General features: G+C 40.6%; 9 protein-coding genes and 3 long non-coding RNA genes across 15 annotated transcripts in view; 5 read left to right on the forward strand and 7 right to left on the reverse strand.

The window, feature by feature from the left end:
- The first annotated feature begins 5,920 nt into the window (after positions 1-5,920).
- Positions 5,921-113,530, forward strand: LOC121855492 (golgin subfamily A member 4-like). The gene is made up of 29 exons (XM_042350468.1): positions 5,921-6,080; positions 7,807-7,860; positions 14,713-14,790; positions 15,257-15,335; positions 16,566-16,813; positions 17,055-17,182; positions 28,103-28,199; positions 28,951-29,067; positions 38,193-38,309; positions 40,657-40,957; positions 42,721-42,866; positions 43,523-43,759; positions 45,246-47,399; positions 49,783-49,866; positions 71,236-71,270; positions 72,298-72,564; positions 72,776-72,876; positions 73,031-78,795; positions 86,443-86,703; positions 95,141-95,379; positions 96,390-97,196; positions 98,066-98,247; positions 99,474-99,604; positions 101,184-101,381; positions 104,067-104,191; positions 105,260-105,428; positions 105,630-105,719; positions 107,037-107,183; positions 110,491-113,530. The coding sequence occupies exons 1-28, from the start codon at positions 5,982-5,984 to the stop codon at positions 107,112-107,114; spliced, it is 12,387 nt and encodes a 4,128-aa protein (XP_042206402.1). The 5' UTR covers positions 5,921-5,981; the 3' UTR covers positions 107,115-107,183; positions 110,491-113,530.
- Positions 113,531-124,371: 10,841 nt separating this feature from the next.
- Positions 124,372-144,872, forward strand: LOC121855520. Of its 3 annotated transcripts, none has more exons than XR_006086803.1 (4): positions 124,372-124,411; positions 141,172-141,778; positions 142,805-144,309; positions 144,548-144,872. It is a non-coding gene; the product is annotated as an uncharacterized LOC121855520 (long non-coding RNA). The 3 variants fall into 3 exon arrangements; XR_006086802.1 differs by lacking the exon at positions 124,372-124,411 and adding an exon at positions 124,709-124,750; XR_006086801.1 differs by lacking the exon at positions 124,372-124,411 and adding an exon at positions 132,527-132,701.
- On the forward strand, positions 134,503-139,284 carry LOC121855521. The gene is made up of 3 exons (XR_006086804.1): positions 134,503-134,573; positions 135,924-135,948; positions 139,179-139,284. It is a non-coding gene; the product is annotated as an uncharacterized LOC121855521 (long non-coding RNA).
- Positions 144,873-145,543: 671 nt separating the features above from the next.
- Positions 145,544-148,810, forward strand: LOC121855519 (caspase Dronc-like). The gene is made up of 3 exons (XM_042350498.1): positions 145,544-145,727; positions 147,001-147,084; positions 147,379-148,810. The coding sequence occupies exons 1-3, from the start codon at positions 145,578-145,580 to the stop codon at positions 148,126-148,128; spliced, it is 984 nt and encodes a 327-aa protein (XP_042206432.1). The 5' UTR covers positions 145,544-145,577; the 3' UTR covers positions 148,129-148,810.
- A 2,288-nt stretch (positions 148,811-151,098) lies between these two features.
- LOC121855528 lies at positions 151,099-159,293 on the reverse strand. The gene is made up of 6 exons (XM_042350506.1): positions 159,182-159,293; positions 157,721-157,779; positions 153,616-153,927; positions 153,224-153,415; positions 152,472-152,567; positions 151,099-152,258 (listed from the first exon to the last, which is right to left on the reverse strand). The coding sequence occupies exons 2-6, from the start codon at positions 157,754-157,756 to the stop codon at positions 151,506-151,508; spliced, it is 1,389 nt and encodes a 462-aa protein (XP_042206440.1). The 5' UTR covers positions 157,757-157,779; positions 159,182-159,293; the 3' UTR covers positions 151,099-151,505.
- Positions 159,294-170,571: 11,278 nt separating this feature from the next.
- LOC121855515 lies at positions 170,572-180,722 on the reverse strand. The gene is made up of 9 exons (XM_042350491.1): positions 180,644-180,722; positions 175,849-175,919; positions 175,176-175,283; positions 174,792-174,967; positions 174,221-174,291; positions 173,879-174,021; positions 173,383-173,455; positions 171,844-172,024; positions 170,572-171,695 (listed from the first exon to the last, which is right to left on the reverse strand). The coding sequence occupies exons 2-9, from the start codon at positions 175,859-175,861 to the stop codon at positions 171,522-171,524; spliced, it is 939 nt and encodes a 312-aa protein (XP_042206425.1). The 5' UTR covers positions 175,862-175,919; positions 180,644-180,722; the 3' UTR covers positions 170,572-171,521.
- A 1,380-nt stretch (positions 180,723-182,102) lies between these two features.
- On the reverse strand, positions 182,103-185,569 carry LOC121855573. The gene is made up of 4 exons (XR_006086816.1): positions 185,417-185,569; positions 184,829-184,956; positions 182,941-183,062; positions 182,103-182,170 (listed from the first exon to the last, which is right to left on the reverse strand). It is a non-coding gene; the product is annotated as an uncharacterized LOC121855573 (long non-coding RNA).
- Positions 185,570-187,131: 1,562 nt separating this feature from the next.
- On the reverse strand, positions 187,132-227,351 carry LOC121855493. Its single transcript, XM_042350469.1, has 18 exons — positions 227,234-227,351; positions 225,220-225,365; positions 218,301-218,438; positions 217,910-218,113; positions 213,801-213,926; positions 213,354-213,543; positions 212,763-212,923; positions 210,582-210,747; positions 210,106-210,221; positions 202,152-202,289; positions 201,262-201,545; positions 198,023-198,186; positions 194,271-194,476; positions 193,152-193,383; positions 192,248-192,345; positions 190,347-190,470; positions 189,898-190,096; positions 187,132-187,288 (listed from the first exon to the last, which is right to left on the reverse strand). The coding sequence occupies exons 1-18, from the start codon at positions 227,328-227,330 to the stop codon at positions 187,132-187,134; spliced, it is 2,946 nt and encodes a 981-aa protein (XP_042206403.1). The 5' UTR covers positions 227,331-227,351.
- Positions 227,352-236,472: 9,121 nt separating this feature from the next.
- On the reverse strand, positions 236,473-243,291 carry LOC121855553 (39S ribosomal protein L27, mitochondrial-like). Its single transcript, XM_042350550.1, has 3 exons — positions 243,142-243,291; positions 238,091-238,275; positions 236,473-236,751 (listed from the first exon to the last, which is right to left on the reverse strand). The coding sequence occupies exons 1-3, from the start codon at positions 243,224-243,226 to the stop codon at positions 236,539-236,541; spliced, it is 483 nt and encodes a 160-aa protein (XP_042206484.1). The 5' UTR covers positions 243,227-243,291; the 3' UTR covers positions 236,473-236,538.
- A 4,514-nt stretch (positions 243,292-247,805) lies between these two features.
- Positions 247,806-270,746, forward strand: LOC121855464 (T-complex protein 1 subunit zeta-like). Its single transcript, XM_042350407.1, has 11 exons — positions 247,806-247,998; positions 250,394-250,457; positions 251,737-251,916; positions 256,072-256,281; positions 256,703-256,920; positions 261,970-262,225; positions 263,655-263,834; positions 264,321-264,429; positions 264,765-264,936; positions 266,152-266,263; positions 270,591-270,746. The coding sequence occupies exons 1-10, from the start codon at positions 247,862-247,864 to the stop codon at positions 266,219-266,221; spliced, it is 1,596 nt and encodes a 531-aa protein (XP_042206341.1). The 5' UTR covers positions 247,806-247,861; the 3' UTR covers positions 266,222-266,263; positions 270,591-270,746.
- On the reverse strand, positions 270,744-275,362 carry LOC121855494. The gene is made up of 3 exons (XM_042350470.1): positions 275,334-275,362; positions 273,943-274,246; positions 270,744-272,144 (listed from the first exon to the last, which is right to left on the reverse strand). Exons 1-3 carry the CDS (start codon positions 275,360-275,362, stop codon positions 271,737-271,739), a joined length of 741 nt encoding a protein of 246 aa, XP_042206404.1. The 3' UTR covers positions 270,744-271,736.
- Positions 275,363-277,425: 2,063 nt separating this feature from the next.
- LOC121855539 overlaps positions 277,426-288,358 on the reverse strand; it is a 17,900-nt gene continuing 6,967 nt past the window's right edge. For both annotated transcript variants that reach the window (XM_042350523.1, XM_042350522.1), the window contains exons 2-9: positions 287,201-287,312; positions 286,114-286,203; positions 284,827-284,924; positions 283,717-283,882; positions 283,440-283,572; positions 280,754-280,845; positions 278,433-278,514; positions 277,426-277,606 (exon numbers count right to left, since the gene is read on the reverse strand). In XM_042350523.1, the coding sequence (XP_042206457.1) occupies positions 277,436-277,606; positions 278,433-278,514; positions 280,754-280,845; positions 283,440-283,572; positions 283,717-283,882; positions 284,827-284,924; positions 286,114-286,203; positions 287,201-287,286 (918 nt within the window). In that variant the 5' untranslated portion in view covers positions 287,287-287,312 and the 3' untranslated portion in view covers positions 277,426-277,435. The remainder of the gene's footprint in view (positions 277,607-278,432; positions 278,515-280,753; positions 280,846-283,439; positions 283,573-283,716; positions 283,883-284,826; positions 284,925-286,113; positions 286,204-287,200; positions 287,313-288,358) is intronic.

Genomic DNA, 288,358 nt, shown 5'->3' on the forward strand with positions numbered 1-288,358 from the left:
ATTATTATTTTTATATTATATTATATTTTAATTTAATATATAATTTTTTATTTTTTATTGATTTTAATTAATTATTATTATTATTTATTATTATTATTATTATTATTATTATTATTATTATTATTATTATTATTATTATATTTTCGCTCCCAGGCCCTAGTGTGGGTCATTGACCTGTGCCCTGGGCTAACCCCGTAAAAGGAAAAAAGAAAAAAAATCACAACTGTCCTGGGTGGGGATATAGTGTTACAATGGGAGAGTGAGAAGTTTGGAGAAAGTGAAAGAAGGATTGAGGGGTGGAAACATTGGGAGACCTGTGAACTGTAAGGTGAGAGGAAGAGAGATCGAGTCTACAAGAAGTGGATGATAAATATTATGATGAATTATACATGGGGGAAGAGTGGCAGGCGGAGTAATAAACGGAGGAAGAGGGACGAGAAGATAAATGGTTGGATAAAGATGGACAATAATAATAATTATAATAATAATAGGAGTAAGAGGAAAAGTAAGCTGATAGATTTCGATTTTTTAGATTGCCGCCGAGGGGGCTAGTTTATTGGGCACCCCCTTACAACCTGTGCAAGGTGAAGCGCAGAAGTGTATACAGAGCCCATCTGGGAAGCATGCGGAGTTCGTGCTTGCCTTTATTACTCATGCATTAAGGGCGCAAAAGCCTGAAGGGTCATGGGTTTTGTCAGCAAGTTACACTGAGAGAGAGGTGAAGGGGTGTGTACCTACCTACCCCTGGTGATAGCCGCGTGCCAGGCTCTCACCTCCCCCCCACTCCATGCCCCACTCGACGGGGCGGGGGCGGAGGAGCTTGGGGTCCGTGGAGGCAGATGCATACCAGCTGCTTGAGGAGTGAGGGAAGAAGGGGCGAGGGTGGGAGTGTAAAGGGAGTAGAGATGGTGAGAGGAGAAGAGTGAGAAGTGGACGGAAGGAGAAGCAAGGGAATGGATAATAAGATGGGAGGAGAGAGTGAGGAGGGTGAGAGAGGTATGAAGGGTAATGGAAAAGAGGAGGAGAGTGGGAGGTAGGGTGAGAGGGGAGATGGTACTTGGAGAGAGAAGTAAGTGGGGTGAGAGGAGAGTTAAGGTGAAAGAGGGCGGTAGAATGGGAGAGGTTGGAGGACGAGAAACGGGAAAAGGGTGGGTGTTGAGGGAGGGAAGGTGAGACAGGAGGGAGGGTGTGGGAGTGGGGGGAAGGAGGAAGGTGAGACAGGAGGGAGGGTGTGGGAGTGGAGGGAAGGAGGAAGGTGAGGGAGGTGAGAGAGGGGCTGAGGGGGGGAGGGGAGAGGTTAGGGAGGGAGGTGACAGTGATGGAAGGAGGAGAGTTATTTTAGGGAGAGATGTGATGTTGTCCAAGTCGTCGGTGTGTCGCGCCTCCCTTGTCTTACCTGGTGTAGGACGGAGAGAGTATGGTGTATAGTGTATGGTGTATAGTGTATGGTGTATTATATATCGTGTATCATGTATAGTGTATCATGTATAATGTATCTGTTATGGTGTCATGTATATCATGTATAGTGTATAATAATAATAATGATCATAATAATAATTACGGTTTATTGAAAGAGCATGGCAGACGGAAGGCTGAAAATATACAGTTACATAATTGGGGAATGGGTCTGTTGATTTACAAATAATATACAAGTAACATAAGTGATACAAATATGATATATAATAACTAGGTGGGGAGACTGTCATACTACAGGGCATTTCAACATAGTGACAGTGCAAAAAGTAAGATTGACTGGGAGTGAATACACTGGTTGATTACAAGTTATTGATAATTTTTTCAATGGTTGGGACTGGGCTGTTCTTAAAGCGATCAGTTCGTGCTCATATGGGCTAGTTGCGGTTGTGGTGTCGAACAGCAATTCTCGTACGAGGGATCTCGGGTGGTAGTAGGAGTCGGTGTCGAGGATGGTGCAGAAGCTTCTCACCAAATTTACAGATGAGGTCGTGGTGATGGTCAGAGAGAGCCGAGAGGGTCAGTGTGTTGAGCGCTTCTTGATATGTGGAGTAGGAAGGGGAGAGAATAATATTGCATGCCCTCTTTTGCACTTTTTCTTGGTGTTTACGTTGTGTGGCATTTAGGGAGGAAGACCAGGTAGGGGATGCACAGGCGAGCTTGGGAAGTATGAATGTTGAGTAAACACTGAGGAGCTCGTGTGCAGGAACTCCGAGGGACTTGAGTCGGCGGAGGAGGTGGAGACGGAAACTGGAGGATTTGACAACTTCACTGACGTATGGTTTTCAATTTAGTTTGTTGTCTATGGTGACGCCGAGGAGCTTAGTGGAGTCTACAACCTGGAGTGTGTTGGGACCTAAAGTAATGGAAGGAGGTGGGACAACGTCGGAGGAGAGTTTGATGTGCATAACCATGGTCTTGGTATGGTTGATGGTGACATGGTTGTTGGTGGCCCAGTTTTCGAGACTGTTCAATAAATTATGAAGGGCTGTATAGTATGGTGTATAGTGTATCGTGTATAGTGTATCATGTATGGTGTATCATGTATGGTGTATCATGTATAGTGTATCATGTATGGTGTATCATGTGTCATGTATGGTGTATCATGTATACTGTAATGTGTCATTTATGTTGTATCATGTATGGTGTATCATGTATAGTGTATCATGTATATGGTGTATAGTGTATCATGTATGGTATATCATGTATGGTGTATCATGTATAGTGTATCATGTATGGTGTATCATGGTGTATAGTGTATCATGTATGGTGTATAGTGTATCATGTATGGTGTATAGTGTATCATGTATGGTATATCATGTCTGGTGTATCATATTTGGTGTATAGTGTATCATGTATGGTGTACCATGTATAGTGTATCATGTATGGTATATCATGTCTGGTGTATCATATTTGGTGTATAGTGTATCATGTATGGTGTACCATGTATAGTGTATCATGTATGGTGTATCATGTGTCGTGTATAGTGTATGGTGTATCACGTATGGTGTATCATGTGTCGTGCATAGTGTATGGTGTATAGTGTATCATGTATGGTGTATCATGTATAGTGTATGGTGTATCATATATGGTGTATCATGTATGGTGTATCATGTATCATGTATGGTGTATCATGTGTCGTGTATAGTGTATGGTGTATAGTGTATCATGTATGGTGTATCCTCATCAACGACGCTCTATCGGACACTCCTCACAGGTGGAAGTACGTGGATGACTGCACTGTGGGGGTTTCAGTGTTTGACGCCGCACCAGACTACTCATCGCTACAAGGCACCCTGGACAGGCTACAGGCATGGACTACGGAGAACAAGGTCACCATCAACCACACCAATACCGCCACCACTCCAGTGCAAGCCCCAGCAGTCACAGTGGGTGCCCATCCTCTCCAGCTGGTGCAATCTGCCAAACTCCTGGGTGTAACTATAGGCAACAAACTGGACTGGAAGGCCCATGTAAATAACACGGTCAAGGCAGCCTCGTACCGTCTCTACCTGCTACGACGACTTAGGTCACTTGGGACACCCACGCCAGAGCTGAAGACTATCTACAACGCCTTTATTCTCCCCAAACTAACGTATGCGTCACCAGCCTGGTCGTCTTCTCTCAACTCCACCCAACAACGTCGGCAAGAGAAGGTACGGAAAAGGGCCTGCAGAATCATGCTCTGCGCAGAATACTCCGGTTACATCAACGCTCTCTCCACCCTGGAAATGCCATCCCTCAGTGACCTCCATCACCAAGCACTGAAAAGGTTTGGCAGCCAACTAATGCACCACCCTCGTCATCGCCACCTCCTGCCACCTGCAGCCCCCCACCCACCTCGCGCAGTCCGCCACTACAACAAAATTCAGCCCATAAGAGCCCGCACCAACAGATATAAGAACAGCACCATCCCATCTATTGTTAAAATAATAAACAACTCCTGATTTATGTACTGTACAGCCCTGTAAATGTATTCAATGCATATTATATCATTATGTCTAAATCAAATGTAAGTCTGTATATTTTCAGCCACCGGCTGCAACTCTATTAATAAACCGTTTATTATTATTATTATTATTATTATTATTATTTATGTGTCGTGTATAGTGTATGGTGTATCATGTGTCGTGTATAGTGTATGGTGTATCGTGTATGGTGTTTAGTGTATCATGTATGTTGTATCATGTATGGTGTAGCATGTATGGTGTATCATGTGTAGTGGTATCATGTATAGTGTATCATGTATAGTGCATCATGTATGGTGTATCATGTAAAGCGTATCACGCATAGTGTAGTGTAAACACTGGAGCAGGTTCAGGTACATTCAGGAGCCGGTGCATGCCCTGTACTTGCCAACAGTGCGTAATAGAGACGTTACCGATCACCCAAGCGGCTAACGAGCCGATCACTGGTGAAGAGGATAAAAGAAAAAGAAAAGATCCTGGAGCGTGGTGGCAATATCGACAATATACACCTGGACTTTGCCATGACTTCGACAGCGTACCCCATGAAAGGCAGAAAATTAAACAGGACGGATATGGAATTAGAAGGAGCGTTGTAGAGTGGATCAGAGACTTTCTTCATGACCACATCCAGTGTGTGATTATTAATGGGACAAAATCGCCATGTGTACCTGTGACTAGCGGGGTACCACAGAGCAGTGTACTGGGTCCGTTGTTGTTTGTTTCATAACTGACATGCCAGAAGCTATACAGTCCTCCATACAAATGTTAGCGGATGATGCCAAGATATACAGGGAAATTAAAAACCAAAAGGACTGTGAAGAGCAATAGAAAGATCTATGTCAGCTTCAAGAATGTTCAAAGGAATGGCTGTTAAGATTCAATGTCACGAAGTGTAAGAGAATGCACATACGTCGTATCAATAGCAAGGAGGTGTATCACATGTCTCAACTGGAAGAAGAAACAGCATTAACGGAGACCAAATGCGAAAAGGACCTGGGTGTGCATGTTGACAACAAACTGAAGTTCACGAACCATTTTGAGAAGAAGGTAAATCTAGCAACTAAGCTAGTGAGTCTTATAAGAAGGGCGCTCCGATAACTAGATGGTGCCTAGTATATTATCCTTGGATGGTGCGTCCTTCATAACGCTCTTCAAAAGTGAGGACGCCCACCCCACAAGGGGTCGCAGCTCAAGGTTGAAGAAGCCGCAAGTCCTGAAAACAGTGAGGACAGTAAAGTTGGTACCTGTTGTAAATCAAAAGATGCGAATTCGTATTCAGGGAAAGTTGTTGGAGCTTCCAATAACTTGATGACATAAAACCATTGACTCTTCAGGCTTCTACGCCCTTAACTCATGAGACATAAAGGCAAGCATGAACTTAGCATGCTTCCCTGTTGGGCGCTGTAAACGCTTCTGCGCTTCACCTTACACAAGGATGTAGGGGGAGGGCCCAATAAAAAAAAAGTGAAGACAAACTTTTTCCTGATGAAAGTTGTGAACTCGTGGAACAACCTGCCAGAGAGTGGTGTGACGGCACCGAGTGTGAGCTCTTTTAAGACCAGACTTGACCAACACTGGAACAAGTTCAGATACATTCAGGAGCCAGATGCCCAATACTTGCCAACATTGCGTAATGGAGACATGACCGATGACTCAAGTGGCTAACAAGCCGATCAGTGGTGAAGAGGACAAAAGTATAAAAAATAAAAGATTTCTGAGGGACTCCCCAGGTTTAAATTTGACCCTGAAATATATGGATATAAGTTGATAGATAGATAGATAGGAAAAATACGTAATTATCTTTGGTCCGTATGTATAAATCTCATCACTGAGTATAATCAACTATCTTATTAAATTATTTATTTCTTTACAATATGCTGAGTATCACATATTTCGAATGATTTTACTGAAAAACACAAAAAATAATAAAATTTTCATGCAGGCAAGAATTTTGTATCAGACATTCAGAGTCTAAGCGACCAATGGAAGACTAAGTGGATTGAGGTTGGAATATGGTGAATTTCGTCTTATTTTGCGAATATGTTAAAGAAAATACGGGACAAAATTACAGAGGAGGTGCAACAGACATCGTTAAGACTCCCAGTATCTGTTCAGCAGTCTGTACAGCAGTTAACACAGGTAGACAAGTGTTGCAATGCTCAAATATGTCTAGCCCTTGTAGCCTGTGTTATTGTTTATATTTTGACAGCTGGTAAAATTCACACCTACTTATGGTAAATTCTCTTTCAAGATGGTTAATACAAGACCGAATAGTTAAGAGTGGAATAGAGATATTAAAGGATAAAATATGGAATTATATCTGTGTTAGGAGGTAGTTTGTGTTATAAGTTACGTGGGAAAGTGACCCAGTCTTGAGGTGATGATGACCTGGTTCCCATTCATGTATAGGGAGTTATATGGTGACATAATTTTTTCAGGTGGTGTGTTTATAAAGTGTCACAGTTGATAGGGCAAATAAAGCAATATATAGATTTAGTTTCTTACCATAACATGAAATAATATTGTCCTACTAAATTACCCTTTATGAACCCTAACGTTCATATTTTTTCATAAAATATTGTGTAAAATTCAAGGGTAAAGTTGAAGAAGACAGTTAGCACCAGAAGAACTATGTGGAATTGCACCAAATTTTCAAGAGTTGTTTGGTTGATACTAAACACGAAAATCGAAACGACAATACACATAACCTACAGTATTAGAATCTGACCTAATCTGACCTAATCTGACCTAACCTTATCACTTAACCAAGCTAACTTTACCTAATCTCCTCCTCCTCTTCCAAGTGTTCAAGCTGGTCTTTAGTAACAAGAGTTGACTTCTTGAGGGTGTCAAACTAGAAATGAAAGATTAATCCTAAAATCTTATATTCTTGCTTAACCTATAGCCAGGTAGTTCAGACATCCTCCTAATCCCTTGTATTCATGGTAAGTCATGTAAGTCATCTAGAAACTAAAACAAATAGGTAGATTTGCCATGAAATCAAAATGTTTGCTTGTATTGGTAGCACAAGTAGTACTGACAAGGCAACTTGACTTTAATTAGACCTCCTGACTCCAGAGGGAAGCCAGCCTTTGTTCCTAAACTCTCTCGTCTGAGGGTAATGCTTGTAATAGGCAATTGTAAAATCAGCCCCAACTGTCAAATGAGAGCAAACCTTAATGACCAAGCCAATAAAAGGGGTTAACACAGTAACAAGAGCTGTCTAGCAATGGACTAGTGGACTTTTAAAAATAGGATCTCTTTATCAGTTCTCCATATACAGTACAGTACTGTATTATTGAGAATGGAGTGAAAGACTTGACTCTCCTCCCTCTTCCTGGAGTTAAGAAAAGAAAGCAGCCAGAGAAGTGAAGGGACCATGGCCCATTTGAGGGAAGAAAGGAGTGTGTATAAGTGCATTCATCTATGAATCATCAACTATTCTTCCTTGAACAACAGTAATTGCTGTTTTGTAGGACCCAATGTAAGACTTGATTATGGCTGCAACAGTGGCTGTTTTGACAACCTTTTGCTATTTTATCCACCATGACAGGATGGGCTCTGTTACAAAATATTAACAAGCATTCTGAACTGTAAGATGTTCTCTTGATTCTTGATCGTAAAATGGGTTTTCAGGATTCTGTCTCCCAGAGATTTTTCTTTTAATATGAGGCCATGTTTCCAAATATTACATTGAGCCATCTAACCCTGAAGTATTGTATGAGAAGTACTCACTGATGTTATAAGAAGTATTTAAAGATCAATTTTTTATTGTGTTTTGTATTGTGTTACTGAAATAGAAACATGCAAGCAGGCAGGACTTACCCAAGCGTCACCCACTAAAGCTTACTCACTTACTTTACAGAAGTCAGCTACGGATCAGTGGCTTGAGGCCGTTAATGAGGGAAGCCAATTGAATGTAAGATTGTCATGTTGATGAGGTTACAGGTTGCAAGGCTTTGGGTGATATACGTAACAGTAGTTGTTGCTGTGGATGGGAGCAATTTGAGCATAAATGAATAATGGTCTGCTGTTTGGACCACTTTATTCTTAAATAAAAGAACCACAAAATTCATTGTAATACTGTGCTTAATTTCAAAATGCTGTAATTCCTATATTATTCATTTTAATCATAATGTAGTATGTTTTGATAATAATATTGTGCTATATTATATGCAACAGAAATTAAAGATTGGATCATTGTGGACAGTGTGACCAGTGTTGTGCTCAGAAACCATCCACACAAGTTAGTAAAGATATTAACTCACCTTCTGCAGCAACCATCTCACTTTGCCTCTGCTTTATTGTCTCCCTTCATCTGCTCACATGTCTATGGCCCATTCTGTGTTGCATACATTCTGCCTGAAACATAATTGGTAAATTTTTCCTGTTATATAATAGAAAATCATCTGGTCTGTTAATTCCTTGTATAGAATGGGTGTTTATATTGGTAAAAGCTATAAACTTTCGCTTTCTCAGGTATATTGATGATCTGAAAATTACTTCCTTATTGGGTTGATTTCTAACATTACTTCTACACGGTGATTGGGATGAACTTAAACTCTTCACAGATTGTTACCAAAATCTTTAATTTCCTTAGTTTTGGTTAATGTAAATACTGGTCAACCAGGGCCATCCAGTTGATTTTGATTTTCAGGACCAGGACTGTTATCATCCAGGCTACAGCTGACCTAAACCTTGAATATTGTGGAGCAGATCAAGTAGAGTGTGGAGGATCCAGAAGATGGTTAACTTCTCTAATATTTCAGATCGATGTCATTATGATCACTAATATCGATGTCATTATGATCACTAATACAGTTTCTGGGATATGCTAATCAAGCTTAATATTGTATATATGTATTCCTTGGTTATCACTATTGATACTGTATGTCCCTAAAGAATATCTTGCTATGTAGAGTGTGAGATACAAGTGTTGACCGCAATACAATGGATCTACAGTACAGTATATACGATGGATCAGTTTACAATGATGAGCACCATTTACTGCTATGTGATGGTTAAGATAAGTTTTACGATGGTCGCGGCCTCTGAGGTTTGTTTACAAAACCTAATAAATACTAACAAAGTTATTTTATAAGATATTCTTATTAATTTCCTTATCTTAACTATTGCATACTGTGTTATGAATTTATGTGTGACAAGGACATGTATATAAAGACAGCTATTGACTCTGCTTCCTGAGAGACATTCAGTGAAATTGTTAATATTCTGTACTTCTCAAAGTACAGTATAGTACAAAGAGATATACAGTACATACATAAAATATAATTTGCAACTTGTATGAGATTGCATATTTTCATAAGATGGAATGCACACACACACACACACCATTCCCCAAATATGTAACTGTATATTTTCAGCCTTCTGGCTGCCAAGCTCTTTCAATACACCGTTAATTATTATTATTACACACACACACACACACACACACATACATATATACATATATATATATATATATATATATATATATATATATATATATATATATATATATATATATATATATATATATATATATATATATATATATATATATATATATATATTATTAATTTTTTATATAGCAGGACTGTGCAGATTATATGGATCATTTATTCGTCTTGGGCAAGTGACTTCTGAAATATACTTGCCTGAATATTTTTTTTTTACTTGCCCAGACAAATTTTTTGGAGGAAATTTATTTGCCCAGATTGTTCTATGGGAAAAGTTACATAATCATCTTAAAACAGTCAAATTTATGATGTGTATCAACTTAAGGATAACTTGTGTCAGTCTAAATGATGTCGGAGGTGTTAACACTTGTCATGTGATGTCAAAATTCTTTGTCACCTCACCTCACACCTTCAGGGTGTGTGGGGTGGTGGAGGCAGCACCTGTCATTACTCACCTAAACTACCACTCCTCCCCTATAAACTGGTGTCAGTGGCATTAATATTTATCGTGTGATGTCATAACTCTTGTCACCCCACGTATACAGCCTGTCAGCTCGGTGGTTCCTTTGAAATGCTGACAAGTTGACCGACTGATTAGAGGCTGCTTGGTGGCTTAATGTAGAGATAAATTACTTGCACCTGACATAGGTCACTAATCCTGGTACACCGATGACCTCCCTGGTAAAACATGGATGGTGAGGTGGGATTAATCAGAGTCTAACAAACTCCCGTCTAGGTACAGTATTGTATTTACTTCCCAAAATATTGGCTTTTCACCAGGCTGCCGACCAGGCTGCTGAGCACTGCTATCTGCACAGCCTGTTTCATATACTGTACAGTGTCAAGTTTTTCCAGCATATAGTGTACAGTCATCCCCTGACATTTGAGAGGTTTCCCGGTATGAAGGTAAATTTTCTCAACCTCGGAAAAATCGCACATCTCCGGAAATTTTCTGGGTTACTGTACTGTACTGGGGAAAGTTTTCTGAGAGTAAACTATGCATCTTATGCAGAGTTGTATTGTACAGTATTATTTATACAAACACCACTGTACATGTACAATATACTGTATTGTAAATAAACAATATATACTGTACTACTGTACGTATAGACTATACTGTACACATCAGCAGATGCTGTTGTCTTGAGCGTGTCGTGCAGGCAGGCCAAATGGTGATATGATGTTACAGGAATGCCTGCCTCTATTCTGTACCATCTCCTGTAGCAGGTGTTACTAACTGTCACTCTCCTCTCCCTCCATGAAGGAGGAAGTGTACATGCACTGTATACTGTACATACATCCTCTACACACTAGCCAACAGTAGGCTTGCACTGTCCACTCTGCTATGCACAGTACTGTACATATGGTACTTTAACACTTATTGAATGTACAGTACAGTACAGTATATGTAACTGTAATCACCTTTTGTCGTAAAAATGCTTTAACGATATTGTTGGCTGATTATATGCTGGTACAGTAATTTACAGTACAACACAGATTGTATGCAAAAACAGCAGTGAACGAGTGGACAAGCCTGTACTGTACAATGGCAACAGACAATGAACTGAGAGTGTCATGCAAGAGTTTGAGGATATAGGCTGCAAGATATATCAGCTAGTCATAGACATCCCATGCAGTCACATGACAGTAGTAAGCCAATCGTAGTTCAAGAGCATTCTGAGCTTACCTACCCATGTGCTCTGCAAGCATTCCCACATCGGAAACATGATGTAATATCTCGGAAATTCGTTCGTATATCCAGAATGGAGAGATTTTTTTCGGAATTTCTTGGAATGCTAAGAATATTCCGGGTATTGGAGAGTATACAGTGGGGTATGCTATGACGAATCTAATTGGTTCTAGAACCTTGTTCGTTATAGCATTCGTTTGTTATAGGATTAATCCGTTCCAGGCCCCCAAATACAACCACTTAACACTGAAAAATATAATATAAAATTGTAAAAATTGTAAAAAAGTGCATAAATATGCATCTAAACCCCTGAAATAAAGAATATCATTAATACTTGTAATAATAAAACAATAAATTAGAAAAAATAAATAAAAAAATTTAAATTATGTTCGTTGTAGGAGTTTCGTTCGTTATAGCATTCTCAATTTTATAGGTAAAACCGTTCGTTATAGGAATATTCGTAGTAGGATCCGTTCGTTATAGCATACCCCACTGTACCATGGATTGAAGATTCCAGCTAACGGGAAGATTGCTACCAATAATGCAAACAATTTTCTCACATAAATCAGTGTGATAAGGGAGGATTAGGTTCTAAGCTGGTCAAATTAGGTTCATTTGTTGCTTAATATGAAATGAAAAACACTTAAAAATGTACTTATTATGTAAATACTGTTCAGCAACAAATAAAAAATCTTATTATTACAGTATATTAAATATACAGTATACTGTACAGTACATTAATAAATAAAACTTACTGGTATATGATAACAGTACAGTACTCAATGTTCATTCATTTTGCAGTGGAGAAAAACATGCTAAAAATAAGTTTTTAAAGGTTTAATAAATAAATATACAGTGGTCCCTTGGTTAACGAATGCCTCGGTTAACGAAATTTCGGTTAACAAATTACATTCCATAAAAATCTTCATTTCGATTAATGAAAAAAAATTCGGTTAACGAATTCCTTACAAATTCCTCTCAACATGTTTTCGCTTGCTCACCAGCTGGAATATTAGTCCGCCAACACAGTAATCGGTTCTAGGGCTTGAATTCGTTCCCATTTGAGTAAATATCAAGAAGGTTGTACTATCCAATAATTTTACAAGTTTTATATTAAAATTTTAACAATTATTGAACATAATTGAAGTACAGGAAACTAGTTTTTAGCGCGCCAAACAGCCACTTGACTCACCCAGCAGGCGTCAGTTTGTGTCTCTGCTCAGTGGAGGTAACATCTTGCTTGAGACTCTCTTAAACATAAACTATTTTTACATTTTTACAGAACAATTATTGGTCATTCTGAAATTTATTTTACATATTGACAATATATAGTGCAGTGCAGTGTTGATTTAAAGAAAATAATCTTGAATTACACCAAGTGAACTTAAAATTTTATGGGTGAAATGACAGCATGAAGCATGGGGTGATTTCTCTTCCACCCCCACTTCCTTCTCTTTTCCCTTCTCCTCCACCCCCACTTCTAATTCCCATCATCATCATCAACCAGGAGCCTTCTACAAACACACCTCAAAGTAAGTGTACTTTACTGCATTTATTTTTAGTTTGTATGTAATTTTCGGTGAGCTGGAACCAATTACAGTACCCAAAATCCCATTGAAACAATGGTTTCGGTTAACGAACGACCTTCTGGAACGAATTGTGTTCGTTAACTGAGGGACCACTAAAAGAAAGACAGTCATTCAGCTGATAAAAATATAGTTTCCCTTCATGTCGTCTACTAGCAGATTTTTCAAATTATTGTACAGTACATATTAATGCTACAGTATATTGAACATTTTATTACCTCCCATAAATTGTTGAAGGCGTGAATACGAAATATTTTATGGGTACTCGAATAATCCGGGATTATTGTATATGTGTAACTGAATACAGTATGGCATGTGAATAAAAAATAAGCGAATATACGAGTACAAGTACAGTAGTGCAGTACTGTACTGTAGTGGGTGTACGAATAAAGTGGACACCCTGTACTGTACAGTTCTTTGTGGTGATACAAAGGAAATTTCTCCTGGATACATTTGGTGAAGTGTTACCTCACTGGTGAATAGTGTAAAAACAGAATTGTGTTGCATGAATGCATGTTAAACAAGGAATACCTGTACAGTAGGGTATTATAATCCAAGTTCTTGTGATATTTTCATATTCCATGGTTAATTTAAGAGTAACATGGTTGTTGAAGATCTAGTTAACCCAGAACCTATATTAGTGTACAGTACTGTACTGTATAGACTAGGGAATTAATTTTCATGGCTTACCGGCTTACTGGCCTACACTAAATGGCTCAAGTAATGTGTTTATTAAGCCTGCCAAATTTTAGACCCAGGAGATCCAAAGTATTAATGGCTGCATAATACAGTAGCCATTGATAAGATATACTGTACTCTACCTTGTGAACTACAGTATCTTATGATTAATTCTTCCTTCCCATCTTAGCCATTTCTCCTTCAAGTTGAGACCAAGACTGAGATTTATTTATACTGTTTGCTGTACATAAGCCAAATTATTTGGATAATTTCTTTAACTAAAAAATTAGGGTCTAGGTCTGGAAAGTCAGTGTAATCTGTAAACTCTCACATATTCAGTGTTATATATATCTATGTTCACTGCACTAGTTTGCACCACACAATGCACAAAATGTAATGTTGAAATGGTAATGAAGTTCTGGTCCTCACAGTGATAATAGAGCGCACTGAATCACAAACTCACAATCGCAGTAATCAGTGTACAGTACTGTAATGTAATGTGCATGGAGTCGGATACCTCGGTTGATCTTAATTTTTTAACTTTGTTACATGTACATATGATCTTTTATTCAGAATGTGCAAAAATAAAATTAATGGTAAAAAACATAAAGGGAATAAACATTTCTTATGTGGGTGGAACTTATCACAGAGCGAAGTAGATACACGTCTTTTTTTTTTTACTGTTACATTCACACACAATCTTTCATACAGAATGTGAAAACAAATATATATATATATATATATATATATATATATATATATATATATATATATATATATATATATATATATATATATATATATATATATATATATATATATATATATATATATATATATATATATATATACTGTATATATATATATATATATATATATATATATATATGTATATATATATATATATATCAAATGGTCAAAAACATAAAGGAATTAAACCTTTATTATATATGTGGGAGCTAGTACAAGAGAGTGGGGGAGATGGAGTGGTGTTCTCTCATGGTTCTGCTGGCTTGTGTTCTTAGGTAGCTTGAGTCTGAAATCCCCCACCCTCTGGAATTTTCAACCTTGCAATATAGACATTACAGACTCCTGCCCATCCCAGAACTTTGCTTTGGCCAAACAGGACAAGCCCCCCCCCCCCATTAGTCCAGATTTGGCAAAGTTTACTGTATGTGCGTGTGTGTTCTCTTCAAGGTGTACAATACAGTATACTGTATATTGCTACTGATTAATGCTGTCTACAAAATATTATGCTACTGTACTTTATGTTGACCATGAGCTTTTTGGAATATTCTTGATAATTTTTGGGTTGGTGCAGATAAAAAAAAGCTGATTGTCTAATTAATCTCTTGCAGCTATCACCATTCAGTGGGGCAGCAACCTCACCAGGCGAACAGAAGAAAGAATTAGAGACAGGATCACTCCAAGATGAGGTTTGTATAATACAGTACAATAATTCTCCATACCAGATAAAAGATAACTTGATTTTTTCTCCATTACATTATGTGTACTGTACTAATGATATGCTCTGTTGGACCTGAGTAAAGCTTTAACATTTTAGTAAGTGAAGTAATGAAGGTACTGTACTATAACCTCCTTATATTCAGTCAGCTATTGGCCTCCTTCTACCATCAGAGTGGTGAATAAAGAATGTAGATGTGCTTCATATGAAAATTTAAATTTATATGTTATTGGAAAATTGTCTGGATATTGGAAATGATTTTTTTCTGCTTATCAGAGGAGTCCAGTACGTGCATGAAGATGGGGTATGCAAAAAACCTATTCACTGGTCACTATATACAGTATGCACATTTATCTTTTGTTTTACTATGCAAGTTTAAATGGCAATTACTGAAGTACAAGGGGATAATCTTATTTGATATTTGTCTCCTGGCACAGCTGCTGGTGGACATCTCAGATATTAGGCCAGCAGGACACAATAAGGATCTTTTCAGCATTGATGAGGACAGTCGTGAAGGTGAGTCATGGATCATGCTTGTAGTGCGTCCTCGTGTTGTATTACGGATGGAAATCATTTTATGGTAACTAACATCAAGCAGGAATGAAAAGTTTACACTTTTTTATTGAGCCCTGTAGGTCATTCTTGAGATATGTCTTTTATTGTTAAGAAATATTGAGTGGGGGAGGGGAATACAGTAGATGCCCATGACTGATCCATTCTTAGGCAGTTGTTTGTGTGGGATACCTGGCCTTCATTCAGATTATCAGCCACATGAAAAAACTCTACCCCGGGGTGTAGTATTATTGGAGTTGTACTGTATCTTTCATATCATGTTGATCAGTTCCATTACTGTTGCCTGTGTTCAGATCCAGATTTTAGCCTTTCCCTTTGGTAATGGTAAATATTATAGTTAAGAAGAATCATAACTTTGACAAGGAGAAGTCGTGGAAAAAGTTTCCAGTTTTGTGTTTAAACCTTGTTGATTTGGTGTTTGGGAGTAAGGACAACAGTACAACATGTCAGATTTTTGCTAATTGTGATGCTTGTAAACTTATATTAAATGACTTGTCTTTCATTTGAAACTTGTAAGGACAATGATTAATAAAAGTGAAGCTTATGTCAGGGTTCCCAGAAGACTGGATAAAATCTTATCATGGAAATTGTCCTAAAATGAGAAGTCATAGAATCTTGTCTGAGGCAACTATTTACCCGCTGATGAAGATCAGGATTATGGCAGTCTCCCAGTTTGTTGAGTTCTCCAAATCTTGGTTTCACTGTACAGTACATTTTTAGACCTAATTGATTTTCAGAATTCTATTATATTCAGTACAGTAATCATATTCTATGGCATTATGGGAAAGGCTGAAATCCCATTTTGTAGTTGGACCGACTTGGGCAACCCAGGTACCTCTCCCCTCTCTATTAGGGTCCTGAGGTGATTGACTGTGAAATGGTTCTCCGAAGCTGATCACTACAGTTGATAAGTGCATTTGTGTTAGTGTGACAGCAAGATGTGAGGCTTTCAGCCTTTTATATAGGTATTGAATCCATTAAGTCTCTTTTTAAAAACCTGAATATTGTGGAAAAGTAAAAACCTATTTTGAGATTGGTTTTTGTCACATGTCTAGTTCTTGGGAACCAGGAGTTTTAACAATATGGAAAGTATTTCATATTTATTTGACATAATTCCATTTTACTTGTAGACACATAATTACAAGTACAGTACTGCAATTATTATTTTTTCAGGCTCTCCTAGTAAGTCTGGATTCCAGTTAGTGGACTTAAGTGATGCAGAGACCTTCACCCCTGCTGACTCTGGGGGGGGTCCAGGTCACGGGCAAGGAGTGGCTGGGGTGACATTTGACCCTACCATAACAATGAGCAGCAGCCCTACCCATAGAGCCAGACGGGACTCGTCTGGCTCTAGTGTCAGTGATGTTAGTGGCCTCTTCCCCATCTATGAGGTTCCTGGAGTGTCTTTCAATATGCCACAGGTACTGTGTTCATGTGTGTAATGTTCCAGAAGTAAAACAGTTATCTTAGTAGTTATTTAACACCACACCACAAGCATCCCAATAAATACCTGACCATTTTTTTATGTAGCCCATGCTGTACCTCTTATTAACAACAATATTGTATAATGTACTGTATGTGGCAAGTTGTAAGAAAATTTTGAGTGTGTTGTATTAGGATTCTGCTAATGGAACCTTCTTGAACCTTTCTGCTGCTTGACAGAGTGACTTGGAATCATCAAGTGAATGGGAGGACAGCAGCAATACGGCCGTTGTGGACCGACTGAGCAAGGACACCGTTTACCAAGCTTACCTCAAAATGCGACAGCGCTACCACAAGTACAAGGGCCGGTATGATGTGTGGTTGTTCATCTGTTGGTGTGTGTCTAATCTTTTTTTGTTGAGTTTTAATTTAGCGCTTTTCTGGTCATGGCTGTTTAGTTTTTAGAGGTGAACATTGACACTGACTTCTTTACATCACTACAATCTGTTGCTCTCTTGTTTAGAATCTTGCATGAATTGCAGGAGTCTTTTATGTAGTGATGAAACTAATGAGCTGTAATGAAGTCTCCATCCTTTGCTATACATTATTAGCATGAGTCTGCATCCCTGCCTCTTATGTTATACTGGTATGTATCTTAACTTGATCCAGTGGTCAATCAAGCAATACTTGAAATTATCCAAATTTTGGCAAGGCTTCAGTTTAATGATTCAGACTTCTATAACCCCAGATAATATAAGATTCTTTACAAGCCATGTACAAATGGAGATTAAATTTGATAGACCCAGTTATGGAATATACATTCATAAGTTTTAACATGTACATTAAAAAAAAATTTAGCTCCTCATTATCCCGTTATTGTAATGAACAGTCCCTGAGTGGTGGTGGGCAGGTAGGAGGTTCAGGATATTTTGAGTACTGTGCTGTATGTGAGAAGAGATTAAAGGGTCCCACCCAGAGATTAACTTGAAGGTACAGGTATCCCTTGTTTAACACTAAGGATGTTCCTGAAAATCTAACGTTAAGAAAAATTATCGTTAAATGAGGGATGATAAAGTAAAAACAAATGAAGAAAATTACGTATATTTTCCCGAAATTAGGAGTTGAGAAATAACCGCTCAGGGTGCTAAGTCTGGCATCCATCTCTCTCTCTCTCTCACACTGGTTCAGTGAACATCTCCCAACTTCCCAAGCATTCTCTTGTAAAGTTGGTGCTATAAGTGTTTACAATGCAGAATTGTACTGTATATATTATGCTGTAGTGCAGTAGCACCCCATCACCTCTGACACCTACCACCTGGCACCACAAGCTTGAATTATCCTCATCCTTCTCCTGCAGTGCTGGTAAGTGTTCAATTTTGTGTAGGTTTTCTGATTATGGAAGGTCATTGGGACCAAAAGGTTGGGAATTGGGGTGGGATGAAAGACCGGGAGGAAAGTACCTTGATAACTCTGAAAATTTTATAACTCGGAATGGTTAGAGCCCCATGTATTCTGAGTTATCAAGGGTTTACTGTATCCCATCCATCCAACTATCAGCTGGTGAAATCACAGACTCACACTGTCCCAGGCAGGTTGTGGTTGACTGGTGGTGGCACTGGTAGAGGGAGGCCACTCTGGGAGTTTGGGGACAGTAGGAGTTATCTAACTGCACTCATTAAGGCAACTGTACCCATTATTGAAAGGAGTAGAAGGGGGCAACCTATAATGATGAAGGAGGTGGTGGTAATGAGTGAGATTGTGATGAAGAGTTGAGGGAGAGGATGTGCTGGTTACTCATGGTAACTGCTACATGGCCGGGTGTTTGTCATCAGCTGATGTCTACCACCACAATTTATCCTTACAGTATTAATTGTATCAAAACAAATGAATACACAATCTGGTGGCTGGCAAGTGAATTTCCATACAGTATTTGTAAAGTACAGTGTTGTAAAGTACAGTAATCCCGTGTTTTTCGTGGGAATTACGTTCCTGAAACCCCTGCGAAAAGCCACGAATACTCTTTTAGGAATCACTGTACCTGTGGCCACCAAATAGCTCAGGTAGGTCACCATGCCATGCTCTCCACTCACGGTCCAGTGGTCACACTGATCACTGATGCACTGTACCGGCATTTACTAACATCATTATTTGAAACTAATCATATTGTAGTATAATAATGGAAAAACGTAAACACAGTTACCGGTATATACAAAAAATTTTTATTTACAAGTAAATAAAAAATGTTATATTTCGCTGAGGTCGGCAACACCTGCATTGCCAGCCTCTCCCTGCTGTCCCGGCGTCTGCCCGCCCTCACGCAGTCACACCAGCCAGCCAGTCCTCTTCCACCCTCTTTCCTCTACTTGAAGACTTGTATTCTGACAAAAGACACAAATGAATTGTCAGTCTTCACCACAGCTCGAGCCATAGCTCATACCACCTCTGAGCTTGTCCAATAAAACTCTTTCTTCCGTTAAGGTCATCACTATTCTTGATCTCTTGGTAACTTTAGAGTCTTTGCTAGTAATATTTGCCTTTGATGAGGCTGGCGTATGTCCCGGAGCCATGTGGAATGCACGTGGAAGGACAAACAGAAGAGGTAATCACAGTAGCGTTCACAGTACGGTAGGCACTTGTGGACTGTGGCTTCTCGGAGCAGCAGGTGTCTGAGGCGGAAAAGGGTGGCGTCTGTTTGCCGCACCACACAAGGGAATATCGAAAATGGCGCGAAATTTAAAAAAAATTTTTAAAGGATATTTTATATACAGTACAGGTAGTCCCCGACTTAGGACAGACTCGACTTACATCCACCCGCACTTACAACCGCCTCAGTTGTACCAAAATGTGGTAAAATTATGTATTTTTGAGTCCCTAAGTCAGTACACAGACAAAATTTTCATCTGTAATTCACTTTAAAATGGCTGGCAAGCTTAAATGTGACTGTTTTGTGGTGCTGAGAAGAAAAAGAGACCTAAATTTTCGATTTTCTATGTGTTATTTAAGCATTTCTGACTTACGACCATTTCGACTTACGACCTGGATGTCAGTCCCTAACCCCGTCGTAAGTCGGGGAGTACCTGTATATATAATTTTTTCGTAAAAATATTGCGAATGGTGAAAACCGCGATAAAAAAAAGGCAAAATACACGGGATTACTGTACAGGTAGGCTTACTCTTCCGAATGGGAATTTTCATGAGTAAAATGGGTAACTGTAGTTTCCATGCAAAAGGTGTTCTGATACCTTGTTGTTGACTGAAAAAAATAAGTGACCATCAATCATTGTAAACACACAAGTAAGGATATGTACATACATAAACCAGTTGCTCAGAAATGATGCAGCACGAGATATCACCACTTGCATTTTACTTCTAGTACACCATCATGCCAAAGGCTCCTCTTTAGGAATGTGATTTGAATGTTAAGGATAATCTAATTTTAGAAGTTATATTAGATTTTTTGTTCCCAGTTACAGATTTGGGGCCTTGGAGCCTGGAGATCAACCCATGAGACTTACTGGCTTAGCTGAGTTGTTTGATCCCAACTCAATCCTTAAATGGAATGCCAGAAACAATCCATTATATTTAGTATATGAAGTTTGTAGGTTATGTATCTAAGCTACTGTGCCGAGTAGCATTTATATATGTAATCACGTGGCAACACTGCACGTGTTATGTGGCAACATTGCCCCGAGGCTGCCAAATGGCAAGGCAGTCTCAGTCTGACTCTGTGGGCCGTGCATGGCACACGCTAGTCGCCACTTGTATTTCTCCTATCCGTTAATAAATGGACTTCAGTGTTACCCAGTGTTTCCCTACCCATCACTGCCGTCTTCAGGGAACACTTGGAACCTTCATGGCGCAGTGAGTAGGATCTGTGGACTTACAAGTGTGTGAACAATGGACAGTTAGCCGGCGATGTGCTCGTCGACTCTTAGTGTGTTGTGTTGCGTTGCGTTGTGTTTCGCCGCGACGTGCAGTGTTGCGTCGTCACAGTGTGTTTTAGTGACGGTGGCAGTGTTAGTGTCAGTGTATTATTGTGTCTAGAGCTGAGAGTTGAGCATTGGCCTGTCTTTTGTGGTACCCACGGAGCACGCAGGCGTACACCCTTCTCGTGTGACATCCGGGGAGACACTGACGTTCTTGCCTCCACAGCGGCCACCACGAGCTGCTCTCTGACACACACACACACACACACACACACACTCACGGACAGGACAGTGGACTCTATGCGTTATTTCTGCGCTGTTTATGTCATATATATGTGGTTCGAGCTGATGAGGCGCCACTTTACATACTAAACCGCCCAGTTCAAGCATACTAAGATGGGCGGTAAGAAGGGACAACGTCAAGATGGGAGACACGACTCCCCAACACCATCCCCTCCACCGGGCGCAGACTCTCATTCTCCACCTCCAGCGACGGACATTGCCACAATTCTGAGGTGGATGGACGACAAGGACGAGAGACGCAGAGAGATGGAACTTCAAAGGGAGGAGACACGAAGAGAGGAGGAAAAGGCGCGTTTTGATGCACTATTGGCAACCCTGGCGCTAACCCACCCTCCCTCACTCGCAGGTATCGCGCACCAAGGCGCCAGTACCCTCCCTCCTCCACCACACCAGCGTCCTCCAGGCACTCTTGCTACTCCAACAGCTCCCAAGGCATCTGTTCAACCCCCACTCGCCCTCTTACCAGACGTCACGTTTCAGCATTTTCGTGAGTGGAGGCGGCGGTGGACAGATTACTCCACGATGGTGGACCTTGACAGCATGCCTCCAAACAAACAGCTCATCCAACTGCGGATGTGTTTGTCGCTGGAGACCCAGAGAGTTTTGGAGCACACGTTGCAAGTGCCACCTGATTCTACCTCTTCAGTGACGGATGTGCTCGACCTTTTGCAGGAGCACGTTAAGGGTTGGAATAACGAGGCTTTGCGTCGCCGCGCCTTCACCAGCTGCAAGCAGGCGGAGAATGAATCCTTTGACGACTTTTTTGTATGTTTGAAGAGTTTGTCGGAGGAGATCGACGTCTGCAAGGCGCACAGCCGGGAATGTGAGGAAGCCTGGATCAAGCACGGGATCTTGACAGGTGTCAGGCAAGAAGAATTGGTGCAGCGACTCATCCCCCTGGACGCTTCCTCCACACTCCAGGTGGTAGTGACTGAATGTCGGTCATACGAGGCCACCAAGTCCGCCACCTCTGCCTTATGGGCCCCACCTGCTGTGAGACCTATCTCACAGTACAAGAAGGGTAAGAAGGCGGCCAACAACGTGAAGGCTGCCGCACGTTCTTCCTGTGGCAGCTGTGGAAAGCAGCATGACCCCAAGACATGCCCGGCCGCCGACGCACTGTGTCGTGGATGTGACCGGAAGGACCACTGGTCTAACACAGACAGGTGCCCTGCACGAGGCCACAAGTGTCAGGCCTGCGGTCGCTATGGACACTACGACAAGTGCTGCCGCCAACCCAAGCCCAAAAGCCCGAGACGAGGAGGAAAGCAGCGCACTTCCCTCGGGGTGGTTCGCACGCAGCCCCAAGCAGCAGCTGAGTCACATCAGGAGGGTGGAATCAACCACACGCTCCAGGGCTACCCCTTCCCCTACCATCCGCGTCGCCGTCACACACAGTGATGTGTCGGGGTCACATCGAGGTGATACCGGACACCGGCGCTGATACTACGGTGATAGGCCTGAAACACCTCCTGAAACTGGGCCTCACCAAACGCGGCCTGGGACCACCGCCGCAGCTGCAGTACTACAATGCGGACGGTTCCCAGATGCCGGACGCTGTGGGCTCCTTTCATGCTGAGATCACTTACGGCGACAGGTCGTGTCACGGATGGATCGACGTGCAGCCTACTCTCGCTACACCCTTGTTGTCGTGGGAGCACTGCAAGGAGTTAGGCGTGGTGCCAGGAGACTTTCCCGAGCAGATCCCAGCCGCTCGGTACACCGCCAGCAGGGTGCGTGAGTCAACGGGCGACGCGCCTGGCACTGCCACACAGAGCTGCCCAGAACCCGCGTCCAATCCCACCCACACAGGACGCTCCCCTGCCCAGATCCTGTATGGTCACCCTCTCCGCTCTTGCGTTCCTGCACACGCCAAGGCCTTTGGGAAGGACTGGCAGACCAGAGCCGAGAGCTGCGACCGCCGCGCCGCTTCACGTGCCCAGGACGCCAAGGCTCGGTATGAAGACCGTGCCCGCCCTCTTCAGCCACTGGAGATTGGTGCCCTTGTCCGCGTCCAGGACCTGACGACGACACGTTGGGACAAGGTGGGCATAGTGATGGGCGTCGGCCGGTCGCGGGACTACAAGGTCAGGATGCCGAGCGGCCGTGTCTGGTGGAGGAACCGCAGCTTCCTCCGGCCAGTCCCACCCCCTGCTGCTGGCCCCCTGACCGAGGATGAGTCCTCTACACCTCACGAGGATCCGCCCCACAGTGCACCTCGACGCTCGGAGCGACTTAGGACTAAGAAGTCCGCTCAAGACAGACTATGAGCATGGGGGGGGGGAGATGTAGGTTATGTATCTAAGCTACTGTGCCGAGTAGCATTTACATATCTAATCACGTGGCAACACTGCACGTGTTATGTGGCAACATTGCCCCGAGGCTGCCATATGGCAAGGCAGTCTCAGTCTGACTCTGTGGGCCATGCATGGCACACGCTAGTCACCACTTGTATTTCTCCTATCCGTTAATAAATGGACTTCAGTGTTGCCCGGTGTTTCCCTACCCATCACTGCCTTCTTCAGGGAACACTTGTAACCTTCAAAGTTATTGATGTTGAGATTAAGGATTTATTTGATAAGTTTTAGCAAGTTGAGGTTATGAGAAAGTGGTTGTGAAATGTTCACACTGGCTCTCTTATTCCATGCCTGCCACATCCTCAACTTAGTGCTTTGCTTTCTTTTACCATTTCTTCTCCTGAGGCTTCTCTTCCCTTTTATCCACCCCATACACAAGGTGGCAGCAGAAGAAAGATGATATATAGAGAGAAACCATTCTGAAAATTTATCTAACACTGTAAGTTATCCTAACAGTGATATATTATTTTGGTATTCATATTTATTCAATTCAGCAACCTTGAGGCATTTTTACTATATGACACAGCTTTGAATACCACAAGATATATTGTACTGAATAGAATATTCAGGCTCACCGAGAGGGTGGAGATACAGTGATAAAATCCCTTGGGAGGTCACAATTAGGGAGATGATATTTAGGATTACTGTTTTAACAAAATAATTGATCAATAAACAGAAAATGTAAGCAAATAAATTTTTTTTTGTAGACATACCGTAACATTTCTAGTATGGTATGTATTTGATATTATGGATATTATGTAATTTTCATAAAATTTGTCAATTGGTAGGATTATGTTTTTTGCTGTCACTTGGATCTCCCATCCCCTCACTCTGAGGGCCCTGGGGGCGAGTTATTCTAGTATTGAATCAGGAATTTCAGCTGTTGACAATGAGTCAATGAGTATGCTAAGGCCCAGGTACATTCAGGCACAGTTCCACCTGGCACAATGGTAATTATAAATAATAATAATTAACGGTTTATTGAAAAAGTTCTGCAGCCCGAAGGCTGAAAATATACATTAGACATAAATGACTTATTACTGTACATACATTGGTGGTTTAACAAAAGCCTTCATTGGAGAAAGGTAAAGGAACATACAGTGAACATACAGATTAATGTTTACAGTGGAGGTCACGTAGATCATTTGCGTTGAGGTGTTGAACAGCAGACACGTACAGGTAATGTAGTAACCCTCACAGATGGTGTTATGACGGGCATCACGTGGTGTAGTAGTTCCCTCACAGGTGGTGTTATGAGGGGCTTGATGTGGTTTAGTAATTCCCTCACATGGTGTTATGAAGGACCTGATGTGGTGTAGTAATTCCCTCACAGATGGTGTTGTGAGGAACCTCAGATGATGCTGTAGCAGCTCATTCACTACGTGGTGTCGTAGCATCATGGGGACACAACGTGGTCTGGTGTCACAGGACCTCACTCATTCAAGTGAGTGAGGTGTGGTCCCAGGCCTCCCTATCGTGGACGGATTAACACATAGCTGGTGTTGTTGAGTCTCAGGGGCAGTTATCACTGGGTACCTGGGACCTCACTGTGTGAAGGTTAGCTTGGGTACGACTCGGCTGTTACTGTTGAGTTGTTTTTCACTGACTTAGGCACTGTTCATCACTGTTCACCTCTGTTCAACACTGGTTCCACTCCTTTCCTAAATGAAATAGTAACTTCTGGCTAGAACTTGTTGATATTCCGGTGGGGAAGAGGGTTCAGGGGAGGGAGTTGGTATGGGCCAACATAACAGTTGACCTGGCTGCTGCCAGAACAGCGCCAGGTACGTCTTGACCCTTCGGTGGTCAAGGGTGACGTGACGTAAGGCGGTAGAAGGAAAGTGAGCCTGGGGGGCGGGGGGGGGGGAACAGGTGTACCAGTGTAATGTCTTTAGCAGGTAATCCTCAATCTGTGTAAGTTAACATTGAGATAAATCAGTAAAATATTATTCCTTCCTGTCTGCTTTATTCTGTTTACAAAATATTACTCTTAATGTTAATTTTTGGAATAACACCTGGGGCAAGAAATGTTTGGATTCAGAAATAGTGGAGGATTGCTTATTTTTTATCATTACTCTGACTACTATCAGGTCATTCTGGGAGTTTTATTATCATGTTAACACAGAGCTGCCACATTTCAGAAAATGCACCAACCATTGTACCAGGTGGAACTATGACCGACTGTACAGTTGCTCACAGGTATAGTGTTCCACACCTCGTTGACCTTTACAAACATGCGGCAATGTTTGAGTCATAGTTGAACTTTCTTTACAGATATTACATCTATCATATCACTTTGTATAAATATCAAGTACAAATGTCACCCCAAAAATATATTGTTGGTCACATGTTTGGAAAAGCCACTGAGGGGTGGATCAGTACACCTGTGGGCAACTGTAGCTATCCTTTCTTGGGGCTCCTGGTTACTCACAACAGCCCTGAGTCAAATTTGGTGTTGGGCCGTGACTTTCACATTATAAAAAAAGACATAAGCAACCTAGCTATCTAAAATGTATAAGTCAGTATTTCAATTAGTAGTCTTTAAATTAGAAATACAGTACAGTACAGTACAGTACAGTACAGTATAGTGTAGTATGTGTATTATCATGAGGTACTGTATTGTGTATTATTGCTTTGGGTTTTTCTTGTTATCTTTTAGCTGGTTTACAAGTAAGTACAGTACTGCATGTGTATATGTAAGCAATCTTTGAGTACTTTATGGTTAGGTCATCAGTAGTATCTCAGGTACAGTAACTTGTTTCTAGTTTGAGATCTTATTTTTGGTAGTTTGTCTTTTGTTTAACATTGACTTTATAAAGATGAGGTAATTCTGACCCTTGACTTATCTTTATTCCTTCCTCAAAATGCTTTATATCCTACTAAGTCTTGCATGTGTAGTTTTAATCTGTATTATTGGCTTGTGTTATGAGTCCCAGTATTTTTCATTTTTACCCTATTTGTAATGTTTGACTGTGTAAGGTCATAGCATGAAATTACAGTACAGTAATTTCAGGATAATAACACCTTTTATGCTTGCCAGTATCTGACATACAAAGTGCTTTACTTCTAAGCTTGTTTACTACAGTATTTTCTTTTGATTAAATATTTTTTTAAGTTATATAATCCTGATCTTTCATGGTCTGATGTTCATATTAGGCAGTTTATGTACAGTATAACCAAACCTAGGGTTCCCAGGAATCCCAAAATTGTTCACTGAAAATCATTATAAAACTTGTTGACCTGCCTTTCAGAACCCTATTCACTTAATATAAAGATACCACTCAATACAGAAATCTACACGTTTACTCCATCATACTGTACTAACACAAACACTTCTGAACCCTCACATGTCTCAGCTAAAAAAGTATTATTTCAAGGGTTGGTTCTTCCTTTCCAGTCAACTAGTCAGGATGAGTCAACACTCTTGCTTTGTTTCATCCCTGTAATATTTTATTTAGTTCCAGTAACAGTGTTGGGAGTCCTTGAAGTCATTGGTTTTCAGCCCATAGACTTGTTTGACTGTACAGTGAACCCTCACTTTACGCGGTTAATTCAACCCACAGCGGCCCGCGTGAAGTAAGAAACGCGTAAAGTGAACAACATAACATATGGGATTAATTGAAATAGAGACCGGGCCAACCCCCAAACTCCACTTTTTCCCGACACAATACGTACGTTTTACTAAACATAACCTCTTAACTTTATGATGGTATTCACCCGCACATAATATAGAAGGGAACAGTCAATAAGAGAAGAATAAACTGAAGGTTAGGTTAGAAAAAAACAAGGCTGGGGTTAACACTTACGTTAGTAGAAGAGCGCTGTTGAGCGCTTCTTGTGATGTTCATGTGCTCCTTTATCTTGGCTGCATCCTTCTTAATTGTCCCGATCGTAGACTCGTTAACACCATGCTGGCGTGCGAGATCAACCTGTCTTGTTCCTTTCTCCAACTCTTGTATGATCTTATACTTAATTTCGTAGCTTAAGGAACGTCGTGTCTTCTTTGGCTTAGGGCGGCTGGGTCCAGGTAAGGAAAGGTTTCTCTCTGGGGGCGGTGGTCCGGCGGAAGCCATTTTACAGAACAATGGATTCACGTATACACGGTGTGGCCTGGAGGGATGAAACTGCCGCGGCTAGGTCAAGTGTTGTCTTTCCTCCCTCCCTCCCACGGGTGGACACGTCATATTACTTTAAATCAATCACAGCTAGCAGCGGAGGGAGGTAAGGATGCATGGCCCAATCACAGTCCGATACGTTATATGACGTCACTGATAACGCAACAAAGACACACACTGCGCAACCTACTCGCGCTGCTTACACAACATGGCGGATGGCGGGAGAGATGGCGGGAGGTTTGAATCCAAAAATGGCCGGCTCGCCAGCCGCTCTCCGCGTAAAGGGGTACACGCACTGCGGAAAGTGAGCATTCCGGTTTCGGCAGGGTACCGCGTAAACGTGGAAACGCGTAAAGTGGGACCGCGTAAAGCGAGGGTTGACTGTACAGTACTTGAAATACCTGATCTGTGTATGGTTATAAGATGAGAGTTCGGATTGAATTCCCCATTTGTACATTTATCTTATTTTTTTTTATCACTAAATCGATGTAAAAGTTATACTCATAAACTTTTCAGACTTTTATTTCATGTTTGAAGTACAGTACAGTACAGAATAGATCAGTATTCTAACCATGTGATTTCTGCAGGTACGCTGATTTAGCTCGGGCATACAAAGACAAAGAAAGAGAATCAGACAAATTGCGAGATGTTCTCACTAAAACACAAGATAAAGCTCTGCGAAAAGTAAGTGAATGGTACTATTTCATGGACACTTTATTTATTCTCTACTTTTGACCATTTGTGTGATGTTACTGTTATTATCACATTAATAATACTGTAGTCTACATAAATCCCCTTATTTTATATTGATATTGTACATCTAATTCAGTCTGAAGAGTTTGATTAAATAATGTACTGTATGTTTTCAGATAATCGGCATATAAAAAAAATGCATTGGCAGATATTATGTATTTTATGTACCCAGAGTTTTTGTGTAGGTACAGTAATAATCTGGTGAAATTTATGGCTTATGAGTCATTTATCAAGTGACTTGGTTAGAACTTCTGTAGAGCAGACCATGACAACTGTCTTAAGTAAACAGGGTGAGGTAAGAACTATACTACAAAGCTGTTTAAAACATACAGCCAGGCATAGAACTCAACTGTACAATACTGTACAGATATAGTAGTAGACCCCTGAAGCCACTAGATCAGTTTATGAAAGTTATAGAAAGAGTGATCAAGAAATTACAATTAGGGTTTAAACCAGGTAGAGGGATTACAGGTGCAATATTTATGGGGATCATCCTCTCCCCCATAATTATAACAAAATTTGTACTCGGTCACAAACTCATGATTCTGTTGTGAATTTTTCATAATTAGAGATATATGGTTAAATAAGGATATAATGTGCAAATATATCAACTTGAATGTTTTGATGAAATATTTTATAAAAAACTTTTTAAATGTGTGTAATTTTGGTTTGTAATGAATAGGTGAGTGAGCTGAAGGAGCAATGCACATTAGAGCAGCAGGCAAAAGCTCACCTGGAGCAGGAGCTTCGCAGTGACCTGGAGGAAAAGGACCACAAGATCACAGCTCTCCAGACTAAGGTAAACTAACTGTAGGTAAGGATGTAAGGTGACAGGCCGAGGTGTTTTGTGGTGTTACTGTTTTTTTTTTTTTTCAATTGTTTCATCATTAGATGCTTAACTTAACCAAGTGAATATTTAAATATTGATAAATGTTTTACTGTACAATACTGTATATGGGTTGTGACTTAATTTGAATTAAATAATAGAAAATCAGGCAACAAAAAATTTAAACAGGAAATGGTCACAAGCATTTCATTAATATTTCCTTTGGGGTAAAAAAAGAGTAATCTTATCAAATATATACAGTAGAGTAATCATATCAAAATATATGACTATAAATTGTGAGCAAATGATGAGGTATTGTACTCTTTCTTAACTGTCAGATGACCTTTGATTCCAAATGGGCAGCGAAGAACCTCTCAAAAGCTACCATTATCAACCCTGTGGAGGCTTGAAAAATTTAGAAAATATATTTTTTTCCACATCATATGTGATGATGGGGGAGTAATGATGACTAATAAGGTGATCATCTGGTGACCTCTGACTACAAGTGTTCTGTAATTGGTTAGTTAAAAACTTTAAGGCACCAGTCGTCATGGCCTTATACTGTATTACCTTACTATTAGTTTTTTTTTTTGAGGGGGGGACGGGGGGAATTCTAAATCTTTTTATCTAAATGCTTTCATATAAAAATGGCTACAGGGCACTGAAATTGTGCGTGGTTATCGCTTACGCGATTGGTTGAAATGTGGCTATAGTTATAGCTTACGTGAAAAGCCATGGGTAGTTCGGGTAGCGGTATAGCATTAATTTACTGATCTTCTGCTTATTTATCCCCAGATTCAACAATTAGTTATTGGACATTATTTTAATAATGTACAGTATCAGTACTGTAGTGAATAAATAAAAACAAACTGGCAAATGTGGCAACAGCCAATTTCCCCCCTTCCCCCACCTTCAGCACGTTCACAGTGTTATCTCTCATAACTATTAGCTCTTGTTAGGCCTATATCAGATCTGATTAGACCACTGTACAGTATCCCCATTAAAGACAATACAGTACTGTATATATTTTAATAATAAATAAGGTAATATATTTAAAAAAAATAAATTGTTTTTTAATGAACTGTACCACAGTGCTGTATATTACTTTTGTCTTTATTCAAGACATCTTCAGGTCATGAGACCCACTGATTCCTCACCCCAACAATGGGTGACCTGATAATGCATCAGGTCAGTAATAGAAGACCACTAATCCCTCACCCCACCTTCACCACAAATGAGAGAAGAGTTTATATACAATGGGTGATCCGATATTACATCAGGTTAGGTCAGTAACACGAGACAATGAGGAGAAATTTACTTTTTCCCACAGACATATCGTGGGTGGGCTCAGTGCGGTTAGTACGCATTAGCCTGTCGTCATGGAGAGTCGTCCCTTAACCTTTCACGATAAAAGTCGTGTAGTTGTAGTGTAGTATTACTGGAAACTATGCTATGATTATGTTATAAATGCATTTATTTGTGGGATTATTATTCTGATAATTATTTCTATGCATTACTTGCTCTACCAAACATAAAGACAGCCAGACAGCATGGCGACAGACTGTGTGTGTGTCGCCGAGCACTTTTTATGAAAAATAGTGCAATTAATATAAATTCTAAATTAATTTTTTATAGGAAATAAGTATTATGATCAGTAAATATATGCATTACTGGCAATCCCGGACACAAAGGTAAGCAGAAAATGGCCGCTAAGTGCGTAGTGACCACGAGCGCTCCCCGTCAAAACAAGCTGTCCCCTTATCTCTCTCGCCACTGTGGCCCCAGGGAAGTTTCTAGAGGGTCAATATATATTTTTTTCTTACTTATTTTTTATTGTTTTATCATTTAAAAGGGATAAAAATTATTTTTGGAAAAGTGAATTTTTCTCGATCTACCCCGTGTGGGGTGTACAGCCAGCAGCACCCTAGCCCGGGGCGTAGGGGTTAAACTAACATTCTTTTCTTCCTGCACTTTTCTTAGAGGCCATTATAACATCTTAAAAAGGGTTTGGGGTACTAGAAATTCATATTTTGGCAACAATGTGACTAGTGATTTTAGCAGCACAACTGTTGCTTGGAAACTGAGAGACTGAGGAGTGTGGGGCCAAACTGATGGAGGAAAACTGTGGGAAGTCTGGACGGTCACCAGGTCGAGCAGATTTTGGCTGGAATAACCAAAATACGGATAATAGAGGCCAAAATTATTGAGGGTTTCTTGTATACTTAATTTTCAAGTTCAGTGTCATAGACATTAGTTATTTTTCCTTTGAAGGAAATACTGCACTGAGTTATTTAAAATTCCAAAGTAAATTCATAAATAAATACCATCCAAGCTTCCCTTATGGTTTATACTTCTCTGTTTAAAACTGAGTAAATTTTCTTGTGATTGTATCAAAAGTGAGGGACATTATGGATCACATAAAGTACGTACACCCAATTCAAGTCCAAATACTTTTCTGTGAGGAGATACTGTACAAGAATAATATTTCTAACAGTGCTGGTGTTGAGCAACTCTGTTTAGTGAACAGTTCTGGGGGTTGAAAAACAAGTTCCTAAGGAAGCAAATTTGTGGTCAAGTATCTAAAGATTGAATTGATTTGAAAGTTAGAAAATCCAATACCGTACCAAAACACTGGATTCCAGTAAGGGAGATAATTAGCATGAAAGTACCCTGAAAGGACTAGATTTTTAGGGGGTCAGATGTGTAGAAGCGGGACCGTGTACTTTGGATACATGTACTCAAAGACCCTACTGTACAATATATTTTTTATTCTTAAGGCACACGAGCACATTAAAATGATTTTTCCTCAAATTCTGTGATTACTTAACACATAACAAAGGCATTAGCGCTCGGTCGTGTGAGAGGTAGGGGTTCCCGGGTCAATTTCTGTGGTTCAGCACCGGTTAGGTTCCAAAGGTACCAGACTAAAGAGTTTCTACCTGTACATCAAACTGAGTAATCTGCCAGGTTGTTGCTGATGTCGGCATCTTCCTTGGATGTGAATGGGTGAGCAGGGAAGATGGAGCATCCTGATTGACTGATATTTTGTATGACAGGATAGAGGAAGGGTGGAGGAATATGGTGGTATAAATAACTGGCACATGGCAGGTTGTGGTACGGAGCACCTCATATCTTCTCCTATTGGAAGTTAAGTGCTCTCCCAATATTTATATGCACTTTTATCATTGACTAGTGGAAGTTTGTTATATAAATTACAAGATTGTTTACATTTGTCTACCACCCATTTTGGAAGTTGGTGGATGTACTGTTCTATGTTTGCAGGACCATCCTAGTCTGGCAATGTGTCTTCCACTCATGATGTGTTGTTCAGTCTGTTAATAGATATTCTGTAGTAGTTTTATCCTGATATGTTGTCTGCATTAAGGCCCAGAAAAGATACTCTTGTGTGTCTAGATATAGTGTTTGTTACTTTAGGATCTTGTCTTATCTACATGCAGTAATCTTCATAGGGGACTTATAGGGTCTTCCTTCATGTCTGTGGACTCTTCATATACTGGTTGTCCCATTGTTTCTGTTCACTTCTGCCTCACCATATATGGTTCCTCCTTTATGAATAGTTTGTGTTCAGTAGTGGGACAAATACATGAGTGTTGTGACAATTTTCCTCCATGTAGGCAATATTTCTATACAGTGGAGCAGTGATTTATAGTCTTTTAGAATCAATAGGTCGGGTTATGGCAAGTAGGGAAGTAGGTATGTCAAGTTAAACATCATGCTCCCCACACTCTGGTTAGCACACCTTATGATTGGCATCTTTCTGAGGAGAAGTCCTGACAAGAAATTTAGGGAGTTCTGTTATAGAATAAGCAAAATGTCCATAAAAAGTAGTTGAATGGTCATATGGGAATACAAGAGATAAGTTGATTTTATAGACACTACAGTACTGTGTGTGTGCAAACTGATATCATTGTTGTCACACATTGTGCAGCTATTAACCTTGCCCCCATGATGCACTGTGCTCTCACACTGCTGGGTTTGGCATGCATTTTGAGTTATGTGTGGGCCAAAACATGGACTTTGGTCATTCAGTCTATGCAGTGGTGAATGATCTCTTGTAGTTAAAAATTTTTGATGTTCAAAAATAAAAGATTCATTTGCAGAAATGCAAAGAGACTGTAATGCAAATGGAGGGAAGAATGTGTGTTTCTCATAGATACAGTGACTAAACAATAAAACAAAGGTAAAAAATATCATAGATTGTCAATATTCCAATGACATACTCTTGCCTGGGAACTAGTTGGGATGCCCTTCTTCAGTTTCCTTATTATTTACCCCCACATTGATGCAGTCTTATTATGGCATAATAATTTTTGTTGAATGTTTTTTTATTTTGTTTTTTATATTAACTTCAGATTCTTTTGAAAAAATATCTTCAAAATTTAGAAAAAAATTACTGACATGAAAACATAGGTCAAGTTCATTAATGGTCAATACCAGATAAAGTTCAAAGTCAGAGGTCATTATTGAAGGTCAGTCCAGGGTAGGAGGCTTCTGCAATTATTGGTCAATTGGTAAGAATTTTCACAGGTGAAAGAGATGTCCACTCTCCAGTAATTATTTTATTCCCAGCCATCTTGCTCCATTGATTTAAAAAAGTCAAGGTTAAAGGTCATTGGAATTTACCATGTACCCTGCAGTAGCATCATCAGTTATTAATATGATTTTTACCCAATTTTGCACTTGGTCACCCAAGGCTTAATTTAGGCACATTACTTTTTGGTCAACATTGAATAAATGTCACTGTCAAAGGTATTAAAAAAGTTTACTTTTCAAACCTTGTTATTACAATTGGCTGTTGGTACATCAAACCTCACAAACCATCACATGTTGTTTCTTCATTCTTAGCACTTAAGTGCTAACTTTTTGAGAAAATGACTCAGAGGACCTTCTAGATGTGTTTTTTTTATTTTAAGGGAAAACATCTTGGCAATAAAACAACAACAAATACAAGGTTTGGTGATGATATATAAGAATCTAGCATCCAAATGCATGCAGGTACAGTACAGTACACAGATGTTAACACTGCCACTAGGATCCAGTACTAGCCACAGCTTTTGGAAACAACATAATGCACGCCATTTTAATTTTCAGTAAAATTTCAATCTCCACAGCTCACATGAAATAGATATTAATCTTTCTGCTGGAAGTGCCAGATACTTTTGAAGGCTGGATAGTCGAGCCACAAATATTTTATTGTATTAGCTACCTCTGTAAATTTTTACCTACACCATTTATTGATATTAAGACAAATCAGGTGACTGGAAATTGGTGTATTTTTTTAGATGGAATATTAGCCAATGTAAATATTGTTATGGTGTTTGGATATTTTCTAGGTAATCGTATCTATGAATGTAGATAATATTTATTGTGCTAATTGTTTGGTGCAGAAGTTCTTGTGTTGGTATCTTCTAATTAACTTTGCATGATTTGTAGTTAAGTATTTTGAATATTGCTGTGCATGAACTGTCTTGCATATACAGTATTGTAGAATAGATGGCAATCCACAGTCCTGAGATGACCATGCAGCACTTCAGTCACAGGCAAGGTCCTTCCCTTTGAAGACGAAAAACTCTGGAATGTGATTTTGGGGAAATTGTTGTAATGAACCCTGGTGTGGGGATAAGGTCTTTTTTTTTGTCCTTTCCTCAATCCTGGATCTGTATTGATTTGATGTACCCTCTTTACATTACAGTGATTAGATTCTCTTGATCATTGTCATTCTCTCAATACATATGTGCTAAATATTTCCATCCTTTAGGGAAAGATACTTTCATGAGGAAATTTATAATGTAGGTACAGTATTAAGTGTAACATACTACTGTACAGACCTATACTAGCAGTTTTTATAGCCCAGTGTGATAAGAATATTTGCTGGATCAGGACTATCATTTTGTTTGTTTCATTGTTTACAGTATATGTTCCTCAAATAACACTGTGTTATCCTCTACCACACCTGGGTCTACTGCCTTCTCTAACTTTAAATAAATTTGGTTATTTTCACTCTTCATATAAACTACATGGCTTCGTTCTATTGTCCTGTCAATATTGTATTCAGCACTCAACACTCTGGTCAGGGAGCTGGGGCACCAGCCATACCCCTCATGGTCTGGATGTGGCCACCCCACTCACTCACTGAGTCACTGTTACTCAAAAGTGTCTATACATTTTTTGATAAATTACATTTTAAATACGATAGAAACACTTTTTTTTTTACCTCTCTGAGTGCTTGGGGGGGGGGACAGGTCTTACTGTCTCTTTGGTACTGGGGGGAGGGATGTCTTCCCCTTTGTGTAGTAAGCCAGCCTTCTACACAAGCTTTGAGTTTTAGCTATTAATGTTTAAATGTTTTTTACAAAAGTTCTATACCATTTATTATTAAGGTTTATTTTACCATGCATTACATACTATATTTGTTATTTTAGCCTTCTAAGCTTTTAGTTTAATTCAGTGGATTATGACCTAAGCTGTTGCATCACCAGGTATGTACAGTCTCTCCTCGATTTACGACGACCCGGACATACGACGGCCATGGTCGTATAAAATATTTTTCACATTACGTATTTTCGAGTCCCGACATTAGTGATCGCGCTGTGTACTGACAAAATTTTCGTTTGTAATTCCCTTTAAAATGGCTGGCAAGCGTAAAAGTGAGAGTTCTCGTGGTGCTGAGAAGAAAAAGAGACACCCATTTTAGAATTTCTATGTATTATTTTCGCATTTTCGACTTACGACCAATTCGATTTACGACCTGGTCGTCGGGACGGAACTCCGTCGTAAGTCGAGGAGAGACTGTAATTGCCGCAATCAATCAATCAATCAATCAATCAAGCAAGCAAGCAAGCATCTTTTGTTTCATTTCAAGAGTGTATTTCCTCTTTTTGACCTCCTTATGGTAGTCACGCTAGGCATGGGGCTTTCCTTGTTGACCATGATGAGCGTCATCTTCCAGTACAGTATTAGATGAGGTAGTATCAAATAACTTGGCGGGAATGGTGACAGCGGCGCGCAAAGTGAGGGTCATCACCCAAGACACAGGGAAAGTATGTGTGTTTTCTTTTATGTGCCACACGCATGTGTAGTGATTGGAATCGTTTTTAATGGTTCTAACAAAACTCACATGTATCTAGGTCACGTTGCTCTTTGAAATTTGTTCTATTGTTATTAATGTTTACTTTGGGGTCATTCATGTTGGGACACTCGGTAAAATACCAACCAGCCCCTGGAGCCAACTCTTCCTGTTGAGCTAGAAGGCTAAGATATTTTGGGAGAGCTACTGGGCACTATTGGAATGGGAAAAGGTGGAGAACTAATTCAGAATGCAATTTTTTTTTTTGGAGCACCCTAATGTGCAGTTTTGAGTCCTTTGGGGTTTCTTGATTTATAGAGCTAAAATATATGGAAATTTTGAAGCAGAGAAAATTGAGGGGCAGCATAAGTGTTGTTGTAGTTCCTGTTTTTGTTGGAAAGGAAGCCAATGGACCTTAGGTATTTGTCATTAACAGGTGGTTGCTCCTAGAGATCTTTTGTGTTAGTTATGTTGAAGAATTGACTGTGTTTGGTAAATGTTAAATGTGTACTGAGTAGGGTAGATGAATCATAGTGTGATGAGTGCTGTTGACATACTGTACTATATTTTATGTTGATGCTGGTTAACAGAAGGTTTGTCTCTCCACAACATAGCCTGGTGAGTTGTTCTCTCATTTCCTTGAGGAGAGTGATTAGGGATTGAGGATATCTGGTGAAGGTTATTCTGTATATTGTCTGGAGGAGGGTGTTTGTTATGGGGTGTAGGTGGTTGATAGAAGAGGTTTTAGCTTCCTATTGTAGTCACAGAGGTTTATTAAGGGTTGTTAGTGTATGTAGATGTTAGAGGTAGATGTTGCCGCCGGTGTAGGTGCCAAAGATTGGTGCCACATCATGTGAGAGGAATATTAGGAATGATGAGGTGCTTCTTGGTTTAGGTGGGACAAGATAATGCTGCTTCATTTGTGAGGTGCATCATGGTTGGTGAAATTGCATCAGGATTTTGCTACATATGTGAAAAATGTAATTAGAGGATTTGAGGTGCACCATAGTACGCATATGTATTGTGTGTGTATCGGTTTTCTATATATGTAGAGTTCATCCTTTTCCAACATTTAGTGTTATCAGGAGATCTTTATTTTGCAGGGTGATTGTACCCATGAATATGTGATGTATTTGTCTCAAGATATATAGAAAATAAAATTAGATAGTTATACCAGAGGTAATTTATTTTAGTGAGTCTGCTGTATCAAGAGAAATGTAATTGAATATAAAAACAAGGTAAGTCACTTGATATGCTGTGGGTTCAGTGAAATTTGCTAGGAGTAATAATATTTTTGTAGGAACCACAGAGATGTGGTGTGATTAGGTCACATCTTGCTCTACAGGGACCAAAGTCAAACCTCAAAAAATTTTAAGACCCAGGATATGCTATTTAGAATGAAGTTTGTAACATTCTTTGATCCTGTACAGTACTAACGCCCGGAGTTTTAATCACCCTCTTCTGTTGAAGAGGGTCGTCATGTTTCAACCCGCGTTTAAAAAAAATGAGTCCTGAAGGACACCGCAGTACAGTACTTGATGGGGTGGTGTGGAGGTAAAATTAACTAATTCCAATAAAATTGATTTATGATATTGGAATTAGTTAATTTTACCTCTACGCCACCCCTTCAAGTACTGTACTGCGGTGTCCTTCAGGACTCTCAAACACAACGACCCTCTTTAACGGAAGAGGGTGTTTAAACTCTGGGAGTAAGAATTATACACTGGAAATACAGTTTATAGTTTATATATTTTAGTGGTAAAGTTTTTAATGGATTGTACTGTATATTCTTGGGATGACACTGGTGAGGGTGTTTCAGTCTAGTGAATAAGCATAAGAGGTCATGACTGGTGGATTACTTGCTGAAAGAATCATGCACCTGAGGCTCACTATCTTCTCATAAATTATATTAAAGATAAGACATGTACTCGAGAGATTAAACACTTAATTGATGACACTTTCGAAGGGTTTGAAACTTAGTGGGTTAAGGGTTGACTGTGGCTGTTTGTAGGTGAGTGGACTACAAGAACAGTGCGTCCTTCAGCAGCAGGCCAAAGCCCATCTAGAGGAAGAGCTTAATGCTGACCTGGAGGAAAGGGAGCACAAGATATCAACGCTCCTGACGAAGGTGACAGTGAACAGTTAAATGATTTTACTTTATTTGTCGGATCTTTACCTCTAGATGTACTTTGTTGTTTTGCAATTTTTTTTTTTTATATATTGTATGCATGCACTTGTTTGTTTTTATTATGGGAGATACCAAATATACTCATGTAATTTGTTTCATATATTGATTATAGAACTAGACTTGAATATCTAAGGAGAGGTGGTTAATAGCACTTTATGATTTGTTTAAATTTAGGCAAAATAATTAATTTAACTGATTATAAGACTCAAATACACATAACTAAATATAGAGTGAAAAGCAGAAAAACTTAAATATGAAAACTATTGTTAAAGTTACTATGAACTTTGATGTTTATGTTATTTAGGTCCAGATTAGATTTCACTGATTATATGACTACAAACTTAACTCTGAAATTGTGGAGGTATGATTTTCTTTTTTAATGTCCTTAGAATGCAACACTGTATAATGCTTGGGAAAGATTGCATCAAAAGGTTTCATAATCAAGCAAGTTCTGTAGTATGCCATCAAGTCTATGGTGTTAAAAACTTAGGTAAACCCCTAGACAATTGCAGCTGAGATTTTATGTGAATTAATTATGGTCTCCTGGTGTAACCAACTTCTTAAAAAGGAGCTTAGCTGCAGCAATAACCACTTGAGGCTGAAGTTGACAAGGCATGATGTCCCATCAGCTGCACCCGCCCTGCTTGGCCAAAACCTACAATTTCAGGAACAATCATTTCCCTGTCAGGGACCTTCCTGGACTGTGCTGATACAGTATGCAGAGCTAATGCATTAGTCTCTGGTTATAATTTTAATAGTAGTACTGTATGTTCAGATTAAAATACAGGGTGATTTCCACTTGTTTATTTCATATCACAGAAATTGTTGTGTGTTAGATAATGATGCACAGTACAGTACTAATTAGAGACCACCAGTGATCTCAGTGTCACAGGTTAATGTGACCCAACTGTGCCTGAGGGGAATGTGGTTAACAATAAATAACTCAGCTTATCTCATGAAATAACTTTTTGTTCCCCAGATAATGGGTACAGTACATTACAGTACAGTACATTACAGTACAGTACAGTACAGTACAGTACAGTACAGTACAGTACAGTATCTGTCTTCACATAATTAAGTTAGAGTTATGATGAGTGGCATATGGTTGTCCTTGACTTACTATCAGTTCTCTCTGAAGTTTGCATTAATATGTTCCAACAGATAGACTAGAACATAACACCTAAGACTAGCCCCAAGGCTCTTAGTTCATTGTTTCTTATTTTTCCTGCCACCTAGAAGGGGTATACTGTATGTACGTATATGCTTTTAAATGTTGATCCTGTTTTGAAGATAATGTAATGCTATAGGTGGATCACATAAAATTTTATTGTTTTACTATTAATTCCTTCTGGTGAGTTTTCATAACTTATGCAAACAGGTACTGTATGTGTTAGGTTGCTCTATACTCTGATAAACTTTGTAATTACTGTACTATGCTACAAGAGATCAGAGGTAGTAAATCATTGGTGACCTTTCCAAGTACACTATGTGCAGTAGTACTGAATGGCTGTTGGACGCAGTGAGGTGAGTGCATTGTATCCGTTTATGCTAAGAGTAGTTTTCTCCCCTAAGGTGGTGCATGTTTCATCAGGATATAGAGCTTTAATTTACTCCCATTTACTGAATGACTTTAGACCAAATAACTCTTAACCCTCCCTCTCACCCCATAGATATGTAGTGATGTCAGCTGGACTCAAAGGATGGCTCTTGGAACTGTCAGTTGTGTTTGAGCACATGTTACAAGCAGGGTGCATGCAGCTGATTTTATGTTAAATTTCATCAGCTGACAACCTAAGTAGTGTCTGCTGGTTTTAAATTCTTATACCTGTAGCTTCATTTATTGCAGGAAGGTGTAATTTATGATTGAATTAGTCTGAGCTACCATTGTCTGTGGGTTTACCTGGGTATACTGTTAACCCCATCAACATGGTGGGATCATACATGTATCGCTTGGTACAAACTCGGTCAGAAAATAGGATTTCCGGATCAATCCTCTTTTAGTACCCAAGTTGTAAGAAATTTTTATATTATTTTATTTCATTGCAGTTTATTGATACTGTATATGTTAAGCCTAAAAAGGCTATACTGTATCACACTTGATAAAAAACAATGATTGAAAGCACTGTGAAGTGCCTCAGGGATGTGTGATGATCTTCTCTGGCTTAAGTTTCTGTGTATCATTGTTGGCACATGTCCTTTTTGGCTGTTTTAAAATTGTTTAAAAATTAATCTTTTGACAACTTTTGTGTACTCATTGTCAACAACTGACTTGGCATTTTCCCCACAGGTGAAGATTCTACAGGAAGGTGTCACAGGGGATCTAAATATCACAGTTGCACCTCCTCAGAACAATGAGCAATCGGCAGTAATTCAGCAGGATGTGTGTTTCATCAAGAATCAGGATGAAGGTGACAGTGTCTCGGCAGGCGACAATTCATCTGGAACAGATAATGTATCAACAACTGAGAGTGTGTCTTTGGCAGATAACATTTCCATTGCTGACAATTTGTCTGTTGCATCCCATGGGTCAGCTTCAACTGCAATTACAATTAACACTGAAGCTGAAGAAGTGATAGAGAAACTTAAAGGTATGAAAGGTTGGGATGTTGCTTCTTTTGTCTTCTTCGTTTTTTACCCTAAAAACCCTTTTCTGCTATTTCCAGGTGGGACTATAATATAGCACATACTTTCCATTCAATTGTTGTTATTCATTCACTCAAGGTAGCAATATATGTACAGTATATTATCCCTGTTCCAACAGTTAAATTCTGGCTTTTAGTCACCACCTGGTGGCTCTTTGTAATACATTCTGTCATTATTTATGACAACTTATAATTATTCAGCCCAATCTCAGTGGCTTAAAGAATCATCCTCAACCTTCCTGGTGTATTAGCAGCTCAAATTGTGGTACACAAGAATTAATGGTAGTTGTGCCTGGTTTATCAGCACACATTATACCAAAAGCTGTAGCTCTGTGTCTGGCTGATCACCTCCTTCAGTTTTTGGAAAGTATCCTGAAGATTGCAGCTGTTTCTCATCTCTGGAAAATCCTCAGAGATTTGGAAGGAAGGTGAGTTTTAGAGGGGTATTGCTGCATTCGTCATTTTTTTTTTATTGATTAAGTATTATATTTTGTGATCAGCCTCTTATGGTGTATGGAATCATCATGATTAATATAACATCTTCAATAATAGAGAAAAAATACAATAAATAATTTGTAATTTAACTTGAAAATAAAAGGATAAGTTGTATCGGAAGGTATTCACTCAGGATGTGTTCGTGTGAGAGCTTTCAGCAAATCAGCTTACAACAGGGGTCACTATAACACACTGTATAGTATTTGATATGAAGATACCTCCCTAACAACGTTATTTACTTCCTTTCAGTGATACATGATAGCTCCATTTGGCGACTTGTACACCTAGACAACTGATTAATGAATAAACCAGGGTATTTTCAGATGCACTATTCAGTACTGTACACTACAATATTACCCATTAAGTGCTGATAAATACACTATAATATTATTTATTAAGTGATGATGAATAAATACACTACAGTACTGTACTAATTTACAAAGTGCTGAAGACAGATGTTGTGGTAAGCCTGGGTTGGTGAAGGATCTAAGCTGATCAGCTGTTTCTCACAAAATATTGCTTAAAAATATAGAAATGTATATTTTCACATTTGGGGAATTTTTTTTTATAGGAATGTACCTCCCTTTATATAATAGGGGTCAGTGGGTAAAATGGTTTCAATTATGAAAAATCAATTTTCGAAAGGTTTTTCAGGAACGTATCTCTTTCGTATATATATATATATATTTTTTATCATATTCGCCACTTATCAATTTACTAGCCATTTGGGCGCCCTATTCAGTGTTAGCACAGGAGGATACCGGGGATCAGGAGACCTGTTGTGTTTGGTAGGGTCACACTGGATAACACCCTTCTCACGTGTGTCCGGGCCGAAGCTCGAACCCTTGACATATTGGTAAGAGTTATGCGTGTTACCACTCCTGTATTACTTCCCCAGCAAGGATTTGAATCCAATCTCAATGGCTTGCCAGCCCTGTTCTTCCCAGACACCAGTGTCAACACCTCCAGGAGTTTGTTTACAGGGTTTAAAATAATTATTTGAAATTACTGTACTGTACTGTATTAAAATATGAAATGAAGAATGTCATATTTAAGGAGATTAGAGTACAGTAATGTATGTATAGTGTATGATATTCATGTTGAAGCAAATCATGGTATGGCCATTATATGCCTTTCATTACAAAGATGAAGAATTGTTTGAAATGTAATAATTTTTTGTATTTATCCCTAATATTGCATATTTTATGTTGCAGGTGATGTAGCCAAACACAAATCCTTATTGGCACGGTGTATGGACAATATTCGGGGCAACAAGGAACGCATTGCTTTACTGACACAGGAACGGGACATTGCCACCACCCAGCTTCAAGATAAACTCAAACAGATTGACATTCTAAAGGTTCTTATTGCATTAGAAAATTACAGTAGAATTTCAATACAGGAATGACTTTTTATTAATCTGCTTACAGTACAGGAAATAGGAAGTTTGTGTCCAAAATTTAAACTCCATGCAATAATTACAAAAAGCCTTTGCAGTTTCAGAGTTCATTGTTTTGTTTAAACATTCAGAGGTTGTTGGACTTGTACACTTATCCCTTGTTATTCACAAATTTAGTGTTGACGGTTCAAGCTACAGTACTTAAGAGTGGCATCATAAGCTGTATGAGTTGGTAGTTTACACCTGTACTGTTAAACTGTACATGACTACATGTCAAAACTTCTCCAAACTTGTTGAAGTTCCTCAAGGCAACTTGTGCATCTCAAGCCATCAGCATTTTTAGTTGTGTGCTCGTAAACAAAACACCTACAGTCTGTTTTCCTCAAGCAATTTCTTATTATTCTCACGGCCATGCCTTCCAAAAGAAAATCATATGATGATTAGTAATAGTGATCAAGGTGCTAAAGTGTCAAAGGAGGAAAAAGTGATGATTTGTAAGTAAAACAGAGAATCGCTAGGTAACCTTACCATCGGTGAGAGCACTTTGGCTCTGGATTGGGCATTTGGCATGTACAGAACTTTAGTTTACTCTTATGTTGATCATGTATTTTCCTCAGGAGGAACATGTGAAGGAGTTGGATTCACTAAGGTCCAGCATGGAATCATCAGCCTTGAGTATGGCAGAGACAAAGAAACAACTATTTGAGGAGCTGCAGGTGAAGGAGGCAGAGACTGAGAGATGTAAACAAGCATCTGCAGCAATAGAGAAGCAACTGGAAGACGAACGGGACAGATGGCAGGAAGAACTTCAGATCAAACAGCAGGAATTAGAAGAAAAAGAAACGTCTCTTCTGGTAAAGTGCTTTATATTTGTTTCTTTTTTATTGGTATTGTACTGCAGTACTGTATTTCATAAATTACAATTTTCAATACAAACCCACCAGATATTAAAATACTGTACTTAATATGAATCTAGGCATTACTGCATGTTTGACCTTGCTAGACTAGTGCAGTTGAGCATCCCAAGTGATATGTAGTGAATACATTTATATTTAAATATATTAATATCTGGTGAGGAAGAGAAGATAATCACAGCTAACCAACACAAGTGTGGAAATTGGCTGTAAAACGTTGTTGGTGATGATGGAAAATGTACTTAGAAGAAATGTTAGTGTAGTGTGTTTAACTTGTAAGCTCTGTGTATAGTTAAGCACCAGCATCAGTGTGTTGTTTGACTTAATACTGTAAACATTTTCACCGAGATATCTGTGCATTTATCCACAATATCTCTTACATTGCCATCTTCCTGCTAGGTACGGTTGATGGTGACATTATGTACATTACCCATGATTTACTGTACTGTACTGTACTGTACTGTACTGTACTGTACTGTACTGTACTGTACTGTACTGTACTGTACCTGTACTATACTATACTATACCTGTACTATACTATACTGTACTGTACTGTATATACTATACTACAGTATACTGTACTATACTGTACTGTGCTGTACTATACTATACTGTACTGTACTATACTGTACTGTACTATACTGTACTGTACTATACTATACTATACTATACTATACTATACTATACTATACTATACTATACTATACTATACTATACTATACTATACTATACTATACTATACTATACTATACTATACTATACTATACTATACTGTACTATACTATATTATACTATACTATACTATACTATACTATACTATACTATACTATACTATACTATACTATACTATACTATACTATACTATACTATACTATACTATACTATACTATACTATACTATACTATACTATACTATACTATACTGTACTGTACTGTACTGTACTGTACTGTACTGTACTGTACTGTACAAGTACTATACTATACTACTATACTATACTATACTATACTATACTATACTATACTGTACTGTACTATACTATACTATACTATACTATACTATACTATACTATACTATACTATACTATCCTATACCTTTACTATACTATACTGTACTGTACTATACAAGTACTATGCTATACTGTGCTGTGCTGTACAGTACTGTACTGTACTGTACTGTACTGTACTGTACTGTACTGTACTGTACTGTACTGTACTGTACTGTACTGTACTGTACTTGGTACTGGAAGTGAATGACAGACATCATCGCCATAACACTTGATGGGTTAATGTCCCTTATTAGCTGGTAAGATAATAGAATACTGGGTAGATGGTATGAATGAAGAATCACCTTCCATCTTTCTTGTGTTACTGGATTTAGAATAAGATAAAGTCTCTGGTATTTAGACTAATTTAACTTTTTTCGGCAGGAACTTGGGACCAACATTGCAGCACAAGAAGATGACGATGCAGACCGAGAAGAGTCTGTAGCAGCCATCAAAAAAGAGGTAGAGGCCAGGATCCACCAGCTAGAGGCTCGCACTCTTGAGTTTAAGGAATCACGAACTGAACTCGAAATTCAACTGACAGAAATTAACCAAGCTAAAGCACAGCTTGAGGAGAAAGTACAACAACTAATGAAAGATAATGAAGAGTTTAGAAAAAACAATGATTTGATGGAAGGTGGCAAAATGGAGGTAGAACAAAAGTTAATAACATTGGAGAGTGTCAAGGTAGAACTTGAGGGTGAGATAAATGATCTCACCAATGTTAAAAATGGACTTGAAGAGCAAGTAAAGGAATTATCAGAATGTAAGATGCAGCAGAAGGAAAAACTAGATGAGTTGAAGAAAAGTCAGTTGGACCTTCAAAAGCAGATGGAAGAATTACAAGAAGCTCACACTAGTTCTGCTGACATTAATGAGGCTGCTTCCCACGAGATAATGGCCCTGAAAGAAGCCAATGGACAATTGACTGACAGCTTAGAGCTGAGTGAGAAAGAAAAGGGGGAACTTAAAGCAACTTTGGAACAAGCAGAAATAGATAAAGAGAACATTTTGAAAGATATAAGTGAAAAAAGAATTAATATAATGGACTTAGAAGCACAAAGTGCTGGTCTAGAAGTAAAGTTAAAGACCAGCATTGAGGAAAATTCTGACTTGAAAGATCAAATTAACTGTTGTATTAGGGAGAAGGAATTTATAAGTAAAGAACTAAATGAAACAAGAGACAAAATGGAAAAAGAGCTAAGCTCACTAGCTGAAGAAACTGTGTGTGTAAAGCATGAATATGAAAACACTATAAAAGAATTAGGACAATTAAAATCTGAAAAAGAGAATGTTGACCAGACACTTTTATCTCTTCAAAAGGACATGGAAAGTTTGAAATTTGAAAAGGAGAACTTAAGCATGACACTTACCGAGGCAAAGGATAATGTGACCAAAGTGAATCAGGAAGCCTTTACAGAACTCAATTTGGTGACAGAAAAGATGAATAAACTCAACAGTGACTGGGCAAAACAAATGCAAGAAAAAGATCTAATCAATAATGAACTCAGCAGGAAAGTTTCTGAGCTAGACCAGTGTTTAAAGTTAAAAACTGATGAGAGTCAGCAAAAAATTGAAAGCCTTAATTCCATGTTACGACAAACTGAATTAAATGACAGAGAATTACAGTTGAAAATAGAAAGCCTTCAAAATGAGAATAAAATATTTTATAAAGATATCGGTGATATGAAGACCAATTTACAGGCTAAAGAGACAGAAATTCTGAATTTTGAAAAGAAAATGCATGCGGGAAATAGTGAACTAAGTGCCCGAGTTGTTCAGTTGGAGACTGATATTAGCAGCCGTGAGGTGGAACTCACAGCTGTAGTCGAAGAGAAGAATAAACTTAATGCACTGATTGACAAACTGAAACTGGAAAAGAACAAACTGCAGGATGAGTTAAAAACGGCACATGGGGAAGTAATGGATCTCAAGAAAGTGGTTCCTGCATTACAAATAGAGCTCAAAGATAAAGAAGAGCAGAACAAGAGTTTGATGGAGGAAATGACAATGCAGAGTGAGAAGAACAAGTTGACGAGGGAAGAAATGCAGAGAGTTTCAGAATCTTTTGAAACTGAGATGATTAAAGCAAAGGATAGTTATGCAAAGCTGAAAAATAGTTATGACAAGTTTATTAAAGAAAAGGATGCAATACTTAATGAACAGAACAAAGTAATTGCAGAGCTGGAAAAGAAGGTTCAAGAAAGTAAACGGTGTTTATGTGAGCTGCAATCCATAGTGACACAGAAGGAAGACAAAATTAAAAGTTTACTTAATGAAAAGAAGTCTATGCTTCTTGAACTGGAAAAGACTGTTGAGGAGCAACAAAATGAGTTGAAGAATAAAGAGTGTCTTATAAAGAAAAGAACAGAAGATTATGAGTTGAAGGTGGAGGAATTAGAAGCCACGATGCAACATAATGAAGAATCACTGAAAACTCGTTTAGAGAGTAGCCTTGAAGAGAAACATGACCTGGAGAAGAGGGTAGCAGAGTTGTCTCACACTGTTCTGGAGAAAGATGAGATGATTGTCAGACAGGTGAGAGAAAATGAGGGTAAAAAATTATGACCATATAGTTAGTTAGTTGAGATTTATGATTGTGAAGTTAATAAGTAGCTGCTTTTATATAATGTATTCTTATTTTATAACCATACTTTAGGATTGAGCAACTCAGTACAAATAGTAAGTTGAATACTATACAGTACCTTGAAAATTGGACTGAAGGATATCATTGGGTTTGAAGGTACAGTAGAGTATTTAAAATGGAAGAAGCCTGAAGGGTTTTGCTTAACTGGACATAAACACATTACCTCAGGTCTGCTTTTGTTTATGACATGAGCTATAAAACATTAATGTAAGGAACAAGGCTTCTGATCTCGTCACACCTTCATAAAGTTTGGAGATGCTCATCATTTGCTCTGACTTTATGGATGGTTAAGTGTAACTTGTGACTTTAAGCTCTACTACTACTGTACTGGGTTGTTCAGTGATGGTGTAATATAACTCTGGACCACAGTGACTTGCTCCAGAACCTATCTTATTAGTATATTGACTCAACATCATGATATGTTTGCTAACAACACTTGCAATGTGATTTTATGAGATTTGCCTTTTCTGATTAAGTGTAGTATAAAATTATTTATGTTTATATATATATATATCATTTCTGTAACCAATGTTGCGTTTTCTTGTGATTGCTGTGATGTTTGCCGTTATTAGAAAACACTGTCATTCACATTTTGCTCTACTTTGAGGACTGAAGTGATTAATAACTTTGAAAATGGCTAACAAGTGTCCTGGTGAGTCTCCCACTTCTAGGAAAGCCAATGCATCAAGGAAGACAAGGTTGGAAATTGTTAAGTGGCAGGTTTGTTGTTATTAATATGGTGAGTGTTGTTCAATTTTTTTATTTTTTATTTAATTAGTGTAGGATAGCTTTTTCTGTGATACATATCTGTGTCCGACAGGTCAGAAACGTATCCCATTGAAACCCATTTTATAAGGCTCCTGATTTACGTCAGTGTTTCCAGGATCACAATCCTATCATAAATTGGGGGATACCGTTATTTCAATAGGAAATATAGAGTATGGGACTGCAGTTCCCAGAAAATACAGTACAGTACAGTACACAAAATTACTTTTTAGACAGCAGGGTTAGATGGTGTCAGGGAAACACAGGGTTGAGCTAACTTTCTTTATTACTCTAATGTTTTGGGCTACACAGAACCCATCTTCAGAGAGAATACAACAAGTAGAGGAAGTCAGACTTATGTACCCCTGGTACACCTCACCTCTCGGAACACCTTGTCATGTTGGAGCCTTATTGGCTGTCATTTACCTGACCTGACCACCGTACTGCATGACGTCAATGCTAGTAGGTCCGTGGCATTCTTCGACCAGCACATAAAACCCTCCCTATGGTTTGATACTTCATTTCTACAAATATATGTTGCTTCTATGGCCTCTCATATTGCCTTATCTAACACCTTACATGTATATAATCATGGCATCCTGCCACTTTGGTTAAGTGTTGACATTGTTTCAAATGCACAACTAGAGAATTTGAGGTGTTATGCCTATGTTTTTGATCATATGATAATCATTTCTTTTATTTTTTTTCGGGGGTGGGGGGCAAATTCCATATGAATAATTATTTGTGCATGTAACAGAGTAATCAGAATTGAATAAAATTATGTGTATCCAACCAAAATTATAAGTTGAAAATAACAATAACACAGCTTGGCCTCATAGGGTGAGAGCTAGAGGGACAATCTAACATGATGACATGCCATGCCCACACATACATTCACTTTACACATACACACCCATGCTCTTCATATTTCTTCTTTTATGGCAACATGCTATCCCCATGGATATTAATATTTAAAAAAAATTGCTTTGTGAATAAGCGGGGTTGGGAATCGCGAGGTATTCCTGAGTTAAAAATATGCGTTGCAATCAGGCATACCAACACTTTTGATGCAACATACCATACTAAAAAGGGCTTCACAGTAAATAAGACTTGTAAAACTGCTGTATTGTATTGTATTGTATTGTATGCACCAAATGCAAAAAGTTTGTCTTGAGTGGTAGACACACTTCCACTGACCATAAAATGCAGAATACTCCAACAGCCTCTGGGGTACAGGATAGTATGTCCTACATTAATTTATTAATTTTATATTGTATTATTTTTTGTATAATCCACAAGAGGTCAAAATCAGATGTAAGGGTCTGAAAATAACCAAATTATGGAAAATTATGAAATAGTACTGTATAGAGTTACGAATTATGGAAGTTTTAGTGTAAGTTTGTCTCTAAAACTTTACCAAGACCACTACATGAAGGTCTAAATATAAATAGTATGTTATGATTGGCTTGTAATTACTGCATGTATAATATTTGATGTTTTTAATTGCAGGCAGAAGAAGCTGAACAGAGAGGCTCAGGAAGACTCGATCAAAAAGACGAAGGAGGTAGAGCTTACTTGGGAAGAGAGACTGAGGTAAGTAAGAGTTTTATTGTGTGTACTGTAGTAAACTCAGTACTGTACAGTGGAGCAAGGTTACCTTCTAAATTCCCTCGAGATAATCATACATTCTCATGATTCTTAACAGTTGAATGGGAAAAATTAGTTTGCTTATTTTGCAGTCAATGATCTGTGGTAAAACATCCATTACTGTTAAGCAATATGTTAATGAAAAATACATAACAAAGCATGTTTTCCAATTAATGTATTTGTATTATCTAAATATACATTCCTGACCTAAAATTCTCAGCTCAGTGATATTAACATAAAATACAAATTGACTACAAATGATATATGCTGTATTGCAAATAATGTACATTACCTGTATGAATTGTGCAGTAGAAGTGGTAAAGTGTACAGTTAAGTCAAGTAAACAGTTAGAATATATTTATCAATAGAGGATACAAATTACCTACAATATTTCCTGCCATATGAGGTGCTCCCCTAACTTAGCAGGAAATATTAACAGAAAAAAAATTAGTTTCTTAAACAGGCAGCGGCTTCCTCAATAGTGCTCAGTTTGGTTTGCATCTTAAATTACCGTAGCTAAATGCTTCCCCTGTTGTTTCTTCCTCCCAGAGGAAGAAGTACATTTTGTCTGGGGGTTAATAGAAGTTATAGTTTTAAAAACTCACATATCATCAGTGAAATACAACAGACAGTGACTACATGGAATCTTTGTTGTGTTTTATTGGCATTTGTTTTCTACTCCTCCAAACACTCACTATGGCTGTGGCTACAGCATCAAAACTTCAAACTTTACCTCCAGGTCAACATTTTTACAATCCTTATTTTTTTCTCCCAACAGAACAGGCACCACTAAGCTTGATATATTTACAGGCATAAACCCGATCAGTAAAAAGTTTCTGTTCCTGAAAATCTTTAGTAAATTGATGTTTCATATTTTGGAGCACATTTTTCTCAGCTGAAAGCCAACCTCATCACAGTTTCTTTATTACTGGATATCATGAACAGGAAATTGAGTTGAAATAAAAGTATAAAATTATGTTTACCACAACCAATAGTGTGTTTGGACAATTCCACTCTCCCTTCGCTAGCTTAGCTTAGCAGGTCTATGGATAATTTATTGGCCTTTCTGAGTAGTATTAGGATTAGTAATATGGTCCCTGGACTAGGACGACATACAAAATAAATGTATTCTATTACTATAAAAGACCCTAATGATTACTCCTCAATCGGTGTGTAGAACAGGGGGGATGATATACAATTGTTTAACAAAAAATGTGACCCAAGGATGCATGTGTTTATTTTAGGAGTTTCTCTACTGCAGGATATGGGATAGTATCCCTGAGGTGCTAAGATACTGTAGTTAAGAAAGGTATTAATGGAAAATAATGATGCATTGGGTCCCACATCTAATGGATTTTGAGGTTTTATTTGATTTAGTTTCCATAATGGGAGGTTAAATGGCTATTATTTGGCTCAATTTATGAAACGTAACATTTTCTTTTACAGAAATCTTGGGTTTGCTGATTCTCTAAGTGCAAACTGCCGATACATTGCTTTACTCAACATGATAAAAATATCGTATGTACGATTTGAATGTGGTGTGACTAAACTGACACAGGCGGTGCATGTACAGTTAGGAGTATGAAATTGAAGAGTGAGTTGTAGACCCCATACTTACTGGATGACTAATCTTATATGCATTGACAGCATGAGGTGTGTGAAATATGGCACTGTAAATGATCACGTAAGTGATTCTTTGGTTTGATTATAACTTCTAATATTTTCCTTATCCAATCTGCTAATCTTAGTGCTTTAACTTTTGTAGACCCACAATATAACTACAGTACAGTACTCTCATAGTTCTCTCATTCCATATCATCTTTACTCCTTAAGAGTATAACTTGTATTCCAAATTTTCCTCTGAACTACTGTCAGCAGAACAGGGATAGAATTATTTATCTGGTTTATATTCTCAGGTAATGTTGAGACAGTGAGATATATTTGAAGTTTGGCAAGTTCGTTGTTGGGTTTTACTGTGGTCCTTTATCTGGCTTCTTTGAGACCGGGTTTAAGGTTTAGATAGAATTTCCAACTAATAATTCAATGGTTTGTGAGTGTCTTTGTGTGTACAGCCCAAAGAAGGCTTATGAGTGTGTTTTAGATTCTTCCTTTATAACAACCTCTCAGAATTTATTATTATTTTTTTATGAGGTCAGTGGCTAATACAGGTTGTACCTCTCTAGTCTGGCATTCTGTGGTCCGGAAACTCCCATGGTTCGGAACGATTTTAGTTTTTCCAATAGGTAGGTAGGCAACTTTTTTCTTTTTTTTTTATACTTATCTGAATAATTATTATTGTTATTATTATTATTATTACAGGAGTATTAAATTTTTGTCCCTCAGGCCCCAATGTGGGTCAGTGACCTATGCCCGGGTGGGCTAACCCCTCTAAAAATACAAAACAACAAAGCCGCGGGAAATTAAGGTTTGTTTACATCCCACAGTTGCTTCTCTCTGCTTTTGTCTATACAGAGCATTTTAAAACCCTTCAATATATATGAGCAGTAAGTAAGGCTTTCATATTCTTATGTAGAGTAATGTATAGAGCCATACATGTGCGCACTTACATACGCCAAGAATTCATTTTTTCTTCTTTACCATTAATGGTTAGCTACCTATATTGTTCCATTTATTAACATTAAATAACATTACTTCAAACAATCATATTAATTTTTTTACATTAATTTTACTACAGCTACAATCAGGGTCTTATTGTCTTCAGTTTTATAGAACCAATCAGTCACTGATTTTGTAAGCATTAACGAAAACAATGCCGCAGCCGCCTGCCTCCCCGTGTTAATATTCCACGATATTAATGAATTGTATTGTTCATTTTGCACACACAAACATTAATTCAATAAAAAATCAGAAACATTAATTAAAATATATATGAATGGTAAATAAGTGTTGCTTTCATTTTATGTAGAGTAATGACGATAAGTTTCACATAGACCACACATACTGATCTCCTTTTCTTTCATTATCGTAGCTACTTTATTGTTCCATTTATTAACATTAAATAACATTACTTCTAACAACCATATTAATTTTACTACAGCTACAACCAGGGTCTTTTTTCTAGTTTTATATGTAGAACCAGTCAGTCATTGTAATCAACTAAAACAATGCTGTCTCATTTCCTCGTATAATATTCTACGATTATTAATGAATTGTATTGCTCATTTGCACACATAAACATTAATTCAATCAAAAAGACATTCAGTAATAATCAAAATGAATCTTTTGTACATAAGAGAAATGACGCTTACACGTGTTGGCATCGGCTTGGAACGTTGGTGGGCCGCTCAAACCCATCGAATTCGAAGTTTCGCCTTCAAAATTTTAAACTGTTTGTTTTTTGTTGAAATAAAAAGCTTCAATTAAAAACTCAAATTTGAGAAGCTACTGTACGACATTTAACCCTTCAATATGTCTTCAAAGAGACCATGAAGTAGAGAAAGTGGTGCTAGTGCTTCCAAGCGTAAGCACAAGTCACTATCTATCCAGGAAAAGGGTGAATTTCATGGTCCAGTCATGGTCCGGCACCGGTCAGGTCCCGAGGTTGCCAGACTAGAGAGGTACAACCTGTACTAGGTTTCTGTTCTGAGGAGCTCTACAGACTAAGGCATACTTGGTGAGAGTGATCTGTTTGTCTCTGGACTGGTAATCGACCAAAGGAAATTCAGGATTCCTAAACCTAAAGGAGCATCAGACCCCCCCCCCTTTTTTTTTTACTCTTAGCCAGGTTAGGTTTTGGCTGATGGTTCTGCCCTCTTATGTTAGGTAAAGGTAGCTCCTGCCACTATCTTTCCATAGTAAGGGTGAGTAGTCTATGTGATGGACCAAAAGCTTGTTTCATTTAACTGGGCTTTATTTTCAATTTCAGTATCAGGGTTCTTATTTGACATACAGTATATGGACTACACATATGACCACAAATTTAATGATGCTACAAAACACTGATAGTGTAACAGGTACACTGTAGATGAAAAGTTTAAAACCCCTTAGATAACTGAACAAAACTGTGTGATCAAAAACTAAAGACAAAGCCAATGGTAATGTTTGGGCACAGTCCCCTTCACTTGCAGGTCTACAGGGGCTGGCCAGGTCTATAAAATGTGGCAGAACTGTGTTCGTTTGTGTTGTATAATGAAACTAATTGTTCCCTTGTTATATATCATCATTATCTCACAGAATTCTGAAATTAACCAAAGGTATGAAAATAAGAAGGGTTCTACCAGTGTGTGTGTGTGTGTGTGTGTGTGTGTGTGTGTGTGTGTGTGTGTGTGTGTGTGATTTTTGTCTCTGCAAAAATATTTGACGTTTATATTCAAATTATGCTGTCTTGCAAGGATTCCAGCAATGCAAATTATATTTTGCTAACTTCAGTCTGTGATATTATATAAGATAAAAACTTTAAGCCTAAAACCACCCAACCCTGACTGGGAAGATGGGGGTGATGTAATATGTTTGACAGTTGATGCCAAGGTCTAGTGCTTATTTATTTATCTGTCCTTAAGAGTGACTTTAAGTTTTCTCTTATAAAATGTCACTCAACAGACCTGGGAGAATATAATTTACATTGCTGGGATTCTTATAAGATAGTGATTAGTTTGAATATAAACATGCTATAGTTTGCAATAGACATAAAAATTATAGTATTAATTAGTACACTTTATTACAAAGGGCTAAAATTTTATCTCTTGTGCAAAATATATGATGTCTGGATTCAAATTATTCGCTGTCTTACAAGGATTCCAGCAATGTAATTTATATTCTGCTAACTTTAGACTGCTATTTTATGTCAAGTTTAGTCACTTTTATTGGCCACAAGAACCTTACCCTATTTTTCCCATTCATTACATGTAATTATATATTGTGATTTAGTACATAGCGAACATCCTTGGACCCTATCTCCCGATATATCCCGACCCTACTGTACATTGTTTAGGCAGGCCGACAAGTTCAAGGGTTCGTGGCAACACCCACGATCCAAACACTGGCATCTCATTGACTACATCATTGTCAGAGAAAGTGATCACTGAGATGTCCTCATCACCCGTGCCATGCGTGGCTCAGATCACTTGACACTGATCATCGGCTCGTCAGAGCCAAGCTCTCACTTCATGTTGCTCCAAAACAGCGAAGGCAGCAAGTCTCCTGAAGAAGTTTTAACACTAGCCTGGAGGATCCAGCAGTAGCACATGCTTTCAGAGAGCAGCTTTAACATGGGCTGATAAACAACCCAACAACAAACAACCCAAATCCCAGTGCTGAATGGGATATTCTCGACACTGTCATGACAAAAACCTGCAGAGACCTCAGATCGAAAGAATACACCAGGACTGGTTTGATGAAAATGGCCCAGCAATCAATGTACTGCCAATGATAAACGTGTTGCTTTAACTGACTGGCAGAATAACCCTCAGTCTGGGACCAAAGCTGATACTCAAGAAGAAAGCGGCGGCCCAATGGAAACTTCGCAATCTGAAGAACGACTGGTTTGTAATTAAAGCATGTGAAACACAAAAATTTGCATATCAGCACAGGATGTGCAAATTTTTCAATTCCACTAAAACATTTTATGGGCCAATCACTCCCCCTCCGCTCATTCAACGGTAACTCCATAATTAAAGATGATGAAGGCCTCCTTCAGCGCTGGAAAGAGCACTACCATTCACTGTTCATCCAAAACACCGATTTGGATGTCCTGACTACCCAGCAGGTCCCTCAGCATCCAGAGCTGACCCACCTCAGCTGTCCTCCATCCCTGGATGAGGTATATTGCCATCAAACAGATGAAAAATAACAAAGCCTCAGGGCCTGACTGACTCCCAGCAAGGTGTATAAAGCAGGGGGACCTCTGCTTACCAAATGTCTCCACTCTCTCCTGAAGAATATATGGAAAAGGCAGACCGCCGGATCTCGCTGCTGTCCATACCTGGCATTAATATCACCCTAGTCCTCTTTAACAGACTTCTTCCTGAGGCGGAAAACTTCCTCCTAGAATCTCAATGTTGCTTTAGACCGTCACGTGGCACCACTGACATGTTCTTTGCTGCCCGTCAGATACAGGGAAAGTGCAGAGAACAGCGTCATGACCTGTACTTGGCTTTCATCGACCTAACCAAGCTTCCTCAACTCGGTCAACAGGGTAGCCCTCTGGTGGAACCTCAGCCATTTTGGCTGCCCATCAAGATTCATCGCCATTGTGAGGCAACTCCACGATGGCATGAACGACAGTGTCCTGCACAATGGCATCCAGTCTGAGTTCTTCCCTATCCAAACAGGGGTTAAACAAAAGTGTGTACTGGCATTAACCCTCTTTTCCATTTCCTTGCTCGTGCCAGTGCCAATTTAGCCAGCGGTGACATTGAGTACCGGATGAAGGGTCTTTTCAACATTAGATGACTCTAGGCAGGAACAAAGGTGTCGGCCTCTTCCATTATTGAGCCGCATGCAGTTGACCTCACCCTTGTCGCTCACACTGAACGCTACCTACAGGAGATCCTGAACATTCGCGCGAGGTGCCCTCGCCTTTCGCCCTAGGTGAACGTATGTAAGACTCTGATTCTCTTTCTACCTGTCCCCGGTTCAGTCACACCTCCACCAACCATCCAGCTTAACGGTGCATACCTCTCTAATGTTACCCACTTTCGGTATCTCGGCTCCGACCTGTCCATCACTGCGGACATCGATGAAGAGATTCAGCATTGATCAGATGTGCATCTCAAGACTTTGGCAGACTCTGAAACTGCCTCAGCTGTAGGAGCTGAAATTATCTACAAAGTTACATCGATATCGATCAGTGATCCTCCCACCTGCTATATGGCAGCGAGACATGGGTCACATACAGGAGGCACCTCAAGGCACTTGAAAACCTTCACCAACGTTGTTTACGTCCCATCCCCTGAGTTCGCTGGGAAGACAAGAGAACAAATGCCAGTATTCTTACTGACACCAACTGTAGGAGCATAGAGGCTACTATTATCCATGAACTACTAGCTGGACTGGCCATGTTATAGTGTTATACACATGGATGAGAGTAGACTGCAGCAGCTTTTTACAGTCACCTAAAGAATAGTAAATGTAATGCTGGTGGACAACTGAAGAGGTATAAGGAGAGTCTTAAGACAAACTTATGTACCAAATTGATCACCTGGGAGGACATTACTCACACCGAATTTTGGAGGATCACCATACAAGAAGGTGTCAATACTTTCGAAGTAGCCCGACTGCATAGTGAGGCAGACAAACCCCACCGAAAGAAGCTGCCGCCGCCCATCCCGCACTAGATGTAGCCCCTGTGATCAACCCTGCCGGTCCTGTATCGGCCTCCTTAGTCACCTCAGAACTCACCAACGGGGTACATCCGTAATAAATCATATTGTATCACAGCTGGATGATCGTTATACTCGATTCCGAGTGACAGCAAAGTAGTAAGTACACCAGTAGTGTGTGTGCATGCGTGCGGGTGGGCGGGCTGCTGATAATTAACGTTTTTTTGAAAAAGTTCTGCAGCCCGAAGGCTGAAGATATACATTGGACATAAATGACTTATTTCTTGATTAGAGAAAGGTAAAGGAACATACAGTGAACATACAGATTAATGTAGGTGTTGAACAGCAAACATGTAGTGGAGTAATTCCCTCCCAGATGGTGTTAGGATGGACCTCACGTGGTGTAGTAGCATCAGATGGTGTTATGAGGGGCATCACATGGTGTAGTAATTCCCTCACAGATGGTGTTATGAGAAACCTCACGTGGTGTAGTACCTCACAGATGGTGTGATGAGGGACCTGAAGTAGTGTAGTAACTCCTCACAGATGTTGTGAGGACCTGACGTGGTGTAGTAATTCTCACAGATGGTGTTAGAGTGAGGACCTGATGTGCTGTAGCACCTCACAGATGGTGTTATGAGGACCTGACGGTGTAGTAATCTCTACAGATGGTGTTATGAGGGACCTGACGTGTGTAGTACCCCTCAGATGGTGTTATGAGGACCTGATGTGGTGTAGTACCTTCACAGATGGTGTTATGAGGGACCTGACATGATGTAGTAATTCCCCACAGATGGTATGAGGGACCACGGTGTAGTAACTCCTCACAGATGGTGTTATGAGGACCTGATGTGGTGTAGTAATTCCCTCACAGATGGTGTTATGAGGGACCTGACGTGGTGTAGTAATTCCCTCACAGATGGTGTTATGAGGGACCTGATGTGGTAGTAACTCCCTCACAGATGGTGTTATGAGGACCTGATTATGGTGTAGTAATTAGTCACAGATGGAGTTATGAGGACCTCACGTGGTGTAGTACCCTCACAGATGGTGTTATGAGGGACCTGACATGGTAGTAACTCCCCACAGATGGTGTTATGAGGACCTGACGGGTGTAGTAATCCTCACAGATGGTGTTATGAGGGGCACACGTGGTGTATTAATTCCCAGATGGTGTTAGGGGACCTGACGGTATATAACCCTACAGATGGTGTTATGAGGACCTGACGTGGTAGTAATTCCTCACAGATGGTGCTTGAGGGACCTCGGTGTAATTCTCCCAGATGGTGTTATGAGGACTTCAGGTAGTAGTTCCCCACAGATGGTGTTATGAGGGACCTGACGTGGTAGTAATTCTCACAGATGGTGTTATGAGGGACTCGTGGTGTAGTAACCCTCACAGATGGTGTGAGGGACCTCGTGGTTTAGTAGTTCCCTCACAGATGGTGTTATGAGGGACCTTGACGTGTGGTAGTAATTCCCCACAGATGGTGTTATGAGGGACCTGACGTGGTGTAGTAATTCCTCACTGATGGTGTTATGAGGGATGACCTGGTGTAGTAATTCTCACAGATTGTGTTTTGAGGGACCTCACGTGGTGTAGTAATTCCTTCACAGATGGTGTTATATGAGTGAGGTGTGGCCCGGCCTTCCTATCAGTGATGGATTAACACATCCCTGGTTGTTGTTGGATCTCACGGGCAGTTATCACTGGGTACCTGGGACCTCACTGTGTGAAGCTGTTACTGTTGAGTTGTTCTCACTGACTTAAGAACTGTTCACCACTGTTCACCTCTGTTCAACACTGGTTTCATTCCTTTCCAAATGAAATTGTAACTTCTGGCGAGAACTTGTTGATATTCCGGTGGGAGGAGGGTTCAGTGGAGGGAGTTCAGATGGGCCAACTTAACAGTTGACCTGGCTGCTCTAGAGGCGCTTAGGTACGTAATTTGACCTTCGGTGGTCAAGGATTGTGTGTGCGTGTGTTCATTTGTCTGCTTGAGAGAGAGAGAGAGAGAGAGATAAATAAGGGTGATGGTTAACATACAAGTCATGGAAATAAAAACAATATTTCTCACAGTAACATGACAGCCTGCTACGACAGCCCCTCTTAGGAATGTGTGCAGACATGCCAACATCCAGAAGGGAGATTTGCTGCCAAGTTTTATATGACCTTTTGTTCTCACTGGTTACAACTTCTGTATAAAATTATTCTTGGATTCACCCTACAGAATATAAGACAAGTATAAGAGTCATCAGAGTGAATTTCAAAATGTTTAAACAGCAGGGTCCTCGGTTAATGAGCACAATTCTTTCTAGAAGGTTGCTCGTTAACCGAAAAACTCGTTAACCGAAACCATTGTTTCAATGGGTTTTTGGGTAATTGGTTCCAGCTCACCGAAAAGCCTAAATTCAACAAAAAGGTAGAAAAGTACACATACTTTGAGGTGTGTATGTGAAGGCTCCTGGATGATGATGGGAATTAGAATGGGGGAGGAGAAGGGAGAAAGAAGGCATTGGAGTGAAGAGAAGGCATTGGGGTGGAAGAGAAGTCACCCCATGGTGCTTTCACCCATAAAATTTTAGTTCACTTGGTGTAATTCAAGATTATTTTCTTAGGTCAACACAAACATATTTCAAAATGACCAATAATTTGACTGGAAACAGAAAAAAGCGTTTATGTTGAAGAGTCCCAAACAGGATGTTCTTCCTCTGAACCGATAAACAAACTGACGACAAGCTTGGTGTGTTTGAGTGGCTGTTTGGCGTGCAAAAAACTAGTGTCCTGTACTTCAATTATGTCAATAATTGTTAAAATGATAAAAAATTTAATATAAAACTTTAAAATTATTGAATAGCACAACCTTCTTGATATTTACTAAATAAAAATTTAAGCCCAAAAACCGATTACTGTATTGGCGGACTAATACTACAGCTGGTGAGCAGCCAAATGCAGGCTAAAACATGTTAAAAATTGTATAATTCGTTAACCGAAATTTTTTAGAATCAAGTGAAGAATCTTATGGAAGGTAATTGCTAAATTTCGAACCGAGGCGTTAACCGAGGGATCACTGCACAGTATTTGCTTAACTAGGATTTAACTTAATCTTGTGATTAAGTTAAAAAAAGCCACATGTTAAGGGTTATATAGATCTTAATGATAAAGTTGTGTATTGAATTCACATATTTTAGATTATAAACATTATAGAGAAGAGTTTGCGTGATATAATAACATGTTTTGGACGATGTATACTGTACAGTATTGTAGACATGAAGTAGCAAAGGAATTCGATCTCCATAGACAATGATGATTTCTAGTATAGTAAACAACTACATTTTCTCATGAACGGCCTTATGTACGTTCCTGAAATAATAATGATCAAAGTCATTGACACAAACAGACAGGTGAATATATATAAACATCATAAGGAAATGAATTTATGACATTATGACAATAGTTTTTTTAAGCGGAGTACTGTCAGTCGTTGCTTTTAATATAAAATGCCCTTTTCTCTGGAAAATTAAATAGCATGTTTAAAGCGCAAAGATAGTCTATATTACTGAGAAAATGTATATAAGACGATTCATAACTTACGGGCCCAATGTATTTGAAGTTGTAAATATTCTGTATATTTACACCGCTGAACAAATAAAATATCACGTAATAATATAACATAACATTACATGATGGGAGGTGGGAGGTTTGTGGGAATAAAGTGACATCCAACGCGACAACAAGAAACATATACTATGCCACCGCCTGTAAACTATTTTTCATCTAAAATTTCTTGTTTCTTATGTCAGTTATGTTATCTGTGGCATTCTAACCTAATATTTAGGGTCACAAGAAGTTAAAATCTCACCCAGGTGGTCATAAATATATCTCAGTATGGTACTGTATGTCTTAATTTATGAATCCAACCCAACGAATTTACTTCTGGCTTCTACATTTCCTAGTGTGTTATACAGTAAATTTATTGTACCCTGTTAAAGGAGCAGATTGTCATTTTTAATAATTGCCTTTGCAGGTACAGTCATGTCAAATCAAATCAGTGAACTTTTTTCTAATGTTTTGCTGGATTTTATTGCTTCCTTAGGCTGACAGTAGAGGTAGGGGTGAGATAAATGTTTAAAAAATAGCCTCTTATATACTGCTCATGAAGGTATATTTATGCAAACTACAGGAATAACTGTGCTGCCACCCCACGTCCTTCAACCCTCAGTACTCTACTTATTACCATAATATGGTTTCTCCTACCCAGTGAATTTTCTGGATCTTCATAGGCTAGTTAGTTCAGAACACCAGAGAATTAAAAATAACTGTGATGAACAAGTGTTGGTTGTAGGGTAGCCAAGTCACGGAGGCATCCAAAATAATCTTGTTTGTGTCCTTTAGAACTCTGCTAACCAGGAACTGACTATTGTACAACAAATGTTTACTCTGACTCCTCCGCCACTGTACTAGATGTGTTCTGTGGAAAAGATTGTTGAGGTGGAAGATCATACAAAGGTGTCATCCTTGCTCTGTGGTTGTCATAGTTTTTCTGTCTTGATGATATCTGGGCTATTATTAATGTGTGTGTGTGGCGTGTGCGCGTGTTAAGCGCATGCAAGGCGCATCCCAATGCAATTTCAGGGGGCTTTATAAGCATTTCATCAAAAGCATCTTCTTGATCTGGCATTTATGCATGATGTATATATAAACTACTGTATCTCTTCTTTCTGAGTCCTTACAGAAAAGGGATATTACTTTAGTTTATACAGAAGCAGAGAATGCCATTAAGGAAATGAAGTTCACATCAGTAACACTGGCAGATAACATTAAGATTGTTTCAATCAATCATGACCAGTTTTTAACCAGTATCATAAACATTATCAAATAATGGATATTTACACCAACTTTTCCATGAACCAACTGGGTCATGACCTGGTACTTCTAACTCCAGCTGAGATAAATCCAGGCTTTGGACAAAATAAAATAGAGTCCCTTTGCAAACATTTCAGATTGTCATTTTTAAAAAAATAATCACAGCAAACAGAGACATTATAGACAACTGTGGGCAACCATTTCTGAAGCCTTAAAGTTATCCCTCGCAGTTCTTATGAATGTGAACGAGGCTTTAGCAGCATGAACCTTATTATACGAAAACGAAGTCTGGGATGTTAATCAACCATGTGACAAATCTTCTATTCATTAAACTTCATGGTCCTCCAATTCAAACTGGAAACCAGGCAACTATGTACACAAATGGCTCAGGTGTCCTTGTTCTGCAACTGATACTCAAACAAGAGTAGCCAAGTCCAAGGAACTCACTATGGTGGAAGTTTGGAAGTTCTGTTAATAAGTTCTCCAGAAGTTCAAAAGTTCAAGGTGAGCCAAATAAATAATTTTAAATTTTATCGTTTTGAAACTGTTGTATCATGATAAGCTACATATCACCACTATTATGGGTACAATTATGCATGTACAGCATTGTATATGATTTGTAGCCCACAAAAATATCAGGTAGTAAATGAGTTAAAAAGGGCTGGGAACAAACCTCTGTTTAAACATTGACCATCCAAATTACAATACAATCCTACTACTACAGTTTTATGTTACTCACTCCATCCATGTGGTGCAAGTTCCTACATCATGGTGAAACAGTTACCATGGCATACCTGTTGTTAACTGTTTATTTAATAATTTCTGAAGTTAGCTATTTATATTGATCGTACTGGATGTTCTGTATGCTTTATTTTTTTTACTGGAAATACTGTATTGCATCTTCATACTTGGAATATATCCTAATCTCCAGTGTATATGGCCTCAAAATGTTCCTGTATGGGCTGGCTATGTTTGCCATTGAAACCCCCTCACATCTGAGTAACACTTTCAAAATGTGTTCCCTCTACTTCTTTATTTAGCACTACACCACTGCTAAGAAAGCTATTGAGGAAACTGAAGCATCTGACTTAATATAGTTCACAAGGAATACAGTATATTGGATGTATTGTAGAGTGTAGAGTGATAATGGTTGTAAGAGTGATGAGTGTGGTAACAGCAAACTAAATTGAGAATGATGAGATCTAAGGTGCAGCTGGATATTGAGAATATTGGTGAGGTTTTGCACTGAGGTATACGCTGACGGTTTGGATATTTGGTGAGACTGGAAGAGACCAACTGGCTAAGGAAATGCACGAGGTTTAATGTTGAGGGGAGGAGAGCTAAGGCTAGGCCAAGAATGACATGGGGAGAGGTTGTAAGAAATGACCTAAGAGATAAGATCCTGACAAAAGAGGCTGCAAGAGGCCATTCAGCATGGAGAGTTGCCATCAGGTAGTATGGCAAACCCACACAAGCCTGGAAAAGAACCCTTAAGTTATGATGATGAGTGGTAGCAAATGTTGTAATACTGTAGTGATGTAACAGTAGTGATAGGTGTAGTAGTAGTTATGATGATGATGATGATGATAGTTGATGGGAATGTAGGTGGGGGCAGAGCAGTGTGTGTGCTGGCAGGTGCCTCACTAGCATGTCTATTTTTGGCCTGGCTCATCCCCAACACTTCCTCTGGCTCCATCCACTCCCACCGGCCTATAAACACAGAGAGGGAGAGTACTGTATAACCCCTTTACTGGAGGTACAGTACTGTACAGCTTTAACTTAATTTATGATAGGGTTGCAATCAACTACCATAGAGTAAAAATAGGTGAACTCCAATAATTGATGATATATTACTAACTGGGACCTTGGATAAACTAACGCACAAACGAACAAATGCGAAACCACTGAACGTAGAGATGGCGCTAGTTGTCTATTTATTTATGTCATGGCAGCAGTGACCAACAAAATGCATTCATGCATTATTTGTGAGAAAAGAAGGAGACAGATTCTCATCTAGTGTCATAGGTTCCGCAGGTCCTAAAGCCAATTTTAACCGAGATGTTTAGTTTACTGTTACATAAACCTACATGGCCATGTCAAGCTGTCAACGTCGACTTTGTTTGTTGATCCGGCTTATGAATTTAGCCAGAACTTGTTATGCTGGTTATGTTTATAACATGACTAATGTATACTTTATATATATTTATAAATATTGAAATTAAAGATTATACAGCCACTCCTGGACTTGCGATGGGGTTAGGGACCCAAATCCAGGCCATAAGTTGAAAATGCGAAGATAATTCATAGAAAATCTAAATTGGGTGTCTCTTTCTTCTCAGCACCACAAAACTCTCACTTTTAAGCTTGCCAGCCATTTTAAAGGGAATGACAAACAAAATTTTGTCAGTACACAGCACAATCATTAACGTCGGGACTCGAAAATAAGTAATTTGAAAAAATTTTGGTACGACGAGGCGCCGTATGTCCGAGTGGTCAAATGGTGCGGAGTAGCTGTATTCTGAAACATGAAAAAAGACAATGTTGCAAAGAATATACTGTATAGCTATTCATAAATGATATATTTGGTGGGGACTAATAAATAATATTACATTAAAAGTAATCATTATTCCTTTGTTAAACTTAATTTTCTGCTCACAATAATAGATGGCATAATTATGGAAGTATCTGGCATGTTTTTGGTGCACAACAGTTTCAGTTTGTTTCAGCTGAGTTTTCCTGTCATTACTCTATGGTCTTTGGTTGCAATCCTTTAAACCATTCAAATTTAATCACATTTTTCTGTTCTTACATTATAAATTGGAAGATACACACACACACAAAAAAAAACTTTTCGAACATGTAATCAAATGACACTGTACAACACAGCTTATACACAGAACTGGCATACATAAAAGAAGTAAAATTCAGTCTACATTGGCAACATTTTAATGAAAAATTAATGGGGAATTTGTTTATTAGTTACCACAGTCATCTGATAAAATTCTTAAAACTTCACAGATAGTCTTTGTCTTTTCCTCTGTCTCAGTGTACCTTATCATCTCCAGCCAAACAACTAAAGTGATGGCTTTACAGGAACTCTTACAACTAGGAACATTGCTTCTTCTCATTTCATTCTGGTCAGTTTCTCGTCATCTAATAATAGAGCAAATTACTTGGAAAAATTTAGAAATTGCCTCAGAGATTTGTTGGAGCATGGAGCTGGATTTGAAAGATTCCACTGGCTTTGTAAACAATTTTGTTACGACCTGTTGTAGCCAGTCAGACTGCTTGGAACATATGTAACATTATGTTCTATTGATATAATGGGTAAATACATGTTGTCCACCCAAATAATAATTATTTTTATGGACCCCACTGCTGCTGTCTTAGGGTTAATGGACAAAATTGAGGGGAGGAGGGTCAGGGGAAGGCAGAGACTGGAATGGATGAATGAAATTAAGAATGGGTCCCCAGAGAGATAAAAAACCTTAGAGGATTGGTAAAGACAGCCTGAGAACGTTTAGAGTGGAGGACCGTGGACGCCAATCTTCAGATATGAGGATGGTATTCCGATTGAATAAGATAAGAGCAATGTCTGTGAATTTGATGGCAATATTTTTTCTAGAGATGCTGCAGCACCTCTGTTTGATGAATTCATATATTTAAGGATAGACACAAATGTGAAAATGTTTAAAAATTTTCACGGATATGTTTACAAAGATTGAAGGATATCGAAATACACTGTCTCAATATAATAAGCAAAGACCATGTGAAGAAATTTGCTTGTCATCTTATGGTTGTCCATGGTTCCGTTTGTGTCTGTGTGTGGATGAATATCTGTTATGTATGTTAAGTCATGATGTTTAATTTTAAAATTTGTGGGAATGATTTTCAAAATAGGAACTCAATAAAATTGTGTTTGAACTTTCATTTACTTTTTATGACCGTTGTAAAGTGACCAGAATATTGACAATTTCATATTTCACATTTAAGACACAAAGTCATTTAAATTTTATTTGTTAAACACTTGGTGATGTATGAGAACCCTGGATTAACTTATTTAAGCTTGGTCTATGTCCTTGTCTTTCATAATTTTATTCTTTGACCTTTATTTTGGCTGTTTGTGTTGTGGGACACATACAGAGGCTATATTGGTACCATATTGTTGCTTGCTACTGTAAACTATTCTTGCTGTTTTCATTATGCAGTTGTTTTGCTTATATAATAGAGTTTGATTATCCTTGTTATGACACATTAGCTTAATTTCTTGCTGTGGTTCAGATTTATTAATTGAATACCCTACCCTATGGTACCAGTAGAGTAAATCATTGATCTTGGTTAAGTTAGTTTGGAACCTCTTTAGTCTCCTGCTGCTAGCCAAGTGAGGGAAATTATCTTCGAAATCATTGTCTGGGTGACTTGAGAGTTCTATCATTCCACAGCTGTAATAAGCATATAATCTTGGTCCAAGAACTTTCACCCTTTCCAGGCTTTTTAATGAGAGGTTTCCAATCAATATTTTCTGTTCCATTAATTTTAAACTTGTGTAGAAGACCCATCACCTGGTTCTTCAGATTGTTCTGGATTGTCTTTGTAAGCAGGTTTCTGACCACTATCTTCTGAACCACATACTGTATTTGCTCTCTTGACTTAGAATTTTTTATGGAGGTTGTTCACAAGGTTTCTCAGAGCTATGAAGCATATGAAGACAGTTTGATGATTTTCTACCTTGTGGCTTTTGATTGAGAGTCTTTTAACCATCATCTTTTCAACAATTTGCTTACTTAGTTTCAAATTTAAATTGGAGACTTTCATCAGGATGCCAATGTCCCTTTTTTTCAATAATTTCAAATTACATCTGCTGTACTGTACTTATATCAGGCATAATGAAGAACATCAACACTCTCATAACCTGTTTTGTAAAGGATGATGCAGATTTTTTTTATGGTAAATGAAAAGTGAAGACTTTGTAGAAACATTTTCTTGTTGTTTATATTTTTTGTTTATCATTTTATTACTTATCAGCTTACTGTCCATTAGGGCAATTGAGGCGCTCCGCATTAGAAGGAGGTGAAGCGGCAAATTCAAAAAGCTGAGAAAACTGCGTTTAAAGTTTTTCAAAGTTCAAACAACCAAAATTTTTTTTGTTTTTTAAGCTAAAGGGTTATTTGTTTATCGCAGCAGCTCAATCCCTCCTAGCTTAACTGAGAAAACTGGAAGTTAGTACAGTGAATAGTTGTTATTTTATCGCGAGTTGAATGAGAAACTACCCGTGATGTACAGTTGTTTGATCTTCAAGCCAACAATAATTGCGTTTGCTGCAAAATTTTTCTTATTATTGTGGGTTAATACTGTGAAACAAGTTAATGATCACCAAAACAGCACTTGCCTACACCCCCATAACCCCTATCAGTATTTATCTTTCCGTCCCTATATAGCCAAAGATTTATATTGTTAAGTGTAACAATGTGTATTAATAAGGAAACACCACCACACTCATCCCCTCCACCATTAACCTCCACCCTCCCCCCCAACGTAATTAACATACAAGTACAAAGGCGGAAAAAGTTTGCATAATCTTTGGTAAAAACAGTACTGTATTATGATAATAGTATTACAATCTTACTTTGTTAGTTCCTTCGTTTTATTATCCATGAAGATCGTAGTATCTTGAAGTTACGTAATTCCTGAGGTGTGTGTACAGTATAACTTTAATGGCCTCGTTATAATCAATCACGTACTGATCAAAGTCTTTCTCTGCACTCTCTAAAAATCGCCACACAGATTCTTCTTTAACTAAATCATTGATTATTGATGCCGACAACAGTTCAGTTTCATTATAAGACTGAGTTATGGGCTCACTTTCACTAGCATTTGTTGGGTCAGGCTCACTTTAATCACTATCAAGGTCAGTGCATGTCTCGTCACTGTCCACTTCTACCTCTTCACAGACTGTATGTTCTTGTTGTGATACATAAGTGTTACAGCTTGTGTTACCATTAGACTCACTTTCATCATTTTCATCTTCACTTTCATTGTAATTATTGCCGTCAGTGCATGTCACGTAACTCTGTACCAGAACACAGTATTTTTGTATTATGAGTATACCAAAATCACTATCACTATCACCAAGCATTCCTGGGGTGTCCACGTGAGCACTGTCGTCACTAAACACACGCTCAGGAATAATAGGCTCCTGAACCCACACCAGAAGGCCTGGCCTCACTCGAGTCTTGCTCAATATCGGGCAGATATTGCACAGCACTTCTCACACCCATGGAACACGAATAACATCAATGTTACGCCGAAAAAGTTAAAAAAATAGCATTAGAAAGTACACTGAAACTGTACAACGCGCTAAAGCTAACAAGGAGACAGCATCTGGGTGAGGGAACCATTGTGATTGGCTGCCTCAGGGGTATGACTCAGGCTCTCTCGCTTCCTGAACTGGATGTTGCCCTTCTGACTGAGCGCACAGCCAGATACGTAGCTCCAGGCCTGAGGCGAAATCACACCTTATTTTTGAAGGACTTTCTACCATATTTCTATTCTAGCTCGAGGGTTACATCCAATGCCAACATGTAGAGGAAGGGTGAAAATAGTGATATCCATCAAAAAATGCATTTTGGCAGGGAAGTCGCTTCACCCCCTTCTAATGCTGAGTGCCTCAATTGATCTGTCCTTTTGTTAATGTGTTATGACCTTTATCTTCAGAGTTAGTACAGGATGAAACCGAAGTACACACCCAGAGAGAACCTGTGATGTTTGGTTGGGTCTCCTGAATAATGAGATATATTATTCTCCAGCTGGTTTACTTTACTATATTTTACCAATTTTTTTTTACCATTGGTTGGCTCTCTAGCCAGTTGGGCGATCAATCATTTCTGTATTATGCACAGTTGTCAGGTACTGTACAATATTAAATGAAAGATAATCCTGAAATCCCCTCTCCTTTATTGTACAAATTCTTGAATTAGCTGCTCATGCATTATAGCAATAAACCATGGACACCTTAGGGCTTAGGTAAACCCTTAGACATAAGTGGATCGTACCAACTGATTCATTAATTATGGCTTCACATCATAATCATCTTCCTGAAAAGACTCTTTGAAGGCAATTATCACTCTTTAATTGTATAAGGCAATGAGTTATTACATCACATCAATATGTGGTCAGGTGGATCAGCCACATAGAAGATTCCAGTCGTCAGTCCGTTCAGTTCCAGATGACTTCCACATTACCCACTGGAATGATTGACTGTAGCTGAGGACTCTACCTGAGCCTTAGCTTTGTCATGGAATGGAATTTCATGATTAATCATCCATTCATAATCTGCCACTCATCCTAAGTGCTTTGTACATTTGACATCAGCTAGATAATGGGAGGAGGTAGCACTAGGTCTTCTTAAAGGTAATATGACATGCACCCTTCTTTTAGCATAGGGCACAAGGAGAGCTAGACTGACAACCTCTACAGTTACAACTGAACAGTTCAGCAACACTGTAATGGAGCATCTGGCTTTTTATTATCATGCAGGATGGAGTCAAAAAGTCTCTTAGAAAGAACAACAGGCAGGTGATATTCCAAAAGTGAATCCCATACCTCTACTGTTATATGCAAGTCAGTTGTATCACTCAGCATCAACATCCAGCTCTTGTAATGATTGCAAGTATCATGTTATAACATCCTAGATAATTTGTAAGTTAATTACACCTGGTAGGGGAAGAGCTAAGGGGATGTAGCCACAGAGTCAGTCTAACTTGGTGACATGCTAAGCCCACATGTATAAATTCACTTCACACATTCACACCTGTGCTCTTCTTATTTTTTTATTTTATAGCAACATAGTTTTCGATATACAATACAGATACATTCCATATAATGCAATAAAATACCTACAAAAGAACACTGTGTGAGTGAGTGAATAATAATAATAATAATAATAATTAACGGTTTATTGAAAGAGCTTGGCAGCCAGAAGGCTGAAAATATACAGTTACATATTTGGGGAATGGGTTTCAAATTACAAATAATATACAAGTAACATAAGTGATACAAATAAGATATATAATAACTAGATGGTGAAAAGCTCAAACTACAGTTCATTTCAACATAGTGACAGTGCAAGGAGTAGTGTTTACTGGGAGTGAATATTTATTACAAGTTATTGATAATTTTACAATGGTTGGGACTGGGCTGTTCTTATAGCGATCAGTTCGTGCACGTATGGGCTGGATGCGGTTGTGGTGTCGAACAGCAATTCTCGGCTAGGGATCTCAGGTGGTAGTAGGAGCCGGTGTCGAGGATGGTGTAGAAGCTTTACCAAATTTGCAGATGAGGTCGTGGTGATGGTCAGTGAGAGCCTAAAGGGTCAGTGTGTTGAGCGCTTGATATGTGGAGTAGGAAGGAGAGAATAATCTTGCATGCCCTTCTTTTGCACTTTTTCTAGGTGTTTACGTTGTGTGGCATTTAGGGAGGAAGACCAGGTGGGGGAGGCATAGGTGCGTGCATGAGTGTGTGTGTGTGTGTGTGTAATAAACATTTAAACTAGCATTTACCATTGCCATCTGCAGAATTCTAGAACACTCGGCATGTTTTTTCATGCTGCAGTTTGAAAGTATAGGTGCATGCGTGGGGTGAGCATCTCCCACATGTGAATTATCATGTGTATGTTCCGTGTGAACAGTCCCATTGAGCTTCATTAATTTCTAAACCGTGCAGAAAACTACACTTGTGTTAAGTGGGCCTTACAGTGGAATATGAGAGCTGTGGCTAGCCCGCACGATTTGAAATATTACTGTAGGGTATCATAATTTTTCTTTGCATATAAATGGGGTATGGTTTGCCAATATCAAATAGGGGTGTTATAGTGCAGGTGTTGACCATTATATGATCGGGTTAAGTGACCTCGAAGAGCCATCTTTAAGTGATCGATCGTATATCGATATTAATAACTTATGAGAAAAAATAGATTGTGTTCCTGAGCCTGAAGAGCCCTAACAAATTTTATATCCTGCAACAATGATTAAATAATGTTTAAATAACTCAAATATTTTCTACTGTACAAAGTAAAGACAGCAACAGTCAATTTATACAATAAAAAGATTTATCTCATTAACTTTAAATGATATGTTCTCCACGTGTACAGTAGTAAGTTGTGATCCCCAGCTGTCACTACAAGTGGCAGCTGAGGGATCACCAAGGTTAGTGCAGATCACTTTTTCAGTGACAATGCAGGAAAAGCACCGTGAGTGTTTATGTGTATGAGTCCCATCTTATGAGAACATGCGAGCATATACAAGTTGCAAATTATATTGTATGTACAGTATGTATATCTTATGTCCTTTGAGAAGTACAGAATATTAACAATTTCACTGAATGTCTCTCAGGAAGCAGAGTCAATAGCTGTCTTTATATACATGTCCTTGTCACACATAAATTCATAACACAGTATGCAATAGTTAAGATAAGGAAATTAATAAGAATATCTTATAAAATAACTTTGTTCAGATTTATTAGGTTTTGTAAAACTAACCCAATTTAACCAAACTCAATCTAAATTAGATATATATTAGATTGATTATGTTATCATAGTAAAGGATATCTTAAATGAAACAGCAATTTTATCAGACATAAACTAATTTATATTTGGTTATAGAAAAAATAAAAGAGATCATTTGCATTGTAAGGGTTTATCAGGTTATTACCCCAGCCCATAGGATGGTAGTCCACTGAAGGGTTGCTCTACCACTGGTAAGCACTGATAGTGTCTGGGTATTCATTTTATTGCTGAATATGCAAGAGGTAGTGTGCAAGGAGGTAACCCTCATGATGTATGAATTAGCCACATTTTATATCTTTGACCATTAAAGGGATGAATTATTCATCAAAGTAATTGTGAGTGAGCTTTGAGTAGAGTTATTTGATGATACAGTTCTTGGGTTAGTGTGACAGTTTTGTGGATATTTAACATTAAATATCTAGCAACCAAAGGCAGGTAGAACAGTTGAGAAGATCTCTGGCTGTTGGCACTGTGTCCTTGCAACTATTTGTGGAGTTGGGAGAAATACCTTGGTGCCAGGTCTCTTCCCATTTTCTTTGATTACATCTTGGTTGAGATAAATTCTGTATTGCTGTTGGCAGATTTGATGGTTAGGACTGTTGTCAGAGTGTTGCATATTTTATTTTATTTTTGTGCATTGTTTTGCTATACAAATTGTCTGTTGGCAGGTGTGAACGTGACCGATTCCAAAAACAGCATGAAGAAAATTTGGCGAGTGCCTCCCTGGAGCTGAACAAGTCACAGCAGTCTCAGTTGGAGGCAGCCAGGAGTAGCCACCAGCGTGCCATCGCCACCAGGGATGCCACCATTGCTGCACTGAAAGACGACCTCGACAAGCAGCAACTCTCCCTCCAGGAGGAACTGGACACTTGGCGCAACAAGTGGAGAATTTGCAGAGGGAGCTGGCTGAAGCTAGGTGCCAATCAGAGTGTCAGGTGAGACCATGCTAATGTCAAGCAGTTTTTCTTCTTGTACATGATACCCTCCTCTTAACCCAGTGGCTCATGGTTTATAGTGACAATATTGTTTTTCACAAAGATGATCATTGTAAATTTTCAAATACAGTATGTGGAAGCATATCTAATGGCAGTGAGCCAAAGTTTGTGCTGTGAAGAGAACGTTAAGCATGGTTGATGCTAAATTTAGGTTCTGGGGTAAGGTGAGTGTGGCTGGTGTTGGAGGAGTGCCAGGTTCTAAGGCGGCTTGGCCCCGGCAACCTCAAGCTCCAACAGTCGAGGGAGACTCCTGTAGAGAGGGTGGTGGGCACACCAAGTGCGAGGTGGCGCTCCATGTTGTAATTCTACTGGCGTTTAAGGGGCACTGCTGCAGTCACGAAGCAGCAGAGAGGAGGAAGCAACAGTGTTAAAAGCATCAGAGTTTAGGGTCCTGCTTTCACACCAGCTATGGCAGACTCCGACTCCAAGAAGCAGATAGAGCTGGAGTGTCAGCAGGTGCAGGAGCATTTGCTGATGCTAACTGCTGACCGCGACAAACTCCACCAAGAGTTTGAGCAGCTTACCAGGAGCAGTCACCGCCTCCTGCAGCAAATTCAGGAAGATAGTACATCAGCTAGCGAGAGGAAGTTCCACAGCTATGAGGCAGAGAAGAAGAGGATTGAAGAAAAGCTGGAAGCTCTTGAGAATAACATCTTAGAGAAAGACAAGAATATTGCACTTTTAGATGCCAAGGCTGGTGATTACTTACTGCAAGTGAGCACAACCAGTAATAACCTTTTTGATGATGAGGAGAAGGTTGAGAAGCCCAATATCAGTAGTGATGGTGGTTATGATGATGTTGATGCAGTAGGTGTTGGGGAGGGAAAAGTGTCAATTGAGGGTGCTAGAGTTGGTAGTCATGAGCATAAAGTAGATTATTGTGGAAAAAATGCTAAGGAGAAATCTTTGGTCATGATAGAAGGCAACTGCAATGAGAAAGAGGAGATTTTTGACAGAAAGGTAAATGATGCTGATCTTTTGGATGGTGTTGGAGGAACAAATGAAGATCGACCTACTGAGGTTGGTGAGCAGCAGCAGCCTGAACATGTACTTCGTGATGGAGTAATGGCAGAAGAACCACCATTGGATTCTGTTACTGAAGCTTCAGCAGATGTGGCCATATCTAAGCCCAAAGATGGTGAAGTTGTAGTGAAGGTAGAAGCAGAAAAGGCAAGTGAAGATAATGTTAAAGAAGAGAAGTGTAAAGAGAAGGAACTAGTCCAGAGAGAAATTAGTGATACAGTGCTTGTGAAAAAAGGTGATTTAGAAAAGATAAAGTCAGTTGTGGAAAGTGATAACAAAGACTCGGTGGACACTGTAGTAGTTATAGAAGAAATAAAGGCAGAAGAGAAAAATGAGTTGTCTAAAAATGTTAATGTGGCAAATACAGATAAAAGCTTAGAGGAAGGAAAAAGAAATGAGAATGATTTGATATCTAGTGCAGTGACGCCAACTGATAATGTAAGTGGACTGTTACATACTGAAGCTACAAGTTCTTTGCCTTCTGCAACTTCAGCCCCATCTGTAGCCCCTATAGTGACTGCAGACACAACTCTCCCACCCACTGGGATCCCTGCTTCTGAAAGCAGCACCAAGGGTATACCTGGGAGGGACAATGCAGGTAAGCAGACTAGTGGTAATGGATCGCCAGTTCGTGATCAGGTAGTCTCTCTATCAATGCTTGTGGCCGAACTTCGTCGAGTTAAAGATGATATGGGGTGTATGTCTGTCAAAGAACATTCCTTCATTGAATTGGAAGATCAACTACAGGCTGCCAATAAAGAAGTTTCTTCTTTAAAGGTTTCAATGTCGAGAATGTCAAAAGATCTTGAAGAAAAAAACCAATGTTATCAAGCACTTGAGGAGGAGAATGAAAAGAAAATGGACATTGAATTTAAGATGAGTGAAATTCAGGATGTCACTAATAAATGCACTATGTTGGCCGAAGAAAAATCTGATTTGTTACGAAAGTTGGAGGTGTTAGAGATCATGATGACGGAGTACCGCACTGAGATAGAGATGTTAATTGCTGAAAAGGCAAAAATGGAAGAGCAGACTAAAGAGTTATTGGCTGCTAAAACTACAGCATCAACAGCTGAAGCTGAGATAGATTCAAGGACCAATGTTGAGGAAAAAGAAAAGGAAATTGAGGAGCTAGTTGAGAAGGTACAGAGTATGGAGAAAGAAATGAAAGAGTTGAATGACAAGTTAAAGGTTACCAACAGACACTTGAAAGTCATGGCTCGGGAACGTGAGCACAAACAGAAAGAATGTGAAGTTCTCAGACGCAAAGTTGAAACGGTGGAGCTGAAGATGTGTGAACTGCAAGGAACATTTGACATGCTGGTGAAGGCTGTCATGGTTGAAAGAGATGATCTGATTAAGGAAATGGAGGAAAAGAGAAGTCAGATAGATGACCTGCAGCAGACTCTAGTTCGGCTGAAGGATACTCATGAACAAGAACTTGAAAATGTGTTGTATGATAAAAAATTAATTAATGACGAACTCGATAAATATAAGTCCGGTGAATTAAGGTCATCTGCTGTACCTATGGTGGAAAAGAATGAGCTTGATGATGTCAAATTACAGAAGGAAGCATTGGCATTAGAAGTGAAGCAGAAGACTGAAGAGACACTACTTCTTGAGAAAAAAGTGAAAACTATCCAAGATGACATGACAGATTTTGTTAATTCCCTCAAGGATGAAATGGCACGTTTAAAGGAAGATAGTGAGAAGATGAAGTCAGAAAAGGACAACTTGACAGAAATATTTAGTTCACTACAAGCTGAACATTTGGATCTCACAGGTAAGCACCAAAATATGGAAAAATCCTACCAAGAACTTGAGAAGTCAGACAAAGAAAAGACTTCTAATCTGGAGGCTCTGAGACTGCAGCTAGAAGACTTACAACAGCAGCTGGAAGACCTTAATGCTAAGAACTTCAACATGACAACTGAGATATACAACAAAGAAGAAGAGTTCCGAGAGGAGCTGTCAGCACGCGAGGGAACCATCCAAGAGTTAACTGTAACTCTCACTAATAATCAGAAACAGTCCATGGAAAACTACAATGCTCTTCAGGAGGACAAGAGTTCTCTGGAGACAAAATATAAGAATTTGCAAACAGAAAATGAGAAACAGCAGAGAACAATGGAGGAAAAATTAAAGTTGTCTGAAGAGGAGAGAAGTCGAGAGATAAAAGAGCTGCAAGAAAAAATAGAATCATTAGTGGAAGAAATTAATAAACAAAAGAAATCACCAGTAATAGATTCTGAGGCATCTGGTGTGGCTCAGTCAGATTCTTCAGTAACATCTTCCTCAACTTCCCATTCTCTAGTTGCAGATAAAGAATGTGTGAAGGTTGTGGGTAAAGAGAAAGAGATTGAGATCCTGACAAAGAAAGGAAATGATCTCCAAGAAGCTCTAGAGTTAACTCAAAAAAAGTTAAATGACAAAGAGAGTGAAATGAAAACACTTGTGGATTCTGATATTCCAAAGTTGCAGCAGACCATTAAAGAACTTACAGCAGAACTTGAGGCTGTCAAAGGTAAATCCTCAACAAGAGAAAGTTTTGAGAGTCACGAGAAGTTTGAAGCAATCATTACTGCTAAGGAGGAAAAAATCCAAGAACTTGAATCAAAAGTCAGTGAGTTGGATAAGTGCATGGATTACATCACACAACTTGAGGGAAAACTTGAAGGAGTGTCGCAAGTTCCAAACAATGTGGAATCTCATTTAGAACAGATAAACAAACTGAGTACAGATATTTCAAAACTTAAGGAGGAGCTGATGCAAAGCTGTGGAGAATGTGAAGCCCTAAAAAATACCATCACTCAGTTAGAAAATGAAAAGAAAAATGTGGAAATTGAGAAAGCCAACTTAGTAAAAGAGTATGAAAGTAAATTGCAGAAAGCCGATACTAATCTTCAGGAAGCTAATGCAGAACTAGAAAAAAAAAAAAACTCGGTTGAAAGATTAGAATTAGAACTTAGTCGCAGTAGTAGTAGTCACGTAGAAGAGGTTGCAAAGCTAGAAAGCAGCCATATAGGTAGAGTAGCTGAGTTAGTGAAGCTTCATAAACACAAAGTAGATGAACTTAAAGTAAGTAATGCAGCCATTGTCAGTGAGCTGAATAAACACATTGATAAAATTTATGAAGAGAAAGTAGCGCTGAATGAGGAACTCGATAAAATCAAACTTGAATTAAACAAAAATTTGTCCAAAAGAGAAGTGATCATATTGGAGGAAAAGAATGATCTTCAAAGCAAGATTCAAGTTCTTCAACAAAATATTGTATCATTAGAGAAAGAAAAGCAACAAATTGAGGAAGAAAAGAGAATATTAAAAAATGGTTATGAAGAAGAACAAATAATGGCAATGGAAATGCAAACTCAGATGGTTTCTGACCTGGAAAAATTGATACTTAATTTGGAATCTGACAAAGGCAGTTTAGAGAAGCAGGTGGCACAACTACAGGCTTCATGTGATGTTCACTCAGGCAATATCCTTGAGAGTGAGAAAAAAGTAGCTATTTGTGAAGATTTAGTCATAAATATAGCAAAAGAAAAGGAAATCCTCAAGGATGAGATAAAGAAGCTAAAAGAAATAATTGGGGAAGAGACTGTTTCACGTATCAAGGAGGACCATCTAAAGTCTAAGACCATTGAGGAACTCACAGCAAAAAATGAAAAGTTAGAAAATTACCTTGAGAAAGCTCAGATATCTTTAGAAGAACAAGAGGAGATTTATGCTATGAAACTAAATGAAGAGAGAGATGACCACTTGATGCAACTGAAAGCCTTACGCAAAGAGTTGTCAGAGGAAGTCAGTGTTATTGAAGAACGAAAAGAACAATTGGAATTAGAATATGAAGAAAAAATTGCCTTGGTAATTGCTGAATACCAGGAGCAGATTAGTACAGTAAATAACACTTATGAGACCAGAATGCTAGAAGAAAAGGCTCAATTTGGTCGTGTTCTGGTTACAAAGATAGATGAGTATGAGGGTAAGCTAGCAGCACATGCTGATGAGATCAGTTCCTATGAAACTCAACTTGATGCTCTTCAAAGTGAAATTGATGAAAAAGTTAAAGTCATTGAAGAACTTGAATGTAGCCTTGACGAAATGACTCTTATGAGAGCTGCACTTAGAGCTCAAGTTGATGACTTAAAATTAACTATGAGCAAAATGAATGAGAGTGGAGAAGAGTCATATTTAGATATTCTCCAGAGTGAGTATGAGACTAGACTCAATGATATTCAAGAGCATTATGAATCTCAGTTAAGTTATCTTCGTTCATTACTGTCAGGGACAGAGTATGAGGTGCAGGCAGCAGGATGTAGCTCCCCCTCACAGGGCTCAGAATACTCTATTGAACTTTCTTGTCTTCGACCATACTTGCAAGGGCAGTCATCCCCCATAGCTGATCTAGCATCAGAATTGAGGTCACAATCTGCCCAAGAATCTCAGTCTGGTTTTGGGGGCAATAGTGAAATCCATGCATTGAGCCAGAGTTTTCATCTCCTAACTCGGTCTTCCTCGGGTACTAAAAGCAAGGAAGATATCCAATCTTATTCATCAGCAGATGGCAAAATAGGTATTACTTTAACATCTTTAAGTGCTCATTTAAGGACAAAATCAATTTCAAAAGCCAAAAGTAAGTGTAAATCCAATGGGTCAATACCTCGTGTGTTGCTCAACTCAGCATCAAGATCAGAACTTAAACTATTACAAGCAAGTTTAGGGAAGAAGAGTGAGCCTTTGGCTAACAATTCCAAGTCCAAAATACAGCAGACCATACATAAAGGACCACAGCAGACAGGTGAAACCAATAATGGGATCATCTATCAAGCACAACCAATTGATCATGATTATCAGTGTCCAGAAGTATCCAAAGATGGGGCCAAGTGTGAACCCCAGTTACCCAGTCCTGACCTAGACTCACCCACTTCGTCTACAATGGGGGCGAAACCTCGACCCCCTCGCAGAATTGCCTCGAAGTGCAAGTCCTCCCCATCAACAAAACCCTCGACCTCTGTTGACACGGATCCTTTGCTGGCCACCAACATTGCCATCTCCAGCACCACTCAGCCCTCTGACCCTGACCCCAACAACACAGCGCTTGACAAGTATCGTATTAAAGTAGAAATGTCCACGTGTTGCATAGTACTGTAATAGAGGGCTTGGGATGGGGTAACGACTTAAAGACTTCGGCAAAACCCTCCCTTCTTTTTTGATGACTTTAGGCGGCTGACGGTATTGATTTGCTGATAATAGATTAAGGTATTTAATAATGTGTTTAATTTTTGTGTAGTTATACCATTTTTTCTAACAGTTTGAATGTGTTTATGAGATCATACTAACATATTTTTTATTATTACAGTAATGCTTTGGCTCCCAGTTGTTTGTCCTTTTTTACTGATTTCTCTAGACTGTTTTTGGTGTTTTAAAACTACTGTACTGTAGCTGAAGAATTAAAAAACTATACTGTACTGTATTACTCACAAGTGATGTAAGGAAGAAGAAAGTCTATTACAGATACCCTTTTTTATTATTCATGTCTTCAAACTTCAGAAATCTCTTAACTACAGCCATTTATACTAGAGTACAGGTTCAGTGTGTAAAATACATTTGTGAAAAAACCAGGTATAAGAGAAAACTATATGATTTGGTGCTATGCGGTGTCAAGTAGTCATGTGATGAACTCCGACCAAACCTGCATAGTTTCTCCCTAGCCAGACCCAACTGGACCCATGTGACCCTCACCCAAGTTCTGGTGTTTATTGTGAGGTGGTGGACAAAGTCTAGGAAAAAGTTACTTGAGTAAAAGTACTGGTACTTCGAGAAAAACTTATTCAGGCAAAAGTGGAATTACTGTTTCTTCATGTTACTTCAAATAAAAGTAAAAATTAAAAAGAATGTAAAGTACTCATGTACTTAGAGTAAAAATATTTCATTTAAAATTTGTTGAAGAATTAAGACACAGTAATGTAGTGCCAATACTGTACTCAACAAACTACCAAGTTAATTTTGATTCACCAGGCTGGTCCCTGTAGGCTGTAGGTAAAAATATCCCAAATAACATACAAATGAGTGCAGCAGTAATCATTGGACAAATAGTTTTATGGTAGCAAAGGAAACACAGGGTCAGAGAGACAACTTTACATTGATGTTTGTCACGAAGAACTTTCACAAAGGAATAAACATAAAGAGTACATCACGTGCTTTTTTACCTTATTTGCCTAATGGTCACCCACTAGAGGTGGACATAATGAGGGAAGGAAGCCAGTGACCTGTGTGGGATCCCTCCATTGTTTTTTATAATTTTGTCAAGTGCTATTTGAAGCCCAGTACTGTTCTTGATTGGGCTGGTAGACTGTTCCATAGGTCTAACAGCCTCTGCAGTGAAGAAGTATTTCTTTATATTCATTTTGCATGATAACTTGGTGAGCTTGTTCTTTTGTGTTGATGGTGCGTGACATCACGAAGAAATGGCCTGGTTTCACATTTTCCATCACTTTCAGGATTTTGAATGTTTCAGTAAGATCTGCCCTATTGTGCCTTGTGGGTTGTTAGTCCTAAGGCTCTTAGTCAACTTGGAAAATTGAGATGACATACTGTAGTTCAGAATCATTATAGTTGCTCTGTGTTGCACCTTTTCTTGGGATGCTAGACCTTTCTGGAGGTAGGGTGTCCATGCCTGTATACAACAGCCCAGACTGGGACATACTTGATTGTTATACAGTATAAGGAGCATTTTCCTAGCTGTGTATTCAAAGGTACACTTTATAATTCCCAAATCTTGATTTGCTTTCCTCACTGCTGCCCTCACTTGGTGCACCGCCTTCAGTGAATGATCTATCACAATGCCAATATCTTTATCCATATCACCAGTATCCAGGAAAATGTTATTAATAGCATAGTTGTGCTTAGGGTTGTTGTATCCTACATGTAAGGTCTTGCATTTTGTAATATTAAAGAGGATTTGCCAGTCTTTAGACCATTTGAACAACTCATTTAGGTCTTTTTGCAATGTTGTGATATCGTCTTGATTTGCTACCTTCCCAAATATCTTCGTGTCTTCTGCAAACTTGAAAATGTGGCTCGATATATTTTTTTTACATAAATATGTGCTATTGTATTTTATGATATGCTATGTATCAATTTTATTGTTTATCATAGTATTTTTTTTCATTTTGACATGTACAATTTGAAATACTTTATCTTTAAATTGGCTTCACTTTTGCTCAATAAATCGTTTAACTCTAAACCACTATCATTTGTACAGAAGTTTGGTGTTAATTAGTCAGTTGTTTAATTTCAAAACTGTTTTAAAAAACTTGTTTATTATTATTATTATCATTATTATCATTAAGGGCTACAGTACTGTACTCAGTGTTTACTGCCTTGCCGTTTGAACCTGTTGTTCACTCTCCGTGCTTTGCTGGTATCCTTTGTTTAGTGATAATTTTTCTTAATGTTAGGTTTTCAGGAACACAACCCCATCGTTTGGGTCTGTTAACATCGCTGGTGGGATTGTTGCTACATTCCGGGGTGAATCCAGGATCTTATGAGGGGGTTTGGATTTTGGGTGAATGGAAATGAAGTCAAAAGAAAAAGAGTAACCAAAAAGTCGAAATTTTGGCTTAAAAAATTCACATGTCTTCAAATACCATTGACAATTAAATGTAATAAAACCAAACACAGTTTATGGCAGTTGTTATTTGACAATACGTACTGTACATGACTTCCACAGATTGACAACACATATACAATATCATGTCAGTATAAATAAAATAAAAAATCACATCATATTAAGTACATGTATCTTAAACATCGTAAATTAGTGAAACAAAGTTTGTCGTCACTCTGCCCCAACAGCGATCACTGGGTCTTTTCTCACATTTCCACCACAACTTCGCTTTGTGAGTGGCATGTTTGGTATTAGTACTATATACACGAACTCATTGCAGCAAATTTTTTAACCACATTTATTACTGTCAGTAATTTTCATGTTGAGGGAGGGGCTCAGAGGGGAGGTGATCCTTGGGTCACTGAATGATGGTCAAGGTCAACCTTGGGTGACTTATGAGGTCAGAATCTGACCATTGTGGGAACATTAAGAATCAAAGCTCTATTAAAATGCCATGTTTCAATTACTGATTAGGCATTAATAATGAGAAGAAAGAAACAAGGGCAGACAGGATGTTTATTCCAAACAGTTTTGGCGACAACTGTCATTCTCTTCAGTGGAGATACAGACAAGAATTGGTATCTTCATCATTCCTTATATACAATGGACTTGACCTCACCCTCATCCCTGCCTGACCCATTGCCACGGTGATCACTTCTGATCAGGTCAGGTAGCACATCAGACAGAGAGACCTGACCACCAAGGCTTTCATCACATGAACCACGTTGAACATGCTCTCACTTGAATTAAAATTGTTATATTATTGTATACAAACTGATTCTACTGTGGTACTTTTCTTAATATCATTACATTTGTAAAACAATTGCATGGTTATTTTTAGCGGCATAGATAAATATCGCATTGTTAGTATGCCCAGTCTTAAAGGTATACTGTAGTAATTATGTTCTTTAATGTGAGTTTCTAAATTCCTACCTGTCTCACTTAATGTAAACTATGTCACAATCCTTATTTGGAACTGTGATCACGCCTGTTGTGAAATCACTGATAGTTTTATTCCTTACCAACAATGGTTTAAAATTACTGTACAAGTATATCTAAAGGCAATATTTACATCAAGTTCCTGGTTTAAACTGAATTGATAACACTTAATATTTGATACATAAGGCAAAAACATGTGTGGCTTTCTTATATCAGAGGGCAATTTAGGTACAAAAATGATTTCCTAGATTTATAATATGCCATCTTTATTAACCATCCTGGATACTTTAGGTCATGAAAGACTTTCCAATATTTCTAAAAATTGCCTCTAGTTGTTGAGGATTACAAATTTTAAATGACCTATGAAACTTTAATAAAATGTCAGACATCTTTGTAGAGATGGGGATGAGGGTGAGGTGAGGTGATGTTATGTGCATTGTATAATAAGGAGCTTAAGTAGTGGTAAATGTGCCAGTCCTTATCCGTGAGTCCACCGAGGAAGATGACAGTTGTCGCTGATGCTGCTTGGAATAATCGTTTCGTCTGCCATTGTGGGTTTCTTTTCATACATAGTTGTTCACGTCATGGTGTCCCTCCAGCCATGCATTTATTGGATACTGTACCACACTTTACACTTTGAAAGTGGGTCCTATAGACATGACTGCCTGTTAGGGACAGTGACTTTGTTTTGAGATTAATACTGTACATTATTAAGACGATTCCTTAACTACAGTACAGTATTCAGCATTTTAAACTTTTTTTCTGCTAAAGGATGTCGCCCACCTTTCTTCAAGATCACCAGAAAATCACTGAATTCTTAATAGAAATCTCAGTAAAATTCCTGATAGAGATAAATGTGCATAAATTCCCTGTAATTTTCAAAATTTGAAGCATAAAATGTCACAAGAGGGAATGGTATGTTAGGTCTCCAGTTGCTGTACCTACCAGGTCACCACACACTTTGCTAAGTTTGATATTACACCTTGTCTACTGTAGATATACTGTACTGTACATCATATCTATGGGACTCACTTTCTCTTTCACACTAGCTGATTTCTTCTTATTGTGTGTCCAATGCTTCATCTTCCTTTTAACTACCCGTATAGCGATTTAGCTTTTCCTGCTATGAAATTGAAATTTGAAGTACCCTATAGTAATAATTAGTAATAAAGTAAAATATTATTTGACTTGAAGTGTGTGGTGAGGGGTGATGGTGACAGTTTAGTGTAGATGTCTCCTTAAAAGTACAGTACGGTATTACTGTATACAGTACAGTATCTGTGGTGTAAGTCTACCATAGATATTATACTCTACTGTGTACAATATTTAATTTTGAATGTACTGTACCTTTATTTCACATGCTAGGGATGAAAAACAGTAATTCTGAGATGGTCTGGCCAAACAGCAACAACTGTAGAAAAGAATTTCTGGTTTGACACACTGATGTGGAGGAACATGTTTAATGAAATTTAATGTACTACAGGATGTTCATAAATTATCTGACCTGTTGTAGAAATTAATAACATTAAAAACATAGATATACAGTACTGTACTGGACGAACAACTCTTTAAGTGTTTTCTTGTCTTATTAGACTTCCACACGTACACCATGTTCTATCTGTGATATTGCTGAGGTTATTAAGTTTTAAAATGGGTTGGACAATTTATGGACACCCTGTATGTATTTGTTGGTTGGTTTGATGTAAATAATTTAATAACATAAGTAAATCCTCGCTTAATGTCGTGATTCCATTCCTGAAAACCGCTACGTTAACGGAATCAATTTTCCCCATAAGAAATAGATAAAATATGGGAGTTACGTACCCCAGCCTCCCGTTGCCCCATAAAATACATTACATATACAGTACAGTACATATATTCAATGGGATTTTTATAGAAAATAGTATATGTTATACATCCAATAAGATAAATAAACTAAATCATTTTGTATTGTACTCACTGATGGGCGGAGGTGGAGCGAGTGTGTGGTGGGTAGTGGAGAGGAGGAGGGTGGTGAGTCACTGAGACCCGGCGGGTGGCTCCTCCTCCTGCTCTGATTGGATGAGAGAGGGTGATGCGCCGTACAAAGTAGTCTATGACAATTTTATACCGAATCGGCGGGACGTTGACCGAATCATGCATATCTAAAGAGTAACGACGTTATAACGAAACAACTTTGTCGGGAGCAACGTTAAACAAAGATTTACTGTACTGTACAATAGCGAGAGTTTACAATGTAAGTATAACTTGTTATATTATTTGAAAGCAGAAATAGGCATTTGGTCTTCAGAGAGCGACATGTTTCTGAAGAAATACCTGGATTTTTTTTGTCACATAATAAATGGCTAAGATCAAACAAATATGGCTGTGTGTTGGAAGACATGTGATTCTCAAATATCTGACTGTCATCCTTAAGCCAAAGAGCTGTTGTAAATAGGGCACTTTATTGGGGAGATCATGAATCCTCAAATAGGGTCGTGAGCACCAGCCAGGATTAATCTGTTTATCTATAAACATTTAATGTATTAAATACCCTTCCCTTATCTCATCACTATCAGCCTCAAATTAGGGGGACTGGTGCAGAGGTGTCCCCTAGAGAGCTAGAAGTCTTGTTAGAGCCATAACTACCTAGTCCCTTCTCACAGTGCAAAGGCAACTGCTCTGCCATTGTTGAATTCAAATGAATTTACCAATTTGGGTAGAGCAGTTCATTTTCACTTCAGTTCTTGACTGACATTTATAGTGAACAGTCCTGATCCACTTTTATTCAACAGAATCTAAGTATTGGTCCCATTTTTTGGTACTTGAGGGTTTAATTAGCAATTTTAACCACAGGTTTGGGTGTCACTGTAACAGTAAGATTGTTTACTCTTGTTACCAAGTTGGAGTTGGTGTATGAGAAGTAGACTAGTTTTAGCATGAGTTAGTAGACTTTTTCTACCTAACATTACAGTATATCTCAGTGTTGTGTTCTTATCTACAAGGCTAGACCTCACCTCAGTCAGGTTATTTTGGAACTGGTTATCTTATGTATGTAAGATAACCATAAGGCAAGCAATTCTTTTGAAATTGTCCATTCTAGGGTTTAACACACACTGCACCCATGTCTAAGAAAATTTAACATGCTTACATTTGATTTTCATGAAACTTTTTGGTAAACCATTTAGGGAGTCTATCTTGGAGCTATTGTTGTAGTTCCTCCACATCCCTCATTGTTTTAACTGGGTTAAGTTGACAAGAGCCACCTGGCTTAAGGTCAGTAGCCAGAAATGTAGGATTGGTCTTGAAATCGCCTTTTTTCTGGGAGATCCTTAAACTTTGCAGCTTGGAGACCCTCTCTCCTCCCTTTGGTTTGTGACTATTCACCTGCATCTAAAATGAACTCAATTGGCTCAGCCTAAATTTGCTTGGATTTGTGGATAGTGGAGGAGTCTCCTTGGTGTAGTGAGTGCTGACTGGGCAGTCATGGTTCTGATAAAACGTTTGCCCCTGTATGGGGCACCCCAGTACCCCTCGTTTGAGACTGGTTGTACAGGGGGAAGGGAAGGGTGTTGGATGTATTAACAGGTTAACCCTGGCTGACATTTTGGGGCCCTGGCTGAGGTTCCAAGGACCTCCCGGTAAGTTGCTTTATATTATGAGGACCACCTGACTTTGGAATATGCAAGAAAATGGGATTTGATGGTTAATCCTCCTCCTCTTTCATACCGTATATCCTGCCTAATTAAAGGGAAAATATTTTTATTTTAACATTGGCATTTTGCATGCAATCACTTATGGTTCAAGGAAGGTGAACTACTGTAGATGCATTGTTTGACTGATCAGATAAAGCAAATGACTGAACTGATGAGACAATAGTTTGATGAAAGTTGAGGCCTGGAGTTCTTTGAGTTACCTTAATTTCTTGATTGCCTGAGTTATGAGTTACCTAAATTCCTCATTACCCAAGTTTCCCAATGTGTATATGTTTATTATTACATTTTGCCAGTCAGTAGCCTTTATACTAATGATTTTTAAAACATTGGTCAGATATACTCTGGTTAATTGTAACCATTTGCAAGGAGCACTTTGGATTAGATCTGATACAGTACCCAGTACTTTTAAAAGTAAAGGAACAAATTCATTCAACCATGGAGATATTTCCATATACCAATGCAATATTAAGATGTTTATATTGGGATTTTCAGAGTGAAAGGCTTCGGGTTATTGAAACGACTATGGAAGAAACTAGTGCTCAACTTGCGACGTCGACGGCCGGGTGTGCTGGGCTGGAAGAGAGGCTCCAGCAGGCCAAGGCCACCTGTGAGACCCTCACGGCGCAAGTAGAAGCACTTTCCAACAACAACCACCAACTCACTGAGAAAATAGAAAGTTATGAGAAAGAAAAGGAAGAGACAACGAAAACTATTGCTATGTTAGAATTTAACAATGAACATAATAGAAATAAGGTGAGCTCTTTCAATTGGTTAACTGGATACATGTTATAATAGATTGATTACACATTCTTAATTAAAATGGAGGGTAGAGTACAGAGGAATAGGAAATAGGTAATTGTATACTGAAAAAGTGAAGGTCACAGCTTGTCCCTACTAAATGAGACTAATGGGGGGAAGAGTACATACTGTATCTGGATTTTATAAATGTTAAATTTTTCTGGGAAAGGTTTTAAAGGGCATAGAATAATACCATTTTCAGCCATATTAAGTGTTCAATTGTGGCCATTTTACAGACACAGTACAGTACCCTGTTTTCTGAACAATAAACAAAATCATATTCAGAGTTGTTACATAATATAACATATACATATAAAACCTAAGAATTATCTGAGCTAATCTGAGACACTCCGTTGTAATTAGTTTACCAGTAATGGTTATGTGCTGGTGCACCTGTTTTGGCCTTGCTTCACCACTACTCCCACCTGCACTCACCTTGGTACTTATTAAAATGATGATGGTAAAGAGAAATGGAAAACTTATTATTTATGAAAATCTAAAGGGCAAATGGAGGGAATGAATTGATGTAATGTTCGAAAATGAGGATTTTGAAAATGGTATCTATTTTTCTCTCAGTTGATGGGAAATGCTGCCTCATAAGCCATGAAATCCAATACCGACAAATCTCTAATTATTCTTAGTTCGGTTTACTGAAGAAGGCAGAACATCGCTGAATATGATTATAAAATGTGTTTAAATATTCTCATTACACGTTAGTTATGCCAAAGCTATTATTAATGCTTGTGGAAACCATGTGTGTCAAATTCTGCCAAGTGTAGAGTTAAATACATATACTGTACAGTAATATCCTCGTTAGTAGGAATCCCTCAAACCCGGAAATCTCTGATAGCCAGAATTGAAATTTGCCCAGAAAATCATTCCCAAAGCCGGAATTTTCCAACAATTTCCGGCTTTAGGAACAAATTTTCCGAGGTTGAAAATCGAGAGATTTTTCTGAAAATGACTTGAATAAATATGAAAGCTAAAGTATTTTGGGGGGGGACCTGACCTGACCTGACTGAATGTCAGGTGGAGGTAGGGTGGGGGATTAGTGGTCTCATATTATTGACCTTTTGATGGAATGTCAGGTCACCCTTTCCTGGGTGGGGGATTAGTGGGTCTCGTGACCTGAAGATATCTTGAATAAACACGAAAACTAAAGTATTTTTAGGGAGATTGTGATAAGTATAAGTACAGTAAGATCTCATATTTCGCATTTTTGAATTTCGCGAGCACCACCTAATATAACCAAGTCTTATATTTGGCATAAAATTTCATGAGTTTCGCGAGATCCAGCAAGCTGAATGCTGGCCACTGTCTTGAATGACGTCACAGCCCTCATACCAGTTACAGTCATTTCTGTTACAATGTGTGTTTTGTCAACGCAAATTGGTTGTAACTCGATTGATTAGTAGGGGAACACATTTTGTAAAACTCGAACTTTTGCATACGAATGTTGGCTATAACATGATTCCATCCTCAACGTTTTAATCGTGGTGCGGGGTTATGCAGTGTTCACACTTCACGTTCGACATCACATTTTCAATTGATTCGTATCTTTTGTTTGTGAAATGTTTTTTGAGAGGTACTCTGTAAATTTTTTATTTTTTTATTTTTTTGCAAATTTAGCTGTTACCCATAAATACCGACTGAAAAGAATAAGTAAAAAGAATGTTTCGCATTGAGGACTAATAACAGTTTACACCAGCGCTTTCTGTTTACATCACGTAATCAGTTGAATCGTGAGGTTTTTGTCGATTGCTCCGTGATTTTTGCTGTTTTCTCCAATTTTGTTGTGTTAGCGATTAATATGGAAAGACAAGGTAAGAAGAATGTTTCCAAGAAGTGTTCTGGTGATAGAATTGCTGGTGGTGAACTTAAAAGAGGTTTACAAGAACACAACTATCGCGTTGTAGCCTGCTATTGTGTGCTTTTTTGGGTGGTGCTTCCACCTGTCAAGTCAAGATAATGGCCTCTACCTCTACTGGGGGTCCTACTGATGCTGGTGGGGGTGAGACAGATCCACCTAAGCGGCCAAATAAGGAAAAGGAGAAGTGGGACTATCATAAGGGAGTTAAGTTTGCCAAGTACTCGATGCAGTATAAGCAGCATGTGATTAAATTACTTGAGGAAGGCCTAAAAACTAGCTTCCGGAAAGCACAATCAGGTCAATAAAGGAGGAATTTGTATCATTTGGAGGTTATAAATAGGAAAATCAGAGGTTGATGTAGAGTGGCCAGTCTATATTGTTATTTTTCCCATTAGTTTATGAATTTGAATTTGGCGCAATTTTTCCAGTGTATATTACTCGCGAAATACAAGATTTTACTGTAAAAATGAGCAAAGTTGTATCCCTTCAACATTACATTACATAACCTTTTAAAATATGGAGTGAGAAAGCAGAAAGGAGTGGTAACATGCACCAGTGTTGCCAAGCAATAAGCACCTCAACAGCTGATCTTTTAATTTGCTTCCATGCAGTCACACAACAAGACCCTCAATGGATGCTTGTTGTTTTAATTCCCTTGTGTGTGTGTGCGTGTGTGTGCGTGCATGCATATGTGCGTGTGTGTGCATGTGCGTGTGTTTTTTTTTATGGTTTAGTGAAAAAGTCGGCAGCCTGAAGGCTGAAAATATACATTGGACAAAAATGACTTATTACATACAAAGACATGGGGTGGTTGGGTCGTTTAACAAAAGCTTTCATTACTGAAAGAAGAAGGAACATGAATTGAACATACAAATTATTATAGTTTTCAGTTGATGGGCCTGGACTGGTCATGGAGACACCAGGTGGTGTGGTGTTCACGTGGTGTAGTAACTCGTCCTTGGGTGTTGATATGAAGGACCTCACGTGGTCATGGGGACACCGGGTGGTGTGGTGTTCACGTGGTGCAGTAAATATATTTATTTAACCAAACTTTTCGATAAAGTATTCAAGATTATTTTGATAAAAAAATGATGTGTCTAACGAAATTAAAACTGATTTTACTGACTCCGATATCAACATTTCTTACGTTTTTTTATATAAAAGAATGGAATTCCCATCACTATATCATATAGAAATATTTTGTTTAAGCATATCTTATTGGAAACTTTTCGTAGAGAATTTATGAAGGATCATTATCGTATCAAATTCATCTCCCTATCACAATTAACCACACTTGAGTGAGGAAAGGGGGGGGGGGGGAGACTGACCACACAACCCTATCCCCCAAAACGGTTCGCTTCCGTCAACACACACCAACACCACCCACACATCACAAATACACCCCTACATCACACACAAACACACCCTCCAACAACCACCCACACACACCCTCCAACACCACCCACACATTTCTACATCACCCACACACACCCCCAACACCACCCTCAACCCACACCACCCACACCATCACTCACACATCACACACCCCAACATTATACACACCCCCAACATTACCCACGCACACTCCAACAACCACCCACACACACCCTCCAACAACCCAACCACACACACACTCCAACATCACCCCTCCCCCCCACTCACACACACCCCCAGCAAGGGAATTAAGACAGCAATCATAAGGACTGAAGGTCTTATTGTGTGACACATCTGTGAGGTGTGTGACTGCATGGTAGCGAGTTAAATATCAGCTTTTGAGGAGCACTTGGCAACACTCCTTTCCACTCCATCTCTCTATTTACCCACACCCTTCTGCTTTCTCACTCCATATTGTAAAATGTTATGTAAGGTAATGTTGAAGGGATACAACTTTGCTCATTTATACTTATATCTGTACTTCCCACAATCTCTCTAAAAATACTTTAAGTTTTATTCAAGACATCTAATCCTCCACCCAAGAAAGGGTGACCTGACATTCCATCAGGTCAGTAATAGGAGACCACTAATCCCCCACCCTACCTCCACCTGACATTGCATCAGGTCAGGTCAGGTCAGGTCAGTTATACGAGACCCACTAATCCCCCACAGCTCTATGGGAGTGTTAAATAACAGTTTTTGCTGTAACACACAGCTTCGTTCATGCCCATCATCCAATAGATTTTAATTTTTAAATACTGTATGTTTATTTAACCAAACTTTTAGTTAAATTATTCTGGATTATTATAGTAAAGAAATGAAGTTTCTAACTTAATTAGAACTGTATTTACGGATTCCAGTTGTTTAGACTCAAGGAAAACATCTCCAGCACCCAGAAATGTTCTGGGGAAGTGGGCTAGTGTGCGTCTGTGCAAGATGTCTAGTTTAAACTCTAGGAAACTTTTCCCAGTAACCGGATAAGATTCCGGGGATAAGGGCTTTTTCCGGATTTGAGAAAGTCGTCTTTTTGCCCAGAAATCTCTCATCCCCGGAAGTGCTCTGCACCAATTGTTCTGGCTAATGGGGATATCACTGTACTGTATTCTTATAAAAAGGTTCATTAATCATTGAAAAGTCACAACCATATTGGATAAATGCTATGGGTTATTAAAACAGGAGTGTGTGTGATTCCACATTTATTGAATTCCTTATAGTTTTTACAGATATACATGTTCAATTTAGCCTTTCAGCATAATAAACACTCTCTCTACACGTTAGTAACACGTACAGTACTGGTTGGTTGTAAGTGGTGGAGGGGGAGGGGAGGGGGGGTCATAATAATGGATTTTCATAATAATTTTTTTTTTTTTTAAAAAGTAACTTTAGTCACAAATATTTTCTATGATATGTGGAAATTCGTCATATAAAGAGCGAGTGCGTCAAGTAAGTTAAATGTTACATGGAAAATTTTTTTTACAAGGAGGAGAGTGCTGATTGGCTGCGAGCATACCTATGTATATATCACTCTCATTAGTGGAGAGACCATAAATAAGCATGGCCACTGTTGGCGAGTCCTGAATGTTATGTCTTGTAGCTTCTGCCATGTATTGTATTGTGATTCTTATTTATTTTATTATTATTATTTTTTTTTTTTTTCTTCTTGTATAAACTAACTCCAGGAGAGGACCAAAGAGCTCTATAACTAATCATTGTTATGCAGGGTCGGGCTAAATGGGGTATTACTGTAATTATTTGTGATAATTTGGACGTGAATGGTCCGTTATTATTTACTTAACAGACCTGAATCTGTAATATATGAACCTAGTCTGGATGGATCAGGGTGTCCGTTAATGCGAGGTCCTTTATAGAGAATGTTCCTTTTTACTGTATATACCGGGTATATATATATATGTATATATTGTACAGGCCTTTCCCTCTTATCAGCCTTAGGCCCCTCACAATCTTAATCCATCCCTGGTTACCTGACATTGTCAAAGGTTACCACTGCGTGATGTCTCAAGGGGGAATCCTGGCTGGAGTTCAGGTGATGTGAGTGTAACCTTACCTATGACCTTGTCCCGCCCCCAGGCCCCACTCCAATTATCCCATTCCTGGGGACGGTTTTTCAAACCTGCCGCTCAAGTACAGAAAATGACAGCCATAGTCAGAAACTGTTAGGCCATGCAGGTCAGAAGCGACAATGAGCTCGTGCTACCGATTGGTCAAATATATGTCATGAATATGCTATCTTTGCATTGGTCAGAATTTTTTGATCTATGCAAATACATTGGTTGCATTGGCCTGGATCCTACCTTGAGCTTTACAGTAATAATATTGTAATATCTATTTCTTATCTTAAATTATTGTATGCTATAGCATGCTGGACTCGAGGAGCAAAGTATAGTTGAGAAGCAGAGTAATTGCTTGGTGGTAGACTGGTACCTCATGAGATTTTGAAAGGGATTATTTTAATTTTAGCATAAAAAGTAAAAACATACCTTTTCTTATTAACATCACCAGGTGTAGCAGCATCTAATTTACTTTCCTTTTTTTTTATAGACTTGAAGGGTATAACAAAACATTTTGGTCACAATACAGTCCACAATACAAAATACCTTGTACTGTACTGTACACTGTAAACACTTGTCATCAAGTGATTAACATGCTGGTCCTTTTACTATAATTTAATTTTCCTGGGCTTACACTACACAGTATCAAAGTTTGACCTCAAAATAAAAAAAATGAAAGTATTGTGGGGTGCCACACTATATTGAAAGCCTACCAAAATATTGAATTGTGCGGTATCTAGGGTCTACTGTATAGGGAATATAAATGGCCCAATAAATAACTTTCAGACTTGTTTACCAAGACTGAGAAGGTTTAGAGAGGGAAAGCATGAAGGTTTTATCCTAACAGCCATATACGTACTGTAAATGTGCTAACATTTTGAAACAGGTCACCCAAGGTTTCTTCAGTATTGGTTTGTACCTTTCATTATGTATATCAACAATACCATTGTTTAGTTACTTTACTTTGGTAACTCACAAGTGGAAAGTGAGAGTGGTCTTGTGGATCACATTTTAATTAGTTCCTAACTATAAACTGGAATTTCATTAACTTGTTCTACTCATTTTCTGTTTTTTATACTTTGTTAAGCTACTGCAGTGGGCAAGTTGCCTTACAATAATATATTGTGTTGTCAAGCGTGTCAGACTTAGTTTACTAACCACTTACATATAATATATGAATAACCCATACCGTCAGCCACCTGGCCCCGGAGTTACTTTCCACTGACCGGGTTTAATAATTTTACTGTTCCCTTTACACAGGATTCTTGTGAACTATTTAAGTTGTTACAGTGAGCTGATTGGTGTATGATCATATCACTATACCTACTGTGAGGTTTCTTCAACCCAGAGCTAACAGACCGTTAGTTCAGTCTTATATCCTTATGGTCATTGTTTTTATTAGCCAGGACTCAGGATACCTCAACATCTGTAACTGAAACTGATAGCCAGGTCACAAAAAGGGTTCTTTAGAAACAATACTAATCTCCATAAAGAGATATAAAATGAAGGTCACTCAACAAGATTCTTAGCTATGCTTTGCTAAGTCTAAGCAGAGTTCTATAAGGTGAACCAGTGTAAACTATCATAACCCAATTGCTCTCAGTAAAACAACTCAAGCTAGTTACTGTACAGCTAGTTAACAGTCCCCTAAAGAGTTTCTCTATACTGTATTATATCACAGATCCCAGAAAATCACAAAAAACTCTCAAAAGAACATTTTATGTGCTGACTCCAGTGGGTTATCATGGTACACCTCCCAACCCTCTTAACAAATAGTGTTCTTTAATTCTATTTGGGAACATGCCAGTGAATTCCTTTTAGAAACCTCAGGCCAGATCACCTGCAGTCCCAGAAAATAACAATTGTTCAACAAAATGGATTGCATTAATCACTGTGAAAGTAGATTGCCTACTTGAAGTTTTGAATTAGCACGTTAGTTGTACACCCACTAAAAAATTATTCGGCACCCGTGTCATATTGTATCACGCCGTAAGGGTGCCGAATAATTTTGTATTGGGTGTACAGTAATGTTTGGTGTACAACATTACTGTACATAATACTTCAACATTATTGTACACCCAATAAAAAATTATTCAGCACCCTTACGGCATGATACAATATGACACGGGTGCCGAATAATTTTTTAGTGGGTGTACCTTAGTTAGGTCATTGGCAAATGTAAGCCCTTATGTAAAATGTGACACCAGTTTGATGACAAACATTACTCAAAATGAGAGATTAGAGGCCACACTGTTGTATAACATGGAAGAATGACTAGAAGTGAAGTGACACAGCTTGTTCTTTCTACTGCACAGTTTGCTCCTCATTCATTTGACAGTTTTACTAACCAAGATCATAGTACTGTAACAACCAATTCATTCATGTCACCATTCTTCTAGAGGAAAGATGTGTGTGTGCAGCTATACATCTGGTTTAGTGAGAGTAGGGCTTGTCCCAGGCACTGAGCTTAGACTGGGCTATGTAATTACTAGCGTTGTATAAGGTAAGAGTGGGTGTTTTTCCTTATATTATTTTAAAGGTGTTTATATATGTAATGACCTGAGAATGGTATGCTGGTGTGGCACTGTTGAGGGAGGGAACTGTGTTACCTAGTGCTGTGTTTACTTAACCTGACTGGGCTGTACAGTAGTCCAGTCTGTTATTTTCACTAAGTGTTCCCTGAAAGACTTGGGGCCAGCTTCAGGATTATAAGGTGATTTGTCATTGTAGGTTAAGTGTTATCCTGATGTCTCTGATTGTTTGAGGGATGTTACACCTACTACTCATGTATCCACTATAAAAGCTTAATTCTACAATGTTCAGTAATCTTCCTCTTTTTTTTTTAAGTACAGAGTGTATTCTACTTCCATTCATAACCTAATTCTTTATTTCCCTCTAACATTCCCCCCCTCCCCCACCCTCACTGTTCTTATCTTAAGTAGCTGTAAGCAACACAGATACACTTCAAAGAAGTTCAGCTTTTATGTGCTTGAAACTCATTAGTGTTTATTTTGGACAGGTATTGAATATGGAGCTGTCCAACAAGGACCTTCAAGGAAAGATAGAGGCATTGTGGAATGAAAAGGGAGAACTGATGAGGCAGCTTAGAGAAGGATCTTCCGGCATCTATGAGCAGTTAACAAAAGAAAAAGAGGAACTTGAACAAAAGTCAGCCAAAGAGAAAGAGGAATTACAAAAGAAACACATAACAGACGAAAGAGGCCTTCAGGATCAACTGGAGGGCCTCATGGAGATTAGGTGAGGATTATCATTACGACTGTTATATGAAACTAGAGATCTCATTTAAATACTGTACTGGGTCTGGACTAAAGATTCAGTTACCCCTCTCTCCTCCCAATTGGTTATATGACAAGAGTTGACTGGAATTGAATGAGTGATCCAGAAGTTGTAGAATGTGGCCAACAGCAGTGATAGGCAACTTGTGCACAGCTGACTAGGCATTATGGCTTGTTTCCAAAACTTCTCTTAATACTCTCACACTGACTCACCAACGCATCATTCAAGAGAGAAAAAATTAATGAAAGATCTAGTAATTCCGATTGATGCTTGAGATTTTGGCGCATTATTCTCGTGGTAATTCATCACTAATTGGTTACTTGACAACAGTCCATAGCACGCCGACCATGAGGCATCAGTGTTGTCCTGGCAGTGAAGCTAGAAGGCTGAGTGAGTGAGCCCTTTAAATTTTATCTTGACATCCATCCCACAATCTTGTGCCATCCATTGTGCAGTAATATTAGCCAGTAAAGTGATTACAAAGTATTCATTTATTTATTATGTTAGTTTACTTACAGTACTGTATTCAAATTTGGAACTGTCATGTGTGTAAAATGTACCATAATGCCCTACTGTAGATATAACGAACATCTGAGCTGTGTGTGAAAGTGATGAAAGGTGTTGTGAAATGTTTTTATGTGTCCATATGAGTGATATTTCACTTGTTCATATGTGTAAGACTCAAGTGTGTGTGAACTGCTTAATAAATTCCCTTCTTTGAATACAATAAATGTCTCACTTATCTGTTAAAGTTATGAAAAGTGTTGTGAAGGGTTTCATAAGTGTTTATAAAGTGGTTACTGTTATGTTATTAGTATAATATTACAGAGATGTATGATGTATGCTTTTATTTACTTTTACAACAAGTGGAATTTCTAGGATTAATTCTCTATTTACAAAAATATGGTAACAGAATGATATCAATCCCCACAGACTCACTAAAATAGAATATGGTTTGTTTTCTTGAACAGATTAGGATATGAGAAGCAGATCAGCCAGATAGAAGTAAGCAATGCTGAGATGCATGGTAAGATTGGAGGCATTCAGCTAGAGCGTGATGCTGCAAAATCTGAGGCTGCCCAGCTCATGACACAAAAACTTGATATGGACAAGAAACTTGAAGGTCTCACTAAGGTCAAAGAGAACTTGGATGAGCAAGTTTTGGTACTCAAAGGAACCATTTCCAACCTGGAGGAAAAATCAGAGACTGAAGAGAACCGGAGTCAGACTCTTAGTGAGACTATTAATACACTACAAAACAATATCCTCAACCTTCAGAAGCAGGTAGAAGGACTCAATGAAACCAGCGGAAAGCTTGCCCGGGACCTGCAAAGTGAAAGCAAGCTGCGAATTGAAACCCAGGCTCAACTATCTCAGGTGAAACAGATGCACAAGCAGCTTGAGGAATCCTATACTGCTGATAGGATAACAATAGACAAGCTGGAGAGTGAAAAGAAGGACCTGGAAATGACAATTACTACCTTAAAGGAGACAGAAGTGAAAGTTTCTGAACTCCAGGCTCGTATTGCAGAGCTTGAGTCTGACAGGAAGACCCTCTCAGCGAAATTAAGCATTGTACCTGATACAGTTGACACCCCCAATGACAACAAAGTAAATATAGTGGTAGAACAATTGACTGAAAAAACACAAACGAATATAAATGAACGACGAAACCCAGACGAAGAAGAAATCATACGATTGAAAGCTTTGTTGAAGGAAAAAGATGAAGAGGTTAACAGGATACAACAAAGCCTTAAGGATGTACAGGAACGATTAAGGTAATCTTCCTCGTTGTTTAAAAGTTGTGATAATATTCTTATCATCCCTGCAAAGCCTCATTCCTCCACAGACTTCCTCTCTTTGGGGGTGGTCATGACAGAAGACCATCCAGGTTGCCCTATCACTCCATATCTCATGTGCCTTCTGTATGTCTTATTCATTTCTTTATTCTCACCTAAATGTTTTGTTCAATATTTCTCACTCATGATACAGGCAATTTCCATCTACTTGCATTGTTCCTTTGCACCCTCTTTATCAGCCATTTTTCTTATACTGTACTGGTACAGTACTATACTTTCCCATATCCTTAGAACCACCTAAAATTCAGGTACGTACATAAAATATTTTTCATGGTCTAACTTATAGAACCACCCTTAAGTATAAAATAAGTGGTCCTTAATACTAAAGATAGAACTTTACTATGGCATCCTCTTCAGAAAACAAAACTATGTTCACATGAATACACAAGTAATATATTGCCATGCATAAAGATTCCTTAAATTGTATACTGAAATACTGTACAGTATACTGTACTTCCCTCTGCTTGAATTTTATAAATAAATTTCTTACAAAATACCAAATTGATCTAGAATTTATTGAGGCAAATATAAAATTATACATCAGAGATACAAAATACCTAATAAAAATTATGATATTAATTAATTAATAGTAAAATAAATACCAACACCAATGCTAGTCTTGCTGCCCCGAGTTTAGAGTCGGCTAGGAACATTTTTCTAACTTGAAGAAAACAGCCTTACAGCACTGAGTGTAGAAAGTTATTTTTAGTATTATTTTTTGCTTGTCTTTTAACATTACAGGTCCTATTCAATTAGCTGTGTAATATGAAAATTAAAATTATATACAGATTAGCAGAAGTAATAAGCGGAGAAGTTGAAGAGCAGAGGGAGAAAATGCGCAACTTAGAAGCCAAGATGGTCTTAGCAGAAGAACAACACCGTCAGCAAGTCAAAACTGTGTCTCTGGAAGCTGAAAAATGGGTTACTGCAAAAGAACAAGAATGCCAACAGACTATCTCCTCAGCTTATGGTATGTTACCCTCTGGCAGTTAAATTATTGGCTTTAATATTATTATCTACTTTTGTGGGAGATGAGTTGGCTTTACCTGTTTATCTACGATTGACTTTTTCAGAAATGAGATAAGAAGCTAAAATTGGCCACTTTTACCATGTTATAACAAAAATCTGTTTGATGGTTCATTTAGATGTTTACCTTTATTGGTCTATAATCTTATCATATAAAATAAACTTTCATTTGGTCATACAGGTTCCCCTCATTCATTCCAACTTTATGAAAATTGGATTTATATGTTTGTGATTTACTGTGATTTACACCAATAACTTAAGTTCATCCCAGCAAACCTGCATGCCTGAAGCAGGTGATCTGGTAACACTGTATTTGGAGAGTTGACAGATATGCTTTAAACAGGTAGTTAATTATTTAAGATTTATGATTGGGGATTGGCTAAAAATACCTTTCTTGTCTCCATTATAACTTAATTAGCATTGATGTGTAAATTGTGGGAAATTAATGTTATTGAGAATTATATGACATTGTATATGATTGTTCGTACTGCTGATGCCAACGAGTGTCTTTCATGCTTATTGAAATATTATAAAGCATTTACAACATTAAACCTGAAACGGCAAGAAGAAAGCACTGCATAATATGTCACTTGTACACAAAACAAAAATATATACTTACAGTGCGTGTTTTTTTATTATCATGTTTGTCTCTTAACCCCAATTCTTTCCCTCTTGCCCTCCCTCTCCACCTCTTTCCACTAACTGTCTTTATTCACATTTTCTTCACCTAAAAGATGAAAAAAAAATTATGGCCGTAGCTAACTTCACTAACTGCACTGTGCATTTATTAAGAAGTCTTTCCACATTTGTGATGTTCAACTCATCTACAAAGTCAATCACATTCTTCAGCATCTGTTTCACTGATTGTTAGTCTGTTTCTCCCTCCTTCCTCATCAAGTTCTTTATAATGAGGTTGTCCCTGCATCTGCTTATCTCTGCTTGTTTACACATTTCATTCTCGAAGATTTTGTGTTACTTTAGCCCTGACTGTTATATTATCAGTCATCTACTGTGGGTGATCATTTGGCCTTGATTTCATGTAAGTTGTTTAATCCTTCCTGCATTGATTTCTGGAGTTGTATTCTTTGTTGCTTAAGTTTATCTTGTTCTTTATCAAGCTTGTTTATCTTTGTTTCATACTGCTTTACAAGATTATTCCTCTCACTTTAGATCAGCAAGACAGTGAAACGAGTACACTAGTACGGCAACATCGTGATATACTGCGGGAAGCTCAGGAAGAGGCTCGGGAGAAGGCTGCTGCACTTGATTCTGTTGCTCAAGATTATCAAAACCAGCTCAAGGTAAAGGTGTTGCTTGATGATCAGATTTCTTTAATGATAGAAATACTTTTTTAATATCTTTATTCACAATTTTGCTCAACAAAGTAACAATAAATACTTTATATGTGAATATTTTTTGAAGTTAATACATTACTAATTCTAATCTTGTTTGACTTGTCTGGTGTGGCATTTGTAACCAAGCATCCCTATTTTGTTCTCTTGAGTGTTGTATCTATTTTCTACTGTTTTTTCTTAAGCAGCAGCACTAAATACTTCACCAGCATGTTTTCCACCATGAGGAGAAAATCAATGCACCAATAATCCAACAAAAATATGGTTAAGCAAGAGCATTAACACTCCACAGCTATCTCAGCCAAGTGTAAACACAGACTGTCACTAGGAGTAAGCATAAAGGCAACAAGCTGGCCCTGCTATCAAATGGCATGTGCAGGAAATACAAATAAGTGCTTGTTAACCTATGGAGCTTTTTTGTGAAATTGAAGAAAATTAGAAAAAGTAATATACAACCTTACGAATTACAAACTTGAGAATCGCTTACTAGCAGGAAATGCCTTTAATGCAGTAACACTATAGCATAACCATAATTCTTCCCGAAGTGTGAAAGTAATAGGGATAATATAAGTAGCTCTGGGTATGGAAATGTAGTTGTCAATACCACGTGTGGCCTTGACCAATAACAAGCACTGGAAGGTGGTAGCTGTCACATCTGAGACCTCTTCTTATGGGCTATATTTACGACGGGAAGGTTTTACAAATTTTTTATTAGTACAGAACCAATCTGTTTCCAATCTGTAGAGTAAATGGGCAGAAGCAGAGTCTCCTTGCAGTAGTATTAAGTTACAAAGGTTGTTTGTTAATTTCAATTACTGTATTTACTATACCAAAGCCAATGAAACTTCAGAACATATTCTCAGAATAACTCCGATATGTTGTAACACTACAGTATTTCTTGTAACTGAAATATCTTAACCTTACCCTTGTGTTGTTAAAAGGTAGCTAAACTTTCCATCTTCTAGATTGTATTTAAATTTGCATCAAAGTTTTAACCTAACTAACTCTTTGCCCCTTTTCTCCCTACATGTTTGATCCCGGAATGACATCTTCACATGGATCGTCATCGTGTGTCTTGTCGTCACAATCAAAATCCAAACGAATTATAATTGCTCTTCCATATGCTGTTTAAACTTTGCGTACGTGAAACTTTAAATAATGATGATGTGATCTAAAATGTGTTCATTGGTACTGCCATTGTATCAATGATTGACTTTCCATCATGGATCATATTGTACACTATCAAATGTTGACATGGTCCTACTGTGTCTCGTGGAATATATGATTGTGGTCACCAAACTGGTGTATTTGAGTTCACTATCTTCTTGTTAATGAATTCACTTAATCATAAAACTTAACAATAATGCATGACACTTCAAATGGTGTGATGCACCATGACTTGAACTGCCTGCTGCTACCTTTACAACTCCACTGACATACCATCTTTTTCACCTATAACTACGTTCCTTTAACAATGACGCACCCAAATGTGCACGCTCCCAATATCCCTTCAAATGGCCAACTTCAGGAAAAAGATGAAGAACTGTGCAAGTTTGTCCAACAGTATGAAGAACAACTAGCATCCCTCAACATGAACCATGAACTTCACATCAAGGAGGTGGAGGCCACGTGGAAATCCCGTGCAGAGAGGATGGTGCGGCAACGGGAGCGGCAGCTCCAAGAGGAGAAAGATGCACTCTCACAGGAGTGGAACAAGGAGCGCAGGGTATGAACACACTGTGTGTAACCACTGGAATTTTGATTTTGTTATGTTTTAGTGTTATGAGTGAGTGATGCTTGAGTGCTGTGTTTTAAGTAACCAGCAGTTTATCAGTTATTTTTCTTATATACTGTACATAGATACTATGCTTACCTGACTAAGGATATTCCTTATTTATTATCACTAACATTTGACTAGATCTGCATGGTACACCTTTCATAGAAGCTGAGAACAGTACATTGGAAATGTAAAAATTTTTATTACGTTGTATAATAATTACCAGTGTCATGTCCCAACATCCTCATGTAATTCTGTTCTTATTTTCTTCAGAATTTTTTAGTGTCACGTGTTTGTTAATTATAATTCACCATCAAAATTTTATGGCCATTTTCCACACTTGCATGAGTTAGTTGCAATTACCGTACCTGATGTTATGTGTTAAGCAAAACCAGAATAGGAAGCCCCCCCCCAACCCTCTCACCACTGCAATCCTAGGGTGCCAACCCAGGAGAAGAAAAAACAGAAATCAGGGGATAGGCACAGATTTAGTGACCTGGTTTCCTTCAGGCAAATTGAAGCAAAGTTTTACAGCTGGATGCCCTTTCTAACACCACTCCACAGGGTGAGAACAGCTGGCAAGGCACAGTTGCAACTTCCTGAGGTAATAAAAGATTACTCACTTACCTCATAAATTAAATCTCTCTCATTTGTTGTTATATAAACATAGGTCCTGTAATGACTTACTCATCTTTTTCTTGAGATTGTACACCAGTCAGGACCTGAAGAGTTTAGGGAGGAAAGCAGTTTATTGTTTTTATTGGTATTTTGATATATCTGCCAGTGGGTCCTCATGTGTAATGCCTTGTTCTCTTTGGGAACTCTCCATGAAGAGGTTGGCCAAGACAGAAAAGTTTAAAAGACTGCATACCTAAAAATGTCTTCAAATCATCATTCAATCCCCTGATATGGTCTCATTATCAGATCCTTTATTGGTAAATCCTTAACCTAATAATTGATGTTAATTAAATAAACCCGTATGCATGACTCCTGCATAAAAATGTTGTTATATTTTAAAAGCAGATACATATACTGTACAGTAAGAACTTGTTATGGAATGCACCTGTAGCTCGCCTTGAGTTTCCCCGTGTGAACCTGTTATACATCTGATGTTTTATGCTTAATCACCGGTTCAATATTATACACTCTTATCTCTGTCTAAAGAAATAAACTTACTCTCATATTGGTTATTGTGTTATACTGTACACTCATTGCTATATGTTATATGCCCCCACCACACAATATTTTGTGTAATTTAAATAACAGCCACCACAGTCATGACAGGGGAAGGAGGCTGATGGTATGTGTAGGATCCCACATTGTTCTTTATAGTCTTTCCAGAGCTATTTTGAAGTTCATTATGTGGGGACATATTGTGTCTAAATTTAATTGTTTCAACATCAGCTAGAACATTTTCATCATCATCACCATCATTTTAGTTACCTTCACCATCACTCACTCATCACTACCACCACAACTACAAAAAAAGTATCTACTGTAGTATTATGCATAATTATTTGTGTGTTAAGAGACACATGATGTAAAACACTTTAGGTATAACAGGTTCCCACTGCATGAGTCCTTTATACTGTACTGACCAGGATCATTGGAATATTTTTGGGTTTTTTCCTTATCCAAGTTTTTGGTTTTAATCTTCTAGAGTCCTGTGGCCGAGACAGCTGAGAACCCCCAGGTACGTTTTCTGTCATTATTGGTGCACTATTATATTTAAAGTTGCCATCCATCTATATGTGTGTGTGTGTGTGTGAGTGTGTGTGTGTGCGTGCGTTGCTTCCAGAACCATGACTCGCATCAAATCTTATTAGTGAGTCTGTTGTGTAGGTCTGACTCCTGCATCCAGTGGCTAGGTACAGTAGTGTAACTTAGACTCACCATAGTAACTTTGCCTGTCTTGTTAACATAAAGTGATTAACCAGTAAGGGTTCCCTGGCCTGTTTATAAATGTCTGAATAAGGATCTAGGATTTAATGATTCAGTGTGGCTGATATTCAGAGTTTGGAACCAGGTCCTTGCCTAATGTCTCCTTTCTAGGAGGTGCTACTTGCTCCATCTCCTTTTATATCAGAAAATTGGAGAACCCTTCAGGGGGCCTGTGAAAAATGAAATTGTTTTAGAATACAAAAGTTTGGGTACACTTGCTTCTCACCACTGCATCCCAGGGTTAATCCAAAGTTGGATGTGAGAAGGATGTCATCATTGTGACCTTACCAAATATCTTGAGTACAACAGTTTCCTCATGTACTAACGTAGGACCCATGACTGATGAAAGACAAGCTCATCAGAAACAAAGGAGGGTATAAAACAAGTCACTGTCGTCCTCCCCTTCCCCCCAAATCAAAGCAGTAAATTGCATCATCCCATGTTGCCATGTTTGCTAGTAGCTAAATGTACCGTTATCTTCCAATAAACATCCTTCCACCATGGTGCTTGTAGGGTAACTGAGCTGCTGTGAATTTTCTGAAGGTGAATTATTACTGTTGTTGACATATCACATTCATCATATAGCTCATTGTCACTCCAGGATATAATAGTTTTGTTATTTTGGTATTCTTTATTTTGATATAATTTTTTCTTTATTTATTGATTTTTTACACTATTTCTTATGGTTGGCAGGAACTAGAACGACTAACTCAAGTAGCTGCAGCAGCTTTCCGAAGTGGGACCGAGTCAGTGGAGCTCCTCAAGAAACAGGTGGCAGCTCAGCGCAGGGAACTGGAGGAGGTTAAGATGAACCATGGGTGAGTAATAGAGAAAGAGGAGGAACTGGTGATACCATAATTTTTAAAAGTACAATGCTTTGTGTAGGGTTGCTTAACTCTAATTTCTTGTGGAAGTGACAAGCTGAAGAAAAAATGCTAGCCAGTAAAAAAGTTTTTCCTTTTACAATACTGTAAACTATTTGTCTCCTTGTGCTGACTGAAGATTAATTTTACTCTGGTTATATTTGCTCTCCAGTTTCATTGATAATATCAAACATAGTTGAAAATTGCATCCATCTGAATACCATAGCACAAGTGTTCTAGAGATGGCTTCCAAGCATGAGACAAATGTAAGATTTACAGCCTTGTGTCATTTAATCACTCAAACAAAGTGGGTTCCAATAGGGATTCCTCTCCAATATCAGACAATTTCTGTTTCTAGACTGGCCTTCTGCCTGTTTTTTCTGGAATTGTGAAGATTCACTGTAAATGTTGCTTTATTTTATGCTGAGGGTTTGCCACACCATATACTGTATAATTAAAAATCCTAGCTGATGTATGGGTTCTCTTGGCCCAACAGATATCGACTGTATTATGCTATATCTCAGTGCCTGTCAAAACATAATAGAAAGCACATATTTGTTGAGCTTGAAATCCCATGACATTCAGTGCACAGTTCACAACTCATACTATGACATTCCCAGTCAATACCAAGATAATTGTGTCTCAACTTCCATAGTCCTTATTTTTGAATGCTTAGCTGTTATTTCATAAGTAATATTTACATTTTTGTTATGTGGCATGGGTGTACTATTCTGTATTTTGTGAGAAATTGGTTACACAATTTTTTTTCTCTTCTGTACACGTGTTCCTTTTTTTTTTCTTATCTGTTATGGGGAAATAAGATTCACTTGGTCAGGTGTCTACCATCTTAAGCTACTTGTAACTGTATGTGGCACAGATTTAAGAAATGTCATTCTATAATAGGTGAAACTACTTTATGTATTTTTAATTTGATAATGACATAGGTCCAAATTATTCTTTGTATGACCAAAAAAAATTCTTGAGTGCTTTCCTTCTGTTTTTATAAATTGGGCATTATTTCAGGAAGGAAATTGGGGAGCTCAAAGCCTTGCTGGAATTGAAGAGAAGAACGAGAGGTGGTGTTGGTGGAGGTGTTACTGGCACAAGATTAGGAATGGCGTTAGAGGAAGCGGCAGAGTTTGAGTATTTAAAGAACATCCTTTACCAATATATGCTTGGCAAGGAAACACAGGTGAGTCATATTGCAGTACAATTAACTTCTGTATTGGTAAAGATGGTGGTAATGATGTTATAGATGTTGGTGGTGTTGTTGATGTAGATGGTTGGTGGTGTTGGAGTTATAGATTGTTTATATTAATATTGTTTTCAACATTTTTTATAGCTTCTCTTGTGAGGAGGAATCTTTAAACTATTATTGTCTTTCTGCTTACAGACATTGAGTAAAGTCCTGTGTGCAGTAGTGAAGTTTGATAGCCAACAACAACAGGAGATCTTGGATCATGAAGAACATCGTCAGAGTCTGGTGAGTGGACAGAGAACTATCAGAACTAGAGTAAACAGAGGGAATTGGGTGGGTATGAGGGTTGAAACAGAAGAGGTTGAGTACAAGACTGAGGGCAAAGTTGCTCCTCAAAGTTTCCCAGCCTTTCCCTTATGTGGCTCCCCTCAGTCAAGTTCTCAGCAGTAGTCTGATGACCATGATATTCCAGTAAGACTTTAAACATTTCAGATTTAATTTTCTCAAAACAAGAACTGCTTGTCTTAACAGTTCTAAATGGTGTTTTAATGGCTGTTCCTTTTATAAGACTTATCCCCATTTTTATTCAGTTTAACTGCTTGGCAACATCATATTGTTAAAAGAAGTGGCAGAGGCAAAGTGATGTAATATTGAATACATCAGTGATCAGTATGCAACAAATTAAGCTCTGTAGTTTGTAGTAAATGATGTTAGAAGAATGATCTATGCTTTCTGCCTATTGGGGAGGGACCTACCTAGGTAAGGAAATGTTGCCATGAGCCACAATAATTCACTTAAAGATTATGGTGCGGAAAGATCCTGATTATATGAGTGATCACTGTCACTGCGGGACAAGAAACGCTCATCGTATATTAACGATCACCCTCATAAAGGTTAAATATCAGGGGTATCAGAATTTAAACTGATATTAGAGTATAGCGTAGACTAACAGTTCTAGGGAGGAGTATGGAAGAACTCATTCTGGAGTAAACTTAAAAGAGCAATCGATTTATTGGATGGTTGGGTAAATCTTATTGTGATGGGTTAATGAGTGAATAAAGATGAAGAAAAGTATAGATTAAGATTTGGGGGAAATGATAAAGTGTAAGAGATTCATGGATTCAGTGCAGAAAATATATTTTCATAGAGATATTTATGACTAATCAAGTTACAGTACCTGTATAAGTTTTTAACTAGATGGAGTAATAAGAAGGATGATTACCGTAATTGGTTTATGATAAAGAAGAATGTAATTATTGGTCTACAAGATATTTGTTACTGAGAGGTTTCATTATAAATATTTGATTATAAAGTGTCATAGTAATATATAAACTAATAACATTTGGAAGGTGATCTAAGATTACATCTATGAATGAAAAAAACATGATTAACTCTTCAACATAGCCATTTGTCAGATTGTGTGGTAAAAGAAACTAGGCGATAATTTCAAACTACAGTGTGACAAACTACTGTACTGCAAATCAGGATATCAAAGAGTTAAAGATTTTTATGTGTGAGCTAACAAAGGAGTAACGTAGTCCAAACTGTACTTAGTTACCTATGAAAAAAATCTGACCTGACACATGGGTTGCTCCTCACCAGCAGCTGCAAACAGAACCCAGCACAGTCCATTCGACACTATTAGGAGAAGAAAGTTGTGATCTGTCCAAGACCCTGTGATGATGCAGGCAAGCAGGCATTCACAGCCCACAACCACAACTTAGTTTGTGGATTTAACCTTTAGCATCGGCATGTGTTAATTTAATGTACAGTAATTGTGTTACCATTTATTAATATTTGGGTGGTTGTATTAAAAGGAATGTATTTGAAGTAGTGTTCATTATTTGGATGCATTACTTACTGTACTAATACTGTATTAAAAATTTTTCAGTATGCAGAAGGTTTGAAGAGAATAGATTAATCTTTTATCTTTTTAGGTGTTCCATAGTATTATCAGTGTTGTGAGGAAGTCTTGTAACATAACATGAGTGAGAGTTATTTTCTGTGTTCCATTTATTTTGTTTGGTTTGGCTTTCGTATCATTTCTAATAAGGTGAATAGTTGTGAACAAAAAGACTAGCAGGGAGGGGGTGTAAGCTGTTCCTGTTTCATAATTAAACTAAAAATAAATAAATTTGTGGTGAGGAAAGAAAATTGCAGACTTTTAACTGCCACCTCTATGTCTTGGTGCCAAGTCTCCACCTCCCATACACCACCTCCCTGCCTGCCAAATTCTTTATGTTCATAACTGTACAAGTAATAATAATCAAAGTTTTTCTCTTACTAATACAGTAATCCCTTGAAATACACAAATGTTAATTTTTTATAAAGTCTCTTGTATGTTAAATTTGCACAAATTGAACTTATTTCTTATGGGAAATATTGTGATGGGTTCCATTTTTGAGTCTCACAAAAATTTAACACTCTTAGAATCAAATTTTTTTGAAAATAAATACCTAAATTTTTAAAGGTGTTAACTTATACATTATTATTTTTCAACCCCTCACACCAATGACGTGTTTGTACTAAATACAGTTACAGTGGTCTCTCGGTTAACGAACGCAATTCGTTCCACAGAGTCGTTCGTTAACTGAAAATTTCGTTAACCGAATCCATTATTTCAATTGGTTCCAGCTCACAGAAAAGTACATACAAAGTATAAACAAAGTGCAGTAAAGTACACTTACTTTGAGGTGTATATGTAGAATGTTGCTGGTTGATGATGATGATGATGGGAATTAGAAGTGGGGGGGTGGAGGAGGGGAAGGGAGAAGAGAAGCATTTTAATGCTTCTTGGAAGACGGAGTCACCTTCCATAATAATGTCAGGAACCTCTGGACTGACAGATTCTCTAACATGAAAATCCTCTCTCCTTTTTGAAGAGCAACACTGAGGGGAAGCATCTGTCCTCCACGACACACAATATCGGTTCTGTTGTTTCCACATCAGGGTGCCTTGAAGCCAGTTTCCTAAACATCTCCCAGTAGTGAACAACATCTTTTAAGTCTGAAGAAGACATATGGTCATCACTTTCCTTTTCCTCCTCATCACTGTCTGTTTCTAACATCTCATCCAGTTGTTTCAAATCTTCAGGAGAAAGTTCGTGCTCATGCGATATCACAAGCTCTTCAACATCATCCTCCTCCACTTCGAGTCCCATTGAATGACCAATGGACACAATCTCCCTGTCCAACTCTGTTTCTTCCTCAATTCCCTCAAAATCATGGACTGCTGATGGCCACAGTGCTTTCCATGCAGAATTCAGGCATCGAGTAGAAACTTCTTGCCATGCTGACACGATAAATTTTACAGCCTCCAGGATGTTGTATTGCGTCTTCCAGAACTGTGCCAGTGATAGATCAGAATCAGTGGTAGTTGCCTGATGACACCTTCTGAACATCTTCATATACAGCTTCTTGAAGTTGCTGATTACATTTTGGTCCATTGGCTGCATAATTGATGTTGTGTTGGGAGGCAAAAACAAAACTTTGACAAAGTCAAATCGAGCCTCCAAAGTGCTGGTAAGTTCGGGGTCATGACCAGAAACATTATCCAGAAGGAGAAGAGCCTTTAAAGGGAGTTTATTGGTGGTGAGGTAACTCTTCACAGTAGGGCAAAACACCTCAACTGCCCATTCATTAAAGAGCTGTCTCGTTAACCATGCCTTACGGTTTGACTTCCAATAAACCCCAAGTTGTCCTCTTACCACCTTTTGTTGCTTGAACACCCTGGGGTTCTCAGAGTGGTATATGAGCATAGGCTTCAGTCTGAAATCCCCTGAAACATTGGCACCAAGAAATAGAGTGAGACGGTCCTTCATGGGTTTATGCCTTGGTAAAGCAGCTTCATCTCTGGTGATGAATGTCATTTTGGACATTTTCTTCCAGAACAGCCCAGTTTCATCCACATTAAAAACCTGCTGTGGAAGATAATCCTCTTCATCCATCAGTTTCTTGAACTCTACTACAAATTTTTCAACTCCTTCTTTATCCCCCCCCCAAAAAAAAGTAACAAACCTCTACTAGCAGTAGGTGCTGCAGTTGACAGCATAATGTTGTACAGGTTGATTCTTCAGATGTGTGGTCTAAAAGTATGTGATGCATTATATAGAAATTATAATACACCAAAATTGAGGGTTTACTGTCCTCTAAAACACGTAAATATTCTTCAGTTATCCATTAATCTTTAATGATATTAATCCACTGGTACAAAATTGAAATTGTAAGCATGGTACTGCATATTAACCAACTGACCTTCATCTGGGGGAACTAGGAAGACGGCTCTGCTCAGGTGCGGAATGAAACTGTTTGACATTGTGTGTGCTGCTTGTGGTGGCTGGTCTTCCTGGACTTCTTGTGTTATTTGTGAAGATAGGTGATGGTGCCTAAGATAAAAGATATGTCGCCTTTTTCATTTTTAATTTGTTTCCTTTTATTTTTGTTTTCTTTCCAGTGTGTGTGTGTGTGTGTGTGTGTGTGTGTGTGCGCGCGCGCGTGCGTGCGTGCGCGTGTGTGCGTATATTTTAATTTGTATGTAAATATATGTTTGTCCGTGTTTTTGTTTTTGTTTGCATATGTTATTTATTTGTGTATTTGTTTATTTTTGGATATTGGGAGAGCTTTGTATGTGATGGGTTTCTTGTCTGTCTTCAGTCATTAGATTTATTAAGGATACTCAGGTTTTAGATGTATTAGATATATTTTTACTTTTATTTTTCCTAGATATTTAATATGTGAGAGTAATGAAAAATGGGTGGTACTTTTCAGTCCTCTTAGTTGTACTACTCTTGATGCTCTGGTTCAATACTTGGCAACCATACCATGAAATATAGCTGGGTTGTATTCTTTTTAGACTTGTGAATGAGTTATGGATGGATTCTTAAATACTTAATGATTCTTATGTGATCTGTCATTACAAAATGATGTTTCTTGAGTAATGGTGATGAGTTATTTTTATAATCACATGAGTAGTTTATGTATACTGTATACAGCAGCCTATAATTTATACCCTTTGTGTTCCATAACAGAAGTTTAATAAGAGAATTTATATCCCACAGCTACAAAGCTGGTCACAGGGTCTGGGTCTCTACTGAACACCATAGTGAAAATGCAGTGTTGTCCAACAGAAGAGAAGACGTTTACATGATGTTCACGACAGTACCTGAATTATGGTAAAAGCAGACCTTTGACTGTTATTCCATTAAAATAGTTACTGTTGTCATTAGCAGCCTATACTATATATGGTGTTTGATGTTGTGCAATATAATATTGTACTTATAGACTGGCAGTTGGAGAGCTCTCTTATTAAAAACTCAGAAGCACAGTGTTAACATACATGTTCATTATAAATTATATTTTCTTATTGAGTAAAGTTTCTTATAAGAAGGACTACCATGTGTGCCGACACTTCATATAACAACTGAACCGTGAATACCCAGAAAAACTCATGTCTGTCTTTTATTATAAGCCAGTTTTGTAAACCATTCAGTTACCTTTACCAATAGTTTTCATTATAAGAGACTTCCAATTTTATGCTCTTGTTACCAGTAATGATTCATATTCGATGATTTTCATGGGACCAGTCCATGAAATATACAGCACTAGTTAACTGAAAATTTTTTCCATTAATAAACATGATTATGGTGTAAGGCTTAAGACAATAGTGAAGTACATGTAAGTACTATAACAACCTCTGGTACTGAGCTTACTCTGACATCATGTTTAATAAATGTCAGTAATGTACTCACAGAATATAGTCATCACCACCATCTGTTGTAAAAATAGATGTTGTGTGTAACCTCTATAAATGTTAAGTAACTGGAGCATGGATCAGCTAATTGGTTGTGTTCAATTTTATAAAAGTAAAATCTAGTCACCTTTATAAAGTCAAAGGACATTGATATTGATAATCACTTCCTGGTGGTTGTATAATGTAACTCTTTTCTATTTTGAGAAGAGAGTATGTATAAATACTGCCAAATTATTTTACTGTTTTTCTTCATTTGTCAATCAATTTTCCAGAGTACCATATTTTTTAATGTGTCAAAACCAGTTTGGATATAGATGTGTGAATATTGGCCATCATCCTGGGCTGCTCTGAAGTCCATGAATATACTGTACTAATAACACAGCTTCATCAACCAAGGCATCATAAACACAGACCGATTACTTTTATATTTATTTTATAGTTATATACATATATCCTAATTGGAGTAAGTTCATCAGCTTATAGTGAATGCACTGGTTGTCCAATTGTGTTGAAAGCACTTAACTGGACTGGGTTTCCCAAGAGGTTGTAATCTCCTTGAGATTGGAAGGGTGAAAAAAGAAAATCATACCAATGAAATATATATTTGCTTTGTTAATACTGTATTTCCAGTGGATCACTCTTCCAGAGATGTATTCCATATTCCTTTATTTTGCAACTGCCTTGACAATAAACAACAGATACTTCTTAGGTATCTATTCAACCTGGTATCTCAGGTATCAGGAAATAACTCAGTTGCCAGGACTTGATGTTTCATGTATCCAGGACTTGGCAGCGTGGAACATCAGGATTTGTAAAGCATGTGTCTAGAATCAAGACGCTCCAGTATCAGGACGTTTTATGTTAAATATCAAAACCTGATGGAAGTTCATGTGAGCCACCAACCAGTACCCACACAGTAACAAAATCATGATAATTCAGATTAGTATATTTTCAAAGTTGTACTAATGGTGATTATGAATGTTGTGTTATAGAAAATGAATAATGTGAGTTTCTGAACTGTAAAAGAAAGTAAAGCCTGTATAAGCATTAGGTGAGGGACACTGTTTTACCTTTTGGAAGAGGAAGTTAAAGAAAGGTGATCAAGTGTGGATTTGTGGCCTACGAAGTTGCGGATGCCAATGATATTTAAAGTATTGGTATATCTGTCACATAGAGCCATTGTAAGTAGAAAATATGGTCTTTTCCTTTCCATTCCTCTCATCCAGCACCAACATGCAATAATGAAAAAGGTTTTCCAACCACCCATTCATACATGATAGTGACTTTCTCTTCGATAAATTCATTACTTACAATTTATTCCTCTGCATATTTTTATTGTTGTTGAAATAAAATACTATAATTAATATTATTGTTGTAAATCATATTTTAATTTTATTTATTTGATTAAATTTGGCTTTTGTAGAAGTGCTGCAGCTTTTGTTAATATTTCACACATTTCTGTATCTATCTTATGGTTGTCCAAGGTTTGGTTTGACCAGAGTGGATGTACAGTGGATTTCTTGTTGAGCTACAATCACTCTGGATTTACCTTGACCTTTTGGACTTTTCCATGATATGTTATTCATCAGATAATTTAGAGATGAGCCAAATTTCATCTTTATTATAAATGATGTCTTGATTATCAAGGGGTTAATTCATCTTGTGAGTGAATTCTGAGTAACGTTGCATCCTTAAGCTTGTTCCTTGAGTTAGGCATCAGTGGTATCACCTGCAGGCAATTTTTTCCTAATTTGTAAAAGGAAATAACTCTTAAAATCCCTTCATTGGCCAAACATTATTTTATGAAGCACATCACCATTCAATTCTGGCTGTTCTCGGCCAAATGGATATGTGAGAACAGACCTTGAAAGTGTATTTGTTGTTATCTTTGCACTGAGGATCACAGCCACAATGCCTGAATGAGAGATTTTTTTCATATATATATATATATATATATATATATATATATATATATATATATATATATATATATATATATATATATATATATATATATATATATATATATATATATATATATATATATATATATATCCCTTGATTGATGTATGATTACTTTCTACAATATTTTGTGTAGATCATGTTGATGCATAATTAACTTCTTATGTGAAAAAGGGGGCTTTTATTCTGAGCTTCAAGACTTATGACTACCGTACTCTTCAAAAATCTTAATACAGTATCTGCAAAGAAAAAGACATTTTTTAAAGTCATTAATAAAAGTTAATGTTGGTCAGTCTCACATACCGATACTACACCAATGTATTGTACATACTAAACACAACTTTGTAGATAATAAACACAGTACTGTACTGTATTTGTATATTGTACTCACTTATGTCTGCCCTCCCTCAATTCTTGTGAGGAACCTGGTGCACTTTCAAGTCTCACAGAATTTGCACTTATTTGTCGATGATGTACCGGTATGCTGGTAGCTTTCTCTTGGTCCCAAAAAGAGGAAGGTTTCATTCCCTGGTTTGAATCCATTGCCTCGGTATTTGTAGTTGAAAAAATACGGTCCATTACAGTGCACACACGTCGCAAACAAATGGTGGGACTGATTGGGAGATACAGTACTTGTACAGTAATAGGTATTGCCTGGCCATTTGAAAATTAATCTATGGTTTTCATTAAGTTATATTTCCATTGTCTTATAGGACCCCCAATTTTTTTGTACAGGTGATATTTTAATGATTTATACTTTAGTTTTATAACTTACATTAACAAGAAATTATGAGTTGAAAAATAATTTTTACCTTATGGTAATTATTATTTTTGTTTTCACTTTCTGTATGTAAGATTGAGTGTGTATGTAACTGAGTAAAGGAAACGAAGAACACTACATATATCTACCCAATATTATGAGTTGAAAAAACTATAGCATAACATATAGCTCACAGCTGGGGAACGGTTGGAAATACTGTACAGTAAGATCTTGTATTTCGTGAGTAATATAGACTGGAAAAATTGCGCAAAATTCAAATTCGCCAAATGCAAATACTACATAAACTAATGGGAAAAATAACAATATAGACTGGCCACTCTACATCAACCTCTGATTTTCCCATTTATAACCTCCAAATGATACAAATTCTGCCTTTATTGACCTGATTGTGCTTTCCGGAAACTAGTTTTTAGGCCTTCCTCAAGTAATTTAATCACACGCTGCTTATCCTGCATCAAATACTTGGCAAACTTAACTCCCTTATGATAGTCCTGCTTCTTCTTTTCCTTATTTGGCTATGTAGGTGGGTCTGTCCCACCCCCACCAGCATCAGTAGGACCCCCAGTAGAGGTAGAGGCCATTATCTTGGCTCGACAGGTGAGAGCACAACCCAAAAAAGCACACAATAGCAGCCCAGGCATTCGTAGGATGGCTTGGCTACAACGCGATAGTTGCGTTCATGTAAACCTCTTTTACATTCACCACCGGCAATTAGATCACCAGAACGCTTTTTGGAAACATTCTTCTTACCTTGTCTTTCCGTATTCATCGCTAACACAAAATTGGAGAAAATAGCGAAAATCGGGGAGTGATTGACAGAAACCTCGTGATTCAACTGATCATGTGATGTAAACAGAGAGCGCTCGTGTAAACCGTTATTAGTCCTCACTGCGAAACATTCTTTTTACTTATTCTTTTCATACAGTATTATGGGTAATAGCTAAATTTGCCCCCCCCCAAAATAAACAAACACTTCACAAACAAAAGACACGAATCAATTGATCGTGTGATGTCGAATGTGAACTGTAAACATTGCATAACCCCGTGCCACACTTAAAACGTTGAGGATGGAATCAAAACATTAAGGATGGAATTGTGTTATAGCCACCATTCGTAGGCAAAAGTTCGCGTTTTACAAACAGCGTTCCCCTATTCATCAATCGCGTTGCAACTAATTCGTGTTGGCAAAACACGCATTGTAGCAGAAATGACTGTAACTGGTATGAGGGCTGTGACGTCATTCAAGACGGTGGCCAGCATTCAGCTTGCTGGATCTCGCATTCAGCTGGCTGGATCTCGCATTCAGCTGGCTGGATCTCGCATTCAGCTGGCTGGATCTCACAAAATTCACGATATTTTATGCCAAATATAAGACTTAGTCACAATAGGTAGTGCTCGCGAAATTAAAAAACGCGAAATGAAATCGCGCAACTAACTTAAAAGAATTATGGCAAGTTTTTAAAGGAACTGCTGTCACTTCTAAACTTCTGTTTACTCCAGCCTGATACAGTACATACACTCACAGAGTGGTCCTGAGGGATCACAATTCGTATCTTGGTCATTTGAAACATCCTAAAATAAAATACCAGTGAAGTTATGTATATCAGCCTTGTCTTTCAAGGTGTCATCACATTTTGGCCAAAAACATACAGTAGATGCCTTGGCAAACCTGAATAAGAAGTGCCAGATAACTGTCACTATTGTAACAACAACAAAGAAAGAGTACTGTACTGTACTGTACTGTACTGTATATTTATGCACCTCCTGGTCAAGCCAAGTCTTACCAGATTCCTTTATCCATATATTCCAGTTAATGCAAATTATGGGTATGCTATGCAAACTCCATACAGGATATTCAAAGGTTTGCTTCTGAAGTAAAAGTTGTAAATGGTGTTTGAAAAGTAATTTTTGAGGATTTTAACAACAAAAATTGTGCTCGCCCCTTATTTCCCATAAAGAAGTTAACAAATCCATTTTAAATTAAAATATTTCAACCCCTTTTCAGTATCCATCTTCAATTATTCAGGGGACCAATATATATATATATATATATATATATATATATATATATATATATATATATATAAAGAAAAAATTTGCTGTGTAATTCACATCTCAGGGTGAATTACACCTAAAGCGCTTTAGAACTTCGTGTTTTCTTTTGTGTTATCAGCATATACCTGACTCACGCACCCACAGTGATTTACTTGCATATATATATATATATATATATATATATATATATATATATATATATATATATATATATATATATATATATATATATATATATATATATATATATATATATATATATATATATATATAATTAAGTTTTTTGGCGAAATCTGTGTTTTTGCAAATTATCCTGTCGATTTGCAAAGAAACCAAAAGAATAATATTTTTACAAAATGTCTTTTAATGTTTGATCATTTTGCAAAAAAACAAAAAAATTGGTAAATTTGCAAAATCTCCAAACAGGTGAGAGCTACTGTCACTCAGACCGTTAAACTACCTTGTTCATCAGTTTAAACACTGTTCATGACTTGGTGTTGCGTCACACCACTTTAGATTAGCCAATCCCGAGGCAGTAGCGAGGTGGTGAGGTGACCTCTGCGACACCAGGGTAAGCATTTGTGCCTCAGCTGTGCTCTCATCATGACCAACAGTGGATCAGCAGTGTGACCAACTATGAATGGAAGGAAGGAGAAATTTGTGTACCATGAGTGCAACTTCTGAAATAAACATTAGTTCATCTATTAAAATCCTTCAGTTTTCTTTCATCCAGTTAAAGTTTTAAGGCAGACTGCTAGTAGTAATGATCAATAAAATACAGGGAATATTGGGGGTGCTACTGTATTAGAACAAGAGATTTTGCAAATACACCCACAAGATTATCGGTGATTTTGGAAATTGGACGATTTTGTGTCTTTTTGCAAAATTATCAAACATTTAAGGTTATTTTGTAAAATTACTATTCTTTTAGTTTCTTTGCAAATTGACTGAATAATTTGCAAAAACACCGATTTTGCCCCGAAAGTAACATACAGTATATACTGTGTACGAGTGTGTGTGTGTGTGTGTAGTACACAACTTAACTTCAACCAAGAAATGTTATCACAGTTGTACAAAGATTCAAGTTAATGTTTTTGTATCCTACAGTAAGAGAAAATGCACACCAGCCTCTTCGTTTAATCACCAATGAATATTGTTTGGAAAAACTCCTAGAGAGTTATATCTGTCTTGTTTGCTAGATGATTCCCATTTCCAAGAAGATCCCCAGTGCTGGTACATAATGGTGTATTTTAAGGGTTATTTGAAGTTACATGAGGTAATCCATTTGTTATTGAGGATTCCCTGAGTGTCTGTGTATGCTGTATTTTAAAACAAAATATATAGAAAGATTGTTACATTGTTTCACTAACCTTTTACTTTTTCTTTTTTTTCTTCAAAATATAGGTTACTGTATACAGGCATGGAATCCCTACCTCCAGAAAGATCTAACGTCCCTTGAAAAGGTGGAACACAGAGTGATTAAGATGATTCTGGAGTTACTGTATGTCATCTTGACAATAAAGCAGGTCTCATTGAATGACTGTGTTAAGTTGAGTGACTTAGTCTCGTGTAAAAGTGATTTAGTCTCGTGTAAGAGTGATTTACGCCCGTATTATTAAACAACATCTTCCCTTGAAGAGGGTCATCGTGTTTCAACCCGAGTTTTAAACTAAATGAGTCCTGAGGGACACCGCAGTACAGCACTTAACGGGGTGGTGTGGCGGTAAGATTAACTAATTCCAATATTAAAAATTAGTTTTATTGGACTTCGTTAATCTTACCGCCACACCACCCCGTTAAGTGCTGTACTGCGGTGTCCCTCAGGACTCATTTAGTTTAAAACTCGGGTTGAAACACGACGAGCCTCTTCAAGGGAAGATGTTGTTTAATAATACGGGCGTGAGTCTCGTGTAAGTGTGATTTAGTTTCATGTAAGAGTAATTTAATCTCATGGAAGAGTGATTTAGTCTCAAGTAAGAGTGATTTAGTTTCGTGTAAGAGTGACTTAGTCTCATGTAAGAGTGATTTAGTCTCATGTAAGTGATTTAGTCTCATGTAAGAGTGATTTAGTCTCATGTAAAAGTAATTTAGTCATGTGTAAGATTGATTTAGTCTCATGTAAGTGACTTAGTCTCATGTAAGAGTGATTTAGTCTCATGTAAAAGTAATTTAGTCATGTGTAAGAGTGATTTAGTCTCGTGTAGGAATGATTATAAGTGGAATTTTGTGGTGACATGAGTATTGTGGTGATTGTTATAAATATTGTGATGACTCATAAGAGTATTTTTGTTGTATCTGTTAATAATACAGCTGTGGTGATATGGTAAGAATAGTGTTAGGATAGTGTTGTGGTGTTGGGGTGATCATTGATCAATATGTTTGCTTGAGGGAGGAAAGTCTCGTGGTCGTGTTGGCAACTAGTAAACACAGCTGGTAGTGAAGCTCCACCCTGGACTGTGGTGTGTATGTGTGCGTGTGAACGTATGAGTGTGTATGTTTCTTAATTATTGTGTGTGTATATGCTTGTTAGGGTGTACAGTCGTCTTCATGTATCCATATACACTTAAAATATTACTACACCCTAATTTGTCTGGTAACACTGCTCAACCACCCGTCCAAGCATACAGTAAACCTCAACTCTACCCCCCCCTATGATTAATAGGAGCCTTATTATGCTTCATGATCATAAATGTAATAATAACATGGAACTTTATTAAGAATTATTAACTGTACACACACACACACACACGTGGCTTGGCTTGGCTTGGTCAAATCACAGTGTGTTCGGCTGCAACACACTGCCTGGGTTAAGCCTGCTCACAGTAACCGGTGATGACAACCGCCACTACAGACAGTATCAACCCCTGAATCGGTTCCAATAGATTATGTACATGAAACTATGCCTGGGGTACAGGTACCTATGTTAGCACATTGGCAACCCTGAGCCTGGCCGTACTATTTGTAAACTTTGTGACCAACCAGACCCTCACACCCTCTCCCACTTGCCCTATGACCTCCTCCTACAGGTCCCCAGTCGTCACCAAAACCTCGTCCCTCCCTGACCAGATATCCCTCCTCCTAGAGATAGACCTGGCACTTGACATTAGTAGGGACCTGCCACACTTTGCCATAAACAGATGTATTGTATCGATAATTCTCCCTCCACACACTCATCGTCCTATCACTATCTAACTTGCAGACAAAACCCATGGCGCCTTCATCAAGTACATGCGTCCTTACAGCTGGAGTCAAGGAGTCAAACATGAACTCCGAATGCTTTTCTATTGGGCGCTGTAAACGCTTTTGTTCTTCACCTTGCACAGGATGCAAAGGAGTGCCCAATAAACTAGCCCCTTCATGGGAGCAAATCTGAAATTGAAATCTAAAGATGAATGTTCTAAAAGCTTTCATGCACTTGTCATAAGGGTCTCTTGTCTGAAAAGAATATATATAACATATAAATGCATAGTACAATTATACAGTACATTGCCAACAATATTTTGTGAGTGTATATGTTTTTTAAGATGTACAGTCCATGCCACCTATAAGACACACTGGCAACTTCGCTGGGTCAACCCTCATCCAGGTACACAAACCAGGCAATTAATCGGTGGTCAGCCAACCCAACGTCAGATCTGTCAAATTATCGGTGCCGCAGTATCTGGTTGCAAGTTATCGTGGTGACTGTCCAAACCTTTTGAGTATGATAACAGTAATGATAATTGTACTGATGATAATAATGTTCATAGTAATAACATGGATGATGCTGATGGTAATGGTAATAATAACATTGATGGTGAAAATTGTTGTTGATAATTGTCATAATAATGAAAATCGATAAGAATGATAATAGTAGTGATACTATAATAATAATAGTAATATTTATAATAATAATAACTTATACAAATAGAATCACTTAGGCCTATATTAATAATAATAGTATTATTGTATTGAGAGTAACGTAAATATTAATAATGACTAATGATTATGATATTTGCTACTACTGACACTCACAAGGTAAACTACTGATACAAACTACCATACAGTAGTTAATAGTTTGGTTAATTACACAGGTAAACTAACATCTTGTCTTTGAACACCTTACATGAATTAAGTTCAAGGTGATTGACTTTCTTTGATTTGTTTGTAGTCTGGTTAAAATGTTAAACCACACAAAATACCAAACATGTGTGGAGTCTTGTTGGTCTAGTCGTGGTCTGGGCTGCTCGTTCTGACTCTTGAAACAACACAAACGTCTTCGAAAACGTTGATTTTCGTTATATGAAAATAACTTAAAATGTGTTCTATCGTTAACGGTTATGTTTAATACAGTTTTATATTATTTCCGTTTGTTTCATATTTGTTTGTTTATTATAAATAAGCAAATAAATCTGGATAAACAATACAAACAATTCTGGAATCTCTTGGTCACCGGTTGACAGACATCACATTGAGACATCGATGACGTCAATGTTTCCAGGGTTCAGGAACAGATGATCTGTTTTCGATACATCAGACTCAAGCATCCAAAAACAATATTAACATAAAATCTTGTGTAATGCATTGCCTTATACTTTGTAATTAGAACAGATAAAGACAAAGCTACACGTGTGGAGAAACGAATGAGTAAAACACGACCAAACTCTCAGTCCGTTATGAGGATTCGCCGGTTCGCTCAAGTCTTGAAGCCTCGTTTCGGATTTATGAGAATGTCAACACGGACCTGGCAGGCAGTGTCTTCTAGGCCTTAGTGCCGGTAAGGAACTACACCAAGGCCTATAGACAAACAGATAGCCAAAAAGAAACTGAAATTGACTAGGTCTGCAAAGTATCGTAAAGTGTTCGTCAGTGTAGTAAAGTGTTTGTGTCATGAAGTGTTTGCAAGTATCACAAAGTGTATGTGTCGTTAAGTAATTCTAAAGTGTTTGAAAGTGGTCATAAGTTAAAAAAAGCGCTTTTAATTGCCATAAGGTTTTCATAAGTATTGTGAAGTGATCACGTGTATCATAACGTGTCCAGAAGTACCGTAAAGTGTTGGTGCTAAGGTGTCAGTGTCCGAGTGTCAATGTTTTAAAGTGCCTTAAAAAGCCATATACTGTAGTTTAATATTGTCATAAAGTAGAATAAAGTGTCAAAGTCTCGAATATTTATAGTGTCCATGCAATAGTGTCATACGGTGTCGAAAAGTGTCGTAAGGTGTTGTGAAGTCTCTCAAAGTGTCAATGATGTCGTAGTGTCAAAAGTGTCTCAATGCTTAAAGTCTCTCAAAGTGTCACTTACTGTATATCAAAGCGCTGCAGTGTCTTGAATATCGCAAGGTGTAAAGTGTGTCATGGAATACAGCAAAGTGTTGTTAAGTGCCATGAGGTGTCATAAAAGTGTCAAGACTGCGCCAGGGCTTCCGCGACCACCAGCACAAGGTAACTACTAATAATATTACTGTTGTGTTCTTGACATACTGAACAAATTTTCTTTGTCATCCATTTGGCATAAACTAATGCTTAACCCCTTCACAGCGGGAGGTTACCCAAAGCTGAATAAAATCGTCTGGCGGTAGCCAGAATAAAATGGGAAGTGCGTGACACGCAGTGAAAGGGTTAAGATAATTGGTTCTGCCTTAGTTGTTCCAATAAGTTAAATGTAAATAATCATATAAATGTGTGTGTGTGTGTGGGGGTAGATGGCAGGTAATCTCAACTGGATTTTTCCTTTTCTTTTTCCAGGTAAGTGCGAGTTAAAACAGATCTTCGAGGGACATTAACACACCATATCTCAGGTATGTCCAAGTTATCATATTCATTGATTATCGTTTTATTCATCTGCTAAGTCTGGAATCCTTTGCATTCCACAGTATTTTAAAGGAACGTTACACTTTCCCCTCCATCATTGAGAACGTCGGTGTCCCTCCTGTTACTATTTCCGGTTACCTGTAGAATCACTAATTAGAAGTGAACTGGAAGCAACATTCGAAAATGTTAATGGGTTAAGTTTTGAAACCAAAATGGTCTTTTCTCCATTTATTAAGAAAATAGACTATTGCACAAATAATTAGAATATCACTGTAATTAGCAATATGAGCTGTGAGCTTGAATAATGGATGAAGCTTTGGGTATAGCTAGCTTCGTAGAGCACATTACTGCACATGTCTGGGTGGTGCAGAGATGGGAGTGTGTCTTGCGAGAGACGGCTTATTTAACATAAGAACATAAGAATGGAGGAAACTGCAGCGGGCCTATTGACCCATACTGGGCAGTCCCGTTTATACCCAACCCCTATTGCTCATATAAGCATCCAACCTATGTTTGAAGCTATCCAGCGTATTCGAGTTAATGATGATATTTGGTAACTTGTTCCATTCATCCACTATTCTGTTTCCAAACCAGTGTTTACCTATTTCACGCCGAAATCTAAATTTGTCTAATTTAAAACCATTGTTACGAGTTCGCTCCTGGTTGGATAGTTTGAGTACCTTTGTAATGTCCCCTTTGTTTAACCCTGACTTCCATTTATACACCTCTATCATGTCGCCCCTCACTCTACGTCTCTCGAGGGAGTGCAAATTAAGATGCTTTAACCTGTCTCTGTATTCAAGGTTCCTAATGCCCGGGATTAGTCTTGTCATTCTCCTCTGGATTCTTTCCAATGATTCTATATCCATTCTGTAATACTGTGACCAGAACTGAACTGCGTAATCCAGGTGAGGTCTCACAAGCACTAGATATAATTTTAAGATGACCTCGCTAGTCTTGTAACTAACACTCCTTTGTATGAACCCAAGTACTTTATTAGCCTTGTTACGAGCAAAAACACATTGTTTACTTGGCTTAAGATTCCTACTTATCATTACTCCTAAATCTCTCTCGCAGTCGGATTTCTTAATAACATCGTTGTTCATCTGGTATCTGGTTTCCCTGTTTACATCTCCTATACTGAGTACTTTACATTTGTCCACATTGAATTTCATCTGCCATTTTTCCGACCATTCGAAAAATTTGTTTAGATCTTCCTGTAGTTTTGCAGAGTCCTCGTCAGATTTAATTACACGTCCTATTTTAGTGTCATCAGCATATTTACTTTTGTTGCTGTCTATGTCGTTTATGTATATAATAAATAATACTGGTCCAAGTATTGAGCCTTGGGGAACTCCACAAGTGACGTTGCTCCAATGGGACTTAGTGCCGTTTATGCTCACTCGCTGTTTCCTGTCCCGTAACCACGCCCTAATCCATTTAAGGATATTACCTTTGATGCCATGCGCTTCTCCCTTTCTAATTAGTCTTTCATGGGGGACTCTGTCGAAGGCTTTGCTAAAATCGAGATATACCACATCATAATTGTGCCCCTCGTCCACCGATTCGAAAACTGATGAAAAGAATGTTAATAGATTAGTTAGAAATGAACGCCCGCTTGTGAAGCCATGCTGGGAATCATAGATCAACTTGTGCTTCTCCAGGTGGTTTCGAATAGAGTTTAAAATAATTGATTCTAGTAATTTACCTACTATTGATGTTAGACTGATTGGACGGTAGTTAGAGGATAGTAATCTATCCCCCTTCTTGAAAATCGGTATTACATTCGCTATCCTCCAGGATTCTGGTATGACACCTGTTTTTAATGACATGTTAAACAACTTTGCTAAGGGCATACTAAGCTCTTCCTTACATTCCTTTAATACTCTGGCAAATATCTCATCGGGACCAGGTGACTTATTAGGCTTCAGTTTGTCTATTTGCTTATTAACATCGTTATTAGTCACTACTATCTCTATTAACATCGTTATTAGTCACTACTATCTCTATTAACATCGTTATTAGTCACTACTATCTCTATTAACATCGTTATTAGTCACTACTATCTCACTTAATTTGTTTTCTTCACTATCTCTGAATAGAGTCGGTGCCTCGGGTATCATGTTTAAATTTTCGGTGGTGAAAACTGTTGAAAAATATTTATTCAGATTATTGCTCATTTCTCCATCGTTATCAGTTAGCTCGCCGGTATCTGAACGTATTGGTCCAATCTTATCTCGTGTTTTAGTTTGATACATTTGGTAGAATCCTTTGGGGTTTGTTTTCGCCTCCTCTGCTACCTTCAGTTCATAGTTCCTCTTGGCTTTTCTTATCTCGGTCTTAACCCTACCGGCCAATACCTTATAATACTCCCGGAGGTAAAATTCGCCACGATTTATCCTTCTACCTATAGCCTTCCTTTGGCCAATAATGTTCTTTAAATAATTATTTATCCATTTAGGGTCATTGTTGTCTGATCTGAGTTTTTTGTATGGTATGTTCTGCCTTTGTGCATTAAGTAACTCGTTATTTAAATTGTTGTGGAACTTGGCAATCTCAGATCTCGTTATCAGGTCGGTGTCATCTTGGTTCACATCCAAGCGAGACACCCCCTCTCTCAGCTGCCTCTTTAAACTATCAAAGTATGCCCTTCTGAAATCTGGGACTTTAATGGAATTCCCTTTACGTCTGACCTGAAAATCTAACTGGAATCTAATTTCTTTGTGATCGCTGTTTGCAAGTTCGTTCCCTACCTCGACATTGCTAATGAGGTTTTCTCTGTTCGACAGAACTAAATCGAGTATATTATTACTCCGGGTGGGTTCGGTCTCTGTTGACTTAGGAAACAGTCCTGGATCGTTTCGAGGAAATCCTCTGATACTGAGTTACCGGTAAGGTCAGTCCAGTCTATTTGGCCAAGGTTAAAATCGCCTACTATACAGACTTTGTTGTGTATGGAAGCCCTGCACATTTCATCCCAGGTAAGTCGCTCATTAACTCTTATCAAGATTGGGGGGGTCTATATATTACTCCTATGATTAATTTTTCCCCTACCGTCGATTAATTCCATCCAAATTGTTTCTGTATTCTGCTCAGTTTTTATTTCCATATTTATTTCGCACTTCAGATTATCCCTGACATAGATGGCTACTCCGCCTCCTTTCCTGGACGGCCTATCAGTATGGAACAATTTGTAATCCGCAATTTGGTATTCGACCGGTAACTCACGTGAGTCTAGGTTGATCCATGTATCAGTGAATGCTATTATATCGATTTTTTCGGTACATACCAAGGCCCCAATATCATCCATTTTGTTTCTCATACTTCTACTGTTCGCATAGTAGACATTTAAGTTAGTCGTGTTCTGAGTCCTGCCTTTACCGCGTTTTGGTTTAAACTCCCTGTCTAATTTAGTTTTGTCATCATTCCTAGCACCATTTCCCTGTAATCTTTCACTTTGTTTACCCGCTTCCAGTGCAGTCTCCTCCACCCCCGTGCCCATATGCTCCCCTAGCAGTTTAAAGACTTCTATTTCTTTTGAACTGCCCCCTCTAGAGACCCAGCCAGGGTTGCCACCCCCTCCCGAGACAGGTGCACCCCATCCCTAGCATAAAGGTCCCTTCTGCCGTAGAAGTTGTTCCAGTTGTCAGTGAATGGGACTGATATTGACTTGCAATATCCGTCAAGACGGCCGTTGACACCAACTACCCTTGACAACCATTCATTGCTAACTCTCCTTCTAGGCAGGACACCGCATATGATAGGGATCCCTCCCTTAGTCCTAATACGATCTATAGCTGTCTTGAACTTATCAAGAAGCTCTTCACTCCTACACCGGCCAATATCATTGCCTCCTGCACTGAGGCAGATAATGGGTTTATTCCCATTACCAGACAAGATATTGTCCATCCTGTCAACTGTATCCCCCACCCCAGCCCCTGGCAAACACACTCTCATTCTATTTTTATTTTTACCACAAAAGGCTCTGTCCAGGTACCTTACCTGTGAGTCACCAACAATTAAAGTTTTTATACCTTCCTTGTCAGCCCTGTCCCTGATTGTACTAACGTCCAATTCATCTATCAAGGGACTAAACGAGTTGGTACACTTAGCTGTTGTTGACGTATCCTTGGTGTGTTTCTTCACCACCAGTTTGGTCATCCCTCTCCTCACAAACCTTCCATTCCCCAGAGTTATCGTCCTTCACCGGCTTTCCTTGTCTCGTATCTTTCATCCTTGCTATCTCTTCTTTTAATTTCAAGTTTTCTAACTCTAATTTCAGGCGTTTTTCCTTGGTATTCTGTAACTCGGCCCACAGAAGGGCGTAACCCCGTTCACCAGTAGCACTAGCCATATCTGATAATTATCCCCGGGAGCAGAGCTAAGCAGCCCTGACCTTTCCTCTAGTGAGGTCAGAACACAACTTAATTACTGACTGTGTCGTCTAGAGACGACAATGCAGTGGAAATGTCCTATCACATGATCAATGCATGTCTGCTCACTGATCATAGGAAAATTACAGTGGGTTGTAGTATCTTACATGATTTAATGGGAAAATGAGAAGCCACATGCTGACTCTTACTCAGGTCGTTTATTGTTGTTTACCACGTGCCGAACACATTCGTGATTACACAGGCCTAAACACATTCTAACTTTGGTAAGAAGTAACATAATATATAATGTATATAATCAATAAAGGCAGCTATAAACATACACATATATAACATGGGTGATGTAATTATATAAACCTAATGTATATAACCCACATTTATATAAGTATTACTGTCTGTTAGATGGGGGCTAATACACTCCCTTATCAATAAGTCAACGTGATGCCCCCACTCGTTCACGTGGACGTCGGACCCACTCCTTAAACTTTCACTGTGTTTATGGTCACCTGGGGTCCCGTCGCTGTCTATATGAAAGTCTCCCTCTCCCCTTATGAGATCATCGGAGTCCTCCCCTTTCCACCTTCTTCCCGGCAGTGCCTCGCCTCTTCCATTCAAGTGGGTACAGTGATCACACTGACCTGTTTTAGAGGCATCTGTATCTCTCCTGGAAAGTTCTTGCTACACTGAGATAAAATGACCCTCACCATGCTGTCATGTTTTGTTTTTGTTTTATCCTCTTCGCCACTGATCGGCTTGTTAGCCGCTTGGGCGATCGGTCACGTCTCTTTTCCTTTATATTCTTCACCAAAAGGTCGGCTCGCTAGCCGCCCGGGCGATCGGTCACGTCTCTGTCACGCACTGTTGGCAAATACTGGGCATGCACCGGCTCCTGAATGTACCTGAACCCGCTCCAGTGTTGGTCAAGTCTTCTCTTGAAAGAGCTCACACTCGGTGCCGTCACAACACTCTCTGGTAGATTGTTCCAAGAGTTTACAACCCTCACTCCGAAAAAGTTTGCCCTCACGGTTATAGGCTATTAGCTAATCTGCTTCGTGTTTTGGAGGTGTCATGTTCACTCTATCAGCTGTTGATTCGTAAAACAGGTACCAGCCCTAATTGGTAACAAACCTAACCATTGAAACTGGACCTTAGTAATAACGGGTCTCAATCCCAGTAAGTACGTACTAATTTCAGTACTGATTAGTCCTGAAATAGAATATGACTTGTACTATATGTGAACCACTGTCCTGCGTGGCAGTGAGCAGTGATATCACCCACATGAATATGACCTATATTATTAATGAATATGATCGATATCTTTGTGTATGAACCTCTGTCCTGCATGGCAGTGAGAAGTGATAGCACCCTCAGTGTCAAGACCTGACTGAATTACTCACAATAGACAAACTGTACTCCAAGCTTTGCCAATAAATTTGTTCGCCGTAAATAACTGGATCCCAATTTTAATGGGCTCCAAATGTAATGCTCAGTCCTAAGCCTTGGTGAAGTCAATAATGGTGACAACCACAGGTGTCTTACGTTTTTCTTGTTGCCGAATTGCTGAGAATTGATGAGGTGCGCTGTAGCAGATGTTGCCGTTGATATAAGAGGCTTTGTTTCGCTGCTGCATAAGTCTTTTGATCCGAGGTGTGATCCAATTCAGGTCGGCTGGGTATGATCTGATGGAATTATTAGGGAAGTGGTGGTGAGCTTCCGTGTTAGTGTAGTTATAATTTGTCCATTTGATGTCTATGCCATCTATACCTACTACTACAGTCCAGGGATACTGAACTATCCACTGCCCGAAAAGACGCGTTGTAAAGCCAGTAACCGACCTGTAAGTATTGATGTAAGGGCTCTTCACGTGGTTGGCCATGGGAGCAGGAGACCAAAACACTGATAGGTGTGATGTGTACTACACCCGATAGGAGGCATTAGTTGCGGTGGTAGTGTAGTGGATTTCTCCCCTACAAACGCTGTTTGTCGCTGAGTAGCCGACCCCGCGAATTCCACAGTGTATGCCTCGTGGTCTGGGTCAACCAGCGCCGCCCACGGAGCGGGGGTCAACTGCTAAGCCACGCCTACCCCCGCTATTTAAGACCTGACCTCGTGGTGACCTGCCTCCTTTCTACCTACACCAACCAGCCAGCAACATCTCCTCCTCCGCCGCTGCCTGGCGGCCCTCGCTCCCGCCGGCGAGCATGGCGACCCACAAGCTGTCCTCCTCTGACCATCCTCACCAACCAGCTCTCTCTACATCACGCTTGTAACCACGCTGCCTTCCCAGCACCAAGCTGCATTGTACATCCAATATAACATGTATACAGAGAGCACATTGTGAGTTTCCTTTCTCCATCCCATCCTGAGTGTGAACCCAAACATAACGTACCCCACAGTAGGTACTGGTCTGCTACTTCTGTTAGGTAAAATCAAGAATGTTTTGCTAGTCTGTAGGAAAGTTCACATCTTGTGATAGTAGCAGCTGTTCCTTGAGATCAGTGATGTTTGTTTCGTTAAAATTACCATATAGCTCTAGCTTGTCTTAGGTGAGTGAGTTTGGGGGGGGTACCTGCCAGTGTATGATGGAGGCAGTGTGGCGGGGATGACAACGTAGTATACACGTCCGTTGGTTCGAAGGTGGTGAAGGAGTTGACATCCCTTAATGTTGCAGGTTAGTTATTACACTATTACGTCAACAATTAAAAATAATGAGATAAAAAAAACTCCCCGTGTACAAAATAGAGGCAGAATGACACCGAGGCTTCCGGGTAAAAACCTGTCGATGGAAGCCAGCAGGTCTGAGGCACTGGGACACAAGTTTCAACTTGTGTCCCAGTGACCTCTGAGCTGTCAAAAAAAAAAATATATATATATTTATATATATATATATATAATCAACGACCTCACCAGCAAGGAATCGAACCCTCGACCTACTGGGTGGGACTAGGGTCTAGGGGTCGAGGGTTCGATTCCTTGCTGGTGAGGTCGTTGATTATATGTTCAAAGTCCGCGTGTTATATGGACTAAAAATGAAGTATATATATATATATATATATATATATATATATATATATATATATATATATATATATATATATATATATATATATATATATATATATATATATATATATATATATATACGTTATTTTGCGAAATAACATACAAACAGGCTAACGAATGTAAAAAAAAGAACAGGACCTCTTAACTGTGTATCAATCTACACGAACCATCCTAACATAACCTAACCATAATGTTAGGTTAGTCTAGGTTGTCTGTTTGTAAGTTATTTCACAAAATTACCTGCATGCATTCCTGGAATTTTGCAAACTAACCGATTTCGCAAAAAAAAATATATATATATATCTATCTATCTATCTATCTATCTATCTATCTATCTATCTATCTATCTATCTATCTATCTATCTATCTATCTATCTATCTATCTATCTATCTATCTATCTATCTATCTATCTATCTATCGTCCGGCTTTGCTTGGGATAGGCATAAATACTGTCAGTGTTGCCTTCCTGACATGTGTAAGCACCTCAACCTAACCTAACCTAACCTGACCCTCTGTTACAATGGGTAAATGAGATAAGGTTAAGTCCACCAATTAACCCCCCCCCCCCACTATAGTGAGTCGTGGTAACGTGACTAAGCGCCGCCCTCAGCTGTCAACTCCACACTACCACCCTCAGACTACTACTATCACCATCACTACCTTCACACCATCACACTCACTGTCCCCTAACACGAAACACGAAGACTCTCACCGCACTCAGGGTATACTGTATATTGGAGGAGGGTGTGTTGGGGAGGAGGGTGTGTTGGGGAGGGGGGTGTGTTGAAGGAGGTGTGTTAGGAGGAGGTGTGTTGGGAGGAGGGTGTGTTAGAGGTGTGTTGAGAAGAGGGTGTGTTGAGGAGGAGGGTGTGTTGGGGAGGAGGGTGTGTTGTGGAGGAGAGAGGGGGTGTGTTTAGGGAGGAGGGTGTGGTGGGAGGTAAGATCAATAGGTAAAATATGAGGTGGAGGAGGCCAGGTGTTGTGCTCTGTGCACAGAGGTATCAGCTGGTAGTGAGGTCGTCCCCCCCCACTCACTCTCTGGGGTATGTAATGTGTGTGTGTGTGTGTGTGTGTGTGTGTGTCAGAATAAGAGTCTGTTGTGGGTGAGGGTGAATGGAATGTGCTAGCAGAGGGGGGGCAATGTTTGTGGGATCGTTAAGTGGAACTGTGTATCCCTAGTGTGGAATGATGTGGTGTGAGTGTTGTGTTGCAGTAGTGTGAGTGTTGTGTTGCAGTAGTGTGAGTGTTGTGTTCAATAGTGTGGTGTTGTGTTGCCAGTGTGTGATGTTGTGTTGCAGGGAGTGTGAGTGTTGTGTGTGGGAGTGTGAGTGTTGTGGTGATGTACTGTAGTGTTGTGTTGCAGTAGTGTGAGTGTTGTGTTTCAGTAGTGTGAGTGTTGTGTTGCAGGAGTGTGAGTGTTGTGTTGCAGGAGTGTGAGTGTTGTGTTGCAGTAGTGTGAGTGTTGTGTTGCAGGAGTGTGAGTGTTGTGTTGATGTACTGTGAGTGTTGTGTTGCAGTAGTGTGAGTGTTGTGTTGCAGGAGTGTGAGTGTTGTGTTGATGTAGTGTGAGTGTTGTGTTTCAGTAGTGTGAGTGTTGTGTTGCAGGAGTGTGAGTGTTGTGGTGATGTACTGTGAGTGTTGTGTTGCAGTAGTGTGAGTGTTGTGTTTCAGTAGTGTGAGTGTTGTGGTGTACTGTGAGTGTTGTGTTGCAGTAGTGTGAGTGTTGTGGTGATGTGTACTGTAGTGTTGTGTTGCAGTAGTGTGAGTGTTGTGTTGCAGGAGTGTGAGTGTTGTGTTGCAGGAGTGTGAGTGTTGTGTTTCAGTAGTGTGAGTGTTGTGTTGCAGTAGTGTGAGTGTTGTGTTGATGTACTGTGAGTGTTGTGTTGCAGGAGTGTGAGTGTTGTGTTTCAGGAGTGTGAGTGTTGTGGTGATGTACTGTGAGTGTAATCACCTTTAGGGCGGTTAAGGGATAATAAGACCCGTCATTCTTAGTATTTAAAATAATAAATCATACGTAGGTAAATGTTTAATTGTCATATTTTCATGTTTTTACAACGATAAACAATAGAATGGAAACGGTCTACCTGAGTAAACTTAAGTACAGGTGTTGAAGGCCTCACACTGAATAGGTGGTAAGAGTGTTGGCGCTGCTGGTATCAAGCACTGCCTGAGCTGACACATTTCTCTGCTCAGGTGTTTTATATACAGACAAGTCCTCTCTACTACCACACAACGCCATCCCACTCCTTGTCTCTGTATCTTCATTAACTCGATACTCTATATACGGGCAGGTACGCCTAATAAACATGACATGACTTACAGCCTAACATAATATTTATTTAACGGTTATCCTACTCATTACTGCTTACGGTAACAGTGAGTGTTGTGTTGCAGTAGTGTGAGTGTTGTCCATAGTTACCTGCGTCCTCCTTAACAGATTCCTTCCTGAGAGAAAAGTTTCCTCATAATGCGTCATCACTGATATCTGCTGCCCGCCTGTATTGAGCACACTGGCTGAGGAGTCCGTCGGTATTGCTTACACTCGTTCACTAGGTTCCCCCCTTTCGTTCCCTGCCATAAGTCACAACATTGCTAACTCTGGCACCGAAGGCAGTACAACCTTATCTTCTATCAAGGTCAGCATAAAAGATGCCCTTGATATCATCCTCCGCATACAGTGTAGTGGCGTATGTAATGATGATAGAGACGCGATGTGAGTGATTCAGTGGAGCTCGGGGAGTGTAGGACAAAGGCCCCCTTAGGACCCCAGCACTAATAATAATGAGACTTTTTATATAATTTTATTCCATATTAACAGTTTACATTTTATGAACCTAACCTAACCTAACCTATTCTATTTTGCACTTTAACCGTCATCAGTCGCTCGTTGACAACAGTAGACATTTCGGTAACAAGATGGTCCGGACCCCATGATTAGTGATAGCACCCTAATGCTATATAAAAATGAATCACACACACACACACACACACACACACACACACACACACACACATATATATATATATATATATATATATATATATATATATATATATATATATATATATATATATATATATATATATACAAGTAAATCACTGTAGGTGCGGTGATCTAGGTATATATATATATATATATATATATATATATATATATATATATATATATATATATATATATATATATATATATATATATATATATATATATATATATATATATATATATATATATATGTGTGTGTGTGTGTATAACTTGCCGTGGTATGTTCACCGTTGGAATGCAAGGGTATTAGGGTAAGGCTCGCTCCTTCAGTTAGTGGACAGCGCTGGGAGGGAGCGGTACTACTGTACATTCTTCTTGTCTTGTTGATCAATAATTGTGTTGCCGTGCTGGCATCGGCTACATGTTCAAGAATCTGGAATTTAGATTTTAAATACTCGGTGTTACAGGTGTGTGACAACACTGTGTTGCAGGTATGTGACAACCTTCTGTGTTGCAGGTATGTGTAGCCCATGGGTGTAAGCGTTGTCTTCCTCGCAGGTGTTACATACTGTCATGTGTGGTCATCCTCCCTGGGCCTTGTAAGTGTGTGGTCATCCTCCCCAAGGTCTTGTAAGTGTGTGCTCACTCTTGGGTCTTGTGTGGAGGCGTGTCACCTGGCCCCAGTGTGTGGCTCCCTGGGTCTGTAAGTGTGTGGCTCATCCTCCCTGGGTCTTATAAGGTAGGTCACCTCCCCCAATATCTTGTAAGACCTCCCAATCTTGTAAGTGTGTGGTCACCCTCCTTGGGTCTTTGTAAGTGTGTGGCCCATCCTCCTGGGCTTGTAAGTGTGGTCATCCTCCTGGGTCTTGTAAGTGTGTGGCTCATCCCTCCCTGGGTCTGTAAACGTGTGGTCATCCTCCCCAGTCTTATATGTGGTCACCTCCTGGTTCAGGTAAGGTGTGGTCACCCCTGGCTCCTTGCAGGGTGTGTGGTCACCTCCTGGGTCTTGTGTGTGTGGTCATCCTCCTGGGTCTTGTAAGTGTGGTCATCCTCCCTGGGTCTTAGGTGGTCACCCTCCCTGGGTCTTGTAAGTGTGTGGTCATCCTCCTGGTCTTATAAGTGTGTGGTCACCCTCCTGGGTCTTTGTAAGTGTGGTGGTCACCCTCCCTGGGTCTTGTAAGTGTGTGGTCACCCTCCTTGGTCTTGTAAGTGTGTGGTCATCCTCCCCTGGGTCTTGTAAGTGTGTGGTCATCCTCCTGGTCTTGTGGTGGTCATCCTCCTGGGTCGCAAACGTGTGGTCATCCTCCTGGGTCTTATAAGTGTGTGGTCACCTCCCTGGGTCTTGTAGAGTGTGTGGTCACCCTCCTGGGTCTTGTAAGTGTGTGGTCACCCTCCTTGGGTCTTGTAAGTGTGGTGGTCATCCTCCTGGGTTCAGGTGTGTGGTCATCCTCCCTGGGTCTTGTGTGTGTGGTCATCCTCCCCAGGGGTCTTGTAAACGTGTGGTCATCCTCCTGGGTCTTGTGTGGTCACCCTCCCTGGGTCTTAGGGTGTGTGGTCATCCTCCCTGGGTCTTGTAAGTGTGTGTCATCCTCCCCAGTCTTGTAAACGTGTGGTCATCCCTCCCTGGGTCTTGTAAACGTGTGGTCATCCTCCTGGGTCTTGTAAGTGTGTGGTCACCTCCCCAAGGTCTTGTAAGTGTGTGGTCATCTTCCTGGCTCCAGGCGTGTGGTCATCCTCCCTGGGTCTTGTAAGTGTGTGGTCATCTTCTCCTGTCTTGTGGGTGTGTGGTCATCCTCCCTGTCATGTAAGTGTGTGGTCATCCTCCCTGTCTTGTAAGTGTGTGGTCATCCTCCTGGGTCTTGTGGCGTGTGGTCATCCTCCCTGGGTCTTGTAATGTGTGGTCATCCTCCTGGCTCCTGTAAGTGTGTGATCATCCTCCCTGGGTCTTGTAAGTGTGGTCATCCCCTGGTCTTGTAAGTGTGTGGTCATCCTCCTGGTTCTAAGTGTGTGGTCATCTCCTGGGTCTTGTAAGTGTGTGGTCATCCTCCTGGGTTCAGGGCAGGTGGTCATCCTCCTGGGTCTTGTAAGTGGTCATCCCTGGCTCCTGTATGTGTATCATCCTCTGTCTTGTAAGTGTGTGGTCATCCTCACAGTCTTGTAAGTGTGGTCATCCTCCCTAGGTCTTAGGCAGTGTGGTCATCCTCGCTAGGTCTTGTAAGTGTGTGGTCATCTCCCGGGTCTTGTAAGTGTGTGGTCATCCTCCTGAGTCTTATAAGGTGTACCTCCCTGGGTCTTGTAAGGTGTGGTCACCTCCTGGGTCTTGTAAGTGTGTGGTCACCCTCCTTGGGTCTTGTAAGTGTGTGGTATCCTCCCTGGTCTTGTAAGTGTGTGGTCATCCCTGGTCTTGTAAAACGTGGTCATCCTCCCTGTCTTGGTAAACGTGTGGTCATCCTCCCTGGGTCTTGTAAGTGTGTGGTCACCCTCCCTGGTCTTAAGTGTGGTCATCCTCTGGGCCCAGGTGTGGTCATCCTCCCTGGTCTTGTAAACGTGTGGTCATCCTCCCCTGGGTCTTGTAAACGTGTGGTCATCCTCCTCAATCTTGTAAGTGTGTGGTCACCTCCTGTCTTGTAAGTGTGTGGTCATCTTCCTGGGTCTTGTGGGTGTGTGGTCATCCTCCCTGGGTCTTGTAAGTGTGTGCTCATTCTCCTGGGCTTATGTGGTCATCCTCCCTGGGTCGGCAAGTGTGTGGTCATCCTCCCTGGGTCTTTGTAAGTGTGTGGTCATCCTCCCAAGTCTTGTAAGTGTGTGGTCATCCTCCTGGTCTGCAAATGTGTGGTCATCCTCCCGGGTCTTGTAAGTGTGTGTGATCATCCTCCTGGTCTTAGGTGTGTGGTCATCCCCCTGCCTTGTAAGTGTGGTCATCCTCCCTGGCCTTTAAGTGTGTGGCCTCCTGGCCCTAGGCAGTGGTCATCCTCCTGTCTGTAAGTGTGTGGTCATCCTCCTGGGTCTTGTAAGTGTGTGGTCATCCTCCCAGTCTTGTAAGTGTGTGGTCATCCTCTGGGTCTTGTAAGGTGTGTGGTCATCCTCGCCAGGTCTTGTAAGTGGTGGTCACCTCCCAGGTAATTGTAAGTGTGGTCATCCGCTAGGTCTTGTAAGTGTGTGGTCATCCTCCCGGGTCTTGTAAGTGTGTATCACCCTGAGTCTTGTAAGTGTGTGTGGGTCATCCTCCCAGGTCTTGTAAGTGTGTGGTCATCCTCCTGGGTCTTGTAAGGGTGGTCATCCTCCTGGGTCTTGGTAAATGTGTGGTCATCCTCCTGAGTCTTGTAAGTGGTGTGTGTCCTCCTGGTCTTGTGCGTGTGGTCATCCTCCCTGGGTCTGTAAGTGTGTGGTCATCCTCCTGGGTCTTGTAAGTGTGGTCATCCTCCCTGTCTTGTAAGTGTGTATCATCTCCCAATCTTGTAAGTGTGGTCATCCTCTGGTCTTGTAAGTGTGTGATCATCCTCCCGTCTTGTAAGTGTATCATCCTCCTGGCCCGCAAGTGTGTGGCCGTCCTCCCTGGGTCTTGTAAGTGTGTGGTCATCTCCCAGGTCTTTGTAAATGTGTGGTCATCCCTCCTGAGGTCTTGTAAGTGTGTGGTCACCCTCCCTGGGTCTTGTAAGGTGTGGTCCCCTGGCCCTTGTGGGTGTGTGGTCATCCTGGGTCTTGTAAGGTAGGTCATCCTCCCTGGGTCTTGTAAGTGTGTGTGGTCATCCTCCTGGGTCTTGGGGTGTGTGGTCATCCTCCCGGGGTCTTGTAAGTGTGTGGTCATCCTCCCTGGGTCTTGTATGTGTGGTCATCCTCCCTGTCTTGTAAGGTGGTCATCCCCTGGTCTTTGTAAGTGTGTGGTCATCCTCGCTAGGTCTTTGTGGGCAGGTGGTCATCCTCGCTAGGTCTTAGGCGTGTGGTCACCCCTCCTGGGTCTTGTAAGTGTGTGTCCTCCTGGGTCTTGTGTGGGGTGTGTGGTCATCCTGCCAGGTCTTGCAAGTGTGTGGTCATCCTCCCCAGGTCTTGTAAGTGTGTGGTCATCCTCAGGTCTTGTAAGTGTGTGGTCATCCCTGTCTTGTAAGTGTGTGGTCATCCTCCTGGGTCTTGTAAGTGTGTGGTCATCCTACCTGGCCCAGGTGTGTGGTCACCTCCTGGGCCCTCGGTAAGTGTGTGGTCACCCTTCCAAGCCTGTAAGCGTGTGGTCATCCTCCCTGGTCTTGTAAGTGTGTGGTCATCCTCCTGTCTTGTAAGTGTGTTTTCATCCTCCCCAAGGCTGGGTGGGTGTGTGGTCATCTCCCTGGGTCTTGTAGGTGTGTGGCTCACCCTCCTGGGTCTTGTAAGGTGTGGTCATCCTCCCTGTCTTGTATGTGTGGTCACCCTCCTGGGTCTTTGTAAGCGTGTGGGTCACCCTCCTAGGTCTTGTGGGTGTGTGGTCATCCTCCCTGGGTCTTGTAAGTGTGTGGTCATCCTCCCTGGCCCTTGAAAGTGTGTGGCTCATCCTCCTGGGTCAGTGTAAGTGTGTGGTCATCCTCCCTGGGTCTTGTGGCAGGTGGTCATCCTCCCTGGGTCTTTGGGTGTGGTCACCTCCTGAAAGCCCTAAGTGTGTGTGGTCATCTTCCTGAGTCTTGTAAGTGTGGTGGTCATCCTCCTGGTCTTGTAAGTGTGTGGTCATCCCTGGGTTTTGTAAGTGTGTGGTCATCCTCCTGGGTTTTGTAAGTGTGTGGCTCATCCTCCTGGTCTTTGTAAGCGTGTGGTCACCTCCTGGGTCTTGTAAGTGTGTACCCCTGGTCTTGTAAGTGTGGTCATCCTCTGGTCTTGTAAGAGGGTGGTTCCCTCCCTGGTCATGGGAGTGTGTGGTCACCTCCCTGTCTTGTAAGGGTGGTCATCCTCCTGGGTCTTGTAGGCGTGTATCATCCTCCTGGGTCTTGTGGGTGTGGTCATCCTCTCTGCCTGGTAAGGTGGTCATCCCTGGGTCTTGCAAGTGTGTAATATCCTCTGGGTCTTTGTAAGTGTGTGGTCATCCTCCCTGGGTCTTGTAAGTGTGTGCTCATCCTCCTGAGTCTTGCAAGTGTGTGGTCATCCTCCCTGGTCTTGTGGTGTGGTCATCCTCCCGGGTCTTGTATGTGTGGTCATCCTCTCTGTCTTGTAAGGTATCATCCTTCCTGGTCTTAAGTGTGGTTATCCTCCCTGGGTCTTGTAAGTGTGTGGTCACCCTCTGGGTTCCTTGTAAGTGTGTGGTCACCCTCTGGGTCTTGTAAGTGTGGCCATCCTCCTGGGTCTTAGGCAGGGTGGTCATCCTCCTGGGTCTTGTAAGAGTGTGGTCATCCTCCCTGGGTTCTTGTAAGAGTGTGGTCACCCTCTCTGTTCAGGGGTGTGTGTGGTCATCTCCTGTCTTGTAAGCGTGTGGTCATCCTCCTGGTCTTGTAAGTGTGTGGTCATCCTCCTGGCCTTGGTAAGTGTGTGGTCATCCTCCTGGTCTTATAAGTGTGTATCACCTCCCTGGCCCTAGGCGTGGTCATCCTCCCAAGCTATAAGTGGTCATCCTCCTGGGTCTTATAAGGTAAAATCCTCCCTGGCCCACAGTAAGTGTGTGGTCATCCTCCTGGGTCTTATAAGTGTGTGGCCCTCCTGTCTTGTAAGTGTGTGGTCACCCTCTGGGTCTTGTAAGTGTGTGGTCATCCTCCCTGAGTCTTGTAAGCGTGTGGTCATCCTCCTGGGTCTTAGAGTAAGGGTCACCCTCCCCTGGGTCTTGCAGGGGTGTGGTCACCCTCTGGGTCTTGTAAGTGTGTGGTCATCCTCCTGAGTCTTGTAAGCGTGTGGTCATCCTCCTGGGTCTTGTAAGTGTGGCCTATCCTCCCTGAGTTCTTGTAAGTGTGGTCACCCTCCCTGGGTTCAGGCGTGTGTGTCATCCTCCTGTCTTGTAAGTGTGTGGTCATCCTCCTGTCTTGTAAGTGTGTGGTCATCCTCCTGGGTCTTGTAAGTGTGTGGTCATCCTCCCTGTCTTGTAAGTGTGTGGTCACCTCCCACTTGTAAGTGTGTGGTCATCCTCCTGGTCTTATAAGTGTGTGGTCACCCTCCTGGGTCTTGTAAGTGTGTGGTCACCTCCCCTGGGTCTTGTAAGTGTGTGGTCATCCTCCCCGAGTCTTGTAAGTGTGTGGTCATCCCTCCTGGGTCTTGTAAGTGTGTGGTCACCCCTCCCTGGGTCTTGTAAGTGTGTGGTCACCCTCCTGGGTCTTGTAAGTGTGTGGTCATCCTCCTGAGTCTGTAAGTGTGTGGTCATCCCTGGGTCTTGTAAGGTGTGTGGTCATCCTCCCTGAGTCTTGTGGGTGTGTGGTCATCCTCCCTGGCCCGTAAGGTGTGGTCATCCTCCTGGGTCTTATAAGTGTGGTCACCTCCTGGGTCTTGTAAGTGTGTGGTCACCCTCCTGGGTCTTTATAAGTGTGTGGTCACCCTCCCTGTCTTTGTAAGTGTGTGGTCACCTCCTGGGTCTGTAAGTGTGTGGTCACCCTCCCTGGGTCTTGGGGCGTGTGGCCACCTCCCCTGGGTCTTGTAAGTGTGTGGTCATCCTCCCTGGGTCTTGTGGTGTGTCATCCTCCTGGGTCTTATAAGTGTGGTCATCCTCCCTGGGTCTTATAAGTGTGTATCACCCTCCTGAGTCCTGGGGTAAGTGTGTGGTCATCCTCCTGGGCCCCAGGTGTGTGGTCATCCTCCCTGGGTCTTGCAAGTGTGTGGTCATCCTCCTGGGTCTTATATGTGTGGTCACCTCCTGGGTTCAGGCGTGTGGTCATCCTCCTGGGTCTTGTAAGGTGGTCATCCTCCTGGGTCTTATAAGTGTGTGGTCACCTCCTGGTCTTGTAAGGTGTGGTCATCCTCCTGGAGTCTTAGCATGTGGTCATCCTCCTGGGTCTTGTGGGTGTGTGGTCACCCTCCCTGAGTCTTGTAAGGTGTGGTCATCCTCCCTGGGTCTTGTAAGTGTGTGGTCATCCTCCTGAGTCTTGTAAGTGTGTGGTCATCCTCCCTGGTCTTGTAAGTGTGTGTGGTCATCCTCCCCTGGGTCTTATAAGTATCATCCCTGGGTCGTCTTGTAGGTGTGTGTCATCCTCCCTGGCTCCGGTATGCGTGTGGTCATCCTCCCTGGGTCTTGTAGGTGTGTGGTCATCCTCCCTGGGTCTTGTAAGTGGTGTGGTCATCCTCCTGGGTCTGTGGGTGTGGTCACCCCTGGGTCTTGTAAGTGTGTGGTCACCCTCCCTGGGTCTTGTAAGTGTGTGGTCACCCTCCTGGGTCTTGTAAGTGTGTGGTCATCCTCCCTGGGTCTTATAGGGTGTGTGGTCACCCCCTGGTCTGTAGGCGTGGTGGTCATCTCCCAAGTCTTGTAAGTGTGTGGTCATCTCCTGGGTCTTGTAAGTGTGTGGTCATCCCCCCTGGTTCTTGTAAGGTGGTCATCCTCCTGTGGGGTCTTGTAAGTGTGGTCACCCTCCCTGGGTCTTGTAAGTGTGTCACCCTCCTGGCCTTGTAAGTGTGGTGGTCATCCTCCCTGGTCTTGTGGGTGTGTGGTCATCCCCCTGGTTCTTGTAAGTGTGGTCATCCCCCCTGGTTCTTGTGTGGGTGTGCTCATCCCCTGTCTTGTAGTGTGTGCTCATCTCCTGGGTCTTGTAAGTGTGTGGGCTAACTCTTTGGGTCTTTAAGGTTTGTGATCTAACTCTTGAGTGTTACAAATGTTTGGTCTAACTCCTTTAATGTTGCAGGCATGTGGTTTCTGCGTGTTGCAGCCGCGTGGTTTCTGTGTGTTGCAACTGCGTGTTTTCTGCGTGTTGCAGCCGTTTCGTTTCTGTCCGTTGCAGGCGAGTGATTTCTGTGTGTTGCAGGCGTGTGGTTTCTGTGTGTTGCAGCCCCTAGGTTTCTGCGTGTTGGCAGAGTAGCTGCGTGTTGCTGGCGCGTGGTTTTTGCAGGAGAGGGGGGGGTGAAGAGGATGAAAGTAAAATAAAAAACCCAGTATTTAGCTGGCATCTGCTGGTTTTAACCTCCCACATTCGTCCAGTGTTGCCCTCCAAGACAGTTTGAGTCATCTTCTGATTTCCCATGTTTTTCCAGTTCTCCTCGACGAGTTGTTGGTATCTATGTGCTATCCCTATGTACACTGTATCTTGCTATGAACGGCGGATCATATGCCCACTCAGTCCATTAGAAACACTTTTAATTGTCGGATTAATAATAATAATAATAATATTGATCCTTATTATTAATGTGATAATTGCTTTTAATCGGTGTCCTGGTTGCAGGGCCTTAGCGTCAAGGTCCCTTTAAAAGCCCCGTTCCACTGCCTGGGTATAGGCTGTTATGGCCAGTGTCATCCACCGGGCTAGCACAATTTATTACATCTGAGCAAGAGATGTACCTCTCAGTGGGATGACTTCCTAAATAATCACATCTACTAATTGAAGTCCAAGTAAAGTGAGATATGGAGGTGATCGTGTCCTTACGGCAATTCAATGTTATTTAAAAAGGAAGAAGAGAAAAATAAACAAATAAAATCTAACTGCCTCCTGTTGGTGTTTCAACCTCCTCGGCATTCTGTGCGTCCAGTGTTGCCTTTAGAGTTGTCTTGTTTTCTTTCTTTTTCTCAGTTCACCCCTGCGATTTGCACGCGTGGTTTAATTTCCTACATGTTGCGGGTGTATGATCTTCCTTCCAATTGATATTTAATATATTTTAATTAGGACGGAGTGAGGTATATGAGGAAACTCCTAATTACGGAAATTGGTGAACATCTTAGATCAAGACCAGAAAACCTATGTCGAGTTGAGTGTTCCTTCGGCCACGGCGTGGCGGCCAGTTACAATAGTGATTCACTATGATAGAACACTTTCTAAAGAAATGAGAAATATATATTTATTCTTTTCATGCCTAGATCAGTTCAGTGTGTCTTCTTCTCTTCAGGGAACGACCTTCACAATGGATAAAGGGAAAATGTCCTGTTTGAGCTGTACATTTGTCGAGGATCCATGTACTGAAGGAGGTGACTCGAGTCTTGCCCAGGAGTCATCAGTGACGCGACACATCACAAAGTCCAGCGCAAGCCAGCTTGTTACCGATGAAGAATGTATTGCAGAAAGTAACAGTATAAATTTCGCTGGGCAATCTCTTACTCAGCAAACACATACTAATAGAACCCAATATATCCTCAGTAAACCATTCACTAAATGTGAACCCAGACACAGCGAGAGACAACAGCAAGATCTGCGCCCAGGAACCTCACACTGTATCATGCCGCCATCAGTCTCCGAGGCTGGCTAATAGTCTCACTGAAAACACCTCTCGATCAGACGTCTAGCCAAAACCCTATTGTCGATGAAAGCTTGTCCTCTCAACCAGTCACATTTCCAGGAATCAAACAAAGACACAGATACTGAATACAGCTTAGACCAGTCACTAACGAGAGCTGACTATGTTGCGAAAGAACAACAGATATTTATCGGATTTACCGCCAGCCGATGAGGAGTGTTCAGCTAGACAGAACAAGACATCCTCGACAGCAAATAAACAGGTGAGGCAGCTTGATTATTCTTCTATTTTGGTACAACACTATATTTTGATTATATTCCATCATTCAGTAATTGTTAACTGAGCTATGATTGTAACTGTCGATAGTTAGTATTAAACGAGGGAGCAGGAAACCAGGAGTTGTACTGAAGTTATACTTGTAATGGGTTTTTAAAGTACACAAAACTGAATTTGTTAAATATTATTCTTTTGGTATGTAGTTTGCCTTTATCTAACTGTACGAGAGGCTGATAAAGGAGAATAAGAGAAAGCATAGGGCAGTAGAAACCAATGTGCAAGAATGACATGTTGACATCTTAATGGTTTAGTAATATATAAGTATCACTTCTTCCTTTTCTGGCAAACATTGTTAAATTTAACACCAAATTCCTTCTCTAACACACTCGGTTAATATATCTAATAGTTACTTCATATCTGCCCACCTCGTTAAGTTGTATCACCAGCTTGCTTTTACCCCTGTAAACCTCGTTATGCATGTTATCACTACCGGGTTCCACTCTTAAAATGCCATTTGTTTATTTACTTTCTGATACACATCATAAAATGTAAGAACAATACTCTTGCTCTTGGTAGCCTTCACATGTATCACTTGGTTGTGTCTGTATACCATAATATGTTCATAATGTGTCTAGAGATCGAAATATTTTCCGAATGGAAATTTCATATCAAGAAACTCTACAACTCAATGTGGAACTTGTCAAATGATAGATTCATTTAAACTTTAATATATAGTAAACAGATTGCTTTATTTTTACCCGGATTATAACCACCCCTTTAAAAGTCTCACTTATTTGCATCACTTATCTCTTCCAGTTTATAATCCTCAGATGTTTTTACACAATGTAGGGTCAAGGACTTGATTAGTTTTATTTTAAGTTTATTCTTATGTTTCATATTTGAAAATCTCAATAATAATATTTCGCTTGGGAGACTGATCTAAGAAACACTGGTGCTTGAAAAGGATATTTATTGGATAAAAATAAATTTGGATTATTTAATTTTTCTGCAGGTTCTTGAAAGAGATAAAACACTGAAAATGATGAGGAGTACATCACAGGCGACCAGATGCAACGTCTCATCACCAGTGTCATCAGTGACCCGTATACCTACAAAAGTAACTCGAAGTTCATCATCAGCAACGGTGGATCTACAAAGCTTGTCAGAGGATGAGTCCAGTAATTCATCTCCGTAACTATGGACATGGAAACTTTAGGTGAAGGAAGAGACAGGAAGCCATTATCAGTTCCTACGGATGTTCAAATATTACAAGAAGGTTGGACCAGCAGCAGACATTCAGTCACTGAGGGATCCAGGAGTTCATCTCCATTACCTGTGAACACTCGGCATTCAGAAGAAGGATCTGGCAGTTTATCACTAGTGACCATGTCTACTCAAACACGGTTCAATGGAATGTCTGAGAGTTCCACCCCAGAGATTATTTCCATTGAAACTCCACCAAGCGGAAGGTCTAGAAGCTCAACTCCGGTTCTTACATATACAACATCCCGAAGTCCTTCCCCAGTGTGTGTCTCGACTCAAACATCGATAAACAGAAGGACCACGAGTAGTATACGAATGAGTGTGTCTACCCAGACATCGAGATGTGTGAGGTCCACTAGCACACTGCCTGTGACTATACCGGCCGCAACACAGAGGGACGTTCTGGAGGTCCGGGTATATGGGCGCTCTTCACAAAAAATTTGTAGAAGATAAATGCAGGAAAGTTAAGAAGAAGCGCCTTAAGCCTGTAATTACCAAAAAAGGAAGAGCAAACACTGCACAAAACTTTAAAGTCTTCTCTTCAAACCCGAAGAGCAATGAAGTCTGACAACCCGTCTGTAATACCCAAGTTAACCATAAAACTACGAACCAGGAAGTACACTCAACACACATTGGCTTCTGTGTCTGGTCAAACACAACCGAAAAGAAGATCCAGAAGACTTAAAGAAGCCCTTGCTCCTGCCCAACTAAATAAGGTAACCAAAAAGTCAGAAAATCAACTTCTTTTGTGTCCACCTGGCCAAACGCAGAAGACCACACCGAAGGATATAACCTCAGATGATGCGTTTGTCGGAACATCAGTCACTGAGATCGGCGAGAAGTCACCCATGGGGTCTGCATTATCCCCCCCCAAAAATAATGAAAAAACGGTGAATCTGTCACAGGATGAAAAATCAACCACATTATCTGGTGACGCTGATGTGAAGAGCAGGAATATAAAAGGAAACCCGAATTTATCTAAAGATTTACACAAGCGGAGACAAGGAAAAGAAACAAATGAATCTCCAGATACAGCAAAAGTAGTTACTGATATTACCCAGAGTGCAGGAACCACGAATTCACTGCCACTCGAGCAAACATTTCCCCCACAGGTTCAAAAAAGAAAATGTGGCGCCACACCCACATCACTTAAAAAGAAGTGTCACGGGCCTAATACTGTGAGTGCTACTCCTGTATCAACAAAAAAAGAATAAGACAAACATTCCTCCAGCTAACTACGCCTCTCCTGAAACAGTATGAATAGTTTTCTCGAGTTCGTTCACTTATTATAATGTAATTGAAGTTTGATTGATATGTTTGTGAATCAACTTAACAAAATTAATATAGAATAACTACCTCTTAACCAGAAATTATTTTTTCATGGAAATAAGAAATTTTCTTCTCAATAAATGATATTTTTCTCCATAATATGAATTAACAACTCAACACATCGCTCGCCATCAGTAAAACAATTAACTTTCATACTAATTAGACAGAGGCGTTCAAGGCAGTGGAGGAGGGGAACCTAGAGCGGGTGGAGGACTTGGTGCAGCTCACTAGTCCAACAGTGAGGAATATCCAGACTGGCTGTACTCTTCTGCACGCTGCAGCAGCTAACAACCAGTCACACGTTGTGCTGTTCCTCCTCAAGCTGATCAGCCCCAATGTAGTTAACAAGGACGGCCAGACACCAGCTCACCTGGCCGAGGGGCCACACTAAAGTGCTGAAGATTTTATTGTCTGATGAGGAAATGAACCACGACAAACGGGACATCTGCCACAGGACTTACAAAGACATGGTAGGTACAGTTTTATTGTTTTCTATGAACTATACAACACACACACACACACACACACATACATACATACATACATACATACATACATACATACATACATACATACATACATTAGGGACAGTACAATAATTTACAAGCCGGGCAAACAATAAAAAGGCATAGCCAAACTCATTTCTTCGTAAAATTGTTAGTTATAATTCAATTGTAAATTAATATTAGTTTATTTATAAACTAATTCACCAGGATTAAAGTGATTTACAAGATATAGTTAAATCGTCCCAACCTGTTGAACAAATCCGATGTCCACTTACGTTCATTAGTAATAGTAAAAATCTAGCGCCATTATTTATACAAGTGAATCATGAATTACATACATTTATATAGAAATTAATGAATTATCCCTGACAACAAACACAATCAACAAAGAAATATTACAGAAGTCCACTATGGGTGTATACTATAGAGCTCCCGTTTAGTTGGTAAGCTGCCAGTGGTAATATTTGTCAGTGCTATGTATCACCTTACTAGCCATTTGGGATGTTGGTCTGTAATCTGTGAGGATCTTTCTAGTCCTGTGTTAGTTCAGGAGGAAACTGTAGTACCCGTTGAAAAGCTTGTCACATCTGTACCGGGGCATACTATAATAGTGAGAAGCACAAATAATACCGCTGCACAACAAACATTCCCTTGTTACTGTCAGTACTGAGTGGCAGTTTGAGTACTATGGAGACCCTGCTGAAGCTGGGTGCTGATCCTGACTACCATGCAGGCCAGTTGGTGCGCGGAGCATTGTCCCGGGAGCTCAACGTAACAACACCCCGACAGCTTGCTCGCATGTTAAACCGGGAATATATGCTCCACTGGTTTATTAATGTAAGCATTTATTGGGACATTTTTCTTGGGCTTTGTAACATCTTTCAGCACTGATTCAGAATAATATCAAAATTGAATACTTAACCTCAATCAATCAATCGGACAATCATGAAACAGGAGGTACTACCGCCTGGGAAGATATTGGAAGTATAATGTATTGTCTAATGGTAGACCCTGCTGCCATATGGCATCGCAAAAATTGTGACCAAGTCCCAGGTTGCTGATCTGACTTTCTGCCATATTTACACACAATTGCAGGGTCTCAATTGTTTCTCTTACTTTGACAACACAACATACATATATTGTTTCTCACTCTTGATCTTTTTTTTTAATTTTGTATTTCTGTATGGTTCTTTATTATTATTATTATTATTATTATTATTATTATTATTATTATTATTATTATTATTATTATTATTATTATTATTATTATTAATATTATTATTATTATTATTATATTTTCGCCCCAGTCCTCCATGGTTTTGTATCTCTCTGGGGACCCACATTTTAATTTCATTCATCCATCCCAGTCTCTGCCTGCACCTGGCTCTCTTACCCTCAGCTTTGCCCATTAATATTTATGTTATTATTCCCTCATCTCTAATTATATGACCAAAGTATAGTACTGTATCTCATTTTTCTTTTTCTGTATATTTCATGTATTTCTCTTTAAGTTTTTGCTAATCTTGGTACTGATTCATTTGTTTTCCTGTCAGTGTAGACTATTCTTAGCATTCGCCTATAACACCACATTTCAAAGGCCTACACAACCTCTTTCTGGTGTCTGCTGAAAGTGTCCACGCTTCTGACCCATACACCAGTCCTTTCAACACCATTTTTCTCAAATCGAAGTTGGTGTTTCTTTTCATTGATTCTTTTAGATTAATTATTAAATGCTGTTTTTGCTCGCCCTATTATTTCTTTGATTTCTTCCGTACGTTTACCATCACAGTTATACTTCTCAAATACCCCAAATTTCCACTTGTTTAAGCTCCCTGTTGCCTACCATAAATTTTATTTGAGGATTTATTTCCAATTTAGAAACAACAGTTACTTTAGTCTTCACAGCATTCTCTAAAACCATATTTTTCACCCTTTTCCACCAATCTGTTGAAGAGTTTTTGCAATGCCTCTTCATTATATGTGATAAGAACAATAGCCTTTGCATATATATACTGTAGCTATATGATATTCGTTCGGTAATTCATTATAAGTGGGACAATATAGTATTATAGGAGCAGATTGAGTTGTTTACTATATTATGTATCTCCAGGAGACCACAACTGTGACACAGGAGAATGAAGCAGCCATGAGTGAGCCGCCCATGTTCATTAACAACCTCTCGGCCACTCTTCGTGTATGTGATGATCGTGATATTCATGAGAGCCAAAGTTGTTGTCATTGGTTGTGGCAATTACTTCCCTGGCAATCAATAGTGAAAAATTTGGCTGTCATGCCTAAGAGTGCATCTTTTGCCAGTAATACAATTGACTCCCAGTATTCAGTATGTTTGTAATAAACTTTCATCTGACTAAATTAATCAAAAATATACTTTAGCGAATTTTTACTGCACGTTTCATTATTCGTATGTTTTGTGTGTCAATATTTGTCAATTATATCTAATGAGACTTTTTTGCGACCACGACAACAGCTAAGGGTGAAGCCTTCATCAGTTCAAGCAACAGGACCAGACGTGTACAAGATGAACACAGACCCGAGAGGATACGTGTGTATTCTGAGCTACTGCTCCTTCAAGGACCGACCTGACTTAGACCTCGAGGGCTCACGCTCTGATGTCAACAACCTGGCAAGCGTCTTCGGGAAAATGGGATACACTGGCCACGCCCACTTCTCCTTGACGGCAGCTCAGACCAAACAAGTGTTGACCAAAGTAAGGGACATGGAGGTACTGGATCACGTTGGGTGTGCTGTTTTCATTATTTCTAGTCACGGCATTGGAAACGAAAAGTTCCTTACTAATGACATGAAGCGTTTAGCCACCGAGTGGGTTTGTGATCTGTTTAAGGATTCAGAATGTCCCCGATTAAAAAACAAACCCAAGCTGTTTATCTTCGACTTCTGTCGTAGTCATTACAAGGAACAACTGTACAGACAAGCCAGCGCAGTCAAGTGTACAAGAGTGAAAGAGCCGCTGCAGGATATAATGTGCATCTACTCCAACAGTGGAGGCTTCATGTCTCATACATTCAACAAGAATGGGACACCGTTCACTCGGGCCTTGTGTCGCACCCTGGTGCAGCACGCCCATAATAAGGAGCTTGGTGAATTATACAGGGAATTCCTTGTAGAGTACACCAAAATGGTTCCTGCTACTGAACCACAGCTCCGTAACCTTGGCTTTACTAAGAAGTTCTACTTTAATCCTGTCACAACGTTTTAGTTGAAATTGCAATATATTTGAAGCTCTGAAGAATTTGATTGTTTAACCATGTTTGTTGTAGATTGATCAGAAATATGTTGGATACTGATTAAGATTATTTTTAAGTCGTGGACAAATTCTTCTTTCAGTGAAATACTTTATCATCTTTTCGCCACTATTGGCATCTGTTTACCTGGTGTTACCTATGGAGGCAGCTCAAACCCGTTGCCATGGTGGGCTGTTACGAATAAGTCTGTTTACTGAATAGTAAATCAACTTTAATCTTAGTAGATAATATTATGTTGTATGCTTAACAAGTTTTAATATATTAAGTCATGCATTTGTGAAGAATAATGCTCGATATAGATTTATTATGTTACACACAGACCCTTATTTCGGTTACGTCACTTGGGAGTAAAATAACCGCACATGTAGTCTGTACAGGTGGCAACACACTGCCAACCTGTTTATAGTGTAATTGGTGTTTTCATTCGTTTTATTATTTATAATGTTTACAAGTTGTAAAGCCATAGACTTCACGAAGTAATACAGGAAGGGGAGTGGACTGGGGTGAAGTAATGGATATGGACAAATCAAGTATTGTAGTTGTCGAGGATTGATAAAATGTGCTGGAAACATTTGTTGTTTGGTAACTGAGTGTTTGAACATTTACTTCACTGTTAATATTAAAGATCTCTCTGTATGTGTTTGTTTTGATATTCTTTCCTCTTGGCCTGTGTTAATGTTTCGTCTACTGTCACCTACACAATCAGTTAGTCTGCTTATTTTTATGAAGAAAACTAAATATATTGGCTTTCATACCATAACCATCCCTTCCCTTACCAAATTCTCGTGGAAGTTTAAGACTCTCCTTCAAATAATCAAAGATCTACCCATGACAACAGTCCTCACCGCACTTGATATAATCCTTTATTTTGTCATTATCTGTATCAACATGTATACAGCCACGTTTTCCTGTGCCATTCTACCGGTTCCAATCGATATAGACCGAAGCAACAAGGTTCTCATTATCGGTCTACCTGGGACCAGCTTGAAGGTTCGTGTGTCTAGGACCTGCGCTGCTGTTGTTGTTGATGCTTCTCCCAACCAATAGGAAGAGAGTAAAGAATGAAAGCGGTATAAATTCATTCTCTTCTGGACTGTAGAGCTGAACCAGTGTAGAAATTTTCTGAACCGATGTAAAATAGAGCGAAAAAAGAAAACAAGAAAAAAGTTCTTTATATAAACATTGTTAAAACTTGATTGGAGACTTCACCCCAACAAAATTTCTTGTATCCGTTTACATAAATTCATATTTTATATGGTCACCAATATGATTAATCACATAAATTGATAACACCTTGCAGCCTCCTACTGTACCTCTGTCATGGTTTTGGGTAAAATAGACCAGCCCGGATTGCTTTTGTCACAACCAGGCATTCCACGGGGATAACAAACCTAGGTTAACACACTTAGTCTCGTGTCGATCACGGTCACTGTAGACGGGTGTCGTGCAGGAGAACTCTAAGCGTGAATTAATTAACCATTTACTGTAGGTTTGATAGGCCAGCCTGGATTGCTCTTGTTGCAACCAGGCATCCACACGTGATATTTCCACGGGGATAACAACCTAGGTTAACACGCTTAGTCTCGTGTCGACAGCGGTCCACAGGACGGAGTGGCGGTGGAGGACTCTGTGTGGTGTGGTGTCCCGCTCCCTTTCAGGAGGGAGAGAGTCAAGACGACTTCTTAACTAAGCCATGGTCGTCGGGATACTACTTAAAATGAATTTTTTGGGTGTGAAGCGATGAACAGTACAACACTGTTCCACTGCCCACCCCCCTAAAGGCTGGCTAACATACACTAATGGAAAATACATGTCCCAGTTATGCCTCGCCGGGTGTCTTATCTCTAGTAAAACAAACTTTGGAGTTGGTTGCGTGGGTAAGCCTAACGCAACCCATGACAACCTCCTCCAGTAGCACCTCCAGTAGCAACACATTATAATGTAGCTTTATTAGAAGTTTTGATACTGTGTCAGATAAGTAGCGGTGGGGAGAGGCGATGGTTAATAGTTCTGTAAAGTTTTGGGTTAAATGTAAAATTGGTTGTATTGTGGAGTTTGAAAGCATTCATTTTATGACCCTGGGATCAAGTCTTTGTGTTATAAATATATATTGGTCTTATTACCTGCCACATACTACTACATCCTTGCTAAACACCAACAGAGTTTACCAATACCACTACATACTGTCAATAACTTAGCGAAGTTTACGTTGAGACAACAGACGACAAAACTCAATGATATTTAACCTAACTGAAAGTGAAAGTAGATGCCAAAGGGAAAAAAAATCAACAACAACCAAAATCATTAGGTAAGATCATATTTGGTTGCTTTGTCATCTACAGTTGGAAATTACTGAGGCCAGTTTTTTACCCAATCGTGGAGTTAACCTGACGACCTGTAAGGGGTAGAGTGGATGCAGCGCGCTAATACCAAGCCCTCGGTACTGTGGTCAGCGCTGCATATGACACCTTTTACTTCCCCAATTGCAAAGTCAAATGTAAATCCACATCTGCGTTGACTAAGGGTGAACCAGCGACCCTGAGGATAGGATGAAGGCACAGGATCCACTCTTCTGACGCCCAACAAAGACCAAACACTCAACACTCCTTCCATTCTTTGTGACAAAACAAACATGCTTGGATTCACTCATGGCGTAAGTTTATCAGGCGTGCACACACACCATACATACATACCAATTTCAGTGAATGAAGATATGGCTTATATTGAAATAGGAATGTGTTAGAAGATCCCCTTTAGTGACCTCTACTGCCTTAAGAGCCACATTCAGCCTTATGGACATTAAACTTAACAGAGTTGAGACTACTGATGGCCGGGCTCCCCATGAAGTAGTGGCTGGGCTGAGTTTGGAAAATCTCCACATTTGGAACTCGTTTTATGCGAGGAATTTATAAAAAATTCGGCAATATGTTCTTATATTTCTGGTTTATTAACATAACCGTTGAAAATATATTGTGTTAGTACAATATACTGCACAGTATTTCGCAATACAAAACCACGTATCCAGTAATCGTTTATTATTCACCTTTCAAATACTGTACAATTATATGAAATAATTTTGTCATGATTTTCACTAATACATTTTTCTCATAATATAATGTTCATCTATATTACCTTCTAATAATATGCCAGATTGTTCACATCATTTGCCAAAACTTCTACAGTGCGTTAATTACTGTGCCTCCCGGAGACCAGTACTGTACATCCAAATATTTCCATATTTTACTTTATAAGAGATTATCACAAAATAAGAGGAACTGACTCAAGTCCTTGACTGTAAACGTTATGTTAACAATCATTAAACTTGATTCTCTTAACATTTAGGGTTGAAATAAAACTTCTTTGTAAAGCCAAAGTTACAGAGCTGTGGTGCACTAGTTGGGGACAGTTTGTTGTACTCCTTGAGGAATTCTCTGTACCAGTCACACAGCTCCTTGTCGTGGGCCTGCTGCACCAGGGTGCGACACAGGGCTGTGATAAAGGGAGTCCCCTCTTTGGTATAGGTGTATGATGTGAAGTCTCCACTGCTTGAGTACAGACACATCATATCTTGGAGAGGCTCTCGCACCCTTGTACTCCTGGCTGTGCTCACTTGTCGAGGACTTTCATTCTGGTAGTAACCACAACAGAAGTCGAAGATAAACAGCTTGGGTTTGTTTTTTAATCGGGGACATTCCGAATCCTTAAACAGATCACAAACCCACTCGGTGGCTAAACGCTTCATGTCATTAGTAAGGAACTTTTCGTTTCCAATGCCGTGACTAGAAATAATGAAAACAGCACATCCAACGTGGTCCAGTACCTCCATGTCCCTTACTTTGGTCAACACTTGTTTGGTCTGAGCTGCCGTCAAGGAGAAGTGGGCGTGGCCAGTGTATCCCATTTTCCCGAAGACGCTTGCCAGGTTGTTGACATCAGAGCGTGAGCCCTCGAGGTCTAAGTCAGGTCGGTCCTTGAAGGAGCAGTAGCTCAGAATACACACGTATCCTCTCGGGTCTGTGTTCATCTTGTACACGTCTGGTCCTGTTGCTTGAACTGATGAAGGCTTCACCCTCGATTTCAATGACTGAAAATTAAATTTGCTTGTAAATTCTTATATTACTGTAGTGTGATATGATATATTGCTGATTAACACACACACACACAAAGTGTATCCAGTATCCAGTACTTACAAAGACCCTACAATATTCTATACTTGCTCCATTACACGCCCTAAAAATGAAATTGTGATATTACATTAGATTTAGAAGAACTATTGCTTGGGGGTAGTGTTGCTTACCTCGTGGTCACTTGTGATGTGGTACACGTCATCTGAACTGTGCAACACGCTAAGATCTGTAGTAGTAGTAGTAGTTCTTTTCTCTACACGTCTCTCCTGCAACACCAAGGGAAAGGTATCATGTGTTAGAACAGTATTATGTGTTTTCCACAACTCCGGAAAACACCTTGGCATCTGTCAGTTCATGTTTGACTGATGAAAGCAATAACGTCTCCTGGTAATGTGGCTCTCTTCACATAGAGATAATACTACATCTGCTTCTGCTTTAATACATATCATTAAAAAGTTTACTAAATAACAAAGGTCAACGGAAAAGGATGTTATGGATAAAAACAAACCCGGAAGTACCGAGAGCTTTACTGAATCGTAACTGAACCCATTAGGATTAGTTATTTTCAAATAGTATGTGACCGTATGTGTTGTGGACGAGGATAATTTTTGTGATGATTTGTTCTGTCATTTGGTCCTCCCGGCATAACACTCAACAACAATATCTGTTTTCTGAGCGTTTAAGTTTTTTCTTTTTGCAAGATATATGCAGACAGGAGTTCCTAAAATCGCCAGTCTCTCATGATTTCCTTCAATATACTGTACTGTACCTTTATTTACTCACCATACCTGGGGCAAGAGTTAAGGCTTTTGACGGTAACTTAACTCAACCAAGATAATACTGACATAACTAACAATACATCGAAGTGTGTGGACAGTGTTTAAATAAGCCTGTCAGAAATCCACACCTCATTGTGTCTTACCTTGGGGAATAAACTGAGGATGGCCTCCCGGTGCAGGACGAGGGCCAGCTGGCGGGGTGTGGTGACCTTATGCTCCAACACTGTGTCCACGAGTGACTCCACGCTGTAGTCTGGGTCAGCACCAAGCTTCAGCAGTTCTTGTACTTTGGTTTGAATGTCACGAAGCACTAACTCATACAGTGGTACAGAGAGCTGAAATAGTGTACAATTCTTTCAGTGATGAGACAATATGTAATTATTTTATTTAAAATTCTAAGCTTCATTATTTTTCCTGCTGTTATTAGCTTATTACTCGTAGTTCATTATCACCGAAAGCTTAACATTACATACATAAAATAATCATCCAGAGTTTGTATGTACAGAGTATAAACAGTCTTGTATCTCATACTAACCAAATCCTTGTAAGTCCTGTGGCAGTTGTCCCGTTTGTCGTGGTTCATTTCCTCGTCTGACAATAAAATCCTCAACAACTGAGTGTGGCCTCTCACGGCAGCCAGATGAGCTGGTGTTTGGCCGTCCTTGTTGACTATATTGGGGCTGATCAGCTTGAGGAGGAACAACACTATATCCAGTTGACAATAAGAGGCGGCAGTGTGGAGGAGCGTACAGTTGGTGTTCTGTCTTCTAATGGCCGGCCCTGTGTCCTGGAGAAGTTCCTGCACGCGCTCCAAGTCCCCGGATTCTACTGCCGTGAACACTTCTTCCTGAGGACATGAACACACAAGAAAATAAATTATTTCATAATGGAAGGATATACAGTCATTTACATGCCATGATTCAAGGAAGCAGAAATCACAGTCGTATTATTTTTATAATTTAATATTTTTCTTATGCAAATACTTCAGTAATACGTAAATAATTTGTTGATAATATTCGTACCCTTGCATCATAAACGTGGAGAAGAGCGTGGTTTGGTGATCTTAGGGAGAGTCTTTGTGTTGCAGCTCGAGTGATCACTGTCTTGCGATTAACATTGTTGTATGTAATTGTTGGTATTCGTCCAAACATGACTTCATGAATTTGTTTAAGTAAATTATTTATATCAAGTGGTGAGGTGTGAGCTTTGCATTTCTTTCTGTCTTGGCACACGAGAGAGGCGTCTTCTGGAGACATGGTTCTCTTAATACACAATTTGGACAATGTAAAGACATCTTCATTACCTGCCTGTGTGGTAAACGACTCGCTATCTGATGAAGTAAGGCACAATTTCTTTGCTGAAAATGATCTTGATTCATCAGGCACACACAGGTGTCTTTTTCTTGTGACTTGAGAAGTGACATTACTAACTGTGTAACCTACAAATCTTTCACTGTTATACTCCAAAGAAACTACTTCAACAGAGGAGGAGTTCACGCGTATTATGTCAGACGGTGCGGGAGGTGTTGCTCCTGTCTGTGGCGGACTTCTGGGTGCTTCCTTTGTCACTGAAACCGCAGTATCTGGTGATGGGCTCCTAGACCTTCTCAGTGCTGGTGATGGGCTCCTAGACCTTCTCAGTGCTGGTGATGGGCTCCTAGACCTTCTCAGTGCTGGTGATGGGCTCCTAGACCTTCTCAGTGCTGGTGATGAGCTCCTAGACCTTCTCAGTGCTGGTGATGGGCTCCTAGACCTTCTCAGTGCTGGTGATGGGCTCCTAGACCTTCTCAGTGCTGGTGATGGGCTCCTAGACAGCCTTCTCAGTGCTGGTGATGGGCTCCTAGATTGCTCTCAGTGCTGGTGATGAGCTCCTGGAGCCTTCTCAGTGCTGGTGATGGGCCTCCTAGACCTTCTCAGTGCTGGTGATGGGCTCCTAGACCTTCTCAGTGTTGAGTGAACATCAACTGGTGATGGGCTCCTAGACCTTCTTAGTGTTGGTGAAGACACATCAACTGGTGATGGGCTCCTAGACCTTCTTAGTGATGGGTGAAGACATCAACTGGTGATGGGCTCCTAGACCTTCTTAGTGTTGGTGAAGAAGCATCAACTGGTGATGGGCTCCTAGACCTTCTTAGTGATGGTGAAGACATATCAACTGGTGATGGGCTCCTAGACCTTCTTAGTGCTGGTGAAGACACATCAACTGGTGATGGGCTCCTAGACCTTCTTAGTGCTGGTGAAGACACATCAACTGGTGATGGGCTCCTAGACCTTCTTAGTGTTGGTGAAGACACATCAACTGGTGATGGGCTCCTAGACCTTCTTAGTGATGGTGAAGACACATCAACTGGTGATGGGCTCCTAGACCTTCTTAGTGATGGTGAAGACACATCAACTGGTGATGGGCTCCTAGACCTCTTGAGCGTGTTGGTGAGGCACATCAGCTGGTGATGAAATCTGGAGCCTTCTTAGTGATGGGTGAACATCAAAATGGTGATGGGCTCCTAGACCTTCTTAGTGTTGGTGAAGACACATCAACTGGTGATGGGCTCCTAGACCTTCTTAGTGTTGGTGAAGACACATCAACTGGTGATGGGCTCCTAGACCTTCTTAGTGTTGGTGAAGACACATCAACTAGTGATGGGCTCCTAGACCTTCTCAGTGTTGGTGAAGAAACATCAACTGGTGATGGGCTCCTAGACCTTCTCAGTGTTGAAGACACATCAACTGGTGATGGGCTCCTAGACCTTCTTAGTGCTGGTGAAGACACATCAACTGGTGATGGGCTCCTAGACCTCAGTGATGGTGAAGACATCTCACCTGAGGTTTGGTTAGAGACGTTAGCTAGAGGGAGGTTCCTGCCAGTACTGTCTGTTAACTGGAGGAACTCATCTGAAGGCTTATCATCTGGTCTTTCACTTTGTTGTGTTTGCATAAAGTTGTTCAAGGAAGAGAGACTCACTGGAACCTTTTCATTTGGTACTCGGAGATCGTCTAATGAAAGAGCAGGACCAGTATTTGATGTCTCAATTAAGTTTTGCCCAGAGAAAAAATTCTTTGCATTTCTTTTTGTTTGTAAGTAACAAGACCGATTAAACGATGACGAGCGCCTCGATCTGCTACGTTTTTGTCTCCGGAAAGGGTTAATTTTGTCTGGCTTTCTGGGACCAATTCCTTTATAAGCGGCGACAGTTAACTTTGACGGGCTCCAAGACCACCTCTCTTTTTTTTGATGAGTGTATCTGAACCTGATACACGGACTCCAGGACCATTCAATTGGCTGTGTGTGACCTGGTATAGCTGCTGGAGGGAAACCCCAGGACCAGCCATAGGTTTGACTTCCTTGACTGGGACCCCAAGACCAACTCTCTGACTTCGTAGTGTTTTCATTTGACTGAATATTGAAGGCTCCGTCAGCTTGGGGATCGTCCACAGTCATCTGAGAGAGAGGGCATTGTAAATTACGCCACGACGGCGGGGAACAGACAGAACAATCAACACAAGGGCTTAACAATAATTGGGTATATCATTAACTGGATGAGCTGATGTTTTCCTCATAGGGTATCTGAGGCTCGAATAACATTGTGTACCGAACTCATTCTTTCATTCCACATTTACGTTACACAAACTCCTAAAAAGTGGTGGGTTAAGGACTTAAAGGTGTTGATGGGTTAGGTGTTTTAATGCTAGGTGGAAAGTCCTGGGTGGTGCAGTGCCAGGAGTAAAATTCAAGGTGGTAAGTGGGGATGCCCTAGGTGATAGAGGGCAAGGTGACATAATGGTGGGTAGATGGATACTAGTTGGAGGATTTCAGGTGCAAGAATAGTAGGTAGGGGAATGCTAAGTGCTAGGTAGAGGAAGAGTTGGGTAGGGGAGTGCTGAGAGAGGGAGAATCGTGTGCTGAGAGAGAGAATCGTGTAGGGGAGTGCTGAGAGAGTGAGAATTAAGTATAGGAGTGCAAGGAGAGGGAGTGCTGTGTAGAGGTGTGATAGATAAAGAGGTGTTGTGGTGTAGAGGTGCAACAAGGGAGGGAGGCTATTTCCCTGACGTTACTATGTACAGTACACTTGGTAACCTCTGACGACTAAGACGCCATACATTTTATAAAAAATAATTAAAATAAAAATAAATCCCAGTCATCTTTTTAGTTGTTAATTAAAATAAATTCATAAATGATTTTTCCCGTTCCTGAGTATATGCATGGGAGGTAGCAGTAGCCCCAGTTGACTAATGACCGCTCACCCTTCACCTGAATTACCTCAGATCTGCCCCTCGCCCTCTTACGACAGTGAAGTAGGCCACATGGCAAAGACAGTGAGGCAATTTTCTGGGTTATCTAAAGACATATCTGACAACAGCCTTCAGGAAGTCATGTCACGCACGTAAACGGAAATACAATGTGAGGAAATTAGCAGCAGCAGCCACCGTTAAGGCTTAAAAACTTCCTGGAATCTTCAAATTATAATGAATCTACAGAATTGATGTTCCGAGTAAGAGAATCATCCTCATATGGGAGTAAGAAGGTAGTGGTAGTGTTGGTAGTAAGGAGGTAGTGGTGGTAGTAGTAGGGAGGTAGCGGTAGTGTTGGTAGTAAGAAAGTAGGAGTGTTGGATACAGTCAGTAGGTCGGCACGTAACTCACCTCCCCTGCTGTGTGGTGACTGGCCGACGCCGCCATCTTTCCTCGTCAGGTTTTCGCCTCTGAAACAAATGATAACATTTATAATTTTCGTTAAATGTGACTTGTATTTCACCTTACAGAATCTAATCTTATTTTGGAATCACATACGTATTCTCATTTTGTTTTCATGGATTTTCAAACTTTTGTCGTTTATTTATCAAAGATGAAAGTGTATAGCTTCCGTAGTGGCCTTCCTGGTAGGCTCCGTGTTCCCCGTCCTTCCTACGCTTCCTCCAGATTACCTTGACACAACCACTCCTTTCTTCCTGATACAATACCTACAACTGCAGTGAGGTTAGTGATGATAATGAACGGTGTGTTTGTGATAGTTGTTAAATTGTTATATGATTTAATAGACTGCTGAAAAGTGTATTTTTTTCACAGATGGTCAGTAGATCTAACATTACATTATATGATTTTTCTGGCTGGCTCTCCGGCTGTTCATTACGTAATTATTGCGCCTAAGGCTCTTTAGTTGGTCAAACTTTGTGTTAGAAGGACATCGAGGCAGGTATGGCTGCACATATCGAGGTTTGGCATGATGTGGTACACTAATTTAATTAGTTTGTGAATAGGCCAGAGGACCCTCAACAGGACACACATAATTACTGCTGTACGTAACTAGAGTAGAAACCTCATAAGTTATAACTCTCTGACATAAGGCTGAGCTGCCATGAACATATCTAGATAGTGAACATCCTGCATCAGATTCCTGACAGCAGGAGGCTGGATGTGAACAACTTAGGCGGTGACCACACACACACACCACACCTTAATACATGTATGGTAATAACTGTGCATTAGTCATGGTTTTGAATTAGTTTTTTATTTTGAGCGTTAACCATGACACAGCCGTGCACTAACCATTATAGTGACGTGCATTAATGTTTGTCAACAGAGAGCAAAACCATACACGGTTAGGTTTGGGCGCGCGTGATGTCATTGTGTGGGAGGGAACCCGCGCCCTGGCTGGCTGACCTGGTTGGTGTATTTAGTCTAACTTCGCACACACAGAACCGTGCACACAACACTTTACACCTACAACACCGCGCCTCACGCAACATCACGCGCACACACAACACCACGCGCGCACATAACACAACGCACAAGTAACAGGCAAATGCAACATAATAAACCCCGTACGGTACAGTATGTGAGTCAAGGTGAACAAACTGGCAAGAGCTAAACCGTCGCTTTCACACACCACCCACACACATACGAGACTAAAACCTCAAAAACAGTCTGATGTTGAGATGTGTTGTGTAACATCCATGTGCTATCACACACTGTCCTAAACATTCATAAAAACATAAATTTCACTAAGAATTTTCGTTATTGATACGAATCAAACCAGTTTTACTTAGCAATGCACGATAGTAGAAAACCTTGGTTGTTAACGGGAGCAGCGGTATATTTGTTTACCTTAGAGTTACGCTTCACAACGGTGGAGTCACTTCTGCTGCAGTAGTATGAGCACAGTATTAAGATAGATCCTCAGAGTGTGGAGCGCGAGCTGCGGTGTTGCTCACGTCGTCGCTGGCGAGTGAGTGAAGCTGCAGCCCAGCGCCGCAGTATTAAGTGTGTAAGCCAGCTGGGGCTCCCTCCCTCCCACACCTCGCACAGGCTGCAACAAGTGAAGTGACGTAGTTGTTCACGCGTTGGGACCTGTGAGGAACTGTTGGGAGCTTCATACAGACACACCCACCCACTACAGTATCTCACCAACATAAACACACCACAGTCATTATAATGCAGCTATGTCAACCTTACACTCACTCTTCATCATACCTAACTCAACCATACACTCAAGTACTCATATACCCAATCAAACCACCGGTGGAGGTTGTGATTGTATTGTTGATTGTAGCTATGGGATTGTAGTAGTCATGTGGTTGGCATGTGCTATGCTGTTGATTCTTGATAGTTGTAGCGATAGTAACTGGTTGTAGCGATAGTAACTGGTTGTATTGTTGATGATTGCAGCATAATGCGGCTGTGCTGCTGGTGGTTGTATCAGTGGTGTAACAATGGAATTTTTTTGTAATGGATTTTTCAACATTTGTGATAGAAGCTGTTTAAACCACACCCACCTGTACCACGTCACCGCCTTATATTGGCACTGGTCGCCCTCTACAACACCCTGTTCCCGCCAAATTACCGACACTGATCTGAATGTTACGTTACGCGACTTGAGGACAGAAAGTTAGTTTGGTTGCGTTCATGGTTTGTAGAAGATGTAAAGGCCTGGGACTTTGGGGATAGAAATCCCTTACCAGGCTAATCAGGTTCTTAATAAAGGAAAGTCAAGGACCATGGTTTTCTGAGGAATAGCAAACAACCGTTTGAGATTGACATCTCTTTACTATAAAAAATATAACACAAAACTCTGACACCACTCAACAAACCTCAAATAATTACGGGAGTCAAACAATTAATGGAGTCAATACTTAATGGAGTTAATCAATTAATGGAAGCAAACAATTAAAGGGAGCAAACAATTAATGGGAGTCAGCAGTTAACAGAATCAAACAATTAATGGGAGTCAACAACTGAAAGAATCAAACAATGAACAGATATTTCCTACGGCAGTGGCCCTGGGGTAAGGTTCTGGAACACGGTGATCCACACTCAGGGTAGGGAAGCATCCATTCAACTCCACACTCCAGCGACGTCTTGAAATGGCAGAACACCGGGGCACAGACGGAATGAGCAGAACTGACGGTCGTGGTATCGTAGTGGTAGATGACCAGAGAATTGACAGTCGTTAGGTGAAGGTCTGGGGACACAGCCCACGAGTCCAGGACCCATGATGAGATCACACCAGAATTTGACGAACAGCGGGGTAGCTAGATAGTGACTGTATGGCGGCTGGGTTGAATCTGCCGGTGTCCCAGATAGTCGCTGCCGTTCTCACATCTGTCCAACCGCCCCAAGTGTCGTCCGCACCAGCACCAGCAAACGAGCGAATTAGCAGCCGTAACCAGCAGGAAGATCGTTTCCGCCCTTACAGAAGATGTGGGGGCTCTTGGTGTGTTCGTGGATTCTGTTGGTTCTAAATATTCTTAAGTGTTTTTGGGTATTTCTGAACCTGTACGTTTTATCGTGAGTACTTATTAAACCAATAAATTCAAGGTGATTGTTAGTGTAACCGCCAATCAGGCGGTTAAAGGAATATTCAGACTCGTGACGTTGAACTCGAACATTATAATTCGATCAAACCTGTTGAATACAATTCATTTTAGTATTTCAAATAATTCATACATAGGCAATCATACATAAACGTTTAATCCAATATATATTTATATAACAATCATAGCTATGTAATTAGTCTAACCTTAACTCATATGAGTACTTAATTTGTCATATTTTTATGTCGTCACAATGATAAACGATGCATTGGACACAGTCTACCTGTGTACACAACAAGTACACGTTAAACTTACGTGTTGAAAGTCTTCAGGAGAAACAGGTTAGGTGTTGGCACTATGATGGGGATAGCTACAGTGAGGAAGCGGTGCCCTGCCGGGCACTCGCATGTCAGGCAGGCTATTCAAAATCTCTGTGTCAGGTATGTTATACGCAAACAAGATCCCATTACACCACCCAACACCTCTACCTACTGTGTCCTCATCTGCCTCCATCTCAACACTATATATATATATATATATATATATATATATATATATATATATATATATATATATATATATATATATATATATATATATATATATATATATATATATGCTGATAACCACAAGGAAAGAAGAAAACACGAAGTTCCCAAGCTCTTTCGTGTAATTCACATCTTCAGGGGTGAGTACAGACTAAAGAGAAGTACAAAACAAGGTGTATATATACTGAGGAGGGTGAGGCCAGGTCCACAATGGTCAGGTATTAGGTAATGACCCTACTAATCTTTAAATAGCACCGCAACGGTCGGTAGTCAGGTTAGAGGGTAAGGTGACCCAACCTTCTCACCTGGTTATAAATCTTCTTAATTACAAAATTGTCCAGTTTGTACATGCCCTTACTCAAATTCATGTTGAGTGCTTAGGTATGTTTAATGAGACTAGATTCTATGATGTTTCTACTATCAATTGAATTACAAGGTAATATTGAGGAGGCATTATCCCAGTCAATGCAATGCTTATTATCCCTCAAATGAACAAACAGAGAGCATAAGAACATAAGAATGGAGGAAACTGCAGCGGGCCTATTGGCCCATACTGGGCAGTCCCGTTTACACCCAACCCCTATTGCTCATATAAGCATCCAACCTATGTTTGAAGCTATTCAGCGTATTCCAGTTAATGATGATATTTGGTAACTTGTTCCATTCATCCACTACTCTGTTTCCAAACCAGTTACGAGTTCGCTCCTGGTTGGATAGTTTGAGTACCTTTGTAATGCCCCCTTTGTTTAGCCCTGACTTCCGCTCTATCAGGTCGTCCCTCGCTCTATGTCTCTCGAGGGAGTGCAAATTAAGATACTTTAACCTGTCTCTATACTCAAGGTTCCTAATGCCCGGGATTAGTCTTGTCATTCTCCTCTGAATTCTTTCCAATGATTCTATATCCATCCTGTAATACGGTGACCAGAACTGAACTGCGTAATCCAGGTGTGGTCTCACAAGCGCAAGATACAGTTTTAGGATGACCTCGCTAGTCTTGTAACTAACACTCCTTTGTATGAACCCAAGTACTTTATTAGCCTTGTTACGAGCAAAAACACATTGTTTACTTGGCTTAAGGTTCCTACTTATCATTACTCCTAAATCTCTCTCGCAGTCGGATTTCTCTATGGCATCGTTGTTCATCTGGTGTCTGGTTTCCCTGTTTACATCTCCTATACTGAGTACTTTACATTTGTCCACGTTGAATTTCATCTGCCATTTTTCAGACCATTCCAAAAATTTTTTTAGATCTTCCTGTAGAGCATTGGATTCCTGGCCTGTCCTAACACTATATTTATGTTGTTTAAGTCTAGTTACAAGATCTTTACCTGTCTGGCCTAAGTAAAACATATTACATTCCTTGCAAGAAACTTGATAAATGAAACCAATTGTGTTGTTGGGGGAGTTCTTGATTAACATTTGTTTAACAGTGCCACGTTTAATGGTTTAATGATTAATGATGGTTTAAGGGTTATTGTTCGTAGTGATGGCGACTGTAATGGTTGTGGTGGTTATTGTTTGTAGTGGTGGTGATTGTAATGGTTGTGGTGGTTATTGTTTGTAGTGGTGGTGATTGTAATGGTTGTGATGGTTATTGTTTGTAGTGGTGGTGATTGTAATGGTTGTGGTGGTTATTGTTTGCAGTGGTGGTGATTGTAATGGTTGTGGTGGTTATTGTTTGTAGTGGTGGTAATTGTAATGGTTGTGGTGGTTAGTGTTTGTAGTGGTGGTGATTGTAATAGTTTTGGTGGATATTGTTTGTAGTGGTGATGATTGTAATGGCTGTGGTGGTTATTGTTTGTAGTGGTGGTGATTGTAATGGTTGTGGTGGTTATTGTTAGTAGTGGTGGTGATTGTAATGGTTGTGGTGGTTGTTTATAGTGGTGGTGATTGTAATGGTTGTGGTGGTTATTGTTTATATTGGTGATTGTAATGGTTGTGGTGGTTATTGTTTGTAGGGTGATTGTGGGGTCAAGGTGGGTGGTTGTTTGTAGTGTAGTGGTGATCAACGGTGGTGGTTATTGGTTTGCAGGTGGTTATTGTTATAGTGGTGGTGATTGTAGTTTTATTGTGGTGGTTATTGTTTATATTGGTATCGGTAATGGTTGTGTGGTTGCTGTTCAGGTGGTGGTGGATTGTAATGGTTGTGGTGGTTATTGTTTGTAGGTGATTGTAATGGCTGTGTGGTTGTTTGTAGTGGTGGTGATTGTAATGGTGTGGTTATTGTTTGTAGGGTGGTGGTTATTGTTAGTAGTGGTGGTGATTGTAATGGTTGTGGTATTATTGTTTATATTGGTGATTGTATTGCTGTGGTGGTTGTTGTTTGTGGTGGTGGGTGATTGTAACGTTTGTGGTGATATTGTTCAGAAAAAGTGATGATTGTAATGGCTGGTGGTGGTTATTGTTTGTAGTGGTGGTGGTTGTTGTTTGTATGGTGGTGATTGTACTTTGCTGTGGTGGTTATTGGTTTGTAGGATGATTGCAATGGCTGTGGTATATTGTTTGGTAGTGGTGCAGGTTGTTGTTTGGTGGTGGTGATTGTAATGGTTGTGGGTGGTTGTTGTTTGTGGTGGTGGTGATTGTAATGGTTGTGGGTGGTTATTGTTTATATTGATGATCGTAATTGGTTGTGGTGGCTATTTTTTGCAGTGGTGGGTGATTGTAATGGCTGTGGTCGTTATCATTATAGTGGTTATTGGTAATGGTTGTGGTGGTTATTGTTTGTAGGTGGTGGGTGATTGGTAATGGTTGGTGGTGGTTATTGTTTATTTTGGTGATTGTAATTTATTGTGGTGGTTATTGTTTGTAGTGGTGGTGATTGGTAATGGTTGTGGTGGTTATTGTTATAGGGTGATTGTAAATGGTTGTGGTGGTTGGTTGTTTGTATTGGTGGTGACCGTAATGGTTGTGGTGGCTATTGTTTATGGTAAGTGATTACAATGGTTGTGGTGGATATCATTGTTTGGTGGTGGTAAGTGACTGTAATGGCCAGATGGTTAGTGTTTGCAGGTGACTTGTGTGTGGTTATTACTTTTAGTGGTGATTGTAATATTGGTGGTGGTTAGTGTTTGTGGTGGTGGTGATCGGTACTTGTTGTGGTGGTTATTGTTTTAGTAAGATTGTAATGCATGGTGGTTATTGGTTTGTGGTGGTGGGTGATTGTGTCTTGGTTGTGGTGGTTAGGTTTGTAGTGATGGTGATTGTACTTGGTTGTGGTGGTTATTGCTTGTAGTGATGTTGATTTACAAATGGTTGTGGTGGTTATTGTTTATAGTGGTGATGATTGTACGTATTGTAGTAGTTACTATTTGTAGTGGGTGATGATTGTAATGGCTGTGGTGGTGATGATTGGTAATTGGTTGTGTGGTGGTTATTGTTTGTACTTGGTGACCGTAATAGCTGTGATGGTTATTGTTTGTAGGCGACTGTAATGGTCGTGGTGGATATTGGTTTACAGGTTGTGGGTGAAATGAAGACAAAGGAAATGGCTGTCACTACTTTTATTCACTCACACTTTGTTTTCCTAGATTCCTTATTGACTATTAATTTATATACTATGAACTCCAACTCCAAATGGAGCAGAGGTGACACTGTGGGGTTAAGAGGGATATTGGTTCACACTCAGGATGGGTTGGTGAAAGGAAACTCACATTTGTTCTCTGTATACATATTAGCTGATGTACACTGGAAACCATAATCTCTAGCCACCTGGGCTTGGTACTCATGAGGCTAGAACAGTGTCCTTTCTGTATCAGCCCACTCTCAAACTATTTCTACAAATACATGCACTAACACACACAGCTCATAGTACGCTGTATAGATGACATTATGTATATATATATATATATATATATATATATATATATATATATATATATATATATATATATATGTTGAGTTTTGTTAGCCTCAGTGAGTACAGACTAGTCTGCACTCACCCCTGAAGATGTGAATTACACGAGCGCTTGGGAACCTGTGCTTCCTTGTGGTTATCAGCGATACCTAGACTACGCCACACTCCACAGTGATTTACTTATATATATATATATATATATATATATATATATATATATATATATATATATATATATATATATATATATTTAACTCTTTCAACAAATGCATGATGCTGCCCTGAGAGTTGTCGGAGGCTCCATGTGCCCAGGTGATGATCAAAGTATTACACTATAAGGGTACAAATGAGGAGTGACTATCCACGTGTAATTTAAGGTTTTTGGAAATATGCAGTTAAATTAAATACGATTTTCTTCTTGCAGCAGTTACGAATACGGGAAATAAAAGATATAGATGGGGTGTGGTGAACTCATCGTGGTCTAGGGCTACAAGCGCCTGTAAACGACATGTGGATTCACTCGGGTGGTCGGTAGCGTTTATTTCATTCATACTTTCGTAACTACAACCTATGGTAATTTTGTCTTCTGTGTTCATACATAATGAAGATATGTTTCAGAGTATAAAAATGCCATATACAATATTTTATACATAATATCATCTATAGAGCTGCACTAGATGACTTAAAGTGTTCAGCATATGTGTTGCCTTTGTGATAGTTAGACTGGGCCCCGGCCCAGAAAGGACACTGTGCTAACTCTCCAGCACCACCCAGGTGGGCTAGGAGAATATGGTTTCTGAGTGTACAATGCTTGGTGCTGGGGGTGGCAGCTTGAGTCCAAGCGTGGGGTAGGAGAGAGCTGGTTGGTGAGGGTGTTCAGAGTGATACAGGCAGCTTGAAGGGTGGCAGTTGCTGGCGGGGAGCGGGAGGGGCCACCAGGCAGGAGCGGAGGAGGAGGAGGAGGTGTTGCTTGCTGTTGGCTGTAGGTAGAAAGAGAGTGGCCGGGCAGGGGGTAGCCTTATATAGCGCGGGTAGGCGGGGTTGAGCAGCGACCTCCGCTTATGTTAGGCGGCGCTGGGTTGCCGACCTAGCTAACAGGCGAGGCACACGCTGGGGGAATTCCGGGAAGAGGGTCGGCTGGTTGGGGACTTCAGCGGTTGTAGGAGGAATCCACTACAACACCGCCACCTCCAGCCTGCTTTTGCACTTACACCCCGGGACTTTCGTACAAAGTTTTTTTTTTTTTTTTTTTTTTAATAATTATTATTATTTTTAAATTTAACCATTAAAACCTTACATAATTTATTATGATATCATTACGGGAGTAATCTGTGTCGAGCAATAAAATTGGTGGGTTATAACGTAAGTCTGTTCTATGCTATGTGGACACAGAGTAATTTTTTTTTTTCAGTGCAAAAGGAAGCAGCATGATCCGACCACCTTCACCTCCCCTGCCTGGGTGGGGTTAGCTACTCATCCACAGCTGCGGGTCGATTGCAGGGGAGGGGGAGGTTGGAATATCTCAGAGCGCGAACTCCACTGTATAACCTAGGGGTGTCTCTTTCAAATTCAGACCTTGACCTTGATCGTGACTCATCATAATAAGGCAAGGGCCTCATACACACACACACAGTATAGCTACACCTTTGCAGTGTGAACTTTATCGTTATTTCTTTTGTATTTGCTTCAGGACTACACCGTGGCTCCAAATTTGGCAGTGCTGAGTCACAGTTTGGGTAACTGCCCATCTGTTTGAATGGCCTGAGTCGCAAGTGTCAGGGTGAGTATTAAATATGATGCATGCTAAGTCTAATCATATAAGTTTGGTGAAATCAAATGACCTTGTCTTGGAGTTATTTTGGGGACACATACAGGCATACAGGACCAAATAACACCCCTCCCGGAAGTTGTGGGCAGAGTAATGGACAATGTTTAGTTTAGTATTGCTGGAAGTTGGTGAGAAGTTGATCTATTATACTGTACCGGTGCAGGAGAGACAAATCACCGACTCAAGGTTACGCTTCATATTAAGGCGTCCATCATCACGAAAAGACGACACAAAAGCTCTCTTCACCAGTTTTAAGGCGGCAATTGCAACGGAAAAGCCTTGTGCATATGCTGAAAGTCTACACATCATGCGTCCTTCCCTCCTATGATGCAGATAAGCGCTGTTCATAAACTAACGGATGTTTTACTACTGGCATACGGATTATTATTATTTTTTTTATTCTCATGGTTGTATAAATTTCGTATAATTTGCTACCACTTGTTACCTTTACCAGCCGCCTGATAGGTTTGGAAATTATACTAGGATGACACCTCTTACATCCGACCTGGGATTGAACTCATGACTCACAGTGAGAGGGAAGCAACAACTGTTCGGCCAAGAGTGAAAATATAGGTTTCCGGCACTTTTATTTTCATCGATTTTTCTCCTCTGTAATAATATATAAGTAACCATATTGTTGAGTACTTCAAACATTCCTGAACATATTTACGGTGCATTCTCATGTCCTTAAAAGATTCATGGTGCGCAATTGAATAAGAATGAATTAAAGTTGGTGTACAAGTGCACACAGTATTTATGAATACTTATTGTGGTGGTGATCTCAGCACAACCCCTGCACTACCCACGCTAGTAAGTTGGGGAGAGGTACATTCCTCACCTACTACACACTTTGATGTTACTAAATAATACACCGAATTAGTTAAATGAATAAACTATGATTGCAATTGTAATGAACAGAGTTATTCATTATAAATAATAAATAACAAATAACTATTCATCATCATAATGAGATACACTAGCACACACACACACACACACACACACACACACACACACACACACATCTGTCAATAATCGCAATGATCATCTACTTAATTGATGTAAAATAGCTTCCACACTATGTGGGAGGAAGTAATTGGCACATTAGCGGTCCTGTGGTGCAACCTGCCGGCAGACTCTTTCCGACGTCATCTGTTTAATGTCGAACAGCGGCCCACACTTGCTTTGCTATCTGCCCTGCACACTACGCCTCGTTACTCGCCCCACACTACGCCTGTTATCTGCCCCATTAATTACACCTGTTATCTGCCCCACCACCCATACTTCCCTTCACACTACACCTGGGTTATCTGCCCCACACACTACGCCTGTTACCTGCCCCACACCACACCTGTTACTCCGCCCCACACTACACTCCACATCTGCCCCACACTACACCTGTTATCTGTCCCACACTACGCCTGTTACCTGCTCCACACCACACCTGTTATCTGCCCCACACTACGCCTGTTACCTGCCCCACACTACGCCTGTACCTGTCTGCCCCACACCACACCTGTTACCTGCCCCACACTACACCTCTTGTCTGCCCCACACCACACCTGTTACCTGCCCCACACTACACCTGTTATCTGCCCCTTACTACACATGTTACCTGCTCCCCACACTACAGCTGTTACCTGCCCCACACTACACCTGTAATCACCTACCCCACACCACACCTGTAACCTGTCCCAAACCACACCTGGTTACCTGCCCCATTAATTACGCCTGTTACCTGCCCCACACTACGCCTGTTACCCGCCCCACACTACGCCTGTTACCCGGCCCCACACTACGCCTGTTACCCGCTCCCACACTACGCCTGTTACCTGCCCCTCACTACGCCTGTTGTACCAACCACACTACGCCTGTTACCTGCCCCACACTACGCCTCCACACTTCCGCCCCACACTCACACCTGTTATTCGTCCCACACTACAATCTGTTATCTGCCCCACACTACACCTGTTATCTGCCCCACACTACATCTGTTATCTGCCCCACACTACACCTGTTACCTGCCCCACACTACACCTGTTACCTGCCCACACTTCTACCTCAGTTTCCATGTTCAGCGAGTCAACGAATTTCACTCTTATTATCCTTCTTTTTCTATCAATCCCACTCACAACACTCGTCATTGTTTATCACGCAATTCCTGCTATGTGTAAGTTCCATTTACTCGAACTTCAGTAGCCGTCACCTCTAACCTGGAAACTTCCCATATGCTGTACCTACCACACACTAAAACTAAACTTACTCATCGTGTACATGACAAACTTATCTTGACTGTATCCGATCTCTCTTATGTTGTTCTTTTTTATGATTGTTTCCTCTCGGTCAACACACACTTAAGTTATTTCGTGTATTGTGTTAATGGTGTCGCTTAAATGTGTTGATGTGTCACCTGTGATGATGATGATGATGGTGTTACCTCAATGTGTTGATGGCTACATCACCATTTCTATGATCACTACAAGAGACAACTTTGTAATTGAACACAATAATGTACTGGGTATCTCATAAGAAAAAGATAGTGTAAAAAAAAGTCTTTAAAATGTACAGTCGACTATAACAACATTGGGTGGACGGAAATAAAGTCACAGGAAAAAAAGTCACATGACTTGTACATATTGACAACACTATATATATATATATATATATATATATATATATATATATATATATATATATATATATATATATATATATATATATATATATATATATATATATATATATATATATATATATATATGATGGCATTGTACGTCGGTTAGGTTAAGTTAGGTTAGCTTAGGTTAGGTTTTTCCGTGCCTATTTATCTGTGACTTTTTTCTTGTGAATTTTTTCCTGGATTTTAACATTTTAGCCGGTACAGTAGTAGGCAGCTATCAACCAGGGAGGTACTACCGCCTAGGAAGATATTGGAAGCATATTGTGTTGTCTAATGGTAGACCCTGCTGCCATATGGCATCACAAAAATCGTGACGAAATTCCAAGTTGCAGATGTGACTGACTTTCTGCCTCATTTACACATAATTGCAGGAGTCTCAATTGCGTCTCTTACTTTAACAACCCAATATGTATATCGTTTCTCATTCCTGATTTGTTTTATTTTCCATTTCTTTATTTATTTTGGTTCAATTTATATATTTTTTCGCCTCCCCCTCCTCCCCCAGGCCCTGATGTGGGTCAGTGACCTGTACCCGGGTTGGTTAATCCCCATAAAAAACTACTGTATAATAACACTGTATTCACTACTATAACAACATTATATTAACCACTAAAAGAAGATTATATGAACCACTTTACACACCAAGCATTGCCTCGAGGTTTCTGAATCTCTGGGATCATGAAGCGAGGCAGGTGGGGTGACAGAACTTTTATTAACGAGTGTACAAACCATCTCACCCTCGTTATTGTTGAAGTTCCTTTAAAAATTAAGAAAAATATTGGATATTCTAAACTTAAATTACTAAAAGGAATGCGGGAATTGCGGGTAGTTGAGTCAAACAGTGCTAAGTCCCTTGACAAAGACTAAAGTTCATCCTGCTGACAGTTCAGTAGACAACACGGAGTAACACTTATCATCTTGGTACTGACTTTACTGCCATTCCCCGTCAGATATTATTACATGGTGAAACAGTGGTTAGTAATATACAGGGCATATGCTGAAGAGTTTAATGTAAGATATAACATGTTAATACTGTGACAACTGAAATAACACACACACACACACACACACACACACACATAAATATATCACGTTAAGCCTATCATAATAATATGCTTTAAGAACAGCTCAAAGTTTTAGATAAGATTCTAAGGACCAACAAAACATAATCTCCTCACTTGACCACAGCCAGCAGTAAGGGCCATATAAGTCACTCGCTTATGAGTCACCACTAACCAGTCACCATTAACAGTCACCATTACCAGTCACCATTCTCCACTGACCGTTACAAGTCACCACTCATCAACCACCACTCACCAGCCACCACTCACCAGCCACCACTCACAACACATCAGCCACCAGTCACCACTCACCAGTCAACACATCACTCACCAACAACCAATCATCAACCGTTAGTCATGCATTTCCCCTAACTAAGAACCACTCACTAATTCCCTTTGCTGGAATCTCAGGTCACAGGAGACTGGGGTCACAGGTTATGGGAGACTGGGGTCACAGGTTAGGGAGGCTGGGGTCACAGGTTATGGGAGGCTAGGGTCACAGTTTACTAGAGGCTGGGGTCACAGGTCACTGGAGGCTGGGGTCACAGGTCACTGGAGGCTGAGGTCACAGGTCACTGGAGGCTGGGGTCACAGGTCACTGGAGGCTGGGGTCACAGGTCACTTGTGGCTAGGGTCACAGGTCACTGAAGGCTGGGGTTACAGGTCACTGGAGGCTGGGGTAGCAGCAGGAGGACCAGGAAGCCACTTGAATGTTATCCCGGAAGATGCCGAGGGAATTGGCGCCCCATCTGTCTATGGTGTGAGTGGCAGCACTGAGGGATTCATAGGGTATGTGTGTGGCTGCAGTCCATGTAGTTTTTACCACCTCCAACTCTTCCTGAATGTAACATAAGAGTTATTAAGCATGGCTCGGGAGATAATGAAGGACTAGACCCAGTCTCTACTATATCCTGATATGTGATAGTGCATGGTCTCATTTGTACTAATTCACGAAGAACCTCCAGTCATTCAACCTGTTAGCTTACCTCATTGGCAGGCAACCAGGTGATGCCGCAGTCGCTGGAGGACGAGAAAGTAGAATTGGTAAGATCGGTAACGTAGACTGTGGTGCTATCTGGAGAGAAGCCCAGGATGATGCTAATGTAGTAGGGCAAGGCCACCCAGGTGACACCTGCGTCGCGTGTAGTGTAACACAACTTCGTCTCCCTGATGAAAATACAACCACCCCTATAAAGATTTCTGCTTCTACCTTGTGTCTTATTATCAACTCCGTGGGGTACTTGGCACTGCCTGGGTTTGTTTTGACTAAGTAATGTATTGTACCTTTTCTAGGGACTAGGTCTTTTTTTTTTTTTTTTAAGGGAATTAGCCCACCCGCGCACAGGTCAATGACCCACGTCAGGGCCTGGGGGCGAAGATATATAATAATAATAATAATAATAATAATAATAATAATAATAATAATAATAATAATAATAATAATAATATAAAAATCGAAAGAATAAAATATAATAGTAATAATAATAATAATAATAATAATGATAATAATAATAATAAAATACAAATAAAAAATATAATAATAATACTTGTAATAACAACGAACCATAAATAAATGCAAGATTTAAAAAAATCAACTGTGATAAACGATAGATGTATGTTGTGTTGTCAAGTAAGAGAAACAATTGAGACCCTGCAATTGTGTGTAAATGAGGCAGAAAGTCAGATCAGCAACCTGGGACTTGGTCACAATTTTTGTGATGCCATATGGCAGCAGGGTCTACCATAGACAACACATTATGCCTCCAATATCTTCCCAGGCGGTAGTACCTCCCTGTTTGAAAGCTGCCTACTACCTATTACCTACTGAGGTAGGGTTTCCATGCTTGTATACAATTTTCCAGACTGGTACAGTACATACATGGAGATCTGTGCAGTTGAAGGAGAATTTTTTTGTCTTTGTATTAGAAGTTATGTTTTATAATTCCCAAATCTCTATTTGCTCTCCTCACTGCTGCCCCCACTTATTGTGCTGCCTTCAGTGACTGATCCTATCACAACGGCAGTATCCAGGATAGTGTTACTAACAGATTACGTAGTTGTGATTAAGGTTATTGTATCCTATGTGTACGGTTTTGCAATGGTCTGCTAACTAGTACCTTCCAGTTTCCAATTTTCTCCATACATATCGGTCACTGCCTAACCAATGCTCAAGTAAACAATGGCTTTTAAGCCACTATACCTCTGCAAGTTCACACAGTGCCTTGCCCTTGTACTTAGATATACATACAATATATGTCTGGGACAGTAAATATTTGGTAGTTAATTTCCCTGAAACACACATACAATATTCCTAAATCAACTGGAGGTGAACTTAAGGGTAGGATGAAAAACAATTGGTCTTCTTACGAAAAAATCCCCCAACATAACAAAAAAAAAAATTTTCCTGCAGGAGAAAATATTAACAATCTTGGACATTCGTACAATATCTGATATAATGGAAGAGTTAGAGAATGAGCACTGTGTGATCTTATGCTATATAACTTAGAGCCAGGAAAGTTTCTTACATTTGCTGGGAGTCTTCACAGAAGTATAGGCAGTCATTGGTCGTGTCTACCACGAGGTGTCGACCATGCACATCTGCAAAGTATATCATATTGAGAAATATCTGAGATGTCAAGGGAATTTTTGACGGCACACATATAGTACCAGTGGACAAGTGACGTCTCTGACCAGGATGAGGAGCATTTAAATGAAGCAAATGACGACAAAGATAATTGAACAAAATAAAGACAAATGAAGAACAAAATTAATTATCCATCTCATTAAAGATATCATTATTAATTTCGTGAATAATATTCTTCTACAGGCACAGTAAATAAAATGAGAATCAGTAACACAAGGGGTGATGATAACTGTAGTCAGCAACAGGCAGTGACAAACTGTAGTCAGCAACAGGCAGTGATAAACTGTAGTCAGCAACACAAGGTGCAATAAATTCTAGTGTTCCTAGTATAATATTTAGATCATTGTGTTAGTGCCTGGGAGGGAGTGTATGTGTACCTGGGTTAATAGAAGGTGGCTTGACAGGAGTGGTGCATATCTGGCTAGCGTTCATCATTGGTCTGGGGTTGAAGGGACATCCCAGCAAGTTAAACTTGAAGCCAGGCAGTTCACTGGTGCGATACCACGACCTGACGTAAAGCCTACCGGAGGGATCAGAGGAGGTCATGGTATCATTATGTGTTTGGGTGAAATAAAATAAACGATTTAATTTATATATTTTTTAATCTTCCTCCATTAATGGTATTGATTCCTTATGCAGCATTATGACAGCGAAACCATTACAACAGCAGTCAATCTTTTTGTAAAAATTACCAGTGAGAGAGAGTAGGGAGGACTCACCTGAAGTACCTGCCTATGGCAACCTTTGGAAACAAGTACTCGTACACGTCAGCTTGTTGTGGCAGCTCCACCTGACGAGTCACAAACATACCATTAGTAGTGTAATATCGTCACCGTATCTCTTTATAGTTACCCACAGCACTCTAGTTCAGGAGAAGAGATAGCGGGATAAATGCAGTAGTGTTGGATGGTAAAGTTATGCAAAAGTGTAGGAATTAAGAAGACATTTTATTTAAACATCTATTTCATATTTAGCTGTTTCTGTTTGTCTGCCCGCTTTGTGTTGACACTAGCTCCTCCTACAGTTTTGGTCAACCAATCGTAAACTTGGCATCTTCCTTAAAGTAGTTCTTACAGGGAGATGATAAGTGGCCAAACAGGCAGCATATAAGGTGCGGGAGGATGGCTGGGAGAACCTGATGAACTGCTAGATGTACAGTAGATCAGGTTGAAAGTGATAGCAAAAAAAAAAAGGAGTTCTCATTTAAGGGGCTAAGAAACGTATTCTGTCTGTAGACCGTACTGTATACAGGCTCTGCTAAGAGTAAAGCGAGGTGTTGGCGACACTCACCTGTGGTCCCGTCTGCCACACAATACCGTCGCCGGAGTACTTGAGGAGGATGAGGTGTGCCTGGTGGTAGCCGGGATGGGCCTGGTGTTGGAGATAGTACACCCTCTGTGTGGTCATCAGGTCCACCTGTACCCACTCTGATACCCCTGATACCCTCGGGGACCACGGCACCGAACCTGCCACAAGTGAATGATTTAAACCGGTACAATTCTTATCTGCTTTTACATTGCATAAGGTAAATTCAGCAAACTTTTTCGTCAAAGAACTCAACCAAAACTGATATAATTGGGGTGGTGGTGATGGAGGAGTGTTGGTGATGTTGGAGGTGTAATGATGGTTATAAAGGTGATATGTAGGTGGTAGTGGAGGAGGAGGATTTCTCACTAATAAGTCTGGCGTTGTGTGGCTGGTGGTCAGATCGGGCCGAAGAGGCGGTGAAGAGGCAGGCCGGGATCAGGTCTTCCTTCCCGATGTGTAGGTCCTCCTTGCACGCTGTAAGGACGGCATCTCACCTTAACACTCACCTCCGCACCCTCACTCTCTTCATATTTTCGCCCTCACACTTTTCTGCTTTACCCACATACTTTCATTTGTACTCTTCTCATAATTTCCCCGCATTTTACATCCTCATCCTGATCTTAACATTCTCACATGCACACTCTCACCCTCACATTCTCATTCTCTTATTTCCATCTCATTTTCACACTTTACATATCCTCTTACACTCACATTCTCTCCCTCACTCTCATCCTGACCTCATCACCCCACTCCCTCAGCCTGACACTCACCCTCAACTTATCACTTTTTAATTGCTCTCATCTTCACTCACACTATCATTCTCACCCTCATACTCTCATCCTCCTCACTATCTCACTCTCATCTTTGTAATTGACTGAAAATTAATTTGGTTTTTGGCATTAGAAAATGTCTAATTAAGTTGAAGCGTTTATGGTACTTTTACATCTACGGGAAACAACTAATTAATAGAAGAGCATAATTCATTCTCAGACACACACAGAACATTAAGAGGGTGGAGGTCCAGGTAGGCACAACTTACGTGGGATGTTCATCTTGACAACGAAGTGGCCGGTGACAGGTGGAAAGCGGCCGTAGGTGATCGGGAAATGGCTGCCGGAAAAAAACAAACATTTCATTTATCCTTATCTTCTCTCAATGTTTCTTTTCCCACTGACTCACTATACCATATTTATACAGTATATGAAATACATTTTTTTCCTATTCATAATTTTGTTCCCAATATACTTCAAGGTAACAAGTATATTTTCTTTACCAACACCTTCATTCACTCGACCTTTAATGATCTTCCTGTAATTCTGAACTCACTCGTACTACACAACATGTCTGAACAAGCATAACTTCCCATCGTCTATCATAACATTCTCCAGTCATTTTTAACGCCTCGGGTGTTTTATCATTTTTCAATTTACCGTCATGGCGCATCATCCTCTTAACTTTCCGATGCACAATATCCTCTCAACTCTAGTCTACTATCATTGCCAGTAAGACTTGAGGTTGATATTCTCTTTCCTCTGCATCTCTGACCTTCAACAAGTTTTCAAAATACTGTTTATATAAATACCTACAACTCATTCAATTATATATATATATATCAATTTGGCTAAGTAAGTGTAACGTGAGCCTGCAGTTTAATACGTTAAGAGTCAAGTCTTAAATTACATTACACATTTTATAGTGACTTGTGTTCGATAGTGGATAAGATGTAACTCGCTCCAAACAGTATCTTTACGAGTTTTGTGAGACAACACGATACAATTAACGAAGGATTTTGACAACCCTCCCGAGACAACAGGAGTCGCGGTGTTCATTTTGAAATTCATTGATCCCCTCCGTAGAGATACTTTTTGGGTCGTGTACACATAATGTTATCCTAATTAATTATCATATTAATTCTGACTAAATAATTCTCTCTTATTGATAAATCCCGGTAATTGACACTAACAGTCGCTTATCATACCTATAAAGTTAATTATGTCGGATATTCTTTGGTTACATATATATTTAACTCGTGTCCAGTTGTCAAACATTATGAGAGAGTTAATGTAGCTGATTATTGGATTTACTGACAGTATTAATAACAGTATGGAGGATTTGTGGGACTTACTTATACTGGAGATTGAGGCGCTGAGAGAGTCTGACGAATAGGCGCCAAGGGACTGTTATCTGATAAAGACTGAACTGAAGTGTCGATTTTTTCGGGTTGACGACAAAGTTCAGCGACACCCATGATACATCCGTGAATCGCACCAAACCGTACTGTTGATTTGAAGGTTGGTGAGAGGTTGTTGGAGGTCGTAAGGTTGGTGAGAGGTTGTTGGAGGTTGTAAGGTGGGTGAGAGAGGTTGTTGGAGGTCATGGTGGAGAGGTTGTTGGAGGTCGTAAGGTTGGTGAGAGGTTGTTGGAGGTCGTAAGGTTGGAGAGGTTGTTGGAGGTTGTAGGTTGGTGAGAGGTTGTTGGAGGTCGTAAGGTTGGTGGAGGAGGTTGTTGGAGGTCGTGGTTGGTGAGAGGTTGTTGGAGTCGGGTGGGTGAGAGGTTGTTGGAGGTCGTAAGGTTGGTGAGAGGTTGTTTGAGGTCAAGGTTGGTGAGAGGTTGTTGGAGGTCGTAAGGTTGGCGAGAGGTTGTTGGAGGTCGTAAGGTTGGTGAGGAGGTTGTTGGAGGTCAAGGTTGGTGAGAGGTTGTTGGAGGTCAAGGTTGGTGGAGAGGTTGTTGGAGGTCGTAAGGTGGAGTGGTTGTTGGAGGTCAAGGTTGGTGAGAGGTTGTTGGAGGTCGTAAGGTTGGTGAGAGGTTGTTGGAGGTCAAGGTTGGTGAGAGGTTGTTGGAGGTTGTAAGGTTGGTGAGAGGTTGTTGGAGGTTGTGGTTGGTGAGAGGTTGTTGGAGGTCGTAAGGTTGGTGAGAGGTTGGAGGTCGTAAGGTTGGTGAGAGGTTGTTGGAGGTCGTAAGGTTGGTGAGGAGGTTGTTGGAGGTTGTAAGGTTGGTGAGAGGTTGTTGAGGTTGTAAGGTTGGTGAGAGGTTGTTGGAGGTCGTAAGGTTGGTGAGAGGTTGTTGGAGGTTGTAAGGTTGGTGAGAGGTTGTTGGAGGTCAAGGTTGGTGAGAGGTTGTTGGAGGTTGTAAGGTTGGTGAGAGGTTGTTGGAGGTTGTAAGGTTGGTGAGAGGTTGTTGGAGGTCGTAAGATTGTTGAGAGGTTGTTGGAGGTCGTAGGTTGGTGAGAGGTTGTTGGAGGTCGTAAGGTTGGTGAGAGGTTGTTGGAGGTCGTAAGGTTGGTGAGAGGGTTGTTGGAGGTCGTAAGGTGGGTGAGAGGTTGTTGGAGGTCGTAAGGTTGGTGAGAGGTTGTTTGAGGTCGTAAGGTTGGTGAGGAGGTTGTTGGAGGTCGTAAGGTTGGCGAGAGGTTGTTGGAGGTCGTAAGGTTGGTGAGTGGTTGTTGGAGGTCAAGGTTGGTGAGAGGTTGTTGGAGGTCGTAAGGTTGGTGAGAGGTTGTTGGAGGTCGCAAGGTTGGTGAGAGGTTGTTGGAGGTTGTAAGGTTGGTGAGAGGTTGTTGGAGGTCGTAAGGTTGGTGAGAGGTTGTTGGAGGTCGTAAGGTTGGTGAGAGGTTGTTGGAGGTTGTAAGGTTGGTGAGAGGTTGTTGGAGGTTGTAAGGTTGGTGAGAGGTTGTTGGAGGTCGTAAGGTTGGTGAGAGGTTGTTGGAGGTCGTAAGGTTGGTGAGAGGTTGTTGGAGGTCGTAGGTTGGTGAGAGGTTGTTGGAGGTTGTAAGGTTGGTGAGAGGTTGTTGGAGGTTGTAAGGTTGGTGAGAGGTTGTTGGAGGTCGTAAGGTTGGTGAGAGGTTGTTGGAGGTTGTAAGGTTGGTGAGGTTGTTGGAGGTCGTAAGGTTGGTGAGAGGTTGTTGGAGGTTGTAGGTTGGTGAGAGGTTGTTGGAGGTTGTAAGGTTGGTGAGAGGTTGTTGGAGGTCGTAAGATTGTTGAGAGGTTGTTGGAGGTCAAGGTTGGTGAGAGGTTGTTGGAGGTCGTAAGGTTGGTGAGAGGTTGTTGGAGGTCGTAAGGTGGTGAGAGGTTGTTGGAGGTCGTAAGATGGTGAGGTTGTTGGAGGTCGTAAGGTTGGTGAGAGGTTGTTGGAGGTCGTGGTTGGTGAGAGGTTGTTGAGGTCGTAAGGTTGGTGAGAGGTTGTTGGAGGTCGTAAGGTTGGTGAGAGGTTGTTGGAGGTTGTAAGGTTGGTGAGAGGTTGTTGGAGGTCGTAAGGTTGGTGAGAGGTTGTTGGAGGTCGTAAGGTTGGTGAGAGGTTGTTGGAGGTCGTAAGGTTGGTGAGAGGTCGTACATGGATCAGTACCCGGACCATTACTATACATGTATTGTACCTGTATACTGTAGTGTACATTAACAACAGATGTAGTCGTTGAAAACTTTATAAGGAACTCTGACAAGAACTCCAAAAATTACTGGAAGAAGTAAACAAACTTTTAGTATGAACTGGTAGGTAGCAGATCCAATTAATGTGGGAAAAATGTAAAGATCTAAGGCAAAATAATGGAAATGGGGAACAGATATCAGCTGAAAAACATATATATAGAGAGAGCAGACGTCCGCCTCTCTCATATTCATTCGGTCAGAAAATTTATTTATTCATCCAAAATATGTGATGAGTGGCCGGCTGGTGTGATAAAGTATGATAAGGTTGTTTGAACACTTGAAGCAGCAAACATCCATTTCGATGTTCTTTGTAAGACTGAGAAAGTACTATCTGGCAGCTGACAACACTCATGTAACAAAATGCTTGAAATAATTAGTCATAATTCACAGATTGTTTTTCTGAAATTTGGGGTAAGAAAATTGTGTTCTCATTTGTTTCAAATCCTTTTATCTTTAAGCTGACGAGGTCAGTTATTGTCAGCCATAACATTGACGAGGGAATTTGTGATGCAAAGTTGTAGCTCCTGGACCTGCAGGTTAATACTGTCTCTTGAAACACTCACACAAAAACTACAGAGTCATTGTTGGACTTTGGAAAGTGCATTAACACTGAAATGAGATTTCATCGTGTTTTTAAGGTTTGGGTCAGCCCACTGTTGTCAGGGATTAAAGAACAAGTATGCTGCTAAAACTCACTAATACTCACAAAGGAACTTACCGGTAATACAGTATATGCATACTGTTCACTATTGTGATGGCTTTAGGGCAAACAGTGTCAGACACGAGGGGCGTTGTTGTTGAGGTGTATGTGTGGTGGTTATGGATGCTGTAGTTGTACAGTATACTGTATAGGCTCTGATAAATGATGCTGAAATGGTGCTTGTGTGGTAAATGATATTAGAATCGTGTATGTGTGCTTGTAAAGGATGTTCTCATGTGTTAGTGAACGACAGTGTTGTTGTTTACCATTTATGGTGAAGGATGTTGAGGTGTTTATGAAGGATGTTCTAGTTTATATGGTGACAAAGGAGAGTTTATGTTTTTGAGTATGAGTGGGTTGTAAGGAAGTTGTGTGTATGTATAGTAGTGGTGTATGTACGGTCAGGGTCAAAAGTCTTGAACACTTGACAGTATTTGGGAGTAAGTTCCGAAGATCTTAGGTATTAAGAGTTTTATCCCATTTTGTGGTTCAAGCATAATATGTGGTGACAAGTAGTGTTAGTATATCCCAATCATATGCATAACTCAGAAGTAGATGCCAGATATTGCTAAGTGTTCAAGACTTTTGATGACTGTACAATATTAAAGTTAGAATTTGTTAACACGGGCGTACTGTAAGCCTTTCGAAAAATATCAACCCCATTTGATGTATAACGTCACATGCAACCCCGAACATGAAAGGTATTATTCACTTACCGAGAGAGATAGCCTAGCGCTGTCGTGGGTGATGGTTGGCTGGAGGCCCTCAACCTGGTGTGAGGTGAAAGTAAGGTAGCCTCCCGGGAACATGACCAGAGTTACTTGGCTGGGTTCTACCAGTGAGTCCTCCAGTTGACTGAGGCTGAAGATTATAACCACGTCCCTGTAAATAATCGTCATTGATATTCATTCACGGACACATAGTAGCATGCGAACACATAGTACTGTGAAATATAGTGACATGACAACACATAGTAACAGTCAAGAGAACATATAGTATGGTAAAATGTAACATGTCACGTGGTGGGATGAGAACGCATAGTGATTTGAGGATGTAGTGACAAGGAAATACATAGTGGCTTGAGGTTATATACAGTACACGCAGACTTCAATATACTGTACAAACAAAACTTCTACTAGTCAGGACTCAACACGAGACCTCTGCGTGTGAACAGAGCTCTACCACAGCACCACAAGGGCTGCATGAGACGACCTTCAGACGTTTGTCTCATGCATAAGTGATGACAGTTTTGTATTGCCGTGGCCGTGGAAGGTTGTGTGTATGGAAGATATTGAAGGTGAGCACAGCTAAATATTGTGCTCATCTCGCTCCCATTCAATCTCTAGTACATTTTATACGATTTCTTCTACTTAAGAAAATAAAATTAGTTTTTTCACCTCTACTTAGTAGTCGCTTGAATATCTTGTATCCCAGGTAAAGTTCATCCACCTGGACAGTACATTAGTGCTAATCTCCAGGTGATCCATCAATGTTATTGATCTCAGCGTCGACTTGTACTCTCGGTCTTGGACTTAATGGTCGCGACCACATCACTGGCATATACAGTAGTTCACACACACACACACACACACACACACACACACACACACACACACACACACACATACATTTATGCCTTGACCATAAGAGAATCAGGGCATCCTTCACGCCCACCAGTAAGATGCCAGGATACCCAGAGAGGAGTGCCCATGTGAACCGATAACTCCTGCTGAACATATGGCAAGTTGCTAATCACCTGTGACTGCAGGATATCGAACCCGGACCACCACTTACACAAACTATTCTGTTGCAAGTACACCATACATAACACCCGGTACATTACTCCATACCACTTGCTAGATACAGTACACCCCCAACATTGTTACAACAGCACCCCATAGGCTGCTGTTGGATCCATAACAAAACCTGCTGCACCCACACCACAGCCTGTTACATCTACACCTAAACTACAGCCTGCTTATACAGCAAAGCTTGGTACACCTACACCACAGCCTGCTAAACCTACACTACAGCCTTCTAAACCACACAGCCCCTACTGTACTTACACTACAGCCTGTTACACAAGAGCCAAAGCTGGTATACATGAAGACTCACAAGGGGAGTAGATGAAGGTGTCATTTAGGTAAGAGAGTGGTTAGTCTGGGCAGGTTGGCGGATGTTCTTCGCACCACCTGCAGTGACGCCACCTTCCTCACCACCGGGATGGTAGACCCGCTCTCTATCTGCGTGGACCAATTATTGTTCCCGTGATTATTTTGCAACACCAACCCACTCATACAAGGTGAATTAAAAGTCCCTGTGCATCGGCATTAAATAACACTGTAGTTAATTTCCTTACAGTAAATATTGGAAATGGTCACAACAAATGTTCGAAGTGGATATTATTTACAGTTTATATTGTAAGTAGAAAAGAAGGTATACCAAGGAAAAACTATAGTATTAAGGCAGAGGGAATTCTTGATCACACTTCATTGCAATACTATCTGACCTTTCCTGCTCCCCAGAAAGAAATTAATTTTCCTTCACTCTGCTAAGCTAATGTTCATCATCACTGTTTTCATATGTCACCAGGATATATCATAGCAGCATGTTACCAGGATAGAACATAGCAGCATGTTACCAGGATAGATCATAGCAGCATGTTACCAGGATAGATGAAGCTAGGTCTATTAATCCATACTACTCAGTCTTTTACACCCAGTCCTTATCATCTCATATATCTGTCCACCCCAATGTACATTTTAAGCTTCCCAGCGTGTTTGAGTTAATGATGACCAAGGTGATTATGATGTAGATGGTGAGGGCGGTGATGATGTTGGTGGTGATGATGATGGTGGTGGTGGTGGTGATGATGATTGGTGATAGTGATAATGGTGGTGAGGGATGAGTTAGGTCAAGAAACTACCTTATTTTTTACTTTAGGAATATAATGTTAAGAAATAAAGGGTTAAAGATCTTAGTTGTTGAAACATAGTAATAACGTTAATAATACCTGCAGGGCGACTCCCACGGTGGCATTGTTGTCGTTCCAGTAGGCGTCAGTGAGCGTGGCGTTCACCTCCAGTGTCAGCATGTTGTCGTCCGGGCAATCGTTGTAGGCGAGTGTCGTGAATCCTGCGACGACATTCATTGACTCTCTTGTATAGTCGTAAACACAAGTCCTGTCGAGGCGCCTCGTCTCGTGAATCCAGCATTTATGGACAGAATAATGCATCAGTATCTACCGCTTCGGGTTCACGAGTCTGAATCTTGGGGTTCGTGGAGCAGCAGAAGGGCGACAAGACCTTTGTTTACACTGTACACCTGTGCTAAACTCTATAATTCACGACACTCTTACCAGTAAGTTCTTTTTGACTGCCTATAATTTGGGCACAAACAGATGTAATTAGCAAGAACATTAATATACACAAGATCAAAGATATTTAAAAACATGTGGCAATACAGTGTTTACATTTGGAGAAGTAACATGATCACTTTTGATGCACTGTAGGAATCTTTTCCCTCTATGGCCGCCAGGTGTTGGTTACTCATGTATTGGTCACTGCCTGTGTTGGTGATGTAGTACTTGGTCACCACCTGTGTTGTTGATAAGTACCTGTGTCACTCACCTGTGTTGGTGATGTAAGTACCTGTGTCACTCCACCTGTGTTGGTGATGGGCACCTGTGTCACTCACCTGTGTTGGTGATGTAAGTACCTGTGTCACTCGCCTGTGTTGGTGATGTAAGCACCTGTGTCACCACCTGTGTTGGTAATTTAGGCACCTGTGTCACCCACCTGCGTTGGTGATGGGCACCTGTGTCACCCACCTGTGTTGGTGATGTAAGCACCTGTGTCACCCACCTGTGTTGGTGATGTAAGGACCTGTGTCACTCATTCATGCTGGTGATGTAAGTACCTGTGTCACCCGCCTGTGTTGGTGATGTGCACTGTGTCACCCACCCGTGCTGGTAATGGGGCACCTGTGTCACTCCACCTGTGTTGGATGGCACCTGTGTCAATTAACCTGTGTTGGTGATGTGCACCTGTGCTCACCAGTGTGTAATGTAAGTACCTGTGTCACTCAATCTGCGTTGGTGATGTGCACCTGTGTCACCACCTGTGTTGGTGATGTAGCACCTGTGTCACTCGCCTGTGTTGGTGATGGGCACCTGTGTCACCACCTGTGTTGGTAGGTACCTGTGTCACTCACCTGCGTTGGTGATGTGCACCTGTGTCACCAACCTGTGTTGGTGATGTAAGCACCTGTGTCACCAACCTGTGTTGGTAATGTGGCACCTGTGTCACTCACCTGCTGGTGATGTGCACCTGTGTCACCTGCCTGTGTTGGTGATGTCAACTCGTGTCACTCAATCTGTGTTGGTAATGGGGCACCTGTGTCACTCACCTGCGTTGGTGATGGGCACCTGTGTCACCTCACCTGTGTTGGTGATGTAAGCACCTGTGTCACCTGCCTGTGTTGGTGATGTGTACCTCACTCCACCTGTGTTGGTAATGTAAGTACCTGTGTCACTCACCTGTGTTGGTGATGTAAGCACCTGGGTCACTCACCTGTGTTGGTGATGTGCACCTGTGTCACTCTGCCTGTGTTGGTGATGTGCACCTGTGTCACCACCTGTGTTGGTAATGTGCACCTGTGTCACTCATCTGTGTTGGTAATGTAAGTAACTGTGTCACTCACCTGTGTTGGTGATGTGCACCTGTGTCACTCGCCTGTGTTGGTGATGTGTACCTGTGTCACTCACCTGTGTTGGTGATGTAAGTACCTGTGTCACCTACCTGTGTTGGTGATGTAAGTGCCTGTGTCACTCGCCTGTGTTGGTGATGTAAGTACCTGTGTCACTCACCTGTGTTGGTGAGGTAAGTACCTGTGTCACTCACCTGTGCTAGTGATGTACTTTAAGTCAACAGTAAGAGTGTCCACCTCATCGTCGAAGTGGGAGGCGCCTTCTAGGTCAGGGGACGTTGCTATCAAATTCTGCACTGCCAGACCCGAGCACTCCACGTTCCTGTCCCCGGGGTAACAACACTGTACACTCCCACACCACAGGTATACACAACACTGTACACCCCACACCACAGGTATACTACACAACACTGTACACTCCCACACCACATGTCTGTGTGCTCTAACTAGCAAACTTGTTGTACAGTATACTCTACCAGCACACTTCTGTACAATTTTACTAGCACATTTTTTGTGCATTTACTAGTACACTTGCTGTATCTCTTTCTAGCTCATGTTGTACAGTCTTTTAAACTATTATCTATAAATTTATTAGCACTCATACTATACATACTTACAAGTACACGTAGTGTATTGTACACTCTAGCACCTACTCTACACTTACTAACAAACGTATTGACGTTTTCTGATAAACATATTCTGCAGTGACATTACAACCCACTGTACAATACTAGCTGTCTTCCTACATTCTTCTAGTACACCTATTGTACCTGGTTACTCACCTGCCTATATAGTGACTCGCAGGTTACTTAGCGTGACCGAGGCACGACCTTCATTTGGCGATGACATCTGTAAAACAACACTCAGGTGAGAGGACCGAGGCCATCAAGCATGCTTGTACACTACCGGAGGCATCAGATATATTGGTGGACCTCTGTGGCCCCCGGCATATTGCTGAGTCACCTGGCTCGTCCTACACAACTGGTGAACCACAAGACCACACTGCGGGTGTATCAACAGATTCAGATTTGCCAGACAAAGGCGACAGAGCTCTTTCATTGTGTTTTCTGGCATCCATCGCAAGGCAGAGTGCCAAAGCTTTGAAGGTTCCACTGGGAAGCATGACGAGTTTATAATTGTCATCTTAAACTTAGATGATCAAATGCCTTAGAGGCCACTAGTTCCTTAACCAAGTTACTTATAGTGAGGGAAGTATAAGTACTGTATGCATAAGGAGGATTCCCGCCTAGGTTCATCTGTTTATAGCACAAGTACGAATGTGTTTAAGGCAGTTGTTAGTTGCTATTTTGTCAAAGTAATTAATTTGCAACAACAGGATGAATACTGCCACCTGAACAGGCTGTCAGATATGGATCTCATCTGATACAGAGACTTAGAGTAAAATTACTATAAAACGAAATAATGTGTATGACATACCAAAATAGTGATCATAGAATAAGGGTAGGTGTTACATACTCACTGTATGCATAAACTACACAACAGAGTCTACCTACCCATGATCACCGTGGGGAAATATATAAAACAAAATATATATATATAAGTAACATAATATTATGTATAGGCTCGAGACAACGGTATAATTTCTGAATTAGTGACTTTATATTTTGTATATTAACACACATGCACGACAAAATTGACCGCACAAGATATCCTCCTCAGGACTCACCAATAAGATCTTCATGGGGATGGTGGTGAGGGCGGGATGGAGATGTTAAACACTGCCTTCACTGTCTCCTTCACACTTATGTTGGATGCCTCTATCATGGCTTCTGTCACCGTTGCTCCCTCAGTCCCGATCTGACCAACACCAAAAAATAGGCAACATACAACAACGATTACTAATATAATAATAATGGTTGTGCTCGCGTTTGAGGATGGCCGCTTTAGGGCCATCTAGACGTGATTGTTTTAAGATATAGAAGCTGTCATGAACATAACGACCACACCCCATGTAAACGAGTTGTATGATTTCAAGTGTCAAGGAATAATCCAAGATCACCGGACAACTCGCCAACAGCACTGGCTAATCTTATGGTAGGAGGTGTTGGTATGTGAGTACACGTGGCAGGGGTGTGGGGTTGAGGTGGTAAGGATGTGGGTTGAGGTGGCAGGGTGTGGGTTGAGGTGGTAAGAGTCTGGTCAGGTGGTAAGAATGTGAGTTCAGGGGTGTGGGGTTCAGGTGGTAGAGTCTGGTTCAGGTGGTAAGAATGTGAGTTCAGGTAGCAGGGTGGGTTGAGGTGGTAAGGATGTGGGTTGAGGTGGTAAGGGTGTGAGAGCTGACCTGGGAGAGAGTTGCAGCAGCGGGAACTGTTGGAGAAGAGATGCCGAGGTTTTGTGCCTGGCCGTCGTAGGAGAGGTCAGCCGTGAACTGTTGGGTGACATAAACAGGAGTAAACTCATGAATCCACAAACATTTTTCACCAATTGATGAAGAATCACAGAATATTATCGTTGGTGTTTCCCAATAAGACCAAGTTCATTTTTTTTTGTAAACATGAGAAGTCATTCGTAATAAGAGAGAAAGAATAATGTATTTGTGACATACCTGGAGGAGGTGGCCTGTTAGTGTCCGAGAAGTCCAACGTTTGTAGCTTGATGTAACACACCGTCCTATCTCCACCGTTATGCCCTCGCTGCCGTTATGCATATGGTCACTACACATCCACCATCACACCCATGGTCACTACACATCCACAATCACACTCATGGTCACTACACATCCACCATCACACTCATGGTCACTACACATCCACCATCACGCTCATGGTCACTACACATCCACAATCACATTCATGGTCACTACACATCGACCATCACGCTCATGGTCACTACACATCCACAATCACATTCATGGTCACTACACATCCACCATCACACTCATGGTCACTACACATCCACCATCACGCTCATACTACACATCCACAATCACATTCATGGTCACTACACATCGACCATCACGCCTCATGGTCACTACACATCCACAATCACATTCATGGTCACTACACATCGACCATCACACTCATGGTCACTACACATCCACCATCACGCTCATGGTCACTACACATCCACAATCACATTCATGGTCACTACACATCCACAATCACATTCATGGTCACTACACATCCACCATCACACTATGGTCACTACACATCCACCATCACGCTCATGGTCACTACACATCCACCATCACACTCATGGTCACTACACATCCACAATCACATTCATGGTCACTACACATCGACCATCACGCTCATGGTCACTACACATCCACAATCACATTCATGGTCACCACATCCACCATCACACTCATGGTCACTACACATCCACCATCACGCTCATGGTCACTACACATCCACAATCACATTCATGGTCATCACATCGACCATCACGCTCATGGTCACTACACATCCACCATCACACTCATGGTCACTACAATCCACAATCACATTCATGGTCACTACACATCGACCATCACGCTCATGGTCACTACACATCCACCATCACACTCATGGTCACTACATCCACCATCACACTCATGGGTACTAGACATCCACCATCACACTCATGGTCACTACCACATCCGCCGTCACACCCTGGTCACTACACATCCACCATCACACTCATGGTCACTACACATCCACCATCACACTCTTGGTCACTACATCCACCATCACGCCTCATGGTCACTACACATCCACCATCACACCATGGTCACTACATCCACAATCACATTCATGGTCACTACATCGACCATCACGCTCATGGTCACTACACATCCACAATCACAATGGTCACTAACATCCACCATCACACCCATGGTCACTACACATCCACCATCACGCCATGGTCACTACACATCCACAATCACATTCATGGTCACTACATCGACCATCACGCTCATGGTCCACCATCACACCCGGTACTAGACACTCCACCATCACTCATGGTCACTACATATCCACCATCACGCTCTTGGTCACTACACATCCACCATCACACTCATGGTCACTAGACATCCACCATCACACTCATGGTCACTACACATCCACCATCACACTCATGGTCACTACACATCCACCATCACACTCATGGTCACTACACATCCGCCGTCACACTCATGGTTACTAGACATCCACATCACACCATCATCCACCATCACACTCATGGTCACTACACATCCACCATCACACTCATGGTCACTACACATCCACCATCACACTCATGGTCACTACACATCCACCATCACACTCATGGTCACTACACATCCGCCGTCACACTCATGGTCACTACACATCCACCATCACACTCATGGTCACTACACATCCGCCGTCACACTCATGGTGTGATCTAAACACACATGCATAGTGTGTGTTAGGAAAGCTGACTGCAACTTTTTCACATCGTTAAGAAGTTAAGATGTGTCACTGTGTGTGTGTGTGTGTGTGTGTGTGTGTGTGTGTGTGTGTGTGTGTGTGTGTGTGTGTGTGTGTGTGTGTTCAGTTATTGTTTCATATTCATACAGCAAGATAATAGTGATTTTTTATTTAAAAAAATGATGGTTATGTCAGCCATATTCATATTGATGTCAATCATATTCTCATGTTAAGGAGTTTCAAATAATAAACAACAATAGTAGCAATAATTAATTTCATGGTTATCCATGGGGTATGAGGTGCAGATGCCTGCACTTATGCGTGGTACAATGGTTGGTGCGTTTTGTGAGATATGGCACCTCTGTGTTTGTTTACTTTATATTAAAACTCCTGGAACCTTACAATAGTTGCCACACTAAGGATGCTAGATAAATATTCCACAGAGTTGCCACATCTCACAACATGTGCCAGCCATTTTACAGTAGCTAAAACAACTATCTGTCAATACTTTGTGGGAAACAATATGAGACCAGGGACGATAAATATTGGTATATGAGGGCTGTCACTAGTCAAACACATAATCTCGGAGCATATCGACCCCCACCTGCACAGGTAGTTGTTTTAGCTACTGTACATTCCTACCCCTGCCCCAAAGCCTTCATATGTAGTATAGGGTTGTCCTTATGTGGCTAGAAACTCGACTAAATAGCCAACAATCTAGTGGTATCAGTACCTCGGTAAAATTAGCCTCAGCCTTATCAGTTCTACCGTAATAATTTGAAAATATGTAGTGAATATAACCCTAAACCCTAGCTCAGCAGTTTTTAACATAAACACGTAGATAGTAGTTGTGTGTTTGAGATGCAGACCTGGTGTATGTGGTGTTAGCGAGGGAGCCGTTGACGCACGGCATCATCTCCCCAACGAAAGTGACTTGAGCCGAGCACAAGGTGACGTCAGCTGCTGGTGCCGTCACAATGACAGCAAGGAGGTGTGACGTGCCCTCCCACACCTCCACCTCCACTTCCAACGTTCCTACCACTTGTGGCACAAACTCAGTTGGTGTGTCTGATGAAGAAATATAAATATGTGTGTTACATTTCACAGGTTAGGTCAAGGTGTCAGGTGAACTATTACCTCCATGAGCTGTGTTAATCTTGGTCTGACCTTTCAAAAGTTGTTTTTACAGTGAAGTGAAAAAAAAATCTTACGAATCATATAAACAGTCAGAATATTCTAAATCATCTTTACGAGAAAGATTATATTTCGTTTCTGTCTGAAAACAACATAGCAAGAATAATAACTGCCAAGACTGTACCTGTAAAGGTAATGGTGTTGTTGGTGGGGATGGGAAGGTCCGTTGGAGGGGCGGAGGCGTCCAGTGTGAGGGTGGAGTTGGCCAACTCTGTGCTTTCGTCACCTCCAATACTACGGATACTGACCTAACACACAAGGATACATATTGGTAGGAACACAAGACGAAACCACCACAGCAGACTGGTGTGTGTGCACAGTCATGAAGGGTGAGAAAATACAATGTGTGTGTGTGTGTGTGTGTGTGTGTGTGTGTGTGTGTGTGTGTGTGTGTGTGTGTGTGTGTGTGTGTGTGTGTGTGTGTGTGTGTGTGTGTGTGTGTGTGTGTGTGTGTGTGTGTGTGTATTATTTATAAGATAATAAAGATAAATATTTATAAGATAATAAAGATAAATAATTTTTTTTTTACTGGGATTGGCCTACTCGGGCACAGGTCAACGACCCACATCGGGGCCTTGGAGGCTAAAACAAAAAGAACAGAAAACTAAAAAATAGAAAAGGAAAAGGTTATATTAATCTACACCGCGAAGATGCCGGAAAACCAGCTTTTTAAAGTGAGACAAATTGTAAGAGTATGGAAACACAGTTTGGCTGTGTGGGGAAAGAAGGATGCACTATAACGGGTTATTCTACTGTGACCGACATCCACAGAGAAACGGTGGGCACCGCGGGCAAGACGAGTGCTATGAGCCCACGGCCTTGCCGGCGGTACACAGGATGCCAGATCCACCGAACATTGCCCATTAAAGAGAAGCAACATTGTGGCGAAGAGAAAGGGAAGAAAGATTGTCAACTAAAGGAGGAAAGTTAATAAGACGAAATGCCTTTGATTCCACCCTATGTAACAGTTGGACAGAAGAAGAACCACCCCCAGATATGAGAGCAGTACTCCAAGTTAGGATGAATGAATCCCTTATATACTTGAAGCAACTGCTCAGGAGTAAAGTAGCTACGGCATCTGTACAGCATTCCCAACTTTCGGGAGGCAGCTGTAGCAATATTGAGGATATGTGACTTTCATGACATATTAGAGGAAATGGTGAGGCCTAGCATATCTACTTTAGAATTTGGCAGAATGATAGCATCCTGAAATGTGACTGGTGGGAGATCATCTAATTTGGAAAGTATAATTGTTAAATACTGAGTTTTATTACTATTGAATTTAACCAAGTTTCTATCTCCCCATTCGGAGATGCTGCACAGATCCGCATTGATAGATGTAATGATATCAGCTCTGGAACAGATCTAGTTTGAGAATTAAAGGGAAGGGGAAATGTGAAGAAGAGTGAAGAGTAGAATCATCAGCGTAAGAATGGATAGAATTAGTTGTGGTGTGAAGTAAATCATTGATAAAAAGAAGGAAAAGAGTAGGTGAAAGTTCTTTCACCTACTCTCTTCCTGTGGGACACCACTATTGGTAGAGAAAGAGCGAGAGATCGATCCCTCGACAACAACTGCCATGGATCGGTTCTCAAGGAAGCTGGAGATTAGAAAACAAAGTTGGGGAGAGAAACCATAAGAGGGAAGTTTAGAAAGCAAAGACTTGTTATTGAGGTGAGAGGCAATACACGCATCAAAAGGCTCTCATCAAAATATTCCCAGGCCAACTTAAACTAATCAGTGATTTTTTTTTATAATCTGCATTATATTAGCTATCCTGGTATTGTTCGATGCTCAGTTTTAGTGACAGTAAATAAATTGACCAAAGGACAACCATGATCTTCCTTTCATATCTCTAAAACTCTGGCGAATATCTTATCGGGACCTGGCAACTTATTTTGGTTTTAATTTATTTCTTTTTGGTATCATCGTAATAGGTAATGTGTTACAAGGTCAAACAACACAACAGTTGAAGTTTTACAAGGTTACCCTGGAGGAGGAAGTTAGCACAGAGGAAGGACTCACCATAAGATCACCCGCTGTGAAGTCTGGCAGCGCTATGACGGGGATATTAATCATCAAGTCATTGTAGTCGTTGTATGTGACGTTGATTGGCTGTGTACCTGCACAGGGAAGCGTATAATTTCAAATATACATTCACACGATTAACAACCAATGTCATTAACAAAACACATGATTTACTTAGTGTTGTAATTTCTACACTCTCACCTACAATCCTTTTGCCTTTATACCTATTGTCAAGCAAAGTTCTCAGGTGCCTTTCATACAGCTATAAAAGTCAGCATAAATCTCAAAGATTATTGCAGTTTCTCATAAAAAATTAGATATGCTGTATTAACTAACATAATCCGCCCTAATCATCAAACCAGATGAGAAAATATAATGAAATATGAGCTCTTTGGGAAACTGAATACTGTATCAGGTAAACCTTTGATAAGATACAGATGAATAACATAACAATACAATATTTATTTTTTCAAGAGCTCAGATTATGCATGATTTCAGATTCTGCAACTAAATGTGAATAAATTCTATATTTTATATAAATATCGTGAATGATATTAAGGAGATAATTATATGACTAGAATAACTTTATGCTAATGTTTAATTTAACGTGGAAAATGCTAATTCACTTACGTTATTTTGGCATAATTGAAGGAGTCCTGAATCTGTTGGTATTATTAATCTAGCCATGGTAATATGAAAACGCATGACAGTTTATGAGAAAGTGTTAGCTTATATTAATGGCGGATTATGATAAATAAAATGGAAGAAAATCGGAACCTATTATTTTCTATGAGCTAAGAGGCAAAAGTTCTACTGTGTCACGCCTAAAGTCGTCACACACAATACTGTTACATAGATTCGCCAAGCATAAAGGTAAACCAGGCCATAGTGGATGTCTGACCGACATTGGTGAGGCCGAGGAAGGTGACAGTGGCGTTGACACTGCCGCTGGGGTCGTGTTGGTAACAGAGTCTTGTGGTGTTGTCCCAGGCGAACCTCTCACCACGTCGCCAGTCCCCGCCCCGCACACATCCCAGGTAGAGGCCACGCTCCATCAGGCTCAGCCGACACAGCTGCACTCCTGAAGGAGGGAGCACCACCAGGTCGAAGTCGTGGGTCATGCCTGGTCCCACCTGCAGATAACAGCCTAGTACAGCCTCTAGGCACCTGCGAGTTTCTCTCTCAAAACATCAAGAATTAAATTGCCATCTAAATGTTATTATACTGTGTTAGAATGTACACAGGTAATGTGTTAATGATACTGCCAAATATAATCTGTCACACGATATTAATTACTACCAAAAAGAAATGTAAGTAATAATGATGGTAATGGCTTCACTCCATGATACTTAATTTAATACCTTAGCAACATGATGGTAATGACCAAGTACTGTACCATGATGCGAAGGAGGATTAGATTAGTAATTTTTCTTTCTGTGAAGAGGGGACGTAGCTGGGAAAATGTCACTCCAAGTTAGATCAGTGTCCGCCATAAAAAACACCCATCGCTTATTTTACGTCTTTAAACATTGAAGGTCAAAATTTCAGGCACCTGCTTGTGTACTGAGAAAAGGCTTTAACTTAAGTGTACTGTATCTGCATCGCCTATAGGATAAACCTTCACTCATAATACAATATTGATTTTAGTATTATCTCGTGCATGCTTGTAATTAATAAGTGGCTGTGTGGGTGTATAGCATGTACGCCTGACTATAGAGAACTAACCTTGTGGTAGACTGAAAATTGTGGGTCCTCTTGTCGTAGACTGACTACTGGAATACAATATTCTGTATACACTCACCTGTCACCTCACCTGCCTCTTCATGAACCCTGAGACTCAGAGACCTGCTTCAGTATCACAGGTCTGAACAGTAGATCTCTGGGTTCATCAAGAGACAAGTGAGGCAACGGGACTTTTGTTGGCGAGTGTACAAGGTAGATAATAACGAACTCAATAGCTACTAGGTAGACAATAACATGTGAAAAATACAGCCAGCAAAATGTAAACATAAAACTGTACCCTGATGGTTGCAACGACGATAAAAGGAAGATTGCTGGTGACAAGGGCGTTGTTTGGGTAGGAGGAGAGGTACAGTTGTGGAGGGTGGAGAGGGGAGGTGCCCAGCTGCTTCTGTGTACTTAACACCGCTGCACTCAACTTGAAATAAGCAGCATTCCCCCAGAACATCGTCTCACCAACCTTCATCCCCACTGTGTAGTTCATCTCTGTCAAGGAGGTGTCAAGCATTAGGATATGTGTGAGTGTGTGGAGAAGTGTTGGCTATCACAGTGACCAACTTATTGAGATTAAGATTGGTCTTTGATCCAGTATGACCTTAAGATTATTCTACTGTTAAACTCAAAATTAATTATCAATTCTGAAACAAAACTATTTTTTTGAGTTAGTGTGAAAGAATTATGTTTTCAGTAGAATGTGTGTGTGTGTGTGTGTGTGTGTGTGTGTGTGTGTGTGTGTTTTTATCCAAACACTGGCATCTCATTGACTACATCATTGTCAGAGAAAGAGATCGCTGAGATTTTCTCACCACCCGTGCCATCACTCAGACCACTGCGACACTGATCATCGGCTCATCAGGGCCAAGCTATCATTTCACGTCACCCCAAAACGGCGAAGGCAGCAAGCCTCCAGAAGAGGTTTTAACACCAAGCGTCTGGAGGATCCAGCGGTAGCACATGCTTTCAGAGAGCAGCTCGAACATGGGCTGACAAACAACCCAACATCAAACAACCCAAATCCCAGTGCTGAATGGGATATTCTCGACACTGCCATGACAAAAACCTGCAGAGACCCTCGGCCAGATCGAAAGAATACACCAGGATTGGTTTGATGAAAATGACCCGGCAATCAATGTACTCGTCGATGATAAACGTGCTGCTTTAACTGACTGGCAGAACAACCCTCAGTCTCGGACCAAAGCTGTTACCTTCTGCAAGAAGAAGCCTGCGGCCTAGCGGGAACTTCGCAATCTAAAGAACAACTGATTTAAAAATAAAGCATGTGAAACACAAAAAATTGCAAATCAGCACAAGATGCGCGAATCTTTCAATTCCACTAAAACATTTTATGGGCCAATCACTCGTGGCGCAGCCCCCCTTCGCTCATCCGACGGGAACTCCATAATTAAAGACAATGAAGGTATCCGTCAGCACTGGAAAGAGTACTACCATTCACTGCTCAACCGAAACACTGATGTGGATATCCTGAGTACCCAGCAGGTCCTTCAGCATCCAGAGCTGAGGCACTTCAGCTATCCTCCATCCCTGGATGAGGTAGCTACTGCCAACAAACAGATGAAAAAAACAAAGCCTCAGGGCCTGATGGAATCCTAGCCGAGGTGTAAAAAGCAGGAGGACCTCTGCTTACCAGCCGTCTCCACTCTCTCTGGAAAATATATGAGAAAAGGAGGAAATCCCCAAGCTCTTAAAGACACCTCCATCGTCAATATTTATAAGAACAAGGGAGACCGGTCAGACTGTGGCAACTACCGAGGGATCTCTCTGCTCTCCATAGCTGGCAAGATTATCGCCCGAGTCCTCCTGAACAGACTTCTTCCTGAGGCAGAAAACTTCCTCCCAGAATCTCAATGTGGACTTAGACCATCATGTGGCACCACTGACATGATCTTTGCTGCCCGCCAGATACAGGAAAAGTGCAAAACCATTGCCTTCGACTCGGTCAACAGGGAAGCCCTCTGGTGGACCCTCAGCCGGTTTGGCTGCCCATCAAAATTCATTGCCATTTTGAGGCAATTCCACGCTGGCATGAACAGCAGTGTCCTGTACAATGGCACACAGTCTGAGTTCTTCCCCATCCAAACGGGGGTTAAACAAGGGTGCGTATTGGTACAAACTCTATTTTCCATTTTCCTGGCTGCCTTCTTTACTCGTACCAGTGCCAATTTAGCCGGCGGGGTGGACATCGAGTACCGAATAAATGGTCTTTTCAACTTAAGACGACTCCAGGCAGGAACAAAAGTATCGGCAGCTTCCATTACTGAACTTCAGTATGCAGACGACCTCACCCTTGTTGCTCACACTGAACGTGACCTACAGGAGATCCTGAACACCTACGCAGATGCGTATGCACACTTCGGCCGTGAGGTGAATGTACATAAGACTCAGATTCTCTTTCAGCCTGCTTCTGGTTCAGCCACACCTCCACCATCCATCCAGCATAACGGTACTACCCTTTCTAATGTTACCCACTTTCGGTATCTCGGCTCCGACCTGTCCACCACTGCGGACATCGATGAAGTAATTCAGCATTGGATCAGATGTGCATCTCAAGACTTTGGCAGACTCTGAAACCGTGTCTTCAGCTGTAGGGAGCTGAAATTATCTGCAAAGTTACACGTATATCGAGCAGTGGTCCTCCCCACCCTGCTATATGGCAGCGAGACATGGGTCACATACAGGAGGCATCTCAAGGTACTTGAAAACTTTCACAGACGTACTCTACGTTCCATCCTCAGAGTTCGCTGGGAAGACAAAAGAATAAATGCCAGTACTGCATTCTTGCTGAGACCAACTGTAGGAGCATTGAAGCTACCATTATTCATGAACAACTACGCTGGACTGGCCTTGTTACCCGCATGGACGACAGTAGACTGCCAAAGTAGCTACTTTACAGTCGCCTAACGAATAGTAAACATAACGCTGGCGGGTAACTGAAAATATATAAGGATAGTCTTAAGACAAACCTGAAAAAGTGCCAAATCGACCCCCTCACCTGGGAGACGATTACTCCACACCGTAACGCTTGGAGGAGCACCACACAAGAAGGTGTCAATACTTTCGTGTTAGCCCGACTGCAAAACGAGGCAGACAAGCGCCTACACCGGAAAGATGCTGCCGCCGCCCCTCCCGCACTAGATGTAGTCCCCCACATGTGAAAAATCTGTGAACAAAGTAGTGTGTGTGTGTGTGTGTGTTATGCTAAGTACGGACAGTTGTTCAATTATGCCTTCAAACACAACTGAAGATTTTGCCAAAGAGAGTTAACATTTTGATTTAGTTGCTCTAGCTTAATGGAAGTTAGTTTATATGTGACAAAATTGATTCTGTTTCATGTAAAACCTGGTTTAATTTAGAATAATTTAGATTTAGTGAGGAAATAGATAAAAAGTGATTCTGAAATAGAGCGCAGATGAGTGGCACAAGTTGCAAAATACCATCCTTAACACAGTTATGTTAGGAAGTTTCAAATATAGATTAGACAAATACATAAGTTATAATGGTTGGGTGTAAAGAGAAGCCGCTTTGCTGAGCCGATAAACCTACAGCAGTATATGTTCTTAAGTCCCTATGATGAGACTTGTAACGGAGAGCAATACAGAAAGAGAAACTTTTGAGATTCATCATAGAGAAAATTTTTGACGAGACACAACAGACAGATGTGGAGAAAAGACAAAGGTTAGAGACCAACTGGTGAGACATAGCTGAGAATCTAATATAAGAAACATTGAAAAGAAAATCTGGTGAAACGAGAGAGACAAAAGTGAAAGATGAGAGGGACAGACACAGTTGAGGGACACAGGTTAGAGGCATGTGAGAGACGAAGAGAAGAAACACAGAGAAGATATGTAACTGAAAAACAAACAGGGAACTCATGAGCTACAGGTGCAATTAACAAACAGGAAAATGGAGATGAGAGATGAATAGAAAAGAGAACTATTAAGAGAACACATAAAAAGAGAGACAAATTTGAGACATGAACAGGAGAGGTAACAGGTGAGACACATACGTACGTACCAGGTTGGATGGTTGTGTCAGGGAGGGCGTCAAGGCCGGGCATACCCCAGGGTAGGGCGATGATGGTCATGATCCTTACCTCCCCCTCCTCACTCTCCCCAGAAATGCTCGACAATATCCCCAGATCAATTTGTACTCCATCATCGAAATAGCTCGTGTTCCATCTGTAAGGAAGGTTGATAGGTCATGTTCCAGCTGTGAGGAAGGGTGGTAGGTCATGTTCCAGCTGTGAGGAAGGGTGGTAGGTCATGTTCCAGCTGTGAGGAAGGGTGGTAGGTCATGTTCCAGCTGTGAGGAAGGGTGGTAGGTCATGTTCCAGCTGTGGGGAAGGGTGATAGGTCATGTTCCAGCTGTGAGGAAGGGTGGTAGGTCATATTCCAGCTGTGAGGAAGGATGGTAGGTCATGTTCCAGCTGTGAGGAAGGGTGGTAGGTCATGTTCCAGCTGTGAGGAAGGGTGGTGGGTCATGTTCCAGCTGTGAGGAAGGGTGGTAGGTCATGTTCCAGCTGTGAGGAAGGGTGGTAGGTTCAGCTGTCATGAGCTGTGAGGAAGGGTGGTAGTCATGTTCCAGCTGTGAGGAAGGGTGGTAGGTCATGTTCCAGCTGTGAGGAAGGGTGGTAGGTCATGTTCAGCTGTTCTGTGCTGTGAGGAAGGGTGGTAGGTCATGTGTTTGGTTCATGTTTCAGCTGTGAGGAAGGGTGGTAGGTCATGTTCCAGCTGTGATGAAGGGTGGTAGGTCATGTTCCAGTTGTGAGGAAGGGTGGTAGGTCATGTTCCAGCTGTGAGGAAGGGTGTTAGGTCATATTCCAGCTGTGAGAAAGCATGTTCTAGTTGTGAGGAAGGGTGGTAGGTCATGTGTCAGTTGTGAGGAAGGGTGGTAGGTCATGTTCCAGTTGTTGAGGAAGGATGGTAGGTCATGTTCCAGCTGTGAGGAAGGGTGGTAGGTCATGTTCCAGCTTTGAGGAAGGGTGGTAGGTCGTGTTCCTGTGAGCTGTGAGCAGGAAGGGTGGTAGGTCATGTTCCAGCTGTGAGGAAGGGTGGTAGGTCATGTTCCAGCTGTGAGGAAGGGTGGTAGGTCATGTTCCAGTTGTGAGGAAGGGTGGTGGTCATATTCCAGCTGTGAGGAAGGGTGGGTCATGGCTGTGAGGAAGGAAGGGTGGTAGGTCATGTTCTAGCTGTGAGGAAGGGTGGTAGGTCATGTCCCAGCTGTGAGGAAGGGTGGTAGGTCATGTTCTAGCTGTGAGGAAAGGGTGGTAGGTCATGTTCCAGTTGTGAGGAAGGGTGATAGGTCATGTCCAGCTGTGAGGAAGGGTGGTAGGTCATGTTCCAGCTGTGAGGAAGGGTGATGTTCCAGCTGTGAGGAAGGGTGGTAGGTCATGTTCAGTTGTGAGGAAGGGTGGTAGGTCATGTTCAGCTGTGAGGAAGGGTGGTAGGTCATGTTCTAGTTGTGAGGAAGGGTGGTAGGTCATGTTCTAGCTGTGAGGAAGGGTGGTAGGTCATGTTCTAGCTGTGAGGAAGGGTGGTAGGTCATGTTCTAGCTGTGAGGAAGGTGGTAGGTCATGTCCAGCTGTGAGGAAGGGTGGTAGGTCATGTTCTAACTGTGAGAAATGATGGTAGGTCATGTTCTAGCTGTGAAGAAGGGTGGTAGGTCATGTTCTTGCTGTGAGGAATGCTGGTAGGTCATGTTCTAGCTGTTAGGAAGGGTGGTAGGTCATGTTCCAGCTGTGAGGAAGGGTGGTAGGTCATGTTCAGTTGTGAGGAAGGTGGTGGTCATGTTGTCATGTTCCATGTTCAGTTGTGAGGAAGGGTGGGTCATGGTCATGTTCAGCCGTGAGGAAGGGTGGTAGGTCATGTTCAGCTGTGAGGAAGAGTGGTAGGTCGTGTTCCAGCCGTGCGGAAGGGTGGTAGGTCATGTTCCAGCCGTGCGGAAGGGGTGGTAGGTCATGTTCAGCCGTGAGGAAGGGTGGTAGGTCATGTTCCAGCTGTGAGGAAGGGTGGTAGGTCATGTTCCAGCTGTGAGGAAAGGTGGTAGGTCATGTTCCAGCCGTGAGGAAGGGTGGTAGGTCATGTTCAGCCGTAAGGAAGGGTGGTAGGTCATGTTCCAGCTGTGAAAAGTGGTGGGTCATGTTCCAGCCGTAAGGAAGGGGTGTCATGAGTGAGGAAGGGTGGTAGGTCATGTTCCAGCTGTGAGGAAGGGGTGGTAGGTCATGTTCCAGCTGTTGGTAGGTCATGTTCAGTTGTGAGGAAGGGTGGTAGGTCATGTTTCAGCTGTGAGGAAGGGTGGTAGGTCATGTTCAGCTGTGAGGAAGGGTGGTAGGTCATGTTCCAGTTCCAGCTGTGAGGAAGGGTGGTAGGTCATGTTCCAGCTGTGAGGAAGGGTGGTTAGGTCATGTTCCAGCTGTGAGGAAGGGTGGTAGGTCATGTTCTAGCAGACACTCATAAAACTTGCGAATTATTGCTGTTAAGAAGTTTGGATTTTTGAGGTTGTAAGTAGTGGGAGCTTTGTACGAGATGTGTGTGATGGTCGAGGTTGTTACATTAACGTTTTTTGTTGTAGCTATGCATTAGGAAGTCTCCGTTACCCACTGGATGACTTGTGGGAAGGATGATAAATTTGTTTGTTAAAAATTAGGAGTGTGGCAAGGAGTACTATTGCTCCCCCAATCCTTTTTCACACGCGCTGCCTTCCCACCTGTTTTGGCATCCTAGTTGAACCATAATAAGTGAAAAATATGGTTATTGTTGATCCTATTGATGAAAAGATAGTTGCAATTATGTGCAGGAGTGTGAATAATGCAAATGAGTGAATAAAATTATAAAATAAAGAGTGAAGTGTGAAAAAATGTGCCAATATGTGCTTCTCAGTGTATTTCTGTGTTTATAAGTGTATCTGAGTGTTACTATGTGGATATTAGGCATTATTGTCGTTTTTATATTCGCGGTCATCACTAAAACTGCCTGTACTGCATCCCGAATTACAGTACTGGGAATCAATATACATGGTACAGTTGCGGAAATTTGTTTCTGCCTGTGGTAACCTGTGTCAACGTTGCAGTAGTACACAGATACTCTTACTACATCACTATCTACCTCTAATAAGTCAAACTAAAATACTTTTGTATATGAATTATGAAGATGTGTGTGGTGGGTGAAGATAAGTAAGTGTAGACTGTACCATGATAGTTTGTTTATTTTAGCATTAACTTTACAATAAGGACATCAGTTAAATAGGAAACTCACGTTCTTGTAACTTCAGAGGCGGCGATTATGTTATTCTCCACTGCATCCAAACAGGGCATGTTCTTCCCTACATGCGAGAAGAAGACATTGCACATTCTGAAGGGGACTGGTGGGGCATTAGGGTCAGGCTCTATTATCAACTGTATCTCAGGGTAGATGGTGTCTGGCGCAAGGCTGAAGGCGACAGTAAAAGCGGCTGCTCGGTTTCCCTCCAACAAGGTCCAGCTCTTATGTACTTGTTGGTGACTAACAATAGGTGGCTCCTCCATCTCACTAGATGGCACCTCCATAAATAAAATAACTTTTGTTATTATATTTCATATAATTATTATTTATACAATTTATTAGTCAAAGGAGATCTCGACAATCCTCATTAATATTTTAACTTATTCAGAAACTAATGATAATTAGATTCTCGTGTACTTAACACTGCTTGTCCATAGGTACTGCTCTCACGACTATATTTGCCAAGGTATCAGTTCCCATAACAGGTTTTTCAAGGACATTATTAAACCACAAACTCTATAAGGCTCTGATTGCTTAAAGAGTTAAGAATGAATGAAGCGCTAGATACTTGCTGCCACTGATTACTGTTATTTTCTCAGTCACACCACAACATGTGATGACACAGGTAATAACATCAGTCACTTGGTGGTTGTGACAACATTAACGTGCAGTAACACCAAAAGCTTTTACATGGCCACTGTGTATTTAAACGATTTTATACATGGTATGGCATTACAGTGTATGGTGCTTGACAAGTAAATAATCACTTCCTTTATATAATGTAGCATAATTGATACAACACTACATAATCATTCATTATTCCCCGAACTATAATGAGCTGTGGAGGAAACCAAAGTTGAAACAACTTCAAATATGTGAATCACCTTAATCTGAGCGGAGGCAGTGGCGGAGACATCGGTGCCATCCTTGAGGTAGAACTTGATGCTGGCGGTGGTGCCGGGGTCAGCCACGAAGGACGCAGTCACCAAGTACGTCACCCACGAATCACCCGGCTCAGGGACCTATGGCAGCCTCAAACTGTCAATCCTGCTTGTACTCAGTAAATATTATTTCCTTAACCACACAATCCAGTACTGTATACAGATAACAGATGTTAGTCACCATCATCCACCCCCACACCTACCACCTAGAGCCAACACGAGGCTTGGCCACACCAGTAGTATGAGAGACTCACCAGTAGTGTGAGAGACACACCAGTAATATGAGAGACTCACCAGTAATATGAGAGGCACACTGGTAGTATGAGACACACATCAGTAGTATGAGACACTCACCAGTAGTATGAGAGACACACCAGTCGTATGAGAGACTCACCAGTAGTGTGAGAGACACACCAGTAGTATGAAAGGCACACTGGTAGTATGAGACACACATCAGTAGTATGAGACACTCACCAGTAGTATGAGAGACACACCAGTCGTATGAGAGACTCACCAGTAGTATGAGAGACACACCAGTAGTATGAGAGACACACCAGTAGTATGAGAGACACACTGGTAGTATGAGACACACATCAGTAGTATGAGACTCACCAGTAGTGTGAGAGACACACCAGTAGTATGAGACACACACCAGTAGTATGAGACACACTCCAGTAGTAGGACACACTCCAGTAGTATGAGGCACACACCAAGCATGAGACACACACTAGTAGTATGAGACACACACCAGTAGTATGAGACACACACCAGTAGTATGAGACACACACCAGTAGTATGGGACACACACCAGTAGTATGAGACACACTCCAGTAGTATGAGACACACACCAGTAGCATGAGACACACACCAGTAGTATGAGACACACACCAGTAGTATGGGACACACTCCAGTAGTATGAGACACACACCAGTAGTATGAGACACACACCAGTAGTATGAGACACACTCCAGTAGTATAGAGACACACACCAGTAGTATGAGGCACACACCAGTAGTATGAGACACACACCAGTAGTATGAGACACACTCCAGTAGTATGAGACACACTCAGTAGTATGAGACACACCAGTAGTATGAGACACACACCAGTAGTATGAGACACACACCAGTAGTATGAGACACACACCAGTAGTATGAGACACACTCCAGTAGTATGAGACACACTCAGTAGTATGAGACACACACCAGTAGCATGAGACACACACCAGTAGTATGAGACACACACCAGTAGTATGAGACACACTCCAGTAGTATGAGACCACACTCAGTAGTATGAGACACACTCCAGTAGTATGAGACACACACCAGTAGCATGAGACACACACCAGTAGTATGAGACACACACCATAGTATGGATCAGTGTTGAGACATGAGACACACCAGTAGTATGGGACACACACCGTGTGGGCCACCACATGTATGAGACACACACAGTAGTATGAGACACACACCAGTAGTATGAGACACACACCAGTAGTATGAGACACACACCAGTAGTATGAGACACACTCAGTAGTATGAGACACACACCAAGAAACCCAGGATTTTAGACACACACCAGTAGTATGAACCTCCAGTAGTATGAGACACACACCAGTAGTATGAACACACACAGTAGTATGAGACACACACCAGTAGTATGAACACATTCAGTAGTATGAACACCTCCAGTACTATGAGACACACACCAGTAGTATGAGACACACACCAGTAGTATGAGACACACTCCAGTAGTATGAGACACACACCAGTAGCATGAGACACATACCAGTAGTATGAGACACACACCAGTAGTATGAGACACACCAGTAGTATGAGACACACAAGTAGCATGAGACACACACCAGTAGTATGAGACACACCAGTAGTATGAGAGAACACACCAGTAGCATGAGACACACACCAGTAGTATGAGACACACCAGTAGTATGAGAGACACACCAGTAGCATAGACACACACCAGTAGTATGAGACACACCAGTAGCATAGAGACACACCAGTAGTATGAGACACACACCAGTAGTATGAGACACACTCCAGTAGTATGAGAACCTCCAGTAGTATGAGACACACCAGTAGTATGAGACACACACCAGTAGTATGAGACACACTCCAGTAGTATGAGACACACCAGTAGTATGAGACACCTCCAGTAGTATGAGACACACAGTAGTATGAGAACACACACCAGTAGTATGAGACACACACCAGTAGTATGAGACACACTCCAGTAGTATGAGACACACTCAGTAGTATGAGACACACACCAGTAGTATGAGAGCACTCAGTAGTAGAGACACACTCCAGTAGTATGAGACACACACCAGTAGTATGAGACACACTCCAGTAGTATGAGACACACACCAGTAGTATGAGACACACACCAGTAGTATGAGACACACTCCAGTAGTATGAGACACACACCAGTAGCATGAGAACACACCAGTAGTATGAGACACACCAGTAGTATGAGACACACACCAGTAGTATGAGAGACACACCAGTAGCATGAGACACACCAGTAGCATGAGACACACACCAGTAGTATGGAGACACACACCAGTAGTATGAGACACACACCAGTAGTATGGAGACACACACCAGTAGTATGGAGACACACACCAGTAGCATGAGACACACACCAGTAGTATGAGACACACACCAGTAGTATGAGACACACCAGTAGTATGAGAGACACACCAGTAGCATGAGACACACACCAGTAGTATGAGACACCAGTAGTATGAGAGACACACCAGTAGCATGAGACACACACCAGTAGTATGAGACACAGCAGTATGGAGACACACCAGCAGCATGAGACACACACCAGTAGTATGGAGACACACCAGTAGCATGAGAGACACACATAGAAGAGACACACCAGTATGAGACACACTCCAGTAGTATGAGACACACCCAGTAGTATGAGACACACACACCAGTAGTATGAGACACACACTGGCAGTATGAGACACACTCCAGTAGTATGAGACACACACCAGTAGTATGAGACACACTCCAGTAGTAGGAGACACACACCAGTAGTATGAGACACACACCAGTAGTATGAGACACACACCAGTAGTATGAGACACACCCAGTAGTATGAGACACACCCCAGTAGTATGAGACACACACCAGTAGTATGAGACACACCCAGTAGTATGGAGACACACTCCAGTAGTATGAGACACACACCAGTAGTATGGAGACACACTCCAGTAGTATGAGACACACACCAGTAGTGGAACACACCGCAGTATGGAGACACACCAGTAGTATGAGACACACACCAGTAGCATGAGACACACACCAGTAGTATGAGACACACACCATAGTATGAGACACACACGTAGTAAGGAGACACACCAGTAGTATGAGACACACACCAGTAGTATGAGACACACTCCAGTAGTATGAGACACACACCAGTAGTATGAGACACACCAGTAGTATGAGAGACACACACCAGTAGTATGAGACACACACCAGTGTGTATAGACACACACCAGTAGTATGAGACACACACCAGTAGTATGAGACACACCCAGTAGTATGAGACACACTCCAGTAGTATGAGACCACACACCAGTAGTATGAGACACACACCAGTAGTATGGAGACACACACCAGTAGTATGAGGCACACCCAGTAGTATGAGACACACACCAGTAGCATGAGACACACACCTGTAGTATGAGACACACACCAGTAGTATGAGACACACACAAGTAGTATGAGACACACACCAGTAGTATGAGACACACTCCAGTATTATGGAGACACACACCAGTAGTATGAGACACACACCAGTAGTATGAGACACACTCCAGTAGTGTGGAGACACACACCAGTAGTATGAGACACACACCAGTAGTATGAGACACACACCAGTAGTATGAGACACACTCCAGTAGTATGAGACACACACCAGTAGTATGAGACACACACCAGTAGTATGGAGACACACACCAGTAGTATGAGACACACACCGTGTAGTATGAGACACTAGTAGTATGAGACACACTCCAGTAGTATGAGACACACACCAGTAGTATGAGACACACACCAGTAGTATGGAGACACACACCAGTAGTATGAGACACACACCAGTAGTATGAGACACACACCAGTAGTATGAGACACACACCAGTAGTATGAGACACACACCAGTAGTATGAGACACACACCAGTAGTATGAGAGACACACCAGTAGTATGAGAGACACACCAGTAGTATGAGAGACACACCAGTAGTAAGGAGAGACACACCAGTAGTAAGGAGATTACTACCAATTCAGTGAAAAGAGACACACACCAGTAGTATGAAGTAGAGACACACACCAGTAGTATGAGACACACACCAAAGTAGTAAGGAGACACAATACCCAGTAGTATGAGACACCCAGTAGTATGAGACACACACCAGTAGCATGAGAGACAATACCAGTAGCATGAGACATACGACCAGTAGCATGGGAGACACACTCAGTAGTATGAGACACACTCCAGTAGTATGGACACATACCCAGTAGTATGAGACACACACCAGTAGTATGATACCAGTAGTATGCACACCAGTAGCATGAGACACACACCAGTAGTATGAGACACACAATTGTAGTAGTATGAGACACACACAGTAGTATGAGACACACACCAGTAGTATGAGACACATACCAGTAGTATGAGACACACCCAGTAGTATGAGACACACACCAGTAGTATGAGACACACCCAGTAGTATGAGACACACACCAGTAGTATGAGACACACACCAGTGGCATGAGACACACACCAGTAGTATGAGCATTACTACACCCAGTAGTATGAGACACACTCCAGTAGTATGAGACACACACCAGTAGTATGAGACACACACTAGTAGTATGAGACATACCCAGTAGTATGAGACACACCCAGTAGTATGAGACACACCCCAGTAGCATGAGACACACTCCAGTAGTATGAGACACACTCCAGTAGTATGAGACACACACCAGTAGAAGGAGACACACCAGTAGTATGTGAGACACACTCCAGTAGTAGCGAGACACCACTCCAGCAGTATGAGACACACACCAGTAGCATGAGACACACACCAGTAGTATGAGACACACTCCAGTAGTATGAGACACACTCCAGTAGTATGAGACACACACCAGTAAAGGCATGAGACACACAATTGAAGTTGTATGAGACACTAATCTGTAAAGTATGAGACACACTCCAGTAGTATGAGACAATAATACCAGTAGTAAGGAGACACACTCCAGTAGTATGAGACACACACCAGTAGTATGAGATGACCCAGTAGTAATGAGACACACTCCAGCAGTATGACACACTCCAGTAGTATGAGACACACACCAGTAGTATGAGACACACAGTAGTATGAGACACACTCCAGTAGTATGACACTCCAGTAGTATGAGACACACACCAGTAGCATGAGACACACACCAGTAGTATGAGACACACTCCAGTAGTATGGAGACACACCAGTAGTATGAGACACACACCAGTAGTATGAGACACACTCCAGTAGTATGACACACTCCAGTTAGTATGAGAGACACACCAGTAGTATGAGACACACCAGTAGTATGAGACACACTCCAGTAGTATGAGAGACACACCAGTAGTATGAGACACACTCCAGTAGTATGAGACACACTCCAGTAGTATGAGAGACACACCAGTAGGATGAGACGCACACCAGTAGCATGCAGGGCCGGATTTACCAATAGTCGAAGTAGGCCATTCGCCTAGGGCCCACCGGTATCTGGGGGCCCACTGAAACTAATTTGTCGCGCAGCGTGCCAGTGTATAACCTTGTTTCAAGTGTACACCGAGTATTTCATTATATAATATATTCACAACCATAAGGGCCCCTACAATAAGTATAGGACCCGGAGTATGGGGCCCCTGTACAATAAGCATAGGACCCGGAGTATGGGGCCCCTGTACAATAAGTATAGGACCCGGAGTATGGGGCCCCTGTACAATAAGTATAGGACCCGGAGTATGGGGCCCCTGTACAATAAGTATAGGACCCGGAGTATGGGGCCCCTGTACAATAAGTATAGGACCCGGAGTATGGGGCCCCTGTACAATAAGTATAGACCCCTGGGACACAAGTATATGGGGCCCCTGTACAATAAGTATAGGACCCGGAGTATGGGGCCCCTGTACAATAAGTATAGGACCCGGAGTATGGGGCCCCTGTACAATAAGTATGCAAACATTTCTATAAATTTGGGGGCCCACTGATGAGTTTGGCCTGGGGCCCACAAGTAGGTAAATCCGGCCTTGGTAGTATGAGAGACACACCAGTAGTATGAGATACACCAGTATGAGATACACCAGTAGTATGAGGCACACACCAGTAGTATGAGAGACACACCAGTAGTATGAGATACACCAGTATGAGATACACCAGTAGTATGAGACACACACCAGTAGTATGAGAGACACACCAGTAGTATGAGATACACCAGTATGAGACACACCAGTAGTATGAGACACACACCACACACCAGTAGTATAGAGACACCAGTAGTGAGATACACCAGTAGTATGAGACACACACCAGTAGTATGAGAGACACACCAGTAGTATGAGAGACACACCAGTAGTATGAGACACACATCAGTAAAAGGAGAGACACACCAGTAGTATGAGAGACACACCAGTAGTATGAGACACACATCAGTAGTATGAGAGACACACCAGTAGTATGAGAGACACACCAGTAGTATGAGAGACACACCAGTAGTATGAGACACACACCAGTAGTATGAGACACACATCAGTAGTATGAGAGAGACACCAGTAGTATGAGAGACACACCAGTAGTATGAGTGAAAATGTTACAGGAAATGTGTATTCCAACAACTGAAAGAACAGCAGCCAGCCACTCGTTATTTTTCAATAAGATAGTGCACCTCCACACTGATGCCTGTTAGCGAGCGACTTCCTTGGTAGACAGGCGGACAGACTGGGCATAGTGGACAAACCCCGGCCTCGTCGTGGAGATGTGACTCGTTTATACTTTTTCCTGTGGGGGTTAGTCAAGGATTAGGTTTTCCAAAACCGTGTTGCTGTCATTGAAATGCTTCATCCAAGAATAACCAATTGCTTCAGCACGTGACGAGGGATGATATGTCGCTTACATGTGATACGTGCCACTATAGTGCATTGTTGAGGTGTATTGAAGAAATAAGCTCTGAAAAAAAGTCATCGCCCTCTCATAACTGCGGTACAGGTTTTTATTTTCGGTCTTGTCTGTTTGTTTGTGTGTCTCCAAACCAACTCTATACCGTTCCATATCATAAACTTTTAGTATAAATCATGCTAAAATTGACGAAATGTTACCCTGGTAACACTTCGTACAATGATTAAACAAAGAGGTTTTCGGGCGTTAAAGAAAATTAAGACACGAGATTGTCTCCAGCGGATATTACATTAATTTATAGTTACAGCGTCACTAATTCAATATTTAACCTGCCATTGTAATGGTTTTGGATCATCACAGATGATGTTAATTACAGTATATATATTTCGGTATGGTTGTCATGGTTGTTTTTATAACCAACAATATACAGTACAGTATAGCAATAATATTTATAATGGTCATACGACCAAGGAAACAGTTTATAATAACGACAAACAGCGTCACTGATGTAGGTGTAACAGACTTATGTTGGTATAGTGATGAATCAATATTATGGATGAGAATTAATGATTAATTTAAACAGTTCACACGGTATACCCCTGTACATTATTGCCTTAAACACTTTGATTGTTCAGCTGAATCAGCACACACTTCTTAATTAAGGAAAAATATCACCGCTCGACCTGGAAGTAACATACTTGTTGCGTGTTGATGATGTAGCCGTTGATGTGTTCCCCGTTGACCATCTCCGGGTTACGAACATGCGGCACGTTGAACCCCTGAGCCAGCACGCTGGTGCGGCACACAGTCAACCCTACACGAGGAGGTACTGGATGTGGTCAGGAGTTATGTGCGACAGGTCACATTAACTGGCCCTTAAACATATATACATAATCTAAAGCAAATTTCTGAATTACTAAATTGGAGACACATGCATATACAGTAGATCTACAGGTGTTTACATATCCTCTCTCTCTCTCTCTCTCTCTCTCTCTCGCCAAGCAAACACAGAAATACACATTCATTTATACAAAGGCACACACACATCACACACTTTCACACAGGCACATCACACATACAGTACACTCTTAAGCACATGCGTACACACAAAATGATGAAGAAGCATAGATGTACGCACTGGCACAAGCAAATATTCAAACAAACACACACTCACCTGGGTGTGTGGCGGCCGTGGTGAGGTACAGGTGGTATTTGCCGTGGTAGCCGGTTAGGTTAACGTGGACGAGATAGTTAACAATGCCGCCAGAGGAGACTTCCATCAGTTCTGTATTGTTCACCACCACCAACTCCACGCTCACCATCCCCGCCTCAAGTTCACTCTGCGGGGGGGGGGGGGTGACTCTGATAGTCTAGTGCTAACGAGGTGGATACAGGTAGTAGTGGGTTAGTAGGAAGGATGGTAGTACACTGTAGCACCACACTGTAGACAAACATTGTAGGTAAATATGGGCAATTAGTCAATTAGATGACTCAATAACTTACTCGTATTAACATGGAACTGTACTGGTGCTCACTTAACCTCTGTTAATACTGTGAGATATATTAATACTGTCAGTTAATTAAACACATGGCTGTCTTGGCTGGTCTAACATGGTCACTCTCACCTCTGTGCATCTTGTAGCATCAGAAGTATAAGTTTTGTCACACCTGGATATGTGTGTGTGTGTGTGTGTGTGTGTGTGTGTGTGTGTGTGTGTGTGTGTGTGTGTGTGTGTGTGTGTGTGTGTGTGCCCTCAGACCCCCTTTGATCAATGACACTCCACTGGCCTTCCTCCACCGGCACATCCTGAATGTTTGATGCTTGTTGTGGCGTCACCAAGATACCGAGGGTGCTTGACAGGTGGTGAGTGAACTGGTGCACAGGTGGCTGACAAGTGTTTAGTACACAGGTGGTGAACATGTTATGGATAGATGATGAACAGGTGGTGGGTGGGTGGTGTGGTTAGTCTTTGGATGACGTATTGGATGGGATGGTGTATAATGGTGGTTAGGAAGGTAGACAGGTGGGTGGAATGAGACACAGGTAAGGAAATACACATGTGGAGGACAGTTGATAAATGGGAGTGACAGATGGGATGACAGTTGGCAGGACGGATGGTAGACAGATAGTGGGTGAACGGGTGATGGGTTGGGTGATGGGCAGAATGTTGGGTGAGTTGGTTGCAAATGATAGTAGACTCAAAACCTGTAAGCAAGCATTTGGTGAGTGGTGTGAGGCGCGAATGGTAGTAAGTGGTGGTGGGTGGGGTGGTAGAAGGTGCTGTGTGGAGTAGTGGTAGTTTGTCAGTGGGATGGTTATGGAACAGGTTGGAGCTTGGGTTTAGTAATGTTGTTTATGGGTTAGTGTTAGGAGAATGGTACATGGTGGGAAGGCAGAGGGTGGGGTGGTAGGTGGTGTGAAGGTTGGGGGTGGGGTGGTAGGTGGTGGGAAGACTGAATGTACTGTAGTAGTAACCTCGGAAAACCCTCTTGGGGAAAGAAGCATGAAAAATCCAATCACAAACTGCAAGCAGATTAGACAGCCTCCTTATGGGGTCATTTCGTTCCGTGGACACAGGCTGTCATCTACACGACCAAGTAAATGAGAAAATCGATAGCAGGAGAAAGTGAGTGAGGAAAGTAAATTGCGACTGTCAGTGGTGTAGCTAAAGCCTAAATAAATTGACAACGGGAGAGGGGCGGCTATGAAAGGTTATCCTCCTTGATCACCCACATACTGTACACCCCCCTGTGACACATGGTACTTCTACGGGCGTACAGAGACGGGGTAGAAGAGGTGTTGAGCTGTAGATGGAGAGGTAAAAGATGGAGTAGAAGGCTGGTAGTGGATAGGTGGTAAGCATGATAGATAAGTGTTAGTTAGAGGGTCGGCAGGTGATGAACAGGTGAAGAGAAGACGTGTGGGTAGGTGGTAGATATGTGGAGTGGTGGGCAAATGGTGGGACGGCAATGTACAGAATGGACGGTACTAACACATACATAATACAGTTTTGCCTATGATTATCTTAGGATCTTCAGACACATTTGTTCCATTATGTCATTCTTAACACCAGATGTATTCAGCGTCATCCATTAGCTCTTCCAATGTTAGAAAAGTTCTTCACTAAAATATTATCAGGTAGAAATACTCGTGGTTCGTACGATTGATATGGCGAAATAACACATAACAATTAAGTGATAAAGTAGATTGTGTTCCCTGTCATATGTTCGTCCTCAGTAGCTATACATACAGTATGTTCTATAATTATATACTAATGAGTTTTGTTAATAACATTCTGAAAGGATACCAGTATGGGTAAGTGTTGGAAATCAAGCATCAGATACAGGTACTCACATGAGTAGTGACAAGTTCGCTGATGGGGAGGATGTGAGTGTTTTCCCCCACACTGAGCTCATCCGCCACCACGGTCACATTCACCTGCAGGTCCTGCCCGGCTCTAGTGTTGTCGTGGTAGGTTGCCATCGCAAACTCCACCACCACACTTCCCATCCCAGCTGAGAGTAGCCGTTGTGGTATTCACCGCACCATGAAGGACACAGACCACAGGATATGGATAAGTAGAATGACGATTTCTCAAGTTAAGTTAGGAAGACAATTCTTTAACGGTAGTTCACTACTGTCAACCACTTCTGCGCATGTAATGGTTTGAGCTCAGATTAAAGTACAGGTACTCCGTATCCATGTTTTGTTGGCTGACTCCGGACGAGTCTACAAAGAACAATGGAGGGAACTTGTATACACAAGCCATCCATCTCCTTCCCCGTCATGCTCACCTCTAATTGTGGTGGTTGACAGATAAATTAGGTAGACAGGCAAAACTTGTGCATATGCTTATACAATTTTAGCAGTTATATTATATCTATAGATTCAACTTATGGTATCACATGAGCTGTCAAGGTACAGTTGAAGGTGTGTAACACTAACCTAGTTTTACCACTTGACCCAGGAAAAGTGTGGCCGTCTCCTTACAGGTAGAATAATGGGGAGAGGTGTAGGAGGTGTGGCGCTGGTACTCCGGGGGTACGGGCACGTGACTTCCAGTACGCTTCACTTCCCTAATGTTGGATGTGCAGTAGCTATACGGTTTAAGGGTGTCGTGGTTCTCCACCTCCACCTGATGGAGTCAACACCTTCACATTATATACACATCAATGAAGAGAACTGAGTTGGACTACTATGAGACTGGAGAGGCGAGTTAGATTTATGGAGATAGATAAATGCAAGAAGTAAACAAGAGGGCAGAATGGACACACACACACACACACACACACACACACACACACACACACACACACACACACACACAGATACACACACTTAAAGTTATAATAAGTTGAGGTGTGAGTAAAGTAATGGATAAAATATACTCACATTAACATGAAGGTCAGCGACGAAGGCTTGGGAGGTCATGAGAACGGCCTGGCATAAGGTGTAGTAGTCGACTTCCAGGGTGATGGGGTCACAACTCACTGACACATTATAGTTTGGCGCCGACTTCTGCAGTATACACCCACGTCTGTCTTACTGTAGTTACCTAATATTATCTGGTTTATTGTGTGTGTGTGTGTGTGTGTGTGTGTGTGTGTGTGTGTGTGTGTGTGTGTGTGTAACTTAATTTTATGTGTACATTCAGGTATAAAGACAGATTAAGTTTGGATGAGGTGGAAGAGACACGTTTACATAACACACTTAAGATACACTTACATAACACACTTAAGACACACTTACATAACACACTTAAGACACACTCACATAACACACTCAAGGCATAATAATAATGGTTGCCTCTCGTGTTCAAAGATGGAGAGCCACCTAAGCATGAATTTGTTTTAGGTGTAGAAGCTGTCATCAACATAACAACCACATCCTACGTTAACGAGCTATATGACCCAATGTTAAGGAATATTCCGAGATGACCGGACAACTCACCACCTACACTGGCGAACCATTACCCTGGAACACGATTAGCAAATTGATAACTTCCAGGTTTCCAATTACTGCTGAGTAAACAGAAACTAATGATGTTAAGAAATTTGTCCATGGTTTCATCCTGCCCGAGGGGAAACATACTCATAACACATTCAAGAAACACACAATACGTACACCTGAGACACATTTACATAATACACTCAACACACACTCACATAACACATTGAAAACACACTGATATAACACACTCAAGACAATTATAACACTCAAAGCACATGTTATAGTCAGTTGAACCAGATGGTATAATTACTGTATGTCAGTTTTTTTTACTATTTTGTATTTATGGCTACGTGTAGGTACAGTCATTTAATTACTTTAAGACACTTTAAGTGGCAGAGCTGTAACGGAGTTTCCGTGGGAGCCATGTGTCTGTTGTCTCACTCTTGCGACCAGTCTATTGTATATCTGACGTGTACTGTAAGTGCAGGGTCAGCTAGGCACTGTACATCAAGTGACCTTTGGTCCTGCTATGAGCGAGGGGTTGTCAAATATCGAGTTAATAATTAATATGAGAAAAATAATAAGTTCAGTATAACAGAAGAAAAAAATATATATATTTGGGAGTCTGTTACACATCCTATAATGCACACACTCATAACACTCGAAATGCTCATATAGTAAAGTAATAATGGTTGCCTCTCGTGTAACGAGGATGGCCAGCTCTAAAGCCACCTAGGCGTGAATTTGTTTAAGGTGTAGAAGCTGTCGCCAACACAACAACCACGCCCTGAATTTACGAACCGAGTGACCCAGTGTCAAGGAATAGTCCGAGAAGACCGGACAGCTCGCCAACTGCACTGGCTAACCATTACCCCGCAAATCGATTAACATCCAGGTTCCCAATTACTGCTTGGTAAACAGAGGTAAACGGCCCTTAGTATTACCCTGCCCGGGGATCGAACCCAGGATTGCTCACTTGAGAGGCGAGCATGCTGACCAATACACCACAGGTCACCATAGAAAACAAATGACCCACTCATTACACACTCAAATAACACATTCAAGACACACATAACATAAACATGATACATTACACACCAGTAATAATTTGTATTATTTCGTGATTGTTATTATCCACTATGATGTAATTATTTATTTTGTTGTGAATAATAGTCAGGAGATAATGCAGATTATTACATCTGGTGGCAGCAACGGGACGAATTATAAATGGGTGATACTTACGATGTTAATGGTTACTCCACCTGGTGATTCAAATATAGAATTCAACAAACTTCCCCAAATGTGTTATTAAGTGAGCAGTGGATAAAGAATATAATATAATAAAAGGCCAGTTAACCAGATTCATCCAGGAATCAGGACTCAAAGAGTCGAGAGTCACAAGATTCAATAGTTAAGCCAAAATGAACACTCAAGAATCAATAAGAATAACAAGATTCAAGCCACAAAATTTACCATGATTCACAACTCAAAATATTCAAGATTTAGTGATTTGAGATTAAAGCCTAAGAATCTTCCAGAATCACAGAAATTCACAACTCAATCTCACATCTTTGTGCAATGCTGTTAGGGCTACCAGAAGGTGAAGACTTGCAGTTGTTGACTACCGAGAGAACCACCAGGTGATGACACTATGTGGTTGTGTACAGTTTTGGGGATCATCAGGTGTCATGTGAGTGTTCCGTGAGTGTATTTTGTGAGTGTCATGAGTGTCTTATGTGAGTGCATTATGAGTATTTAATGTAAATGTCTCAAGTTTGTAACAGTCATTATTGTCGCCTGGTTGTTGTTTATTCACGCTATGGTGATTGTTGTCTCTGCTGGCTTCAGCTACACCGTGTTGACATTTGCTGCCTTCAGCACCTCCACTCAGCACTGAGTGCCTCCCAGCACCTCAACCGATGTATCTACGAGTGTCACCTTACCCAAACAAACATAAATCTCTTAGCCTACGACCACGTATGCCGCGACCTCCCTTGTAGACTGTAGTGGTGTGGTGACTCCCAGATGTTTGTAAACGCCGCAGCCATCAAACAAGCGTTTCGGAGTGTTACCGCCCGCGGGGAACCACGTGGACAGTGTTAATAAATTGTTACAAATAGTTTAGTTATTAGGATATTAAAGATGTAGGAGAGGGGAGAGGAAAGAGCTGAGGGGGAGATTACAGCCGAGCGATCCCGGTTTCTGCTGAATAGACATTTCTGCAGGTGACGTGACTGTCTGGCCTCCCTGACGCCCAGATCACTCTCTACGGCCATACTGTGAGTATCACCACCCTCTGCTGAGACAATTTATGCAGTACTGTTGTCTCTTGGAACACCATACTTATTTACATAAAACCGCACTTGTAAGTACACCCTACGTGATGACGTAACCCTCAGTACTGAAATATTGTGGACTAATTATGCCTACTCGTTTTCAGCCTTATCTGAAGCAATAAGACAAAATGGAATGAAGCGCCACTAAGATTAATAGAGTTATGTACCTTGTATTATGTCACTATGTTTAATGATCTTGTGTGGTTAAGATAAAATTGTGTGAGACTAATAAATTATGTATCAGATGGATCACCATGTAATACTAATGAACGCCTGTTCTCTGCAGATTTTTTTACTATATCAATAAATATTGATTGCGACAAAAGGCTGGTTTCAATCATTCCCTTCGGCTTGCCCGTCACCCGACCGTCCTTAACTAAGGCGGTTACAGTGGTTCTTATTTAACTGCTTGTAAAATGTTTAGTGACAGATTTTCATGAAACACATTGTTGAGTGTTTATGTATTATTATTTTATGGTATCAATTTACAACATATATGTGTAGAGATATATTCAGAAGTTGATTCAAAAACCAATAGTTATGAACTCCTTAGAGAGAGATGTGCTCTCCTTTCTGACCACTCTCCTCTCCTCTAGACAGGGGCCACGGGGCAGAAATAGGCAAGCTGTCACATAATGAAGTTCCCACCGTTATTAGCTTAGGTGTGTGTAGCTAAGTAAATGTGTCTTAAATTTGTGCTTTATGGTGATTACACAACTTCACTACATGGTAGCTCTAACAGCATAGCACAACTCTTTGGTTTTACAACCTGGTGGCCCTCACAACTGCCCACAATTACAGTATATGGCTTCAAGAACTTGCCCTCACACTTTCCTACGACTGTATGGCTTCAAGAAATAGTCCTCACAACTATCCAAAATTAATAACTTGATCCTCTGGTTATCCTCAAATCTGTCCACACTTAACACTGTTACTCCCAAGGTGGTTTCATCACCTGGTAGTCCTCACATCTTTCCACAACTACATGGAAACCCTCAGCACTACCCACAAATCCCTGGCTTTATCACCATGTGCCCCTCAAAACAATCAAAACCTAGTAGCCCTCTCCAATGTTCACAGATACTTGGCTTCACCAACTTGTTAGTAAGCTTACCATGGACACATATTACTGTAGATTTTTAATTAGTTTAGCATCAAAAATATTTACGCCTGGTTGTATGGAGATACATGCATGGTACAGGTGAGACTCCTTACCGGCGTGTTGTCAACTGTGAAGGAGGATATGTAAGAGTAGATTAAGCTGTCATTGTCGTAATTGATGCCGAGGTAGACTGTCACTGTGTCGTCGATGGCTATCCCGCTGTAGTGTACCATAGCCGCCTTCAGCGTCAACGTCAGTGTACCGGTGACGTTTTCGCTGGTAGTCAACGTACCCAGGTCGAGATGTACTTTGTCATACTGTAGCCAAAATTTAACACTAATAACCCAAACTATTTGAGAATGTGACTCACATTAACGGCATGATATAATCTCAAGAATGTTCATTTCAATAACATAAAAAAAGCCATTTAAAACGCCATTGTGAATGTGACAATGAGAGTGAAGCAGATTAAGTATATGAGATAGGCATCACGGGGCCACTTACCACTTCTGGCTGTGTATCAGAGGCAAAGTATTTAGGCTCTTGTTGAAGGTCGCGGGTGAGGGAGTCGAGGACAACACCATCCTCCCAGACGGTAAACTTGGTGTTGCCCGTCTCAATGTCAGCCCCCGATAACAATACCTGATGGAGGAACACAGCCAAAGCCACAATTCTTCCACTCACATAGAGAATGAAAACATAATATAGAAAGATAAGAAAAGAGGGAAAAACTTAAACTATGATATTAGCAAAAAACTTAAAATATACTGTAGATCATAAATATGGTGGCTAAATTTGAACCGTACATCTCTAACAGTTGTTACGTTGTGGTTCCAAGAGTTAACAACTCTCACTCCGAAAAAGTTACCCCTCACAGTTTTCTGGGCTTGCTGCTTCTTCAACCTTGAGCTGTGACCCCTTGTGGGGCGAGCATCCGCCAACTCCAGGTAAGGGCACTCGACTGAGTAGTGCCCTTTGAGATGTTTAAACACCTTAATTAGATCTCCCCTTGCCCGTGTGCAGTATAAGCTAAGCAATTTCAGGCGCTCCAATCTCTCAGGGTAGCTGAGGTGCCGTAGTGCAGGCACCAGTCTGGTAGCCCTCCTTTGGACATTTTCAATCGACTTAACAGTCCCTAGTATATCTCGGGGACCAGACGGGGTGACAGTACTCCAGACTGGGAAGCACCTCACTCTTGAAAAGCGTTATGAGGGATGGACCGTCTAGATATCTGAACGACCTTCTAATAAGACCTAATAATTTAGTTGCCTGATTCACCTTCTTCTCGCAATGGCCTCTAGAACTTCAGCTTATTGTCTCCTTAACATTATAATTTTCCTTCCTACTTAACCACTAAATATAATCTGACCTATACCCTGTATTGAGATTTTAAAGAAAATCCAGTTTTGGGCCGAAATTGCCGAAACGGTAAGCCAAATGCCTTAAGAATATTGTTAAATTTCTTGGTTAAAACCCAACTCTCTTTGAAGCTTAAAATTTTCTTTTTCCTAAGGTTTTTAGTGTGATTCATTTGATACTAACATCCATTTCTGTCGGAAATCACTCGTTTCTGCCCAACCTAATCTAACCTAATTAAACCTAGCCTAACTTAACAGGTGTTAATGCGGAAAAATACTGAATATTTCAACCAAATTATACTTATCACTCGGAATTGGAATTTAAGAGATTTATCTATAATTACGTACTTCCAGAATAACACACACAAAAAACCACCAAAATCGCACCTGGAGACCCATAGTCGACGAGTACCCTGTTTATCCCAATCAGTTACTTCATTTTTGCGACTTGGCAGCTGAGCGCATCTAGTTCTGGTACCAGCAACTTTGTTGAAACGTCATGATGGATTTTTTTTTTGTGAACGTGAGAGTACTGAGTGGGTCAGTTGTATACAAACAAACAACATGTGGTGACTCGACAGATTTTTCGGAGGAGTGTTTACGGTAAATAATTACTAATTTCCTTACATACAAAGCACGTAGACATTATTTTAGTGACATAGGATCAGTTTTTCACTGTCTTTTACTCCGCAATTTCCCTCATCCTTCACGACCTACCCACTACAGGTGATTTATGATCGTAGATACTGGAAACTGATTATATATATATATATATATATATATATATATATATATATATATATATATATATATATATATATATATATATATATATATATATATATATATACGAACATTTGGGAAAAAAAATAGACAAAATTGAACTTCCATTGGTAGCAGTGTTCTCATAAACTACTGATATTTTAAATTTTTATTACAAATTCAGAATCTTTATTCAAATACACATTTTGAAAAAAAAAATAATAATTCAAATGATTCTATGATTTACACTTGATAACCAATAACTAGCTGCCATACAACATAATTTACCTGTAACTTATAAATAGGCTTATTACCATGAAAATTAATAATTAAATAATGTGCCCACCTGGCATATCACGTGGCGAGTTTTTCTTAGTGCGATGTTTGGCACTGTGACTTTAAGACGAGCTTCTTGTGCGTACAGAGGCCCAATCAGTCTGGACGTCTGTAAATATCCGTGAACATTTTCTCGCAGATGTGCAACTTCATAGCTCACTTCTTGAGCTTTATTCTTCTGAGTGAACATGTTTCGCTGGGGGATCAAGGCCATGCAGCATAGACTATTTTCTGCTTTCTCAGTTCACCTGTGATTTCTTCATATGATTTATGCTTGGATAAATAATATTTTTGCAAATTGCACTCCTTACAAACAGCTACACAACTTTGGTAAATCAAACAAATGATTTTCTATGTGCTGTTTCCCCCTAAGAAATATAAAGTATGTTGACAATGAGCTGAAGCTCTCGGGCCATTGCGAGAAGAAGGTAAATCAGTGCTTCCCCATCTGGAGTACAGTCACCCCGTCTGGTCCCCGAGATATGCTAGGGACTGTCAGTTGGTGAAAATGTTCAAAGGAGGGCCACCAGACTGGTGCCTGCACTTCGGCACCTCAGCTCCCCTGAGAGATTGGAGCGCCTGAACTTGCCTAGCTAAGGTTGCTGATCTGTCTTTCTGCCTCATTTACACACAATTGCAGGTCTCAATTGTTTCTCTTACTTGACAACACAACATACATTTAGAGTTTCTCACTATTTTTTCTTTATAGTTCATTATTATTATTATTATTATTATTATTATTATTATTATTATTATTATTATTATTATTATTATTATTATTATTATTATTATTTTTATTATTATTACAGATTTATTTTTATTATTATTATCATTATAATTTTATTTTACTTTTTATTAAAAATTTTATTAACTATGAATAATTATTACATTTTCGCCCCCAGGCCTCGATGTGGGTCAGTGACCTGTGCCCGGGTGGGCTAATCCCCATAAGAAATTATACTACAGACGGGCAAGAGGCGACCTAATTGAGGTGTATAAGCATCTCAAGGGGCACTACTCAGTCGAGTGTTCTTACTTTAGATTTTTTTTTTAGATTGCCCCCGAGGGGGCTAGTTTATTGGACACCCCCTTACATCCTGTGCAAGGTGAAGCACAGAAGAGTTTACAGTGCCCATCTGTGAAGCATACTCAGTTCATGCTTGCCTTTATGACTCATGCATTAAGGGCGTAAAAGCCTGAAGGGTCATAGGTTTTGTCAGCAAGTTACATAAAGTGACAGAATGATGAGTGTGTGGGGGGAAAGTTCCCGGTACATTTCATCTGTTTATGGCAAAGCGTGGCAGGTCCCTAATAATGTCAAGTGCCAGGCCTGTCACTAGGAGGAGGGATATCTGGTCAGGGAGGGAAGAGTTGTTGGTAACGGCTGGTGACCTGTAGGAGGAGGTCATCGGGCAAGTGAGGATGTAGTGAGAGAGGGTGTGAGAGTCGGGTTGGTCACAAAGTTTACAAATAGTACGGCCAGGCTCAGGGTTGCCAATGTACTCCCATTGTATAAGTAATCAAAATGTAAAATTCCACTAAAATTGACTGAATTAAGGTAGTAATAATGTCGGGAACTGTACGTCAAGCTGTTCGGATTCCGACGATGTTTGGATCTACGTATCTTTGTGAGGTTGCATATTCTGCACTGGTTTGATGTCAAGACCAAATACAGAAACAAGCCGAACGTTGAAGGGGACTTGCGCTGAGGGAACTGAGAGTAAGGTAACACATGATAAGATGCAGTTTCAGAATATTTGTACAGAGGTTCTGAAGATGCCATCAACGCCACAGGATGTGAGGAGGCTGGGACAAAAGCAGGGGGATAAGCCTCGTCCCCTCAGGATCACACTAGTGAGCGAGGAGGAGAAATGGGAGGTTATTCGGCAGGCAAAAAACTTAGCAAGGAGCGAGGCATCTCGGAGTGTATTCATTCACCCAGACCGCACGGTAATGCAGAGGGAACAGCACAAGAAGCTCCTGCAGGACTTGAAGCAGAAAAGGGAGGAGTCAAGGAGGAACGGGGACGGGTGTACATGGGCTATATTCAGGAGGAGGGTAGTGGAAGTAAGTGTACCGACACAGGGCCAGGGGGCAGCAGTGAACCCTCCACCTGCTCTACCCCCCCCACCCTGGAGGTGGTGTAGTGGATTCCTCCCCTACAAGCACCGAACCTTCTCGAATTCCCCAGCCTACGCCTCCAGCGCCGCCCACGGAGCGGAGGTCAACTATCTACCCACGCCTACCCCCGCCTTATAAGGCCCGACACCGCTGTGACCACCCTCTTTCTACACATTGCCACCAGCAAGCAACACCTCCTCCTCCGCCAGCGACCTTGGCTTCCCTCAAGCCGCGTGTCCCTCCTCTGGGCACCCTCACCACCCAGCTCTCTCTACTCAACGCTTATTACCATGCTACCTACCCAGCAACAAGTTGCATTGTACATCCAATACAATATCTATACAGTGAGCACATTGTGAGTTTCCTTTCTCCATCCCATCCTGAGTGTGAACCAACATCACATAACCCCACAGTGGCACCAGCTCCGCCTACCAGACAGGAGGAGGCGAGCGCCGTGTAAACAATGACATTTCTAACCACATCCTGCAAAATACAGTGTACTTAGCAAATGCTGCAGCTTCTGAGATTGGGGGGGGGGCGGGTTTACTACTAAGAGCAGAGACGTTACCGAGAACAAATTCTGGCTTGAATGTCATGTACACTAATACTGACACGTTCCTTGATAAGAGAGAGGAGTTTGAAACACAACTGAAGGTACACCAACCAGATATTGTAGGAGTTGTCGAACTGTTGTACAAGAACAGGAGAATCGACCCAGAGTAATGTGAGTTCAGTATTGCTGGATGTGACTCATTTACGAACCTTTCTCAAGAAACTTGCAAGAGGGGTGTGGTTATTTATGTAAGGCAAGACCTTAGAGCCAGCCAGGCGAGGGTACAGGGAGAGGATGTTTTTGAAGAGTCCAAGTGGTGTAAAATTAAATTAAAGGGAGGGGACTTACTTATCGTCGGGTGTATCTACAGATCCCCAAACTGTGGCCCACTAAATCAAAGGAACATAAGAACCTTAAAAAACAACGCGGCGATGCTCAAACCTAGCCACCTCCTTATCTTGGGGGACTTTAACCATGGCGACATCGACTAGAGAAACGAGTTCACCCCAAATCAATTGAATAACCCTGCTACTCTTTTTGTAGAAACTCTGAGAGATAATTTTCTGTTCCAACATGTTGGAGACCCGACACATTACAGAGGGGGAGCAAACACCCAAGCCACTAGACCTCATCATAGCAAACGAGGAGGGTATGGTGGCCAAACTGGAACACCTTGCCCGAATTGGCACCAGTCACCATATAGTGTTGTCATTCAGATTTAACTGTTACCTAGTTCAGGAAAAGGCCAGGGCAAGGTGCAAATATTACAAGGGAAATTACAACGGGATGAGGGAAGAGATGAGAGGTATCAACTGGCCTGACTCGTTAAGGCACAAGAACGCAGACACTACGCTGAATATCATAACTAGTAAAGTGACCCATTTGATCGATAAATATATACCCAAGACCAAAACCAGTGCCTTTAGGCATACGAGGAGATCCCTACACATGAACCATGCGGCGGTCGACAAAGTTAAGAAGAAAGTCCAGAAATTCAAGACGTGGGTTGGGTCAAACGATGAGCAGGACAGAAGGATATATGCAAGAGCCAGAAACCAAGCAAAGATAGAGTGTAGAAGGGCTGAAAAGGAGTTCCAGAGGCTGGTTGCAAGCGAGGTCAAGTCAAACCCAAAGGCGTTTTACCGCTATGCAAAGTCGAAATTAAAAACGCGAGTAGGAGTATCAGACCTGAGGCTTGAAGATGGTAGTTACGCAGATTCTGACCAGGATAAAGCTGAGGCATTGAACAGCTTCTTTTCCTCGGTGTTCACAAGAGAGGATGCGATTAACCTTCCTGACGTTTGAGGACAGACGGTTCGACACAGTACTGACCCACATTGTGTTCACAGAAGAGGGTATTAAAAATAAACTGTCCAAGCTAAAGGTCCATAAGAGTCCCGGCCCTGACATGGTGCATCCTAAAGTGCTAAGAGAGTTGTGCAACGAGCTTGCCGAGCCAATGAAGATCCTGCTCTGTAAATGCCTGGATGAACAAAAGGTCCCCAGGGAATGGAAAGTGGCTTATGTGAGTCCTATCTTCAAGAAGGGCGATCGTCACTCCGCGAACAACTATAGACCGGTGAGCCTAACCAGCGTAGTATGTAAAGTACTTGAGAGTATTATCAGAGATGCAGCAATAGAACATCTACTACGAAACAACCTTGTAAAGGATTGCCAATACGGTTTTATGCCGGGGCGCTCCTGCTTAACACAATTGCTCAAGGTATTGGATATTTGGACCCTTATTCTGAAATGGGGTGGTAATATCGACAATATTTACCTAGATTTTGCCAAGGCTTTCGACAGTGTACCCCACGAAAGGCTGAAAATCAAACTGGAAGGGTGCGGAATTCGGGTAAATGTCCTAGCGTGGATAGAAGACTTTCTATATGACCGCAAGCAGTGTGTGGTGATTATTGGCACGAAATCATCATCCGTATCTGTCACAGGGCAGTGTATTGGAGGAAATGGTGAGGCCTAGCATATATATTATTGAATGTTTATATGATATATACCAACTATAACACATATCACAAGATAATACTCTGTCAGGGCAAGTATTATTGAGGCCAACCTTCTTAGGTCTACAGTATTTCCTTCCTGCATCACACACATTTTGTTGACTCGTTCTCTTTCACCGGTCGTCATATTTGTTTAATTGATGTCACGGACCTGTTATTATTTGAATTACCATTTTTTTTTTCACTTTGCTGCGCTGTAATTCTTCTTTTGTAGCCCTCTCATCCAGGAGGCATTGACGTCTCAAGGTTGACCGCTAACAAGAGTGACTTACCTTGGCGTCGGTGTCGGAGAGTGGTGGGATTGTAATGCTCACGTCGAACTGCAGGGTGTCGCCCAGCATTACTATGGTCTGGTTGGGAGATGCGACGCTCACTGTTACAAAGTGTGTGGGTCCTTGTGTGGATCCTCCCTCAGTGACTACATCGACATCATCAGTAGCAAAAAAACAAATGGTTATGAAACGACTAATAAACAAAATTATTTACAAAATACAATGTTGAAAGAAAAAATGACTGCAATGTCAAATAGGAACAAACGGATATATAAAAAAATACAACACGAAGAAGAATAAGTAAAATAACAATCGGAAGTCAAGAACATGAAAAGTATTTTGCAATTTGACCTTACCTGTCCCTGGCTGGCCGACTCTGATCAAACCGTTGTAGTCGAGATCATGGAGGAACCGTGTACAGTACATAGTGTTAGGTCATGTTGGAGCTGCGACCACATGTCAAAACTGCCTAAATAGTATTTTGCAGTTAGCTTAATGAGCAATTTCCGACATTATCTACATTTTGCAACGTAACATAACTAATTGTCAGTTGTAATTTTTCTTCGTATTTTCTAATTTTGATAACTAGTACGACATTTGGTTAACAACCCATAATTATATAATAATCGTAAATGTTATTATTCACACGTTACAGTAAAATAAGAACAAAGCAAATTATAGTGGACAGCTCGGAGCTCAATACCGTGTTTGTCTTTTGTTTTTTTTTCTTTTTGTTTTTTTGTTTTTTTTACCGCCTACTGTCGTACTGGTGTCGGATACTGACGTCACAATAACGCTATTCAAGAAAACTGACAATGTGTCTGGACTAGACACAATATTAGTTATCTGCACTGTCTACCTCTGAGCTTAGATCTATTTACATAATTTGTTGGCCTAAAATTATTAAATGAACCAATAAATCTCACAACAGTTGGTTTGGTGCACTATAAAGGTTTAGGATGCCAGAAATTCGACCATGTTTATCACTTTTCTTGTGCTCCTATTGAGGCAACTTCTGATTTGTTATTCTTTATATATAATATTATCCAAAACAGTTAAGAAACATTTTGTTTCAATTCTGGGGAGCCCATGGTCGAGGCGCTATCCGGGGTCCTAGTCGTTCCTCCTCCCAGGGCCCTTCACGTCAGGTACACCTCACCAGGCTAAGTTCCATGTATAAGGTACACCTCACCAGGCTAGGTTCCATGTATAAGGTACACCTCACCAGGCTAGGTTCCATGTATAAGGTACACCTCACCAGGCTAGGTTCCATGCATAAGGTACACCTCACCAGGCTAGGTTCCATGTATCAGGTACACCTCACCAGGCTAAGTTCCATGCATAAGGTACACCTCACCAGGCTAAGTTCCATGTATAAGGTACACCTCACCAGGCTAGGTTCCATGTATCAGGTACACCTCGCCAGGCTAAGTTCCATGTATAAGGTACACCTCACCAGGCTAAGTTCCATGTATAAGGTACACCTCACCAGGCTAAGTTCCATGTATAAGGTACACCTCACCAGGCTAGGTTCCATGTATCAGGTACACCTCGCCAGGCTAAGTTCCATGTATCAGGGACACCTCATCAATCTAGGTTCCATGTATCAGGTACACCTCACCAGGCTAGGTTCCATGTATCAGGTACACCTCGCCAGGCTAAGTTCCATGTATAAGGTACACCACGCCAGGCTAAGTTCCATGTATTAAGGTACACCTCACCAGGCTAGGTTCCATGTATCTGGTACACCTCGCCAGGCTAAGTTCCATGTTTAAGGTACATCTCGCCAGGCTAAGTTCCATGTATCAGGTACACCTCACTAATCTAGGTTCCTGTATCAGGTACACCTCACCAATCTAAGTTCCACGTATCAGGTACACCTCACCAATCTAAATTCCACGTATCAGGTACACCTCACCAAGCTAAGTTCCACGTATCAGGTACACCTCACTAATCTAGGTTCCTGTATCAGGTACACCTCACCAGTGTAGATTCGTCACTTCAAATGTCTTACCGTTGAAACAAGTTGAGAGGGTTGGGAGGAGCAGCAGCAGGAGGCAGTAGGTGCAGGGGGCCATAGTGGCAGTGTGTCTTGAGCCGCGCTGCAACATGACCCATACTGTGCTCACCAGCTTGAGTGCTTCAGACACCCTCCTACGTCAACCCCATCATGTTTGATCGTTGCCCCCCCCTCCCAGCTCCCTCCACCCCCACCAACCAACATGAGCAGATCCAGCTCAGTGAAGGGAACGTAACCCGTAAATTCACCTTATTGACTAGGACAGTTGTGTTCTTGACGTGGTAAGTTATTGTTATCGATAGAAGATAGACTCCATAAAACTGGAATAGCAGACCTTTAACCATAATGAAGCTTTTATTTTTTATAAGTATACCTAACATTGTCCTGACTTGTGTGTTCAGTATTTTCTATTGGCATATGAATTAATGAATTATGTTCGGTAAATTTATCGTCTTATGTTCTCTCAGAAGGTTAAAGTATGAGGTGTGTATCTACATCAATTTCTTTTTCAGGAACCAGAATGTTTATTAGTTAGATATTGAAATTGAAACTACTGTACCATGCAAAACATCAGTGTCTTAAACTAATCGTAAGAGGGTGTAAATTCTTTATTGTGATTATAAGAGTAGACTCATGTGGAATAAAAAATTAGGGAGGTAATTGTGGGTGGTGATCACCTGTTACTGTCAACGTTAGGTTATGTCAGGTTTGGTTTGGTTGGGTTAGGTTTGGTTAGCTGAGCTTACTTGAGCTTAGGTTGGGTTACTTTTAATTATATATATATATATATATATATATATATATATATATATATATATATATATATATATATATATATATATATATATATATATATATATATATATATGTGTGTGTGTGTGTGTGTGTGTGTGTGTGTGTGTTTGTGTATGTGTGTGCATATATATTTTCCAACTATTTCAGTAGAATAGCATTTATAACATGATAGAAATACAAATATACAAACAAATTAATTCTTTAATCACATTCTTCGAGTAGAGTGAAGTGAGGTGTACCTCACCATCACCTCATTGTTTATAGCAACCAGGTGAACCAACATGCAAGTCGTGCATGAATCACTGTCCACTGGATTTCAACATCGAGGATCCTCTTCAAGCTTGCAAATTTATTAACATGAACAATATTGAGTTGCTGGCACGAGGGTCTGGCACAGTCATTACCTTCTGTGTATGAGCGAATTTACTTCGTGTGTTTTTTTTTGTAAGGTTAGATTAGATTGATGTTAACGTAACATAATCAATTTAATCTAAAAAAATTTACATTTTGAAACGATTATACTGTATATAATTTTTTTTAAATCCCTGGACCAATCAGAGAGCTGCATTCCCTGGAGAGTTCCATTCCTTGGACCAACCAGAGAGCTCCATTCCTGGACCAGAGTTCCATTCCCTGAACCAATCAGAGAAGTCCATTCCCCAGACCAATCAGACAGCTCTATTCCCTGGACATATTAGAGAGCTCCATTCCCTGGACCAATCAGAGAGCTCCATTTCCTGGACATAGTGTTCATTTGGAAATCCATCACACAAAAGTTTGACTGTACATGTATATTTTAGTATATTTTGTCCTCCAACATCAGATAACACTAGGGAAGAATGTAAACACAGCTAAGATCTGTTGGTCAACGTCTGGTTAATGATTCCTGTATCAGTCCTGTGAGCCTATGAAGCACTTAGTACTATTGGGTTTGACGGAGTTGTCCTTGAGCCTCCACCAGTTGACGCAGCCGAATGTTGCCACATCCTATTTAAACAATTTCCCTGTTACTGCCACAGTAAGATAAACTGAGAGAGAGAGAGAGAGGCAGTGCTGACAACGTGTTGTTGACGTGTTTTAATACGAAACAGATGGCCCTCGTCTCCGGGCTGCGATTGCCCTTGAGGGTAGTCTACCGATTTCTACAGGACAGACAACACGTTGGTTCAGACCACTAGACCCTAAAACGTGAGTGATCGTGAAGTATTAGAATCTTCTAAGACATCCTAAATAACATTAATAAGTATATTTATGTACTGTAATTTGATCATATTATACAAATTGTCTCCTGATCTGTCAACAGCTATAACATGTGAGTTATATTTAAGATGTTAACAGGCTATGTACTGTATATTGATTGTATTATTCATACTATGTGTCCTGAGATAACAGCATTTGTTAAATGTGTGAATTGTTTTTTGACAGGTTTTGACCGAATTATATGGTACGCGTCACCGTTGACGCGTACCATATAATTCGGTCAAAAACTGTCAAAGAACAATTCACAATGTAATCCACGACTAGCGTCGTCGGCCAGGTTCAGTGCCGACGTAATGTGGCGCATAGAGCAGAGCTCATTGAGGAGGGCAGGTGGATTCGAGGACCTGCTTTCCTCTTGTTGGAAGAAGACAGTTGGCCAAAGAATCCATTGAGGATTCCAGACCTCAGAGACGGAGACCCAGAGGTGAAGTAGGAAACCACGGTGCTGACGACGAACGTTGACCAGGGGGAGGGTACCCTGATTAGCTATGGGCCAGGTACTCATCGTCGCATCGACTTCTGAAGAGCGTAGTGTGGATTAGAAGGTTTATAGAATGGCGGCTTGGGAAGCGAAAGAACAAACATCATCGAGAAAATCGGCTCCAGGTCAGCAAATTGGAAGAGACGAAATTAGCCGTCTTAAGATTGATGCAAAGAAAAGGATTCCCTCGAGAACTAGGAATGTTACAACAGGGACAACCCGTGAGAGATAGCGATATAAGGCGGGTGGAACCTCATCTAGACATGACGGTCTGATCAGAGTAGGTGGCCGACTGAAACACGCCGCTCTCCACCCAGACCAGGAGAATCCCATACTATTGCCAAGGGACAACAGGATCACGGGGCTCATCGGGAGAGAGGTACACTCAACTAGAGCTGGACACTTAGGACGAGAACACACTCTTGCCATAATACGTGAAACGTACTGGATACCTAAGTGCCGCAAATTATTCGACCGCACAATACAGACGTGTGTGACTTGCCAAAGAAGCAACTGGAGGCCTACCCACCAATGCCAAGCCGACCTGCCAGAAGATCGAGTGCGCCCAGGAGGCCAGCCGTTCACCTACACTGGAATTGATTGCTTCAGCCCTTTTTTGGTTAAACAAGGACGAGCCCGGGCGAAAAGATGGGGATGCTGATTCACCTGCATGACCACCAGAGCCATACACCTAGAAGTCCTCACCTCACTAGACACCGACTCGTTACCCAATGCCCTTACAAGATTCACCTGCCGCAGGGGACCTCCCAAGCATGTTCGGTCTGACAGGGGAACCAACATGATTGGAGCTAGCCGAGAGTTACGAGAGGCGGTGAACGGCTGGAACAACAGTGACAAGGTCGGGAATGCCCTTCTACAGAAACAAATAGAATGGCAGTTGAACCCCCGACAGCCTCTCGCATGGGAGGAGTGTAGGAGCAACAAATCCGCACTGTAAGGAAGGTCCTCCAGGGAGTGGTGGGCAACCAGACACTAGACGATGAACGCCTCAGCACTGTGTTCTGGCCGTAGAAGAGATTATCAATGGAAGGCCCATCACCCCAGTGTCTGACGACCCAAAGGATCTAGAAGCACTAACTCCGCTTCACATACTACGGATGAACCCGGAGACACTGTCCACCGGAGGCGATCGGTCCATGACAGAAGGGTACCGACGAAGATGGAATTATACCCAATTCATTGATGACCAATTTTGGAAAAGGTGGGTAAAAGAATATCTCCCAACATTACGTCAGCGACAAAGGTTCTTCAAAACTCGCCATAATCTCCACGCTGGGGATATCGTGATCATCTCTGGACAGCCCCTTCCCAGGAGTCAGTGGATGCTAGGGAGAAGGAGAGTACTGGAGGCTCTACCGAGCAAAGATGGCCTGGTGCGAAGTGTTAAAGTGAAGACAAATGACTCAGTGTTAATACACCCAGTGACGAGACTCTGCCTGCTGGAAGGGGTCGGAGAGTGAATAAATAATATGCCGTGATTTCGTGCGAAGCCCGACAGGGGGAGTGTTACCGCCACAGTAAGATAAACTGGGAAAGAGAGAGAGAGAGAGAGTGCTGACAACGGGCTGCGATTGCCCTCGAGGGTAGTCTACCGATTTCTACAGGACAGACAACACGTTGGTTCAGACCACTAGACCCTAAAACATGAGTGATCGTGAAGTATTAGAATCTTCTAAGACATCCTAAATAACTTTAACAAGTATATTTATGTACTGTAATTTGATCATATTATACAAATTGTCTCCTGATCTATCAACAGTTATAACATGTGAGTTATATTTAAGATGTTAATTGGCTATGTACTGTATTATTGTATTATTCATACTATGTGTCCTGAGATAACAGCATTTGTTATATGTGAATTGTTCTTTGACAGGTTTTGACCTTATTATATGGTACTGTGAGGGCGCGGGTTCCCACTGTATCTACACCACCCTTATCTTACTTACTTCTCTTAGTCTTACTCTTACTCAGTTCCGTCACCTATTCTTTTAGTAGCATGGTCGAGGGTCTAGGCACATGGGTATGGTAATTCTGGTATCAAGCCACTTGGATGGAAATAAAGGTAAAATACTGTGGGAGAAAGGAATACACCTAAAGTACTCTAAAAACAAGTTTATTAATATGAAATCAATGGGGAAAGATATTGTATTAATCATATAACTACCAGGCTCAACTCCTGAGCTTATTGCAGACTCAATACTTACTCAACATACTCGTTAATAATTAAACTAGCATATACAGGGGTCCACTACCCACCATGGGAAAATTATTTCCAACTAATTATCCCTAACATACATGTTACAACACTCTCTGTGGACATATACTTCCAAGGAGCAACCCAGGGTAGAACACTAGGGCTCACGACCGTTGTTATTGTGGGGTAGCCAGACACATGGCGAGTCTGGGGTCTGGCCCAACGAAGCCATGGGGCACATTAATCAGGCCGCATCGGTGCCATCATTTCATATATGGTCCCTGCTGGGTATCTACTACATCCGGGGCAGTTGTTGAATGGTTGCAAGAATCACAATGGGATCTGGAGAAACATTGGAGCAGCGTCAAGGAACATGACAACACAAACAACTCTCTTGTCTAGGCGACAGACGTATTTACGTTATATTACTTCTACACTGGGTGAATGACAATTCAACTGTTAGATCATGAACACTGGTGAACACTGATATTCACTACAATTGACGGAATTAACTGAATGGCTACACAAAAACATACCTGGAGAAACATTGGAGCAGCGTCAAGGAGCGCTCTCCCTGGCTCATCTTGGGGTATATATACCCCTGAGTTGCCAGTGATCGCTGCTCACGCAATGACAATAATTACAAACAAACTAACTGTTACTCATTCAAAGATGACCCTCAGTTGACAAAGGTCTGGCGAATTACTTGAGTTGATTTACACAAACTAATTCAAGATTGAGCTTCCCAGGAGAAAGTGGAATAACAACGCATTGATAACTGTCTTCACAAAGGCGGGACTCTGGGAGGGAACACAAGTGTAGCGTGTATGGGGAAAAAACACGTCTTCTCAGGGGTCGCTAACTCACTCATGTTTTGCGGGCGTGGAGTTTAATAAGAATCATTAGTTAAATAGATCAGCAGTCAACGTGACCATGACATCAGTACTTTCTTCTTTACTTATTTTCTTATTTACTTATTTTATTTCTTTACTCAACAGTAATTACTCAGATCTTACACTCTTACTGCACACAATCTTACTGGTGTTACATTACATGGCATAGCAGGACCAGTTCCTTGGCCCTACTCACAATATATAGTACATGGCACTCCTTGTACATGACTGTACTTCTCACACCTACTGGTGGTACGTGGCATTACAGTACAGTTACAAGACTTTATTCAACATACTCGTTACTACTGAAACCAGCTGATACCCAACATGGGACAATTATTTCCAACTAATTATCCCTAACATACATCTTACAACACTCTCTGTTGACATATACTTCCAGGGTGCGTCCCAGGGTAGAACACTGAGATTCACAACTGTTGTTATGGTCGGTGGTGGCCAGACACATGGCGAGTCTGGGGTCGGGCACCCAGAGGCTGTGGAGCATATTAATCAGGCCGCATCGGGGCCATCGTTTCATATATGATTCCTGCTGAGTATCTACTACATCCGGGGCAGTTGTCGAGTGATCCAAGAGTCACAATTGGATCTGGAGAAACATTGGAGAGGCGTCAGGGGACGCTCACCCTGCCTCATCCCTGGGTGTATATGTGTCATACAGTTTGCCAGTGATGGCTGCTCCACTTGACAGAGATTTACAAGCAACTCTAACTGTTGCTCATTGAGAATGATATCAGTTGATGACAAGGTCTGGCGTCATAGGTTGATTACTGCAAGATTAATTCAAGATTAAGCACCGGGAGAAAGTGGAATAAACAGCGCGTGTAATAACTGTCTTGCCTTGCAGGACACTGGGAGGGAAACCACAAGTGTAGCGTCTGTAAGGGAAAAACACTTTCTTCTCAGGAGTTTGCTAACCCTCATGTTTCTTGATGATGCGATGTGGTTAAGCCGATCGTAGTTAAATAGTCAGCAGTTAACGTGACCATGTACGTGGACTTTCGTATCTCGCCAGGGAGGCGTCCTACCAACCTCTCGACGTCCCGTTGATGGAACGTACGGCGTCCTGCGCCATCACAATCACACTAAAAGGTATGTCCCTCAATATTGTCAATGCCTATGTGCCTCCCTCCACCTCTACTGTACCTGTCCTACCACAGCATATCACCTCCAACCCCACCCTCCTTGTGGAGGACCTCAATGCCCGGCACCACAATCTCTGATCCCAGGGGCCCTACCAATCTCCCGGGGTAACTCCTGACTTTCTTACCTACAATCCACTGGTGACCCTGTTACCAACACCTCTTCCCTCCCTGACCAGATATCCCTCCTCCTAGAGACAGGCCTGGCACTTAACATTATTAGGGGCCTGCCACGCTTAGCCATAAACAGATGAATTTTCCCCCCACACACTCGTCATTCTGTCACTTTATGTAAATTGCTGACAAAACCCATGACCCTTCAGGCTTTTACGCCCTTAATGTACGAGTCATGAAGGCAAGCATGAACTATGCATGCTTCTCAGACAGGCGCTATAAACGTTTTTGCGCTTCACCTTGCACAGGATGACAAGGGGGTACCCAATAAACTAGCCCCCTCGGGGGCAAATATAAAAAACAACAACATAATTTACAACAAAGTAATTGACCTTGGATTTCAGAGAAGTCTCATACCGTGGATAACAGACTTCCTTAGTGACCGATGCTAGTTTATTTGCTTCCGAAGGAGCTGCCTCTACCATTCAGTCAAACACCCACAGTGTCTTCAAGGGGACCACTCTGCTTCCTCATCAACAATGCCCTGAAAGATATTCTCGCTTGTTGGAAATATGTCGACTACTCCGAGTTCAACATCGGTGTGAACTACTCAGCTCCTGACTACAGCAATCTCCAGAATATACTGAACAGTCTCCAAGATTGGTACACCACCATCAACCATATCAAGGTCAAAGTTATGTACATTAACCTTTTCCCAACTCCCTCCATCACACTGGGCCCCACCAAGCTCCTCAGTGTCACAATAGATAACAAACTGAACTAGAAAGTACTGTTCATGCCAGTGCAACCATCAAATCCTCCAGCTTTCATCACCTTATTCTCCATTATCTCAAGTTCCTTGGAGTTCCTGCATCTAAGCTCTTGAATATATACACAACATTCTTGCTTCCTAAACTCACCTATGCTTCCCCTGCCTGGTTTTCTTCCTTAACTGTTACACAACTAGTGCAACCTCCTATAGAAAGTGCAGAAGAGGGCATGCAAGATTATTCTCACCCCCTTTTACACCATATATCAAAAGGTGCTCAGTATAATGACCTCATCTGTCATTCTGGGACAAAACTGCTATACCATTCTCACCACCACCTCCTGCTACCACCTGATATCCCCATCTGTGAATTGCTGTTCAACACCACAACCAGCCTATATAATCATGTACTGTACTGTACTAATTTATTATAGGAACAGCCCCATTCCAGACACTGTAAAAATCTTGAACAACTCACCGAAAACTTGTGTTAACTCCTTCCCAATCTCACTTTTTTCTGTAACTGTACTGTAATTCCTTGTTAATAGTGTACTACTACATAATTGTCATTTGTATATTTTCAGCTTTTGGTTGCTGTACTTGTTAATAAACCATTCATTAATATTATTATTATGAATTTCATTTAGCTATTTTTAGGCAAGTGCGGTGAAAGGGTTGTCTTTGTATACAGTAGTTTTTTTTTTTTTTTTTTTATTGGGCACACCCCTACATCTTTGTGTAAGGTGAAGCGCAGAAGCGTTTACAGCGCCCAACAGGGAAGCATGCTAAGTTCATGCCTGCCTTTATGTCTCACGAGTTACGGGCGTAGAAGCCTGAAGAGTCAAGGGTGTAGAAGCCTGAGGAGTCAGTGGTTTATGTCATCAAGTTATTGGAAGCTCCAACAACTCTCTGAATACAAGTTGGCAACTTTTGATTTACACCAGGTACCTACTTTACTGCTCGGTGAACAGGGACTAATGGGGGCTAGGAAGTAAGTCCAAACAACTTCCACCGGCCCGGGAATCGAACCCGCGATATCTCGCTTGCGAGGTAAGAACAGTACCGCTTCTACCACCGGTCCCTCTATACAGTACAGTATTATAATTATTTTGTGTTTAGTGAAATTCTATACTGGAATTTACCCAGGAAAGAAAAAAATTCATTGTACAGTACATCAGAGTAAATTTTGTAACAATGAAATTTTATTTCAGCAATTGTAATTTGTGCCTTTCATTTTCATAATTCGTAACTTTAATTGTACAGTATTTTAAAACAACTCTTAGTAAATCAATTTACCTTAATAGAATTTAGGGAGTGTCAGTTTGAGGTAATCTACAATAACTTCACAACTTAGTGTATTGGGTACATTTGTCCTGCATTAAACACTTGATAATGACTTTTATGATAGGTTGGATGACTGCAATTCACCTATTCAGAAAATTTGCCATATGCCTAAAGCCAGTTTCAATATCCAGAGCACAGGATACAATCCTTTATAAAATTCAGATGAGTTGCAAAAGTAAGGATAGAATAAACAAACAAGCAAATAATGAATGCATTTAACAAAAAGAAACTGCAGTATGTACAACATAATCTCTTAAAACTTAATTTATATTTGATCAACAAGTTTGAAATTCTGTTTCTGAGGGTCTGTCAATATATGGAAATATGTTTTGTAAATTGGCACATCCTCCTGGTTCTGAAGGTCAGCATAGAAACGTCTCACAAAGCTGTGGTCCCAGTTGGGATTTACTTTCTCTGTTGTCATCATAACTCTTCCATGTTCTATAGCAAAGAGAGTTCTGTCTCGTCCAATACCAACCTGAAATTATATAAAGAAAATCATTACGGGAAAATGCGACCATGACCACGAATAACCAAACCTCATGCCCATGAATGGTGAGCAAGTATACAATGGTTGTACCAGTGAATAATCAAATCTGCAAGAATAAAAAATAAAATATGAGAGAAGAAATAGCTAAGTTAAGAAACAAATTGTAACTCCTAATATAGTAATCAACAAAGAAACACCAATACCTGTACTGAACTTAGTCTATATCTTTACGGGGCATTCATATTCAGTACAGGAGACACTCGCCAACTGCAGATTTTGGATATCCATGGTTCTTGCTCTGTATACCATTTCACCAACCACAACGCTGAATTTCGAATATCCGCGGATTAGTGTGGAATCTTTATCCCTCCATGGTCTAATGTACTGTATTCCTTGATAAATGTGAGGTATGAATAAAAATAATACTAAATAAATAAAAGAAAATAAAAAATACTGCATTGCTATTCTGCATTCGTTTCACTAAGGACACGGTAAACAGGAGGGCACACCCCCTCCCACGATCATGGGTTAATTCCCTTGAACATAAGAAATGTTTATTCTCTTTAGGTGTTTGACCTATGATAATCAATTCTCACCTGCCAAGTCCACACACAGGCTCACTTCACACACACACACACACACACGCTCCTATTTTTTCTTATTTTATAGCAACGTGCCATCTCGACAAATGTGCTGCATAATTTATATTGCAGTGCAGTACTATTAAATTTATATTAAGCTATTTTATATGTATACTGGACTCAAATTTAATTAAATGCACAATACAGGTACCATCTAGTGAAGCAACAGGCGAGTGTTATCTGCAGCCTCGGACCCTAACCCCCTACTTCCCATAAGCCTTTAGTCTTGCCAACCACAGGGTTTTTCAGGAACCTAACACTGCAGTTGGCGAGGGACTACCATACATATACCAAACTTAAATCCCTCCAGCCATTTTTATTTTAATGAGTGGAAATCAATACGGGGCAGGCAGGAGGACATAGGTACAGGCAGATACAACCAAAGTATCATGTACGGATGGACATTATGACCTAGTCAATAAATTAATTAATTAAGTAGGGTAAATCTCTAATACAGCAGATATCAAAAAGGAATGGTGTGAAGGCTATTATATTGTGCACCAGAAAAAACACACCAACACTACAGTTGGAAGGATGGATGGGTGACAGACTGAATACAGTACATTCCTGTATCCTACAAAAACTTTGTTGAGCAAGGAATAAGTATTAATAAAATAAAAATCATCCATACATATAGCAACATTTGGGCCTTTGCTCAGCAGAATAATAATTAAGTCGACTCTTACATTCAGCCCGGGGAGATAATCAAGTCCCAGTTGCCTCACAAGTATTGTTCCTTGGGAGACCCACAGACCATCTGCTTTCTTGATACCTCGACGTTTGCCTCTCGCTCTTCCTTTTTTGTTTCTACTACTGCCACCTGATTTCTTGCTGGCGTTTCGTACACTTGTTAACAAGCCAACAGTATTATCTGAAAAACATACCGGTATTAGAAAATCATAAATTTTACTCGTAAAGAAAATTATTATATTTGCTGAGGTTGGTGACAAGAGCTTAAAAAATATATAGATGTATTTGCTATCAGTATATGGTGGACTTAAATCATATTCAGTACTGTATGATATATTTGTAAAGTGCTTCAACTCCAAACAGTATCTGAAAATTCCCGCCAATTCCAGTGTCTATTCCCCTGAACGTTTCACCCCCCCCCCCTCCCGGACTGCTCGTATTTATATCGAGTTTTATCAGTTTTATAAATGATTTGGGGTTATATCCAGCCGTACAAACTGCATTTCATTACCTATTGTGCTTCAGTATCTGTTAAGGTATCATTTGTTTCTTTTTGCTGTATGTTTGGTACAAAACAAAGAAATAATAAAAAAAATTCATTTGAAAGCAACTTACATCTTTGACTTCGACCTTTTATGATAAATACAGTATTTAAAATTTCTAACACCCTCTCTGAAGTGCTAGTGACTTGAAATCATTTGCATTTTGATAGTCCTGATATTTAACATTATTTTAGAGAATAACAGGTCTGCTTACCAATTGTAAACATATTAATTTGAATAAATGGACAGCCACACAAACGTTTTCTTTGAACCAATCAGCTATTTTTATAGAAGAGGGACATGGCTTATGGGCCAGGTTAGCATGGAAATACTATAGCATGTACTGTATACCATTATTTTTTAGTACTGTAATTGTGCCTTGGGAACCTTAGAGCAAATTTTTCTTTGTGACAGGCTCATTGCGCATTATCAATTGTTGTTGTGATTAATCATTTGAGCATTAATTTGAGTACTTTTTGTGTGTAGAATTGTACTCGTTCTTTGTGAAAATTAATTGAATAGTGTTGTGACCTCAAGGCATGATGGCCGTCCCACTTGAACAAGTCAGAGCAGACTGCTTGGAACTAATGGCTGCTGAGATGATGTTTGGGGTCGAGATGTGTGTGTGGGTGGAGACGTGTTCATTCAAAGGAATGACACCCAGGTCTCACCACAAGTCGTTTCATCAAGAAAGGGACCTGATGAACAGGAGGGTCAAGTAAATGGGCAGGAGATTAAGATAGCCCCCTCCTACTAGTCAGCAGGAGAAGGGACATCAGTGTTGCAGAGATCTTTAAAGGTAGTATGCCATGTAACGTATCCATAGCTTAGCCAATCAGCACGCTGAATGAGTCACTGATGAGTGATTAATTTTAATTTTTTAATCAGTATCAGTGGCTCCAATTGCAATAAAACAAAAAATCTACATTATCTTTTATTCCAAGGCAGCATTTCATAAGAACATAAGAAAATAAGGAGTCTGCAATAGGCTGGTTGGCCTGTGCATGGCAGCTCCTGTCGAGAGTTACTACCACTCTCTATCATCCATGAATCTATCTAGCCTCCTTTTGAAACTTTCCAGAGTTCCTGCACTTACTACAAAGTTGCTAAGCTTGTTCCACTCGTCCACCACCCTATTTGTGAACCAGTTTCTTCCTATCTCCCTCCTAAACCTAAACTTATCCAACTTGAATCCATTGCTCCGAGTCCTATCCTGCTCGGATATTATAAGAACTTTATCTATATCCCCTTTATTGATTCCTTTCACCCACTTAAATACTTCTATCATATCTCCCCGCACTCTTCGTCTTTCTAGGGAATGCAAGTTAAGTTTCTTTAACCCATCCTGATATGGAAGGTTTCTAAGTCCCGGAATCATTTTTGTCATTCTTCGCTGCACCGACTCTAGTGAATTTATATCCATTCTATAATAGGGGCACCAGAACTGAACCGCATAATCGAGGTGCGGCTTGACTAGCGCAAGATATAGTTGCAATAAGACCTCTGCACTCTTGTTACTTACACTTCTAGATATAAAACCCAATACTCTGTTTGCCTTATTTCGAACATTAACGCACTGTTTTCTAGGCCGTAGGTCCGGGCTTACAAGTACCCCTAGGGACATATGTGAGATTTATACAGTTGAAGGCGCATTTTCCTATCTTTGTAGTCAAAGGTACGCTTTATAATTCCCAAATCTTTATTTGCGTTTCTCACTGCTGGGAGGCCACCACTTGTTGCACCGCCTACAGCGAATGATCTATCACAACAACTTGATCTTTTTCCTTTATTGAGATTTGGTTGGTGGCAACTAATACAATAATATCTCAAAAAACCTAAGGTTAACGTGTAGATTAATGCTGCAAATGATTCTAGCAAGAACAAACTGCTTTTCCACCATAATTTTTGTTGTTAATTGCTGCCGTATTCTTTTTTGGGGAAGTGTTTCTTTTTTATACTTTATACTATAATATCGCATTTAGTCGTCGTCAAGCCATGGGAGGGGGAGTGCGTAGTTCATGGTTCGTCTGAAAAGCATTACCATGCTATATAATACATGACCCAACACTGAAAAAATAGCGTTTCCCCAATAGGGGAATACGTTATGTTAGGTTAAATAAGGATAAGTTAAATACTGTACTGACATCATTATACAACCACTCAGGAGGGGGATTAGATTAGGTCAGGTCAGGTCAGGTTAGGTTAAATAAGGAAAATATAATTTTTTTTTTCCTCATATAAACATATCTCCAATAAAATTAGCGGTAAATGTTTACAAAACCGCTTTCACTAGAAGTTGTTTGTTGATTTTCTTTATTTTTGCTATTCTTATATTTTTTTATGAATTTATTAAGTATATTAAAAGAAATACAGGTAATAACTTTCTATTATAATTTTTTGTATATTTTAGGAATTTTTTCAATTACTCTATCCTACGATCTTAAATTCCTTGTTAGTAGCCAGGGCATGAAAGATGAGGGAAATTACAGGGTAAACACACAGCGAACGCTGATGTTACAGCATTAAAATTACGTCTCTAGGTGCATTTCAAACGGCAAAATAATTTTCCTTCCGTAAATCAGTCCGGCTTCACCTAATTCCCTACCGCCGCCATTCTTTCCTCTCCAATTGTATAAATTGTGTTCCAGTATTCCTGATCCTTTTTATAAAATAATTACACATCTTTATTAAGTTTAGAATTACGTATACCTGTATACCACTTTTTCTTCTTTTGTTTATTTATTAAATGCATTCTCTGTTCTCTTTATATCGTCTATAGTTTATACATCACGTGATGATTACGTGTTCAAGCGTCTCGTTTACGTCATGTTTTACCTGCATTGGTTGTGATTATTCTTATCGTGAATTACCAGGCCTAGTTCTTGATGATTCTCGTTTGTTAGCTCTTATTTGTGACCATGGTTTAATTAAGAACACTTGTAAATGTTCCAAATGTGATATATCAACCTCAATATTAAGGTAAGTTGCTTAAGATTTTTTCGTTTGTGACAATAATTAGGTCGGGTTTCCTAGATTCTTTTGGTTGGTGAAATTTTGTTTTAATTTTTTGTACACACTATTAGCATAATATAAAACAAGATAATATTGAACAAGATAATGCATAGAACCTACTAGAACCTGACCTAATAGGATGGGTTTGTTAGGTCAGGTTCTATGCATGGTCAATTCCATTTCTTTGTTTAATATCGTGCTAATAGTGTGAGAAAATTTTTAAACCATATCACACATTTCCTTCTGGTGATAATGGTTTCGTTAACCAAAAATAGCAGCAAAATTCATGCAGGAATAAAATGTTTTTGGGGTCAATTTATAGTCTTGCACCGGTCTTTCTTTCGCTGTTATTAATATTTGTTTCGTAATGTTTAGAAAATTCTAAGACATTTTTCTTCCATGATATTTCCACCGAAAATTAAGTTATAACCGAGATATAAATTTTTCAATATTATTACATTCGCTGAGTCATAAGTTTTGCCAGGTCTTGTTTACTTTTGGTGGAGTCTGACACCCCCTCACGCGTCACTCCTTACCTCCGTCTTCGCTTCTTAAGCGTCTACAGCAAATGTGCATTGACGACCCAGATGAACCTGAATCTTTTTCAGATTAAGGTAAGATGTGGGGGCATGAACAAAGGGGGGTCCAGAGAGGTGGAGCTCCCCCGCCCCCTGGTTAGGTTAGGTTAGGGTAGGGTAGGGTAGGGTAGGGTAGGGTAGGGTAGGGTAGGTTAGATCAGGTTAGGTTTTGTTGGTTGGTATTTTATTTGTGATTTACTCGAAAAAAAATTCAACTTGTTCCATTATGATTGTTGGGGGGGGGGGGTGTAATCTTTATAAAAAAAACTAGTGATTTCAGGAGGAAATGAATATAAAATTCGTTCGAAACTCTAAAAAAATACCATAGGAAAAACCTATTTTTAATATTAAAATAAGACATGACAAAACTTGACTCAGCGAATGTAATAATATTGAAAAATTTATATCTCGGTTATCCGTAATTTCCGGTGGAAATATCACAGAAGAAAAATGTCTTAGAATTGTCTAAACATTACGAAATACATATAAATAACAGCGAAAGAAAGACCGGTGCAAGACTATAAAATCACCGATTTTGCTGGTAAAATCGGTCGCAGCACTTAAGTAAACATTTACCAAACCACAAAATCCCAAGATAAAGTGCAACACAAAGCAACTAAGATTATTCCTGAACTATGTCATCCAAGTAGACTGAGGCCTAACAGCTAAAGCTGTGAAATCAAGAATAGTACTGGGCTTCAGTATATCCTTTGACAAAAATATAAAGAACAATGGAAGGATCTTACACAGGACACTGGCATACTGTATTTCCCTCTAGTGCTTTGTAAGGTAAAATAATACCAGCACTCCACACCGGATATTCATACCAACACACTGATTTAACAAAATATAAAGCCACACCGGAGCCAGTAACCACAGCCGAAATACAGAATATAAGTGCAAAAAAAAACTCACTGGACAGTATTGATGAACCTCCTGGTCCTCCAGAAATGCCTGATATACTAAAACTCATAATTTTCTTAACTAGACTTGCAGCCATGTTTGTTTACATTTATGCCATAGGAGCAGGCGTCAGTGTTGCCAGAACACTGTTACTAAACCTTTCACAGACCCTGAAAGGAAACACGAATCATTGTCTTCAATAAAAACAAATTTTATTTAATTCCATGGATTACTGTTATTAATAATTAAGAAAAAGGCTCATTATACACATGTTATCAAGAAATATATTTGCTATACAAAGACATGATTTATTAAGAGTGTTGTGACGGCACCGAGTGTGAGCTCTTTCAAGACAAAACTTGACCAACACTGGAGCAGGTTCAGGTACATTCAGGAGCTGGTGCATGCCCAGTACTTGCCAACAGTGCCTGACAGAGACGTGACCGATCGCCCGGGCGGCTAGCGAGCCGATCTTTTGGTGAAGAAGATAAATGAAAAGGAAAAGTAATCAGAGACGTGACCGATCGCCCAAGCGGCTAACAAGCCGATCAGTGGCGAAGAGGATAAAAGTAAAAGTAAAAGACTTGTTATACAAAGAATAAATCATATAATGATTGATATTCTTCACTTCTTTTAACTACACCAAATGAGCGGGTCGTTAGCCTCAATTTCAATTGTTTATTCCTTGATAGAGGAAGCAGGATCCTAGTGCTGTCACTAGGTACTGTGGGGTGTTTAAGGTGTTTGGTTCACACTCAGGATGGGATGGAGAAAGGAAACTCACAATGTGCTCTCTGTATACATGTTGTATTGGATGTACAATGCAGCTTGGTGCTGGGAAGGCAGCATGGTTACAAGCGTTGAGTAGAGAGAGCTTGTGGGTCGCCATGCTCGCCGGCGGGAGCGAGGACCACCAGGCGGCGGAGGAGGAGATGTTGCTGGCTGGTTGGTGTAGGTAGAAAGAGAGAGGTCACCGCGAGGTCAGGTCTTAAATAACGGGGGTAGGTGTGGCTTAGTAGTTGACCCCCGCTCCGTGATGTATGGCGGCCCTGGTTGACCTAGACCACGAGGCATACACTGGGGAATTGGTGGGGTCGGCTACTCAGCGACAAACAGCGTTTGTAGGGGAGAAATCCACTACAATACTCCCCCTTCCCTCCAGGCGGTGTAGGAGACTTGTTGTCTGCAGGGTTGCATAGCACATGTGAGGCAGAACGGGCGGTGCATGCCTCATGTGAGACAACGGCGATGGCGTGGATGAGCCGGTCGCTGGAGACAACTGTCTAGATACACAATATCTGTGGGAGTAGAGAGGGAGAAAAAGGGTGTGTGGAGGCGATGAATGTTGTGCTTCCCTCACGGCAGGTACAGAGTCGTCAGATGCGCCTGCTGGGGTGTGTGGGCCTGGGTCAGGAGCAGGGGCTGCGTCAGCAGAAGCGGATGAGGGCTCGTGACAGCAGCTGGGTCCACAACAGCAGCAGGGTGCAGGACATTAGCAGGGAGTACCTGAGGGAGAAAAGAGGGGTGGTGGGTCCGCACTCAGGAACAGGGGCCGCGTCAGGAGAAGCGGCAGGGGGTACTGCTGGGCCGGGGTCGGTGTCTGAGGCAGGACGGGTGTGTTGGTCCGCGTCAGGAGCAGGGGCCGCATCAGGGGCGGCAGGGGTTACTGCTGGGCCGGGGGCGGCGTCTGAGGCAGGACGAGTGTGCTGGGGTCGGTAGGACGTGGTGTTTGGGGCAGGAAGAGGAGCTGGTGTCTGCTTAGAGAAGCAGTGCTGCTCTAGGGTGTCTAACCTGCGGTTTAGAGACAGTAGCTGTAGAGCCGATGAGAGCTGCTTCTGGGTGGATAAGCCAGTCTTCCATGTTGCTTGAAGACTGGGAGCGTGATCTGTTTCTCCTCCATCCTGTGTGAGTGCGAATCTCCGGGAGACACTATTGTGGGGTTCAAGATGTTTGGTTCACACTCAGGATGGGTTGGAGAAAGGAAACTGACAATGTGCTCTCTGTATTCATGTTGTATTGGATGTACAATGCAGCTTGGTGCTGGGAAGGCAGCATGGTTACAAGCGTGATGTAGAGAGAGCTGGTTGGTGAGGATGCTCACAGGAGGACAGCTTGTGGGTCGCCATGCTCGCCGGCGGGAGCGAGGACCGCCAGGCAGGCGGAGGAGGAGGTGTTGCTGGCTGGTTGGTGTAGGTAGAAAGAGACAGGTCACCACGAGGTCAGGTCTTAAATAGCGGGGGTAGGCGTGGCTTAGTAGTTGACCCCCGCTCCGTGATGTATGGCGGCACTGGTTGACCTAGACCACGAGGCACACACTGTGGAATTCGTGGGGTCGGCTACTGCAGCGACAAACAGCGTTTGTAGGGGAGAAATCCACTACAATACTCCCCCTTCCCTCCAGGCGGTGTAGGAGACTTGTTGTCTGCAGGGTTGCATAGCACATGTGAGGCAGAACGGGCGGTGCGTGCCTCATGTGAGACAACGCGATGGCGTGGATGAGCCGGTCGCTGGAGACAACTGTCTAGATACACAATATCTGTGGGAGTAGAGAGGGAGAAAAAGGGTGTGTGGAGGCGATGAATGTTGTGCTTCCCTCACGGCAGGTACAGAGTCGTCAGATGCGCCTGCTGGGGTGTGTGGGCCTGGGTCAGGAGCAGGGGCTGCGTCAGCAGAAGCGGACTAGGGCTCGTAACAGCAGCTGGGTCCACGACAGCAGCAGGGTGCAGGACATTAGCAGGGAGTACCTGAGGGAGAAAAGAGGGGTGTGTGGGTCCGCACTCAGGAACAGGGCCCGCGTCAGGAGAAGCGGCAGGGGGTACTGCTGGGCCGGGGTCGGCGTCTGAGGCAGGACGGGTGTGTAGGTCCGCGTCAGGAGCAGAGGCCACATCAGGGGTGGCAGGGGTTACTGCTGGGCCGGGGCGGCGTCTGAGGCAGGACGGGTATGCTGGGGTCGGTAGGACGTGGTGCTTGGGGCAGGAAGAGGAGCTGGTGTCTGCTTAGAGAAGCAGTGCTGCTCTAGGGTGTCTAACATGCGGTTTAGAGACAGTAGCTGTAGAGCCGATGAGAGCTGCTTCTGGGTGGATAAGCCAGTCTTCCATGTTGCTTGAAGACTGGGAGCGTGATCTGTTTCTCCTCCATCCTGTGTGAGTGCGAATCTCCGGGGGTCACCATTTGTGGGGTATAGTACTGTTTGTGTTCACACTCAGGATGGGATGGAGAAAGGAAACTCACAATGTGCTCTCTGTATACATGTTGTATTGGATGTACAATGCAGCTTGGTGCTGGGAAGGCAGCATGGTTACAAGCGTTGAGTAGAGAGAGCTGGTTGGTGAGGGTGCTCAGAGGAGGACAGCTTGTGGGTCGCCATACTCGCCGGCGGGAGCGAGGACCACCAGGCGGCGGAGGAGGAGGTGTAGCTTGCTGTGGCTGTAGCTAGAAGAAGAGAGAGGTCACCACGAGGTCAGGTCTTAAATAGCGGGGATAGGCGTGGCTTAGTAGTTGACCTCCGTGATGTATGGCGGCGCTGGTTGACCCAGACCACGAGGCATACACTGGGGAATTCAAGGGTCGGCTACTCAGCGACAAACAGCGTTTGCAGGGGAGAAATCCACTACACTAGCATATCTCGGGGACCAGGCGGGGCGGTCCGACTAATTACCCAAATGTACCCAAATATAGCCGCAATGAAGTCAAATAATGGTTCTACATGAATAAATCGGACTGCTAATCACTTCTCGACTAGTATTTGGTGTCAGAAAGTCACAAAAAATTGGAAAACTTAATTTAATCTGAGTTGTGTTGTGTTAGGTTAGGTTAGCTTAGATTAGGTTAGGTACATGCACTTGATCTATTAACTCAGATTAAAGTAAGTTTTCCAATTTTTTGTGACTTTCTGACACCAAATACTAGTCGAGAAGTGATTAGCAGCCCGATTTATTCATGTAGGACCATTATTTGACTTCATTGCGGCTACATTTGGTTAATTAGTCGGACCCTTTAATTGGCCCTCCTTTGGACATTTACAATCAACTGACATTCTCTAGCATATTTCGGGGACCAGACGTGGCCACAGTGGCAGTGGGTGGTCATTACACATATAAGATAGATAAATAAGGTATTTTGAGTTCTAACAAACAAAAACTTGAATTTTATGAAAACAAAATGAGCGGCTAAACCCGCACCGCCAAATAAAAATGAGTTAATAATTACCGGTAATGTCACGTAAGGTTAATGCATATGAAGGTAAAAAATAGATAAATATATATACAGTAACTAGTCAATAATAAAGGTACTATAGAAGAAATTTATATTGCCGTATCACTCACTAATTCATTTAGGTAATTAACACATCAACAATTTATTTCAACAACAGAAAATTATCCAACATCTAATTTATTAAAATGTTAGTATAAGACTATAAGACGACAGGTAAGGTAAAGTGTTCTAGATTATTCTTCTTCAGTCTATCATCTACCATGTATGTTGTTACTCTTATTTATTTCCGGATACATAAGTCTTAATAAAAATAAATACCCCATTTTTATTGTTTATAGTTTTATATAATATAATGATAAAAACATCTTATATTAAAATAGAACATACAATAATATAAAAAATGTAAAGAATCATAATATTTTAATGTAAAGTAGAATTAATGAGTCATGTGAGGATAGTACAGGAACAAGGCCAGGCAGGGTGACACAGGGAGCTTCAGCGTCTACCATCACTCACCATGGCAGCAATTAAGACCTTAAACCCTAAAGCTGAAGTGGCTAGGGCAGCACAAGCCCTTTCTATTAATATTTCTGGTGCTAGAGGTATTCAGGATGTCTTGAGAACCAACTTGGGACCAAAGGGTACAATGAAAATGTAAGTTATAACTACACGTGTGTGGGTTGGGACATGACTGGGAGGGGTCTTGTCACTAGTGTGTGTATTATAATGACTGGGCTACCACATAATGCCCTGAACTACCAGATAAAACTACTGATGTAACGTAATCACCAACAATCAGGTGGTAAACTATACTCTTCTAACCTTATTAATCTTAACATAATGGATATTTTGCCTTGACCGGTTAAGTCCCTACAAATGTTAGTTTACTGTGAGTGGGCTCTGATTGGGTAAGTATTTTCTGTTTAATGTGACGGGAGGGACAGCCCCTTGGCTAGGATGTCAGGTAATGTTAGGTAGGTTTCTTTGGTTGGTTAGATTAGGTTCTATGAGGTTCTAGTAAACGTCGCCTCATAAGTTTCCATGCACAGGTTAGGTATGTTAATAGCTACACATTGATCGACTTGGGCGAAATAAATGCCAAATGCCCCCAAAGTCACGGTCAAAAATAGCTCGAGTTGTACGTTGGTAATGGACGATTAGCCAATCAGATCGCACTCATAGTAAAATAGCATAAATAGGAACTTAGCCTGTCACGGCAAAATATCCACTGTCTAATCTTAAATGCCTGTTGATGTTGGGTTATATAATAAAATGGGAAAATCTTGTATTTAATGGGCGCAAATCCTGTGCGCCTTTTTTATGCACACGGTGCAGGTACAACAGCTGTAATGACGGACTGTGTGTGTAATGATGTGGCAGAGAAATGCGCATGCACAAAATGCGATACACAGTGCTTGGCAGAAAGGTGAGATAAGATTGGTCAGAAAAAAGACTATTCGTAACTACAGTATCAACGGTCCGACTAATTACCCAAATGTAGCAAAATGTAGCCGCAATGAAGTCAAATAATGGTCCTACATGAATAAATCGGACTGCTAATCACTTCTCAACTAGTATTTGGTGTCAAAGTCACAAAAATTTGGAAAACTTACTTTAATCTGAGTTAATAGATCACTTGCATGTACCGAGGGAGCGAGTAATTACCCAAATGTACCCGCAATGAAGTCAAATGATGGTCGTACAAGCGTAAGTCGGGCTGTGAATCACTTCTCGATTATTATTTGGTGTCATAGTCACAAAAAATTGGTAAACTTAATTTAATCTGAGTTGTGTTAGGTTAGGTTAGGTACATGCACTTGATCTATTAACTCAGATTAAATTAAGTTTACCAATTTTTTGTGACTTCGTGACACCAAATACTAGTCGAGGTTAGGTTAGGTACATGCACTCAATCTATTAACTCAAATTAAATTACGTTTTCCAATTTTTTTTTACTTTGTGACACCAAATACTAGTCGAGAAGTGATTGGTAACCCGATTTGCGCTTGTAGGACCATTATTTGACTTCATTGCGCCTACATTTGGGTAATTAGTCTGACCCCAGTATCAATGTTTAGTCTGCACACGTTCCGACTAATTACCCAAATGTAGGCGCAATGAAGTCAAATAATGGTCCTACATGAATAAATCAGACTGCCAATCACTTCTTGAATAGTATTTGGTGTCACGAAGTCACACAAAAATGGAAAACTTAATTTAAACTGGGTTAATAGATCGCGTGCTTGTACCGAGGGAGTGAGTAATTACCCAAATGTAGCCGCAATGAAGTCAAATGATGGTCCTACAAGCGTAAATCGGGCTGTGAATCACTTCTCGATTATTATTTTGTTTCATAAAGTCACAAAAAATTGGTAAACTAATTTAATCTGAGTTGTGTTGTGTTAGGTTAGGTTAGGTACATGCACTTGATCTATTAACTCAGATTAAATTAAGTTTACCAATTTTTTGTGACTTCGTGAAACCAAATACTAGTCAACAAGTGATTGGCAGTCCGATTTATTCATGTAGGACCATTATTTGACTTCATTGCAGCTACATTTGGGTAATCAGTCGGACCCGTCTGCACACCATGCATCCACATTTGGCTGCCGTACCAATAGACATTGACATTTCGCATATGGCTGCTGTACCTACTGCATATCTTGCACTTTTTTTTTTTTTTATAACATTTGCAGGACTTGATATGGTGGCTGATATTGATGACTACTCCGCTGAGTGTGTTATTTGTTTTGATGTTTATATTCCTCCTATATTTTCATCATAGTTGTGATAGGGTAATTTTTGGGGGGTTAGGTCAAGTTGAACTTTTAAATAAACACCTTTTAACACATTTGCCATATATATATATATATATATATATATATATATATATATATATATATATATATATATATATATATATATATATATATATATATATATATATATATATATATTTATTTATTTATTTATTTTTTTTTATTTTATTTTATTTTATTTTTAAACCGTATACTGTACTGTAATTAATGTCACTGCTTTTTCGTTACAGGCTGGTGTCTGGTGCTGGGGATATCAAAATTACCAAAGATGGTAATATTTTACTCCATGAGATGGTAAGGGTTAGTGCAGGTTTGCAGGAGGGATATATATATATATATATATATATATATATATATATATATATATATATATATATATATATATACACACACACACACACACACAGTGAACCCTCACTTTATGCGGTCAATTGAACCCACGGCGGCCCGCGTAAAGTGAACAACATAACATATGGGATTAATTGAAATAGAGACCAGGCCGACCCCCAAACTCCCCTTTTTCAGACATAATACCTGCGTTGCAGTAAAAATAACTTCTTAATTTTATGATGGTATGCACACACAATTAATAATTAAGAGAAATATCAATAATATTAGGTTTTTTAACACTTACATTAGTAGAAAAGATGGCTGGGCACACGGGGATATGGGGTTGGTTCCGAGGCAGAGGGCAGATTATTGGCCCTCACCTGTATCACTTGTATCACTATCCACCACAGAGGCTTGCAGGGCCTCTTTGTCAAACCCCTCAAAGTCCTTATAATTCCATATCCTCACTATCATTATCACTGACTTGGGCCGGCTGTGGCGGGTGAAGAACTCAGTAATGTTTTGATGACTGGGCGACCTTGTGCGCACCCTGCTCACGCCGCTCTCCGCGTAAAAGGGTACACACCGCGGGAAGTGAGTATTCCGCGTTCGGCTGGGTACCACGTAAACGTGGAAACTCGTAAAGTGGGACCGCGTAAAGCGAGGGTTGACTTTATATATATATATATATATATATATATATATATATATATATATATATATATATATTATATATATATATATATATATATATATATATATATATATATATATATATATATATATATATATATATATATATATATATATATATATATATATATAAGTTTATTATATTTAATAGAACCGAATAAACTATAGCAGGACACTAAACATTCAGACAACACATGGTAGTCAGACAAGGTGAGCTGTGCTCTAATAATCTTCTTGTTTGTTGAACCCCTTATAAATAATACCATATGGTTAATGTATATCTATTAAATATATTTTTGATCCATAACTATGTATCAGTGGATATTGACTAAGCCCCTTTATTTACCTGGTTTACCCCCTTTTGCTGCATACAACTTTGTTTTACCCGTCAGCAATGTGTTCTTTCCAGGATCACCCAGGAAATTGCTTCAGACTGATATATCCATAATTTTTTTATGTGAGGCTTGTGCAAACTACTGTACTGTGTGTTACCGGTATGATAAATTTATATATGATTTTGAAATGTATGTTAATTGATTGTTTGTTACAGCAAATCCAGCACCCTACAGCCAGCATGATATCCAAAGCATGCACTGCCCAAGATGACATCATTGGTGATGGCACTACCTCAACTGTACTGCTCATTGGCGAAATGCTGAAGCAAGCAGATATTCAAATTCAAGATGGTCTGCATCCAAGACTCATTGCAGAAGGCTTTGATTTGGCCAAGGTTAGATTCTTAAACCAGCTTTGAATATATAATTAGGGAGAGATACTTCATTTCACCTTGTTAGATTTTTTAAGGTGATATTTTTTTATCTCCATTATTTTACCACTTATCAGCTTAATAGCCATTCGGATGGTTGATCTATCCAGTCTTAGTACAGGAGGAAACTGGATTCTGGGAAACCTGTGATGTTTGGTAGTGAGGGTCACACTGGATAACACCCTTCCCACATGTGTCCAGGTCAAGCAGGACTAGAACCCTTGACACATTGGTGAGAGATACACACAGTACTGCTGAACCACCACCATAAATACCACTCTGGGAACATTAATATGACCATATTAGCTTGAATTTTTTTAACTCAGACCCAATTTTCCTGTTTACATCTATAATTTTCTGAGAAGTATCTCCAGAAAGTCAACCAGGGATTATTTAATGGTGTTTATTAATACAGTAGTCGTGCTGTTCTGTATGTTAGTGGTCAAGAATACTCGCATTACTTTATCAGTGTTTTACAGCCATTATCCATACCTGTGTTGGTTACATGCGATAACCTCATGACAGCTGTTGAATAAAATCAGAACAGGATGTGCCCCCCCACCTTCCTTGCTCACCCTTACAAATTCAGGGTCCCAGCCTTGAAAATGCAACAGACCAGGGGTTGGGTACAACTCTGGTGAGACAGTTGCCATCAGGCATGTTGAAGTAAAGTACTGTATTGTACTGTACAGCATTATGGCTGGATGACCTTCCTAACACCAACCCATTAGTTTCATGGGAAAAATAGGACCCGGGGGCACAAAAAACACCAATCAATGATCTGTATAATAACTTGTTCAGATGACATCTCAACATTTTTTATTACTTTTCTAATCTAATTACTCACTGCCTATGGTTTTTCAAAGTCACTTTTTGGTGTTTGTGTTATTTGGATGTACAGTACACTACAGAAAAGTTTCATTCTGCCAATCCTAAAAACTTAAACAGTAATTGACAAAAACAATACTTGCCTAAGTGTGTCCCCCAAGATTTTTTGAAAATGTTTTTAATGTCATACAATATGTAATGAAAAAGAGATTGTATTAAATTGTAAAATATATTGTGCTCTATTGAAAATTCTGCTGTTTGGCATCCGTCTTCCTGTACCATCCCTGTCAGTTGAGATGGAAGTGACACTCATACTCTATGCCATTTTAATTTACGGGATGTGCTTTTTCTGTATCTCAAAAATTGTTTCATACTTTTCAGTTTCCATTAATTTGAAAATTGATTTAATAACCATGTGATTGGTTTAAGATATTCTTTATATTGTACAGTAAGATCTCATATTTCGTGCGATTTCATTTCTCGTTTTTGAGTTTCGCGAGCTCTACCTAATGTAATTGTGAGTTTCGCGAGATCCAGCAAGCTGAATGCTGACCACTGTCTTTAATGACGTCACAGCCCTCATACCAGTTAGTCATTTCTGCTACAATGCGTGTTTTGTCAACGCGAATTGGTTGTAATGCGATTAATGAATAGGGGAACGCTGTTTTTAAAAGTCGAACCTTTGCATACGAATGTTGGCTATAACATGATTCCATCCTCAACGTTTTAATCATGTTGCGGAGTTATGCAATGTTTACAGTTCACTTTCAACATCACATGTTCAATTGATTCGTGTCTTTTGTTTGTGGAGTGTTTTTGAGAGGTACTCTGTAAATTTCGGGGGGGTTTTTGCAAATTCAGCTGTTACCCATAAATACTGTATGAAAAGAATAAGTAAAAAGAATGTTTCGCAGTGAGGACTAATAACGGTTTACACCAGCGCTTCCTGTTTACATCACGTGATCAGTTGAATCTTACGGTTTCTGTCGATTACTCCGTGCTTTTCACTGTTTTCTCCAATTTTGTTATGTTAGCGATGAATATGGAAAGACAGGGTAAGAAGAATGTTTCCAAGAAGCGTTCTGGTAATTGAATTGCCGGTGGTGAACATATAATAGGTTTACAAGAAAGCAACTATCGAGTTGTAGCCTGCGCCATCCTAACGACCTCCCGGGCTGCTTTTTTGGGTGGTGCTACTGTAAGAGCGGGGGCTACTACTACTTACTGCTGAACCACTGAGGCCACCATTTGTAAGGGCGCGCACCACAAGCTGCCACCCTGTAAGGGCTTGGCGCTCTTACAACAACTTACGTTAATACTCTGACCTGGTAGCGTGACATGAGAGGAAGGCCCATGGGTACATGTAAATATAGTATCGAGTATTAGGGAAAGAACAACGGTGAATGCTATAGGGGAATCATAGACCCACATACAAATACACTGTTTATTGAAACACAAAAATAATTACAGAAAAGATGCTGTATGTACCCAAAAATAGGAACTCTTGGTTCCATGCCCTCGGGCTCAATTTACTTGCACCACTACCGGGTGTACACACACCACAACACGCATGACTCTCACAGCACCGTAGCACCATTAAAACCAGTGGCACCTGCCAGTACAACACTCAATACCCCAGGGGTAACACTCCAGCGGCCGCCATGGGAGCCTCATCACCAAGTGACACCTTCCAACAAACTCCAATAATTCCGGTGGACTAACACCACCACACCAACAACCCCGCCGAGTTATGTACTGTACTCGTCCATCAATGATGGGGCTGGCAGTTGTTTGTGGGGCGTGACGATCCGGGTTCACCACGGGGGCATGGCGTTAGGGGAATCCACTACCACCTATGGGGCCTGCAGGTGGCAGTGGAGCTCCTGACGGTCAGGGTTCAAGGGGACACCTGACTCCACTGGACCTCAGACATCTCCCAAGACTAGTGGATGCGTCATCCACGCTACAGACACAGCCTAGGCTGCGTTAGGGACCTGTTGGTGGGGAGTGTGGCGACTTACTCACGGTTTATAACGAACTCAACGTTTCAAAGGGACATTAAGGACATAAAATACTTCACTCAAAGCACATTAACTACATCACTGTAACACTTGCACAATCAAACTATTAATTAGGTCAAATCACTTAAAAATGGCAAATTACAACACGGAGAAGGTGGAATGACCTACTTGTTGGTGGGGAGTGTGGAGGCTTACTGATTTGAAAACCAACCGCCGCCTTCCACCCATGCTAAAGTCACGGATTCCACCTACTCAACCATTTCACTGAATTACGTTACTGTAACACTGACGTTTGAAACCGAGACTACGAACTCAGTTTCGTTCCCTACTATTTTCTTTACAAACATTGCTCTGACTGAACTATCAAAAGCAAGAATTAAACTGATCACAAAAGGTTGGATGGCATCAGGCCCCAACATGTAGCGCCTTCCTACAAACGCGAGGAGCTGTTTCAAAAGGTTCCCTTCAGAATATTAACTAATTCCTCAGTTAACCTCCCTACCACAATTTCTCTTATGATTATCAGAGTCTCTGATATTCATAGGTGAAAAAAAAAGGTTTACAGGGTCTCTGTAGCAGAAAGAGTTTCCAACTATGGTCACCAAACACACGACAACTCGATGACGTCATCAAAGAAACAGGGAGAATGGAGGACATTTCCACTGGGAGACTCGGAAGGTTTTGTGGAAGTGTAAGCGTAATGTGGATCATTAGTTTAACAGGTTAGCCGTCATTACGATCATGACACTACCACCTGTCGAGCCAAGATAATGGCCTCTACCTCTACTGGAGGTCCAACTGGTGCTGATGGGGGTGGGACAGGTCCACCTAAGCGGCCAAATAAGGAAAAGGAGAAGTGGGACTATCATAAGGGAGTTAAGTTTGCCAAGTACTTGATGCAGGATAAGCAGCGTGTGGTTAAGTTACTTTAGGAAGGCCTAAAAACTAGTTTCCGGAAAGCACAATCAGGTCAATAAAGGCAGAATTTGTATCATTTGGAGGTTATAAATGGGAAAATCAGAGGTTGATGTAGAGTGACCAGTCTATATTGTTATTTTTTGCCATTAGTTTATGTATTTGCATTTGGCGAATATGAATTTGGCACAATTATTCCAGTATATTACTCGCGAAATACAAGATCTTACTGTACTGTATATGCTGTGCAAAATATATGTTGCTGTATAGTATAGTTTTGTGCAGTAAAAACTTTGTTTAACGGTATCTAATAGTTTTCCTTGAGTTTATTGTTATCATATTTTTTATTCCACAGGTAAAAGCCCAAGAGGTACTTGATCAAGTTAAAATTGTTGACGAGATGAAACGTGAGCGTCTGTGTCAAGTAGCTCGCACTGCTCTCCGCACGAAAGTTCAATCTGATCTGGCAGACAAATTAACTGAAGTGTGTGTTGATGCTGTGTTGTCTATCAAGGAAGAGGGTAAACCACTTGATCTGCACATGGTGGAAATCGTAGAGATGCAGGTTAGTGTACCAATACAAAACTAGAGCATAAAATTCTTTAGTATGTAGTTGTATAGTGGATAAAGCTTGAGTTTAGTAGAATTAAACAAATTTGCATAATCACCAAAAGAAAAACTCCAGTTATGTGTACTGGTTGTTTGACTACTCTGTTGAACAAACAAGTGTTGCACAAACAAGTGTGTTTGTTCTCAGGGTGTTTTGGGTGAGTCACAGACTTCCATAGATGTAACATAGCCATTTCTCCATGTGTTTTGAATACGCACATTTTATGAGGTGAGGAAGTATTGTTTAATAGACTAATTTGTAGTGTAGTGATGTTAAATTCTGCACTCACATCAGCATATCTGTGTGTCTGTTTTTCTATGTTGGTTAAAGTTTGTAGGAAAATAGGTTGTCTGATGTATTTTTACCTATTTTTTAGCATAAGACAGAAATGGACACCCAGCTTGTGAAAGGTCTGGTGTTGGACCATGGTGGGCGTCACCCAGATATGCCTAAGCGTGCTACAAATGCTTACATCCTCACTTGTAATGTCTCCATGGAATATGAGAAGACAGAGGTCAATTCAGGTTTCTTCTACAAATCTGCTGGAGAGAGGGACAAGCTTGTGACTGCAGAGAGAGAATTCATCGAAAATAGGTATTGCGGAGACATATTTTTTTATGTTCATTAATACTCTACTTGTTTAATAAAGAGTTGGCTGTTTGCTGTGAAAGGCATCTGAAGTGCAAACTTAATGGGGTTAGTATTAGTGACAGTATTATGTGAAAGTTCTATTTAAGTCGTACAATGTGTTGTTCCTTTCGCTATGCCTGTTTCTCTTCAAAGTTTCAATCAAATTAGTTTTGTAGGTGATCTTACTATTGTATGTAGTTCCTGTACTTAAATCCACTTTCTACCCAAGAATCATATGCCTGAATTAATTGTATCAAGCTTGGAACTTTTTCTGTGGATATCTTTAACATCCATTTTGTGTGTGTGTCAAACCAGGTTTTTATATATTTTTTATTTTCACCCTTCAAGGTAAGTTATATACGTGGCTAATCTTGATTCAAAATTAGTCATGGTCTTTGCCTACCCTGTATCTACAGCATCTGTTTGGTTTTGTACTACATTTTATCATATTTGTGTGTACATTTTCATGAAACATGACTCAAAGGTTGACAATACCCAGTCCAACCAGTCCAAGGATATTTGTTTAATTGATTTCCAGTGTGACTGCCATGACAGTGCTGTATTTAACTGGTCAGATGCGATGATTGTTTGTGCTCGTAATAGTGGGTTTTTTAATTTATTTAATTTTTTTTTTAAGTACGGTAAAACCTCGTTAAGGCGGGCCCCACTAGGGCAGATATCGCTTAAACCGGACAAAATTATATTCCTAAAAATAATTCGAAATTTAAAAAAAAAGTAGGACAAAATTTGTCCTCCGATGACATGTCTTCACAATTTCAAGGGACCAAGGAGTCAGCATTTGGGACACAGGTGCCTGAGTTATCAATTGTTGTTTTGAGGAATATTATTTGATTCACTCTAGTAATGATACAATGTGTCTTATTATGTTATCATAGGTTAATGCATGGTTTATATAATTTGTTTATCACTGGGCCCATCACTGTTTTCAAATTAGACTACAAGATATGTATTTCTCTCATACATATTTCGATCCTACGCCTGGCAATTCAATTCAATTTACGTCCTTTATTTCATTAGTATTTACGACCAAATTATAGTACAGTAAAAATAAAATTAAATATAATTTTCATGTAATAATTAAATCCCAAAATGTTTATTAAAAATATAAAAAATTACTGTATAAAAAATGAAGAGCGCCTTGCACGAAGAAGCTGCCTGGCTAATGAGTGGTAATGCGCATTATTAGTAAACAACGGTCGGAGCTTGGCGGGCCTTTTGTTTTCACGCATCTGAACAGGAGAAAACTTCCTCATGTTTCTTACATCATTTTTCCATCCCTATTCAACATGAGCAAGTGATGGTAGTGTTGTTTCAAAAGCTAATAGAAAGTGCATAAGCTTAGCGGAGAAGCTAGATGTGTTAAAACGATATGAAAAAGGTGAGGTCTGTTGATATTATATGGAGCAAGCAATGAACATATTTTCTGAAGTGGATCCATTAACAGAACAAAGCATTAAAATTTAAATAAATGCAAATGACCTACATAAAGATGTATAATGAGAAAAGAAAGCAGCTGTGCAAGGTTCTTTAGACAGTTTTATTATTCGAAGGCCTAAACCATCAACTTCAGCTACACCATCAAATTCAGCATCATAAGCAGCTTCAACATCAACTTCAGGTTCAATAACAGTTTCAGCAACAGCTTTATGGAAAGCTACAGCTTCAGCCAGAGTTGAACCTGATGACTTAGTCATCTGAGTAAAAACTCGCACAATATTCATTGGCTGTCCTTATATTTTAGACTTTACCACCATTGGTGAGTAGAATTTTTGTTTTACATTGGTAAATATTATTTAAAACATATGAACAGTAAATAAGTGTTGCTTTCATATTCATACGTAGGGAAATGACGATATGTTTTCACATGTACGCACTTACTGTTCATACGTTAGCGTTCCCAATCGTCTCGCTTTATTTCTTTACCATTAGTGGTTAGTTACTTCTAGTGTTCCATTTATTAACATTGAATAACATTACTTAAAACATACATACAGGTATTCAATTTTTTTAAATTAAGTTCACTACAGCTACAACCAGGTCTTATTTTCTGCAATTTCTTATGTAGAACCATCGTCACTCACGAAAACAATGCTGTCTCGTCTCCTCGTGTGTACTTTAATATTCTACGTATTAATGAATTGAATTGTTCATTTCACATATACAGTCAACCCTCACTTTACGCTGTTAATTCAACCCACAGGGTACCGCGGAAAGTGAGAAACACGTAAAGTGAACCACATAACATATGGGATTAATTGAAATAGAGACCGGGCCGACCCCCAAACTCCACTTTTTGACGACACACAACTATGTTGTAGCAAAAATATTATCTTAACTTTATGATGGTATGTACACACAATTAATAATTAAGAGAAATATCAATAATATTAGGTTTTTTAACACTTACATTAGTAGAAAAGATGGCTGGGCACATGGGGATGGACGGTTGGTTCCGAGGCAGAGGGCAGATTATTGGCCCTCACCTGTATCAATTGTATCACTCTACCACAGAGGCTTGCAGGACCTCTTTGTCAAACCCCTCAAAGTCCATATAAGTCCATATCCTCACTATAATTATCACTATCACTGACTTGGGCCGGCTGTGGTGGGTGGCGGGTGAAGAACTCGGTAATGTTTTGATGACTGGGTTGTGAGCACCACGCTCGCGCCGCTTACATAACATGGCGGATGGCGGGAGGTTTGGATCCAAAATTGGCGCGGCTCGCCAGCCGCTCTCCGCATAAAGGGGTACATGCACCGCGGAATGTGAGCATTCCTGTTTCGGCAGGGTACCGTGGAAACGCGGAATGTGGGACTGCGTAAAGCGAGGGTTGACTGTATGAACATTAATTCAATCAAATACATATTCAGTAATAAACACTAATGAACCTTTTGTACATACTGTATTCTTAAGATATATGACGCGATTTCCTTAAATGCGCACGTATATGTTGGCGTTCCCAATCCATCTCTTTTTTTTTTTTCCCCATTAGTGGTTAGCTACTTCTATTCTATTTATTTACATTAAATAACGTTACTTTAAACATATATATTAATTTTTTTACATTAATTTTACTACGGCTACAACCAGGATCTTATTTTCTCGTGTAGAACTATCGTCCCGGACTCCCGGCTGTAAGCACAAACGAAAACAATGGCGTACCATCTCCTCTTGTGTGACCATATTATTATTCATTTATATTGTATAAGGTGCATTCAGAAACATTATTTAAAGAATATAGTTTGCAATTTTCATTAATTGTTTTGTTTTGGGGAGAAAAGGGGGTAAAAACCACACAACAGATATGAAAAGGTCACACTTGGGAACACATCTCATTATTATTGCTTTATTTTAATGGTAATTAATGATTCGCGATACGATGATTCGCCTTACGCTGCAATATTGGAGGACACATTACCGTCGCTATTCGAGGCTTTACTGTACTGTATACAGTACTTTATATTATTTTAAGAAAACTATGGCTACAGGAGAAAAATACACACAAGTTTTTTCCTAAATAACTGTACTGTACTCCCTTCCGTAAAATACAGTACAGTACTGTATTTTTGATGTTTTTTTATGTCCGTATTTATCGTTTTTATACATTTGGTACATTCACCGTAGGCTGAAGTAGCATTCATATTTTTTGCATTATTATTGAAAAATTAAACAACAATGGCCCCTAGGAAGTGTTTGGTATCCATAAGGGTGATGAGAAGGTTGAGCCTAAGACCTTATCAGTGAGCTGAAAGTTAGTGTACGGTATTTTGTGTACATTACTTTTTAAAAATAATTTTGATTAAAAATATGTATTTCATTCATAAAACTTGAATACATTGGTGTTGTACTCGTTTTTTGTTTAAAATGGCAGTCTCGCCCCCAATTAATCCGTCTTAGCGAGGTTTTACTGTACTGCATTTAAATTTTTTTATTGATAAAATATCATAGAATATAGTACATTACTGTATAAAAAAGAAACATGAAATAAAAGACATCTAGCTCTCAAGAGAAGCTGAAGTTACTCATTTTTATAAGTAAATAGATAATGGCAGTGTTATCAGTCAGATATGAGGGTTGTTACTAGACTTCTGCAAAGGTCACTAGATTCTTGACAGACATCTACACAAAATCACAATCTGAAGATGAATATACTGTACACAACAATTATTGTTGTCTTGTATAAAATGTCACCAGGGTGAACGAAGACCCACATACCGTTCAGTTGCAAAAGTTTATAGTAAGCCTGTGACCAGCTGTAGTCTGTGGTGGTGGATTATTTTATTTGTAATAATGTGACTGACGCCTGTAATGTAGGGTTTAGGTTTCTGGACAAACAAAAATGCTGCCTAATGAGCACAAAATTTAATGAAAAAAGGTTTTACATGTTGATTGTATAAAATTTAATAGAAGTTCCAAGTAAAATCATGTACAAGAAAAGCAAATGGTGTACTGAAAATAATGCAATTTTACCTATTTTGTTGTGATCAGCTGGTTGTGATAGTGGTGGCATGTCTTAAGTTTATTGTTGCCACGGTTGTCTAAGTCCAGGGCCTCCACCAGTACAGTACAATAATGTACTGTATAGTGAACATTTCACTCCAACAATCCACTTAAACCCCACAGTATAAATAATTTCATTACAGTCTCAAGTAAAACTCAATTTACTGTATTACTTCTCCGCCTTAGACTTAGTACAGAGCCAGATGGAATTGGAATATCCTCCTCATAACAGGACTCCAATTTAAAGAAAATAAACAAAAATATAGTATGATCACAAGTAACCTAAACCATACAGTTTATGGAGTATACTGTAGTTACAGTGTAGTAGATCGAGAGGAGGCGACAGAATACGAGGATTGAGGAGCCCAGTGTTCATTGTCAAGATACTCTATGCACAGATATATACACACAGTGAATATTATTGTAATTATAATATCAACAGTGTACAGGGATGTTTGGCTGATACATAAGATTATTGTTTTTATTTTCAGGGTTAATAAAGTAATAGAGTTGAAGAAAAAGGTTTGTGCTGGTAATAACAACACGTTTGTTGTAATCAACCAAAAAGGAATTGATCCCATGTCACTTGACATGCTGGCCAAAGAAGGCATCATGGGGATGAGACGAGCTAAACGCCGCAATATGGAGAGACTTGCCCTGGCCTGTGGGGGAATGGCTGTGAACAGCTTTGATGACATGACAGAAGACTGCTTGGGTTTTGCTGGCAGCGTATATGAACATGTTCTGGTGAGTTGCAATGAGCTTATAGCTTTATTTTTAAAGTACTCTTTTGTATTGATTAATAATATTGTTTAATGTAAAGCTGAGTTTTGTATTTAACACATACTATGACCCTTTTCAGCCAACTAACAGAAAGTCAGGAAGAAAGACCGAACAAAGGAATCAGGTCACATGACGTATCTCCTGAGTTGGGGTAGGATGGGGTTTAGGGATAATCTTGATGACAGTATTCTCAGATACATGCCTTCTCCCACCTAGAATCTATAGTTACTGCGCAGTCCAACCGTAACAGGGTATACCTAACTTAACCTGAACATAACAAATGATGTCTGCTGGCCCTTAACCCTCTGGTACTCTTGACCATGGTCGGATATCTCACCCCCCGCATTCATTCAACGCTGGTTGTGTCGGGAACAGGAACGGTTTTTCTAATTGAGTAAACATTGGATAAAGTGATCCAGACCCAAATTGCATCCTTAGTGACACGTCTGCCAGGCCACAATGCTAGTGTGCGGAACTTTTAAGTGATTGATAGGGCCGGTTCACTGTCCCCACACTTCTGATTATGGGAGGGGAGCTCTCAATCAGTGTGAGATATGGCTGAGTGGAAGGGGTTGTGCCAGCACATGAGCGCTTCGCGACACAAATTGAGTCGAAAGACCATGGGAGGGTTAAGGCACACTAGCACGTTAAGATGACTTTTCTGCAAAATCTGTTGTTACGTATAACAGTGACATTAGCGCGCAGTGGTGTGAGAAGTGACTGATGCATTTTGGCGTGGTAGAAACCTAACACTTGTAGGGCACTTTTATTACTTATTATGGTAATTTTTACATTATATTAAATGTTTCTAACACTATTTATGCATCATATTCTGATGCCCACAGACTTAGTATAAAACAGTGGATGCAGAAGACTTGAGTGAAACAAATGATGTATAAGGAAAATTTCTTCTTATATTTGTTACCAGTGTATATTTGAAATGATGTATATTGGTACAATGTTTAATGAGGACCCCCTATACTAGATTTGGATTAATTTTTGGTATTTAGTCATGATCACACATGTCAAGTGTCCAGGGATCATTAGTTTTTCAGCCTGTTGACCTGACTACAGTACATGAGTTGCCTGATCCATGCTCGGTTGTAAGTGGGATTTCAAGATCAATCCAACTGTAGTACAGGGTGAGCATAAAGTCTTTCCCTGATTATGAAAAATCATATCTCGAAGACCATTCTAGATAGAAACATGAATGTTGTAGCATTGTGTAGACGAATTCATAGATTTTTTCATGCATATTTTAAGCTACAAAAAACTGTATGTTTGTACCTAGCATATGTTTTGTGTAATAAATGTTTGTAATCAGGGAAAGACTTTATGCTCACCCTGTATATTTCTTATTAGGCAGTAACATATTCATTTTGTTTTATTTCAGGGAGAAACAAAGTATACATTTGTTGAGGAGTTGAAGAATCCCCACAGTGTAACTATACTTATTAAGGGGCCCTACAAGCACGCCCTTCAGCAGACCAAAGATGCTACCAGGGATGGACTGAGGGGGATCAAGAATGCCCTGGATGATGGCTCATTAGTGCCAGGTGCTGGTGCCTTTGAGGTAAGTCACTATTAGGTAATATACTGTAAATGCATTTATGTACACTGAGAGAATAAAGTATCTTCCTGAGGTTTTGATGAGTACATCACAGAACGGTTGAGCCATTCGACACAGGCATGCGTGGAGCCCATAAACAATTGGCAAACATGTGGAACCCTGTAAAGGAGTTGCCAGTGACACCATTCACTGTGTTGGGTAGTCAGGTTTTGTTATACTTTACATCGGCCAAAGCTGGGAAAAAACTTCTTTCTCTCACTGTACCTCGGAAACTCGTTCGCAGACCCGGAATGGAGAGTTTTCCCAAAAATTTCTGGTCCGATTTTTTTATTCCGGCTATTAGGGAGTTCCAGGGATCAGAGTTTCCCGCTAATAGGGGGGTTATAAGTCTTAGTTCATCCGTTATCTGCTCAGCACAAATTTTAATGTAGTTTTGTACTATGTGTATGTGCCTCTCCTGTCCTCCTTATGACTGATATTCCCTTCCAGATTGCTGCTTATGCTGCATTAATGAAGTACGAAAATGAAGTAAAAGGTCGTGCCCGGTATGGAGTCCGTGCTTTTGCTGATGCTCTTCTGGTTATTCCCAAAACGCTTGGTGAGTAGTAATGGACAGGCCTTGAATTACTGATTTTTCTATTTAATATATACAGTACTGTATATCTGTTGCTCTGTACTGTATTAGTCTTTGTCTAGTAAGTAATTACCACAGTGTATCCATGAACTAAAGTCAAAGATAAAATGGGAGTTTCTCTGCTTTTCTGACTGTCATCTCATAATTTTTATAATAGTAAAATGACTTACACATGCATTGGAATTTATATTTATGAATACTTTGCCTTGAGAGAAGACACTTGCAGTATTGGAAGAAATGTTTAAAGCATACAATTTCAACTGAAGAATGAAAAACTCATATCACTGCATTTTTTTCAGCTAGTAACAGTGGATATGATGCAATGGATAGTTTGGTAAAGCTGCGAGAAGAGTATAAGAACAATGGAGGATTACCAGTAGGTCTTGATATTACCACAGGAGAGGCTCTCAACCCCTGTGATGCTGGCATATTTGATAACTATTGTGTTAAAAGGCACATGCTTGATGCATGGTAAGTACAAGTATTAGGAACTCAAAAGTAAGGGTACGGGTTTCCCTTCTCTCAGTAAATAGATGTGTTCCTGAAAAGTATTACACTTGAAATTTTTGTTTAAGGAAACCTATTTAATCAGAGAAAATCATTATATAACTGGTGATATGCTTCTGTGAGGAAAATTTGACCCAAGACATGATAAAATTACACTCAAAGTGAACAAACATTTCCATCAATTTATTGTTGAAATTAATGTTATGTATAAAATGAGGTGATTGATCTTGCAAGATTACAGGACACAGTAACTGGCACAGTAGCATGACACAGAAACAGAAACTTAACATTGTGCATTAGACTTGTGAGCCACTCTAAAGAAGGCACTCTTCATCATCAGCTCCACCTCAGTCATCTTTGTGGCACTTGGGAACAGTTTCACTTACCATTTACACCACTTTTGGGGATGACTCTTTCTACCTTTGACAATTTGGATCAACAATTGTATGTTATATTGTATACTAGACTGTTGGCACATTACACACTCTTGGAGATGATCAGCTAACCCAAATTTTTAAGACATTACAAAATTCAACCTGGTACTAATGAACCACTTGAACCCAGGGCTATCCTGTGGGTGAACTTTAACCAAATTCTAGTGAGTGTTCCAATCAGTATACAGTATTTAGGTACTACCTGATATGCCTCCATGGGTCTGAGCAGCCCAATTTTTAATATGGTTCTTTTGGAGCTTATTGTGTATATTATTAGAATAAATTAGGGCAACTACTCCTACAGGCTTTTCCAAAACCACTTACTTAGGGCTTCGATGTTTTTCATAATCATGCTGCCCAATATCTTTTACTACATTTATCTCAGAATTACAATTTGTCAGCATTTACAGGATTGTACTTTCCATATTTATTTGTATATTCTTTCATGGTCACATTTGTTTCCTTTGTCTCAGTCTAAAATGGAACTTTAAATCGGTAATCCAATCCTCACAACAGCAACTCCATGTTACTTCAGTGGCTTGGTGCTATACCTTATTCATAAAGTATTCCTCAGTTCCTGTTCAGTCAGCCTGTCCTTTTTGTGCATAATTTACAAGCCTTATAGTTTTCATTCTCATTGTAAATATTGTAATTCTCAACAGAATCATAGTATTTGTATGATTGACTTCCCACATTCCTCATCTCTTGTATTTTATTTTTTATTTATTTGTTTTATTTTTTACAGTTCGGTCATTGCTCGTAACCTTCTTATAGTTGATGAAATTATGAGAGCTGGACTATCACAGTTGAAGTAGATAGGTTCTGCCCAGGTTCTGCCCAGTAAATTACTGCCTCAGGTAAGGAAAGCCATTATTTTTATAATTGATTACAGTATATTTGTTGTCGGGAGATACCTTATGGTTTTGCTCCAAAGATGTTTTTTTTGGGGGGGGGGGGAGAGGTTGAATTTGTATCTGGTATGGTGTGTGCATCAGTTACATTATGGTATGTTTGTAAGTGTTAAGGTTGTTTTTGCCTGGATATATTACAGGCATCCCCTGGGTTATGGAATTTACAAATTTAGACCTTAATTTTTGGTTGCAGAAAAAATTTGGCCTTACAGAATTTTGAAAATTTTCAAAAATTATTTCGGTATTTATTTTTATTTTATTTTTTATACCGGTATATTTATTTATTTTTTTTATTTATCTTTACAAAAAAATGTGTGTGATTGCATCTGTAATAGCACATAGGCACAAACAACCCCACAACAACAGTTTTGATCTGCTTGAATCTCCAGCCAATGTTCTGCTTTCTCTGTTTTCTGGACTGTACTACAGGTATTGTGAAGTGCAATATTTTTCAAGTTGAGTGGAAAGAGTCCAGCTAGTGCTAGCAGTGGTGCTGAGAGAGAACGAAAAGGTATTACTTTAGAGACAAAATTAGATGTGTTGAAGAGGTTTGACCAGGGGGAGAAACTGAGCTACATTGCTTAAACTTTGACCTTGCTACCACCACTATTGGTACAATCCATGATAACAAAGAAAAAATTTGGGCTAGTGCTCAGGTTGCTACTCGATTGTCAGCCCGTACTCTTTATTTTCATCGGAGTGATTTAAGATAAAAATGGAATGCTTACTCAGTGTATGGATAGAGACCAGTTGAAGCAAAATGTGCCCCCTATTACAATGGTTATTCAGGAGACGGTTAAGAGTCTGTACACAGATTTAAGGCAGGAAAAAGGTGCAAGCTCAGATGAAAAACCCTTTAATGCCAGCAGAGGATGGTTTGAGTGATTAAAAAAGATGCTCATACCTACACAACATCAAGATGGTACTGAGGCTGCTAAACTAAAAGCAATAATTGAGGCTGATGGATACACACCAGTGAGTGTATAATGTATGCCTGCCAGGACCTTTATTTCAAATGAGAAGAAAACAGCTCCTGGATTCAAGGCTTCCAAGGATCATGTGACTCTCCTGTTAGGGGGTAATGCAACATGAGATTTCAAGCTAAAGCCCATGCTTGTGTTGCCACTCAGAAAATCCAAGGGGTTTTAAGGGCTGCAACAAATCCAGGTTACCTGTAATATGGTGCTCCAATAACAAAGTTTGGATCGCTGGCACCCTCTTCCAAGATTGGTTTAATAGCTGCTTCTGTCCTGCAGTAGAAAGGTACAGTAACTAACAAAATATTGCCAACAAAGCCCTGTTACTTCTTGACAATGCTCCCAACCACCTTGTTAACCGTAATGACCTTTCACCAAACATCAGGGTTGAATACATGCCCAAGAACACAACTTCCTTGCTACAGCCTATGGATCAAAGTGTGATTGCCGGCTTTATGGCCTACTATCTGCGCAGGACATTTGGACAACTTATAGCAGCAATTGGTAGTGAGGATTAGCATGCATTTAAAGATTTCTGGAAACAATTTAACATTACGAATACTGTAAACACCATTGCTGACTCCTGGGATGAGGTGAAAAATGCGACTATGAATGCAGTCTGGAAGAACGTCTGGCCAGGTGTATTCATGATTTTCAAGGGTTTCCCCAAGTCCAGAAATTGGATCAAGTGCAGCAGGACATTGTATCTCTGGCAAATGATGCGGTGTTCGAGGAAGTAGACCAGGCTGGTTTAGTAGAGTTGTAAAGGGTCACACAGAGAGGATCTGTCCAGTGAGGATTTAATGTTAATGGGAGAGGAGCGAGCTGCTGCTGAGGAACAGGAGGACACCTGTACAGAAGTTACATCCACAGAATTAACAACAATGATTTTGTCCGAAGCTATTAGTCAACTGGAAGATTTGATGCATACCTTTGAAACACATATCCAGACTGTGAATGCAGTTGCAAGTTTACAAGAGATATCGAGAATGCCATGAGGGGATATAGAGAGCTGTACACAGAGAAATTGCACTGTCATTGACAGACCACATTGGACAAGTTCTTTGCCCCAAAACCTCAGACAGCAGTCCAAATAGTTGATGATGATCCACAGGAAGAGGCAGGAGTCAGCAGTGACCTACCATCTCCCTCCCAGTAACTCTAATTGCATCACTGCACCTAACTCGGCACTCAACATTATTTCTGGTAAGTAAAATTCGAGTGTTTTGTTCATTAATTATCATGTTACATCATGAATAAATCATTACATGTATAAGCGTTTTAGATGCACCGAATAGCTAATGCATTAGCTCTTCTGTCTACCCAGACTCTGCTGCTGAGTTGTGCGCATGACACCTTCAGAGAGAGAAGCTAATGCCTCGATCAGGTGTTAACGTGTGCAGTGGGTAGCAGCTCCCGAATAGCTAACAACCAATCAGCGAGTTTCTCCAGTGGGTAAATGCAGATCATGGCCGCTTATGGAGAATATTTTGATTAATATTGAGGAGTTGGGGGGCATGTAAGGCAATAAAAATCTGTGATATAATAATGAAAATAATTCTATAACGGTAGTATGTATATTGGATAGGACCTAAATTAGAGCGTACGGTGTGAAAGAATTGAAAAGGATTGCGCCTAGTTGAAACCTGTTTTGGCTCTGCCCTTTTATAAATGGGTGTTGTCTGATTTCATTAGCCGTTGGTGATTTTGGTGTAACGATATTTATATTTACTCAAATATGATTGAAACCTTAATATCAATACTCATACTTTAAATAAGGGTGAACTAGTTGATTACAGTTCTGTAAGTGCAAAAATTAAGACTCCAGATTTCAGGTACAAACAGCACACCAAAGAGACAGCCAGTTCTAAGTCCGGGAGAAATTACCTTTACAACGGGTCTGAATTTTTGTGTTATCCTTATTTATTATTTTGTCTTTCTTTCCCCGACTTTCTGTATTTTACTTCACTATTTCTTTCCGTATTGTGTCCAAATAACAGTTCTCCTAATTTTATTGTTTTCTGAAGACTGTGTTGTACAACAGTTATTCCCAAGACGCAGTACAATGTCGTATTTTTTAACGACAGTCCGGGAAAGCTAACGTGTTAGCTATTCCGTGCATCTTAAAATGCCTTATATGTGGTTAAAACCATCTAATTTCTTACATATATGTGCCAATGGGAAAAATGGTTTCGTGTTACAGAAAGATTTTCCAGAACGGAGCCCTTCCGTAACCCAGGGGATGCCTGTAGTGTTGCTGCCATGCAGCTGTTAACTCAGTCATACCAGAAGCCTTTCAAGGCCTTTAAGTGTAGCCTCTCTTATCAGGAGTTAATCCTTCAACAACTTGCTGGACAATATTATTTTTGAATTGAATTGTAACAGTTTATTTAGCCAGAAAAATACAGATACAGAGTGGATAATAATAACAATATTAACATGGCTGAGCCAGTTGAGAACCTGAGCCTGAGGCACCTGATATATACTATACATTTATCTATATATATATATATATATATATATATATATATATATATAATATATATAATATATATATATATATATATATAATATTTATTATTATATTATATATTATATATATATATATTATATATATATTATATATATATATATATATATATATATATATATATATATATATATATATATATTATATATATATATATATATATATATATATATATATATATATTATATATATATATTAACAATAATGAATTTTTTTATATATTATATTATATATATATTTATTATATATATATATATATATATATATATATATATATATATATATATATATATATATATATATATATATATATATATTATATATTATATATATATATATATATATATATATATATATATATATATATTATATATATATATATATATATATATATATATATATATATATATATATATATATATATATATATATATATATATACATATATTATATATATATTGAGCCATGAAAAGGCTTCAGAGTTCCTGCTCTCATCAGCCATTAATATAGATTGCTACATAACTTACCCTCACTGCATCACAGAATAGCTGGCAAGCTATCACATTACCCTGTGCTCCCTGATGAGTAGTCTAAGGTGGACTTGTCATTTATTTATATATTAAACCCTGTTATTAATAGACTAAACAATACCTTATATGTTGTTTGGTGTAATTAGTGAACTTGGTCAATGAGAGAGGTACAGTAGTTTATAATAAATGTGATTTAGTTTTAAACATTACATTATTAATTTTTATTTTCTTTACAGCACTTGTCTTGCTGATGTCACAGCACTTGTCTTGTTGATGTCCTCGCTAGCAGCTGGAATCATACCAGTAAAGTCTCATCCCAGCCTAATAATGCACACTTATGTTTGACTATTGGATTTGCTTCAATAATTTTTGTTAATAAAGAAACCTCACAAGTATGATTTTTATTTTTATCTTATGAAATTTTACAATTGACAAAATAATATTCAGTGTATTGTACTGTATAGTGTGGATTACCAAAGAATATTACCAGTACAGTACAGATGATAAACAGAATGTACAACACAACTGTCTGATTGAGAATCTTCTGGATGTAGTTGGTGTGTACAATCAAAGACCATGAGAATTTGTGGAATGTACTGGATGGTGTGAGGTTGACTTTGCTTGAAGGGCATGACAGATGGAGTAGAATGGTAACTTGTAATTCTTGGGCTAGATATAAAGTAAGCAGCAACTTCTTCTAATAAATAAAAAGTCAACAAGCTGTCCAGTTTAGGTGTACAAGAAAGGGAAAGTACTGTACTGTATTGTATTATCCAATACAAGGTAAGGTAGCTTGTCTTCTCTCCATAATGTCACTTATTACTTGCTTTATGATGATGCTGAACTTGACTGGTGAAATAGCATATTCTTACATTTATTTTCTATTGTGAATTTGATAACCAGCAGGAGTGCCGACTGACGTATATAATGTAGAGTGAAATACAAGGGGAATCCACAGTGTACAATGTCATTAAAGGTCGAAAAACAGAAATGCATCAAAAGACAAAAGAAGACACATTTGTGTATGTTGATGTATCACTGTCCATTTCCTTCTGCGCATTAGTCTTGGACTCGAGACTGTGGCCGCCAGCCTGGACTCAGGTGTTTCCCAGTGCTGGTTGTGGCTGCCGGGCCCCCTGCTGCTCCAGGTGACTTAGATCTGGAAGGCTTACGGGAGGACTGTGGGCGTGAGAACCAGGTGGTGGACATGGGGCGGAGTGTGGGTGATGTAGCTGAAGGTTGTGGTGAGCCAGACGTGAAAGATGTGGTGATCCTAGATACAGGCAGGTGAGCCAGCAGGGCAGCTGGGTCACTGGCTGTTAACCCCAGGGCTGCCAAACGGGACGGCAAAGGCAAGTCAGGGGACAGGCGAGGGTAATATGTCATTCAACTTGAGGCAGCAGAAAGCAGCTCCTTGACGCTAAGGTGACGCATGGATGCACGTTCCTTCCTTTCATCTGATGACATAAGCGTAGCATCCTCAAACAGCTGATTTTCCTCATCATTGTCGTGGGTGGAGGCGTCGTCCTCATCGCGCTCGCTGTCACCCTCATCACTTCCCCTTCCCAACTCACATAACGTCTTGACATGTGTGATGAGTTGTAGTGTGGAGGAGAGTGAGGACGCTGGACGGGCGTGATGGTGGCCAGATAGTCCCTACAGGCCACCAGCAGGTGCCCGCTGGATAGGAGGGTGAGGGGTCGCGGGGCCAAACCGCCAGATCCCCCTGGAAATGATAACCTGATGGTCTGTAAACACCGCCCACCCTCCACCCCGTACACACGCACCACCTGCAACAAACATTGCAATTATTGCTTTAAACCCAGTCAAACATTCCTGTGTAAAAGAAACTAAATTATGAGAGTTAGCCAGATGACACCAAGGGACATGCAGAGTTTATCTAACTTTCTAATTTATCTAAAGGTAGTCGGGTGTAAGCAAGGTTCAATTCTAACAAATTCACTTGAAATTAAGATCAATCTTGCAGTCGATTTTTATTTTTAAATGACTATTCTTCTACAAATGCCATTGAAGAAGTGTTCTATTTATCTAGTTCTTTATATAAAAGGTTTTCAACTTTGGATATTCCAATGTCACTTTTGGTGAAAATCATTCAAACCATTTTTTTTAAGTTACAAAAGAGTCAGTGTAATCAATCATCTTATAACACATCAGTTCAGTTAGGTTAGGTTTGGTGTGTTGACAGGCTGGATGGCGCACATAAAACTACAGTACCGTAGTTTCCTTACCTTCAATTATGTTCAATAATTGTTAGTGACTAAAAATTTTAATATTAAACTTAAAATTATTGAATAGTATAAACTTCTTGATATTTACTGAAATGGTAAGGAATATAAGCCCTAGAACCGATTACTGTATTGGCGGACTAATACTACTGCTGGTGGACCGCCAAATGCAAGCAAAAACATGTTGAGGTCGGCTCGTAAGAAACTCGTTAATCGAGGGATTGCTCGTTAACCGAAGTTAAGAATCTTATGGAAGGTAACTCGTTAACCGAGGGACCACTATACAAGGTGTGTGTGTGTATTGCAATAACTCCCCAAATGCATATCATTATTACTAGAAGTGGACTTAAGCTCAACAAGCTCATTGCACAACTCTTAGCACTGGGATGCACCATGTCGGGGCCAGGAGTCTTATGAACCTTTAGCTTTCAGAATTTATTTCCAATTCACTCTTCTGAGAACACAATGTGTGGTCAGTGCTGGCTTTCCTCAAACACACAAAGATTGTTCTCATTCTCTCATGAACAGTGAGGAAAAGAATTTGATAACGCCTCCACCTTGTCGTAGTAACTACCATCTTCAAGCCTCAAGTCTGTCGCCCACATGTGTGTTTAATTTCGATTTTGTGTAATGGTAGAAAATCTTTGGGGTTGACTTGACCTTGCCTAGCAATCTGCCCCTGTAACTCTTTTTCTGCCCTCCTTGTATTCCTGGATCCATAGGGTGTGGTCGTGGTATATATTTATTGATCAAATACTGTAGTTCACTTTACTGGCTATGATATTCAGTGTAGTGTCTGCATTCTTGTTTCTCAGTGAGTCAGGTCAGTGAATTCCTCTCATCTCCTCCCTCATCCTTTCGTAATTGCTCTGTAATATTTGAACCTTTGCCAGCTTTTATCATGAACCAAGTAATAGTTAAATCTAAAGAACAACATTACTTGGTGACTGGTGTGAGGAGGCTAGATGTTCTAACTTGGCCATTATACCCTCCCTGTTAGTTATGAGGTCCAAATGACATCACAGAAATTGTGACAAAGTCCCAGGTTGCTGATCCAACTGATTTTCTGCCTCATTTACACACAATTGTTACTCTTACTTTGACAACACAACATGTGTATCATTTCTCACTCTTGATCTGTTTTAATTTCTCATTTCTGCATTTATGATTCAAGTCATTTATTTTTTCGCCCCTTCCCTCCACCTCAGGCCCCGATGTGGGTTGGTGATCTATACCCAGGTGGGCTAATCCCCATAAAACAAAACATTTTGTGATGCAAACCCAGAGGATCACAAGAGACACAGAGAACCATAAGAGACAACACAACAGAGAGGCGACTTACAGCATCAGCGTCACAGGAGATTATAACACGTCGGCGTGGACACAACAGCAAGTCAGTGGGCGGCTGGCCAGGAGCAGGAGGCAGAGCAGTCAGCGCCGCCTCCGGTACATAAGGGTTCCACACACGTAGCCGACCATCACTACTGCCAGTAACTAGCACGTGTAGCGTCCACTCCACTGCCACCACCCGCACACCCTGCCAACACGACAACACTGTTACACCAGTGCCACCACCCACACACTTTATATTGCGTAGGTATGATTTTACAGAACAATACAGTACTAGGCAACCCTTAGGTGCTGTTCTACTTTATAAGCTGTACTGTAGGTCTACAGTAAAACTTGAGAGGCAGTTCCTGGGTGTGGTGCTACAGTACAAGGTGAGAGAGAGAACTCTACGTGTGAGAGGCGGTACAGTAAGTGAGACTTTACTCTGGGGACAGAAAACGTATAAGTCTTGGTGGTGTGGTCAGGGCCCCAGACCAACTGGCCCGAGGGTCACCGCTGCACGACACCAGGGTGGAGGTGGTGGGGTGGTAGTGGAGGCGTCTCACGCTTGCCCCATGCACCTCCGCTGCGCTTACCACCCGGACCTGTCTGCATACTTCAACAAGGCGGCCTTGCACCTCCTGAAGCCGTCCACACACCTCCTGTAAGTAAGAAAAGAAAGTGAGGTTGGAGTTGAGGTCATACCCACAACCCCCTACACCATGTGACAGACTGCATCATATATCCTCACTACTCTCCCTTAGCACCCTCAACCCAGAGTGCTGCAAGATTGTCTCTGAAGCTGACAAGGGTGTCAGGATCAAGTTTGCATGCATCCTCCTCACAAAGGCCAATGTGAATATGAAAGAGTCGATGCCCGAGCTAAACTTCATATAACAAAGACACTGTTGAATATAATCTTGCCTGTCGAACACCCTAACAAGTGTATTTGGAAGGAATTTGCTGATGAATCTTTAAGTATACAGACAATACCATATCACCATTTCAGACTTGTCTTAAAATCTCAAGAATGAGCACTAAGGTTCACGAGGCGCTGACCCAAAATTTTGAAAGCATTGACATCGTTTCACTGTTGTGCCCCACATTGACACAAACCAATACTCATACCATATGCTCATGGCACCCCAGGTTGGCGGCACCAACATAAACACCACGTCCGTGTGGCACCCAAAAATATCAGTAAAGAAAACAAAACAAAAACTTTGTAAGTCACCAGAGACAGCTACATACGTCCGACATTAGCACTGCTGGAGCTGAACACTGGAGGCAGCAGCGTTAATACTCGCGTTGTTTACATAATTATCAGAAGAGTGAACCTTGCAAGCAGGCGTGTGTAACTGACAAGTGACAGGTGAGGTCATTAACTGTGGGAGCAGCACTTACCTGTGAGGCCCATGGAGGGATGCCTTCATGCTGAATGAGCCCTTCACTACCAAAGTGACACTTACCTGCCAAGTAAGGCAGGTGAGTCCCTCACTGCGGGAGCCGGTCAGCATCTCGGGACTGGATGAGGAAAGCGCATCAGGTGCACTGATCCACTATCATCCCCCACAGCCACCCACCGCCTCCCCACACACATCTGCTGGTGCCAGGAAGTGTTATAATCACCTTAAAAACTTGATGCATATAGAAATGTATTCCTTATGCAGGAAAATAAACTTAATTCATCTTTTATGTCCAGTATTTTTAAAAAAAATTAATTGAAAACCTAACCTAATCTAACTCGAAGCTAACCTAACCTACGCCTGACATGTTTATTCAGTAGAGTGGGGGCCCTGTACACAAATACTTAAAATTATTACTCAAGTAAGAGTGCCTTTTCATGGAAGAATACTTAAGTCAAAATTATTGTTATATACAGGACGTAATTAGCAAAAGTAAAAAGTATACTGTATATATATATATATATATTTTTTTTTTATTGGGCACCCCTACATCCTTGTGTAAGGTGAAAGCGCAGAAGCATGCTCTGAGTTCATGCTTGCCTTTATGTCTCTCGAGTCAGGGCGTGAAGAAGCCTGAAGAGTCAGTGGTTTATGTCATCAAGTTATTGGAAGCTCCAACAACTTTCCCTGAATACAGTCGCAACTTTCGACTTACAACAGGTACCTACTTTACTGCTAGGTGAACAGGGACTAATGGGGGCTAGGAAGTAAGTCCAAACAACTTCCACCGGCCAGGGAAGTAAAGTACAGTAATATCTCCGTTAGCCGGAATCCCTCAAACCCAGACCTGTCCGATAGCTGGAATTGAAATTTAATCGGAAAATCGTCCCCAAAGCCGGAATTTTCAGGACAAAAATCAGGCTTTGGGAACGATTTTCCGAGGGGCACATTATCCAGAAAATTCCGATAAATTTTTCCTGATACTCGGAAAATTCTGGTGATGGAGGAGTTTTTTTTCCGGGTTTGAGAGATGAAAATCATGCTAATTTTCTGGAAATTCCGATAAAAATTTTCCGTTATCCGGAAAATTCCGGGGATGAGGGATATTTTTCCGGGTTCGAGAGATGATGTAATGGGCAATTTCTGGAACTTCCGAGAACATTTTTCCGTTACCCGGAAAATCCGGGGAAGAGGATTTTTTCGGCTGTAGAGTCATGCCGGAAATCTCTCATTCCCGGAAGTTCTCTGCACCAATTGTTCCAGCTCGGGATATCACTGCACATTATTGATATTACTATTGTGCATTTTTTCTCAGCTGAGTAGAGATGCCCCGCCCCCTCCTCAAGAGTTACAGCTGATTGGCTGTTGCAAACCTGTCCAATTTCGTCCTGAAGTAATGACGTATTTCTAAATGAGTTTATTCATAATCGTACTGTGATATAGTGAAATCTTCACTTTTATTAAAACAATTACTACTTCACAACTCCCTGTCTCTGACAACTGGTCACAATCAGGTGAATTGTGGCACTCAAAAAGTAATGTCCTCCCAGTTGGAGACACAATTTGATAATTAACTTTAAAGTACAGGTTGGACCCCGCTAATCCAGGACCCGATAGTCCGGCAGCTTCAATGGTTTGGGATGGTGTCATAGCTCACTCTAGTGGCTGTTGTCACTATTTTACCTTTAAATATGCCTCCTAAGAGTTCAGCAAGCAGTGGAAGCGGTTGTAATGCAGCAAAATGTAAGCGTGTGACATTAACTATTTTAGAAAAGGTGTTAATACTGAATAAATTAGACAGTAACATTACATTTTATGCATTATTTTGCTTTGTTTTTAAACTCAGCTTCGATGGTTTGTAATTTTTGCAAATCTGGAACTGGTCTGGACCCAAGCCTCCCGGATTAGTGAGGTCCAACCTGAATACAGTAATGATTAGCAACACCTCAGCTGGTGTAGCTTCAGCAGGGCAATAGTGTGAACTATCGGGTCAAATGTTTTCTTAAAGTGTACCAGAACAATTTGATCTAATATGTAAACAAAATGGCATACTGTTAAATTTCATCCTAAGTGGGTGTGTGTGAGTAAAAGGTTTAGGACCTACCCGGCAGCCAGACAGGAAGGCAGGGCAGGCAGGTTGGTGATCCTCATCATCTCCTGAGCCACTCCCGCCGTCATCTCCACCAGGTGCAGCGTAGATGACGATGCCGCCACCACCGCCACTCCATCTTCCACCAGCGCCACGTCCACTACCCATGTGCCGAGGCTTACCTGTGACATCACCAATTACACCTGTAACACCATCACCTACACCTGTAACACCATCACCTATACCTGTAACACCATCACCTACACCTGTAACACCATCACCTACACCTGTAACACCATCACCTACACCTGTAACACCATCACCTACACCTGTAACACCATCACCTATACCTGTAACACCATCACCTACACCTGTAACACCATCACCTACACCTGTAACACCATCACCCACACCTGTAACACCATCACCTACACCTGTAACACCATCACCTATACCTGTAACACCATCACCTACACCTGTAACACCATCACCTACACCTGTAACACCATCACCTATACCTGTAACACCATCACCTACACCTGTAACACCATCACCTACACTTGTATCATTGAAGTTTTTACGATAGTTATTGAAACATGTTAATAATAATGTAGAATTTTATAGGGAGGCCTCTTGTCCTAAGGGTTGCCGTCATGCCTATCAGACTTATTTTTACTTCTAAGCTTTCTTAAGTAAAATGGGAACAGAGAATTAATCTAATTCATCTATTTAATGTTCTCACAAATATATTGAGTGTATGTTATAAATAGTAAGGTTAGATAAGATTTATATTGAACTAAATTCTATAAAATAATGAAAAAAGTTAACGGTACTTCTACAACCATGTGACAACTGGTAGTGTTCACGGTCTCCTTTATAAAGTAGACCTGAATGACATCTGGTCTCTGGCACAAAACAATAAATATTACAGGTAGCAGGTGAGCAAGAGGCCAGATTCATCACCAGTCAGGATAAAGTATAGGTACAGTACCAAGCAGCCTTCCTTACCTTGCGTGGCGCTGGAGTTTGTTGCTCTTCGTCTGGTGTTGAGTCTAGGAGGAGCCGTGAGTATTGCTGATACCGCCACTTGCTGCAGCGGTGAAATCATAGCGTTGTAGTAGATGCAGGATAAATATGGGTTTGTTTGAAAATTATTATTATTAACATTATTATTATCATTATTATTATGCGGTGTATCGTGCTGGTTTGTTTAAAAAAAAGTTGCACATGAGATAGCGAAGACCATTCATAGATCTTGACAATAACTTTATGTGATTTAAAAAATAAAATGAGCAGGAATAGATAAGATAATTAATGTTGTCAAATGCATTAACCGAGGTTTATCCTTGACACACAATGGGAATTGTTGAAGCAGGATGATTTGCATTGATGGTTATAATGACAAAAGAAACTAAGGAAATGAAGACCAGCGAGTGGCAGCCACATTGCTTCCTTGTGTTAAGACCATGTGGGACCAAGTATACCACGTGAACTGAGGCCAGCTACACCACAGTTGCATCAGAACTGGGACCAGCCTCTCTCCAACCACAGTGAAAACTATCAGACCCTTGTTAACAGGTATGTTCACTACGTGTGTCCTCCACGTTTTATATTTAAAGTTGAAGTTAAATGACACCCCTCCAATATTTTCATATGTAATTTACATAATTTCTGTTCACTATTTATTTTCAGCCCTTGACTTATTTTCTCTCACTAAACTGTTAATCATTATTATTATTATCATTATTATAACACACACACACACACACATACCACGTGAGGTCCCTCATAACACCATCTGTGAGGGAATTACTACCCCAAGTGAGGTCCCTCATAACACCATCTGTGAAGGAATTACTACACCATGTGAGGTCCCTCATAACACCATCTGTGAGGGAATTACTACCCCAAGTGAGGTCCCTCATAACACCATCTGTGAAGGAATTACTACACCATGTGAGGTCCCTCATAACACCATCTGTGAGGGAATTACTACCCCAAGTGAGGTCCCTCATAACACCATCTATGAGGGAATTACTACACCACGTGAGGTCCCTCATAACACCATCTGTGAGGGAATTACTACCCCAAGTGAGGTCCCTCATAACACCATCTGTGAAGGAATTACTACACCATGTGAGGTCCCTCATAACACCATCTGTGAGGGAATTACTACCCCAAGTGAGGTCCCTCATAACACCATCTGTGAAGGAATTACTACACCATGTGAGGTCCCTCATAACACCATCTGTGAGGGAATTACTACCCCAAGTGAGGTCCCTCATAACACCATCTATGAGGGAATTACTACACCATGTGAGGTCCCTCATAACACCATCTGTGAGGGAATTACTACCCCAAGTGAGGTCCCTCATAACACCATCTATGAGGGAGTTACTACACTATTTGTTTGCTGTTCAACACCTCAGCGCACATGACCTGTGTAACCTCCACTTTGAACATTAATCTGTATGTTCTTTTACCTTTCTCTAATGAAGGCTTTTGTTAAACCACCAATGTCAATGTATATAATAAGTCATTTATGTTCAATGTATATTTTCAGCCTTTGGGCTGCAGAACTGTTTCAGTAAACCTGTAATTATTATTATTATCATTATTACACACACACACACACACACACGTTTCCTCCACAACACCACTAGTGAGGCAGGTCTACAACCACATGTTTCCTTCATAACACCAAATTATCAGTGATTCATAAATAACTTATATGTTAACTCCATGTCCCCATTTTATATTGAAAGCTTTTGTTAAACAATCCATCCAATGTCAATATACCTATTACAGTAACTCATTTGTTGTCCATTTTTACATTTTCAGCCTCTGGTTGGTGTGTTTTTCAATAAACCATTAATTATTAGTGTTATTATAATTATTATTATTACTTTTATTATTACTTTTACTTTACTTTTATCCTCTTCACTACTTAATATTATTATTGTTATTAGTAGTACGTAGTAGTATTACACCATAATAGCCTGAAAAATATATTTATATTAAGAATGTTTAGGATGTACTACAGTAATTCCGCCATTGATGCTCTAAACTTGATGGTCAAGTAGGATGATTTACGGGACACTAACTTCAAATTTTGTGGTTTTGAGCACAAATGAGAAGTTTCTTGCTATGGCGCTCTGGAGGGGGGACTTAGAAATTTAAGAGTAATAGTCTGAGGCATTAAACTTTTAGAGAGCAACCAGTGAAACATAGAATAATATACAGTTGTGGTTTACACACACTTATTATGATATGAGAAAAAATAAAAAGATGATTATGGCAACAGGAAGTTATCCGAGTTGGAGACTGACCCGTGCGTTAACTTGGTGAGTGAGCCTCGCGCGCCCACCACCAGCAATGCTCTTCGACCACGGCACACCACCACGCCCGCCACGCCTTCACGCTGCCCAGAACAATAATATATTTGCTTACACTGCTAATATTTGTGAATACTAGATGTATTTCCAGCAGACAATAATAGTATTCTGGCATACGATAAAAACTGCTCATATTTGCAACATTTTACCCCTATATATTTTCCTTCCTAACGTGTTTACCTAATAGTTGGGGGATTATCAAACTTATTATGCCAGCCACAGTTCATCTTCTGGTTGCAGACCTAGTGCCACAGACATGGTCAACACCACGCTGTCTGTGTCAGCTGTGGCCATACTGTGCAGCTTGTGACATGCAGCAACATGCGACTATCAACTTCCTCATGGCTACATGGAGCGAGTGCTGCCAGATCCTCCAGTGGCTGCTTGCTGAGAACTCCCTCTCCATCAGTGATGACAAGATGTTTGTCCTCGTCTAACCACATGAGAGCGGACGAGAACAATCGGGGCCATGGGAGATTTGGCAGAAGATTATTTATGGTAAATATTTATTTCTTCATCTACAAAGCACGTACTGTAGATATCTGTACATGAAATTACTGCCATATGATCAGTTTTTTGCCGTGATTTACCACATAATTCCCCTCTTTTGTCATGCCCTGCCCACTATACAGGCATCCCCCGCATTACGGAACCCCGTGTTGCGGAATTTCGCTCTTACGGAATTTGTAAATTATGACCAATAATTTCGCGATACGGCCCGTAAATCCGCCCTTACAGAAATTGGAGTAAATTTTAACAATTAAAAAAAATAACTTTGGTGTGGATTTCTTGGTGTTTGCTACCACCAAGCATGGCGTCGCCACGCGGAGTCACTCCATTGTTTACATGCAGTGTGTGCGCATGTTTCTCGCCCCAGCAGTTGGATTTAACTTTTACAAACATACAGTAAGTACAGTACAGTGCATTACCCTTATTCAAGATGACTGGAAAGAGGCCATCAAGTGGAAGTGACCGCAGTAGTGCAAAAAAAAGCCGCAAAGGCATTACATTGGATATTAAACTTGATGTTTTAAGAAGATATATCATAAATTATTTAATGTACTGTATTGTATGTGTTTATAAATGTTTATTTTCATTCATAAAAGTGCTTGAATTATTTTGGGGGGGGGATGAAAAAAATTCCTTAGGAACGCATCTCCAGTTTTATAATGGAAGTCAATGGGAAAATAGGTTTTGCGTTACACAATTTCACGATATGGTTAATTTTCCAGGGACGCAACCCTTCCCTAATGTGGGAGATGCCTGTAGTTGATTGATGATCGAAGATAGAGAAGAAAAAAAATAGACAAAAAATACATAAAATTAAAGGAAACAGTTGTGGTGTCGGTTTTCTAACTTACTATCATCCAAAAAACACCTGTGAAAAATATGAATGAATCCCATAAGTTATTGCTGCTACAAACCGCCTCCTCCACTCTTACCCAATTATCTTTATCTTCACTGATAATAAATATAATAAACAGGTTTTAAAAGGTACACTTATAGATGATACTGTATAAACATTTCAATTTATAGTTTTATTGGTGTGTATGATGACTGTCTTGGGTATTATAGGAATACGTATCGAGCCATCATGAATGTTGTATATCATTATCAAACAAAAAAGTGATGTATAAAAATAATCTAATCTGTGATATGTAATAAAAATACTTAAATATGATAAGATACTGTATGTACACATAGTTGTTGAGTATGAGCAATAAGTAAGGTGTTTATCTATGTATTCTTAGAACAATAGTTATCAGAGAGTTTTATCTCTTAAAATTTAATAGCTGAGGTGATGGACTGTTGTAATTAATAATTATTCATACATGTCCTAGTTGTTGAAGCACAGTGAAAACATTATAACATTAGCTGGTGCAACCTAAGGACTGTATCTCTCTTAGGTTTTGATGATTGATATCGAGTGTATATGAACTAGACTCATGTACGGGCTTAAATTCTTTTAGCACAGTAACACATTATACAGTAAGGTGAACTTTAATAGGACCAGATACTAGAAAAAACTCAGGATGGTGATTCTTCTATTTCCCGTAGACTGTAATGTGCAATACAATCAGACCATAAATTAGTTTTATCTCTTGAGTGTTGAACAATATGACACCCTGGTGAAAAATTCCTTACAAAGCTTTCACATCTGGTTTAACATTGGTAGCCTTCCTTTCCTTGTATGGGAATATGTGGAACAGCCAATGGCACTTTTTCTGTCACTTGTCATAATGCAGCTTCCTTTTCTGTGTAATCATAAAATACCGGGGAGTAAAGTTTATTGGAAATCAAAGAATACAAATTGAATGTAAACTAGTAATAACAGATCATGAGAACATTGTAGACCTGTTAAATATTAATTTGGGGAACTTGTATTTCAGTACATGTTTATTACTATATTACATCAGCATTGTCAATGTTTTCTCATTTTGATTCAGTCATTGTGTTTTGAAATATGATTAAAATATTTCGAAAACAAGAATAAGGGAAATGACATCACAATCATGCTTTCCAACCATATCAAGACAGCAGGAGAGGCAGTGTTACCATTAAACAATATTAAGTTAGTAATATGAAAGGAGTTTTATTGTAAGGTGCCTGGAGAGATTACCTTGTTGTACGTGAGGAGTCGGTAGCGTGGAGTTGGGGAGAAGAGAGGGTGTGAGGGAGCTGGCTGCCCACCACCAGCCACTACCCCTGCCAGGTATGACACCACTCCTGCCCAACTGATGCCCAAGGTGCCCCTGTAACACACCCACATCATCACCCATAAATAAACCAAATATAATTTTTATAGATGCTAATCAAACAATAACTATACAGTAATAAGTAAATTCTACTCAACACAATACTTTATACTATCATATAATTATGGAAAGGTTCCTCACCCGGCACTGCTGTTACTGCTGCTGCTGATGTTGCTACTAGTGCTGCTGCTCATGATGGTGGTGGGAACACTCACCCCACTAGAAGCCAAGCTGGGAGACACTCGGCTGGATGGCACCACCACCGTGTCGAAGATGGCACCACACACACCTTCATACCTGTCACTACCTGTCACCAGCACCACCACCTGTTAGTGTATCCTGCTATTGTTACCAACACATTTTAATGTTACCATCACTAATGTATTGTTACCACCAGTAATGCATTACTGTTACGAGTGTTATTACCATTAGTGTTTTGTTATCTTCACTCATTTTGTTTTGTAGCTATGACTGAGATGTTGTTACCATGTAGTGAAATGTTTGTTATCCTGCCCCAAATCAATCCAAGCGATGTCCCAGGGCTACCCATGAGCGTCCCCAGTACATGACATGGGTCTTGCCTGTGTATAGCAGTCTACCATTGGCTAAGAGGCCGACAGTTTTTCCGGGAACTGGTGTTGGGTGAAAAAATTGAATTAGTCTTGACATGGGTTATTTGTGGTGGGATTGTGGTGTGCGGATACCTCACATTGGTAGCATCAACTCATGAATGTGGATGGGTTGGATTTGGCGGTGGATGACGTAAGTAAACTTCCTGGTTCTCCAGTTAAATACAAAGAATGAGAGTTGCGTTGCCAAAATGCAAAGATATAGATGGGATTTAATTCTTTATTATGAGTGTCATCATTAAAACCTGATTAATAATTGTATGGCCACAAAACTTACCCGATGCAAAAATGATGGTTTGGATTTCCAACCCCCAAAACTGATTTAATTTTCCACACTTTCTTTCGGAATTCGCTAATCTGTGCATCGTAAATCCCTGGACTGACATATTGTTTCATCCAAATGCCCAACATCCCATTATAATGTAAAGAAAAATCACTCATCCACCCATCCAAAGCAATGGTCAGATGGTAATTAATGTAGAATTAGACGGGCTCACTATGTATGCACGGGTTGAAACAAAATGGTGGCCAGTGATTACGTGATCTGATTCTCCAGGACCCTCCATGTCGCTACTCTCAGTATATAGAGACTCTAGGTACAGGAAGACCATCAGGGACTCACCGAGGAGGTTGGTGACGGCCTCAATAAACTGTGGTCGTGAGAGGTGTTTGGTGGGTGTATCTTCCTGCCCCGCCAGCGAGGCTCTGCCCGTCCACCCCCTGCAACACACCTACGTCACTTACAGTTGTCATAAAATGCTTTTCTCACTCCAAAGTCAAGTGTTTATTAGCCTATTTAGATTGATACAGAAGTATTACGAGACAACTTGTTTGCTAATAACTAATTACAAAAATTTTTCATTTCTCTGTTAGTTATTAATAAGTGATGCAAGATTTGGTCCCGACTGAGGTACACTTGTATCATCTGCAGACAATAAAAACTCCAACATATCTGAAAGTCTTACAAGGTTATTAATGTTTAGAAGGAATAGGAGAGGCCCTAATTCTGATCCCTGGGTTACCCCTGTGGTAATTCCTGATCCCATAGTGCTTTAATTTACTTCATAGAATTTCACGGTCAATGGTATCAAAAGCATTAAGTAAATTGAGGAAATAACTATTGTGTCATCACCTTTGTCTAATGATTGTAAAATATCATTGAGTCATTTTTAATACAGTATAGCTGTTGGTGGTGAGTAATTCTTCAGAAAACCGAATTGTTTCCAAAACCAACATTTTGTTAAACTCCAGGGACTTTACAAGATGATCGTATATCAAGCTCAAGCGTTATACGGTATGAGTGCATTTGTTGTTGATAAAATTTAAGATGGGACGAAAATTAGAAGCCTGGAGTATACAGTATGATCCAGAGCCTGCTGCACCTTTGATTCCAAGCCTGCAAACTATAATATTCCCAAACCTGCAACACACATAGCCGCAAGTGTGACACTCCAGTAATCCATAGACTACCATACCTACAATCCCAAGTAAAACAACCAGAAAGAAACTTGCAAATCGGAGCTAAAGGCGTAAAAAAAAAGTAATTCATAGCAGGTCTTCATCATCCTACCAACCATTCAGTATGGGTAGAGTCACTCACTCCTGGGTAATGTCACACAACAGGACATTCCATTCTTATCAGTGTAGCAGATATGTTTTTTGTGCATGCCAGAAGATGAGGAAACCTTTGGGTAAAAATCAAATGGTTCTCAAATCTAGGTAGAGTGAACCTCAGTGAAGGAATGTCTGCTTCACTGAAACTTTGTGACAAAACTGAACACAACATATACTGTATAGGTGTCTCGTGTTGACCTGTGTGTGTGTATGAAGGCGTGTGTGTAGGTGTTTGTATGAAGGGGTGTGTATGAAGGCGTGTGTGTATATATGTGTGTGTGTGTGTGTAACATACCGTGGGCGGCAGAAGTGTTGATGCAGCAGTAAGAGGTGCTCAGGGGTTAGGGCACTCCACAGTTCATCTTCACTGGCAGCACCGTCGTCCCTGTAACACCATCACATGTCATCATCACAAGTCACTATCACACATCATCATCACAAGTCACCATCACATGTCATCATCAAATACCATCACTACATTTCACCTTCGTATGTCGTCAGTATTACACGTTACCATCACAGGCCACCTTCACATATCACACCTAAAAATCACCACAAATTTTACCAATACAGCTATTTCACCCCCCACACTTCATCACTAAAGGTCCACCACCAAAAACACCACCACACATCACCATCAACACCACATATCACCTCAGTCACCACTCGTTATTCCATTCTACCACTCCCACACCTCTACACCATCACTACATGTCATTCCCATCTGTCACCGTAACAAGACCACAACATGCTTCTATGTAAACCCTCACACATCACCGCTACACATCAGCACCAAACGTTACATCATGGTTACCTCTTATTATGCGTTGTCAAAAGTGATCACATAAACTGTCATGGTGGTAGTGGTGGTCAAACATACTGGTACTGACCTGTCGTGGTGGTAGTGGTCGTCAAACATACTGGTACTGACCTGTCGTGGTGGTAGTGGTCGTCAAACATACTGGTACTGACCTGTCGTGGTGGTAGTGGTGGTCAAACATACTGGTACTGACCTGTCGTGGTGGTAGTGGTCGTCAAACATACTGGTACTGACCTGTCATGGTGGTAGTGGTCGTCAAACATACTGGTACTGACCTGTCGTGGTGGTAGTGGTCGTCAAACATACTGGTACTGACCTGTCGTGGTGGTAGTGGTCGTCAAACATACTGGTACTGACCTGTCGTGGTGGTAGTGGTGGTCAAACATACTGGTACTGACCTGTCGTGGTGGTAGTGGTCGTCAAACATACTGGTACTGACCTGTCATGGTGGTAGTGGTCGTCAAACATACTGGAACTGACCTGTCGTGGTGGTAGTGGTCGTCAAACATACTGGAACTGACCTGTCGTGGTGGTAGTGGTCGTCAAACATACTGGTACTGACCTCTCGTGGTGATAGTGGTCGTCGCGGTCCTCGGACACACTACTACTAGCTCGACTAAGGTGGATCCTTGGTGCAGGTCCCGCCATCCTCTCTCAGCAGCAGGAGTGAACGACTGTGTAAAAAGTAGTTCCCAGTGAGATGAAAGAGTTGTGAAGACCTGCTGCCTCATACACCTGCTGCCTCACACACCTGCCGCCTCACACACCTGCTGCTTCACACATTTCCTGCCTCATACACCTGCTGCCTCATACACCTGCTGCCTCATACACCTGCTGCCTCATACACCTGTTGCCTCATACACCTGCTGCCTCCATACACCTGCTGCCTCATACACCTATTGTCTCACACACCTGCCGCCTCATACACCTGTTGCCTCATACACCCAGGCCTATTGTCTCACACATCTGCTGCCTCACACACCTGCTGCCTCCACACCTGCTGCCTCATGCTGCCCCAACGCCTGCGCCCACGCACCTACACTCATCACCTATTGTTCATCTGCCCCCACACATCTGCTGCCTCCCACACCTGCTGCTGCTGCTCACGCACCTGCTGCTGCATACACCTATTGCCCCACACACCTGCTGCTTCACACATTTCCAGCCTCATACACCTGCTGCCTCCCACACCACCTGCTCCCACACCTGCTGCCTCACACACCTGCTGCCTCATACACCTGTTGCCTCATACACCTGCTGCCTCACATACCTGCTGCCTCATGCACCTGCTGCCTCACATACCTGCTGCCTTATACACCTGCTGCCTTACACACCTGTTGCTTCATACACTTGCTGTTTCACATACCTGCTGCCTCACACACTCTGCTGCCTCCACACACCTGTTGCCTCACACACATGCTGCATGCTCATACACCCTATTGTTTCACACACCTGCTGCTTCACACACCTGCTGCCCCACACACCTACTGCTCCACACCACCTGCCCCACACACCTGCTGCCTCACACACCTGTTGCTTTACACACTTGCTGCCTCACACACCTGCTGCCTTATACGCCCGCTGCCTCACACACCTGCTGCCTCATACACCTGATGCCTCACACACCTGCTTCCTCACATCTGCTGCCCATACACACACGGCTTCACACACAATTTCTGCCTCCACACACCTGCTGCCTCACACACCTGCTGCCCCACAT

This window comes from Homarus americanus, unplaced genomic scaffold, assembly GCF_018991925.1.
Source record: "Homarus americanus isolate GMGI-L3 unplaced genomic scaffold, GMGI_Hamer_2.0 scaffold48406, whole genome shotgun sequence".
In the NCBI taxonomy this organism is placed as follows: domain Eukaryota; kingdom Metazoa; phylum Arthropoda; class Malacostraca; order Decapoda; family Nephropidae; genus Homarus; species Homarus americanus.

Excerpts from the sequence above, each read along its gene's own strand:
- LOC121855492 (XM_042350468.1), top strand. The coding sequence starts at position 5,982 with ATGTTAAAGAAAATACGGGACAAAATTACAGAGGAGGTGCAACAGACA. Across the intron at positions 42,867-43,522 it reads AACAGATTGACATTCTAAAG|GAGGAACATGTGAAGGAGTT; the intron begins GTTCTTATTGCA and ends TATTTTCCTCAG. Across the intron at positions 78,796-86,442 it reads CCACGTGTTGCATAGTACTG|AGTGAAAGGCTTCGGGTTAT; the intron begins TAATAGAGGGCT and ends TGGGATTTTCAG.
- LOC121855519 (XM_042350498.1), top strand. The coding sequence starts at position 145,578 with ATGGAGACCCTGCTGAAGCTGGGTGCTGATCCTGACTACCATGCAGGC. Across the intron at positions 145,728-147,000 it reads TGCTCCACTGGTTTATTAAT|GAGACCACAACTGTGACACA; the intron begins GTAAGCATTTAT and ends ATGTATCTCCAG. Across the intron at positions 147,085-147,378 it reads ACCTCTCGGCCACTCTTCGT|CTAAGGGTGAAGCCTTCATC; the intron begins GTATGTGATGAT and ends CCACGACAACAG.
- LOC121855528 (XM_042350506.1), bottom strand. The coding sequence starts at position 157,756 with ATGGCGGCGTCGGCCAGTCACCACACAGCAGGGGAG. Across the intron at positions 153,416-153,615 it reads ACAGGACTTACAAGGATTTG|CTCTCTGTACCACTGTATGA; the intron begins GTTAGTATGAGA and ends ACACTATTTCAG. Across the intron at positions 152,259-152,471 it reads ACATCACAAGTGACCACGAG|TCATTGAAATCGAGGGTGAA; the intron begins GTAAGCAACACT and ends TTTAATTTTCAG.
- LOC121855515 (XM_042350491.1), bottom strand. Across the intron at positions 174,022-174,220 it reads GCCATAGGCAGGTACTTCAG|GCTTTACGTCAGGTCGTGGT; the intron begins GTGAGTCCTCCC and ends TCCCTCCGGTAG. Across the intron at positions 172,025-173,382 it reads TGTGAAGACTCCCAGCAAAT|GGAGACGAAGTTGTGTTACA; the intron begins GTAAGAAACTTT and ends TATTTTCATCAG.
- LOC121855493 (XM_042350469.1), bottom strand. The coding sequence starts at position 227,330 with ATGTTGCAGCGCGGCTCAAGACACACTGCCACTATGGCCCCCTGCACC. Across the intron at positions 225,366-227,233 it reads CCTCTCAACTTGTTTCAACG|TCACTGAGGGAGGATCCACA; the intron begins GTAAGACATTTG and ends ATGTCGATGTAG. Across the intron at positions 210,222-210,581 it reads CACGGCCGCCACACACCCAG|GGTTGACTGTGTGCCGCACC; the intron begins GTGAGTGTGTGT and ends CTCCTCGTGTAG.
- LOC121855553 (XM_042350550.1), bottom strand. The coding sequence starts at position 243,226 with ATGGCTGCAAGTCTAGTTAAGAAAATTATGAGTTTTAGTATATCAGGC. Across the intron at positions 238,276-243,141 it reads AGGTTCATCAATACTGTCCA|ATAATACTGTTGGCTTGTTA; the intron begins GTGAGTTTTTTT and ends TATGTTTTTCAG. Across the intron at positions 236,752-238,090 it reads ATTATCTCCCCGGGCTGAAT|GTTGGTATTGGACGAGACAG; the intron begins GTAAGAGTCGAC and ends ATATAATTTCAG.
- LOC121855464 (XM_042350407.1), top strand. The coding sequence starts at position 247,862 with ATGGCAGCAATTAAGACCTTAAACCCTAAAGCTGAAGTGGCTAGGGCA. Across the intron at positions 247,999-250,393 it reads CCAAAGGGTACAATGAAAAT|GCTGGTGTCTGGTGCTGGGG; the intron begins GTAAGTTATAAC and ends TTTTCGTTACAG. Across the intron at positions 250,458-251,736 it reads ATATTTTACTCCATGAGATG|CAAATCCAGCACCCTACAGC; the intron begins GTAAGGGTTAGT and ends TGTTTGTTACAG.
- LOC121855494 (XM_042350470.1), bottom strand. The coding sequence starts at position 275,362 with ATGAAGGCATCCCTCCATGGGCCTCACAG. Across the intron at positions 274,247-275,333 it reads TCCCTCCATGGGCCTCACAG|AACAGCACCTAAGGGTTGCC; the intron begins GTAAGTGCTGCT and ends CTTATAAAGTAG. Across the intron at positions 272,145-273,942 it reads TCTCCTGTGACGCTGATGCT|GTGGTGCGTGTGTACGGGGT; the intron begins GTAAGTCGCCTC and ends TGTTTGTTGCAG.